At 39.5% G+C, this 212,155-nt stretch overlaps 11 protein-coding genes and 2 long non-coding RNA genes across 24 annotated transcripts; 7 read left to right on the forward strand and 6 right to left on the reverse strand.

Moving 5' to 3' along the window:
* The first annotated feature begins 5,923 nt into the window (after positions 1-5,923).
* On the forward strand, positions 5,924-14,005 carry LOC144014943 (transmembrane protein 198-like). The gene is made up of 5 exons (XM_077515240.1): positions 5,924-6,104; positions 6,695-6,973; positions 11,292-11,867; positions 11,952-12,070; positions 13,623-14,005. Exons 2-5 carry the CDS (start codon positions 6,829-6,831, stop codon positions 13,770-13,772), a joined length of 990 nt encoding a protein of 329 aa, XP_077371366.1. The 5' UTR covers positions 5,924-6,104; positions 6,695-6,828; the 3' UTR covers positions 13,773-14,005.
* LOC144014944 (uncharacterized) lies at positions 10,909-12,646 on the reverse strand. The gene is made up of 3 exons (XR_013282654.1): positions 12,017-12,646; positions 11,696-11,840; positions 10,909-11,617 (listed from the first exon to the last, which is right to left on the reverse strand). It is a non-coding gene; the product is annotated as an uncharacterized LOC144014944 (long non-coding RNA).
* A 2,625-nt stretch (positions 14,006-16,630) lies between the features above and the next one.
* Positions 16,631-19,376, reverse strand: pym1 (PYM homolog 1, exon junction complex associated factor). Its single transcript, XM_077515241.1, has 3 exons — positions 19,042-19,376; positions 17,520-17,613; positions 16,631-17,434 (listed from the first exon to the last, which is right to left on the reverse strand). The coding sequence occupies exons 1-3, from the start codon at positions 19,070-19,072 to the stop codon at positions 16,933-16,935; spliced, it is 627 nt and encodes a 208-aa protein (XP_077371367.1). The 5' UTR covers positions 19,073-19,376; the 3' UTR covers positions 16,631-16,932.
* A 1,372-nt stretch (positions 19,377-20,748) lies between these two features.
* Positions 20,749-38,855, forward strand: spats2 (spermatogenesis associated serine rich 2). Its single transcript, XM_077512878.1, has 13 exons — positions 20,749-20,907; positions 23,869-24,132; positions 24,536-24,615; positions 27,479-27,587; positions 27,985-28,034; positions 28,496-28,718; positions 30,748-30,903; positions 31,152-31,287; positions 32,681-32,739; positions 34,243-34,352; positions 34,435-34,537; positions 34,760-34,911; positions 36,517-38,855. The coding sequence occupies exons 2-13, from the start codon at positions 24,111-24,113 to the stop codon at positions 36,763-36,765; spliced, it is 1,449 nt and encodes a 482-aa protein (XP_077369004.1). The 5' UTR covers positions 20,749-20,907; positions 23,869-24,110; the 3' UTR covers positions 36,766-38,855.
* A 1,647-nt stretch (positions 38,856-40,502) lies between these two features.
* pan2 (poly(A) specific ribonuclease subunit PAN2) lies at positions 40,503-57,042 on the reverse strand. The gene is made up of 26 exons (XM_077512879.1): positions 56,897-57,042; positions 56,187-56,492; positions 55,946-56,115; positions 55,743-55,863; positions 55,589-55,666; positions 55,243-55,513; positions 52,477-52,822; positions 50,581-50,677; positions 50,359-50,478; positions 50,168-50,287; positions 49,230-49,358; positions 48,834-49,033; positions 47,976-48,124; positions 47,675-47,781; positions 47,493-47,591; positions 46,073-46,161; positions 45,845-45,980; positions 45,632-45,769; positions 45,496-45,555; positions 44,300-44,390; positions 44,072-44,229; positions 43,857-44,000; positions 42,277-42,456; positions 42,098-42,191; positions 40,866-41,069; positions 40,503-40,751 (listed from the first exon to the last, which is right to left on the reverse strand). Exons 2-26 carry the CDS (start codon positions 56,472-56,474, stop codon positions 40,717-40,719), a joined length of 3,624 nt encoding a protein of 1,207 aa, XP_077369005.1. The 5' UTR covers positions 56,475-56,492; positions 56,897-57,042; the 3' UTR covers positions 40,503-40,716.
* A 6,315-nt stretch (positions 57,043-63,357) lies between these two features.
* On the forward strand, positions 63,358-76,992 carry LOC144014946 (chemokine-like protein TAFA-2). Of its 2 annotated transcripts, XM_077515242.1 has the most exons (6): positions 63,358-63,473; positions 64,095-64,328; positions 64,840-64,962; positions 65,954-66,109; positions 67,729-67,853; positions 75,423-76,992. In XM_077515242.1, the coding sequence occupies exons 3-6, from the start codon at positions 64,845-64,847 to the stop codon at positions 75,432-75,434; spliced, it is 411 nt and encodes a 136-aa protein (XP_077371368.1). In that variant the 5' UTR covers positions 63,358-63,473; positions 64,095-64,328; positions 64,840-64,844; the 3' UTR covers positions 75,435-76,992. The 2 variants fall into 2 exon arrangements, with proteins under 2 accessions (XP_077371368.1, XP_077371369.1); XM_077515243.1 differs by lacking the exons at positions 63,358-63,473; positions 64,095-64,328 and having other exon boundaries at positions 64,855-65,771.
* Positions 76,993-87,907: 10,915 nt separating this feature from the next.
* LOC144013718 (chemokine-like protein TAFA-1) lies at positions 87,908-135,352 on the reverse strand. 3 transcript variants are annotated; one of them, XM_077512882.1, is made up of 6 exons: positions 134,654-135,352; positions 117,598-117,742; positions 92,610-92,750; positions 90,817-90,941; positions 90,582-90,671; positions 87,908-88,691 (listed from the first exon to the last, which is right to left on the reverse strand). In XM_077512882.1, the coding sequence occupies exons 2-5, from the start codon at positions 117,737-117,739 to the stop codon at positions 90,636-90,638; spliced, it is 444 nt and encodes a 147-aa protein (XP_077369008.1). In that variant the 5' UTR covers positions 117,740-117,742; positions 134,654-135,352; the 3' UTR covers positions 87,908-88,691; positions 90,582-90,635. The 3 variants fall into 3 exon arrangements, with proteins under 3 accessions (XP_077369008.1, XP_077369006.1, XP_077369007.1); XM_077512880.1 differs by lacking the exon at positions 134,654-135,352 and adding an exon at positions 119,874-120,252 and having other exon boundaries at positions 117,598-117,739; XM_077512881.1 differs by lacking the exon at positions 134,654-135,352 and adding an exon at positions 119,874-120,252.
* An 11,181-nt stretch (positions 135,353-146,533) lies between these two features.
* Positions 146,534-160,961, reverse strand: LOC144013720 (monocarboxylate transporter 2-like). Of its 4 annotated transcripts, none has more exons than XM_077512885.1 (5): positions 160,904-160,961; positions 150,805-151,035; positions 150,589-150,732; positions 147,631-148,467; positions 146,534-147,564 (listed from the first exon to the last, which is right to left on the reverse strand). In XM_077512885.1, the coding sequence occupies exons 2-5, from the start codon at positions 151,019-151,021 to the stop codon at positions 147,359-147,361; spliced, it is 1,404 nt and encodes a 467-aa protein (XP_077369011.1). In that variant the 5' UTR covers positions 151,022-151,035; positions 160,904-160,961; the 3' UTR covers positions 146,534-147,358. The 4 variants fall into 4 exon arrangements, with proteins under 4 accessions (XP_077369011.1, XP_077369012.1, XP_077369009.1 ...); XM_077512886.1 differs by lacking the exon at positions 160,904-160,961 and adding an exon at positions 153,008-153,084; XM_077512883.1 differs by lacking the exon at positions 160,904-160,961 and adding an exon at positions 151,119-151,206.
* Positions 160,335-163,521, forward strand: LOC144013721 (uncharacterized). Its single transcript, XM_077512887.1, has 3 exons — positions 160,335-160,591; positions 161,423-161,611; positions 161,680-163,521. The coding sequence occupies exons 1-3, from the start codon at positions 160,460-160,462 to the stop codon at positions 161,872-161,874; spliced, it is 516 nt and encodes a 171-aa protein (XP_077369013.1). The 5' UTR covers positions 160,335-160,459; the 3' UTR covers positions 161,875-163,521.
* Positions 163,522-163,939: 418 nt separating this feature from the next.
* On the forward strand, positions 163,940-170,456 carry LOC144013723 (calcium-independent phospholipase A2-gamma-like). 2 transcript variants are annotated; one of them, XM_077512892.1, is made up of 9 exons: positions 163,940-164,216; positions 164,753-165,841; positions 165,913-166,065; positions 167,026-167,183; positions 167,675-167,769; positions 167,853-168,024; positions 168,111-168,168; positions 168,252-168,446; positions 169,796-170,456. In XM_077512892.1, the coding sequence occupies exons 2-9, from the start codon at positions 164,828-164,830 to the stop codon at positions 170,252-170,254; spliced, it is 2,304 nt and encodes a 767-aa protein (XP_077369018.1). In that variant the 5' UTR covers positions 163,940-164,216; positions 164,753-164,827; the 3' UTR covers positions 170,255-170,456. The 2 variants fall into 2 exon arrangements, with proteins under 2 accessions (XP_077369018.1, XP_077369019.1); XM_077512893.1 differs by having other exon boundaries at positions 165,967-166,065.
* Positions 166,987-181,645, reverse strand: LOC144013725 (uncharacterized). Its single transcript, XR_013282304.1, has 4 exons — positions 181,428-181,645; positions 181,208-181,346; positions 167,600-167,705; positions 166,987-167,193 (listed from the first exon to the last, which is right to left on the reverse strand). It is a non-coding gene; the product is annotated as an uncharacterized LOC144013725 (long non-coding RNA).
* LOC144013722 (neurofascin-like) lies at positions 170,580-190,987 on the forward strand. Of its 4 annotated transcripts, XM_077512889.1 has the most exons (27): positions 174,887-175,059; positions 175,130-175,242; positions 175,336-175,441; positions 175,535-175,725; positions 176,519-176,641; positions 177,477-177,695; positions 178,519-178,630; positions 179,045-179,232; positions 179,313-179,444; positions 179,546-179,689; positions 181,144-181,255; positions 181,325-181,488; positions 182,967-183,114; positions 183,211-183,335; positions 183,423-183,524; positions 184,649-184,846; positions 184,956-185,026; positions 185,108-185,330; positions 185,471-185,586; positions 187,326-187,536; positions 187,608-187,730; positions 187,800-187,973; positions 188,053-188,184; positions 188,267-188,336; positions 188,604-188,615; positions 188,712-188,747; positions 189,939-190,987. In XM_077512889.1, exons 1-27 carry the CDS (start codon positions 174,890-174,892, stop codon positions 190,168-190,170), a joined length of 3,747 nt encoding a protein of 1,248 aa, XP_077369015.1. In that variant the 5' UTR covers positions 174,887-174,889; the 3' UTR covers positions 190,171-190,987. The 4 variants fall into 4 exon arrangements, with proteins under 4 accessions (XP_077369016.1, XP_077369017.1, XP_077369015.1 ...); XM_077512890.1 differs by lacking the exon at positions 174,887-175,059 and adding an exon at positions 170,580-171,349 and having other exon boundaries at positions 183,211-183,524; XM_077512891.1 differs by lacking the exon at positions 174,887-175,059 and adding an exon at positions 173,187-173,457 and having other exon boundaries at positions 183,211-183,524.
* A 2,051-nt stretch (positions 190,988-193,038) lies between these two features.
* LOC144013726 (acidic mammalian chitinase-like) lies at positions 193,039-204,846 on the forward strand. Of its 2 annotated transcripts, XM_077512894.1 has the most exons (12): positions 193,039-193,082; positions 193,170-193,209; positions 194,302-194,331; positions 194,413-194,617; positions 197,700-197,756; positions 198,874-199,039; positions 199,123-199,247; positions 199,315-199,438; positions 199,605-199,787; positions 203,174-203,293; positions 204,087-204,219; positions 204,312-204,846. In XM_077512894.1, exons 2-12 carry the CDS (start codon positions 193,185-193,187, stop codon positions 204,626-204,628), a joined length of 1,485 nt encoding a protein of 494 aa, XP_077369020.1. In that variant the 5' UTR covers positions 193,039-193,082; positions 193,170-193,184; the 3' UTR covers positions 204,629-204,846. The 2 variants fall into 2 exon arrangements, with proteins under 2 accessions (XP_077369020.1, XP_077369021.1); XM_077512895.1 differs by lacking the exons at positions 193,039-193,082; positions 193,170-193,209; positions 194,302-194,331; positions 194,413-194,617; positions 197,700-197,756 and adding an exon at positions 198,566-198,619.
* The last annotated feature ends 7,309 nt before the right edge of the window (positions 204,847-212,155 follow it).

Raw genomic sequence — 212,155 nt, forward strand, 5'->3', positions numbered from 1 at the left:
TTCTGGGTTTGGTCAAAAAACTGAGCCATGATTGGTCATTACCTACTTCCGCAGCACAGGTGATGTCATCATCAGTCGACAGCAAGTAGAAAAAAATAATATTTGAAAGTATTAATTGTACGTGAAAAATAATGAAGTTACCACATTAATTATAGACAAAATATTAACTTTTTACTGCTGAAAATGGCTAAATGAGACAAGCATCCCTTTAAGGATGGTTTCTGAAACATTTGGAAATACCCGATCTCAAGTCGGCTGTGTTCACACCCACAACGGTGGAAATGTACCTTTCTAACTGTGCCCATCTACGAAAATAACAAAACAAAGAAAACCACACCCATGCCATGCGCACATTTAGGCTGCCCCTTGTGATAGACTTGGCACAAAAATTGATCCCTTTGGGTCCATTTTGGACAGTTTCACTAAGAGGTGTACTCACTTTTGTTGCCAGTGATTTAGACATTTGTGGCACGCGTGTTGAGTGTGTTTCTGGTTTTGTATTTTATTGTATGTTCACTATAATTCTATCTGCTTTATTAGACACTGGCTGTATTATTATGGAGATGTGTGAGTGATTATAAATGCAAAAACGTACTTAAGTTCATTATAATTCGACAAAGATAAACAACACCTGATGCAACAAGAGGTGATGGTTTGTACATCCTTTCAAGTGTCATCAAGACAGAGCCACTTGGTGTTGTGTATGCTGATAATTTAATCTATTGTTCAAGAGGAAGTGTATGTGTGTTGCTCTACTACAAGTACCCTTCAGGTGTTCAGGATGATACAAAGCCACATACAACATACCATTAAGAATACAGGTAACAACAGGATCATATTTTATACGCTTTCGATAAGCATATTTGAACAAACTGCAACATTAGATTACCTCACATTTGTTACCATGTGCTATATTTGCAATCAATGAATCTGTATAGAGAATGAAACGAACGGAATATGAATGTAAATGTCTCTTGTGGTTTTGTCCATAGGTGTTAATGGCCTGTACAATACAATACATAATATCGAGTTGTGCAAATAGTAGTTGCGTCGTTTTGACATAAAACAATAAAGTGGCCCACTAATTTGGTGTTCTATTTACGCATATTTCATTTCTATTTACAAACAAAAGTGAAATATCAACATATAGCCTAACTGTGCCTGCTCAACAATTCCCTCGACATGTAAATAATTTTCATTATTCATTACACACATGGTTGCCGGAGACAACGTCATGTCAGGCTGCTGTGAAATTATACTGTCAATAATGAGCCGAATTGTTTGAAATGTCAAATGGATTATATAGAGCATTCTTGTTCTTCGGTTGAAGTTGTGTGAAGTGTTCATAAATTGCACATAAGAATATATCTCTCTCTCTCTCTCTGACAAATATATTTTGGAAGCTACCTTTCTGCATATTAAGGGATGTCTTATATTACAAGTCAGTGTGTCATTGAAGTGATTTTGAAAGCTTTTATTTTAAGATTCAATGACTTCATATTGCTGCTTAAATGTCAACTTTATTTCTTTTACATCTATAAATAATTGAACTGTTTCTGTTATTTTTCAGTGCATTTGAAGGCCATGTTGCTCATTCAACACGACTCAATTTAATTTAATATTCATGCTGGCATTTCACTTTTTTTTTCTTTGCCAGCACTGCATACTAAGTGAAGTGGGGAACAATGGCCATGTGTTTTTAGTCATTATGCTTCCATTCCAAACAGAATCAGTATTACTCGGAATGTATTACTAGTGAACCTTGTAAAACCTTCAACATCTCAATGAGCGCCATCTCATCCCACAGCAGAATACAGAGTGAGAACACCTGTCATAATCTTTAGTATTTGTTTTTCATCATCTCCTACATGGAGTCATCAGAACTCATTAGCATAGGATGCACGATTGAGTATGTTGAGAGCTTGTTGCTATGAGACCTCCCGCACATTTATCCTGTGAAGATGTACATTTGATGGGTGGAAAAACAGTGTAATTGGCTGAATACAATATCTGCTGCATGTGTGTGTTGGCGTGTAACATTGTTTCAAACTGTGATCGCGTCATACCCAGTGGCGGTATGCTAATATGGCACGCCACTATTTTGGTACTTCACAAGGAAACTGAAGGGCCATTATTCAAATTAACCCGGCTGTAACCCAATAATAGGGCCGAAACTTGAACAATGTGTTTCAAGACACATTTATGACACAGATCGCACGCAAAATAAATAAATAAATAAATAAATTACCCGTGCCTTGAGATGCAAGTGACTGGACTTGTGAGGTATTTCAAATAGGAGCCAAACCATTCAGACAACAAACAAACACTAGTTTGACAGGCAGCAAACAATTCTTCAAAAGGAAAAAAAAAAAAAAAAAAACAGGCTTCAAGATGTTTATTGCCACTACTGGTTGCAGTTGCCTATCAAAATAACATGTGTATTTAAAACAATCACGTAGCTTTGCCGTAATAAAGTTTGTTTTAGCTTAACGCTAACAAACAGTGCAACACACCACGGACGGGCTAATGAATTGCACCTGTGTAGTGGTTTTTACAACCCTTTTAAACAAACTCTGAAGCTACACATGTAAATAGATCATGTAATAATGCGCACGTGTGTATTCTTTTTCCTCTGTGATGAACAACTAATATTATTGCAGCTTACTGAGGCGCTAATGACCTTCTCTATATTATACTGCCCCAAGGTGGCTTGCTCAGAATACATGCGCGCATTCAATAAAAGAGACCGGCACTCATCTTGGATGTCGCATCATTTGAAAGGTGTACCAGCAATGGTATGTTTTTTAAAGGTCAGCAGCCATTAAGGCTTTATTTAGTCACTGTGCAAAGGTTCCGTTCACATTCTGCAGTGCTACAGCAAACATTTTGACATTGATTGGCATTTATGACCTCCTACTTTGCTCTGCTTCCTGGTCCAATAGAACTGTTTACCCACCTTAGTTACTGTTGCTAAGTCTGACAAGCTTTCAACGTGACACTTTCACCGTCTGCACTACCTGAAGAAATGGAATCCCATTATTGTAAAAAAATAAAAAAATAAAAATAAAAAGTCCAAGTGGCACAGAAGCAGGCAGAACGTTTGAGGGTCACACAAGAGATTGGGTTAAACTAATCATAATGGAAGCTAACAAAGCACAAAGATTGCAGAGCAAAAGTCGACTGATGATGAAGACATAAAAAAAAAAAAAAAAAAAAAAATGTTCAGGGACAACAGTGTGAGCTCTCTATTTACACTACACGTTTTCAAAAGCCAGTTTAAACATTGCAACCAGGACCACCTAGCCTAGCTAAATACGTTAGCTTACCCACAAGCTTTCCAGGTGTGTCCGTTGATTGTTGAGGGATTCAAACGTCTACGCAGACAACTGAAAAGCTTTATCCAAATCCTGGATTTATCTGTCTTAGCAAGAGAAACAGCAGCAACATTTCACTTTACCTTCCTGGGTAATGTGTCAGTTGCGCACAGTGTTTAATTACATTTTCAAAGTGAAGGTGTACACTTCCTTTTTTCTATTTTGTTTCAGGTATCATTTGGACAACCGTGTGGCCATCAGCATTTGACAGCTTTGGCGCATTGCAGTTTTTCTAAGCATATCATTCCCTTGCCTATGGCTTTCCAGTAGCAAATATTTCTGCACTTATAGTTTGAGAAGCTTTATAGCTGTCACACTGCTCCAACTCATAGGACAATTTACACTATTCATGGAAAGTTTCTCAAAACAGATCAGATAAGGATTTTTTTTCTTTTCTTTTTTTAAACCCTGCAAATCTAAGCCGTCAAGTGCTGACGGCTGAAGGATGTGCATAGTGAATTTTGGGACGCACTGTATGCAAACTTTAAAAAAAAAAAAAAAAAAAAAAAAAAAAGAAAAGAAAAAGAAAAAGAAAAAGAAAAAGAAAAAGAAAAGTGAAATAAAATGTCATCAAATTCAAATGGTGTGATGCCAGGAAACAGTCGCCCCTCTGGGTGCAGCTTTTCCTATGCTGCGCTATGATTCTCAGTCTGCATTTCAGGTTTGGCTTATCAAAAGGTCAATTGCCCAACATGAGATTCTATTCGCTTCAATTCCATACAATAATTCATCTGCCACAACCAAGACACAAATGCAAATCGTAAGATGTAGTTAAGTGCATGTTGTGCATATCTTTCGATAATTATATCAAATTGTTCGTGTACATTCTATGCTACATAATTAGAAAGAGGACAAAAGAGAAATACATGTTTCATTAGTATTCCATTCAAAACACCAATAGCAAAAAAAAAAGAAAAAAAAGAAAAAGAAAATTACACCATATCCATATTTTTGGTTTGAGAATATAATGAGTAATGACATCATATCATGTTAGCCAACATACTGGACAGCATGTTCAGAGGCATTATTAAGTGGCTTTATACAGGCAGCAAAATTCTTGATTTCGTGTTGGAAATATTTACTTTCTCGTCAAGTCAGATTGTTATACAGTACAGCTGTATAATCTAAAAACCTTGAGCGAGACAACATCAACCAGCTTTCATTTAGGCCTATAGACTTTAGTCAGATCAATTTGATCACTGTGTCAATATGTTTGCCTTTTATTGGGCCTTCAAAGCACTCAGGTGGAAAACACGTTTATTTACGGTGCTAAATGGTCACCGAAGATCAATACTCATGGCTCGCAACTCCAAACGTCATAAATAATTGTGCACACAGAGGTCTTGGCAATCAATTGACTCCGTGAGTTCATGTTTGAAGGTGCAACAGGTCCAGTATTGTATTTTTCATATGTTGCAGGCAGTAGGTGAAAGATGGCTTGATTTTGATGCTTTGTTTTGCAATAATGGCGGGATAATAACTGTCAGTCTGAAAAGAAACCACTTCTCAGCACAATAAGAAGAGAATCCACGGGAGAAAATAAGAAACTCAAAATAGTTATTGAAAATGACACGATAAACAAATAACACACATACGCATAGTCCACTCATCTGTGAGTGACAAACGAAGCCATCAATCATGACAGCAGCCTAGCAATAGATGAGGTATGATGAGATGTAAATCTTAAATCAGGGGTGGCCAACTTCTGTCCTCGAGAGTCCCTATCCAGCCTGTTTTCCATGTTGCACTCAACTAACACACCTGATTCATGATCATGATCGTTATCAGGCTTCTGCAAAGCTTGCTGATTAGCTGATCATTAGATTCAGCTGCGCTGAAGGAGGGAGACATGGAAAAGAGGCTGGATAGAGGCTCTCGAGGACCGAACTTGGCCACCCCTGCCTAAAAAAAAAAACAGTTTCAAGAGAAACCAAAAGTGGATTAGGATCCCACATGACGACTTCGTGGTAAAGCGGCACCCTAGCGCCCTCTATTGCCCACTCTTGCAGAACAAGGGAAAAAAAAGAGCCTGGAGAAGCTGCAATGGCGTCTTCTGTCCATTAGATGGCAGGCTACACCAGCCATCCATCTATCTATCCATCTATCTATCTATCTATCTATCTATCTATCTGTCTGTCTATCTATCTATCTATCTATCTATCTATCTGTCTGTCTATCTATCTATCTATCCTGCTCTTTGTTTGTCTTACCATCAAATTCCATTCGGTCTCTGTGGAGTACTGGGGGGAAAAAAAATAATACTTTTTATGACTGTTTTAAATTGAATCACTTAAAAAAGTAAGTTAGATTAAAGTTCTTTCCAACACCACAAAGTTTAGCAAATAAAGGTCACATGGAAGTGAACGCCTCGCTTCTTGCTTGAGTGCTTTTGGTACATCTCGTGTCTTTTTCCAGACAGTGGAAGCTCTATGGGGAAATCGCTGCCATTCAACAGGGGCAGAGTCCCGTGCCCGGGAGGATTATGGGTGGTGAGAGCTGAACTCTCAGTCAGCTCGGCCTTGGATTTGGCAGCAGCCTTGTACTGTCGCTGGGGGCAGATGGTCCTTCCCTAGAGTCAGCTGTTCACGTGAGCGCACACCCATGACGCTTGCAGAAGAAATGCACACACTGCTGAAAAAGAGTGCTGCAGTTTGACACTTTTTTCCTGTCTGTGAGGATGTTAACAATGAGCATGATGGGGAGGATGACGTCTCATTCCAGCTGCCACAGGTAGGTCTATCCACTAACTCATTGCTTCCAGATGTACAGTATAATTACTGCCTAGCCTAATGGCTACCTCATAAGAAACAAATAATAATAAAAAAAAATAGTGTAATCACATTAAGTCCAAATAAGTGTTTAAAATGTGTGATAAAGCACATTTCCAAACAAGAGGACTTGGCATTGGAGGATGGCTCACATGCTAATGCTCCTCTAATTCCATTTACTGAACGTAAGCGCTGCCTGAACAGCTTACCTGTTTCTCTTCTTGCAATAAGCCAAGACCAGTGTAAGCATGGCTCTTAGTATAAAGTTCAAAAATCCTGTTTGCACATCTCTTTGGTGGAATTTGCTCCATGTGGCACAACAGTGTTTACGCCAGCAACTGCCGTGGGTCACTTCCTCATCTGTATCCTGTATGTGAACAAAATGTTGAGAGGAAGTCCAGTTTCCTCATCTTCTTCCTTCACAGTGGACTGCAAAAGGAAGGGATGTGCATCCCTTGATCACGCACATTTTCATTTTACACATTTGAATGTAGTATATCTAACATGTACTCTCCAAATACCTATCACTAGTAATTTGTTTTCTTACTGCAGGTGCACCATGGGATAAAGAAAAAAGGGAAACAAAAGATTGAAGGCATAGACATCTACACAGAGGACGTTCCAGCTTGCCCTCTACTGTGAGCAACGTTTCATCACTTGCATGGCACCAGTAAACCTGCTCCAAGATGGCATTCACGGTCGTCAACGCTACTGATGGCCCTGTGGCGGAAGTGGACATATGCAGGTTTAAGATTAATAGCAGCCATGAGGTCATCCCATCTATTGTCTGCTCCTTCTGCCTTTCGTTCGGCCTCATCTACTGCTTCCTGGGTATGTAAATCACAGCTCACACTTGCTGTAATTATGATGAATACGCAAAACCCTTGCATGCACTGTGAGCTAATACATTATGATACTAAACATATAATTCCCCATTGAAATGAACGGAAATGCCATTTTGTCGTTTCAGGCCACCCAAAAACCCAATAAAAATGTTTGGAATGTGTTTTCATAAGAAAAAATAGCACTGTGCAATTTTGTGCTTTATGAAAACATACAGAAATGACGTAATTAGATTTTGTTTTGAGTTTTGTTTTTTAAACTTAGTTTTAATTCGTTTTTTTTTTTAGGGTGGTTGGTTCTGTTCATTTTTATTAGTTTTTGTTATTTTAAAAATGCTTAATTTCAGTTTAATTTTAGTTTTTTTTTTAATGTGTATTACTTGTGTGCAATATTTAAAAACACCATGATAAAATGAAAAAAAATAATAAAACAAAACAAATTTCTTAACTAGTGTTGCATTTCGGCTGAGTTAAATGGAAAAAGCAGACAAACCATTGAGCCATTAGAACCAAAAGTCAAGCATGAAAAATTGTCGCCTAGGAGCGACGTCATCTGAAGGTGCTTTTCGATTGGCTGCGGCTAGATGACGTCACTTCTGCGCGACACACATTCAAACGTCGTTGTTCTGCTTAATATCAGAATAAATCTACTTAAAATCACATTTAAAAATCATCCCCAAAGCCTCATGCATTCAATTAATATCAAAGACTAAAACGAAGGACATTTTTGCTGTAATTATCGTTAGTTTTAGTTAGTTTTGTAAACATAAAATGTAGTTTCAGTGACAGTACCTTTCATTTTTTTAAAACATTTTTATTTTTATTTTATTTCATTAATGAAATTTTTTAAATTTTAGCTTGAGTTTTTTTTCGTTCGTTTTTGTTAGCTAAAACAACCTTGCCTACTACTAAAGTATTTGCCACTTTTTTGCCATTAGTCGATGGACATTGTGCTGCTCATTTTGGTGTGTGTGTCGTAGCCACCTGGGGGCAGTATAATGCAGGGGATATGTTCGACTGTCTACGTTTCATTTTGAATTTAGCTAAACAGACTTAAATCCAAGGCTGCGTGGGAATGAAAAATACAAAAAATGTTGTTTAAGTATGAAAGTAAATTTCAACTGGTGGTGCAACTAAACAGCTTGAAGGTTCTTGTTGAAGAAGTGTTTCCTTTATGCCAAACAGCTGCTCTGTGTTAAATGAGTTGAGCTGAATTTGCTGTAAACATATACCGCTCGTTTTTCAAAATTTTGCCTGCAATTCAAAGTAAAAAACTCAGCCAAATGATGACTCGTAAGTCAGGTTACTCACATCTCAAGGCACCTTGGGATGCTTGATATCAAATTCATATTATATATTAGCGAGAAATAATAATAATAATAATTAAAACAGTGGGCTACATCTTCAACATAAATCATAACAAATATGCCAATAGGAGTGATTCAAAGTCTTAATCACATATCCAATATGTATTATATTCAATATTATTTCATAGTTATTTAATATTTGCATACCATGCAATGTACAACATAAACAATCCTAATATTGACCTCTATGTTTAATATATTTTAATTAAATCATTATTAAGAACAATATTTATTGTTTTCGTATGTTTAATATTATGTGGTGATTGCTTTGAAAGTTAAAAAAAAACATTGCTGTCTATCCAAAGCTCCTTACTGGCCTTGGGGGGAAAAAAAGTGTAAGTGTGGCTTGTGGCAGATGTATTGTGGGTTTAAGGTGGATCAACTCCAATCTTGAAGCGCATGCGTTTGATTAAGGCGACAAAGGAAGTGACACCTGTTAGCTGCCTGACGTCAACATGCAGCACAAAGCTCGTGCGGGAGGACGCATGACTTCCTCTCTGAGCTCACTAGTGTTGCGCTTGTCATTTTTGACTGAACGATCACAACTGCGAGGGTTCAACAGTTGTTGCTGTACGCCACTCAGAATGTTGGATATGATGTTGAACAACATGAACAAAAATTATACTGTGCTGTAAACAGAGGGGGAAACGTGGACACAACTCGAGTCGTGTTTTGTTGAGGCGTCTAACCTTTCGACTCACACTTAAAGTCACGCGATGGGACGCGACTCTGCAAACACCCGGCCATGAAAAGTTTGTGTTTACTGAGATTAAAGGTGGCTTTCCTGAAATGACATAAATATTAACTCAGGCTGGACAAGAAACAATGACATTTCTATTTGACAGTTCCTCTTTTTTAATATAGTGAATCATTTCTAAAAGAAAGTTTCAAAAAGAAAGATAAGAGAATGTGAAATGTTTATTTGTTGTAGTTTATTTCTTGTATTATTAAGTCAAGTGAAGGCTGTGGATAGGAAAGAGTTTAACAGGTTCCCTTACAATATGTTGTAAAGGAATATGATGGATGGCCCAGACCCGTCACCAGAGCCCAGGCTTAAGGGGGGCACATGAAATGCATGGGCGGGCCCAATTATTATGAATACCATACTGACAGCATTAACTTGCTCAATATATTTGGATAAATTTATGTCGCACTGTCGTGCATCTATCCATTGAATGGTGCCCGCTGACAGTATTATCATATACCGCATTTACAGTACACACACATAAAGTAGACTGCAGTGGCGTCGTGAGTGCGTTGACGCCGCAGCCATATTGGATGAGGCAAAGTGAAGCTATTTGTAAAGATGCCTCCTTCTGTTTCTCCTTGGAGATGTATCATGAAGCCACAGCTCATTGGATTAATAAGGAATTATTATTACCTTTGATTATATTATCCCATTCAAAGTCAATCTGACTATTTTTGCCGATGTAATGGCAAATACAATTGCCACATCTAATAGGGCGGATGTGCTGACATATTGCTTCGAACGGACCACCTGTTTGAACGGTGTCTGCAGCAGAATTAAAAAGAAAAAAAGGAAAGCAAAATCCTACCTCATTGTAGATGCCAAAACGATATGTGGGTCCCGTAGTTTTGTTTTTTTTTCCAAGTGATTCTTTAGTTGCCGACACGAAAGAAGTTTGTAGTAGGCTATGTCCCTCCTCACTTGTCTTGTGCGCCAGCGTCCTCAGAAACATGCAGCTTCACTTGTACAAAATGTACCTGACTCTTGCATTGAACGCAACATTGACATATTTGTCGCATATGCGTATAAGTCAGCGTAAGGCATACCTAGCATTATTTTCAGTAAGACTGTGATGGCTGTTACAGATAAGACAAATCAATCAAACAAAACCATACCACTATTTCTTCATATTGTGACATCTTGCAAGAATGCCGCCAGAAAACGTTACTTGTACAAATGGCCACCGTTGGCCGTAGCCGACGCCAAAAACAAGAACAATTCGGCGAGTGGCGAGCATTAGAAGCAATGAACTGAAGCAGCTAACACAAACGTAACATACCTCAGACACCGCGAGACCTGTGTTGCGTTTACTGACACTCGGATATAAGAGTACTAAACTGAATGAATGGAAAAATATAATAATAAAAGGAGAACCATTTTAGAGATCCATGCCTCAACTGGGCGGGCACAATCATCTTGGTGGGCGGGCACGGACCCCTATGGCCCGCCCATGGTGACGGGTGTGGGATGGCCCTTGATGTAGTATAAGGGCAGCATGATTAATAAACTCACTTAAAACTAAAAAACATATACACTGGTAAATACTAAAATAACGGGAATCTGTATTTTATTACCTTTCATTAGACGTGTGCATACTTTATTGCTTTTTATTTTAAGTAATTATTAATTTATGTATTTTATTTTATTTTATTGCTTGGATGTCGCTGACATCCAGTTCAATTTGAATGATTAAATACAGTTTGTATAAGATAGGGCTTTAAAATCATGAAAAATGAACATTTGCTTGCCACTCGTAAAGGCTGTTGTAGGCGTGTCTGCTAAATACAATAAAACCACGCCCCTCTCAGCTGCCAATCAAATACCACAGCTATAACCTGCGAAATATGCTCACGGCCAACAATAGGCTCTAAAGCTGTCATGCCAACGGACTATCTGAAAGGAAGATGCGTTTCTGGGGTGTAGGCATAGCTAGCTAGCTAGCTAGCTAACTGCATTGCGCTGGATAACTGCTGGTATAAATGAAGTTGTTAAATACCTGTAGTTTGGGAAAGGTGACTCATACCAGGTGCCAAAATGCATCACGTGGTGTCATTTTAGCCACACAGGAAGGTTAAAGCTGAGATTTCAAACCTCAGAACTGACATGTTAGGCATTTGATTTATGTTGGTTTTGGGACAAAAGTACCCCAAAAAGTAAGCTTACAATGAGTTACATCTTTATTATTGACATAGGTTACCGCTGCTTCAAGATGGTCATATTCTTCTCCGGTTTCCTGTTTGGATCAACATCTGTCCTCTGGCTGTACCACAATGAGCCCGTGCTGGAAGTTCATCCGGGGTTCGAGAGCAAAGCCGGGATCGTCCTGGCCGTGGGGCTGCTCTGTGGCCTGGTGAGCATTCTGGTGTCCACGTTGGGTGTCCTTCTGTGCGGCCTCCAGCTGGGCTGCCTGCTCTCCTGCGCCGCCCTGGTGGTTGTTGGACAGTTTTACAGCATCACGCCCACGTGGGTGCCCGTCAGCGCCGTCATGGCTGCCGGCATCGCCACAGCTGTGCTCACACTGCAGTGGCAGAAACTGTTTGTCATCGTGTATACGTCTGTGTTCGGTGCCACCACTGTGATGCTGTGTGTGGACTACCTGGTGGGCGCCTTTATGCTGCTCGATCAGGTTTATGATATGTTTTGTCAAGCATCCCCACTTCCACTCTGCTGGTTTAACTGGGCCATCACAGGAATTGGTCCTCTTTTAGGACTGACAGGCGTGTTGGCACAGTGGAAGTTTACTGCCAAAGGAGCATCACATGCAAAGGGTAAGAGATGTCGCTTTCCTCACTTGTCATGTACAGTATGCAACTGTTCTCTTGTAACGCCAATCATGTTTGTATGCCACGCAGGTTCACACAAAATGAAGAAACACAGCAAAAAGCATAAATACACAGAGTCAAGAAGAAGGCATTACCGTCGGCGGAGGCCACCACCCCTGAAACGCTACGCTGGGGATGTTCTTGCACCGGTCAGTTAAAAAAAATGAAATTTTGTGGGCAAATACACTACTCATCAAATGTTAGGGGATATTCAGCTTTGAAATTTCATGTTGAATCTAAAATGTACCGTAACTTTGACAGATGAGTTTGAACTCTGTTTTTAAATAATCATGTCCAAATTGTTCAATGTTTCAGTACTTTTTGCCCAATGTGGTGTTCCCTAAAAAATGAGCTGGATGGCAAAACTCACTGCAGGTGTTGGATTCATGAACAGACAGACTAATACATTTCTTGCTTCAATCAGAATTGGCATATAAACAGTTCTCGTCACCGTGCTGCTCACATTTTCAGACATTTACATTTCTTTAGAGAACAAATTCTCATACAGGTGTTGCTGGTTGGGAAACTAGGAGAAAAGAATGTTTTCTAAATTGAAATCAAGCATAACCTTTAATGCTTTAACACATTTCTATCAAAATGACAGATAAACAAAAACAGACCCAAATGACATCATGACCAAAGGGGCGAGACAATGGTCAAACGTGCTCACAATGAAAGACACAAGACAGCTAGCCAACACACAAATTCAGAGTCAACTGATGGTGTTGACTCCCTGAAAACATCTAAACATGACAACTAAAAAAAAATCCTTCTTTTATATCCTCAGCTAGCCTGATTGTCTCCAGGTGTGGGAGATGAAGCAGGTGCACTCAATAGTTCTTGTTTAGTTTGGCAAAGTGGTACAACAAAACTTCAGTACTACGTATTTCATGCTTTGCGTGCATAACATTCAGTACATTTTCTGTCTCTTGAGGCTTGTTTTATTATATATTTTATATTCACTGTGTACACACTGTTCGAGAAACATGCTGTGGGAAAAAAAATTGTATGCCCACTCAAAATACATCCTCTGTTCGCATGATTTCAAGATGTCGCCCCCCCTGCAAATCTGTCAGGAGCTACATGATATCTTTGACCATTCTATCAGTCTTCAATTTCATTTAGTTATAGTTGCCGATGCAACTTTTGGCTGTAGCTATTTTAAATGAAGAAAGAAAAGAAAAAAAATCGTAGGTTGTTACGCTGGTGTACACTCGGATACGTTTTAAGTTAGGTGACTATGAAGCTTCGTAAAGTGCTTAATTTAGACTCCATGTAGTGTAGAAAAAGAGCTACATAAGTGCATGCCACTAACCCTTTACAAGTGTGATAAAAATAGATTTTTTAGTTCTTGGACAATCGTCCTTTTTTTTAATTTTTTTTATTATTTTTTTAAGCGCAAGATGTGAATTGATTCTAATGTCAACACAAATAGCAAATGTTGATTTGAGGAATCAAACACTTGTTGGGAACTTTGCCATACAGCTCCTTGTTAGTGAACAAAAAAGTACTAAAACATTCTACAGTACAGTGCATTCACCAGTATAAACATGAAAAGTTCACCTGTAAAGATTGTAGTGTATTTCAGGTTCATCCAGAAATGTCATCCAAAAGTGGAATATCCCAAACGTTTTAGGATCTGTAAGTCATTTTTCACTCTATGAACCCTGTGAAGATATCTTTGTCCAATTTGCTCTGCAGAGTTACCTTCGCAGCCTGCAGGAGCGCCAGGTGGGAACAGGCTCCTCCACCAGCAGTGTCAGCACCATCACACACACTCTCATTGACTTTGACTTTGAGACGGGCTCCATGGTGCCTCTGACTTCAACCTCACCAGTTTGCATGGTGTGAGGTGAGCATATAATAGAGAACTGTTCATCTTGACCAGAGCATAATTGTAAAGCCCATTTTTGACAGGAGATTCTCTTTAAACTAAATACACAATGCCGCCATCTAGTGGTCTAAAGTGGAATTATAGTGCACATGACATGATATTTAGACCAAAATACTGTACAAAAAAAAAGAAGAAGAAAGAAATAGTGGGACCACAAACCTGGAAACAGCGATGGAGGGGGCTTTAATATACCGCATATTAAAAATGTATCATTGTGTCAATGTGAACAGGCATATTTATTATTAATAATAATAATAATAATAATAATAATAAAAATAATAATAATAATAATGTGGAAAAAATCTCTATAGCTCGTAATTTGAGATGGATTACATTTAGATTATTAGAAAATTCTTGACCAATCAAAATTGCTTAAATTGGTTTTGAAACACCGGTGCCCTCTAGTGGTCATGCTGAGAGAACGCGATTGTCCAATGTTGAAGAAAATACGGACTTGAGTGAAAAAGTTACTTTATTTATATGAAAAACCTTTTATTACTGCAAGGTGTCGAAAAAAAAAAAAGTACAGAAATACAAACTGCTTACAGCCACAACACATGTCATCGTGTCATCCTCAGCTTTAGTCATAAACTGTACAGTGTTTTTCTACTAATGTTAAACTTGATGTACATAAAAATTTCTTATCTCTACCAGTCACAATCTGATGAACTTGATGGACACGAGGGTAAAGACAATTAAGTTAATAGCCTCCAACTAAACAGTGGTCACATCGGTGCAGAGAGTGACATGAGGGGAGCAACCCTTAACCCCCTAGCTTCATTTTTAGGAGCATGTTTGTCGCCGGTCGTAAATCAAACGGCATGTCAACATGAGCGTGTATTTTAAAAAGTTCTAAAATAACAAATTTACAAACTAAATTTATTCTACGCTCATAACTCAACATAGATTAAATCATGTTTTGAAATGAATGGAAAGGCCATTACTATACGCCTACCATTAATCCATTCCAGCCACTCCCAAAACATTTTATAATGTGATTTTTAGTAATAAAAACAGTTTAAAATAATGGACTTCAGAAAAACATACATTAATTCCATCACTAGATATAAAGAATTTATATTTTTGCAAAAATGTTTCATGTCAATTTAATGGACATTGTGCTACTCTGTTTGTTGTGCACACCTTGGCCACTTGGAGGCAGTATAATACATACATATAAATATGCAGCCGGCTACAACACCCCAGTTAGCTGTAGACAGTGACAGTCGTCATTCATAGATGCCTCTGAGTATTATCTGTGTGTGCTGCTCCACTGTTTAAATTTCTGTTTCTGTAAGACAATAACAAGTACGTTATTTGTTAGCACATTCTGCGTTGTTTGCTAGCATTAAGCTAAACTGACGTTTCTAAAGCAAAGCTACAGATGTGATTGTCTTAAAGACACATCTAACTCTCTGTTTGTGTTGCCTCAAATTAGCTGCAGTAAACGGTTGGAAGACTTTTTTTTTTTTTTTTTTTTTTTTTTAACAAATACTAAAGCTACTTCTGTCTGCCAAACTGCTGCTTGTTGTGAAATGAGTTCACTGCCCCCATCTAGTGCTTGTAAATAAAGATGACTTGACTTGATTTGTATCCCTTTTTTTTTTTTTGCTCAAAAGTAAAAAAAAAAAAGATTGAATGACTGGTCATATCTATGGAAGGCCAAAAGTGTCAAAATTCAATAAATAAAAAGGCCTTTTTGAAATAACCATCATTTTGATAAATAACAGGCAATTATGTAATATGGCCAATAAATTGTAAAATGGTGTTATTATGAAAAGTGTTATACTATTCTTTAATATGTAACAAATATTTTAGTTTGATTAAACATTTCATAATGATTAATTTAACAAGGTTATACTTATTTTTTATTTTTTTTTAATAATGACATTTAATTTATTTTTCAAGGTTTTATAAGATAAGAAAACTTTTTTTTTTTTAATTTGTTTTTACTAAGTCGGGCTTTATTTCATAATGTCCTTTTCCACAATGGTCTTCTTTTACATAATGGCGTTTTACAGCCGAATAACTTGGTATGTCAATCAAAGTCAGTGGGTGGGACCACCTGTTTGAGCCAAGATCGCCGTGACGCCTACGCCATAGCCTTACGCAGAAGTTTAACAAGGCCTTTACGTTATGATCCGATTCTAAACGATTTGCTACTCCTTGGAGTACTTCTGAAAGTGACTTATCTCCCGCTTCCATGCTTTAGCAAGCCTGTGACCGCCGCGGCTCCTCATCAGGTGCTAAACTATCCACGGGTGAATCGATACTGCAAGTGCTGCTGCTCATGTCTGTATCAGGGACTCAGCCAATCACGTAACTGGCTCCGCCTCATGTCATTTGATTGACAGACCAGTCATTCGGCTGTAAAACGCCATTATGTAAAAGAAGACCATTGTGGAAAAGGACATTATGAAACAAAACCTGACTTTGCAAGACAAAAAGTTTTATCTTATAAAACCTTGAAAAATAAATTAAATGTCTTTTTTTTTTTTTAAGTATGACGTTGTTAAAATAACCATTATGAAATATTTAATTTTATTTTATTTTTTTACATATTAAAGAACAGTATGAACACTTTTCATAATAACACTAACGCCTCATTTTTCAATTTAATGGCCATATTACATAATTGTCTGTTATTTATCAAAAGGATAGTTATTTGAAAAAGGCCTTTTTGTTATTGAATTCTGCTGACACTTTTGGGCTTCCATATACCCCCCCCAAATAAAAAATAAAAAATAAAACAAATAAAATAAAAAAAAATAAAAATAAAATAAATAAAATACAATTTTAAAAAAAATAGATCATGTTTGTTGTAGCATGTAGATTTAATTGAATATAGTGCTTTGGATGAAATCATTTAAAAAGCACGTCAACAAACCACTTTTTTCACAATTTTTTTTTAAAAGTACAAAATGGATCAAAAAATGGAACACAAGTTGATTTTGTTTTGTTTAAGAAATGTTTTAAAATGAACACCAGGACCAAGCTGAGTGTGAAATGTCAATGAACGGGCAGACTTGGCATGAGCCACTACTCAATGTTCATCATGAAGAGGTTAAAATGGAGGCCGGAATCACAGAGGATCAAGTTGACCAATTTCGTCCGTTCTCACGAGCGACTCTCCAGCTGCTCCAACTCGTCTCGCAGAGTCTTCTCCCTGGCCAACTTTTCCAACTGATCCTGTGTCGGCTGCTTTATTTCCCCCGAGTCCACCTTCTGCTGCAGCTCCTCCACCTGACGCAGCTTCTTTCTTAAATTCTTAATCTTCTTAGCCTTTTCCGCTGCAGGGGTGTCATCCACTCCCGTCGCTGCTGCCGTTGGTTTGTGCAAGTGTTCACCACCCGCCGAAATGGTTACGTTCTCAACGGCGTCGGAGAGAGACGCCACGTCAGCCGCGCTCTCCTCCGGTTCGTGCTGTTGCTGCTGTTTTCGCTTTTCTTTACGTTTCAGGTTGCGTTTGGCCGACTTGGAGAGACTGGCGGCATCGCCGTCCGGACATCCCGGGATTTTGTGCTGCTGCTGCTGTTTTGGGGATTCGGTGTCAGATGCACTCAGGCCTGGTGGAAGACCTGGTTTGCTTTTGAAGAACTTCACATATTTGTTTTCATATCTGAAACACAAAAAAGGGAACGAACATAAAAAAAATAATAATAACACTCTCTTCCCATGAAGCAGTTGTGAAAGAGTTCACTTACACCGGGACCTCTTCTTGGGGGACGTAGCCTTCCTTCACCCGTCGCGGTTTCCTCCACGTGCCGTCCGGTCGCTGTGTGGCGGCAATATATTTTCCTGACAAAGAAACAATAGCATAGAAAGACACATATAAAATTATAAAGCTTACATTTGTCCCATCAATACAGTGTATATAAAAAGTCCAGACATCCTATTAAAATGCCGTTTTTTTTGAGGTGACAAAAAATAGACCATGATAAATCATTTCAACACTGCTTTCACGACATACAAAATGGAAGGCAACATCTTGAATCTTCTGTTTTAGTCGTGTGACTCACAATTTTTGTTTGTTTGTTTTTTAACTAAAAACACTAATAATGTCAGTTGTTGTTGTTACTTTATGCCTTAGTTACTGTTATTTAAGTATAATGGATTTCAAGAGAAATGAACATGGCAAAAACATAGCTCTGCACAGCAGTAAGTCCAACCAGTGCGAGATCATCTGTTGAGTGCTGAAGGTTGGATCCCAAGGCGAAGACACAAATAAGGTTTTAACTATTTATTCACATCGAGAGGCAGAAACTCAGGACAGGTGGACAATAATCTGGCAAAACACACACAACTCTCAGACCCTTAAATAGACAGTCAATCAATCTCATTGGTTGTGGCTAGACATGTGAGTACTAGTACTGACCTGGAATTCTCTGATTGCCTGTTAACCCAGTAATTACAGATTGTTCCCGACAACAACAAACATCATAGCATAAAAGATCATTGACAAACATCATAGAGCCTAAAACCAGTTGAAACTAGATGGTAATATCACGGTTACATCAGTTCAAAACAGACACTTGACCTCCCAACTTAACAGGTCATGAACTCAAACTTAACCCAGACATGACATCATCAGGTTTGCCACATTAAGCTAAACAATTTCACTAATGTGGGCTGATATATTCACTACATACATCTATCTTTGTTGAAACTATGCCCTCTACGTATAGTGACCACAGATTTTTATGCTCTTCTACTAGATGGAGGTAGGTACATAATTAACCAAATTTCCACTTTCGTGACATTCCTGAGATTTTTTTTATTTATTTATTTTTTAAATAGCGCATTACATCATGTAAAATATTATGGGTCTTGGCTCAATAAATGGTGGAACACGTCTCCGGCACACTGTAACGTGATGTTCAATACTGGTCCCTACATAACTTAATCAAACATACCCCACTGTTTCTCATCATTTGAACAACAATACAAAAGGGAGGTGAGGTGAAAGCAAGTTTGTCGTTCTTATACGAGTGGACGCGTGATAGTATCACGCTAACTAGCAGCTAGTCTGCGAGCAACAACAGGGATTCATTTGCATGAATATGACCACAAAAAAAAAAAAGCAGCGTTGCGAGCACTGGAAACGTTGCAATAGCCAAACACACAAGCAGCTGGAGATAAGATGGTAGGTCCCTACAGCAGCCGCTTACTACTTGATATTTGCTGATTATGTTTTAATTCTGTAAGTTCCACACGCGCCGGACTTACCAGATTCATCCGTAACATAGGGGGTTGCCATTTTGAAGAGCTGGTCGTTCCCCTTCGTGGGTCAGGCTAAACGTCCCCCCAACCCCACGCTCCTCGTCCCAAGACAATCAGCCGCTGCAAGATCGTTAGCGTAGTAATGGCATTACATTGTCCTCTAGGTGGTCTCTCTCATGACAACATCATGCGAGTAACCGAGAACGAGAGGCAAGGCAGAGAAGGTGTTAAAAGAACATAATGAGCCTGTCCATCGGGAGGTGCAAGTTAACAAAACGAGCGAATGCTTATTACCACACCACCACGGAACGGAAGTGACGACAGTTTAGGGTTGCCATGTGTCGATGCACAGCATTCGCCTCTTGGAAAAGCATAAATAAATAAATAAAAGCATAAATAAATAAATAAATACAAGAATAAATAAATACAAGCATAAATAAATACAAGCATAAATAAATACAAGCATAAATAAATAAATACCTACATACATACATACATACATACATACATACATACATACATACATACATACATACATACATACATACATACATACATACATACATACATGAATGAATGAATACTGTACTGCGGGAAAAAAAAATATATAAATAAAATATAAATTACTGCGACCATTCCACTTTACCTGAAGTCCAGCATTTTATATATTTTGACATTTCACTGTCCATTCGATGGACATCGTCACAAAAAACGTTGGAGGTTTGTAAACACAACTGCCACATATGTCAAAGATGTTGGAGTTGGACAGTATGGACCGACAGCTGCAGAATTTGTGACAGCATGCCAGCAGGCATGGCTCCAGGATTTTTTTTCTCTTTAATTTTCTATACTGGGGCTAAAGCGGGGCTTGGCTGGTCTACGGGTGTGGGAACTGGGATAAGATAAATAATAAGTATAAATAATTTAAATAATAATATCCATCCATCCATTTTCTGAACCGCTTGCTCCTCACAAGGGTCGCCGGGGGTGCTGGAGCCTATCCCAGCTGGCTATGGGCACTAGGTGGAGTACACCCTGAGCTGGTTGCCAGCCAATCGCAGAGCACACAGAGACGAACAACCATCCACACTCACAAGCACACCTAGGGACAATTTGGAACGCCCAATTAACCTGCCATGCCTATCTTTGAAATGTGGGAGGAGACCGGAGTACCCGGAGAAGACCCACGCAGGCACGAGGAGAACATGCAAACTCCACCCAGGAAGGCCAAAGCTTGGACTCAAACCCGAGTCCTCAGTACTGGGAGGCGAACATGCACTCCACCACCGTGCCGCCCTAAATAATAATAATTTATGAATATATTTTAGAATTTTTAATAAAACCGAGCTTACCTCACAAGCCGAAATAGCATTCTTACTCGGTGAATACAAGCTCTCCGTTCACTGAAAAGCATTACAATTTAGATCGTTGTAATTTCATTTGTGAGGATTATTTTAATTTCAAAATGTGATGAATGAATGTCATTTGACTATCAATCTGTCTGCAGAGGCAAAAGTACGATATGAATAGAAAGTGGATGTAATCGGTCTAACATTAGAAGTAAAAATCACCCACATTTTTCAACAATTAGGACTCACTCACTTTGACTATTTTTGCGGATATGTCAGTGAAATGATAGAATACACTAATGGGCTAAATGAGAAAAAAAATCGGGCTTTGTGTCCCGTGAATGGCTAATAAAGGCGTGTTTGTGCGGATCCAACCTGGCAACCCTGGAGGAACCTGAAACCACTACATACAGCAGAGGCATAGCGCGGCCGAGCAGCAGACTCTTGTCTTGTCGCTTACCTCACAAGTCTGCTGCCTTTGGGATCTCCGGTCACTCGTTATTCTCTCCTTTTGCATCACCAAGTACGTAACTATTATTTACCTACTAGCGTAGCATGTTAAGCTGAAATAAATTTATAATGAAGCTTCTAAGCGAGCTGTTTAAATCGGTGTGTAATGGATAAATTGGTAGCTAATAGATGTATTTATTTATTTATTTTTTAACATAATAACTGCAAGCTAGCTACAAACTACCGAAAGCATCATACCGATGATCGTTTTTTATGACAAAAAAATACCCCCCAAAAAATGGTGTTAGTTACCGTGCTCGTGTTACAAATCATGGCCGGTGTGTTGTTGGAAATGTTACGCCAGAGGCTAATAATTGCGGTCGCTAACGCGTAGCTGTGCAAAGCTAAAATGCGACGTTAGGTAACGATAGCAAGCTAACCTTAGCTCCGGAGTTGAACTGATGATGTGAAACGAACAAGCGAGCGAGCAAGCAAGCTTATTGTGTCGGCTACATTTTACAGCCCTTGTGGCGACTAGAAACCTGTCTTTTCATGTAAGCCATGAAATCCCTACCATTCAGCTTGCGGTTTGGTTTGTCATAAATTCCCATTGAAATGTTCGTTGAAGTGGAGAAACGTTTTTTTTTTTTCTTTTGAGGGATTTTGTGTAGCGTTCCAAAATGTGCCTGATGAACGTTAACTTATAGGCGTTCATGTTTTCCACTAGTTTCACTTTCCAGTCATTCAGGCCAGTTTCTTGGCGTGGTCTGAGAAGCCCATTGACTTGCATACGTCACTGCGTGTTTAAATGCGTTCAGTTTTAAAGTTGAGAGTGCCTCTCACTCAACCCCCACCCCTTCCCCTCCGCCTGCTCCTGCTCCTTCATCCTGCAGCAGGCAGCCCAAATCCTGCTGGCTCTCTTGACGACTCAAGTAGCAGCAACCCACTTGATCAACAAACACAAGGATGCAGCACATACACCACGAACAAAAAGTTTGGGATCACCAGTTTCCAGGGTGAAATTTCGGATGAACAGAAAAATCTATTTGACGTCCTATTCAGTGTTTCATGTCCTACTAGTCAGAGTATTTCAGTCCCTTACTGTTTCCAAACAAGGAAGTGAACGGCAAAATTCATAACCGGTGACCCCGTGACCATGAATTGACCAATAAACTTCTTGGTTCAATTGGAAATGGTATTTAAACTGTCCTCATCATGCAGTTAATATTTTGACATCATGAGACCAATATGCTACCTATCAGTTTACCAACAGTGTGAGGCTTCAAACATGACCTTGAGGGCCTTATTTTTCAAGTTTTCATGGATTTTGACCTTCAGCTCTTTGTTAGAGCAAACAAATTGTGCAAAAATTACTTACTAAAGACATTGCATGTTTGGAATGTTCATTCACCCAAAAGTTTAGAGATGATAACATTAAATTCACCTCTAAAGATTAAAGTCCATTTCGGGTTCATGGTGGAGGTTCACCAAAAGCCGAATATCCTAAACTTAATACAAGTAGTGAACGTGCTTGTTATATACTTTGTCTGCATGCCTGGCTGCACAATTACACCGGTGCCTGAGAGGCGCACACACATGGGTGTGGTTGAACTTGAAACAGTCATCGATAGACCAAAGGGGCAAGCGCAGCTTTTAGCTTTCCCTTTCCTGAGAAGAAGCAATCAGTCCAAGATCCTATAATCTTTGATAAATAGGTGGCCCTGTGCCATGCTGCGAGTGTAAGCCACTAATAAGTTTATCACAGTTTCTGACACATGTCCAAAATACTCACACTTAGTTTGCACTAGGGTTGCGTTTTTTTCTTAATACAAGTACAGGTACTTGTTTGGGGGAACTCTGTGTATATAATTACCATGACATGAAGTATTTTTATTGGATTACTTTCTGTCAATGCTTGTTCACTAGCCACAAGTGTGTGTCTTCCCTTTTGAGCTGCTTAAAAACACATTTCTGAAACATCCTTGAAAGTGCTCCAAAACAAACTCAGTCATTTCTAGGTCACCTCGACATTGAGATCCTTACATGACAAGCGTGTCAAAGATTAGGACTATCTGAAAATGGTTTGTTTTCCAGAACAGGAGGCAGCAATTGATTGAAATCTGCATTTATATTTTTAGACTAGTTTAACTTGTTAATTTCCATTAATATGTCATGTGCCGATGTCTCTATTGAGTTATTGCAAATGATGAAGATTCATACAGAGAAAACCATGTGAAGTTTTTTTTTTTTTTTTTAAATAATAGAGCCGTGGTCAGAAGAGTTGCTAATTATAAGTTGTTAAGTTGGCAACAATGTCTGACAATGTTTGTAACCTAACACCTCTAATTGCAGCCTTAATTTTTGTGTGTTATGTTAAATTGGTGTTAGGACTAGAAATGGATCCATGGAGAAAAATTCTCCTTCATAAAGATGCATAAAGTTTAAATTGGAAGTCAATACAAACATGTTGTATGTGCCCCCATTATTCTACACACAGCGTTCTGTTTAATATTGTGCTTGTGGAATAAGCAACAAAATCCACCCGTTTTTAATTAATTAATTAATTAATTTATTATTTATTTTATATAAATTATCTCAGCGGGCGGCCATTTTGCCACTTGCTGTCGACTGTAAATGACATCACAGTTGCCTAGGGCTCAAGTAGTGACCAATCACAGCTCACATCTTCATAAATCAGGACAGCCATAATAACTAATCATGGATCAGCTTCAGAAAACGTGAGCCATGATTAGTCCGTGATGTCATTTTCAGTCGACAGCAAGCGGCAAAATGGCCGCCCCCTTAGAGGGATAAAACCAGATGGATTTTGCTGCTTTAGTCATACACCACAAATGCAGTATTAATCAGAACTGTGTATAGATGAGTGGGGCTGCATAGAACATGTTATTGTAATTTTTTTTTTTGATTTCACCTTTTAAGAACCATTGATATAGGACTGACCGTTGCTGTTTCTAGACAAAAGCAACCAGATAGACAGACAATGGGAAATTGAGTGATTACTTTCCCCTCACAGATTAGTGTGGAGCACCAGGACGAGAAATCGTGTCTTTGGCTGAGCTGATGGTGGAGGTTTGATCTGAATCCTCCCCCTTCCAACCTTCTGGCCAAGTCGTGGGTCTTGACAACTTCTTCCATCACAACACAAACTCTGAGGAAAGGAGGAAAACCCCTTTGGGCGACATTTTGGATCCTTCCCTTGAACAATAGAGTGCGCAAAGTTGCAGACTCCTCATTGTGCAACTTGTAGCTGACAACATGGCAAAGAAGAACCAAAAGGGTAAGTGAGTGCTGAGACGAACATGCACGCGCAAGGCTGACAAGCGTGGCGAGGTCGTAGCTGGGAGCATGTCGTAACAAGTAGCAGAATGACCTGGCCGTGTATGTTTACTGTCACTTTAACCTCTTTTCCTATCGCTAAATGATCTGTTTAACTTTGGACTTCCCGCTCACTGTCCTACTCAACTGTGAACAGTTTTCCTTCCTCTACATTTAAAGGGAAATATCCTTGAAGCCTATTTGTCTTGTTTGACACAAATAAGCCAGCAATCAAATTGACCAGACATTTCTTAGAATGATTTTAAATGTAACTCGATTAAGAATTGATGAAACATAACTCGTACATACTGATTTTTGGAGCGTGTTTTTTTTTTTTTTTTTTTTTTTTTCCCTGTTCTTTTCAGACACTTCGGGGGTTGTGTTTGACACGCGCTCGAAGATGGTCATGTCGCAGGGAGGACCGCCGGAGAGGATGAAGGAAAAGGTAAGACGTGTATGTGAGCAATGCTGAGGAGTTTGTTTGAAACGCACACACATTCTTCCTTACCGTTTGTACGTTGGAGGACCTTTTGTTTGTTTGTTTGTTTAACATTTTTATACCTCACTTAACCTGAAGGCCTGTGAGGGAAGTCTGTTTTGATAAGCAGTTTTATGGAAATGCATCTCAATGGTTTTTATTGTGCCAGAAGCCTGTGGGGTAAAAAAAAAAAAACAAAACAAAAAAAACTAAAAATAAACTGACACTTTCTTTAGGTGTTGGTGACATGTAGGGCTTGGCGATATAGCCAGAAAAAATAAAATCTTTTTTTTTTCTTTTTACTACTATGAATACAAAAGATATTTATTTTTAATTGTACTTTTTTTGTTTGTTAAAGCCATATTTTAAGATTATGCCATTTTAGAAGACTGTTAAAGTATTGTTAATAAAAAAAAAAAATGGCTTGCAATAACACAATACTCATACTTTCAAAACATCCTATCATATTTTCATCTGTTATCAAACTAGATTAATTTGATAATTTCTTCTTCTTCATTTATTTTATTTATTTATTTATTTATTTATTTATTTATTTATTTATTGTACTTATAGAACAGATGAACGTGGGGTACCTTAAGGCATCTGGGAATTGCACCTAAGATTGATCCAGATTTGTTATGCAAGTCCACAATTCTCAGTAGGGCTGTGCGATATGGACAAAAAATCCATCTCTATTTATGCCAGATAGCTCAATAACAATCAGATAACGATATGAGGAGGTTTTAGTTTTTTTTTTGTTTTTTTTTAAGAAAAAGCTAAATATCAATTAAAAAGATGTGCAAAGTGCAATTTTTATTTACCCTACTGGCAATCAATAACATTGACCAAGTCAACATACCAAATAACATTGTAGGCCCCCTATATCAAAAGTGCTGTTTTTGTTTAATTTAAATAGTCATCATACTAAACAGTCATCAACAATCACCAGCTCAGCAATAAAAAAAAAAATAGTCGAAAGTGCACATTTAAAAAAAAAAAAAAAATTCTAACGGTCTACATTGACAAGCTTGACAATAAATAAAGCTTATGTGGAATGTGCAGTTTTTATTATTTAAATGCCATCTCATGTTCTCATTTGCTTTGTCGGTTACACACACCTCACACGTCCATTCTATTGTCCACACCCCCCAAACAAAGTTATTGGACGAAACAAACGTACCGATTATGATCCACGGAGGAAATGGACGTCTGTAGACATCGGGTCTTGAGTTTGAAGTTTGAGTTTATAAACTGGATCGATAAACTGATGTACAAGGTCCGAGGTCCGCGGTTGTGGCACAACAATCCATTTCGTGGAGCTCAGTTTGAACATCCTTTTAATTTTTGTTATAAAGTTGTGAAATCTCCACTCGATGAAAATGCGATCGGGATGGTACTTCGGTAAACATTTGTCCAACGTTCGCTTCTGAAATCCCACTTTTGGAATCATGTCCTTTGCGATGTGGTATATTATCGCATCCGTAATTTCTTTGTGCCTGGTTGACGTCAAACTTTGTTTGGGCTTCATTTGGGATGAATGAGGAGTCCCCACGTTCGTTTTCATTTCACAACACTCCTCATGAAGTAAACGGTGGTGAATGCTACCTTGCTTTGTAGCAATTCTCTCCAAAAATATCCTGCCGTACATCCTCTTTTTCTAAATCCAAAATACTTCTGAATAACTGAAGTATACTTGTTCTTAGCCACTAATGTTGTCGAAGACGCCATTGCACCAGTATCACCACTCGCAATAATCTTTTGTTGTTCTTTTTCCTGGAGCAAACTGCGTGTAGTCCAACCCACTCTTTGTTGATTGTGATTGGCTGCGTTTAGCAGCCAATCAGTGCGAAAGCAGGAATATGGTTGGTTGGCTTGACTGAGCTGAGCTGTAAATGCCCCGCCAACGTAAAAAGTCAGCAGTTGACTGATATTGTCACATTTTAAATATCTATATTGTGAATGTTTATATCTAGATATTGATACGATAAAGATATATCGCCCAGTCCTAATTCTCATCCTGTCCGTCTTCTTTGAAGTTTCCCATGTTACACATAAAAAAAACATGTTTAAGGTGTGCCTTCAAATACATTCACAGGTGTGTCTCAAATTAGCGCAAATGTTGTCAATAAACCTGCCAAAAGCTTTCAAAGACGTGTCACCATCCTCTGTTTCCCCAAATAATTTAGGTCAATGAAGAAAGCAAACATTTTCTAAAGAAAAAAAATAATCTAATTATTTTGGCATTTAGCAAATACAAATAATTTAGTAATCCTAATTGACCCAAAACAGAAAAGATTTAGTCTGAGGGGGAAGAGTGTCTTTTTAAATGTGTGTGTATATACACATTATTTTATTATAAACATGGTTTCAAATGTAAGTGCAGCCCAGGCTAGAATTTCTTTTCGCACTTTGACACTGTTGTGACTGATGTGCAAATTCTCACGCATCAAGACTTGCTGCAAACATACAGCAGGAAACTGTTTTTTTTTATACGGCTTTCGTTGTTGTAACTTTTGGCTTGTTTCAGGCTTGCCATAGTGTACAACAAACAAAAAATTTAAGTGTGAGTTTCTGAAACATGTACAGCTGCATGAGCCCATTTTGGCAGCAGAGACTACGTGCTTTGCTCGTTAGCCACAGGCAAATAATATTGTAAAACACTTCATACAGTATATTGTATTGGTTCATCTTGTTGGTACTTGGCTAAATGTATGTATGTGGATGTAAGACTCTATAAGCTCTGTAAGCAGTACTTTATTGTAGTTAACGTTTAAACCTGTTCCAAAACGATTTGTGTCATTTGTTGTATATCTGTTTTCATGTGTTTCAGATCAGCGCCGTCAGGGCAGTTGTCCCCAACAAAAGCAACAACGAGATTGTTCTGGTGCTGCAGCATTTCGAGAACTGCGTTGACAAGGCTGTTCAAGCATTCTTAGAAGGTATGAGGGCATCCATTGTTGACCTAGAAAGTTTCCCTATAAAACATTTATTGGCTAGTGTTTGGATTGCATTTCCCATAAAAGCCACAGTTCAGAAATGCCTTCAGGTCAGCGGTCACGTACGTCACATATGACAACAGCCACATTTAGTGGAGATTGCATTGTTTGTTTTATGCAATTCCACCTGCCTGGAAGTAAGTCGATTGTGACGTGCTAGCTGTCATCTTAGTGGCGCTTAGATGAGCATGCCTGGGCTATATTAAGCACAAGAAACTCCTCCTTTTACGTCAGACTCTTTTTGTTTGTTTTTTGTTTAGGTAACATCCTGACAGCACCAACAGGCATTCAAACAATATATTGAGTATTTTTGCATTGTTTCCGGCACACCTTTTTGTAGGTAGCGCAGCGGAGATCCTGAAGGAGTGGAGTGTCACAGGCAAAAAGAAGGTATGTGCACGTCATTCTCATTATTTGAAGATTATTATTTTTTTAGTGAATCATCTTGTATATGATACTGTACAGTTGCTGCTATTCATTAGGACTATAGACTGGAGAGGGGGGGGGGGGGGGGGGGATTTTTTCCTTTTTAACACCCAAAAATGTCTTCATTTAAATACAAAAAACCCCCCACTGAAAATCATTTCATTACAATTAAATATATAATACAAATATCTAAGTATTGAGGGGAAAAAAGTATGCGAATCTGCGGGTGCCTAACTGCAAGTATGCGGAAGAAGGAATTAATTATATTATTATTATTCTATTTATTTATTTATTTTAAGATATTCATTTTGAAATAATTGTAAAATTTCATGAAGTGTTGAGCAGGTCACCTCCTCCTGTCTTGATGATATTTGACAAAAGAAAATCTACACAAAGCATCCTGTCATTGATATCTTGATCTGCAGCCCAATAAGAAAAAGAAGCCCAAACCCCAGCCTGAGGCCGCAGCAGAACCTGGCCCGTCCGAAGCCACACCTGTCGTCGAGGAGGGCAAGGACAAGACCAACGGCTTCCACCCCAACGGATCGTTGGCGGAGGGGGAGTCACTTGATTCTCTAAGCGAACATTTAGACTCGGCTTCCCTGGACGCATCAGAGCTGGACTCTGAGCTAACAGCTGAAATCACTGGTAAACACAGACTGGATTTGAATATTGATGTTTTTTGTTTGTTTGTGTTGCTATTGTGTTTTAGGAGTGAACTCGCACTATCCATCCATTTTCTTGACCGCTTATTCCTCACAAGGGTTGCGGGGGGTGCTGGAGCCTATCTCAGCTGGCTTTGGGCAGTAGGCGGGGGACACCCTGGACTGGTTGTCAGCCAATCGCAGGGCACACAGACGAACAACCATCCACACTCACAAGCACACCTAGGGACAATTCAGAGTGCCCAATTAACCTGCCATGCATGTCTTTGGAATGTGGGAGGAGACCGGACTGCCCGGAGAAGAGGAACCCCGGGTTTACACCGGATGCGGTTGCGGTGCGGTTGCGGTGCATTCCGGCGACAATTAGCAATTAGATTCCATTCATTCGAATGGTGCAGTTTACACCGCTTGCGGGTGCGTTGCGTGTCGACTGCGTCTCAGCTGCGGCGTGCCGCAGCCCTTCCACAAGCATAGCCTATTTTCTATTTTTGCCGGACGCCGCAGCGGTAGGCCTCCGGCAAATGGCAAGCTAGCACAAAACACATCGAGCGGGACAGGAAGACCGACACAGTTTCAAAATAAATTTCCGGTTACCTTTCAAGATAAAACACTCGCCAGCTCCTATTTCGCAAGCATGCTAGCAAAACGTGACGTGGGCGTCGACGGGCCTGGAGTTAACGTGCGAGGTGCTCATTCACGGTTTAGACACCAGCGAACATGGACGAGGAGAGGTTTATATTGGAGGTAGAAAGCCACAAAATAATAAAAGTCCACCTCTCTTTCTGCTTCTCTGTTGAGCACAGACTTTCTGTGTGTTTGTCGTTGTTTTTAATGCCACATGATCGCGCGCGGTCACGCAAGACACGCCGGGAAGTGGTCGGCGACGGAGCTGCCGGACCGCAGCTGTGCGGAGCCGGTGTGGATTGGCCAAAAAATTGACGCGTCCAGAGCACGCAGTCAAGACGCACCGCACCGCACACGCAACCGGTGTAAACCCGGGGTAACTCACACTAGGCCATTTGAATCATGCCATACTTGTGTGCGATTCTGCCACACTTTTTTTCTGTTTTACTATATGGTTCATCTTATTTAGTTATTATACAACACATCTTTCCTGATTTGGTGAATATTGTAGTCCTGCCGATTTCTATCGTGCGAGGTAACATTTATCATAAATTAATGGTGAGAGGTATGATACGGCACACATGACTGACTGGATTAGTTGTAGTGATTCTGTTTGTTTACATTGGGCGGGGTTATTAATGATTCTTGGAAAAAGCACATTGCCGTATGCCACAGTTTTTCAAAAGATTCAGTGATTCATTTAGACAGACTGAACGACAGTATGTCATTTACTGCTTAGCTGTAGCGTACACGTCTGATCATTGGGAGTTTGGAGCCATGGCTTTCTTTGGCTCAAATGTCAATATTACATCAACTAAGGATGGAAGTCATGTTTGAAGTTCATTTATCCATTTCATTAGCAATTTATTTTATTTCACATTGTTGTCTGTATGTTAAACTATGGTCATTAGCTATACATTATATAGTATTTTTTTTTCTGCATGTCTGGAACATATTAATTGGATTTACATGATTTCCTATGGGAAATATTGCTGTAGTTTATATCCAATCTGAATTTAGTCAGATTTTTGGAACAGATTAATAGTGAAAACTAAGGGTTCATTTGTAATTTATAGTGTGTCCATGACCAGTCATGACGGGCTCTTCCAAGTGTGCCAGAGAAGAAAGTCCACTGATCTTAAGCATGAAGCACTTGTGCTAAAATAATAACTTGGCTTTTTATAGAACTGTGACCAAAGGACACTTCATATTTTACTTATTAATCAAACCATGTTATGTTAGAGTATGTATCAGCTGGGCCCAAGCATACCACAGATTGCCGATAGTGAAAATATGTCGTAGCAAAAAAAAAAAAAAAAATGTAGACACATCATCACTTGTAGGTCACCAGAGGAAATAAACAGCTACGATGTGCGGCCCTCTCATAGGTGCAGAGGCGGAGAGTCCGCCCTCTCAGCCGGTACAGAGTTCTCACCAGGGGCCTAGAGGCAACAAAGCACGAGATTCACAGCGTCATAATAATTCCTCCTTGGCATTCCCCGATGGGCAAAGTCAGCAGAGGTCGACTACAGGCAAAAAGATGGGTAAGCTCCGTGACTCATTGCGAAAATTTGCTTCCACTGTTTGTCTGACAATAGGGGGTGTTAAGTAGTAACTGAAAATAATTGTGTAGTAACTTGTCATGCAGGTGCGAGTTTGTTAGTAATACTGTGTCACGTTGCTTGTTGAGTGAATAGAGAAAAAAAAAAATCATTTACTGCTCAAATATAGGCCACATACACATTTGTGTGACGTTATTCTGTCTTGTGACAACTTGAACGTGTCCCCTCAGCTCCCAACATCGACCGCTCCGTGAAGGACTTGCAGCGATGCACCGCTTCCCTGACTCGCTACAGGATGTTGGTGAAGGAGGAGATGGAGTCATCCATCAAGAAGATTAAGCAGACTTTTGCTGAGCTCCAGACCACGTGTGTACATTTTTTTTCATCGGGTGCACGAAGCGTTTTAAACTTTTATCAGCATCTACAAATTTGTAGTCTTAAAAAAGAAAAAAGAAAATATTTGTCCGATATTTTGCATTGAAACAATTAGTGGTGTACCTTCAGGGCACTCATAAGTGGAAATAAAAATTTGCTCTGAGCGGAGTTCCTTGGTTTACATTACATGCAGCATAGGAAAAGGGTATGTTGTGTTGTGGTGTAAGACAGCAGGCATAATTACCGCTGTACTTACTGTTTGGTATTTGTTTTATTTTTATGGCCTTGAATTATTCCCATCCAAATATGTTTTGTGATTATGGTGTTAGGGTAAGTTAGTGATGAACTACAAATTATTTTAAACAGATTGTTGTCACCCTGGGTCCTGTATCTCCTATTGTTGGAAAGTCACAACCCATTTTATAGAAGTTAAGAACACAAAATGCATTTTATTTTGTCAAAATAACTCTGCTAACGTGTGCTGGACTTCAAAATAAAAGCCGACAAAGGCATTTATGTATTTAGTGTTCCCTTGTTTATCATTCACTACCTCGCTGTTTCGCGAATTTTTTTACGGCGTGCTTTTTATTTTTATTTTTATTTTATTTTTATTTTTTTTAAAGAATTCCGGAGATAGGAAATGTATACTGTGCTGTATAATAAGTAAATTTAAAAAAAACAAAAAACAACATGCTTTTAATGGAAAAAATGAATGTAAGTTGGAAAAAAAGAACATATATGATGAATGAAAACACATTTATAATAAAGTAAAAATCATACCAGAACGATACAAAATATATATATATATATATATATATATATATATATATATATATATATATATATATATATATATATATATATATATATATATATATATATATATAAATTGTTATTATTATTAACAGGATTTTTTTTTTTTTTTTTGTATTTTTAAATTAACGCGGATTTCCATTATCCCGGGTTGGCCTACTGACTTCATTGGCGGCATGTTACTGTCATACTTACTGGCTGGTTTGCCTTGTTTTTGCGGCGGTGCAAACCAAGTTAGACGGTGCCTGAGGCAGGAAAAATTGAATTCAAAATTCACTTTCGAGTATTCATCTTCCAAGTTCCAACATGTACACTAGATTTGAAACAAATCTCTGAATTCGTTTTGCAGAGTCTCCAAGTAGGTTTGAATTAAGGCAACAATTTTCGGTCAACAATTCCGAGCCGGTTCCCGTCGTCATAATGTCAGTGACTGGCACTGGACTTGACTATCGTGTCATACTGCAGAACCTTTCACCACATTACCCGAACTGCCTGCAGCTGTCTCTCGATTCACGTTTCTGGAATTGTTGTGTAATCTGATTAAAGACAATTTTATCCTCTTCTTTTGCAGCCTGATGGACAGAGAAGTGACACTGCTGGGCGAAATGGACAAAGTGAAAGCCGAAGCCAGTAAGTACCCTCTTTGAGAAGTCTCAGGCAGATAGAAGCTCTCGACGACTACGCCCCAAAGGAACTAAACATCTGGCCTGACGTGTTTACGGAAAACTCATAAAATGTCTTGCTGTGGAAGAGCAAGTCTGAGTTTTTTTTTTTGTGAGTGAGGAGACTCTGGGGGTCCAACTATACCTACAGCATTCCACTATTTGCGTTTATGGGAAGTAGGAAAATAAAGTGTATCAAGACGAGACATTTGTACAAGTAGGCCATTCTGCTTCACTCGAGTGAAGAACGTTCCAGGAAAATTTGAATGGTGTCGGGTGTCAGGGGAGTCTCGGGACTGTCTTCATGCAGGGAAGCGTGAGAAAATGTGCAGACGTGAAACTGGGGGGGGGGGGGGGGGGGGAAGCTTTTCTGTCAAACTTCCTTTTGGCTTTTCCTGTCTTTACTGTTCAATCCCCAAGGAATTGTTAGAAAAACTCAGATGGTCCGTTTTGATTTTTAGGATATCTTGGTTTAAAATTTGCAGTGTGCTGTAGAGTTCAGGTTGCATTGTTCCTTCCTGCCAGACAGTGAAGTGGCAAGTGGCTGTTGTGTGCTTGCTGAGCCGACTGGAAATTCACATGAGAGCAATAAAGTTTCGATGTAGAGCTCGGCTCCATGTTGAGCCTATGCGTACACAAAACAGGTCCAAAACAGTGATAATTTCGTTGACGAAAAATGTTGGTCAAGAAAAAAAAAATTCAGACAAAAATTAAACGAAAACTGAAATAGAAGCCATTCATTGAGACTATAACAATAACTGTTATTGACTGACATTTTCGTCAATGCTAAAATGAAAACAACACAGTGACGAAAATTTACACAATCCGATCAGAAGGAATGAAACACGGTTTGAAGAAAAGAACCACTCAGAAACTGTTCAGTGTTAACTGCACTTTAATTCAGGTTCAAACACATTTGTTTAATCTCAAGCAGTTGTGCAATTTTTATTTATTTTTTTTTTAATTTAGGTGAAAGCTAAGTTATATTGTCAGTTCAACATGTTTAATTGAAACAATAAGACACCGTTGTATTAAATGTGTCTTGCGTGTTAAACTACACTTACAAATAGGTGTTAATTTTCTGTATAAAAGTTCAAATGTATGCTGAAGGAAAATATCGACTAAACTGTCAATTTATAATTGCTCTTAGTTTTTTATTTTTATTTTTTTGTCGACTAAAATTGGATTAAAACTAAAATTAGATGACTAAATTGTGACTAAAACTTTTATTTTAGTCAAGACTATAACTAAAACTAAATTAAAATTTCTTGTCAAAATGAACACTTGTCCAGAACTATGAAAACGTTTTTATTTTCTTGATGTGCTCAAATGGATTTGACAAAATGACATCACAACCCTGTAATTCAGTCATTTCCGGTATTACTGTCTAAAACACACATCTCAGCACAATCAATAATTTTTTTTGACATCTACATCTTGTCTCTTCAAATCTTAACTATTGTCGTTTCAGTGGTGAGTTTGAACGCGCGACAGAAGCGAGCCGAAGAGCTCCGCAGGCTGACGGACCAGTCGGCGTCCATGTCCGAAGAGCAGCTGACGGAACTGCGGGCCGACATCAAGGTGCTTCGACTCGCTCTCCGACGCCTCATTTGTTTCCACCGCGATGTCCTGACTCTCGTCTGTCACCGTTTCGCCTTTGCAGCACTTTGTGAGCGAGCGCAAATACGATGAGGACCTCGGCAAAGCTGTCAGATTTACATTCGATCTGGAACCGCTGAAGACGAGCATAACACAATTTGGATCTGGTATTGTTACCTTCTTAAAATAATGGCCAAAGTCATAGTTGGACAGTTTTTTTCTTTTTATTATTATTTTTTTTTTGCATTTAACATTTCCCCAAGATGGTGGCCACCTTTTGCTAAAATCAGCTACATCTTTAGTTAAACAGATCATTCAATTTTACCCATGAAATGAAATATTAATATTCAGATTGTGAATCTGCCATGTCTCCTCATTTTCTTTGTCAGTTTACCACCCTCGGACGAGTTACTCCGATCGATCCCGTTGCAGCTCCACGTCCTCCTCAGTGGCCAGTCCAAGTATTGTGGAAAGTCCTCCCCCCACCCAGACCCAGACCCAAAGCCCCCCCAGCCAATTCCGACCACCACCGACCAAACAGGTGAGATTGCAAAAATCACATACCTGCTATACCTGTCAAGGGCGGGGTGGTGGTGCAAAGTATGGCCCAGGGGCCACGTATGACCTACTCTGTTCTTGAAGGTCTCTTAAAGTGGGTTCATATTTGTTTTGAAGTACATTACCGGTATATGCAAAGACTAAGAATTATTCAGTACTTATAATTGTGGTGATTTAGTGTTTGATTTTTCAATAATTCATGATTTAAAAAAAGATATAATGAAATTAATTTTAATTTAAACAAATTAAAATCAATTTATTTAGATTAATTTCATGAAAGTAATTTCACAAAATAAATGAAATTATTCAAATTGATTAATTAACTTAAATTAATTTAATTAAAATAATTGTTTTAAAATACATTTCAATTGATTTAGTTAAATTAATTGATTTCATTAATTTCATTAAATTAAATAATTTAAATTCATTTGGAAAAAATAATTTATTTAGAGTAATTAATTTAAATAATTTACTTAATTGAATTTGTTGTGCAACAGATCACAAAAGTTACGGTTTGGATCGTTTTTCAGATCAACAACAAAAAAAAAAAAAAAAAAAAAAGAGGGAAATGGTTCATAATTCATTTATTTTGTAAATCGCCTTTTCCATTAAATTAAAAAAAAATAAATAAATTCAAAATGTCTAATATAGCCATTTAGGATTAAAGAACACAACTTTCAAGTACAATATGAGGCAGAAACTTTCTTATTTTATTTATGGTCCATGTGTAAGATAATAATGTCTTAAAGTTTTGTTCCTATAACCTAAACAGTGATGTTTGACATTTTGTTTTGAATGTTTTTCTTTTTTAATGGGCAAAAGTGTTTTATAAAATACATGAAGACAAAGTTCCTTTTTTTTTTTTTTGTCATGAAAAGACTTCAACGTGCAATTTAAGGCACATTCCCTTCCTTTAAACATGGAGAGTGAATTACAAACTAGCCTTGGTCCAGAATATAAAAAAAAGAAGAAGAATTAAAGCAAGCCAGGTAACAGCTGTCAAACTTAGTTACCAGCCGACAGCCAGACATTCGTTGGTCATGCTAACAACTAGCAGCTAGCCACTTACACAGGCGACTTCTGTCATATACAATCACGCCGTTATTAGTAAGCAATTTCTTAATGTGTTAAATTAGCGATTGAACATGGGTTCAGGGAAATCAAGCGAGCCACGACATGGGCGAACTTCAAAGTAAAAGTGTACTAAGGCTATTTGCAATGCCGTCAATAATGTATTACTGTATTTGGGAAACTTTCTTTTGAAATTAGGCTTAGCCTGTTACGTTTGGTATGTTTCAGCATGTCAGAATGGTATCGACTGTGAATGTGCTCTTCTTCTTCCTTTTTTTTTTTTTTTTTTTTTTTTTTGTAACCCCACCAACCAATATTATAAAAATATATAACCACTAATATTTCAAAATTTGAGCTGGGGTGGTTGCTTTTAGAATGCGATGCCCAGGAGTGCGCGCATGTCACACAGAGAATGACGAAGTTGGGATGAGGAGGGTTCAACTTGACAATTGTGGTTTTAAAACTCAAACGTGGCACCCTAAGGAAGACGCTGTCTAACTTGTGACGTGGTCTTCAGATATTCCAAGGCAACCGGCGCACCTTCCATGGACCAGGCTACCAGTCGGGCGGCCAGCGCTACAGCAGCGGCTCCAATCACGATCGACACCCCGGACGCCCAGACCACCGCTACCGTGGCGACGGCGGCCCGCCGAACAGCTCCCGGGGGGCGCCCCATGCCGCCCCCTCTTCCTCTTCCTCGTCCAACCAAAACCGAGCTTCTCACAACTGTCTCCCTCAAAGGCTTCCGCGGATGCCTTGCCCTTGACACTGGAATCCTTCCGCTCATTCGAAGCCCCTTTACTTCTCAACCTTGCACTCCCCGAGTCTCTCCCCGCCATCCCAAAAAGAAGTTTACATAATTTCATCGTTCCTAAACACCAATCCGTTCATCCTTCAAACTTGAACAGCTCTCGTGCTTCGTGGCTAGAGTAGTTGATGTAAGTAAGGCCCATGTGAGGCTTCTCCTGGCCGCCTCCCGTCCACACGTGAGCACTGCAATGGTACTTGACCGATATTTGCCCTCACCGCAACCTTTTTCCTTGTCCGCCTTTCAATTAGTGATCCAATATCAAAGTTTAAAGGAAGTTGTATGGCACCAATGAGGAGCTGCTACAAACCAAGGAGAACTTGGTGCTTTAGCTTTAGCTCGCTAATAGCATCCTCAGTAGTTTGTTGCTGCATGATGCTAATTTGCTACATTGATATTTCCCCAACCTTGAACGAGTCGAGGTTGCTGGTTTACAAAGGAAAAAATGTCACAAAAAGTATATAGACACTGAAATAATCACGTTTCAGGTCATTCAGTTGTTTTCTAACAGGTGGATATGCATGTCACAACAGTTAATTTTTTCTGTCAGTCACTTGAGGTTGCTAGCATTTATTTTCGACAAAGATTCATTACAGTGAACTCTCCACGGCTCGGCATTCATTACCATTTATTAATCTACTCTCAGTTATTAATCGCTGTTGTGAAAGTATTGCTTTGCCGCCATCTTGTGGCATGTTGGTGCAGAGGATATGGAAGTGAGTTGAGTGTTACTGAGATAGAAGTTGTGCTTTGATGCCCACTTGTGGCAAACTTATGATGGGGGACGTTTTTTTGTTTTTGGTTTTTGTTTTTTTTTGTTTTTTTGGTAGTATTGTTTAAAATAATAATAAAAAAAATGACAGACGTCCTTATGCTGTTTTTGGCTTTTGACTAACACATCTAACTTTATTCCTTTGTTGTGTTGCCTTTTGTTGGACACTCCTTTTACATTTTCCTTTGAAGAAAACGTGATGATTTAGGGAAATTATTTTCAGATAATTGTAATATCTGCCCTCTTTTTTTTCTTTTATAATACATACTCTTGTTTTTGTATTGCATGAGTAAAGCTTCTCACTTTGTGTTGCCACCAAAACGTGAAGGAAACAAGTCAAATACCTCATTGCGGAAGCTTTAGTGTGGCCTGTATCAAAGAACCGTGTGGGAAATATACCTCTAAAACCTGCATTTCTTCACCTTTATTCCCCTAAAGATTTTTTTCCTTTTCTAATTTCTTCATGTAATTGGTTGAAAGTTGTACTATTTGTTCAATAAGGGTTCGCAGTGGAATGGGCCAAGAATCTTTTGACTGAAAATACGTTGGGAGAACATAACGGCGTTTGGCTAGCTTCATATAAAAATGATGAGCTAGCCTAGCTAACACCTTCAAAGTTCACTGAGGGTGTTTCTTGCTGCATATATATACTGTAGTACTGTAGTGCTTTGGTTTATGTGAGCTTTAAAGGTGCTAGCAGGTAAGTTAGCATCCTAATTAGCGATTAGCAATGTGCGAGCGTTTCTCAACTATTCCTTAAGGTGTTGATGTTTCTGACTGATGTCATTTATGCTGTTGAGTTAATTACAACTTGAAAACCACATTTTTTTTTGGGTGCAAATTGCAGAAATAGTTTATCGCCAAAGACTTGTCTTTTTTCTTTCTTTTTTTTTTTTCTTTTTTTTTTTTTTTTTTTATTATTATTTTTATCCCCGTTAATCTTGCAGCCTTTTTATTTCCTCACCAAAAATATCCTTGTGAGATGATCAATTCAAATTCAATGTTGTCGCCGACCCCCCTTCTTTCTCAGATCTTCTTCCTGTAAATATTTTGTATGTGAATATTCACATTGGGCATCATGGACATCTAGTTGCTGAGACATCCGCAAACTCAAGTGCCTTTTCTTATGGTCTCCCACTAATTGTTCCCACCCACATGCACCACAAAACAAATCACACACAATTGAATGGACCAAAGACCTTGGCCCCACCCACCAACCCACTCCCCATTCACCCGATGGCACACTTCATTTATTACCAATAAACCCTTTGCAAGAGTTGGCCTTGAATTATTGCAATTTTTAGTTTTCAATTATGAGCGTGAAATTTGGCTTATCCAAATATTTTGACTTTTGAAAAATTGGGTCATGCAGAATTGTTGGAGCACATATTTTTAGTATAATTTTGATTTCCTTCTCATTTTTAATAGAACTGCTGAGAAGTTATCACTCAACAAAACCTCTGTTAGTAAAGCTTTTTTCAACCACATTAGATTATATTTTATCACGACTTATTTGTTCTTATTTCAATGTGACATTTTAGACCTCATAGCCATTTTGCAATCCATCTCTAAATATAGTTTTATTTTGTTTTTAAATGTAATGTTTTGCTACTTGAAAATGTGCCCACACCCCTTTTTAATTTTTTTTAATTTTTTTTACAACCACCAATAGAAAATGTGTAATTGAATCAGTTGGTTTTTCTTTCTTTCCATTTTTAGGCTTTAGCCATGCATGAAATATGACTTTCACGTCATTGTTGTCAGTTTTTACGAAAAAATATATCGACTTCAAAATTTAAAATTAAACCTGTAGTCCTTTGAATAATTCACAAAACAAGAACATTAATTCATGAAGCATTTCACTTTTTTCCCCTCTTTTTTATTTTATTTTTTTAAACAAGAGTGCCCTTGGATATGAATATGTAGACATGATACAATATAAAAAAAACTATAAAAAAAAAAAAAGGATTTATTAATGCAACTGCTTGCAAGTATATTCATATTGTGTATAAAAAAAATTAAATACTGAACATTCAATATGTGAGCAACATGAAATATTCAAACATTTAATAAGCATTTAATTCTCCTGATGGACATCTTAACAGTAAATATGGAAAATTGTTCCAAGACTCAAAAAGTGAAAATTTTAATATTACAAATATTTTGGAACACGTGGTCAAGAATTTAAAACTGAAAGTGACTAAAAATACAGTACGTCACTCTTTAAAAAATAGTATTAAGCTACTCAGAAATCATGTTAACAGCAATGAAATTAAAACCTTTAAGATTTAGATAGATTAGATTCCACCTCCCCAGCACCCCCGCGACCCTTGTGAGGAATAAGCGGTCAAGAAAATGGATGGATGGATAGATTCCATTATTTCACTTCAAATCCATAGTGGTGTTGACAGCCAAAAAGATGAAAATATATCCAAATATGTACACGTAAAGACGTCACGTGACTGCAGAGACTGAGATTTTACATCTGTACTGACATTTTTGGTTAAAAGAACACATTGAGCCAGCAGAGGGCGCCAGTACTTTTTGAAACGACAAACTCCCCCCAGAACTCAAACTAAAGCTAATCGTATCTATTTATTTTTTTAAGTCAAAGTTTAAAGTGGAAAAAAAATAATTTTAATGAGTAGAATATTTTTCTTTATATCCACATGTGGATTTTTGTAACGATACAGCACAATCGTATCGGAATTGTGGGTAAGGGCTATGGAGTATTTTTTATTTATTTTTTGCTTTCTAAAATTCTGTGCTTAATTTGCTCATTATTTAATGTTCATTATTTCACAGCTCCTAGGCTGAGAACCACTGAACTAAATACTATAGTAGCACTTTTTTTGTAAGCTTTAGGGACTTTATTTGAAATGTTCATTTTTCACAAACAAACAAACATGATAGTTACTGGTGCTGACGTTCAATTTCTTTATTTACACACACCAACAACTTTCATAAGCAAAGGAAACAAACATTTTGGGGCTTTATAAAAACAACGGCACTTCCTGTTCTCAAAAATAATTTCCCAAGTAAAAAGTGCAACCGGTGTCAAGCGATGATGAAATAATGATGTGGATCTGTAAACATGATGCACAAAAGGAAGTGGTGACAACATTCGCGTTGTTGAGTCACAGGCCGATGACAGAAGGAAACACCGCGGCACCTGCCGGAGGGGAAAAAAAAAGAAAGAAAAAAAAAAAAAAGAGTCGCATCAGTCCTTTTGCAAACTGTCGTCCCGCTGGAGCCAGCGCACACTTCCTTCCGCATCATTTCGTACTTTTTGGGCTACCGCGACCGTCTCCCGAGTCCCCGTCTGGGACTTTCCAGTCCATCTGCCGGCCTTTTTCATACAGTCCCTTCAGGACCTTCCTGACTTCGTCGGAGCCACCTCCACGACCCATTTCTAAATACTTCCTGTACAGCTGCAGGGCCGTGCGAGCGTCCTCGATGCTGTCATGGGTTTCCCCCTGGATGCTGAGGTCTGATAACAGGAGGAAAGGACATTTAACTTTTTTTTTTGTTTTTTTTTTGCATCGAGGGAAACCCAAGCCTCTTGACAAAATGTATGACTACTGACTGATGTCAATCCAAAGCATTTCAATACAATAAGCCTTCATTAGTGGGGTAAATTGAGCAGCAACATGGACAGTAGCAGGAGGAATAAGAACCTGAAAGCTCAATTATTTTTTACTGCAATAGGTAAAAATCTGAGATACAGAAAGTGCTAAATTTAGCTTATGTCAGACAGAATCACTTAGCATGGTCCCCTTTACCCATTTCATTCGCATCAGCAGTTATCTAGCTGGTTATACCTACACACAAAAAAAAAAAATCTTCCCTTGGTAAAAATCAGCTAGCGTGGCCACCTTAGCGCGCCTCGTTGTTAGGCTTGAGTGCACGTACGTCACCCAGAGACTCAGAAAAGCGAGGAAGGGGGGAAAACGTTTTTCAAAAGTCCAAACCAGGGTTTCGGGCCTAGCATGGTTACATTCGAGTGCCTCATCGTCAGCCCTGAGTGCACACATCACACAGAAAAAGGCAGAATGAGGAGGGGGAAATTAAAAATAAATAAATAAAAACCTAACTTGGCAGTCAGCATGTGGACCCGGGCCTGTAGGCTGGCATGGCCACTTTAGAGTGTCTCGTTGTCCATTAAGTGCCGAAATGTCACACGGAGAAAGAAGCCTTTTTCTATATATGTGACTTTTTTTTTTTTTTTTCAAATTTAGCAAGATACACTACATGACGTAGGGCTGTTTGATTATAAAGAAATATTAATTGTGATTATTTTGATAATAATTGCAGCAGCTCCTGCATGTGTTCCGTTTATGCAATCCGGTGTTCTCCCAGCGTTCGGTAACTGAAAAATGCATCGCTGACTCACGCCCGGCCGTTACAGATTAAGACGCAATACACAAGTAGGTACATTCCACCCCCCAAAAAGAAAAAAAAAAAAAAAGTAAAAACCTATAATCCCATTTCATGTCTTTCCACCTTTGGGAGACTTACCAAGAAAGTACCAGGCGAGAAAGCGCAGTGATATCATCCTCTTCCGAGGCAAATGGAAAAGGTAGACCGTGTCGATGACTTGGTCTTTGAGCACCTTGAAAGAAGCAATCAGTCATCCCTCACGCTAACTTTTAAATTACATCCAACTGGATATATGAGAGCGAGTGAGTACAGTATACCAATAAATTGATAACTCGGAAGTCCTTCTGTAAGCCGTGACCGACAAAGCGGACTCCCGTGTCGATAAGGAAGCGCAGCTTGAGGTAGGTGGACTTGAGCGTGGTCAAATGCTTGGAGGAGATCTTCGCATCCAGGTCACCCGGTTTGATGCCGGAATACTGAGTCAAGTAGTCCACCACCTGCACGATATGCAAACCAGTTCACTGATGATCCCATCACTGAAATTGAGTCATCACATAAAAATGGATTTTGCATGACACACAATAACATATACACATGAGGTGCAGCTATTGTTGCCCACTTGGGTCACCATCTTTACATTTTACTGTAGTATCTGTGACTTTGAGTGTGTTTGGCTTTAAAAGGCGGGGCCTGATCTGGTGAGTGACGTGGGCGTCAACAAATAAAGTCTAGACGTCATTACGAGTTGTTGCTCAGTTAACTTTTTTTGTTTTGTTGCGAGCAAAAAAAAGAGAAGTAACTTTTACGTAAAATTCAAACATTCACCACTAGATGGCAGGAGTGAACTTCACAAGATCCGCGCGACTACCTGTCCACGTGGTTACCTCGCAGGCAACATACCTGTTGTGTTGTGAAGGGTCTGAACGATTAATTCGCTGGCCAAATTATAAGGGGGCACTATTAAACCCACAAATTGTTTTTATTTTTTATTTAAAATTTAAAACCAGCTGTTTTATGCTTTTTTTTTTTTTATTTTTTTTTTTTTAACAATACAATACAAGTCAAACATAATGAGCTCATTTTTTTGCCCATATGTTTTTGTTTTGTTTTTTCTCTGGTGTAAAGTTCAACAAATGCTTTAGGAAAAATTAATGCTCTTCCTGTAATCAATTTCTTCATTGTTGTGAGCAAAAATTGTTATTTTATTCATAATATATTTTTTTAAATTAATCATCATCTTCTGCAAAATATCTGAAACTCCATCAAAAAAAATAAATAAATAAATAAATAAAATAAATAACCAAGGCTGCTAAGAAAGTGGATGATTATTAAATTAATGTATTAAATCATATAAAAATAAGTGCGGCGTGTGTAAGTTGTCTAATGCTGCATTCGAGGATGGTCAGAAGTCGTTTTTTCCCACTTCCGACCTGAAAGTGTTCGAGGCGAAAGTAAACAACCGAAATGGTGGATAGTGGTAAATTGTTTTTCATTTTGGATCTTAAAACTCAGCAAACTTTAAACTTCAGCAAACTTATCTTCTCGCAATTTTGCTTCATTTATTGTTTTGATCTTATTTCATAAGCATTCCATACAGTTCAGTAGTTCACCGAATAATTTCATGCCGGGAGATAACAGCATACTGTCACGTACGTTGTGTTATGTCGAATATTTATGAAAGAAGAAAGCTATCTAGTTTTATATTTGAGTAAAGTGTGTTTTACCATTTACAGTCTGTGGTCGCCATTGTAGAGTGACGTGACGTCCGTTAGTGAAGTCGTGGTCCTTTTTTTTCCCCCCGACTTCGCAAGTGGAATTTCCGAGTTCAAGGGGGCGTTCCCGTACACCGACTTGCGACCACCCTCGAATGCAGCATTACACCCCCCACAGACATCACCTGCTCCTGCGTGGAGATGTAGTCGTCGATGAAGGGCACGCCCTCGTTGGGCCCCTGCCCCCGCACGCACGTGATCCTGGCCACGGACATCTGGCTGGGCTTGATGGTCGACTTGGTGCCGTCGCTGCGCAGCTCCGCCTCTTCCTGCGCGCGCATACGTCATTTGTATTCTCGACTCCAATTCTTTCACTGGGAAACCCGCGCAACACGCTCACCTGGTTGAGCGTAACAAACTCGGCGTCCAGTCCCACCAGGTCGCCCGCCTGCGGCATCTCGCTGACCATCAGCGGGATGAAAGTGGCGTGAGTCTTCCTCTGCTTGCGAGCCAGCGAGGCCTCCGTCAGCAGGACGCTGGCGTCAATGGGGTTCTTAACTGAAGAGGCGGCAAAGAGCGATTGAGACTTTCTTGCGCGTGCGAGCGTCACGCGCGAAGTCAAACTCACTGCGCAGGTCGTATTTGGTGTGGTGGTTTCTCTTGGCGTAGTACAGGATGGCGGGAACTTTCCAGCTCATGTCGAATTGCGCAGCTTCGGTCTGTGAAGTTGAAAACAGTTTGGGAACAAATCTGTTCACTCTATTGAATACTTTCTTACGTTATCTCACTTTGTGGGAGCCGTGTGGCATTATGTGGCCTCAAGACCAAGGTTATTAAAATAGTTTTGGAATTTCCAGTACAATTATTTTTAATTGATTAGTTAGTTTTTATGAATTTTTATTTTTTATTTTAGTTTTTATTAGTTATAGTTGATTTTTTTGTGTGTATTTCTGTATCCTACATTGCTCACGTAGAATATGTCCCAGCAAACTAACAAATGTGATTTGCGGGGCCGTTTTTGAGTGGCGGTCAATGGCAGCCTTTCCAGACCCACTTTCTGTCTTTCAGGAAAAGTGGGTGTGGCTTACCAGGCTAGGCGCTTTAGTATTGGTCAACTTTATTGCTGGAGTTGATACGGTTAATACTGTGGGGGGAAAAATAACTCTTTAAAACTCTGTTTGGCTTCAGGGTAAATTAAAAAAAAAAAAAAAAAAAAAAAAAAAAAAAAAACTAAAAAGTTTAAATAATGTTCCAAGGTTATTTTAATTAACTAAAACTAATGAAAAAATTGTAAACTACATTTCAAAAAACAATTTGGTTCACAAAATTAAAATATAAACGAAAATGTTTTATTAAAAAACATTAACTGAAAACTGCATTTTATGTTTACAAAACTAACTACAATTATAGTCTTTGGTAATTAATTGAATGCATGAGCCTTTGGGGATGATTTTAAATGTGATCTTAAGTAGATTTATTTTGATATTAACCGGGATAAGGATGCTTGAAAGTGTGTCACACAAAAGTGACATCATCTAGCAGCAGCCAATAGAAAAGCACCTTTAAATTATGTCACTCCCATGGTGTTTTTTTAAAAACAATTTTTTTTAAACTAAAACTAATACTGAAACAAACTAAAACTAAACCTTTATTGAAGAACTAAAACTAATAAAAACTAACAGAACCACCCTGAACACTAATTAAAACTAACTCCATTTAAAAAACAAAACTCTAAACGAAATAAAAACGAACTCAATTGAAAAATTCCAAAACTATAATAACCCTGGTCCCTTCCAACCAAAACAAACTGAGTGCTTGACTCACCTTGTCGATGGGCTCGATGAGGAAATCGTTGAAAAGATACCACTGCTGGTGCGTGACTCCCTGAAACAAACATTCCTCCTGCGGTTACGCGAACGTGGAAGGACAAACGGATTTTGCCCGTCACAGCTTCACTCACCTCTTTTCTCTGGTGATACGTTTCTCCCACTTTGATGTGCGCCACCAAGTTCCCACCCGTGCGAGCGTCAAGGACATGCGGCACGGTCACCACCAGGTCGTAGAGGCACGCGCCATCGGCCTCCTCGGTGACACTCAGCTAATGGCGTTGAAAACACCGTGAGCAGCCAAAAAACGAACAATGACTTCTTTCTTTCTTCCTTCCCTCCCTCACCTCCTCTCCTTCTGGCCAGCTGCTGATCTCCAGTCCCTGTGTTTTGCTGATGGACATCTTCAACGTGAGCGGGATCCACATGTGTCTCAGGTCCTCTAACCGGGTGAAGCCCTCCATGTTGCAAACGTCCTCGCCACTGAAAGAGGTCAAGCAAGGTCAGATGAAAGGTTGCAGAAATACAAACGATGTCAGCAGTGAATTGAAGAGACGAGGAGACGTGGGTCTTACTCGAGGCACCACTCGGTGGGCATGGGCGGGGGTTCTTTGGGCATGGCAGGCTCTGATTCCTCTTTTTGCCTGGCCTTAGTGAAGGCGTACTATGTCGAGAATCACAACCAAATTGGGGATTTTATTAAACACTCAAGGAATTTGTTGTCCATCTGCTTTGCACACAAATTTTACCTCACTTACCCGAGCATATAAAATGATGAAATTAGGGCTGTGCAATTAATCGAAATTCAATTACAATGTCAATCATTACACTCCACAATGACAAAATCAGCATCATGGTAAAAAAAGATTAATACAAATTTTTTAGTATAAATTGTTTACATTTGCATCTTTTTAAAATTTTAATAAAACTAATTTAATAAATTTTGTTTCATCCAAAAGGAATTATAAAACATAATTACAGTAATTTTATTTGTCTTAATATTATTTATTTGTTTTTTCATGTGAAAACATTTTCTTGTTTTGTACCAAAAAATAATCGTCCTACTGTACAGTGTACATGCTGCGCTCCAACTTCAAGTTTTTGCCAGCATAAATCAATCAATCAATCAATCAATTGGTCCAAAAGGAACTTACATAATTATAGTATTTCTATTTTTTTTTTATTCGTGTTAATATGTTTAAATGTGTAAACATTTTCTTATTTCGTACCAAAATAAATAAATAATTGTCCTACTGCACAATGTACAAGCTGCACGCCAACTTCAAGTTTTGCCAACATAAATAAAAAAATAAATAAAAAAAATAAAAAAATAAAAAAATATTAAAAATTCTGTTTGGTACAAAGGGAACTTACATAATTATAGTGCTTCTATTCTTTTAATTGGTGTTATATTTTAAAATGCTTAAAGATTCTCTTGTTTTGTACCAAAAATGAATAATTGCTTGAATAATAGGGATTTCAATTATTGCCAAGAATAATCGTGATTAGGAGGGGGTGTTTAAAAAAATAAATAAAAAATCGCTTCGGCAATATATCGCGATATTATATTGCACAATTATTGTATCAATTCAATATGGGTCGAATCGATGTTTAAACATTAATTTTTGATGGAAATATTCAACAAAACGAACAGAATGTTATTTTAATGGAACATTAAGACTTAATATTTTATTTCAATACTGTTCAAATATGACAGATTGCAAACAGTTTCAATACAGTAGCTCACAGTTATACGCCTTAAGTTTCAGATCAATACATTTTCATACAAATATTAGTGTTGTACTTGTATAAGTTTACTGATTAGTAAATTAGATTTTTTTTAAAATCACAATTATCGACTTATAAATTCGTATCGGGATTAATCCGTATCGAATTGAATCGTGACACAGATCAAATTGACAGATACTAGGCAATTCATACCCCTAATCGTGATCATTATTTTTTGCATCATCGAGTAGCCCTAGATGAAAGTACCTCTGCCTGGACCTTCCAGAATTCCGCCTCTTTAGTGCTGTTCACCTCACAGTTTATCACCAAAACATCGGGGAGACATCGAATGTTGCGTGTCTGTACCTGCAGAAGTGCACATAGGCAACAAGAGTGTCAGCGCACGAGGTCACCAACGTGGGCCGAGGCGGCGCCGTTCCGGAACTCACTGTGGGTTGATACTTCTCACAGTTTTCACACCACGCCTGTGTGCTCTGCTCTAGACAGATGCTCTTTTTCAGGATCTCCGCAAAGTCGTACTCCTTTATCGTTTTCTCTGGTAAATCAAATGAACAAAGAGGTCATGTTATTTGCTTCAAGCTAAGTTTTGTATTCTATTTTGGAATAATGCTGTAACATAACCAAATATGGGAAAAGTTGAACGTTGTCAATACTTTCTCCATGCACTATTCTTCTATCTTGATTGTGACATTACGATGCTAAAAAGGTGAGCGAGCCCGCGGTACTCACCTTGAGCGTTCTGCTCGGGGTAGTGCATTGTGAAGAGCAAGGTGAGAGAGGAGCGAACAGTTTCCTTCCCACAGCGACACAGGCTGCTGTTCTCCACCTCGCATCCAAACAGCTTCCCGATGGCGGATTCACCAGACGAGCCCAGAGAGCTGGAAACATAAGAATCTTCTTTTGGTTTCCTTAGGTGACTTGGTAAAATCATGAACTCATTCACTCGCAGCCATTTTGAGTGAAGCAACCCCCTTCGCTCCCGGCTGTTTTACTGGATTTTGACTGATTTTGCAAGCCCCACAGAATATTGTGCTCTATTGCTATAAAAACATGAAATCTACCAAAAGAAAGATTAGAGAGAAAAAAAAAAAAAGTATATTTCTATCTGTTTCCGTTTTGCAGCAATTAGCATTAGAATATAGTTAAGCTTCATCATTATTCACAAATCTGCTTAGAATCGTGGGGAAGTCAGCTTGTTTTCATCATGGCCCTGATCTCTTATACTCTGCTGCCACCTGCTGGCCAGTTTTGTAATCACTACCATTTTCTTGTAGTCTCAGTTGAGAGGCTGTATCGTGTAAACACATCTTTGGGACACTTAAAACATTTAAAATAGAACGGATTTATATGATTTTGGGAGCAAATGAGTTATTTCCCCCAATACTAACATTTGATTTACATTTCTCTATTTAAAGTTTATGCTTTAATCCTACAAGTTAATGTAAGTTACATTTAGTATAATCAGCCCATTCCTTTCCCGGTGTTGCACAGCCAATAAACCTTAATACCACGTAGCGCACCACTTATATTAGCAGTCAAATGGAAGTGTGCCAACAAGTACAGAAGAATGACTTTCACCACTCTGACCTGCTGCTGGCCCCCCTGTAGGCCTGTGGCCCCTCCTGCTCTTGAGTCTCCTGGTGCAGTTGTGTGAGAATGAAGCGGTTCCAGCTTTGGATTAGACGCCCGAGTCTGGCCTTCCCCGTTTGCTCGTCAGAGTCGGCGAGGATCAGGCCCAGCGCCGATGCTTCGGGGATGGTGCGAAATGCTCGCAGGAAATTACTTGCCTTGATGAGAGGAGACAGAAGAGGATCCCGTCAAGTGGCAAGTGTTTCCCAATGATAGATCGAACGTGCATATGGAGGCTCAGCTCATCTCTCAGGTTTCTCCGTGCATTAGTAATACTAGTCGCGCTTCACTGAAGATATACGACATGTAATTCTCTTTTGTTTTATATGTGAGCAAAAGTGAAGCTTAACTGACCTGACATGGATCTCCTCGCGACAAATCCAACATGTGGAAGAGGAAGCCAAGCTCGCAGGCCAAACAAAACTCCTTCTGACACAAATGATTCTGCACCAGACAGCGAATTGGCTCCAGGAAATATAAAACCTAAAGTGCCAACACAAACCATAAAATGTGTAGGATTTAACTAGGGCTGCTTTTATAATGGGAAAAATAATAACTGATTATTTTGGCAACAATTGAAATCACAATTATTCAAACGATTATTTAATTTTTGGTACAAAACAAGAAAATGTTTCAGCATTTAAAAATAATAAGACCAATTAAAAAAATGGTAACACTATAATTATGCAAGTTAATTTTGGACCAAACAGAATTTATATAATATTTATTTATTTATGTTGGCAAAAACAAAGTTGGAGTGCAGCTTGTGCACTGTGCAGTAGGACGATCATTTACTTTTTTGGTACAAAACAAGAACATGTTTACACATTTAAAAATATTAAGACCAATTAAAAAAAATAGAAACACTATCATTAAGTGAGTTCAGAATTTATAATTATATGTATATATAATATTATTCATTTATTTATTTATTTATTTATTTATTTATGTTGGCAAAAACTTGAAGTTGGATCATTTATTTCTTTGGTACAAAACAAGAAAAAATATTAAGAATAAATAAAATTCTTGTAACACTATACTTATGCAATTTCCTTTTGGATGAAACAAAATTTATTAAATTATTTATTTTAAAATGTAAAAAAGGTGCAAATGTATGAATATAAACAACTCAAAAATTAGTATTTACATGTTTTTTTACGATTAAGCTGATTTTGTAATTGTTGCGTGTCATACTTGAAATTGTAATTGAATTTTGATTAATTGTGCAGCCCTAGATTTAACAAGCAAATCAAAACAACCATTTTATGAAAAGGATATAGGCTAAGTCTCACCTGGATCATGCAGTTACAGTATGCATTAGGGATGTGAGGCTCCAGGCCGGCGAACAAGGTTTTGTTGTAATGTTTGAAGTCAAAGTCCTCCAGTCCCAGTTTGGAGTATTTAATTGTCACCTACTCAGGCACAAGAATGTCACGATCACACATGAGGTACAAGAAACCTTCACATAGGGAAAAATACGAACCTTTCTATATTTTTTGGGCACCATGTAGAGATGTGGCTCTTCGTCACGCCCAATTGGTGACTCTGGAACCTGGTTGTAACTGTCGTAATCCTGCTCCACGTCTTTTATTTTGTAGGGAACCTGAATCAGGGGAGAAAAAGAGATGAAACCGTGAACACTACAAAAAAAAAAAAAAAAAAAAAAACATAACCGTTTCATATACACTTCATGTTTTCAACATGCCTGGTTCCGGGGGCGAGCGCGCGGGTTTGCTGCATATCCGATGAATCCAACGGTCTTCATTGTGCGCAGGATTTCTGGGTCCACGGGAGGAGCTCGTCTATAAAACAAACAAGCAAAATAATAATAATAATAACATCAAAAGTAGCAACATTTTGATTCACGAATAGAAACAATACACAATATACCATAATTTCCGGACTATAAGCCGTGACTTTTTTTCACACGCTTTCAACCCTGCGGCTTATACAATGATGTGGCTAATTTATGTATTTTTTCTAACGGCCGCCAGGGGTGCTCGAGCAGAAAAGGTAAGCGTGAGACAGGTGGAATATATGTGTCGAGGAAGATGCAAGTTTAATGTAACTTGGCGCTTTGTGCATGAATAAAATGAGCATGAACAGACCGTCATCATGGAAAATACTAGAAGTCTCAGTCTCAGTGACTTTTACCGGTATGTTATTTTTAACCAGCCCTGTTAGTTACTACCATATTGCTGCTGTGTTACTGCCGCGTCACAGGCACTGTTTGGAAAGAGAAGCTAAGGTATATTATTAAACATTTGAAAAAAATCTTTTTTTGTAAATATCTCATGTTTCAATGTGGGCACATGCGATTTAGAGTCAGGTGTGGCTTATGTATGTACAAAATGCTTTTTCCTTTAGAAATGTACTGGGTGCGGTTTATAATCAGGTGCGGCTTATAGTCCGGAAATTATGGGAACTATATTAAACCTTGTCTGTACAAAAATAACACATAAAAGAGGCAAAACACAATCACGATCAGTCACAGCAGCAAAGCATGATGGGAAAGCCTCCTATGATTACCATTGCTATCTTCAAGTTAGCTCAGTAGTGTGCACCAGAAGCGGTGAGAACACATTTCAAAGTAAGAGTATGAACAGGAAGTATAGTGTTAGCTGCATTAATCTTACTGATTTAACTTCATTTGGTTAGTGTGTCTTGTGAAGTGTAAAATGTCTTATCCCATTTAATGTACATTTGCTTATTGGTTTATTTTTGTCCTTTTTTTTGCCCATTTTATATTGTTCAAATAAACAAAACTGTGCTCTTGTAAGAGCATTCAATTGTAAATTACATTTTTGATCAAATGCAATATGAATATTGTTGGAGGGAATGCTCATTTATTTTATATTCATACATAAACTGTAAAATGGTGTATGTTCATTCAAATGTGAACTAAAGTGGGCCGGTCTGAGACCTGAAACTCCAGCAATGAAAATGAGTCCCAGTCGGGCCCTGCATGCAACTATGCATTGATTTCACCCTGTTGATATAAATTTTGTGTCTCAGCAAACTTTTCTAAACTTTACAGGGTTTTGACTTTCCAGTGACTCACAATGCCTGACAATATAACGACCAGCAAAAATGGTTAAATAGCAGTGCTTTGTACCACATTTTTTAGGTGAATTACTCAAAACACTGTCACCTAATATCGAAACAATTTGATGCGGGTTTGACGTCAAAGATAAAATCAATGGTTACCCAATGTTTTTGATTAAAATGGGGGTGGGGGGTTTGACTCACAACTACAACACTCACAACTATTTGACGGTGACTGCAGATAAGAGAACTGAGTGAACTTCCACACAGTAAATAGTTCTACATGATAATTCTTTGCAACGAGTAGTGACGCCATACATCTCCATTCTGGAGAGAGTGAATAGCCGTCTCCACTCACGCTGACTTCCCCAGCCTGCCCGTGACTCATCCCAAAACCTACTCGCAGCTTCACCTTTTACACCGGCCAATTCAAACAGGTTGTGGTGCCTCAAACAGAAGTTGTGGATTTCATTCAAATGTGGTATGTTGGTAAACATTCCTGGGAGAATGAATGCTGTGATCGGAATGACTCACAGTAAACCTTAACGACCCCTACCTCGGGCTGGGCGTGGCCAGCGCGGCGGGCCAGTCCGACAACAGCGGCTCCGTGCTGGTGAGCGTCATGGGGATGAGAGAAAGCGGCAGCAGGTCGTGGTTCCAATCCAGCTGAGGCAGCGTGTCCACGAGGCAGGGCAGCGCAAACTCCGTCTCCCGGGAGTAATCATTGAAGGAAACGTCGGGGGTGTCCGACCACAGGTGCACGCATCCGCCAGAGTCCCCGAAGGCTAAAGCTTGCTTGCTGGATGATACGTCAAAACTCATCAGCAACTGGCCCACGGTGTTCACGTGAAAAATATCCGCCACGTTGGCGAGCCCGGTGGGCTCACAGAATTGGCACTGACCTGGAAGGGAGACATTGGGCAGATATTTAGGTCCAAACAACTTTGCATTACCATGACAACTAGTGAAATTTGTGGACTTGAAAAGTTTTGCTATCCTTACATGTATTTCTGGCTGTCGTGGCTATATTAATGACTGCTAGCATGTAATGTTACGCAGCATGTTTATGTGCTGTTATTACGGGCTAATGCTGAAGATGCTCTTTTCTACCCTGTGTTGTACATCACTTTCCACGAGAATAAAACAATTCTTATATGAATAGCTCTGTTACAGTGAAATCTATTTTTTGTTACTTTTGTAAAGGTGCTTATTTGAGCAGGTAGTCAACATGCTGCTGGGAATGTAAATTGTGACAAATTTGACTGTAGTAAAACAAAACAACAACAAAAAACTACTATCAATATTTTATACCTTTATGAAGTAGGATTGTAGCCAAAGTTAGCGATAGACCAATATGTTTTTTTTCTGGGCCAATATCGATTATTAACTGTTAAATAATCCTAACACCAACAAAACATGTTTAAATGTTTTTCTTTTTTATATTAGATAATGGAGATCTTCGTCTTAAAATTCTAACAGAGTGCAGGGAGCTCCCAGGCTCAATAGCATGTCTTAGAAATTTCAATAAAAATGTAAACAATAGCTCCCTAAAGTTTTCTACATTGAAATTTTCCAAAATTTGAGTCTAACGCTTCTCAAATAGTGGCGTGGGCTCATTTACCCAGAGGAACATTGTAACATGTTTTGCCCCGTACCAGAATTAAGTGAAATTGCACATCCACTACAGTCGATAGCTGTGGCAATCTCATTTATTTATTTTCTTAATTCAGCAAAATTGATACAAAAGTTATTCTTGATTCTTAGTTGATATTTATTTGTTTGTTTTTCCCCTTGAATGTTAATAATGATAGAGTTGTACTTATAACAATTTCTTAGACAAATGATACTATTCATAGTCAAGGTGGAGAGTTGGGGCGGAGGGCACAAAATATTTTCTTCTTCCTGGGGATGGGCGTAACAGAAAAATAACTGGAGCTTTATTTTAGAGTCGGCATGGCTTCATGGTAGAGTTGTGGTCACCCAACCGTGAGGTTGTGGGTTCGATCCTCAGCCCTTTTTTTTTTTTTTTTTTTTTTAATAATAATATTAATTATATATATTAATATATTATTATTTTAAACTTTCTTATGTTAAATGTTTTAAAGTTTGTTGAATAATGTTTTAAGATTGTTATTGTATGTTTTTTTTTGTTTTTTTTAGTAAATTTTGTAACCTATTTTTATTTTTTATTTTATTTTATTTTAGTTTTTTTCCTCTGAATGTTAACTATTGTTTTTTGATGCTTATGTGTTGTCTTTCCTTGTGTAAAGCACATTGAGTTGCCTTGTGTATGAAATGTGCTATACAAATAAACTTGCCTTGCCTTGCCTTGCCTTGTGACCATGTCAAAGTGTCTTTGAGCAAGACTGAACTCCGACTTGCTCCCAGTGGATGTGGCAGCGCCCTGAATGGCAGCGGCCGATCACCGGTGTGTGAATGGGTGAATGTGAGGCATTGTAAAGCACTTTGGGCACCATATGGTGTAGATAAAAACGCGATTAAAAAAAAAAAAAAAAAAAAAAAAAGCAACCAATTGACCATTTATTTTAAGTGAAAACAAAAACTAAAAGTGAAGGGATTTCTGAGACTCTCAGCATTGGAAGTTAACTGAACATTTAACCCAAAAATTTATTGCCTGGGGTTTCCTCCATTTTAAGATGATCTCTTATCGGACGTCAGATTTTTTACTAAAGGCTGATCTTGCTGATAATTAGGGATAATCGGCCTGGCCGATTATCGGCGCCGATATTGGGCATTTTGCCGAGTATCGGTATCGGCCTTTTTTAAAAATCCAAACCCTGGGAACTTTCTGAACTTTCTGAAATGTAAAAGTTTAAGATTCCAAGTAGTTTAAAATTTTGTAAAACAATATTTACGATAGAGAACTACAGAGAGTGAAGGTATTGTTTATGTTTCCATTTAACTTTTTAAAACATACTAATAACCTTAGGAGCTCCCTGAACATTTTGAACAATTTCAAAGGATTTTGTCTAAGATAAAATACATAAATAAATAAATAAAATAAAAACTACATTTCAAAAAGTCAGAAAAATTGTTCAATAAACATGCGTTAAGCCCTCACAACAAAGTCAAGAATGGCATTTGTATTTAAAAAAAATAAAATAAAATAAAATAATAATTGTGGTTATCAGCATCCTTGACTACTAATAATCCGCATCAGTATCTGCCCTGAAAAAAATATATCGGTGTATCTCGATGCATCAAAATGTCAAATATCGGCAGTGATAATCAGCCCGGCTGATAATTGGTCTATCCCTAACTCAAAGTTGTCGGTGTAATCAAATTAGAACTACAGCTGTACCTGTCTGTGAGATAATGGCCAAGCGTGATGTGTACGTAGGAATGAAGCGCAAGAAGAGCGGGTCCACATGCACTTGAAGCGGCGTAACAGCTCGCATCATGCGGAGGTCGTACACCATGAGGAAACGGTCGCAAGCCAACCCGTTCAGTCCTCGGCTGGAGAAGCCGCAGGCGGCCAAGAGGTTGCCGTGCACGTCGAAATCTGACAGGCTGCCTGAGAAGGCGTCAAACTCGTGCTCCGTTTTGAACGTACGCAGGTCACGAAGCGTCACCTAGTTTTAATAGAAGGACAACATGACCATTGGAAATCGGACATCATATTTCACTTCCTACTGGAGCCTCCTTACCTTGCCTGAAGTATGCCCGCAGAAGAAAAAGCGACTGGTTTGGCGCATGATTGCAACTCCGGGGACCTCCACGGTGAACTTTTAGGCACATCAATGATACAAACAATGAGTTATGAACTGTGTCAAGTGATAATGTGCTGTATGGGAATCTCACCTTTTGAGTTTCCTGAACTGTATTCAAGTCAACTTCAGCTACATAGTTTTGTAGTCCTCCAATTAGCAACATATTGTTGTCAGTCATAAGGAGACTATGCATATCAGCGCCCTCCTCCATCCTAGAATGACCGACATGTCATCAATTGATGATTGCGACACTAAATATGTAATCAAATTAGATAAAAAGAAGGCTCTCCATACGGATAATCAAACATGATGAGGCCCCCACGAGTACAGCATTTGAGGTTACACTTTGAGAGGAACAGCACGCCTGTCTCCAGACTCTGAATGTGTCGAATGTCATCAGATGCATGAACTTGAAAAGAAGAGTAGCGGCCCATCGTGGAGCCAAAGAACGACGTAGCGTGACCCTGTAAGCAAGGAGAAAAAGATGAGCTATTGATTTGTAGAAAGGAACACCATCACAACAATCGACGCTCACTCTGTGGTTTCCCATCCAAAGCAGTTCTTCCTGCAGGTCAAAATGTGCGGCTGTAACAGGGACGCCAACTTCAGAGACGACACTGTGCAGCTCAGAAAACATGCCCTCCATGAGATGCACAGGTTCAGGGACCGTCACGGCCAGACCGTCCGCATCAATCTCAACACCCTGCAGGAGGTTGGGGTTGATGTGGGGATCCAGGGAGGGCTCTATCCCAGGATCCAGAGTCCCATGAAGGCTCGGAGAGTAGTCCCCCATCCCAGAGTCCAGACCCTCATAGTTCATCATGGGTTCAGCTAAATCAACCTAGAATTAAACCACAAAGTCTGCGAATGATGCACGCTCATAAATGTGATTGTTGGTCGAGTTGACACTGACAGGGCATGAAACCTCTCTTCTTCGCCTCGGCTAACAGTTAGCTAGCTAACACATTCAACGACACTTTCAAACTAGATTCCTAAATTTTATGAGTCAGTCGTTAAATCGTAGGCAAGCGATACATAATGGCGTTGTAGTTCACACCAGTAACGACTGCAATGAGTTTACAGAAAGTGTTTACCAGCCGCGTACTGCTTTTACCAGGTTAGCTTCTTGCTAAAAAGAACCGGAGCTAATCTGCCGCACACAGTCAGTTCCATTTTATTATTAGTAGTTTTTTAAAATCTCATTTAGATTCAAAACCAGAAGTGGTATGGCATTAAAAGTCATACGTTCTTGCCGACTTGACATTGAAGTTTGATTTTCCTCCCATAATCAGAGCTGAAGTCACAACAAAAACAATAACACGCACAAGCAGAGGTGATGCGTTCATGAGCACAGTCGTAAATTAGCCACTTCCAAACTTGTTACGGTCCACGCATTCTATGTTATTTATGTTACTCATGTAACGTTATTTCACAATCTTTATATATATATATATATATATATATATATATATATATATATATATATATATATATATATATATATATATATATATATATATATATATATATATATATATATAAACAAAACATTTATTATGTAACGAAAGATGTTTTATTTACTCCGGTAAGGTTAATAATATATCTTATGCAGTATTTCTAGTGTAAAAAAAAAAAAAAAAGTACTTTCTCTTGTTTTGTGTATCTATTCTTTTACGCTTTTACAAAAAAGAAATGTATTTGCTAAGCTTGTAGAAATAGACAGGAAAGAATCTATCTAAAAACACTTTTACAAAAGATGAAGAAGAAGAAGAAGAAAAAAAAATCAAACTCAAGTTTGTTTGTTTGTTTGTTTGTTTGTTTGTTTGTTTGTTGGTTTGTTTGTTTAATACAAAACAGGGCAATGTGGATAAACCCTCCCGATGCTTTGTATTTTCTTAATTATTTTTGACATTTTCACTCAATATGTCTTAAATTCAAATTAAGTTCAGTTCAGTGAGAGATGCCCATTAGGCATGGAAATCCCTCCCTAATATCTGACTCACTGACTCACCCTCGTTCATACCTTTAAAAGAAACGCAGCGACTCTCATCACTCAAAACACCGCAAGGACCTCTCGAGAAGGAGGGGCTCGATAGACATCAGCATTAAAAAAAAACAAAAAAAAAACGACCATGACGTTTGCTTGCACGACTTTGGTGTATCTCTTCTTGCTGTTGGCCACTTCTGCCTGCCACTGCCGCTCTGTCGGTCGGAATGATGATGCCTGTGCGAAGATGGAGCGCAACTCTCTGGAACTCAACCAGCTCACAATAAGTGCATCACGACAGGTACGTGCTTTGGAAATTGTCCCGTGAAATAGCTACACCGTGACGAGGAACCGCATTTTATAATCACTTTAGTGAAGAAGAAAAGAAAAAGACCATCTACCGTTTTTGGAAATCGCTTCCGTATAATCTATAAAGTAACTAGCAGTTAATGAAAGAATGACTATAGCCCAATCTAGGCCTATGTGAATGCAAATTGTGCTCAAAGAAATAAATACATATAAATAAAATATAAACATAAAATATAAATAATTAATATGTTCCTGCATTGACATGCTACCGAGAATTAATGTACGCATCAGGAAGCTGATTTTCTCTTAACTGTGGAGTGACAATGCACGGGATAATTTTTTTACAGGCACGGAATGGATCGAAAGAAACATCAAGTTTCATAGACTTCTTGCCTGACTGGATGCAAGCCAAGGATACGTGTGATCCTGAGACCTTGAGAGACAACCACATCGTAAGCAACAATACACACCATGACATCAGTGTGGTATGCAAATGATTGGAGTTGCATTTAAAGTAATTGGGATGTTTTTTTTTTTGTTTTTTTTTGGTCACACCTTCAACAGCCATGCATTGAAAAGATCTTCAAGGTGTTGAGCAGCTATAAATCAGCACTCGGAAATGTCGCAAAGTTCTCATGTTGTTTAAAGTTTGTCCCTCGAGTGCAGTCAGCATTGGATAATCTGCTCGAAAGTATGAGCACATGCTTGAAAGTGGTGAGTGGCCTTGAAAAGTATTCACCAACTTTAAATTTGTGATTAAATGTGATTAAAGAGATGTTGGGGGTCTCTGTGCAGGACAAAGAAGTGGAACACCAATCCAGACAGTTTGATGATTGGCAAGAGAAACCGCTGTGCCTCTACACCCTGGACCGACTCTTTTCCTTTTCCATTCTCACGGCTCGAGTCTTTGCAGTTGGCTACCCGCCTCAGCACACTCAAAGCTTGGCCACCCAGTGCATGTAGAGCCTAAAGATGAATGAATGCACCCTGATCATACTGATCAAAAATATCTACAGTCAATTGTGACTGACTCCTTTAAACCTCATCATAGACAGTAGTGTGGATTGTATTTCCAATGGAAAATCCCCCCCCCCAAACTTTTTTTTAACTATATTTCAAAATATATTTATTGTATTTATGACTATTTATTGTTTTTGTATGATCCATATTCACCCTGTTTGAAAGTTGCACAATAAAAATATGTCTTCAAAAATGTATACAGTATGTCTTTTCTCTTCCTTAGTTCATTCGTGAACACAAATTGTCGATCTAGTTAACCCATACATTTTAAATTGCTTCTGTGGGGTCAAACCGAGGGGACAAGCATCAAAGCCCAGATTTCTCTCCCAAGCACTTTGTCCCGCTCTTACATGGGAGACCTGAGGCGTTGTCAGACCAGCCGCGAGGCGTCTCCCTGGTCTTTCATGGGTCGCCCTGTCGGATCTGTTCGTAACACCACCTCAAAGCTTCGAGTAGAATTTGCTATTTTCTAACCTGGAACTTTTTAGCAAGGAACATTAGTGCTATGTTCATAGACCCGAAAATGATTCAGACAGAGAAAAGAACGCTGTCACGACTGTGAAACACAAGGATGCTCTGTCATGTTCTGACATCCACCGCAATAGTCAGAGCTGTTTTTGACTATAGACGAAGTAGGCGGCTGCCTAGGGCCCCTAAGCCACCAGGGGCCCCCCCAAGCTCTATGTGATGATTAAAATGTCCTGTCTTTATTCTGTCTGTAATATTTGTTTGTTACATCCAATTTTAGATTAAAAAACAAACATAGGACATAAATAAAGTAGACTGTGATGTTAAGCAGTGGCTGGTGTTTTTGTGTCAGTTTGTGACGTTACATCATTAACGTCACTTTATGATAATGACGAACAGCTACCCATCTACCTTTCCCATTAGCGACAGTACTACTAAATAAAGCAGACACCGTAATGTCATCAAAAAGAAGCTATCTCAGCGACGCGGAAAAACTGAAGAAAAAGTAAACTGAAGATGAAAAACTGTAAAAGGAGTAAGGTAAGGGACCTGTTGGTGATGGATAGTTGGAGATGAAACTCCATTTTATTTTTTATTTTTTATTTTTTTTAGCAAGTTTGTTTATTTGTTTTACTAGCCAACTCGCTAGCCTCGGGCATTTATTTATAAATGTTAACTTTCTCTTGGCCAGCCTCTAGTTCAACTAGTAAAATATGTAAATTATTGTAGAAAATGCTTAAAAGTGACAAATTTGTAATTGGGTACAAGCACTGTACAGCACAATGTTTAATATAAAATCAGATTAATTTTTAATTAATATTCTGTGTTACTGCAAGCGGTTAAGACAATGGATGGTTGGATGTATTACTGCAATATTATTGTAATTTAAAAAAATAAATAAAAACAAAACAAACAAAAAAAACCTAAGGAGGAGGTTTGTCTTTCTAAAATATTTTGGAGCTCCAGATAATGAGCCAGATGGATCTTCTGAACTTCCTGACAAGGTCACCATATAGGACCATCACATCCTTCAGGAGGATCTAAGTCTGACCAGGAAGTCTGAGGACTTTTTTTTTTTTTTACACACACAAACAAACGTGGTCTCCCAGGCAGGGAGGCGAACCCACGCCAACCGGCACCGAAGGTAAGTGACGGTTCCACTCCTCCACCCAGAGCCCAGTCTCAGGGCTACCACTTTCCTCTGCAGGATCTCCTGACCAATATACAGTAGTTATGCTGATAGTGTGAGACTGATGTTAAATAAGCATTATTTTAAGTTAGTTTTCCTTGTTGCACTCTAAAATAGAGTTTGTTTTGTTGTGTTTTATTTAAAGTAAACACCTTTCTAAACACTCAATAGCTGTTTTATTTATTGACGTAAAGAGGACAGTCAACTTAAGATGTTTAAAGGGATACTTTACTTATTTAGCCATTTTTGGCAATCATACATTAATATTTTGCCGACAATAAATTTGATATTTTCATTATTTTTCATGTACAATTAGTACCTTTCAAAACCCATTTTGCAACTTGCCGTCGACTGAAAATGACATCACAAGGGCTCGGGTAACCAATCACAGCTCAGCTTACGAATGTCTCATGACCAAATCTAGAAAACAGGTGAGCTGTGATTGGCTACCCGAGCCCTTGTGATGTCATTTTCAGTCGACAGCTAGTTGCAAAATGTGTTGTTAAAGGTACTAGTTGTACGTGAAAAATAAACTCAGTATCAAATTAATTATAGCCAAAATATTAACTTTTTATTGCTATAATGGGCTAAATAAGTGAAGTATCCCTTTAATTTTAACTGTAGTCCATTTTGCTCATGAAGTGTAATAGATTGTGGTATCTTCTGGAAGGTTAGGAATCTCTTCATTGTAGTTTGGCAAACTAGGCCCCCATCCGCCAAACAGAATCTTGCCTAGGGCCCTCATGAAGCTAGAAACGCCCCTGGCGATAGTGGCTCAGAAAGAACGAACGCCAATTGTCATAAAAATGAATGTAACATATGTTTTTCGTGATGAATTGCCCAGTGTGTAGGAAAATACATAGCTCCCCTTTTTTTGCCCAAAGAAAGACATAATAATATGCTGACATAAGGAAGGTGTGTTTTCCAAAAATATTTCTGCTATTTTGAGGCCCACAACTTCCCGCCGAATTCCTTCCTCGCATGACCGCTGCAGCAGATTTGCTTCCTTGACTTGCCTCACATGCTGATGATGCAATGCTAATTCTGTAGTATTTCAAAGCAAACAATGGGGGAAGATTTGTTGTTTTGTTTTTTAGAGGAAGATGTAGAGGGGAAGTAGCCATGAGCTCAATGTGAATTAGCCATATTGCTGCTCAAAAAGGAAGTTGGATTTCTTTCAAACATTTATTATGTCATACAACTCTATCAATCAAAAATCATTAGTAGTGTCCTCAAGGCGCCTGTTTGTGTGTCTGTGTGTGTGTGTGCGCATGCATGCGTGCATGTGTGTATGAAAAAATGAAGACTTTATGTATAAATAAGTGCATATAAATTCAAGCAAATTCCTTGAATGTTTTTAATAATTATACTTGTCTAAAAAAGATGATTCTACTTTTGAAGTTGATGCAGTTTATGTCTTACAATCGTCCAGATTCATAACATTGACCTTTGACAAACAAGATGCTATCAATTTATCTTTGAGTCCAAACTGAATCACAACTAGTCAGCCAAAAAATTTAAAAATCCTTATAATGTCACACTGCCCTTTGCATATGATTTGTCATTGCATCAAATTTCCCTGATGTGTGATTTATTTATTTATTTATTTTTGATGTGATTAAAGTCAATAGAGGTCATATAAATCCTTTGATGTTTTATCACGTTCATACTTGCATTTTTTCCTACAATAACGTTCAAAGCATGACATCGACTTGTCATTAATTTCCTATTTTTTGCTTTGTCTACATGTACTGAACAATATGTTTTTTTTTTAAATGTAGTTTTCAATTCCCTTGATAATTAATTTCAATTGTCTTCTGTTTCTGAATATGAACTTTAGTAAACCATTAACTTATGCGATTTTTTTTAAACAATACTTGGGGAAAATATCAGTGACGTAATCAGCAATTCCCGATGGTCACTTCACATTCATCACGTTAAAAAAAAGACAATCATCGCATTAGTGTTTACTTTTTAAGAAGTTGTGCAAAACCTAATACATATTTCATGTAATAGTAAGTTTCAAATTGATTGATAATTGAGATTTTGTGCGAATGATAAATTGATGCGGCAAAATAAATGCCTGAGACAGCAAGTTTATTTCCTTAGTGTCGAAAACTTTTGAGTAGTTTTTGTGGTTCTAGAATGTACACCAACATCACTTCCGCATTTACTTTTTTTTTTTCTCTGAGTAAAAGAACTGATTTACGTTTTTTTTTTAATTTTATTATGTGCATGTCACCCACTTCTCACTATTTTCCATTACAGTACTTTGACTTTTTTTTTTTTTTTTGTCAACTGCAGCCAAACATTCACACGACTCTTTTTCTTTTTTTGGTCATTTTCATTTTCCTACGTAGGTGTTCTGGTGACGAGCAATAGAATCCTTAGAAAGCTCGGGGGTTTCTTTCAAACGTGTCGAATGTTGTTATTCCTTTTCAGAAACAACAGCGACATCTGCTGGCATAGTGAAACCAATGCAGACGACAAAGAGGGCGACTGATTCAATAGGTGTTTTTCCACTAAAAAGACCAGGACCTTTGAATTCTGGGTAAAGGGAGTTCTTGGTGGTAAAAGGTCCGCAGGGAATTTATGATTTGTGTTTCCACAGCGTCTTGCGGTTCTCGGTACTTAATTCAAATGAGTTTGATTGAGTCCAGCCGATGTAAAAACAAAGCCCCCAAATTTGACCAATCAGCCATGGCCATTGCAGCCCGCCCCCTCAAAGTTTCTGCCTGGTTCAGCAAGACCCTGCTGCCAAGATAGTACATGGTGGATGCCCCCTCGGGAATTTAATTACCCTGGTAATTGTTGTTGGTGGAAAAACGCAAAAACAGAATTTTACCAAGGTAAACTGAAAAGTTCTCCAAAATTTCCAGCGGTTAAAAAACGCCTATAGTTATTCTGAAATCACGTGATTGGACAAACACATCTAACATCCACATACTTTTTCTGCAAGCCACGTAGCCCAGATAAATGCAACGAAATGAATCAAATAGACAACTGGCAATGCATTCATGCATTTTATTTGAGGAGACAAACAAACAAACAAACAAAAACAAAAAAAGAAAAAAGAAAAAAAAAGGGACGCTACCTGGATAAAATGTCAGTCAAGAATCAACATTGGTCCGGCTTTCACTCGACGACGTGAGCTCAAAGGTCAACATAAGGTCCACCCATGAAAAGTAATATGAAAGGAAATGTTTTATAAACAATATTTACACTGTAGTTGTTCCATCTAAATTAGTCTTAGGGTTTAATGGAAATAGACACAATTTGCAAGTCTATTAGTTTTGGGCTCGTTACAGTTCCTTGGACTTCCGCCTCCCGTTCTCAGCGTCCACCCTGTGACACCATGTCAACACCATGATGCACTTTAAGCTTCTTAGGCGCTAATGAAAGTGGGCGCACATTGTGCGGGGAGACAGATGGCTCCTGTCTTGATTAAGTTCTCATTTTCCCGCCTGCAGATGCTGGTAGGCTTTGCTGGGCCAGCTTCATCCCCGAGGAGAGGAGCTCATGTGTGAAAGTGCAGCACGCGTTCTGCTCCATCCTTTTTTTTTTTCCTTTTTTTTTTTCTTGATGCACCAGAGTGTCACCTGCTACGTTGCTGTGTTTTTGCTATACAAGGTGTTAATTTTAATGGATACTACTAAAGGAAGCTTGAGAAGAGATTTCTTTTGTTACTAAGGAGCAGTGGAAAAGTAAGTAAAAGGCCACGTTTCATTGTCATAAATGTAGGAACACATTTCAAGAATTGTTCTGTTCATGCTCTTTGGTTGCTACATTTAATTGTTTGAATTGAACATCATTTGTTTATGCACTGATGGTTAACGGAGGATTATCAGTGCTGCTGTAAACGTTTAAAGCAGCTGTACAGAAAACAGTTGTTGCCATTTAATGAAATGCTTGCCAGATCAACTTGAAATAATGAAGGTTAAAGGGGTTAAGTTTGCCCTTTGACGTTCCAGTTTACGCGTGACTCATTCGGAGTATGACTTTATTTCCTGAGTCTTGTCCAACGTGTGTCCTGAGCGCGCGGATGTTTACAGCCCCAGCAGCTAATGACTCACAATTAAGTGCAAGGAGCCACTCAAATCAGGCTTTTCTTGGCATTTCCTCAGCCTCCGATCACCGAGCGCATCTTTGCAAACTCGCATGATCACAATGATCGCATCAATTTGTTGTGGTTCAATGTCCCTTTTGTGTGTGCAGGCAAGATGACCCTGGGAAATGTTTTGGCAAGGCCACTCCGTTGTGGTCTTCTCCTGTTTTGTGTGGTGAGCTTGTGCAGCCGGCGAGGGTCCGCTGGCAACCAAAGCTCTAGAGGCGAGACGGGTATGTGACAGACCCAACTTCCAGACCAACGCACGGACCCTGGGGGCTCATTAAGGCAGCTGGTCACCTGTCTGGGTGCCTCTTTAGTTTGAGCCTCCAAATTCCCTTGGCAACTGCACTAACCTGCCAATAAGTGCAGTGCTTGACTACATCCACCCACTGCACTTAAGCACCACAACTCCTTATTTATCCTTACTATCAATTATTGTTTTCGATGCTCTAACTTGGTATCGGATTTCATTGGCAATTTAACCCCCAGCCGCTACTAGTGCAGCCATACATACTCCTCAGACTTATATGAAATATGCATGCGAGGGTTTCACGTTTAGCTCACTGCTCGGCTGCACAACAATTTAAAGTCAGTTCAGCATGCATCGACGTGAATCATCTGTGGAGGCATAATCAAAATCAGCTATTTTATCATTCTCCTGCGAGGTGATGCGCTCCCGTGTTAACGATTTTTCTCTTCATGCGCATTATTGCATTATTTCTATCTGGATGCACTCTGCACATTAAATTAAGCCAAATATCATGTATGCATCTTTTAGTCGTCTGCACTGTGAATGACTGCTGATGCTCTTCTTCCACGTGATGGCGCTGTAGCTTTGAAAAAGTACTTCTTTGCTTATTTGCATGAGCCCCATAAATCACTGCGTGCCGATCTATATTAAGCCAACGCAATACAAATCTCACGATCACCCCACCAAAGAAAATGTGACAAACAGTATGAATAACTAATTAACTGAACAAAACGTTCAGTTTAACGTGCAGGAAACCATGACTTAAATCTGCTGAATGAATGGCAACAGGTGAATACAGCTATAGTCAAATTGAGTGAAACTGGATCATTTACCAGATGGAGAACTTCCACAGCAATCTAGTATGCCCCACAGCATTCTATCACTGTCCTAAAAGGACAACACTGCTTCACCTTCTACTCACACACAATATGTACTTAAACTCTGCACTCTCCAAATTCTCCTCTTTTAAGGGTCATCGAAGGAGAGGACAGGGACTTGCGAAGTGGTTGCGGCTCATCGTTGCTGCAACAAGAACAAGATTGAAGAACGCTCTCAGACGGTCAAGTGTTCCTGTTTCCAAGGACATGTAGCAGGGACAACAAGGGCACTGCCCTCTTGCGTTGAAGGTGCGAGTACTCACATTGTCGTGCTGCTCTTTCAATGATTCAAGGATTTCTTTTTTTTAAGTTATCAGTGTTCTGGATATACAGAGGTTTGAATCTCACTCTGTATCTCAAGCAATAGGTAACTATATGAAAAATAATTTTTTTGGAATGTTCATTTTAGTTTTTATTTCATTTTGAGTTTAGTATTTTAAAATTTAGTTAGTTTTTATTATTATTATTATTATTATTATTATTATTATTATTATTATTATTATTATTATTATTATTATTAATTCAATATCTGGTGTAATAACCTTATTTATTGATTGATTGAATTATTTTTTATTTTATTATCTGTTCTCATTGCTGCTGGACATGTAAATTTCCCAGAGGGAGCCATCCAAAAGGGATCAATAAAGTCAAGTCTAAGTCTAAGTCTATTAGTTGTAGTTCTCTAATAAATGTTTAATTTTAGTTAGTTCCAGTATTAGTTTTAGTTTTTAAAAGAATTGTCTATTAATTCTGTGCAAAATTGATAAAACACCATAGGCGCAATGTTATCTGAAGGTGCTTTTCTATTGGCTGCTGCTAGATGACGTCACTTCTGTGTGACATACTTTCAAATGTCCTTATTCCGGTTAATCTAAACAATAAATCTACTTAAAATCACATTTAAAATCATCCCCAAAGGCTCATGCATTAAATTAATTACCAAAGACTAAAACGAAGGACATTTTTGACATAATTATAGTTAGTTTTAGTTAGTTTTGTATGCATAAAATGAAGTTTCAGTTGGTTTTAGTTTTTTTTTTTAGAAAGGATTTTCGTTTTTATTTTATTTAATGATGAAAATTGTTTTTTTAAATTTTAGTTTTTTCATTAGTTTTAGTTAACTAAAATAACCTTGCAGTGTAGTCCATGTTTGGGACCACATTCTGCCGGTTGTGGCTGCCGCAACCCCCAGCGCATCTAGCAATTTGGTGTCAAAAAGTAGACTATAGATTTTAGACTCGCAATACAGGTCTAATTTGTGGCGTGGGTGGTGTAAGAAGCATTTCGTGGATTTATACAAGGCACAAGCAGACAGATTCTGAGCTCCGTGGATGGGTATGTATTCCAAGGCACAACTGGACTCAGAAATAGCAAATGTCAGTCTGTGAAGAAAACTAATTGATCAAGAATTGGTTGAAGTTGACCAGCATAGAGAACACTGTCAAGCTGGTCATTGCAATACGCAAATAAGGATTCTCTCTCTACTTACTCCACTACTACTGCAACTACATCAAAAGAGTAGTTCAGTCACACATTTTTGCTCATGGGGCAAAAACATTTGTGCCCCCAAAGATGATTATTTTTGGTCCACTCTATTGTTTCCATGGCAACTCCACTATCACAGAAAAGAAAGGCCAGCTGGAGCCAGCTGGAGAAGTTATATTGACATGTCACAGACCAATCCTAAGTCCATTACCGTAAAATAGCAAGATAAGGATAATGTAGTTAGTATACAGTATACACACTGTCACATTATGAGAACATAATTTTTTCCCCCCACCACAGCACACTATCTTGCTTACACTGCTTCATGGTCACTGCTCTCATTTATAAAGTGTCTTTCTGTTGTTGTGTCGTATTTCCTGCAGCCTCCATCGTGCGTCACAAGTGGTGGTGTCAGATGAAGCCGTGCGTGGAAGGGGAGGAGTGCCGAGTACTTCCTGACTTGACTGGTTGGTCGTGCATCTCTGGGAACAAAGTGAAGACCACCAAGGTGAGGAAAAAGGCATCATTCTCCAAGTGAAATAACAACAAATCGGCGTGCTTTCGACATGCTGGAGCTCAGTGCAATGGAAAATCCCCTTTCCTTATTGCATTACTTGCAAGCTAAAGTCATCCGCAATACTTATTACACCATAAGCTCTCCTTTTGAAAGAGAAGGATCAGAGAGTAAAGCGTGGTCACTGCTCCCAAGTGGCCGCATGGGCTCTCTCGAACAGACACACAAAAACGACTTCTATAATCTGGCGAATGATGGGGCCAAGAGCGCAGACAGGGGGAAATGCTGTAAACTAATACTGTGCACTAAAACCCGTGTAATTAAATCTGACGCGCTATGGAAACGGCGGCACTTTTAGAAATGTGCTTTCTCATACATTTCCTTTTTTTGTTGAGCTGTTGTAGATTGTCTATGACACAGGGGCAAGCAAAGCACATGCGGCGTGGTAGCCTTGATCAAAAGAGACCCACTTCTCTTCCCACTTTATATACCATCTAACAGTAGGATGGAAATAAAAAAGGACAAATCCAATTGATTCTATGAACCGGTTCACCCCCCTTAGTTACTGTTACTATGTTTGGTTTAATTCTTTTGCACATTATGTGCTGTCTGATTGCACAGCAGGTTTGCTCTTGGAAATGGTCAATAGGTTTAAAAAGAAAGTTTTTATTTCCTTATCAAGAGCTCATATTTTATAGAACCACAAATTGGGAAGCTTTTCCCCTCCTTTTAAATTTCTTTTCTAGCTACCATTGGTAACACAATGACTAAAAATAAAACTTTTATTCTGGTCAAAGGCCGGTAATACAACAACCAACATTAATTTCTAGTTGTTAATTTTTGGTGGCTTTGACTTTAAACGCGAACTTCAAAGTTGAAATCTGTGTCCACTTCAAATTTGTTCTACTTTTATAATACCAAAAGGATCAATTATAATGAAAATACTGCAAACTGTTCTCATGTTGTACTGGTAACTGGTAGATGTGGAAATATATCTTTGATCACACAAGATAAAAGCACTGTATTTTCCGCACTATAAGGCGCACCGTCAATGTATGACATAGTTCCAAACGTTTTCCATATATAAGGCGCACCGCATTATAAGGCGCACCATCAATGAATGACATATTTTAAAACTTTTTCCATATATAAGGCGCTACAGTAGAGGCTGGGGTTACGTGATGCATCTATTAGATGGTGCTGCGCTAAAGGGAATGTCAACAAAACAGTCAGATAGGTCATTCAAACTTTATTAATAGATGACAAACCAGCTTTCTGACAACTCCAAAATGAATAAACAGCTGTTTTATTATTTTCTCTGAGGTAAAGTATTTGTATTAGGTAGCGATCCAAGATGGCGGGATCTTCTGCGCATGCACGTCACCGATAGCGTCTTGACAGCGAGACCTGTTGTGGCTCAATATTGATCCATATATAAGGCGCACTGGATTATAAGGCACATGGTCAGCTTTTGTAAAAATTGAAGGCTTTTAGGTGCGCCTTATAGTGCGGAAAATACGGTAGTTTTCAACAGTAATCCTTTACAATATGCCCCAAATGATTACCGGTGTTTTAAAATTTGGGGAGATGTTGTTGTTTGATGTTTCTCCTTTCTAATTAAATCACTGATATTAATCTCAAACAGGTCTGAGGATCACCTTCCCAGACAAGCCTATTTACAGGAAATTAGGCTGTTTCATATTATTAAGCAAGTTGCTGTTTTTATGCATAATGGAGTAAAATAGGCTCTTTCTGCTGATGAAAATCATCAAACGGTTAAATGCCTTGAAAAAAAGAATTAAAGCTGTGGGCGTTCCTGTCATGTTTTGGTTTGGTGGGGGTGGGTTTTTGTTGTCTTTTGGTGTTTTTGGTCATTTGTCATGTGTTCCTTGTTTCTTCCCTTGTCCCGTTATGTCAAACCACGTCCACCTGAGTGTGTCTTCCCTTCCCAGTGTATCCACCAATCAGCTTCCCTTGCCACTTGTGTCTTGCCCAGCTGTGTCTAGTCATTGTCATTAGCCTGTGTGTATTTAGTCACCTGTTTTCCGTTCGGTTCTTGTGGAGTCATTGTGCCTGTTCATGTTCATGTCCCTGTTTTCCTTGCCATGCCTCGTGTTTGTTTTTGATCTTGTTAATTTTTTCATAGTACCTTGTTTATAGTTTTTGTTAATTAAATCCCCTTTTTTTTTACCTGCATCCCTGCCTTGCCCTGTTTTTTGTTGCCCCCTGCATTTGGGTCCTGCCTCCAACACCCCCACTCCCGTGACAGAATGACTCCACCCGAACTGGACCCAGCGGGGGCAATGGCAGAATGGGAGCCCTGGGAGAAGGAGGGGCTTGAGGCCTGCGACCGAGCCATTGCCGGGCTAAAGAAGGTACTGGCTTTGGTCCGTGGCGTCGGGAGTGACGGGTCAGACAGGCCTCAAGTCCCTGAACCTCGTCTAGTGCAACCTCTCGCTCCTGAACCTTGTCTGCTGCAGCCTCTCGCCCCTGAACCTTGTCTGCTGCAGCCTCTCGCCCCTGAACCTCGTCTGCTGCAGCCTCTCGCCCCTGAACCTCGTCTGCTGCAGCCTCTCGCCCCTGAACCTCGTCTGCTGCAGCCTCTCGCTCAGGAACCTTGTCTGCTGCCGCCGCAGCCCCTGGCCGCTTCGCCTGGGCCGCTGCCGCCGCAGCCCCTGGCCGCTTCGCCTGGGCCGCTACCTCCTGTTGCTCGTCAGGCGGCGCATGGATTGCGGTCGCCACCACCTGTTCCTCGTCCGGCGGCGCATGGATTGCGGCCGCCACCTCTTGTTCCTCGTCCGGCGGCGCAGGGAATGCGGCCGCCACCGCCTGCACCAGTTCCGGCGGCGCCCGGCCAGCGGCCGCCATCGCCTGCACCAGTTCCGGCGGCGCTCGGCCAGCGGCCGCCATCGCCTGCACCAATTCCGGCGGCGCCCGGCCAGCGGCCGCCATCGCCTGCACCAGTTCCGGCGGCGCCCGGCCAGCGGCCGCCATCGCCTGCACCAGTTCCGGCGGCGCCCGGCCAGCGGCCGCCATCGCCTGCACCAGTTCCGGCGGCGCCCGGCCAGCGGCCGCCTCCTGCTCCTCATCTGGCGGCGAACACCCCGCCGCCACCTCTGCTCCTTGTCGGGCGTCGAGGACGCCCTCCTGACTGGCCCCGCTGGGACTCTCTTGTCGGGCGTCGAGGACGCCCTCCTGAACTGCTTTTTGTCTGGGACGGATGGGTGGGCCGTGTTCCCACCTCCGTGCCCCCTTCCGCCCGCCCTTGTTTTTGGACTTATGTTGGACGTCTGGAAGCCGTCCCTTGAGGGGGGGGGGGGGGTTATGTCATGTTTTGGTTTGGTGGGGGTGGGTTTTTGTTGTCTTTTGGTGTTTTTGGTCATTTGTCATGTGTTCCTTGTTTCTTCCCTTGTCCCGTTATGTCAAACCACGTCCACCTGAGTGTGTCTTCCCTTCCGAGTGTATCCACCAATCAGCTTCCCTTGCCACTTGTGTCTTGCCCAGCTGTGTCTAGTCATTGTCATTAGCCTGTGTGTATTTAGTCACCTGTTTTCCGTTCGGTTCTTGTGGAGTCATTGTGCCTGTTCATGTTCATGTCCCTGTTTTCCTTGCCATGCCTCGTGTTTGTTTTTCATCTTGTTAATTTTTTCATAGTACCTTGTTTATAGTTTTTGTTAATTAAATCCCCTTTTTTTTACCTGCATCCCTGCCTTGCCCTGTTTTTTGTTGCCCCCTGCATTTGGGTCCTGCCTCCAACACCCCCACTCCCGTGACAGATCCAAGAAAATCATTGTACTGAGAAATAATTTGCGTGTGACTCAGAGAGGAAATAGGTTCAGTTTGTTCCGCATAAAGTCATACTATTACTACTTGTACGATTCTGTTGAGTATTGCCCTTTGTTTCCCGTCTTCCATGGCTGCCTGGAGCTCTGATGCTTCGAATCCAGTTTCTGCCTCAATATGGCAACATAGGTCAAGATGGGCCTGCCACATCTCTTAAGTCCACGAAATAGTCCATCGTCCATAACTAGTCCACTAAATGGCACAGTCCATATAGTGTGCATAGTCCACTTTTAGTAGACTAGTTTGGTTACAGCTTCCTCCTTGTTTCTTGTACTGTCGTCAGCAAATATAGACAAAGAGATAAATGAAACAACTGGATTTGTTCTTGTTTGTTGAAGACATTTCACCTTTAATCCAAAATCCAGTTCTAAATTTTTAGGTGTACCCTACAATAATAAAAGTGTACAGAACCCCCCCATCAAATATTCACTCAATCATTCTGAATGAAGAAGCTTCCTGTTGACCAAGTTTCTTGAGATATTTGTTTTAATATTTTATGTTAATGAAAATGCACAACAGCCAGAGACTGTACAAATCTATTCCAAAAGATCTTCATTTGACAGTTTGGCTGCATATGACTATAAAACTGTTCGCATATATGTTTGTTTTAGGGTTTCTGCGGGATTGTGCACCCAAGTGGAGGAAGGAAATGTTCTAAGTGTCCCAAAGACGTATATATATATATATATATATTTTTTTTAATGCTGAGCTTTGATGCAGCCTTTCAACTGCAAAGAACGGTTTCAGAAATGGTAGTTATTACACAAACGGCCAGCAGGTGGCAGCAAAGCAAAGGAGATCAACCAGGGCCATTTAGAAAAAAAGCTCAATTACTTACAATTTTAAATAGATTTGTGAAAACTGATGAAACGTAGCTCTCTTCTAATGCTAATTGCTGCAAAACTGAAACAGAAACATACTTTTTTTTCCCTGATGAAAGAAGAGACTCTAATCTTTCTTTTGGTAGGTTCCATGCTTTTATAGCAATAAAACACAATATTCTGTGGGTCTTGCAAAATCAGTCAAAATCCAGTAAAACAGCCGGGAGCGAACGGGACTGCTTTTGTGAAAATGGAGTGAATGAGTTAAACATGTTTTTAATTTTAACTTAAACAAAGTGCAACACAAAATACAAAACAAGGCTGCGAATAAACTTACTAGTTGTAAACTAAAGAGGCAGGACGAGCAGGCGCAGGAAAAGAGGTGTGACGACAAAGACTGAACAAAAGCAGGGAACTAAATACACATAGTAACGAGACAACAAGAGATACCTGGACAAGACACAAGTGGCTTGGGGAGTTGATTGGATAACACAAGGGAACGGAAAACGAGCACAGCAGGACATGATAAAACTTGACGAGACTGACAGAAAAGGAGACACAAGGAAAACATGACCAAAAACCCAAATCATAACAATATGCAGACAAAACAAGTAAACAACAGTAAAAATATATACAACTTATTGCAACATGCTTTCTCAAGTTAGATGTTGAGCTTTTGCAGGCTGAAATTTCCACGTTTGGGCACAGAAAACCTCTGCTTATGAAAGTGATTTACTTCAATTTAAACAGGCCAGCGGGTGTATATTCTGTTTCTTCAGTGTTTCTTCACTGAGTTATGTTGCATCAAAACTAAAGTACAAATAATCCCAAAAGTAACTTGAGTAAATGTAACGGAGTAAATGTAGCGTATTGTTATGCTATCGCCATGCTCTTTGTTGCAGAATGTGAAACTTTGACTTCCCAGCATTCATTTTGAGTTCTCACGTTGCCAAGTGACTCCTGAGCCTGTTGTATTTATTCAGACATGAACAAAACTGTAGCATCGCTACGTCATCAGCAAAATCGAGGTCAGTCAGGACCCCTACACGAGGGCGACCCGTTCTCTTCCTTGTTACCAGATGGGAGCCCAATTCCTCTTCACTTTCTTCAATAGGCCTCTTAAGACATAGTGAAAAATGATGACAAGCAAGTCGGGGGCAATTTTTTTGAGTTTTGCTCTGCAGTACGCCTGCCAGTATCATAAATGGATCAGATTCCCCATCTAGAGATATCACGTTTGCCAGGATGTTTTCAAACATCCTTCCTACAGCATCAATTATCCGTGTGGGAATTCCACAAGCACTCAAGATTTTCAGCAATTTCCCTCTGTGGATGGTGTTGAAGGCTTTTCTGAGTTCAATGAAGGTGATGATCGCATGACGGTTGTTGGTCTTTACAATCTGTGTGACAATGAGAACACATCCTGCTGTTGTTTGTCTAACCATAAATCAATTTAGATTTCTTCTAAGATGTTGAACAATTAATTGTATTTTTTTTTTTCCGGTTGCAGCGCTTTAGATATTCAGGTGTTATGTTCTCCTCTTCACTGCTTTTGCCCTTGATGAGTCATTCTTGATCATACACCTGTGAGCTGAATAGCCCAACATTAATGTCTTTTAATCATCCTGTTCAACATCGTGTGCTGTTGACCTCTTGGCCAGGTCACCCTTGTAAAAGAGATTTTGATCTCAATGGGTTTTATCTGGTTCAATAAAGGTAGGGGGGAAGTTGGAGGTCTAATCAATTCTTTGATATGGTGGTGCCAGTCCTTCACATGCTTCCAGTGTAGGTTCAAATTTCTCTTTTCTGGAATTGAGTGTTGGGAACTGCGAAGTTATTCTCAATGGCTAGTTTGTTTATTAATGGTATGCATGAGTACCGTATTTTCCGCACTATAAGACGCACCTAAAAGCCTTCAATTTTTTCAAAAGCTGACCATGCGCCTTATAATCAGGTGCGCCTTATATATGGATCAATATTGAGCCACAACAGGTCTCGCTGTCAAGACGCTATTGGTGAGCCTGCACGATCGGTGACGCGCATGCACAGAAGATCCCGCCATCTTGGATCGCTAGCTAATACTAATACTTTACCTCACAGAAAATAATAAAACAGCTTTTTATTCATTTTGGGAGTGAATAGAGTTGTCAGAAAGCTGGTTTGTAATCTATTTAATAAAGTTTGACTGACCTATCTGACTGTTTTGTTGACATTGCCTTTAGTGCAGCACCATCTAATGGATGCATAACGTAACCCCAGCCTCTACTGTAACGCCTTATATATGGAAAAAGTTTTAAAATATGTAATTCATTGAAGGTGCGCCTTATAGTGCGGAAAATACGGTAGTATGTCATCCGTAACTCCTATCGTTGTGGTCTCACTGATGAATATAAACATCTATGGAAGTGAATGAGTTAAAGGCACTGTCTTCCGTTTTCACTAATGCACTATATAAATACAGGATTTATACCTATGAACTCCTTCTCAATCTACACCTCTGGGCTTCTGTCAATATGTGGTGGTGGACGCACGTGCTGTTAAATTGCCGCGGGAGTGACGTCATGCAAATAACAGACAAATTCGTCCGGCCCCGTCTGCGACACGCCCTCCCCTCCGCCGCCCCCCCGCTCTGCGATTGGCTGGAGGGGTAAACAACTGTCCACAGAAACGTTCCGCTGTTGACAAAACAAACGCAAAATGGCAAAATACAGGCTGGGGGGGGGGGGGTTTAGGAAAAAATCACCTCCACACATTCACAGAAGCCCAGAGGTGTAGATTGAGAAGGAGTTCATGGGTATAAATCCTGTATTTATATAGTGCACCGTCCCTTTAAGTTCTTTTAATATTGGTGTTTCATTGGTATTCCCAAAGGATTATTGTTCTATTGTTGTTTTTTTAGGTGTCACGGTAGCAAGTTTCGTCCAATCAGAGCAAAGCTGTCTGACTCAAGTAATGCTGGACCCTGAGGACTGATGGAGCATCAAAGAATACACTACATGGATTAAACAATGGAAACTTCTTTTTCTTTTCTTTTTAATTCCTTGTGTTTAGTCAGATTTAATAATGGTAATACTATTGTGAGGACAATATATTAGTGAAGATGCACAAAAATGGCTCCTGTGAATTATTATTATTTTTTTTAAATTCCCCGAGTAGTGCATTATGTTGAGCCCACATGCATTGATTCAAAGATAGGATGGGCCTGCTGTCAGACACTACAAAGGAGACTCTTAGGATTTTCAGGATCCTCCAACCAGTGGCCTGCAACTCTCTCTGCCAATCAAAAGGCAAAAACACTGGGAAACGTGTAATGTCTATAAGAGTAAACCATGCTATGGACTCACTTTAAAAGAGGTCAGATCCCTCTGGACTGTGAAGAAGATGTGTTCTCAGAAACATTGCTGCCCTTACACACGCACACGCAGGATGCATCTGGACTACGGATTGGATGGGCCACCACGCAAGCATGCAGACATTCCTGCGATGCAAAACAAGGACTGTTTGAAATGCTAATCATGGAGAGAAAAGCGACGAGGAGCTTCTCCACTGTTGAGTGTATTTACATCACGCTTTTGTTTATCTCACCAAACGCAGTACTCCTGCGGAGGGGACGCAGCTTATTGTAATGGCGGCCAACATGGAAAGTTTTATGCCTGGGAGCAAAGTGTAACCACTAACAAAATGTTTTGTGTTATTACCACTTTATCTTCTTGATGAACAATATTATCATTGCCTTTGTTGTATCTCTGGAGTTCAGGCACTGTGTTTGCATTTTACATTTTCAATGAGGCGATAACAATAATCTGCAAAAACCCCAAGACACTGACGGCAAATCTTTTACTCAATTTACACATTTTGATGATTAGTTTTTTCAAATAAATTGATTATTTAATGCTGAATCATTTCTCAGTGTAACTCTTTTGTTGAAGTTGATTCAGCAGGTTTGAAGTACATGTAAATATCAAGGACTGCACAATGTTTCAGTCTGTTGGTAGGCCTATAACATTTTTTTTTCTTTTTTTTTGGTACTTTTGAATTTACCAGCCTAGACAAGAATTAAGACAACCCAGACAAGAGCCAGAACAAGCACTTAATGCGATGAGAATAATGCGAGATCCAACTTTACAGTCAAAACTGTTCTTTACTGTTTTTTATGTTCTATGCAACCCCACTAGTCTAAACACATCATTTTCATAAATATTAATTATTTTTTTTTCCTTTTCCTTTTATTATTTTTTGAACATATAAACAGATGAACAGCAGAGATAAAACAAAAAACAACAACAATCAAAATAGAAGAAAATCCCAATAACATAATCATTCAATTAATCATAACTTACATGTTCAAAAGGGAGTAGGAAGAAGTTAAAAACTTATCTAGTCCTACCCCTTTTACTAAATATATTTAAACTTATTTCATTATTAATACAATTTTAATTTACTAATTATTAAAAAATAATAATAAAATAATAAATGATATATATAACCCAAGTTAAAATTTGAGGAATATTAATTGAGCAGCAAAATCCACCTGTTTCTATCCATCTCAGGGGGCAGTCATTTTGTCACTTGCTGTTGACTAAAAATGACACCACAGTGCCTAAGGCCTCAGGGAACGACTGTCATGGCTCACCAGTTTTCTGGATTTGGTTCTGTGAATCTTGCAAGCTGAGCTGTTAGGCAAAATGGCTGTGTCCGAATGATGTCCGCTCTTACCCCACCTTCATTTACTGTATGGTAAATATGCATTCTGTTTGGCAATTCGGGCAGCTAGCAAACTACTTGCTCCTTGTCGCATATTACGTGACCATAATTTTGTATGTATGCATTGTGGTCTATATTAAATTAACCTGTTGAGTGACCATCAATGCTCACCAATTTTTCCATGTGCATTGTGGGTAATTTTGAGTGCAATACATTTTTTTTCCCTCTGGACATTCAGACACCCCTACAAAATGGTGTGACTACTATACAGCATAATGTAGGGATGGGCGCAACGTCATTATTCCGGTTTATATCAAAATAAATCTACTAAAAATCACATTTAAAATCATCCCCAAAGGCTCATGCATTAAATTAATTACCAAAGACTAAAACGAAGGACATTTTTGCTATAATTATAGTTTTATTTTAGTTAGTTTTGTAAACAAAATGTAGTTTCAGTTAGTTTTCTTTTTTAAAAAAAGCATTTTCTTTTTTATTGTATTTTATTAACGGAATTGTTTTGAATTTTAGTTTTTTTTTCGTTAGTTTTAGTTAACTAAAATAAACTTTAATAGCACTTGTGTATTTTGACACTCTCCCTTCTTACTTTGACCATCTCCAAACATTTTTGTTTTTATTTTATTTGAACTGAGTCAAATGCCATTTTTAGCATATGTCGTGGGCCACTAAAAAATGGACGGCGGGCCGCAAATGGCCCCCGGGCCGTATTTTGGACACCCCTGCTGTCGACATTCAGACGCAGCCTATGATGTCATTTTCAGTCGACAACAAGTGACAAAATGGCCGCCCCATAGTTGGATGTAGCTGCTTAATTCATATTCCACAAACAGATTATTAAATAGAATGCTGTGTTTACATTAGCGGGTGTGCATTGAACATATTATTGTAAAGAACATTTTTGACTTGACTTCCTCTTTATGGACCCGAGAAGCTAGCAGATGTTTTCACCACACTTCTTAACCTCTCGCTATTATTACTGTTGTCTGTTTAGTCCCCACCTGCCACAGTGTTTTACTTCCCAAAAATGCACAGTGGGCTGCCTGAATGACGGTGGCCCAGTTGCTCTTACACCATTGTTAACTACTCGGACCTCAGTACTGTGAAATTAACAACTTGTACTTGAATACAGCCAAGAAATTTTCACCTTTTAGTAGCAAGGCAATTATTCACACTCATGTCAAATATGTTTTGCTGTTAAAGAACAACTTAAAAAGTTAGTGTATATGCACACAAAAATTGAAATTGAAGTTTAAAATTAGATGAATAATTTATACTCCCGTTTCATATTCTGTCGTCTGAGAACACAGGCAGCAGGCAGCATTTGACTTCCTACTCATTTTTAAAAAAGCTATGTGACTGCGATTCATCATGCTCAGGTGTATCTCACTGGTTTACTCAAATACAAAAGGTTCCTAAAAAGCAGTACAAAGATAAAAAAATAAATAAAAGCCAGATAAATAATGAGGAAGTAGATGCATACAACCTCCATAGCACCTGCAAAGTTTGCATGCATTTAAAATAGAAACTTCATGAATTCAAAACAGAGAACAGACCAAGAGGAATGATTCAAATAAGACTCATCCAAGATCCTGATTTGTGGCTATAACATTTTGCTCACAAAGACTGCTGTAATGCTTAGCAACAATAGAGTGAATTTCATGTACATTAAGACACGACCTCCATCATTTACTTAATGACACAAAAAGAAACCTATGACTTCACATATCAATGGGACCAATTTAAGTCTGTCATGTCTTATTGCCATTACACAAGTAAGTCATGTGATTATTATACATTAATTTGATATTCTGTGCTCGGTATAAGTGAGCAAGTTTTTATTCCAAGTTTAATTCAAAATAGATTTTTTTGGGAAAAGAAACTAAGCCATAACAACAACAACAACAACAATATAATAATAATAATAATAATAATAATAATAATAATAATAATAAAACGGACTATATTATGCATACTCACACTGTGGAACCATATAAATCTCTCATATAGCTTTTAACATTTGACAGGTGCTAAGCAGCGATCCGCATGATAAGGACATTGCTGAATTATATTTGTGACTGTTTACATCAAATGCACCTCGTCACTTATCAATAAAATTGCTAAAATAAAAATAAAATATGCTAATGAATATTCCTTTCTACATGCATGGCAGGCTAATTGGGTGCTCCAAAATTGTCCCTAGGTGTGTTTGTGAGTGTGGGTGGTTGTTCGTCTCTGTGTGCCCTGCGATTGGCTGGCAACCAGTCCAGGGTGTCCCCCGCCTACTGCCCAAAGCCAGCTGAGATAGGCTCCAGCACCCCCCGCGACCCTGGTGAGGAATAAGCGGTCAAGAAATTGGATGGATGGATGGATATTCCCTTCTAACATTTGTATGCAAACTTAACACTAAGTTGTGCGTTGTGAAAAATGCCATTGTCCCATTTTGTTTTCATGAAAAAAAAAGGAGGATGCCATACTATAAATGGAATGTTAATTTTGTCAAAGCAACAGACATGTGAGAGGTTTCTTGATACTCGTTTTCAAGTGATGTGTGACTAGCTGCTAAGGACAGAATGTGGTTGCTGTTCATAGAAAAGAGTGTGTCATGCGGGGCTCATGAAGAACAAAATGGAAGCCTGGCTCTCTTTCCCCTCAATGAGTTTTCCCATCTGTACTTCTCATGAAAAAATGTCAACGGAAGTCACAAAGTCCATCTCAGTGTGCATACGCTAAGGAGTTTGTGTGAAGTAAATTAGGGGTCTTTTACTGCAGGCAAGTCCAGTAGTAATATAAGCAAGTCGGAGCAATAAAATGAATGTAGTTTGGTCATGGCTCAAAGGCTTTGTCATTATGCACACAAGCTTAGATTGTGTTTCCTGTTTAATTAAAAGAGTGACGAACAATTAGACTTTAAGAATAAACATTAATTGGACAATATTATCCTCCTGGCGTGATGCACTCACATGCATTTGTCCCTCGTGACACCATCTTAATGAAACACAAATGTACTCACTTGAACAAGGGAGAGGGAGATCCACGTTATCAATAAGTTGGCGACTTGATGCCGTTATCAGATCTCAAAATTGAAAATGCAAATGGAAACATGTAACAGGCTCAGCTCTCTTCCTTACCTTAATATTTATTTCACTGTTTGTAGATACAGAATGTTGTATTTTTTTAAAAAATTATTTGTATTGTTGGTGGATTAGCGAATAGTTAGCGGCAATTATGCAGGAAATGCAAAAATAATTCACACTTAACAGCAATATTTTGGTGCTGATCCGGATAAAGGTTGCAAGGCAGTAACATACATGTAGCCTGCGGTGGTGTATGTGATTTGAACACTGCTCAGGTGTATTCATCAAGAGCGGATTAGCACAACGCAAAGAGGTAAAATATGCAGAGATCTGACCTTATCTTGCCAGGACAGAGAAACACACACTTCACAAATTGGGATTCTGAAAAAAAGCCCTCAGTGTGCCTTGTAAGAATGTAACACGTGTTCATTTGAGATAACACTGAACAGTTGAGTTAAACTTTACATGCTGTAACTGTCATCAAAATAAGAACAAATTCTCAAAGAAGGTATTGACAATGTTAGGGAACAACAGTGGCTCTAGAATGGAACCCAGGGGTACCTCTTTTCAAATGTAAAGCTGGTCACATGGCCAGATAAATCAAAGTATGTCCGAAGTTGTTTATTAACAACATTATTAGGCCTTGGCGAAGGTATGTGTTGGACTTTTTCGATTCGCCATTGGCGACAATGAATCACTTTGATTGTCTATTAGCTAGCAAATAGTGCACAAGACAAGAAATGAAAGTGACAAAAGCACGTAAACTATGAAATAGAAGGCACGCACAGGATTCGGCTCATTTTGCACTTCATTTAACTCATGGCATGTAGGCCTACTGCTCCCAGACCGGATGTTCCATTAGCTTTTTTTTTTTTTTTTTTTTTTGAATGAGAAATGTTTACTGGGGTATGTGTATGCACAGAAGGTATGTAGTAGTTGGTGTGCCCGGCATCACTTTAACGAGCATGACGTGCCGGTGGACAGCCGACATTCAGCTGACAGGCGGCCACCTTGGCCGACAGTTGACTTGGTATGTAGTGTATAGTTAGTTTTTGAAGTGCATAAATAGGCGCAGAATGACACACTGAGGAGTCATGCAGCATTTTAATACAGATTTTACAGCGTTTCAATGAAGAATGACCTGAAACCAAACTAAAGTGCCCTCCAACTGCAGGCCATGTCTTCATCCCTTGAATAATCAGATTAGGGTAGCTGAATTTCTTAAACTATATTTAAGTGTCTAGTGTGTGTAATTGTGACTTAGTGTCAGTGTTGCTTAGAGTCAAACATGCGGCGAAGGAGCGAATGGTGAGTGAAGAAAACAACCTACAGCAAGACTCTGCAGTCGGCCCAAGTTGCTTGCTGCTCATTTCATGTCAGATGACAGATGACGGCCACATTATGTCATCTTGCGCTCGCTTAGCTCAGCCAGCTGTGTTTCGAAAGGACGTGAGAAACATCGCAGAGACGCAATGACGTCTTCAGGAGATTATTATTTTAACATCTTATATTGTTTTTTTTAATAAAAGGCTGCTGACCTTCCACACTTCATGTTTTAATTTGCCATTAATTAGTCTACAAAACCTTAAAAAAAAAAACAACAACAACAACTTGCAGTTGTATTTAGTCTGTGAGGCTCTTTCAAAATATGTTGGATATAAGTAATTATTTGTTGATATGTGGTTATTAATGTGTTGCTCTTTGACATAATGCAAAAACAAAATATAGCTAGCTATCTAGCTCGCTAGCTCACTAGCTAGCTAGCTAGATAGATAGATAGATAGATAGATAGATAGATAGATAGATAGATAGATAGATAGATATAAAAACTATGAAATAGTGCAATAGACAATAGTTAAAGTGCAAATATGAACAGGATCTTAATAAGCCTGCATACACATCTAGTGGATTTAGACCAGAGTCTTCAATTAACTTAACGCTGCCCTATGGAGGAATTTTCCCAAAAGTATCTTTACAAGACCCTTTTTATTTGACCATTTAATGACTCAAACATCTTCTGCCACGTGGGGCCAAAAAAAAATAAACTGCTGCAAACTCCCTTTTTTTGTTTTTTTGTTTTTTGTTTGTTTGTTAGTTTTTTGGAAACTTTTAAAACTGCACACGCCCTGTGATTGGCTGGCGACCAGTTCAGGGTGTACCCCGTCTGTTGCCCAAAGCCAGCTGGGATAGGCTCCAGCACCCCCCGCGACCCTTGTGAAGAGTAAGCAGTCAAGAAAATGGATGGATGGATGGATGGATGGATGGATGGATAAAACTGCACACTCTCTTCTCATGTACACAATGCATTCGAACCAATTTGATCCATTCTGAAAATGATTGGCCATAGGCTTGTGAGCAGCTAAGGTGCTAATCTGCTAATTAGAAGAATTTTGAGTTATAAATGGTCCAACAAAAAAGGCTATTGTAAAGATATTTTGGGGCAAAATACGTCCACAGTGCAGCTTTATATTATTGTTGTGATGTGATAAACTGGGGCGGCACGGTAGTCGAGTGGTTAGCACGTCCGCTTCCCAGTTCTGAGGTCTCCGGTTCGAGTCCAGGCTCGGACCTTCCTGGGTGGAGTTTGCATGTTCTCCCCGTGCCCGCGTGGGTCTTCTCCGGGTACTCCGGTCTCCTCCCACATTCCAAAGACATGCATGGCAGGTTAATTGGGCGCTCCAAATTGTCCCTAGGTGTGCGTGTGAGTGTGGATGGTTGTTCGTCTCTGTGTGCCCTGCGATTGGTTGGCAACCAGTCCAGGGTGTCCCCCGCCTACTGCCCAGAGCCAGCTGAGATAGGCGCCAGCAGCCCCCGCGACCCTTGTGAGGAATAAGCGGTCAAGAAAATGGATGGATGGATGGATGTGATAAACTTTTAAGCAATGTCTTGAGCACAAACACTGAGCAGCACATGACAGTACAAATGACGTAAACTACTTATATTACTGCAGCTGAGGAGTTGGAGAGGAGTGACCATCTCCCTATATTGCACAGCACAATTGCAATGAATTAATCATAAAGCTCAAAATGGCTTCTTTTCTTTCTATTTCATTGTTATTTATGTATGATTCTATAATGTACATTATCAAATGATATTTCTGTTTTTTGGAGAGGTTGGAACAGATGCAGAGCGAATTAAACTCACATCTCAAGGCAGCAACCTACCTAAGAGTTTGAAGATCAGTCGATAGTGACAACAAGCTAGCCAACAAAAGATCCAGTCCTAAATAGGTTTTGTAGCAATTTTCATTCTTGAGGCAGCTCAATGTTAAGGCTCAAAACCCTTGCCATCATGCCAGAGCTATTTTCACACCCGTTTCGGGTATCGTGCAGACTATAGACGTTGTCTAATTTACAGTTGTGTGGTGTTCACAATAAGTTGACAAAAGACAGGCAGAGCTCATCTTTAATTCAAGGCAGCTTTTGTCACACTACGATGAAGCCCTCCACCCACTTATGTAAGATTTAAAAAAAAAAAAAAAAAAGCCACAATTTCTCAACGATTGCGCGTTCTTTACCTGTATGCGGCTCACTTGAAGAGAATAATTCAATGTTCTGCTTTTGTTCACTTCTCGCTGCGAGTGGCATTGAGTGGCACTGATCCTCTCGCGTGGCACGTCAGTGTTCCAGCATGGCCGCCGCGCACTTGTCACCTCGTTCCCTTTCAAACAATCAGCCGTGCCTGTTCGAAGGTTCGCACCTGGAAGCGGCGCATTTTACCGCATTCCGTCTTCATTATGCCTTGTGATTGTATTATATTTCTATTTTTAGCCCCCTTATTCCATTTACACTCCCACATTTCCCAGCAATGACTCAAAATATGAGCCGAGTGCCTCCGCATCGGTCTGACTTGACTTGATGCGAGGCAGTGGTGTCATTGTAAATCTGTCTACGCTTGCTTTGTGCCATCTCGTTGTTATTCCTTTGTGAGGTCCTAACTGCATGAAAGGCCCGCTGTTCTCTGCATGAATCATTTAGATGAAAGCCTGTGGTGGAGAAGGGAAGGAGCACGAGGCACCTGATGTCAACTTTAATTACAATCCATTTTGGCCTGCGTTACCTTGACTTTGAAATGGTCACAGCCCCGCCTTTTTGCATCGGAGACGCTCGTCACAATCGGGAGGGGGAAACGACTGAATCCTCTTTTTGTTTACTTATTATCAGGGACGATCAACTTTTAATTGGGTGTATGCTTTTATTTCTTCACTGTGTCCTTTTGTTCTTTGTCTGTCGCCCACCCATGCGCTTTATTCGAAACAGTACAAATACAAAATCCTCTCTCAGACATTGATCTTTACTCAAGCAGATAATTACTAGTGTGTGGGGAGTTTACGTTAGGTTATTTCACACTCAGCGCACTTTATCATCTTAACATATCCTGTTGATTTAAGTCGCACCTTGTTATTCATAGAAAGTGAGCCTTGAATTGGGAGCACAAGGCAGGACTTGACTTTATAATCATTTTGAATGAGCTCTTGTCTTCCCAAGGAACCCGTGGGGACCCTGCACTCCCAGGACGTCCCTGGTGTGTCATACTAAGAAGTCAGGCCACATCACCATCACTTGCGTCTCATTTCTCGCTGGCTCCACAGCTTGAATGTAAGACATCAGAGCCTTCAGTTGCAGCCCGGAGAGCAACGCTGAATGAACACTGAAACTGGGACACTGCCTATTGACATATTGCGCACATTAGTCCCATTTAGCAAACATCTCAAACGGAATCTCAAACTGCGAGCGCCTGGAGCAAACAAGGCAATATCTAAACACTATTTCCATCTAGCCGTAAGAACATGAACAGCGGTAACTCTTAGAAATGAGACCACAAAAAATTGTCATTTTGCAGTACATGATGAAACATGCAGTAATTTGAGACTGACGAATCAAAGACAGTCAGAAATGATGAATAAAGCAGTCAGATAAAAGTGTGGTTTGGCTGTTGAGTGAGTCTTGCAGTGCCTCTTCTTGTTCACCCTTCATTTAGATATGATAACTCAATATAAGATTTTAGAGCTTACAATTACTTTTCTTCAATTACTAGTTGATATAATTTACAATATGCATCAACAGCCACAGAATTTTGACTACTTGCTGTATAGAATATTTTGGATGGGGTATTCATTTTTGTAACCATCTTGTTTTGTAATATGATCGACTATAACGGTCTGGCTAAAATATTTACCGTATTTTCCGCACTATAAGGCACACCTAAAAAAGCTGACCATGCGCCTTATAACCCAGTGTGCCTTATATATGGATCAATATTGAGCCGCAACAGGTCTCGCTGTCAAGACGCTATCGGTGACCCTGCACGATCGGTGACGCGCATGCGCAGAAGATCCCGCCATCTTGGTTCGCTAGCTAATACAAAAAGAGAAAATAACAAAACATCTGTTTATTCATTTTGGGAGTGAATGGAGTTGTCAGAAAGCTGGTTTGTAATCTTTTAATAAAGTTTGACTGACCTATCTGACTGTTTTGTTGACATTCCCTTTAGCGCAGCACCATCTAATGGATGCGTAACGTAACCCCAGCCTATACTGTAGCGCCTTATATATGGAAAAAGTTTTAAAATATGTCATTCATTGAAGGTGCGCCTTATAATGAGGTGCGCCTTATAGTGCGGAAAATACGGTATTTTAAAAGTATGGATATTTCTAAATATATGCCAATCACAAGATGCATCAGTCCTAATTACACTATTTAATCAAGTTTCACTCCCTTGCACTGAACTACATCAACAAACATTTGTCATATGTCATTTTTAAATCTGTCTTGTAAATCACGCATTGTGGCATTTGGTTTTAACAGGTGCCTCATAAATACATATCAAAACAGTGAGTTTATCTCACATTAGGTAGCAAAGTAAAACTGAGAATAACCTTTGCTTTGCGATGACATTCAAGAGGCATGTGTAATGGTTACAGCTGCATGGGATTTGACGTGCCCCTTTGTGCCTGCAGATAAAAAAATATATATATATATTTTTAGGGCTGTTGATTTCATTTTTGGGGGGCTAAATACCATGTCATAACAAAATAAAGGAACATTTAGTCAGAAACCAGAGTCCAACACTTTCCAGCCTAATGAACCTCAGGCTATTTGAATCCTGTATGACTTCAAGGTTACACTGCGTGGCGCATACAAACATGAGTGCTATTTTCCACACAAAGCAGTTCTTTTATGTATGTTTTCCTCAGATCTCTGACAGAATGCAATTGAAATTAACTGAGTTTAGAGACTGACTACATTTTTACTGAATATGCACAGACTCTAAGTTTGCAATCTTTTTAATGGGGAGTTTGCAATTGGGAGAAAAAAAATCTCACTGTTAAAAATATAATGTTAAAACTATGTTTTTTTTTTGCTTTTTTTTTGTTTTTGTTTTAATGTTTTGTCCCCACTTAAACCCAGATTTTTCATGATTTGACGTGGAAAACAAATATTGAATTTTCTCCTTGACAGGTACAATTATCCCCCCTTTTATTTGTATGGTACCCTGCCCACATAAAATAAACACTAAAAACATTTAGCATTGTAGTAGAACTCCATTACAAATTAGTCATGGTGTCAATGTAGTTGCCATTGCTAACGTTAGCTATTTTAAAGTGCCAATGGTAGCTTAGCGCAGCTATTCTGTCAAAGATGGCTACATTTAAATCTTGCTTGCAGCTGTAGAACTACAAACTTCCCCTGTGAGTATATAGCTTCATTTAAAACAACAACAAACAAACAAACAAATGTAAGTCAGCAGACGTGGCTATTAAACTCTGCTTTGAGCCATGAGCAACACAAGCAGTCCATCATTTGTATCAGACTCTTTACAAAAGTTTGAGAATTTTAATCCAATCAAATACATCCAAACTTTCTTGGAGGTACTGAGACCTGCAAGTTTCTATGTATATTCACTGAACCAAACGCAATTGGAAAAATAAAATGATTTTTCATGATGAATCATACCAGTGTGGTGAACGGAACTAACATGCACAGTGGGTAAGCCTACATGTCTTGACCTCAATTGAGAATGACTCACCGAATCCCCGAGGTACGATCGAACCAAGGTTGAAGACCCACAGCTCTTAATCAAACTGTTGTACACCGTCCTCAAGTTGGTTTAAATAAACAACAGATGGCAGCAGATGCTATTATGAACCTAATCACTGAGAAAAAGTGATATTTTTTTCCAATCATAAACAAAGCAGATAGGAAAAAAGGGGATTTTAAATCGGTGGTATGACACAATGAGAATATTAATGTATTTCTTGATGTTAGAAATAAATATAAACACGTTTTTGAACAGAGGCAGCAAATAGTGTGTGCAAAGATTTTCTTACTCTTGTCCATGAGCCTGTCTTGCCTTTTAACTCCCTGCTTCCGTCTCAATGTTAAGCCGTGCAAAGCATTACCCATATCAAGCCTCTCATCTGCAGCATTTTCTGGCAAGAAAGCGAGAGGGAAAAAAAAAAGGTCTATCTCGGCCAAATGCCAAACTATTTCCGTAAAGCGTCAGTCCAAGCAATATAGCCTTACAGTATTTAGAAGAAGTTTTGTTAGGCCAATCGCATGCAAACGATACACTGGTATTCATCTACAGGAACAATGACTTTAATGACACTTCATCACATATTAACATATGGCTTCATATGTACAATATCATCATTTTGAATGCTTCGACACAAATAAGGCATTTCAAGTATTGAAAACATCCTACAGGTATCACATATTTGGCAAGTCAAGATCATTATCGGGGTCTGTGACACGTTACCAAGTTGGACTGGTAAAGCTGCTGAAGAGGTGGTCAAAGGCATACAGGGACCAGAGAAATAAAATGTACAGCATCAAGACACACAGGTTTAACTTGTAGTAAGTCATGTCCCTTTCCAAACATCTGTTCAATGATTCCGATCGGGCTTCTTCTCGCTTTGGCTGCATTCCGTGCTTCACACAACCATAGATAAAACTCTTGTACACAATAAAAGACAAACAGTTTATGTACATTTTTTTTTCTTTACACAATGTTTTAAAAAAAGAACACCCTGAGGGCTGTCAACTCCTTTACTGTCTCCTCTCTGGCCCCGGGCTTCGTAGTAGATACCTGTCGACTTGCGTCTGAGGTAAAATGCCAGACGATCTCCTGATTTGACGTCCCATCTCAAAGTTTTGAAAAAGTGATGAAATAATATTTGTAACAAGGTTATGATGATGATGACGATGATGATCCCGCAGGCAGCCCAGAGCATCTGTATCGTCAGCAGCCTCGAGCGGGTTGTGCATTATGTATTCTACAAATTTGTACACTTGAATCTGAGAAGTGTTCATGTCTTTAAGCGACAGAAAGTTGTTGTATGATTAGTTCTTGGTCCTTCGACAGTGCTGAAAGGAAGAACAACAACACTTTTAGCGGAATAATGAACATGTCAATGTCATTATGTATTACGTGCACCTGTGAAGCAAAACCCTGGTTTGCTGCCCTCTACTGGTCACCTTTTCCCAATAATCTTTATTAAAGGAAAACATTTATTGCATGATGATGAATGATCATTTCAAATCTGATCATGTTTCACACATAAAAAAAAAAAGGAGTTCAAGAACATCTCAGTCAGATTATTAACATGGGTGCGTCTCAATGCTTCACTTGCTGGCATTTTACATGTCAGCACAACTGTCTCACATGGCAGCGATAATGATGTAATTTTATCACGATAAGTTGCGAGCAGAATGTAACTCATATAAAAGTCCAAAAGTAGCGTCTCTCTTTTATTAAAAACAGTAAGGGAAAACATAAGAACTATATTGCACAAAATGCAATTTATCCCAAAGTTTACCACCTCTGGAATTATGGGACAGTATATGAATGTCTATTTGCAAGTCACTTCATTAGATAGCAATGTCATCGAAAAGGTATTAATGTAATAATATGTGAATTATTGTGGTTGCCGTTTTCAGTGCTGTACAAATGCACATCATCATACTGGGAGCACTTTTTAATATTTTGCTCTATGAAATAGGGATGTCACGATAAGGGCAATATCGTGATATCGTGATATTAAAACTGCCACAATATCGTCGTCGTCATGTTCGCAATATTTAAAAGGACCACATCTGTTTAAAAAAAAAAGTCAGGTTAATTTCCATTTGTGCAGTTCTTGCACCCTCGAGTGGCTATTTTATTAGTGCAATTTCATTTTCATTAGGGATGTTTTGGCCTTCTATGTTTAAAATCTATGCTAATTGTCAGATGAAGGGGAACTTAATTTGCTTGTGAAGGGATCAATGTGTGCTTGCATTAGCAAGCAAGAGCCTCACTGTTATTAGAGATTGTAGATGGTTTATATGCATTGCTGTTATGCAAAAGCACAATATTGTGCTTTTTTTCTAGTGTGAGCTCTTTTTTTTTTTTTTTTTTTTTACAATATTGTGATCTTTTTTAAATATCGCCAACGCGCGCCCCCCCCCCCCCCCCCCCCCCCCCCCCCCCCCCCCCGCCCCCCCAAGTATCGTGATAATTATCGTATTGTGACCTTCATATCGTGATAATATCGTATCGTGACGTTTGGATATCGTTACATCCCTACTATGAAACTGAATTGGCTATCTGGAATATGGTCAGTGACAATATATAATGACACACTCTTTAGCTGAACACACTTCAGCACAATAAATTGTTAAAGTAATAAAGAAATTAAATACAATAATTATTTTTTTTCACCAAAGTTGAATAAAACATGTCTGTGAGTATTGTTATATCATCTGTCCACCTGTTGCTTTAAGTTCAAATATTTGTTGGATTATAAAACCGCAACACAGATGCGATTCGTTAGCCCATCCGTTTTGCAGTATGAAGCTAATTGACTTCTTAGTTAAGCAAACTTATGTGTTTTGCTTAAATACTCAATGTGTAATTCTTTGTTTTATGCTTAATGATTTGACAGTGAACTTCATCTTGGAGTGGCATTAAACAGCTTGACGCGTCTTTGTTGAAGAGTTGTTCACTATGCGTCACACTGCTGCTTGCTGTGAAGTGAGTCGAGTTCACTCCCACCACACAACGCTTGTATCTCAAATTTTTGCTGAGCAGAATGTCAGCCGAATGACGGCTCGTATCTGGAAAATATGTAAATCAGGTTGTTTTTCAAGACACCACTATATTCTTAAGGGCGCATATTTTCATACTGCTCTTCAATGTGAGTTTATGAAATGGAAAAGCCAGAGTGTGTAAATATTCAAACATAAATTGCAATTGTTTCCAGTATCAGAAATTACCTGCATTTCAAGCTGTGCACCAAAGACGTTCGATTGCCAGCGTCTCACAAAGCCTCAGTAAGTAGATGACGTTGTGTATGGCTGAGTGTTCTGGGTTGGGGGAAGAAAGGCCAAATAGGCGTTCGTTAGACTGTGACATCCACCGGTCGTATTCAATGCTCAAGCATTTTTCTCGCTGCGGTACATATCTCTGCCTTAACGTCTTGTTTCCTGCGGTCAAGCGAGGTTATCTTACCCTCGTGGTTTTGATCTTGTTGCCTGCATAGCACATCCAGCCTGAGTTGTCAGGGAGCGTCTTGCATTCTTCTCCCTCCAGGCAAGGCTCCATCTCACACCACCACTTCCCAATTACGATGGACGCTACGGGCAGCAAAGACAAGAGAGACAGTAACGTAGGTGTCTAACAAACTGCAAATCCAGCTCCTGCCAGGCATTTTAAAACTAACACACATACACACACAAGTTGGCAGTAAGTAACCTGGCCAGTAATTTGTCTTGTACTGTGCATGCCTTTTTTTTTTTTTATATATATTCTTTCTTGATTAGATACATGTGCATTTCAAATGGGCAGAAGGGTGAAAGTGGTGCTTTTCAAGGATTGAGTGGTAGATGTGAGTATAATGTGGCCCACGTTTATGCCAATGGGGTAGAAAATTGCCTTAAATACAGGGCAGGTAGACAGTAAATGGGTCATAATGTGCTATGGTGAGAGTCTGTCAAAGCTGAGATTGACACATTTCTGAAGGCTGCTGCCATTTTGCGGATTGCAGGAATATTTGCAAAAGGGAGTAATGATGGAAGGTGTGGATGAGAGGTTCTATAGTTGACAGTGTGCCCTTTTTGTGTGTGGATAGTGCAGCTGACATTTGGCAAAACAGTACAGCAGCATTGTATATCAACAACCCACTCATTCAATGCTTGTCACTTAATTGTTTGTTTTTTTCCACTCTTGCCTGTGGTCTACTAAACATAGCATTAGGGGCTGATTGTCTGCCGTCATATGCAGGCATGGGCTGATAATAGATTCTGAAGATATAACCGTGAGCAAAAATATCACTGTATTATGGTATGACAATTACAGCTCTAAAATGTCCTTTTTTTTTTTTTTTTTTTTTTTAATATTTGTGAAAAATACCTTTTTTTTTCTCACAATTGAACACAAGCTGCTTTATTTTTTAAACAACATATATCATATCGGAATAAACAAATGAATAAATAAATGTTAACATTCCTCTTCTGTCACTGTTGAACTATTTTTAGAACGGACTCATGGGCTACTCATGTTGTCCCTGGGGCTAACTAGTACACGGCGACGCCTAAACAACACATTTTATTAAGGCAAGTTTATTTGTATAGCACATTTCATACACAAGGCAACTCAGTGTGCTTTACACAAGGAAAGACAACACATAAGCATCAAGAAACAATAGTTAACATTCAGAGGAAGAAAAATAAATGAAAATAGGTTACAGAATTTACTAAAAAGAACATACAATAACAACCTGAAAATTCAACAAACTTTAATACATTTAACATAAGTTTAAAATAATCATAAAAATAATAATTAAAAAGGAAAAAAAAAATAATTAAAGCTGTTTAAAAGTCCCTAATCAAAGGTATAAGAAAAAAGCAAAGTTTTTAAGTACAATGCAAAGGCATCAGTGTAACTGTAACTGTGTCCCTTTTGCCCAACTTCCCCCCATGCTCCCTCCTCCTCCTCAATTCATAACTTGCAAGGAGAAACAAAAACTCAATTGGTGCCAATGAACTTCAAAACTGTTTACTCAACTATACAAGCAGCCACTCATTTTGTGCTCTTATTAGACATCCCCTCAAAAAAAAGAAAAGGTTGGATATCATTGAGTGTGAAGCAGACATGCAACAAATATACCGTAAAAATAATATTCTTGCTTTTGTATCCTATTTTTATCCACTCAAATTTGAAGAAACATTAATTTGGTCATTATAAAATTGCTCAAACAACACTTCTGGTGGCTTATTGTGGACCTGTAAGGGTGCATGGCTCACCATCAACACATGAAGGTCTGTTCCTGGTGGTTCCAGCCACCTTCCCCGGCAGGCAAGAACACTTGACGGTTTGTGAGCGCTCCTCAATACGATTCTTATTACAGCATCGGTGAGCAGCAATTACTTCGCACGTGCCCCCCTCTGATGAGGAAAACAAACAACAGTACATTAAATCGACATCTCAGGGGGTGAGCTAAAACAACATTCTGCTTCCCGAGAGCGCCTTTGTTTGGGTTTCCTTTTTATTCATCCATTTAATCATATTTGTCCTCATGTTGGAGTTTGCGTCATTCAGGTGAAATGGTTTGTGTGAACAATATTCATCCACAAATTCCCGTTACATGAATCATTTATAATAACTGCCAAATTTCATGGGGCAAGAACACTACAAATATCACTGTAAACATGAATAATAAGTCTGCGGCGTACACTCTTTGAAGCCCCTGCAGCTTATTGACGTGGAGCGATGATGAGGAGATGTGTGTGCGTACAGGAAAAAAAGAAAAGAAAGACTTTCTATTAGTGGGAGAAGAGGTCTGCTTCAGGGTCATCATGAATATGAACACGTGCAATTATCACCAAGCTACGAGCTGCTCCCCAAAGGATGGGAAGCCTGGACCGAGTGCAGTCGACCCACCCACCGCGTTCAGACTCTCCACTCCTGAGAGTAGCGCTGCAAAAGGACCATGTGACAATTACAGCCGCCAGCGTGACACAAGATCGAGGGCCGAGAAGAGAAAGAGGTGAAGGGGCCCAAAGGTGTAGCTGGTATATTGGCAATAAAGTGATGTCTGACAATGAGCTGCCGCTTTTGTAAATGCGCCCCCGTTTGCATGTATTCCCCTGCTATATTTGAATATTTCCTTTTGCGAGTGTGCTCAGATGCAGAAGATTTTCCTCGAAGCAGCCAACACCTTGATCAGTCATAATCTTATGTATTCATTCTGCCGGGTTGCTTCATTCATCCATTCCCTGCAGTGCTTATCCTATTCAGGGTCACATGAAAGCTGGAGTCTATCCCAGCTGATTTAGGTGTCCTTGGACTCATCACCTATCACAGGGCATGTACATGTCATACTATATTCGGCGGTGGTTTTGCATTCCGGGAGACATTTTCCGATTTTCCCACAATTTAAAGCACAAACCACAATTCCAATGAAGCTAGACTGTGAAAAACATAAATAAGAACAGAATACTATGATTTGCAAATAATTTTAACCTGTATTCAACTGTGTACATTACAAATACTATACTGAATGTTCAAAGTGATAAACATTACTGTTGTTGTTGTTTGTTTTGTTTTTTTGCAAATTCTGTCTTACCTTGAATTTGATGCCTTCAACACGATCCAAAAAAAAAGTAGACACAGGGGCAACAAAAGGACTGGGAAACTATTTATTATTATTTTTTTGCCACTCACTCACAAAAACAAACATGGTCTCCCAGGTGGGGAGGCAAGCCCATGTCAACCGGCACTGACGGTAAGTGACAGTTCACTCCTCCACCCAGAGCCCAAGGACTGTGAAAGTTGAGAAATAGTTATTAAAAAAAAAAAAAAACCTGCTTCAAACATTCCACAAGTGACAAGGTTAATTGGAAACAGGTGAGACTCATGATTGGGGGATAGTTGGAGTATCCCCAAAAGGCTCCATTGTTCACAAGCAACGATACAGTGAAGTTCACCACTTTGAGAAGTATAGTCAAAGGCAAGTTAAAACTCTACCATGCAAAGCAAAAGCCATATGCAGTGCAGAATCAATAACACTCAGAAATGCTGCCAGCTTCCCTGCATGGGATATAGTAAATCATAGTAAATAAAACTAAATAAATAAATAAATAAAACATAGTAAATCCATCTGAGATGGATTTACGCAAAGTGAGAAAGTTTACTGTGCGGTCTGACGAGTCCACATTTCAAATTGTTTTAGGGAATCTTGAATGTCATGTCTTCCAAAGAAGAAGAGGTCCGTCCGTCCGTCCGTCCGTCCGTCCGTCCGTCCGTCCATCCATCCATCCATCCATCCATCCATCCATCCATCCATCCATCCATCCATCCATCCATCCATCCGTCCATCCATCCATCCATCCATCCGTCCATCCATCCATCCATGCCTTTGATATAATGTAGAAATGTTCCCAAATGATCGATAAAGTACCTCAATAAATTTGTGAAGTGTGGGTTTATGTGCACTTCATACATACTCATGCAAACTCACTGGACGCCTGACTGCCACATAATTCTGTGACTTGAACAAAAAAAAAGATTTGACCAAAATAATTTGAGCAATTCTATCATTTGGTAATTCTATCATTTGGTAGCTGATTTTGTTGTTGTTGTAATGTTTCCAATTATATTCAATTTTGGAAAAACAAACAAACAAAAATAAATAAATAATAACTCTATGGTAGTCTTTCCTCACTGATATTTATTCTGTAGCAGGGGCCACTATTACAAGTATATATGCCCAAGCCACAAAAAGTCAAGTCAGCCAAAAACTAGCTTTAATTCCACTAGCAAATAGTTCTGTGTTGACATAATGGTGCCATCATGTGAGCTCCTTTGGGGATTAGTCAACACAGCCCTACTTGACCTGCAGGGTGGAAGTAGATGACTCGACTTTCATGCACTTGATTCCCTCATTCCTCACACTTATCAACCCATTAGGATGAACTGCATGTCGCTAATTGTAGGAATTATTCTTCTCGGTGAGTGGACATTTGTAAACAGACAAGAAGAAGCCTGGCAATTTCTCTATGCTTTATTATATAGGTTGCTATATTGGAAGCAATGAAATAACATTTTCCGGTCATGTTCCTGCCAATAGTGAGACACAGCTCCAAGTTACATTAAAAAGTAAACCAACTACAATTTTGATCGACTTTAATGGTTGCTGGCTGGCGACCAGACACATTTAGTTTTTGTAAATAAGCAACGAAATAACCATGAAATAATGAATTTACGTGTCTACATTTACTCTCTGTGTTGTGGAGAGGGTTTTTGGAGAAGATGCCACTGGGTTTAATTCTTGGAGCCGGTCTGGGAGAATGTTTCTGGCTGTCTGATGCATTCAACAAAAGGGCATGCATGTGCAACGTTAATCGTGATGTACCAGCGGAAGCAGTGGGGCATCATTTGAAAACAACAGCCCACAGGGGTTTGTTCTTCTTAATGCATTGCCGTAATTGCAGAAGACAGCCCCAGATTTCTTCTTTGATCTATTAAAAAACACGCGGCGCAACAGAATTAACTTGCATGGCTTGTCGGTAGCAAACAGAGCAAAGATAACTCTATATTTGGAAATCATCACCTCCGAAGAATACATTAAAATCAAAAAGTAATGCTCATCAGCGTGGTATCTCCAGCAGGTACACCCACAGCATTTAAACAAAATGATGTTGCTCTGCTGCATGTTTGTCGTAAATGTCTCACAGGAGGGGAAAAACGCGTGGCGGGTGGTGGACAAGTGCTATATAAGATTATAATTGTCTTCACAGTGTGTGAGTGTGTAGGTGCGTGTGCGTGCGTGTTTTCGTGTGTGTCCAGGAACATTTTGATTGACGGTGTCTCAGGAATTTTCATGCAGCGGGTCAGAGTTGGTGCACAAGGTCTCAACTGGAGCTGCTCTCTTTCTGGTGCAGCCATCTTCATTACACTGAGGCCAGAAACTGGCAGGTAACGAGGCTACCACATACAGGCTGCGCCTCCGTCTCATTTATAGCTCTGAAAAAGTCATGTGTTGCAAATGAACTCCTGTTTTACAAGGCTGATTTGCCTTGTTTCTTACAGTATATTCTGCACAATGGAGTTGAGTGATTGGAAAATATTGAAATGTGGTCAAATCTGGTTGCAGTCATTTCTTTTGTGCATCAGGTTGATCAGAAGAAGCAATATTTTTATATTACCCTTATACTATATTATAAGACAGTGGTTCTTAATCTTGTTGGGAACCCCACCAGTTTCCTATGTGAATTCACTGCACCCATCTTTATTGAAAAATAAAATAAAATAAATGCATTCAAATTTAAGACATAGGTATTAGATTATCTGATGAAGAAAATGAACAGGAATCGCAGCCTTTTTTATTGAATTTGGCTCTCCTCACCTTGAATTCAGAAAGCATCTTGTTATATTTATTTATAGCTTTCTTTAGCTTTGCTAGAGTTAGTCGTGTTAGAATAGAATTAATAACCTGGCATTGCAAATCATGAAATTAGGATGCTGACTTCCATCTCTCAACTCTATATATTATTTATAGAGCACTTCAAAACAACTGCAGCCATTTCCTAATCTGGAACCCAGGGGCAACAGACACTTCAGCAGAGGCCCCAGAATTGAGCCTTGTGGAATACCGTAAGTTCTGTTATACATGTGAACTCATATTGCACGTATTCATCTGACCATTTTTTTGCTCAACATAGTTAGTATGATGGGATTATAATAACAACGAAATCACTCGACATACCATCACAACAGCCACAAGTCGACTACTGAGCGGACCAAATTCCCTGCTGCACAGAAAGGCCAATAAATGTAGTGTGCTCACCTTCAGCCAATGATGGCGCGGATCTTTCCGAATAATTTGAGTCAGGTGTGTGTCTTGAACTCCGCCAAACGCCTGAGACTGACTCACCAAAGTTCTGGGGTTTGATTGAACCCAGGTTAAGAACCACTGTGAATATTATTACAACATATAAGTGACACAGGCATTGTCAGAGGAAAGAGAAGTCAAGACAAACAAAACAAACAAAATTAAAGTCCTAATAAAGTAAAAATTATCCACATGTTCTAAATCTGACACATCACAGTGAATTCGGTGTTGTAAGCAACCCTTCCAAATTTGCACGAGTAAAAGAATTAGCCTTCAAAATCTTGAAAAATCAAACTGTACTATGACCTGAAAAAAAAAGAAGCTAATATATCCCAATGAATCGTCGCAGGGTGTTTCATGCCGTGACAACAAGGTGCTCTAAAGCGGCCGCAACAGTGGACTATTCAAAGGGAAGATGTATTTGAGCATAGGCATTGCTAGCTAGCAAAATGCACGTCGCAATTGCTCCGGACATCTGCTGATGCAAGCTAACATGCTTAAGTTCTGATCTAGTCGGGGAGGAGCGGTGACTCATGTCTAAAACTAAACTCGTGAAAAACAACATTATATCACCACACATGAGCACTACATTTACACTTGTGAAGTGCCCTGGCTAGTCCAGCATAATTATAAACCACTGACTGGGGTCACCATGGCATTGATAGAATTTCTCCTTATTGCAAGTCAGGGTCTGAAATGATACGAATTTGAAGAGGTTGTGTCAAGTCTGATTGTTACGGACTCATTTAAAACGGTAAACCAAGAAGCAGTTTGGGGCAATGAAGCAAAATTACACAGGCACGCACGCACGCACACAGTCCCGCACACACACAGTTCCAATGTTGTGATGCAAATGAATATTTATTCCCCCAGTCAAGCAATTTATTGTGTGAATGCTGAGAGACAAGCATTTAAACTAATGAAAAAAGTGAATTGCACTTTCATACTTTATATCTCAATATATGAAGTTCCATAAGTGTAACTCGATCTAATAAAAATTGTTGTGATCGAAAGAACTTGGACCAAGACCAAGTTGCATTTTCTTGGTTACATCTTTGCTGAGTAATTTCAGTTGTAAATGAAAGAAATGGAAGGCAAATATATATATATATATATATATATATATATATATTATATAAATCACGACAAGACTTTGTAGCAAGATGCTTCTCATCTGCTGTTACTGAGGTCAAATATCAACTTTGATGCTTAAGCGCTGATGTAATTTATTTTAACATTCTCACTGCAGATGTATCTGCCTCATTTCAGAGCAGTGAGCAGATTTTTCCAACATCAGAAAACTATCATTTGCACAGTTTCACATCAAAGAATTCATTACCTCCTGTGATAGTGACATGGGTTCTAAGTCCGCGCGTTTTTTTTGTGATTTCTAAATTGCTTTGGGTCTCATCACATTACATAGATCAGCTAACTGAACAATAATGGGGGAAAAGACTTGAAATAGTTCCAGGCTTATCATGACGGCGCCTTGATTCATGTCAGACATATTTCTTGTTCTTTGTTGTGTTTTACTTCATCGCAAAGTGGCAGTTTAGCTACGGTTGCACATCAAGATGTAACAGTGTCTTGACATTTTCTGTAAAATGTGTTTTAATAAGCCCTCCGGCACAACATGCGATGGAGATTATGATTTTCCCCCTTAGTTCAGTACATGAAAATCAGTCAGAGATGAATTGAAACGCCCCTTTTCTGCACACATGGTACTCGTGCTGCGCCAAACTGTGGCACTGCATTAAATAATGAGTTACGGAAAATCAGCAGTGGTGTCAAAAATAAGTAGGCCTAAGTAAGTAAGTAAATAAATAAATAAATAAATAAATAAACAAATAGAAATATTATTCAACTCCTTTACTTAAGTGGATGTCTGCTGGTTTACTACTGACAATTTGAATGTAGCCTCATTTCACCCCCAATCTCTTAACAAAGCTGCACCCCTCATTAACGCACAACACGGATGTCAAACAAGGCCATTAATGATGGCATGCGATTTTTAAAGTCTGTAGTCGTGATAATTACAGAGAATACAACCAGCTTTGACAAAATAGCAGCGCAAACATTACTAAGCTAGCATTACTAAGCTAGCATTAGCCCTGTAAACAAGCTGATGCTAGCCACGATCCTCCATCTGCGTTAATACTTTAGATATGTGTTTTGGGTGGGGAGGAACGAATTAAACTTGTATCTCAAGGCAACCGCCCAAGTCATCGTAACAATAAATACGCAGCCAACTGAAAAATGTATTTAAAGATAAAAGTCAAGACAAAAGAAATAATTTACAATCACATGTTTTATACGCCTCCAACTAGTCTAAGCATGGCATTCTGATTAATATTGTGTCTGTAAATCCACCCGTTTTCATCCATCTCAGGGGGCAGCCATTTTGCCACTTGTTGTCGACTGAACATGACTCTCAACTCAACTCAACTTTATTTATAAAGCACTTTAAAAACAGGCATTGCTGTATATAAAGTGCTGTACATGAAACAGAAATAATCTGTGCAGTAAATAACAAGGTAACAAAAACAAGAACAAAGCAAACATTTTTAAGTGAGTATACAAGTTTTTTTTTTTGTTTGTTTGTTTTTTTTTACAAGTAAATAAATTTTACATCACAGGGCTCAGGTAAAGACTGTCACGACTGACCCGTTTTCTAGGTTGGGTCATGTGACGTTTGCAAGCGGAGCTTCTAAGCACCATGATGGCATTTTCAGTCGACAGCACGTAGACAAAATGGCCACCTCCGGAGATGGATAGAAACGGGTGGATGTTTCTGCTAAATTCTTATTCCACAAATACAATACTGATCAGAATACTGCATTTAGACTTGTGGGGGCACATTGAACATATTATTGTCAAGAAATTGTTGACTTGACTTCTACTTTAAATATTGTAACAAATTCATTCTACAATGTTACTTCCCAGCACTGACAAGCAGAGAAATGCTGTAAAATCATGTATGTTCAATTATGGAACGTGCGCTCCAGTTCCATTGGCTCCACAGTTGCAGTTCCTAATGAATGTGAAGTATGTTCTTTTGGGACCTGCGAATGGTTCTTCAAACGTGACAAAACACAGCATCGTGTGAGGAAAATTGGCCAGTCTATCACAATAGAAATGCCACTATGCAATGAGTTGGCGTCGAGTGTAATGAGGCCAGACTGTGTGGTTGTCTCTGGAGGTGCTCAGTACAGCTACCATTTGAATAGCAACACTACTCCAACATGAACACACTGCCTAACTACGTTATACATATATAGGGGACTTAAACATCGTGTGCAGTATGTATCATTGGTTAAATCTTAATATTCCAAGTGTGGATTTAATGAGTGAGTGGGCAGCAATGACTGTTCATTCAGTGTACGAAATGAAAAGCCTCACGGGCTCAATGCGGTAACCTGCTGCTCAGCCCGGGCTTTTGGGGCCAGTGATTGGCAGCATTCACTGCTTCATTATATAGCCCATCAAACAGTAACAGTACAATTTAGTTCTACATGAGTGACTTTCTTTTGTACAGTGAAGCATTGAGATACCAGTTGAAGCCATTGAATTGACCTATAATTGCATTTAATTCCTTCTTGCCCCTGTCAAAAAACAAACAAACATGTTTTTAATGTGTTTTATAATCAGAAAAATCACATCCTATAAGATCTGAACCAACTTTAATAATTTCAATTCATGGGTAGAATTGAATGATCTGTTTGGGGACATCATGAGGTGATGTTTAAGTTAAAAATATATTTTTGTTGTTGTCAAAATACGGCTCAGGCCATTACTTTACGAAGGTGAAGATACTGTACTTTATAAAACTAAAACTATAACATTATTTAATTAAATGTGGATTCGCTTATTCACAGACGACCCCCCCCCCCCCCCCCCCCAAAAGCGACGCGTAAACAAAGCAGTGGAAAAATACATGCTCCATCCGAGTCGCTTTGGGAAATCTTTCCCACTGTTTTGTTTCATGTTTACAAACGTTCCAACCTTGTCGGTTTTGTTCACATGGAAGATGACCCGGAAGTGTTTACGGCGCAGCGAAGGTGACATGGTAGGCGAAAAAAATAACTTTGCGTTCCCTCACAAGCTTTTTTTTAAGTTAGTTTTAATTAGTTTTGAGGGCGGTTCTGGTAGTTTTAGTTAGTTTCAGTAGTTTTTGTTTAAAAAAAAAAAAGTGTATTATTAGTGTGCAATATTTAATAAACACCAAAAAAGTAACACATTTCTTACCAAACGTATTTTGGCTGACTGAGGTAAATGAAAAAGCAAGCGAGCCGAGCCAAGCCAAAATTCAAGCATGCAAAATTGTCACCTAGGAGTGACATCATCTGAAGGTGCTTTTCTATTGGCTGGTGCTAGATGACGTCGCTTCTGCGTGACACACTTTCAAATGTCCTTATTCTGGTTAATGTTGAAAAATAAACATACTTAAAATCACATTTATAATCATCCCCACAGGGTAATGTATTAAATGAATCACCAAAGACTAAAACAAAGGACATTTTCTCTATAATTATAGTTAGTTTTAGTTAGTTTTATAAATGCAAAATGTATTTTCAGTTAGTTTTCGTTCATTTTATTTCATTAACGAAAATGTTTTTTGAATTTTATTTTTAGTTATTTCATTAGTCTTCGTTAACTAAAATAGCCTTGCCGCAGAGTGGTATTTTATCTCAGTGGTGGAAATGTGACTGAACTGCCCTGTGATGCCACCGTTTTCTCAAGGCCTGTGTGACCCTGCGGTTAATTATTTTCATTTTGAAAGTCATTTAAAAACAGACCGCAGGTTCCGATCTCCGGACCACTGCGGTCTGTGTTTCTGAGCAACATGCCTGTCACCTTTTAATGAGAAACGCATCCAAGGTGACCCATAATAGGCTCCGCTTTCTCCACAAGCCAGCAGGCGACTGGGGCCCTGCCAGCCGAAAGTCAAATTAATGCAGATGGAGGACCAAAATATGTGACTGCGTGTTGTCAAATTGTTTTCTCCCTGTCTTCGGTGAAAACATAAATCCCTGTAGTGCTTTTGTTATTCCGGAATGCAAGAGAAGTGACACATTGCTCGATAAACTGTGAGACAAATTTGTTTTGAAGCTGGAAAAAAAGAAAAAAAATGGACGACGTACATGTTGGAGTAAACAATTAAAGGAAAGAGTTAGACTATATCTGACAACTGAAGTTGAAGTGAAGGCTTGAGAAGAATTTCAGATTAGGAACATGTCGAAATGAGGCACAGGATAGTGATAGAAACATCAGAACAAGTTACCAGCAAAGAGCACGTTGCAATTGCTGACAAAAGCACACAGTGAAGCACAAATTCACAATATTTCTGACAACATGTCAGCCATGAGAATGGACCTAAACTAAAATCTTTTAAAATCATAGCAAGGCCGGCCAAGTATTTCTTACGCGTACAAACTGATGAAGCAATAATTGTGTGTTTTTCATTCGTTTCACATGACTGAGACTAATCAAAAGGCACAACTCTGGCTCCCCGTGAGTGTGGGGACATTTGTAGCGAACATATAGCTTGCAGCAACACACATCACCTTTTCACACCCATTAAACATATATAAACAAAGAAACACACTCCACATTATCCTCTTCAGCCAGCCACCTATCAAAAAACGCAACATTTAAAGGCATCAATGTGTCCTCTGTCACCGCAAAGTCGCTCACTTCTAAATGTCAAGTTGCACCCGTCCTATCAAAAAATCCTTCCCCCATCTGGCACACGTCCACGACTGCTATTTCATATTTCTAGATGGCTAGCTTTGATGAGAGTGCTACATTCAGAGAGAAGAAAAGGAAGCTGCCATAGATGGGGAGCCTTTCGAGACCAGCTGCTGGCTGGCCTGATGTGACTGCTTGCTCCTCGCTGTCTGTGCTTGGTGCCAGCGTGTGTAAGCAATGTAAACTGTGTAATAATGCATAATACAACGGCTAAATGACCTTTGACGATGGATGGCATGCGCACAGGAGGGCAGCTTGTAAAAGGTTACTAAGATGCTGCTTTACATCCTTTTTTCATAAAACATTTAACGAGCCCCATTGTGTGACGGTTTACGTTTTTATCATCTATTACGCCTTAAATGTAATAAAAAAATAGGACTGCAAGTAACAGTTTTTATTTGGTCTTTTCCGATGATTTAAAAAAATGCTTATTTATCTCAAATTTGTGACAGATTTGGGATAACTTCACCAGTCAGTTTCATGTTGGGTGTGTCCTGTCACCATTGCTTTAATGGACAAAGACAGCTGTAAAATTCACTGAAAGGCAGTGATACTCAGTTCAATACAAAATGACTACCAATAGTCCAGCCCTAATTTAAATGTTACCTAGAGAAAAAAATAAAAATAGATATATCCTTTTTTTTCCATTATAGCATTGATTTTCTTAGCTTTAATACTGTTTAATACAGCAAAACATTTGGGTCTACATAATGATTATGAATTGGATGGAAATTCATATCCTCCTGACTACCAGCGATTCAAATTTGTCCTCTGTAGTGGACCTTTTTAAACCTGAACGTCTCCCACCCAGTGCATACAATTGAATTAACTCATTTTGTGCTCTATAGAGGACATTCAGAGCTTTCCAATGATACCAAATGTGTAAGGTTTTGCTACCTTTGATTGCATCATAAAAGAAAATGGCTTCCCTCAGTGCAAGCACTTTTTAGGGAAGAGGACAAGTAAGTGTACTGTATAACACTTTTTATTGAAAAAAAAAATAGGCTTTAAATGTTGTTAGCATGTTTTCTATGACTCTTAAGCACACATTAAAGTATTGTTTGAATTATTCTAACTGTATTTGAGCCAAGCATTTAGGTTTTAAAAAATGTCCTCTGTAGTGGACACATCATAGCTTAAAAATAAAGTTTTTTTTGTTTTTGTTTTTTTTTTTTTATTTATTTTGCAGTATTCAAATTATTTCACAAAGATTGGGGAATATCAAAATAAACATGATTGGACAATATTTTTTTTCCTGGTAGTCAGGAGAATAAATGAGGAATTTAAAAAGTGTAACCGAAAAATTTGATGACATGTAAAAATTCAAGGACACAGAGCTCTGCTGAGGGTAATGTACAGTAATGCATCTTTAGAACAGTGATTGAAAAATCAAGCTTGCACTGTATACTTCTGACTATAAGAAAATCATTTTGACTCGCATCTTCAGCATGGGTCACCACCCTTTTTGAGACTCACAGCTACTTTGTGTGTTCTGATAAATGCAATGGGCTACCATTTGCATATACACTCCTGAAAGAAGAAATTTGCTTCGATAATGTGGCAAACCATCCAACATTTTAAATTTACACCAATGCAGCTGTGATAAAAAAAAAAAAAAGAATAGCAACATGAAAAAATGAGATGCATCTCATTGGTGAGCTATGTTTAAACCAGGCCTGCAGGCAACTTGCATGGTCCTTGCAGAATACCTGGTGCACTACATGTGATCCCCAATTTACAGTATATGCAGATATTGTCACCTTACTAAAAAAAAAAAAAAAAAAAAAATGCATTGCAAATGCTTTTTTTTTTTTTTTTTTTTTTTTTTCCAGAAAACACAAAAAAACTGAACCAAACCCAATTCAATTATTTATTTAGCAGTGGTGGCCAGAATCCTGAGGAGATGTTTGAGATTTAAAAACAAAAGTCAAAATGTGACTTCGATGTTGTACAAATTCTTTGTGTTGTCACTGACGGATAGATGGATGGACGGATGACTGTATGGATGAGTGGATGCAGCCCCGATTGAAATATTGAACAAAGGTTACCATTGTGTTCAATACTGCAGCTTAGAGACGACGCTCTCTTTGTAACTTCTATGATTGCAATTCATAAGCTGTAAGAAAAAGTGATGTGCTCATAGAAATGTCATTTATTTGTGCAAAAGAGGAATTCAGCGGACATGACGCGCATGCGGCATGTGACAGTAACATACTCTTCCCTAACCACGTTTCCATTTCTTGAACAATAATGATAAAGTTTGCTAAGTAATTACTAACCATGCCACCCATACTGTCGCTAAAGATGACAAGCCTTTAAATAATTGAGAGCTACAACAAAAAAACGGTATCTTACAATACAGATTTAGCCCTTAAGCTTTTAAAAAGGCAGACAGACAGACAATAACCAGACGTGGGTTCTAGTAGTAATGAGCTACTTTTACATTTAGTCAAGTAATTTTTTTGGATAAATTGTACTTTTAAGATAGTTTTAATGCAGCATACTTGACTTTTACTTGCGTATTTTTGTTAAGAAAAAATGACACTTTTACTCCATTACATTCAGATTTTTTCCATTTGTCACTTGTGTTTTTATTCATATTTATTACTAATTACACAATATAGAGAAGATTTCACAAATGTTTCACCAATCCAATCCATAATGAACAACAAAGATGACGACATATAAACTAATTTCTGCAAGTGTTTATCAGAGACTAGAGGTCACTTGGTTGTATTTTGGTGCATGGTAAAACGACCAATATGGTCGTTATTGTTGGAGGACTTTTCCACACAACACTTACATGGAATTAACATTTTTGTTCATACAGCACAAGATAATAGCAAAAGCCGATAATAATAATAATAATAATAATAATAATAATAATAATAATAATAGGTCTTCTCCGGGTACTCCGGTCTCCTCCCACATTCCAAAGACACGCATGGCACGTTAATTGGGCGCTCCGAATTATCCCTAGGTGTGCTTGTGAGTGTGGATGGTTGTTCGTCTCTGTGTGCCCTGCGATTGGCTGGCAACCAGTCCAGGGTGTCCCCCGCCTACTGCCCAGAGCCAGCTGAGATAGGCGCCAGCAGCCCCCGCGACCCTTGTGAGGAATAAGCGGTCAGGAAAATGGATGGATGGATAATAATAATAATGGCCAAACACTGATTTGGAAAAAAACAAAACAAAAAATAAATAAATAAAAAATCTTGCACATTCAAATAAAGCCTAGTTTTTCACCTTGCAGGGGGCAAATCTACTTGATCATTTGCCTGGAAAATCCTCGGCGCGCGAGACAAGAAGGTCGGAAGTGCGTGATAGAATATTTAGAAACAGGGGGAACACAAAGTTATCATTAATTTAACAGTAGCTTTTGTTCCAACAGCAGAAATGTTGAATTAAATAGGAACAGTGTCTCCACATAAAGCCACACAGGTACTGCATGTAGAACCTCTGCAAGTAATTACGGTGAGGCTGTACTGTGGCGAATCCTTTCATTCTTTATGCAAATACCCGTATTAGCGGTGGATAAAAAAAGTCGACACACTTTTCAACAGCGCTATGTAGAATTTGTATAACCACTGGATGTAACCAAGGAGACATTGATTCATTTAGTCTTTCATGTAAGTCAGCAGCTCCTATTGAGTGACCACAAATGCAGCTACCGGTGGCTAATGTACAGGATTGCGCTACGGAACTTCCTGTCCCTGTCTAACACAATTCAGACTAATTAAAGTTTAATACTAATTACTTCTTACAGTCGCCATTACAGACAAATTAATATAAAAAATTCATGATGTGCTGTTAACTCTGATTCATTCTCGGCTCCTAATGTTCCGCAGGCTCCCTGAAACAACGGTGCAATGTAAGAAAACCACTTATTTAGCTTGCACACAGCCAAAGTAATGGTATCGCTAATAGTTTGCTTTGCTGTGCACATGCAAACAGAGCCCTGGAGTAAGAAGGCAGGCAGTCAGCTAAGCACTATGACACATTTAGAAAAGTGCTGGCAGCCAAGAAACAAAAAACAAATCCGGCTAATACCAGAGAGGATGTTTTATACCTGTCAGGGAAAAAGTAGTTGGGAAATTTCTTTATTATTCTAATAGTTCATTAATTGGCTTGTACCTGCAACCAAAATAGGAAACTCAAGAGGTGGGGCTCCAGGGAGGTAGAGTTATCATCCATTGGACAAATGAGACACCAGAAAATAAGTACTGTACTAAATTAGAAGTAAATAAGAGAAAAGGGAAAGTATATTTATATATATATATATTTTTAGCATGGAATACAGCATTTGTTAGCGGGTAACAGTTAACAACAACACTGACATACAGTATATGTCCCCCCCCCCCCCCCCCCCTCTAAATATACGATATAAATAATGGCACAAGTATGAAGATACGCTGGTTTATTTTAGCTCACTGGCACAGTGATGATGCTAATGCTTGAGGAACACGCCAGAGAAGATGAGAAATGATTTGATCTGAGAAGATTTTGATGGCAGAAAGTCTGAACATGAGGATGCGCCTGAAGCGACTGATGAGGCGTTGTACTCCAAAACAGTGGAGGACACGGCTGTCTCAGAGGTCACGGGGATGACACATAACTGTTCGCCTCATGCTATGTGCTAAATGCTGCACTTACTGCTATTTGTCATGAGTGCTAAATGTTCACAGTGCAATTGTGCAGTTAAGAAGATCACTTGAGTACAAGTTCAAAATGGTGTAGAACAATAATTTCACAAATTTACGGATCTTGATTGTGAGTGCTTGAGGCAATGACCTCCCACAGCCACCTTTTCCCCCTATACAACATGTATAACTTATAACAATATTGTCGATAGGTTAGGACAGGCACATAGTCAGATATAGTCTTGGGATAGTTTTCGATCATGCAAATGGTATTTATACTATTGGGAGGGTTTGTTTTCTTGTTCTTTTTTTTCTGTCTAGCCCTCATCAGGTAAGATCAACTGTCATAATTTTACAGTCTCCTTAAATGTGCTAAAATTAGGACTAAAAAACTGCCAGAGTAGGCTAGAATTTTTTTCTTTTAAATTTTGAATGCAGTGGCAGGGTCACGACACGATGAGCTAAAAGCTGCCATGAACGACAATCTTAAACATCTCACCACCTAACTGTGAAAAGACTGTTTCACTTCATGACCCGCAATAGTTGACAGCTTGGCTTACTTTAGCTAAAACAGAACCAACTTTGCCGAACATTAGCCTAGCCGTTAGCATGATGGAAATCAAATCAGCTTCCATTCCGGTAATCAAAGGAGCCAACATGGCAACAATTGAACAATATCCAACGTAAGATATATATTTGATACATCTGTGTTAGTTAACAGTACTGTACTGGCCTAAAACATAAACATTGAAAATGAACATGTATCACATATACAGTACATAACATGCATTTTTAAACATCACTATGCACTGAAGCTTACTTTCATGGCCCGAGTAATATCAGCCAGATTCTCTATCTTGTTTTTTCTTTTTCTTTTTCTTTTTTTTTTGTTGGCAAATGTTCAGTCTTAGTCTTCTAAGTAAGACAGCGTATTTGGGCCGCGTATATATAATCATTTGAGGATTTGGTGCTGGTTGATGGGACTGTTTATAAAATGAAAAGGCAGGATAGAGACTGACTCATTCTTAATTTAAACTTCACTCGTCATACATAGCTGGAGCAACAACACTTCCTGATCCCCTATCAGCTGACTAGCACTAACCAATCAGAAGCCAGCATACTTTAGGTAAATGCAAGTGAATGATGGAGAGCAGCAGATTCGACACATCAACTTTGATACTTGTACAAAAAAAAATACCAGACTGTATGAATGTGTAAATAATAATTCTGGAAACATAAATATACAAGTAAATATACATTTTAACAAATTAACTTAAATGGTTGATCCTCAGGGTGTGGACCTTCGCAAAGTGAGGCGAATACTTAACATCATATGGTTAATCGCTGCTATCTCTTATTTGAAAACCCGATCGAAAAGTATTGGCGCAAACATTCCCTCGCAAATCTGCCACTTTATAAAACTCACAAATTTATTAGTTTTTTTTTTTTTCGCGCAAATTTTAGGCTGTATAAAGTCGCAAATTTCAGCGTTTTTTTTTTCTGAATATTGCCCCCACCCTTTAAAAAATATAGATATTTACACGTGGTCCTATTACACCGTCGTACTTCTAGCCCTGATACAAAATAGGTGCAGATGAACAGTCAAACACCACAGTGCCTTTTAAAATATTTACAAGAGCATTTTTTTCAATTGTTCTCCTGAAACCAATTGCAAAACCATGTTTTCCTCTTTAAGTTTTTAAATGAGAAATTGAGAAACATCTTTTACAACTTAAGGTCTTTGAAACTTGCCATCCTATAAAAAGTAATCAATGAATTAACATTTATGACAAGGAGAAAAACAAATTATGTTTCAGGTTATGAACCCTTCTTTAATACTTACACGTTCTGTGTAGGGCAGGCACCATTTGGCAAATAGGCTGGCTAATTAATTAAGCTGTGGGCAAGTGAAATTCATTTTGCACAGAAGCGTTAGCCGCTACACATTGGCTGAAAAACTTCAATTAAACATGCTGTTTAAACAAATATCCACAAGCTTAGAGGAACATTCTCTTATGAATTATTCATAAACCGTAGGACAAATAAATGGCAAACACTAAAATATGCAAAGGCTATTTGTAACCATGCGCATACAATAATAATTAAGACACTGATAGTCCTTAGATTCATTTACTTTAAGAAGAAGAAGACGACACATTTTTCTTTTGGGGGACAACAAAAGGAGATCTGTCTGAAATGATCTAATAACAAGAAAAGTAGGCCTACAGTATATGATACAGCGCCTGCGGACGTCGCCTCGCCTCTCCCGAAAGTAAAGAAAATCCATTTTGAAAAGGCAGTATTACAACTTTGCGCGCTGTAAAAGGGTCAGTGGTCTCACATCCGAGTGGCATGTGCAACAACGGCGAAACAAAGCGGATATGCGTCGCTGCAGATGTGGCAAGGCCTCCGGCTGAGGAGGCACGACACCTCCCATCGGCACCACGGAAGCGGCATTGACAAAAGAGAAAGTACGGATGAGAGGAGGTCGAGGGAGGATGTGGGGCGGGGGGGCTGATGTGTGTCAAACTAATGTGCCTCCAGGATGCATTATATAAGGCTATTAAATTGTCAGTGTCTAAAACAGCGCGCAGAGGATATAACCTTTGTTTGTGACAGCCGAATATCCATTTTTCATGTCACTGTGAGCAGCCAGCAGCTTCCTTTCTTCGAGCATACAAAACAAACGGACCCCCCCAAAAAAAAAAAAATCTCAATTAAACCTCATGGAAGGGTGAGAGGAGAGATTTGAATGATATTGTCAATGTGGAAATAATGAAAACATGTTGCTAACTTAAAAAAAAAATGGATGAATTGGTGTAATTTTTTTGTTTTGGAAGTGTGACCAACGTCACTGATGCTGTAGTGGCTCACTCGCCTGACTTTGCTCGTTCAGTTCCTACTCAGTCAATGTGTGAATGTGAGTGGGAAAGGTTTCTGTACTTTCCCTGTTATTGACTGGAAACGAGTCCAGGGTGCAATCAGCTTTTCGTCCACAGTCAACTATGCTAACTGCAGCTCCATGCAGCTTTGAACGAGAAAAGTGCGAGACTACATAATGGATGGAAACAGAAGTAAAAAAGAAATTACTTCAACTGCTTTGGATCGCAATAAAAATACCATTCTATAATATCCTACTTCTTAAAAGATTACTGTAACGACATAATTAAATAAAATGTAAAGAATTACACATTTAAAATTATTAACAGTGACATTTCTTGCTGCGGTTCAGTTTTTTTTTTTTTTTGCTAGGACAATTTAATGCATTTCCATTCATTTCCATGACAAAAAAATGAGCTGCAATATAAGTATTTGATCAACGTGTTTCTCTTTAATGCCGCGGCAGGAAGGCAATAGTTTTATTGTATTTCCATTCCTCCCTGTGGTGAAAAGTGTCAATCCAGGTGTGGATTGTGGTCAACCTGAAAGGTTTCAGTGTAAACCGTGATTTATAACAATTTTTTCTTCAAGTGCCACTGACTGATGCAAAGGTGATTAAAGCTTCTTTAACAATATCACATCCTCAAAGCACTGTGAACAGAGGGCAATATACTTCGGTGTAAGAGGTATCACGCTGTGTAAAAAACGTATGACTTTTATCTGAATAAGTGATATACGTACTTACAAAGTGAGCTATTTCGGCTTGTACTCACTCACATGTTCTTTTTACTATCTGCATATCTCAACTCGATATACATGAATAGTAAGAGACTGCTGGCACCGCGATGACAATAGACGACCTTTCAGGTGTGCACAGCGTGATGCGACGTAGCTGACATATGGTGGGAGGGAGTTCACCACGGTGCAAGGCCACCGCAGGCAACTACGGCTACTCTTTTGTCTCTCCACATAATGCGCCGACTCACACTCAGCGTCTTGTGTGAGTAATGTCTTTTTCGATTCTAGATGAACGTATTACACTCAGCTGAAGCTCTTTAACTATACTAATCTGATCTCTATCTATCTATCTATCTATCTATCTATCTATCTATATATATATATATATATGCACTGGGAGAACATGCAAACTCCACCCAGGAACGCCAGAGCCTGGACTCGAACCCGAGACCTCAGTACTGGGAGGCGGACGTGCTAACTAGTCAACCACCGTGCCGTCCAGGAGTAATCCATCCATCCATTTTCTTGACCGCTTATTCCTCACAAGGGTCACGGGGGCTGCTGGCGCCTATCTCAGCTGGCTCTGGGCAGTAGGCGGGGGACACCCTGGACTGGTTGCCAGCCAATCGCAGGGCACACAGAGACGGACAACCATCCACACTCACAAACACACCTTGGGACAATTTGGAGCGCCCAATTAACCTGCCATGCATGTCTATGGAATGTGGGAGGAGACCGGAGTACCCGGAGAAGACCCACGCGGGCACGGGGAGAACATGCAAACTCCACCCAGGAAGGTCCGAGCCTGGACTCGAACCGGAGACCTTTGAACTGGGAAGCGGACGTGCTAACCACTCGACTACCGTGCCGCCCTCCAGGAGTAATGTAAAACAAAAATATATATAAATAAAAATATAAATAAACACATGCGCACACAACCACCCCCCATCAACTTCCCCCGAGACTGACTCACCAAACCCCTGGGGTTCGATCGAACCCACTTTAACAACCACTTGACTTGACTGTCCGTAATAGCTGATTTTTTTGTTAGAATAGAATAGAAGGGAGGATGGTGTGACAATTTTTTCATCACCGTTTGTAGTCTAACAATACACGCTTCCAGCTATTTCAAGAAACGTGTTGATTAGTTTAATCCATTGTTCAAGTCACCACAAGTTCGTCTGTTTTTACTCTGACAAGTCAATGATTTCAGCATGGAAATTTCTCCTCTGGACACCATTGCGGGGTGAAGAATCCATGACCCAAAAATGATCCCTCCACCACAGTGTTTTACAGATGCACGACAAACACAGTTTGTTCTCTTTTGTTGCACTACTCATGCTCTTTGCACCAAATAAATGCACACCTTATGAATCATAGGGTTGAGCGCAGTACTGCCGACCTACCAGCGGGGAAAAAAGAAAAAAAAGAAAACTCCAAACAATCAGAGACTGTAAGGCAGCAAAAATAGAGCTGTGGGGTATAAGAAACAGGTGTTCTTGTTGTAATCATTGACCATACACTGTAAATATTTTCACCGTATAAACACCCGCTATGGGATCATGAAACTCAACAAAGGCACTCAAGTTTTTATATAGTGGAGAACGAGACAGCCATGAATACGCAAGTGCATAACTGAGCCCCGTTTTAACCACACCCCAAAACAATCAGGAAATGGTGAAAAAACAGTTTAACGCTAAATGAGTACGACACAATACTCAGTCATTTCAAATTTGTATGATGTTACAGAAACGAACAAATGCTCGGATACTCTTTAGTGGGTCGTTATGAACATTACTGCATGATAAGCCAGCAAGCTTGTCACTCCATGTTTCTTATGCGGAACAAATACATAATTTTCACAATCACTTCAAATTTCCCATACTGATAACACTGGGGAACACAATATTTGTTGGGTCACAACAGCTGTTTTTAATTCATTTTTGAGTGCAGAATCCAAGATTAATCTCAGGTTTTCACTTTTATGTAAAGTAGAAGAGCGATAGGATCCCTGTTTTGTTAAAAAATACAATAAAATAAATAAATGTGTATGTATGTGTGTGAAGAAAACACTAAAACTGAATGGTTAGAAGCTTTGAAACCTAAACAACAACAACATAAAAAAAAATAAATAGGACTTAACAATGTCTAAATGGTAAACAAAAGCCAGCATTAATCTTCTGAATTCCTACTATGCTTGCTTTTTGTTTGCTGCGTAGTTGTCGATGAGTCCAATTGTAATCAGTTCTTTTTGCTGCAGTTTATTATAGTTAATTAGTAGAATTTTGCTCATCTGGATGGTAAACTGTGGTAAAGTGATGTGCTCGGGAAAAAAAAAATGACTGCAATTTTGGAATCAGCACGCCAATTTTCATTTTAATCAGCATACCAATCTAACTCAAAAGATTTTTTTTCAAATTATTCCGTAGGTTGGTGTTGATTTTTAAACAAATGTGACAACATTGTACACATTGATCATTAAGCATCCAACAGACCGTTTTGAAAATAATAGAGCTGTCAAACGATTAATTTTTTTAATCAGATTAATCACATCATAGAATTTTGATTAATCACTGACTTAAAAAAAGCTTTTTTCCCCCCAACATTTTTGCCCGCTGCACACGCTCATCCTGCTTTTTCTAATCAATTAATTATTTGCATAATTTAAGATGGGGAAAAAATGACCTACGGCATATGTAAACATTTATTTAATGCATGTAGTTATGTTTATTGCTCAAACTCCAACAGCTACCTTTAACATAACCATCCACTGTTGGCTAAAAAGGATCATCTGCGGTCAAAATTAATAGTGTGATTAATCTGTGGCAATACAATGATTAATGCAATATGTTTTTGTGATTAATTAATTAGTTAACGCTTTAACTTTGACAGCACTAGAAAATATTAGTGTTGTTCCAATACCGTTTTTTGGCCCCCGATACCGATACCCAGCTTTGCAGTATCGGCCGATACCGATACCATGCCGATACTTACGTTTTTGTTTTTTTTCCTCAACATGAAAAAGCTGTCCTGCCATTGGTTCAGAGCATTCAAGGACCAATAGGATACCTTAGATCACCATGCAGTGAACATGGCACATATCAGTGAATGTGCACCAGCAAGACACAAGATGCTGCATCCAAAATCCTATATTAGTGTTGGAATTAATGGTATCGGCATGTTACTTGTGAGTACTCACCGATAACGATACTCCTGTTTTAATGCAGTATCGGCACTTCCGCCGATACCAGTATCGGTATCGGAACAACACTAGAAAGTATATATATTTTTTTCCTATAAAGTATATTTGGTGCTGCTGAGCTGCTCAAGCACCGATGCAAAATATCTAAATATCTCTATGAGCATGTCCCAGTCTATCCTCAAAGTTACGGATGGCACTTTTTAAACATCTCATGGATCTAAATTTCTATTGAAGTGGACGGGAGTGTTCTGTCGTCCTGCCTAATCTCGATTTCCTCGAGTAATACTGCTCGTGTTGAACTTATGGCATTTGGCCGGCTTTAATGATTGGCCCAGTGGTCTCCATCCACTGGCCTTCTTGCCACCAATTGGTGACCCGTCAACCCCAATCCTCCCACCAATCCAACACAGGGCGCAGAACAAATGTCTCAGTGTCAGGATCAATCTGGACGGGCAGCCCATCCTGTGCTCATAAAACTGACATCTCATTTATCCAAGAGTGAGAACTAGCCACACCACGCTAAATAGAATGGCAGCATATTTACACGTTTAGTAGTGAAGGGCCCTGACGAATACAAATGGCTCTTTTGAAGTAATCAGTCCTATTTTCTCCCAGTGTTTTTTTTTTTTTTTTCATATGTAAGATGGAATGCAAAATATGCAAAGTACTGTACTACAAAAGGAAGATGCATTGACGCCTTCTTCTCCTTCCAGTCTGGAGGTGGTAAATATATATTTACACACCTCCCTGGCTGCCGAAAACAAAAGTTCAACTACAGTGATTTGGTCATTTTCTATTCAATTCAATTTCACAAGGTGCGCCGTCGCTATTGCTGAGCAAATTGAGTGGAGGCAATGTAGCATGAATATCAGCGGCAGACTCAAGGAGGAAATTGCAAAATGTACTGAATATCTGAGGGATCCTCACTAAGGAACTGAATCCAATTAAGGTTCAATATTAATGAAGAACTAGCAAGTGGAAAATGTGTCTTCACAAACAACATTACCTAGCATGCAATATTCATGAAATAAATCATTTCCGGGCGTTGATTTCACTCTTAAAGACTTTATTCCAGATGTTTCTGCATGCTTTATTCTAACAAAAAATGGACTGCAAAATCATGTAAATGACATAGTAAAGATCCCAAATCAATGTGGGGATTATAAAGGGGGATTAATAAGAAACGAAAAATGTTCACATTGCTTAGACGTTCACTCATACAGATAGGAAGTATTTAGGGTTTGTAAAAAAAAGGTTACACACATTGTAATTAAAAGTGTAACGTTTAAAAGCAGTTACAGAGTTTACTAGCCTGGCAATAGCCAGATGGATATGCTTCGCAATATCCATCTGGTACCGCTCCACAGTAATTTCGTCTGGAAAAGGCGGGACATTCTGTAGAATAATTTGAGCTGATTGGACGATGCGACATTCTACACGTTTGTTTTAACCAATCGCGGCCATGGGTGAAATTTTCAAAATGTCACCTCCGTTCATGTCGAAGGTGGGAAAAGCACGAACATCTTACCAGCGAGAAATGCACGAAGCGCCTCTCGCTGTTCAACATTCAACAAGGAAACGGTGAGTCATTCTGCGAGAACAGAATTAATTGTAGCGTCCATTCGTGCATGTTAGTTTTGTTCGTTAGCTCTGGCGTCGGCGCTGGCTTCCTGGTTTCGTCACAGTTGCATATCCCGCCCCCAAACACAATGTCGCTCTGTGATTGGTCCGAACCACCAGTGGTTCGAGAACGGCGGTTATCAGCGGGAGCGGTACAAGATGTATTCTCCGGAGTTTGTGAACTCACAAATGCAGCAAGAATTCATCTTGCGAGAGCAAGGTGAAGAGTTTACAGACTTTATGAGATTTAAAAGCCAAGTAATGAAATAAAAAAAAAAATTGCTTACTAAAATTACGAAAAGAATGTACAATGCAAGAACAAGATTTTCAAAAACACGATTTAAAAAAATACAGTGTTCCTCACTATAACATGGTTCACTTTTCACAGCCTCGCTGTTAAGTGGATTTTTTTTAGTGCAATTTTGCATGCTTTCTTTTCTTTTTCTTTTTTTTTTACAGTAATGTATCTATTTTATTAAATTTATGCGTTTGAACATTGAGAATGTTTAAAAAAGAGACAAATGTGAGAAAATGCAAATGCCTCAATGAGAAAAGTGTATAAACTGCGGAGTGAGGTTTTTTAGAGCCTTAAAACTTTTATAACAAATGTAAAACAAAGCTAACTGCTTTGCGGATTTCATTTAATGCGGGTGATTGTTGGAACCGAACCCCAGTAAAGAATGAGGGAAATAGTACGGGGAAAGAGTATCGTTTTGAACCTGGATTTAAAAGCATTTCATCTTTATTGGTATGTTTTGAATCTTTTCTTCATTCATATGGATACCAGCAAATTGATTGACCGTATTATACACAAGTAAGAGAAAACTACTTTTTAATGGGGATTTTGTGGGGCTGTATTAAACATGGGTGCGTGTTATTCACAGAATATTCACATCATTTGTAAAGATTGATTTACCTTATCTTTATATAATATGCTTTGAAAATCTTTGAAACAAACAGGAGTATGTTAAGTTTAAGTCTATACTTTCCATAAGACTGTAACCATAGTAACCAAAACTCCAGCACTTGCTTACAGATCACCACATGCCCTCCTCACTGCACCATGTTCTTTCGTTTGATAAAATATTGGGAAAAAAAAGTGTGAAAAGAGTATGAGCAATAACAGCCTAGCAGGTGAGGGTTACCTATCAAGGCACTAATATTTTCAACAACAAATGTTGTTAAAGGGTTGTTGTGAAAATAAATAAAACATCAAAGAGCATCATGTAACATTTTTTTACACTGTCAGGTCAAAAAAAAAAATCTTGAAATATGAGCTACTGTACATATGAAGCCGTTCAACCATCCTGCAGCTTCATGCTGAGATGCAGTGAAACACATAAAAATACCAACATTGATTTGCTGCAAGGTTAAAAAATGTGATTTCCAATCGAGATAGCGAAATGAACTCGAAGGAAATCGAAGTCACTCTCTGCGAGCTGGTGACAATCTAATTAAACGTACGGCGCCAAACCGGTTACAAAGGCTGCGGCTCCTTTGTTCAATAATCAAGTGAAAAGACATTTTTCTGCTCCTTCCGAGGCTTTGCGGAAATCGGAATGAGGAGGGCTCACCGATCATGTGGATGGTGGTGCGCCCGGGCCTCGTCCCGTGCTGCTGCTGGATGGTGTCGTAGAAGGTGGCCTGACACAGCTGAATGGCCGTCACGCTGACCCAGAGGCACAGGCAGAGCAGCCAGGACATGACAGGACACATCTGCTGAGGATCATGTTCAAAATCGGTCACGTCAGCGGACGTACATAGACACACTCCCGTTGGATCAAAAACACGCTGCCATGTTTTTGCCGCGCTCACCTTCAACGTTTCTTCGTAATTGCTTCTTAAGCAGCAGGTGGGAACAATCGTCTGTTATTATTTTTACTTAAAGCTGCGCTTTGTAACAATTTGCCATCAAATATCTCTACAATAACATTTTTATTTGAGCATTTATGACTGAAACATTTTTTTTTAGTAGATTAACATCTTAGCTGCTCATAGTGGAAACTCTGTCCAATTGTTTTCAGATTGGATTTGGGTTCGAATTTCACGCCCACTGTCTGCGGATGTGACGCCTTGTGTGCGTCGTGCACGTGAAGAAGGGAAAATGCAGCTCCATTTTTTGGCCATAGGTAGCAGTAGCGATGTGAAATAAAATGTTCTGCATTCAGTAGCTTCAAGAAGTATCATTTAGTTAAGGCGGTGGGCTCAATATAATTGGGAAGCTGAGTCAGGTGAGGTTAAATGTATTTATCCTTTTGTATTGGTTATTGGACAACCATTGTAGAGATCATGAGAATGACGCCGTCAGTTGTTTTCTCAAACTCTGCTACAATGTTGTTATTTAGGGACTTAACAGTGTGACATTTCATTTGAAGAAATCACTGGCCCAAAACAGACAAAACATTGATGCAAATCACTTACTCTCCAATTCCTAAGACAAATAAAAGCTCAGTATTGAAAACGTGTTTTGGCGTAGTAAGAGAGGGAGGCGAGACAGTTGGCACTGAACTAGCATGCAAATTCCAGTTTCCAATTGTTTTTTAACGTAATGTTTGAGTGCAAAGTTTCTCTATCTGAAACTTTTAAAACATGTAAGCAACAAAAAATAGATTGTTTGAAGTACCAGCTTTCTTCCTGGTGTTTTTTGTCCTAAGCTACTTTCACAAGATTTTTTTTATTCCTTCCGTGACCGTGACTAAAAGCAATACCGTAAATAACATTTGTAGTTGTTTTTTTTTTTTAAATTAAAGTGGGATTGTCTATTGTTCTGTTTATTAGTATTTTAGTATGAATGTAAGCATCTTCACAATAAACATCTGACTAACCAGCCTGAAGGAAGTAGAAGTGACATTTATGTTTGTTTCCATAGAAACATAGTCTGAAAAGTTTGGACAAGGCAGTTCTGAACAATAACCCGAGCGCCAACGCTAGTAATAACATAAAATGAGGTGTTCGCCATATTAAAGATCATTAAAGTCCGCGGTCATCCTGGCAATAACTTAGACACTTTTCTTTAATGGCTTCATTTCTCCACATAATGCCGCTTTAATCATTCTGAGCGGCATTAAATTGGTTCTTCATGGCTTGTCTTCCTAGTTTGCCCTCTGTTCTTCCAGAGCGACACGGCTGCAAATGTGGAGCGATCCCCAGGGAGTTTTTTCTCTTTTTTTTTTTTCCTCCCGTGCAGCAGAGATTTCCCCTGACAGACTGATTCCCATCCACTCCTGAGCAGTGTCCCTGCCTGCAAACCAAACTCCAACTTCAAGACAGACACGATTTTACAAGCAGAAGGCTGCCGAGGATTTTCTGTGTCTGTCAGAATAATGTGACAGTGACACAGCAGAAATAGGAATCAAAACACATTGTTTAGAGAAGAAATAAGAGCATATGACGACAGCGGCAGTGATTATTATTTTTTTTTCTGGTGAAGGGAGAAGGACTTCATTCGAGTGACATTCGAGCTCTTACATTTTTATCCCCTCTAACAACCTGGCACCATGAATTAAATCATCTACTCGCTCAAAGTTGCGTCCACAGCCTGCTCATTATGTTGAAAAGACCTCCAATATTTGCATACATCTGAAGGGATTTCAACTTTTTGCTCATTTTCACATTTACGTTCAAACTTTTATAGTGAAATGTAACGTGAACAGAAGCTGAATTCAAGAGATGTGTTTACGTGGAGAACACACAAAAATACTTCTGCTGAACCTCGAAACTGTTTGAAGGACCATTATTAATCACAATTTCCATAAAAAAGTGATATTTTCTCATTTTTCCTCCCATCTGCCGACACATATGAAGCTGCTATTTCAATTACTTCACAGCCAGGAGTAAAAGAGCATCTCACCTGAGCAACCCGTCCACGATTATATAAATATCTCAACAAAATGCCATAAATCCATCCATGATGCCGCTCACATTGATTCCATCCGCTAACTCAGCTGGAGGACGCAACTCCACTCACTCTTCCTTCCCGCTGCTCCACTCTTTTGACTGCAACAGCCCCAGTGAGAAAGCAGAAAGAAGCAGAGAGGGAGAAAAAAAAGACGTATAGTTCTTTCAAGTCCACCTCAGAGACGCCACTGCTGCCCCTTCAGGAGTGGCTCCCGCTGAATTCATCTGCGCATTTGCATGTGACGGCACGTGCGGCGTCCTTGTTCAAGTGTAGTGGAATCTCTCCCCTCACCGTCTGCATCCTTCCAGTAAGAGTGAGAGGATCCTGACTGACTCCCTCCCCCCCTCAGCCAGCGCCAAGACGTAAATGTTCTCGTGCAGCCGTGCTGACTCTTAAGGCACTTACGCACGCCTTAAAGCCTTCAGAGGCGCCTCTGGATTAGATACCGCGGCATGGGACTGCAGCACCTGATCAGATGCAAATGAGGTAGAATGGCAGCACACACCGAAACGTGTGCTTCACGATTAACAACCATTTACATACTGAGGGAATCACCTGGGGCGGCATTTTTTTCTTTTTCTTCTTGCTCATTCGGCTGCCCCACATAACAACACAACACTGTGGACGGCTAATGGCAATTCCCTCAAGGAAAATTGAAATGAAGTATGGAAATGTTAGAAAAAAAAAACGTGTGCTGATTCGCTGAATGGAAAACAAGGCATCTTAGTGTAGTGGTTCACCTAGTTGACATTTGATGAGCTTCCACTCACAATGACCAATGTAACGAGACCAGGAGACGGGATCCAAGCAATCCTGTTGATCGGCTAAATTTTTGGAGTAAAATTTTCCAAAATGATCTTTTGCAGTCATAATCTTGTGACAACATGAAAAATTTGAACACATAAAAGCATACCAGAAAATAAATGGCACTACTGTAGTTTTTTTTGGGATCGTGTCTTTCAAAAGTCTACACACCCCTGTTCACGTGCCAAATTTTAGTGATATGTAAAGCAATGAAATCAAAATAAATCATTTCAAAACTTTTCCCATCATTAATGCAATATAAATTTGTTATAATTACATAAGTAAAACTCAAACTTTGCATAAGTGTGCACACCCACTTAAAACTGGAGATGTGGCTGTGTACGGGATTAACCAATCATATTCAAACTCATGTTAAATGTTTGTTTGCTTTCTAGCTGTTATGTGCTGGGGTTAGATCCCAAAAACGCAGACACAAATAAAACCTTAACTATTTATTCACATCGAGAGGCGTGGAACAAACTTGACTAGACGAGAAACAACGAGAGTTGCACAGAAGAACAGAGGTAATAATCTGACAAAAACACACACTTCTCAGACAGGCTTATATAGACAGCGAATCAATCTGATTGGTTGTGGCTAGACATGTGGGTAACAGGACTGACATGGAATTATCTGTTGGCTGTTGACCAGATAAAGAGATTAAAGATTCTTGACATCACATAGCTTTTGATATCACATAGCGTCTTACCAGTTGAAACTAGCTGCAGGTTACGTCAGTTCAAAACAGACACTTGACCTCAGTTCAAAACAGACACGTGACCACGTGGTCATGACCCAAACATAACCCTGTCATGCCCCAGTTATGACAGTACCATGACCCAAACATAACCTTTGCATAACCCAAACATAACCCTGTCATGCCCTTGCATGACCAAACATAACCCTGTCATGCCCTTGCATGACCCAAACTTAACCCTGGCATGACCCAGTCATGACACTAGCAAATCTGAAGGTTGTGCGTTTGTTTATTTTATTCCTTTATTTTTCCTTTCGGCCAAATCATTGTACATCCGAAAAGAAAAAGAGCTGACGATATGAAGCAGAAACTTATTAATCCCGTCCCCAGAATACATTTAAGATGCATAATTATCCAGATGTTGATTCGTCAATTAAGATGTTCATTCATAGGTTTTGTGCTATCTTGAACTATTCTCTGTTTAAGCACCCCAGTTCCAACTGAAGAAAAAATAGCCAAATTATGATTCACTGTAGGCATGGTGTTCTTTTGAAGTGTTGAGGAGATTTTGGTATGGGTCAAATGAAATCAAGTTTTATCAGTGTTAGCACAAAGCCTGCTAGAAGCAAAACGAGCCTACTAGAACATCTGAACTTTAATTGGGGTTAATAAAGAGATACGTTAGTGGTGGTAGGTGTGTCCCAACTTCCATTTAACACGGGTTTGAATGTGTTTGAGTGGTTAATTCTAAATATTTTTTTAATGGGGTGTGTACATTTTTACAACGACAGCGACATTATGTTAGTTATTTAATTTATTTCCCACTCTAAAAAAAAAATATGTTGCACAAGTCTAATTTTTGATGTCACAAAAAAATTGGCATTTGAACAGGGGTGTGTACACTTTATATTCACTGCAATACATCTCAATGTTAGTTTATGCATTACTCTTTAGCCCGCCCCCACCCTCCAAAAAAAAAAAAAAAAGAAAAAAAAAAGTGGTGCGGATAAACAGCTCTATCCTCTCCATTTCTCTGCATGTGATTTTTTATTTTTTTTATTTTTTTTATCTCTGTCTGGCGTGCACAAGAGGTGTGAACCCGCATGCTGCCATCTCTACAGCTTAAAACATTTCATTATGATAACTTTCAGAGGTAGACAGCACATCCCCAGCTGAGGAAGGAGTGAAGTCAGCAGCAAGACACTGAAGGCAACACAGCCAGCGTGAACCTCAGAGGCTTTGGATGAGACACCTGAGTACAGGAAAGATTTGCCGTTTAGAGGGGGAAGCAAAATATTACGAATTGTTGAGTTCTTCTGAGCGGAACAGCGAGCTCCTAAGATGGGGCGATCACGTGAGTAGAAATATCTCCTTAGAGACGCATCTTCAACCCTGCAGCAAAGTTTGTAGGATTATGCCCGGTATTCGAGGCATTCATGATGCATTTTCCTCAGCTACAAAACTGTTAGAGACGGACAGTACATTGATAGTGATGTTCTCTAGTAAGAGTTGGACACAGTAAACTAGTCAACTAGTTGACTTACATAAGTACTTCTAATCGGCAGTTAAACTTTTTTCTGTTTCGTCTTCCAATCGGCCATCTTACAGAGGACTTTCGACTTGCCCATCAGCATCCAATGCCTTTCTCGAACGCTCTTTGGAGCAGGAAAATGTCCAAACAAAAAGACAACAGTCTTCATACATCGGCAGGGGTCTGAGAGCGCTTAAATAGTCTGGTGATGGCTGAAAATAGCGGTCAGCCTCGCTATTCCGATCGCCGCCAGTCCTAAAATATTCATACCAAGTGGGACCGAGGGACTGGCGGCGAGGAACAAGGGCAGCAGCGCAAAGTGAAACTTCATCTTCATTGCCAAAATGTTATGTCCAATACCGCGTGGGCGAAAACTGTGCTAACGAGAACTGTATTCATACGTCTGACGTAACACTTGTCGCAGCATGATGCGTTATTTGACCAGAAATGAGACTAGAAAAATGTGCAAGTCGATAAAGGAAGTAAAATAGAATTTTTTTATTTTTTTAGCCTAATTTGCTACAATGAAACCATGAAACCAGCCCACTCATTAAAGCTGCAATATGGAGGATGCCCCCCCCCCCCCCAATATCTTTACAATAGCCTTTTATTTGACCATTTATGACTAAAACATATTCTAATTCGTATATCAACATCTTAGCTGTTCACAATGGGTACTCCTACAAGCCTCTGGCCAATATTTTTCAGGAAGCATCCGATGCGATTCGTTCGAATTTCCCGCCCTCTGTCTGCGGATGTGATGTCATGCGTGTTCTCGTTCATTGTTTCCTGGAGTCGCGAAGTCGGAACTAGTACAGTGTTTCGTTGCAATGGAGTCTAAAAGAGACCACCATCTGCGTATCTCAGACACCGGCAGTTACTCCGCGGAAGGGTAAAAAAACGATGTCCAGCGTTTTGGCATTTTTGCTAGCGCTGCCTTTTTTTTTTTTTTTTTTTCCCTTGCTAGCGCATTTATTACATTTACATTTATTGAACCAATGATATACAAGTTTTTTTTTTTTTTTACTGAAGCCACTCTTGGCCAATCACAGACCAGTTTATGCAAAGGTCCAAATATACTTATTGAAGTGGATTAAATAGATTTTGATGGCTTGCTTTGATTTAGTGCTTTGGTTCGGTTGTCAAGGCCATTATTTTAACTGCATCTATCAATTACTTGTTTATGACATTGTCTCCACTGTTGAGTATGTGAATTCCTACTTGACTAATGTCTTTCCGGCGGCACGGTAGTCGAGTGGTTAGCACGCCCGCTTCCCAGTTCTGAGGTCTCCGGTTCGAGTCCAGGCTCGGACCTTCCTGGGTGGAGTTTGCATGTTCTCCCCGTGCCCGCGTGGGTCTTCTCCGGGTACTCCGGTCTCCTCCCACATTCCAAAGACATGCATGGCAGGTTAATTGGGCGCTCCGAATTGTCCCGAGGTGTGCGTGTGAGTGTGGATGGTTGTTTGTCTCTGTGTGCCCTGCGATTGGTTGGCAACCAGTCCAGGGTGTCCCCCGCCTACTGCCCAGAGCCAGCTGAGATAGGTGCCAGCAGCCCCCGCGACCCTTGTGAGGAATAAGCGGTCAAGAAAATGGATGGATGGATGGATAATGTCTTTCCCTGGGGTAGTGAGAGACACAGGTTGTTTGTCTGTGGATTTGTTTGATTTATTGTCATGGTCCAACAAAATATGGCAAGTTTCAGTCCATCTATCCATTTTCTGTGCTGCTTGTCCTCATTAGGGTCGCGGGTGAGCTGGATTCAATCCCTGCTGATTTTGAACGAGATGCTCACTACACCCTGGGCTGCTTGCCAGGGGAGTCTATTTTTATTCAGTAGGGAATAGAAAAGATCTGCTTTTAAATACACGTATTTCATACATGCGTAGGTAGATTTGCTCTGCCATAAATCATAGTTTAAAATATTTCATAGATATTCCAAACTTTTTAAACATGTTTCTTTCCATCCATATCCTTGAAAGTAATCACCTGCAGTGGTGTAGCGCACATAAATAAAATATATGTATTGCCTTGTCTGTCTGAACACGCCCCTTTCCTTCTCCTGCCTCCTGACTGTCTAGAGGAAAAATATAAAATATGTTGTCCAATGCAAATATCTTTCTTTTTTGTTGTTGTTTTGTTTAGTGGGCTTTTTACATCTTAATACTATAATTACTATTTTTCACAATACAGTAAACAGAAAAAAACAGAACAAAATGAAGGATGTAACTCCAAATGTCCACTATGGAGAACATTACTTAAACACCATGCTGATTGGTTCTGACTCACATGAAGTTGAACTGAATTTAAATTTTACTTGAAGGAAGTGGAACTGAATTCAATTCAAATGAAATTCAATGCAATTTAGAGAAACTCATTCCCTGAGAATGAGACAGTGTAACTACCATATCATTAGTGTGATTCAAACTAGGGATGTTCGATACCACTTTTTTTTTTCAGACCGATACGGATACTCTGACCCTCAGTACTCACCGATACCGATACCAACTGCCGATACCAGTAGTTCATTTTGACAAATTAAAAAAAAAATCACAAAAAGATATTTTTAAACAAATATATTTCCTTTAATTGTGACAAAAAAACTAGCACAGTCACTCTTCAATAGTCTTAACGCTCAAAATAAAACACAAAAATGCTCTTTTAGTTTAAGATTCACAATTTTGAAGTATTTCCAAACCGGTGAAGTTTTGGTGAAAAACTGCTGCAAGCTAGCGCCAGTTACAGGCAAGGAGGACTCACTTAACGTCTTCCCCCTCTGCCATCGGTCGCTTGTACTCGTCTGCGTCACGAGTACTTGAGTACTTGAAAAAAGGCTGGTATCGGCCTGATGGGTATCGGTACTCGCCCATCCCTAATTCAAACTAAATGATCCAAGACTTCTAAGAATTGGAGACCTGTTCTACCATCATATCAACCAATTTCAAAGTTTTTATAATTTTAATGATCTGTATTATTCAGGGATGTACTGGCAATTCAAATTCAAATCTTCAAGACAGACAATGTTTGAATGCATTGTAAAGGGACTTGTGCAAAAAATGCCGAAATTACCTCAACAGCATTAGACACTTTTTCTTCTACCACTAAAATGTGCTTACACTGGTGGACACCATTTTCCTTAATGAGAAAGAGAAAGGTAGCAAAGTCCTACCATTTTACATTTGGAATAATTGAAAAGCACTAAATGTCCTCTGTAGATGGCAAACGCAGTTCAGTCATTAGTACGTAGTTGGTGGAAGACATTCAGGTTTACGAATCTGAATGACTGTTGTCAGGAGACTAGTACGGGTAAGTGCTGTAAAAACAGAAGCACGGTTCCAATCAATTTAATCAGGTCGGTTTTCTTCTTTTCTTGTTCATGTGGCCTCTCCTCATATATTTCAACATTAGCCGCGTTGGAAATGTAGAATCCATAACATTCATGACAACAACAACAACAAAAAAAAATCAGCAATCTGACCTCTTACTTCAAGTATCTTATCTTTCAATATGAATATATTTCATATTGAGGAACAGAGGGAATCCCTGCTCAGGATAAATACAAATTTACGATGACTTGACAAGCGCTCTGATCCCACTCCTAATAGAAATGTGCCTTATTGGCTTTCTTATAAACCGCAATCCAGCTTGTCTTTTGTGAGGGACTGTGAACCACCCACATAAAAACGCAAATGCCCTCCTGTCTGTCATCCTTGCAGCGCAGCAAACCAATCACAAAGATTTTTCTGACCTGCAGACCACCGATTTCTGTCTGAAAGAGGTTCATGCACTGCTGATTCAATGGACCTCTCCCTGAATGCTTCTGACGGCGGCTCTCTGAAAAGCAAGCCTGGAAGAAGAAGGAAAAAAATAGCTTATAGTGTTCACAGATGTCCTAATTCGTAAATGATTATTACAGATATGAGCAAGCAGGGAGCTCCGTGTTACATACGTGACTACTCGGAACATGTACAACATCAAATCGCGTTTTCAAGTAATAATGGCAGCACGATGGGTTCTGTCTTAACGCCTGTCTGCCTCTGTGCTTCTAAATGGCATGCCTACAAAATAAGGTGTTAGTTGCTTCTTCCAGAGGGCGGCTAAGCACAGTGAAAATGTCAATAAATCGTTGTGTTTTGCTCAGGGTGGGAGCGCTGAAAATGTCTCAGGAAGAACTATGGAGCCGGGATGGTTCTAGTCTATTTAGCTTCCCCCTCAGCAGTGCCACAGTCGTGTCATTATGAGAATCACTTAAGGCCTTTTTTTTTTGTACTCCCCGAAAAAAAAAAGACATGACATTTTAAGATGATATTCAGATTACAACAACAACAACAACAACACACCCGAGGGTTGATTTATTTTGGACATGTACGACGTGACATGGTGACGATCATGTCGTGCAGAAACAAAGACAAAGCAGAAGATGTGGATAGAAAACCATTAGGAGCAAAACATCCTCACCCACACAAAGATGTTGAGAAAATGTTCATGATAGTGGAACTCAAACATCTTTACTGAGAGATCTATACATCACTGTCTGTAAGTTCGTCACTGAGAAGTTACGGTGCTGCCTTTCTCGGGACTCATTTGCATTTTCATTGGCCGTTTTTTGTTTTCTAAAGCCTTCCACAAAGGTCAATAGGAAACGGTTGCTGTCTACTTTATCTGCATGAGGCGACTCTCAAGTTCAGCCAAGTAAGAAATAAGATTATCTTGATTGAAGCCGCTGTGCAAATCTCGCCTTTGAATCTCTCTTAGTGGAGTATTAACATCTAAGTGGGTGAAATCAATACAAACAAGTCTTGAGTGGGATATTTTTCAATTTGCCGAGGCCCCACCCTGAATGTTGAATGGAAATTGAGCTTTTACACCTTTTACGTCAGTTGATCTTAACATTTAATAGCCTTTCTTCGGGATATCAATCTTTTGCGTTCCAGCCTTGTTGTGGATAAGAAGCAAGGCAGCGAAACAACTAATTAACTTGCTGGGCACAAACCTTTCTGCACTTGAGGTGCGATATGCAAGCAAATGTAGGCAAAAAGCAGAATAAGCGTTATGCATGCTTAATTCCTGAGAATGGAATAACCACATGCAAATGTTTCCCATCACATCCCGAGTCCAATATTGACATTTAGCCAGAGCGACGCTGTTTGATCCTGAGTCAAATGTCATCGCATGCACATTAGGAAATATTCAAATGAACAAAGAACTACGGGCTTCCATGTTGAGGTTTTCTCCCCCCGTTCAAACTGCTGATGATAGTCAGCACAGAACGCAGATGCTTTTACCTTCTGGCTCTGGGCTTGGCCGTTCCATCCCAGTAAGCATCCCAATACCTCCTGAGATCTGCGACTGTTCAACTCTATTGGCTGTCAGGTGCGTGACATGAATACAATAGCAGACGTTTATCCATGGCCTTTAAGAATGTCATCTACAGTTATCTGCGTGAATATTTGCAATCGAGCGTCCACAGCTTGATATGCATTTCTTGTATTCCAGATAAGGAACCATCACGCAAGGAGATAACGATGTCTTTGAAGCATTTTGAAAAGGGATGAAAATCTGGCGAGATGTCACACTATCAATCATGACAGACGCCACCATCGGCTCACTCCCAAACGTCACGTGATAAAGCCAACAATTACGCTTGCTCCTGTAATTTGTTTCTCTGACGGCTGCTTTCATCGCCCCCAGATGAAACCCTATTTGCCCTTCAAATGTTTACAAATAAAATGAATGCTACTAAATCAGTGCCTCTCAATTATTTTCTGTTACGCCCTCAGTGATTTAGAAGCCTGGTGGCCCCCCCATCAATGAGTAGTAATCGCCGCATGTCGGCACATTTCCTTCCTTTCTTCCGTCGACGGATACGATTCGTGATGTTTGTCCCTATTGTGTAGAAATTTTTCTTTTTCTTCTACTTCTTTGTAATGAATCACATTTTTGAGGGCCTAAACCACTGATCCAAATATATGACTGAATAGCCGATAGGCCAAGACTTTTGAAGTCGCAAAGCCGCCATATTGCTCCTCCCAAGGAACGTTTCTCGGCATATGACCCTATACATTTACAGTATCGAAATTGGAGAATATTTGTTACAGTTCTTAGTAGAAACAGCATGATTTATGGTGTTTTAAGTTTGTTAAACATAAACAAGAGGACTTCATATATTTTACAACTTGCCTTATATACGTGTATAAATTATATGCTTAATGATGTTTACAGGAGGAAACTTGTATATATTTTTTTAATTAAAATAATAATTAATTAATAATTAATAATTAAAATTATCATAGTAATTCAACAAAAGATATTGGGGTCTAAGGAACTGAGTGACAAAAGAAAGAGGGGGGCTTCAAAGCAGCGCATACCATCCACTTTTTTTTTTTTTAAACTTCTTAACTCATTCACTGCCATAGACGGCTATAGACGTCAAAGATTATTTTTTTTTCCTGGACTGGCAGTGAATGAGTTAGAAAATAGTGAACCTCCCTCACCCCGCCCCCCAGCCTTATACTAACTGCCCACGAGCTGTATATGTCTCACCTGTACATATACCGTGTAGTTTATACAGTAGTCTGCTCGTGAGGTGGGAGGAGCAAGATGTGATTTCAACAGCTTGCACGGGCGTGTATGGGCTATCCGCTGGCCAGTCATATATTCAGGTCAGTGGCCTAAACATGAAGACAAACACCCAAAATGGTATATTTTAAACTTGTCATACACAAGTACATAAAATGGGGCTCCGGGTGGAGAAGTGGAACCGTCACTTGCCTTCAGTGGAGTGGGTTCGCTTCTCCGCCTGGGAGACCACGTAAGTTTGTGTGTGTGTGAGTGGGTGAAAAAAAGGAAAAGGGAAAAAAAAACAAAAAAAAACAAGTACATAAAATGGGGTCTGCAGCACCCTCTACAGACGTTTAATGGAACATTGTTGCTTTAATTATGTAACAAAGTGCACCAATTTGCTTAAATGTATTAAAACAAATGAAATGAGAGCAGCACTGCCTTCTACTGTAGTGGATGTGCCATTACGCTTTATTCTACTACACTCCCCATGGAGGGCACACCCCACTATTTGAGGACTGTACTAAACCCATGTGCTCAGTGTCACGGGTGTCTAGCAGAATATTTAAATCGAAGCCTGAATATGCTGCAATGAAGCATAATTTCGTCTTCAAATACAAACTGAGGGAATAAAATGCCACAAAACTGCTGTAATTCATAACATTTCAGTCCTGACACCTGAGCAAGGACGGAATAACACGTGAAAAGAAGCAAGGTTATAAAAGGTGGCTCTGGAAGAAACATAATTCAGGAAGATATCATTTATATTATATGACATATGTCAAATCTTTGCCCATCTTCTCTGCAGTCAGAGAAGGATCTGGTTGAAATCTCATCCTGGCGCTCCTGACAAGGTCAGAGTGTCTCATGCAACCTTTTTGCGGAAAGCACTCAGCACAACAAACAGAGCCTAAACTGTTTGATGCCTGCTTGCAGCTCGCAAGACTTGATTATGGACACCAACCCTGGCACGCTCCGTCCTCGAGCATTTGTTCTGGGCCACTGCTGCCCGAGTGTGACTTGAACAGCTGGAGGAAACGCAGCGGCAGACAGAGGTCAGCTGCGAGAGGTAATGAAATCTATCGAGAAAAATCTGACATTTGATGGCTGGATATTAAAAAAAAAAAAAAAGGCGGACAATATAAAGGGAGCTTTCACTTGAAATGTGAAAATGCTCATGTCCAATAGAGCCTTTCATATCTATTTAATATATAAAGGAGTGAGTTTGCCCTAAATGCTGACCAAAAGGTGAATGTAATGAGAAATGAGTTCAAAACACATTCAGTTGGTATGCCTACGTGTTTTGTACGGGTTTGACAAGAACAAGAACATGGACGGATTACACTTCTTCAGAAAGAGGAGAAAACTGAGAAGCTGAAAGTAAAGACCCAACTGAAAACTAAGAGGTCTGATAAGGAAATAAAAACAGGAGGAGAGAAGATAAACGGAAACAAAACAGGGAACAAAGCCTTAAAAAAAAAAAAGCAGATTACATCAGTTGGGGGAAATAAAGAAACAGGTAATAATGGAAGAAAGCACCATGCTGATCTTCAACAAGCAGCACACTAAAGCTGGCCATGGAACCTCTGAATATTGTATTTGTGAGAGTACCTTGAAAATACAACTTTTTTTTTTTTTCTCACCAATTCAGTTGTCTCAAGTGCTTATTTCCTTGTTCAAGACACAAAGTAATAAATATGGCCAAAATGATCATGCAAATCAAAATAAAGTCAACTGCAGCATGGCCATATTTGATGGTCAAAGGAAACAAATTATTGGCGTGAACTTGAGCTCGCCAGTTATTTGCCTGCCTCCATCTGCGGGATGTGAGGATAGCTAATAGGAAAAGCGAAAGTGTATTTTTTTCACCCCTGTAAAGAGGGATGGTTGCATATCAAGTTGGCTGCTTCAAGTACCCCCTGTGTACGACTGCTGGGTGCAGAGAGAGGAAACATTTTTCTTCCAGCCGATGGAAGAGCGAGTCAGGTTTATGACTGTGGAGGGGGGGTGGGGTGGCGTAGGGGTTGGGGGGCAGAGGGTGGCCTTTATTTCCCTGAGAAGAGTCATTATTATTGCCCTGCAAATTTATGGCTTACTTCTGAAGAGAACGTACCAGCTGAGTGCCTATCATTTCTCTTACCAGATGATACATTATTGATAAGTCTATGGACCTATCATCTCCTGCGTGCCAGGGCCATAACTCATCGGCATACGACGACACACACAGTACACATGTATACGTGTATTTGTGTGCGTCTATTTTTGTTTTCCCTACTGTAGTTTTTTACGTTACAACAAGAATGCTTGATTCCAAACAGACTACTCAGGTCGAGGTCCCTGCAGATTTTTTTTTACTTTTGAAGGCTGTGTGAAGTGGAAATACTGTAAGTAAGTATTTTACATTTGACACACTACAAAGAAGAGTGATGATAACAACACTGCCACATTTGAATGATTATGAAAAAAATGGTACAGTATTTTTCAGACTACTATGTAAGTTGATCCAGATTATAAGTCACACTAGTCAAAAAAATGTATCATGAAGAAGAAGAAAAAAAAAACATTTTTTAAGGGAGGATGGGGTGTTTCAAAAACCGAGACCAAGATCAGTAGAGCCCGGACTGACGCCCAAAATCCACATTCCCTAATCCTGCTGACGCCAGCAAATGAATTGATTGTTTTTTATTTCGTACTTCGTGCTAATATAGTGATTAAAAAAGTGAGGTTGATGTTGACCAATGTTACTGGTTCATTCATTGTTTTTCAAAGTAAAAACAGATTATAATGGCTTATTTTAATTAAACACAGAAGATAATTACCGTATTTTCCGCACCGCATTATAAGGCGCACCTTCAATGTATGACATATTTTAAAACTTTTTCCATATATATGGCGCTACAGTAGAGGCTGGGGTTACGTTATGTATCCATTAGATGGTGCTGCGCTAAAGGGAATGTCAACAAAACAGTCACATAGTTCAGTCAAACTTTATTAATAGATTACAAACCAGCTTTCTGACAACTCCAAAATGAATAAACAGCTGTTTTATTATTTTCTCTGAGGTAAAGTATTAGTATTAGCTAGCGATCCAAGATGGCGGGATCTTCTACGCATGCGCGTCACCGATCATGCAGGGTCACCGATAGCGTCTTGACAGCGAGACCTGTTGCGGCTCAATATTGATCCATATATAAGGCGCATTAGATTATAAGGCGCAGGGTCAGCTTTTGAAAAAATTGAAGGCTTTTAGGTGCGCCTTATAGTGCGGAAAATACGGTAGTCTTCTTTCATGAAGGACTACAAAACGTGAACACTAACTGTCGATTGGCTGAAATCAGAACATGTCAACATGTCACTCCCCCGCCGCACAATCACGGCTAACAACGAGGCACTCTAAAGTGGGTGCGCCATTGCGAAGACACGGTCCACATGCTGGCTATTAATGTTAGGTTTTAAAAACAAACTTCCTTCGCTCTTCCACCTTTTTCGGGGGCAACGTGCAAGCACAGACGGACGACAACGGGGCTCTCTAACAGCCACACGAACGGACAATCGAAATGATGCATTTTCGGGGTGGATGTAAAGCTATCTATCTAACTATATGTTGTGCCGAATAACTGAAGAAGCCCACAAAATCTGAAGAACTGAAATGTTCAAAGTCAGTTGAACTCTATATCTCCACAACTGAATGTCACATAATTCTGTCATTGCACATTTTCAGGAATGTGTAATGTTTTGAGCAACAAATATCTGACTTTACTTGACAGGGTTTTTCAATTCCAAAGCAATGCTTTCCTAAATTGGGCGTCATGAGCGATTTTGCACGAGTTGGGTTCACACGCGGGTTGATGAGTTGGGGAAAATGGTTTAAGAAAGGACAGATGCAGGCTGAGACACACAACGACTGTGCCTGTGTCAGCCGCAAGGGACACGAGTTGCTTCTCATTTTCATAATGTAGCCAGGACATGGAAATGTGAAATCTGACAAACAGAAATGTGATGTTGGGAAGGCTATGGTAGTGTAGATTGTGGAATTTGCTATAGATGGAGAGAGATTGCATGGTTACAGTGGCCATGGGAGAAAAATGTGTCAAATGGTGAATTATAGGCTCATAGTTAATTTTCCCAGTGTTGCCACAGTTACCTTGAAAAAGTAACTTAGTTACTTTACTGATTACTTGGTTTTAAAAGTAACTAAATTGCGTTACTGATTACTTGATTTTAAAAGTAACTAAGTTAGATTAAAAGTTACTTTTTTAGTTACTTTCAGCAGCTGCCGATAACATCATCTCAACATAAAAATAATGCAGTAGAAACGGAGTTCCAAATACTTTATTGAAAGTGCATTTTTAACATGAAAATAAAGGTTTTTTTATGAAAAACAAAATAGGCAGTCTCTCTTGACTTCTTGTAACGTAAATACTTTTTATAAAACAAAAAATAAAAGTCTATCCAAGTTGAAAATGAAAATCCCCTAAATTCCTCTATTGTTTGTTTGTTCCGCTATTCCAGTGTGTACACATGTATCAGTTTAAATATTTATTAGTAGTTATTGACAGTTATAATTGTTTTTTGGTTTGTTTGTTTTTTCTCTTCAAAATAAGGATCAGGAAAACAAAAGGTTGATAATTTAATGTTAAATATAAATATTTAACCTTTAGACAGACACCAACACAATTAAACAGAATATTTGCACATTGTGAAGTATTTCAGAAACATAAATTTAAGACATGAAATAAACCTACCGTCCAGCCAAAAGAAATATGAAGCCACCTTATGGAACAATAAATCTATCAAACACATTTTAACCACTTAATATATGCAAAAATATTTCCAAAAGTTCATTTCCCTTTTTAATCAACAATTTTTGTATTTAACAATTGTTTTTTCTTTTGTCATCACTTTCATTTTTGGTTAATGTATGACATCTTTTTTTGTTTTTTTAATCTGAGACACGATGATGACCACAGAATCACTACTGTTTATATTTTGTTTTTTGGGCTGTCGTAATCGCGGGCACGTCTCAGTTCTCCTATCTGCTGCTCATGCTAGTTGTAGACATTGACAGGGAGCCACAAACTGAGAAATGAGATACTTGCAGTGTGCTTTTAGCATAGCTGGTGTGTTGGCTGTGGGACATACCTGTGTCGTTTGAATCCATGCATTGGATCGTCACGGGAGTTATTCTTTTTGGCTCGCGCGCAGTACCAACGCCGGCCCGGGACATACACGTGCACCGAGAGGACTCGATAGCCATGGGAAATACCGAGATGTACGGCACCGGCTTCTGCTAACTGTCTCCATTTGTATGTTGTCACTCGTTGCGCGCGCGCGCGCCGTGTCGCGAGCACGGAAACACGGAAGTAGCTTGAATGGTGATGCTACTGAAATGTAAACAAAACAAGTAGAGCACGGCGCAGAACTCTTGCTATTGTTATGAAAACCATAAAGCCTCACTCGCAACCGATACGGTCGTTTAGCTCCCCTTGACGAACGATGGTTCGGTCGAATCGTTTTTTTGTTCCACCCCTACTGAAAACGTAACTTGTCTGACGTCACTCCCCCTGGCGAGAGGGCGGAGACGACCTCATCCCATAATGCTTCACGGACCAGTTGAGGATGGAAATAATTTTTTTTTTTTTACCACTTTTATGGTCCATAATGCACACTTTTTTTGTTGTGTTGTGTGCCTGTTGGTTAATAAAACTAGTAGTAAAAGTATCATCACTTTTGTTTTGAATGTGCAAACCATTCATGACCAGACCATGGCTGAATTCAGTGTGGTGATCAATGACTTCTGCCTCATCTTCGTAGTTAGCAGTAGTTGTTTGTGACTGTTACAACAGTGAGATAGTTTGCATTCTTCATGAAAATGTGGAGTAACGCATTGATTCTCTGGACAGTAACTTTAATCAGACTACTTTGTAGAATAAAGTAACGCGTTAGACTATTAGTTACTTTAGAAAGCAACCTTTTTGAGTAACAACACTGAATTTTCCCATGAGAGATGGTTGCTATTAGCCATATATGCAGTAGTTTCCCAGGGAGATAATGACATCATTATGTTATGAAAGGATAATAAGGATCAGGCTCTTGCAACAAAGGATGCGCCTCCTTTAACACCGCCCTTCACCTCACTGAACGGCTCCTGTCACCAATGACGGCGCAAGAAAGATGGAGACTGTTGTTCCATGAGGGCAACCCAGTGTGAGATACACACCCGAGTCTCTGCACACTGAAAAAAGTTCACTGGCGGTGATGTTTTACATGAGGCCTCCCACACGTGCGCCCCTCGCTGAAGTACCCTTCAGCCCAGCAGCAATCATCCTATTTAGACAGCTGAGAGGGCCTACTTTTTGAAATGTGCTATTGTGTAACGCGGCCTTCATTTGCAATCACACTCTTCACGCTGCCATGATGACGCTTAATTGGGGCTTTTGTTTGTGATTTGCTTGGACAATTGTTTACATAAGCAGCTGAATTAACCCATAGAAAAGGTGGATGCTTGTACAGCATGGCTTTTTAACGTTTGTACATTTTGGAATCTATGGAACGAATTATTTCATGGGTCTTATAATTGGTGACCTCGGACAAAATAGAATGTACAGTAAGACAGTATCTTGGAGACTTTTCATTCTGTAATTTCATCATAAAATCATGTATCATGTCGGCCTATATCATAACAAAAGAAAAAGACAAAATTTCTAAATTTGAAACCCTTCTGATTACATTAGTTCTTTGAAAAAGTTAGAATAGTTTACTTTGTTAGTTTCAGTATTAGTATTAGGTTTTTTTGTTTTTTTTGTGTTTTTTTTAAGAAATGTGTATTACTTGTGCGCAATATTTAAAAAAAACACCATGGGAGCGATGTCATCTTTTGTTGCTTTTCTATTGGCTGCTGCTAGATGACGTCACTTCTGTGTGACAAACTTTCAAACGTCATTATTCCGGTTTATATCAAAATAAATCTACTAAAAATTACATTTAAAGTCATCCCCAAAGGCTCATGCATTCAATTAATTACCGAAGACTAAAACAAAGGACATGTTTGCTATAATTATAGTTCATTTTAGTTAGTTTTGTAAACATAAAATGTATTTTCAGTTAGTTTTCATTTTTAAAAAGGCATTTTCGTTTTTATTTTATTTCGGTAACAAATGATAAGCTGTACAAATGACCCGGAGAATCATCAAGCACAGATAAAGTGACCAGTAGTGTGGTAATTACTTTGTACAATACAGCATGTGTACTTGAGTAATGACGTCCGATTTCTTGAGCATCGCAACCTTCTCTGTTCATTCAAGACATGTTGAGACCTCCTGTGCTCAATAAAAACACATTCTGTCTCCTTTTTTCTTCTTCTTTTTTTTTAAATGGCTGTTTTCTTTTTTCTTCTTCTGGTTTTGAAAAAAAATGTGACTGCGACTGGATGTCAGGATATCCTGTCCTTACACTTGGTGTTCAGAATTACGTTTCATCGAAAGATGCCATGAACCTGAGCTATGGTAACCCATAAGTGATTTTAAAAAAATAAAATAAAAAATAAAAAATACACACAAAATGCCGTCCTGCAAGTTTCAGACTCAGACAAAAGATTAACTTTTTTCCCCAAATCCATCTGATACACACCCAATGTTGTCACTGTCAAGGAGCTAAGACTTCTTCGGAAGACTGGACGAGTGATTCCTGAATTTTAGCTAGTTGAGTGGAACCTCCTCAATGTTCGATCCTCACTCCTAGATGTAAACTGAAGACGATTTAGGTGCGCCTCGACATGGTGTCATGAGAGCAACTTCTGGGCTGCTGTCGAAACACTGATGAGCTCGGAACGTTGCATTTAAGACAAATGAAACAACCATAGACTCAACGAATGTGTTTATTTGCTTCCCACTTTCTCAGCCCTAAACAATCCATCACCACTAAATGACCTTATGAATACATTAGAATGAATTACAGCTGATTGGCTGTGCAGGAGTCACTTGGTGACTTATGTTGTTTGTCATTCTATGTTTCACGAGCTGCTGCAGCCTGCAGGTGATGATGCACGGCAAAGTCAGAAGGAAGCACGGCAGCATCATGCAGCTCTTTCCCAGTAAGCATTCACACGGTTGGTTTACTTTCTTGCTTTTTCTGTCTACGTGGCAACATTTCTAATTGTGACTTCAGATTTCAGCTGCGTGCACGTTGAACAGAGTTAAAGACACAGAGACAGATCCGACACGAGGTACACTTTGACAGAACACAAGTGGAACGAGAGAACTGATTGGAGGAGACAAGAGGAGCAGGGCAGATCATGACAGGACACAGGTGAACGTAATAAAACACAAGTAGCATGCATGAGGGACACACAAACACTCATTGCTTACTTTTCTGACTTAACCCCTTCAGACCCATAGATGGTTGCAGTGGATATGACATATTTCCGTTTCTAAACCAATAAAACACATAATTTGGATGATGTCAACACTTCTGGTTCATGATTGGATCTTAACTAGCTAATCACAATCGCAAGTTGATTTGCATGATGTTCATGTTAAAAATGTTGCATATAAGCTCATGTTTACAACACGTTAACAGCCATATTTTCCTGGTGTCCACTGTCTATAAGAACCAAAAACATGATAAAAAAAAAAAAAAAATCATGTTGTTCTTATGTGGGAAAATAGTAAAAATCAGCAAAAATAAAAAATACATTTTGCCCAGCAGAAAAAAATGTCGCTCTGAACGGACTACGCAAAAAAAGATTACACAACAACTTGGCAGAGATTTCACATTTTAACTCCACAAAAAATATATATTGTGATAATTTGCAGTGGTGTAGAAAGAGGGATGTACAGTTTTAAAAATGCTGAATGTCTGCATTTCCATCTTCAACAAAATGGCAGCACTAGCAGAATTAAGCTAGCATTAGCATTGTATGCAACAAGCCAATGTTAGCCACAGCTGCCGTCTTGATAGCATGACTTATTCTAAATGGCGTATTTTTATAGCGGTATAACGGTTTAATGTTTATTTTTTGGAATGTACAATCAATTAAAAATCAATAAGAGGTATTAAATGTACTTATCAGGCAGAAATGTTGCTAATTCCATGTCAGTTCTGAATATTCTTAACTGCCTGAAGTTGTTCGTCTTATGCCCAGTTATTGGCAAATGAGTGATGTTTTGTCCTCGCACCAAAGATGTGGACTTTCCCGAAGCGCCAAACTAACAGGTATGAGTAACGGATCAAATACAAACCTGAACAGCCTCAATATTTGCAGAACCTGTACAAAAGAATTACATCTTCATTTTTGTGTTATGAGTCACTCTAAGGTAGTCATCAAATGTCATTGTGAAAGAATAACATTTACTTTACTCTTATGGCTGTCAATGTCGAAATGGGTCATTTTAACCCAATAGTACATGATGGTTAATTACTGAAACATTTTATCCATTAAACATGTGTTTTCGTACATGTACTGCATGACCACAAAGTCGAAGGTCATTCTTTGAAAAACCTATATAGGACCTATCATAAAGACATTATATTGACATCGCTGTTTGGTTTACATCTTTTCATGTGGCTGCTTTAGAGAAACAATTCAATCATGCACCTTTCACCAAGCAACAACCTCATCATGCCCGTCCGTCGCAGCTTTATGAGAGAGTGCCCTTGGAGCGTCAAGAACCTCTGAAGACCTTGATTCACTTCAGTCACATTACAAAAGGCACAACACTCGTGTTCAAGACAATGACGAAAAACGGCACATAGTCGCTATCTGGGGGGAATCCTGGCATCTCCAAAATCAACAATTGTCAGGAAAGCCATCTTGCTTCAGTTGCCAAACACACTACGTCTCTCAAGCTGGTATTATTATTTATACTTCTATCATATACCGTTGCAGTCCAACTTCAGTGCAACACCAACTCGAAATCATGTTCAATCGCTGATTTAATATGCTAAAAAAAAAAAAGATAATTCAATACCACCGCCTGACCAGACAAAAAAAAAACTGTGGTTACATCTTCCCAAACTCTATTTCAAAAGTCTAAGAGTCATGAATGATGCAATACCAAAAAATAATAATGAGCTGAATAAGCTGCCTCTTGGGTAGAAATCAATCTGCATGGCAACTTCCCTTCTTATTGATGCATCCACTTGCAACAAAGCATTAAAGCTGTCCATTTTTTTTTAACAAAACAGGCTTACTCAAATGTGTCTAACAATTTTCACTCGTTATTGTCTACAAAAAAAACAAAAAAACATCCAGACTTTCAATCTTGAAGCAACATAATGTTGCAAAGCTCCCGCAGAGTGAGGCAAGAGTTGGGCGTTCAATAGCGTTAATAGATTTGTTGTCAAGCTATTTTCAAAAATTTCAGGTGGATAACAATGATAAAAATAACACAACATGGGTACAGACTGTTGGTTTTAACAAATAATTAAATAAATAAATAAATAAATAGACCAAATGTGAAAACTCAGCAGTTCTCAACGGTTCAGGTAGCGCACAGCCATGCATGCTGTCGAGTTGCGCCATCATGTTTCACCCCGCTCTCCATTTGGAGGCGAGGACGAGCTGATACGCCTCACTTGCTCTTATAATTATTTCTGCTCCTCTCCCCCCGCTTGCATGCCCAGTTCCTGTCATGCTGGCACTCTCAGCCCAAGCACGGGTGTCGATTCCCGAGGGCACGGCGCCGGGGGAGCTTTTGGTGGGCATCCGCAGATGCGCGGGTACGGGGAGAGATCTGAGATTGAACATTCCAAAATGGAGAGAATTAAACTAAAAGAGGCCGTTTTGGTCACTCGAGCGTGTCTGATAGGCCGAGAAGACAAGCCAGTTGCTTTTCATCAGCCACATGACACACATTACTCCATGTGTGTGCTCGGCGTGTAAATGTGTTCGCGGGCAGCCTTGCGGGCAGCGGGCGAATGCCATTTACTCTTCAGCCAAACGTGTTTATGCGGCGGTGTGATTCAGCGTGGCATTCAAAAGGATAGATTGCAATCCGTGTCTTCCTCCTGTAAAAAGGCGCACGAGAACGCCGTCGTCCACGGACATACAAGTCGGCGGTTGTCTGCGTTGGCCAGATAAAGAGAAACAATAGTCCTAATAGGCAGCACAGAGCCTCCACGCTCAGTCTTTCTGTGACACATTCCTTCCAACAAAGCCGAAATGTATTTTGAGTGGCAGATTCAGGATATTGGTCAGAGGGGTTCTGCATTGTCAGCGCAGAAAAGTAGGGTAAATGTGCATATAGACGATAATTCGCACATATTTAGAATAGTCGGCAGACAAAAAAGCCATTTTGTTCTGGCTTTTGGGGAATGCGTTTCACAGATTGTTAATTATGGGCAGCGTAATGGCATTAAGTCCTTTGGCTGTCGACTCTTTCCCAAGTATTACTCATGACGGGGAAGTTCAAGGCCTTCTCTTTAGTGTACGCTCAAATGAATCCATAGTGCAGTCTTGCCGGATCATGAGAAAAATGAACTTTCAAATATGATGTTGAGGCAATTCTATTTGATCAGCTCTTCCATAAGCATTTATGCAATACTGCAGTGATTCCCAAACAGGATGCCATTACACGCTCGTGTGACGTGAAAGTTGGAGAAACAAGATTGGGCCAGGGAGGGAAAAAAAAATTTCTTCACAGATTATTCCACCCATGTACTCATATCAAGTCATATTGACAGTTGTAACAAATATGATTTTATTTTTCATTTTTTAAAGACTGCAAATGGCACCTTTGAAGTGCGTTTATATGAATTGTTATCTGATTCAGGCTGTCGCAGGTGTGTGTGTACCCCTTCGGAGTATTTGAACACGTTGCAACGTTTAATAATTTTTTTTATTTCAAAGATGAGCAATAAACATTCTCAGTCATTTCATAAGCTTGTCAATAAAATGGTGTATGCGCACTCCAATTTATGTTAGCCGCATATCAACTCAAGTGTCTCATTAAAGCTCAAATGACTCGTGAAAAGAAAAACTGCTGTATGACAAAGGCAGTTTTATTATTTATTTTGATTTCATTGTTTTTTTTGTTTTTGTTTTTTTTAATTTTTGCTATTTATTTTCAAGGCAATACTATTTTTAGGTTTAATTGGAGTAAAAATAAATAAATAAATACATAAATACATCCATCCATCCATTTTCTTGACCGCTTATTCCTCACAAGGGTCGTGGGGGGTGCTGGAGCCTATCTCAGCTGGCTCTGGGCAGTAGGCGGGGGACACCCTGAACTGGTTGCCAGCCAATCACAGGGCACACAGAGACGAACAACCATCCACACTCACAAACACACCTTGGGACAATTTGGAGCGCCCGATTAACCTGCCATGCATGTCTTTGGAATGTGGGAGGAGACCGGAGTACCCGGAGAAGACCCACGCGGGCACGGGGAGAACATGCAAACTCCACCCAGGAAGGCCGGAGCCTGGACTCAAACCGGAGTCCTCAGAACTGGGAGGTGGACGTGCTAACCACTCGACCACCGTGCCGCCCATTTTTAGGTTTAATTGGAGTTAAAATAAATAAATAAATAAATACATACATGCATTTTCTTGACCGCTTATTCCTCACAAGGGTCGCGGGGGGTGCTGGCGCCTATCTCAGCTGGCTCTGGGCAGTAGGCGGGGGACACCCTGAACTGGTTGCCAGCCAATTGCAGGGCACACAGAGACGAACAACCATCCACACTCACAAACACACCTTGGGACAATTCGGAGCGCCCGATTAACCTGCCATGCATGTTTTTGGTATGTGGGAGGAGACCGGAGTACCCGGAGAAGACCCACGCGGGCACGGGGAGAACATGCAAACTCCACCCAGGAAGGCCGGAGCCTGGACTCGAACCAGAGTCCTCAGAACTGGGAGGCGGACGTGCTAACCACTCGGTCACCTTGCCGCCTATAAATACATATATAAATAAATAAACAAAGACGAAGCCTGAGTGTTAAATTTTCAAATTCAGGAAATGAAATAAACTTATAACAAACTTTCATTTAATAATGAGTTGTGTTATGTTCCACTTCTGGAGAATCATCATCACGTACGTGTGAAGGGGTACTCGTATGTACAAAAAGGTTTTGGGGTATCCAACACAAAAAAAAAAAAAAAAACACAAAAAACCACTGCCCTCGTGCTCAGCTATTTGAAAGAAAACAAATATTCCCTTCTTATTCATCTAGCAAGTACGGAGTGACAAATGGTGGTTTGAGAGGGAAGAATCAATTGGTTTTTAAATTTCATGTTTTACTCTTTGTAAATGTCAAGGTGAGACTAAATATTACTGTAGTCTGCAGTTAGCATGGCTTGTTGATTTTGAGTGCTGGCTAAGTGTCTTTTTTTTTTTTTTTGACAAGCAATTTCAATAAATGTTATGTTACGCTTGTGCCACAGCTGTCTTAATGATAACTCATGTTCAATAGTAATAAAAGTAAGGAGAAATTGAAGAACATTGAAATAAAAGTCGGGTTTAAACATAATCAGTCAATTAATTAAGCACAATTGGCTACCAAAACTGTTGAAATACAAGTAAAATACATGAATATATCACTTTTAAAAAAAAAAGAAAAAAAAGAAAAGAAAAAAAAAAGATCATTTATTGTGTGAAATTATTTATCCACATGTTGCATTCTGGTAATTCTAGATGCGAGCCTGAGTCTAAATTGTTTATCGACTCAATCCGGCAGCAATTGATAGTATTGAGGCTTCAGACACCAATTTGGGTTAACAAGCCATAAAAAAAATAATATTTGTGGAATAAATAGGTTCCTAGTTCATGAAAAAAAAAAAAAAAGTTATCACATTCATTCTGGACAAAGTACAGTAAAACCTCAGCTGACGAACGCTTAAGCTCACGAACTTTTCGCCTCAAGAACATTAAATTCGCGAGCATATAGCATCTGCTGACGAACTAGTTTTCGGCGGACGAACCAAACCACGCGATCGAACAGTGCCACGGTGACGGCCACGAGAAGCTGACGCACGCTCACGGCGTCCCAGTTCGTCACCCCCGTTCTTTGAGTGCGGACGCGGTTTGAGTTTGATAGACATTTTGGACCATATTGAATGTACTTTTGCTATTATGGGACCGAAAAGGACCCCACCACAGGCTAGTGTTAAGCCTAATGCTGCGTTCTCACCAAAAGCGAGGGACGGCGATTCGGCGGCGCGTTTGCATTGTAGTCAATGGAGTTCGCGGCACTAAAAAAAGCGAAAGTGCTATCACGTACCTCAAAAAAGGAGAAAATAGTGCCACGGCTGTTTAGTCCCAGGAAAGAGGTGAAAGTAGTTGGCGGTGCTCACTTTTTGTTGACTCCTAAAGTGCTCCACTTCCTTGTTCACCAAGGGACACGCCTCCTCCGCTCCGGTGAGCACGAAAGCGCGAATGAGCGGCAACCGTTCCAAAAACACTCTACGCGGTGAAACGCTCGCGAATGAAGCGTTCCAGTTCGCCTTTTCGGATTTGGTGAGAACATAGCATAAGACATTAAAGAAAATTACGATCGAGCAGAAGAAGGAGATCATTGAAAAACACGAACGAGGTGTGCGTTTGTGTGACTTAGCGTCCCAGTACCAGTACGCTAAGTCTACCATTGCTACCATCCTTAAGAACTACCAACACAAAGGTAAATAAAACGACTTTATCATACAGTTTATTTCTTTAATTACAATACAATAGCACATTTATTATACATAAAATAAGGTATATTTTTGTGTAGTTTTAAGGCTTATTTAGTAGAAAATTATGTTTTATAGGGACCTGGGAACTGATTATTCTCATTTTAATGGTTTCTTATGGGAAATAAATGTTCGGAAGAAGAACTTTTCGCCTTATACACACTTTCTGGGAACCAATTATGTTCGTGAGCTGAGGTATCACTGTATTAACTTTTAACTGCTGAAAATAGCTCAATGAGTCAAGCTTCCCTTTAAACTTGTCCACACTCCACAGATGATGAGTAACGGCTTCCATCTTCAGTTGACGTGACGTGACTGCATGTTGATGTAAACATGCCAAAAAACAGATTACTGTCAGGTCGGAAAGAAGATTAGCAGCTCTTATTAACCGCCGCGTTGGATTAAATGGACAGTATGAGTCTTGTTTTACACATGAGGTAGAACGTGAGCTCGGGGTCCAATGGCTCAATTCATTCAAGCACTCCTAGCAGAGTTGCAGTTGTCACAGGAATAGCTGCCCGGATTAAATTGTGCGGTCCCAATTAAAGTGAGATTTACTGACATCAGTCACAGTTCATAGCAGTGATTACACTCAAGCTGCTGAGAGAGGGGATGATATAAAGCTTATGGGTACTGCCACTGATAGCAAGTCTTGATTTTTTTCCCTCTTTGCTTCTCTTTAACCTCATTCCTATTGCTACCTGCTGAATGTCACGTTTGGGTCCACATGATCACATTGCAGCACAGGATTCTCAAAGGAATTTGAATAATTAGCTCAATCATACCTGTTAGCTTGATTGGAATGAAACGGAAAAGCACTCCCCCCACAGGCTGAAGATTTGCACACTCCATCTCATCTGCAATACATGCTTATAAAAGAGCCTATTGATTCACTCACATAAGTAATTTTAGTCCATAAGAAAGAGCGTCAATATGCACCTTGCAGCGACATGATAAGGATGGGACATTCAAGCATACATTTGTAATAATGTTCTGCCCTTGAATGCTTCTCCAATGTGTCTTGTACTGCAGATGCTCCGGGGTATGCAGCTATCGTCAAAGCAAAATGTACAGGGACTATAAACTCGAGTTCAGAATGTGACCTGACTATTCAGTCCTCTTTTGGGTTTGCTGTCTCTACGGAAGTTTGAAGCAGCAAAGTCCGGAACACAAACAAAGTCAAAAGTTTTGTGAAAATATGGATGTCAAGCGACTCAAACTCAACATTGTGACGGAAAATGTATGGAAACAACATAAATGTAAGCAATTAAATGGAGCAATTTTTCATCCGAGTTGATATTTCCAGAGGCGGGCGCTTCCATCTCACCGTCATTGACGGGATGCCCACATTTTCGGCGAATGCAAATCATCGGAAAAAAATAAAAAATACATGGCCTGAGCACCGACCGCAGGTTTGTGTCCAATTATCCGAATCAATAGACGCTCCTTCTCACTCTGTGTATTTTTTTTTCTAGGCTTTGCATCATAAAGCAATTGCCAAAAGTGTGGGCATTCGTCACATCAATGAAGGGGCTGATGGAGAGATGGATTGCCACCCATTGGATATATTATTTCCGATAAAAGAACTCACCCCACGATTACCATAACTGCGGAAAAAAGCACTACAATTGTACCTTGTTTATCATTTTTTCCAGAAAGCCTCGTGAAAGACAAAAATCTGCAAAATAGAAGCTATATGTTTATTGTGTAGATATTTTAAAGATTTATGAGATGCAGTTAGGATTTTTGTCCACTTGGGGTCACCGATCTCACATTTTTCACTGTAGTATCTGTGACTTTGAATGTATATAGCTTTGAAAGGCGGGGCCTGGCCTGGTGAGTGACGTGGGAGTCAGCGAAAGAAAATGCTTACAAATCTGTGAGATTGTTCTGCTTTGCAGATTTGACACAAAAATAAAATAACAAATCTGTCATAAAAATAGATATAGATTTAAAATCCGGAATACCGTGAGACTGTAAAAAGTGAACTTAAAGTACAACTGTAGCTGCAAAAAAATGTAATACAATACAATAACAGAGTGAGAAGAACACTTAGCAAAGATTGTAAGTATTCCCTACTGCATAAAAAAAGAAATCACAAACATGCCTATCACATCATGGCTCTGTCCATTTCTGTGTGTTAGTGGAGTGAGTGATCTGACCTGCAAGACAAAGCCACTAATCTGTGTTTGCACAGGTTAACTGAAACAAATGGCTGCAACTGATTGAAACACATTTTCAATTGTGACCAGACTACATTTTGTTTGCATTGTTCAACAGTTGACTGTGTGAATAACAATTTTCATGATGTGTGTCATGTAATATGTAATCACAAAACTGGGTTTACATAAAATAACAATACTTTATTAGTATTCCTAGGATATATAATGTTGATTTACAGTATTGTATCACACTGCAAATGCTGGAGTTTGTTTCCATTTGTATTGCTGCATATAGAGCTGGATTACAAGTTCATCTTTTTTTGCGAAAAAAAAAAAAAAGTTAAATTAAATCAATATGGTTTCAATCCCTAATGAAGTGACCATTGTTATCTTGGCAAAGCCACTGCTATTGCACTATATTGTTCAATGTAAATCATTATCACACATTTGAATTGTTAATTTTCTTTAACCACCCCCTGCTGTGTGAATTCTCTGTTAAATAGAGACGGAATATGGTGAGTGAGGGTATATCATAACTGTATAGAAAATACAGTGGAAACAAAAGTGTATAATTTTCACAGGAAATTACAAAGTAGACATCTCTGCCCTCCTTTAGTGCATTGTGTCGTGAGGTTAGTGCAGTGTATTTCACGTAACATGTATGGGAAGGTGTTTACAAATGGAATAATAATTAAAAAAATAGTAAGGTCTTAAGAAGAAATTCCATTCATTTTCGTATTAAAGAAATACTTTAATTTGGATCAATTTTCATGTTGGTGTCTGCTGCCATCTAGCTGTATTAAGTTCATTAAAAAAAAAAAAAAAAAGGTAAATAGAGAAACAAACCAAAAATACATGCTGGAAAACTGATAATCTAAATCTCTCGGTTTTATCTGAGGTAGAAAATTATTATTATTAAAAAAAAAAGAAAAATATTAGCAAATGTCTTTCCTGCAGTGAAAGTACACTAAGCACACGCTATACTCACTCTCATCATACATATCAAATGAATTACTGTGCTCGATCCTGGTTCACTTCCAGCTGCACAGCCTCTTCACACGTCCTCCTCTCTGCAGACAAACGTTGCCTCTGCTCCTCGTCCAGTTTTTTGTAGTTGTAATAATGCATGATGAAGAAATATATGCCGGGCACCAGCATAAACACACCGCATGCGTAGTACATGTACTTGTAGTCCCCAAAATAATCCACGAGAGCTCCTGAAAGACAAAATCAACTGTTGCTATTTCAATCTGACAAACTCATGCGGTCGTTCAGTTGCAAACCTGAAAGCGGAGGACCGAGAAGCACCGGGCCGCACTCGATAATGGTGACAAGTCCAACCGCGCTGGAGAAGCGATGAGCTCCCACGAGGTCCATCAACACTTCGAAGAGCAGCGAGCAGACCATCCCGAACGCCATCCCGAAAATGACGGCATAAACCACCAGGCCCGCGTATCCAGATGCCAGAGGGCACAAAAGGTGACACACGCCATTGTAGCAAACGGAAAAACTGAATAAATATTGGATCCTGGGACGGATCAATTTTGTATTGCCAATCAAGCCGGTTGCTGGTCGGAAAAACATGTCCACGAGAGCAAAAATAGAGAGCAAGAACGCTGCTGAATATTCATCCACACCTAGATGTTTGGCATACGGGGCGAGAAACACCACCGGTGCAAAAAAGCCGAAAAACATGACCACGTTGCCAATGAGATAAATGAGGAATCCCCTGTGTTTGAAAAGCGACACGTCTATAAACCTGTTCACGCAGCCCTTTTTAATGCTCTCATTTTCAGTTTCTACATCTTGTTGATTATCTTTGGGGACTTCCTCTGCTCCATGACTCTCATGTGGTTCACTTTTTAGTTCAGCTTGAACTTTTTTGTTGACGGGTCTCATCAGAGATCCAGCAACACAGCAGTTCAAAACCAACGCTCCCAGGATCAGGAAGCTTCCTCTCCAGCCGAAAGAATCAAAGAGAAACTGATTGAGAGGAGCCAGAGTGAAGAGAATCACTGGACTTCCTGTCATCGCCAGCCCGTTGGCCAACGGCCTCCTCAGGTGGAAGTAGGTGCCAATAATGGTCAGGGCCGGCTGCAGATTGAAGGCAAGGCCAAAACCTGGTGAAATTATACAAGGGCGAATTAGTACATCATAAAAAATACAGTAGATTGGGCTTTATGGCCTGTTTAGCAATGAGAGAAATGTCAAGATACAGCACCACAATGCAAATAATGACATCTTTTTCCACCATTAGCACCACTCTATGATTGCATGATGGGGTTTTTATGGGCATTAGTTGTACAGTATTGTACACACAAAAATAACATTGTGAAGATTCCTGTTATTGTGTTGCATTTTAAAGTGCTACCGTAATATGGATGAATTGATTTATAAATCACTTACAATATATTTAAACAAAAGATAAATTTAAGCAGGCATTTGCAGTGTTATCTGAATTCATCGAATGGATTTCTTTTTTTGTACAGTCAGGCTGGGATTTTTTATTTTTTATTTTTTTTTAAGTAAGGAATTCCCGTCTATGCACTATAGATGGCTAACCAAACCAAATTGATAGGCCAAAGGACATACATTTGCTACAAAATGCTGACATTATAACACATTCCACTTTAATTGGTTGCTGTTACGTTTATTTATTTCAATCAATAGTGAAGTGAGGTTAGAGGCGAGGAACTCCGTATGATTTTGAGGCAGGTTTCCTGATATTGGCTACCTACAAGTTGGCTAAAAACACGCACATTGTCTATTAATCACTTATTTTAATTCACTACAGACCTTAAGGAGGTTATGTATGGAGAAATTTCAACATTCAATTTTTTGTCCACCCGATTTATTTTTGTAACTCAAAACTAATAACCACGACATACATATTATATATATATATATATATATATATATATATATGTATATATATATTTTTTTTTTTTATTTATTTTATTGAATATATAAACAGATGAACAGCAGAGATAAGAAGAAAAAAACAACAATCAAAAGAGAAGAAAATCCCAATAAAATAATAATTCAATCAATCATAACTTACATGTTCAAAAGGGAGTAGGAAGAAGTTAGAAACGTATCTAGTCCTACCCCTTTTACTAAATATATTTAAACTTATTTCATTATTAATACAATTCTAATTTACTATTATTAAAATGAAATATATAAACCAAGTTATATATATACACAAGTGCACTTAAACATATTCACATTTGCCAAAAATATATATACATAAATTTCCTAAACATATACCATAATACCTATCTAAATCATTTACACATACTCACATGTACAATTTTCATATTCTGGTCTGACATAGGTAATTTTTTTTTTAACTTTACTTTTAAACATTTTTTTAAACTCCAGCAGTGAGTCACAATTTTTCAGTTCAATTCCCAAATGATTCCACAAATTAACACCTTTTCCAGATACACACCTTTGCTTAATACTTGTTCTTGTTTTGGTTTTTTTGTACACACTTGTACCCCTTATATCATAAGGACTGTGTCTAATTTCAAATAACTTCTGAGTACTGTGGCAGAGTAAATTGTTATAAACTTTATACATTATTTGTGCTATTTTAAAATCCACCAAGTCATAAAATTTCATTGCATTTAATTTAATAAATAGTGAATGTGTTGGTTCTGTATATTTTGATCGATTAATAATTCTTATAGCTTTCTTTTGCAATTTGAAAACGGTGTTGGTATTTGTTTTATATGCCATTCCCCAGAATTCCACACAATAGGTCAAATATGGTAATAATAGTGAACTATATAATATATATAATGATTTCATGTTTAAAACATCCTTACTTTTATAGAGTGTCCCTATAATTTTTGACATTTTCCTTTTAACAGTTTCTTGTGTGGCTTCCAACATAATTTATCATCGATAACGACTCCACCCTTTCTATTTCAACTGAATTCACCATAATTTGAACTTGATGAGTGATTTGTCTAGTGCCAAAAACTATGAACTTGGTTTTATTTAAATTCAATGATAATTTATTCACATCAAACCAGTTTTTTAATATATTCAATTTATACTCCACAGTAGTCAGAAGCTGCTTCAGGTTTTCTCCTGAACAGTAGAAAGTTGTATCATCAGCAAATAAGACACTTTTGCTGGTTACAACACACTCCACCTAATCCTCAAACAACCTTTCTTAAAGTGACAGTGGAGACTGTTTAGAAAGAAAGAAAATTATTTCAGTCAATTACCTCCAATTACTCCAACACAGAGATAGAGATGGACAATAGACGTTCCAAAAGAGGCGAGCACCATGGCCAAGGAAACCATGAGCCCACCAACCATGACCACGGGTCTGCTGCCATAGCGATTCACAAGAATGCTGCTCACAGGCCCTGCGCAGGAGAGAGCAGTCACATTTCCCCTCCGGCTTCACTTCATCCAGTTCTAACAACTTAACAACTCACCTGCTGCATACATAGATGCAAGCATGACCGAGGACACCCAGGCAATCTGGCTGTAGGAAACGGAAAAGTATTCCTGAATCTCCTTGTAGTAGATGGTAAGCGACTTGGGAAAGGCGTAGGCAAATCCTATGGAGATGAAGGAGGCAAAGACGACTGCCCAGCCCCAGCCTCCGTCTGGCGGAATGTAGCCCAGATTGGTCGCTGCTTTCGCTGGCATGTTGGATTGAATGGCTGAATAGAAGACAAGCAAAACCAATCAATAGTGTCTCACCAAGGAAAAGGTTATGACACAAAGTGCAATGGACAAACCACACTTTTGCACAATTCTTACAAGTGTGTTGGCTGGCCTGGGAAGTGTGTTGTTGGGTGTGAGTGTGACGGGCTCCGTCAGGGGGTCCTGCTGGAAGGCTTCTGATCTCATCACGTGGGCTCGCACAATAAATACAAGTAACTGGGCAGGAAGGTGGGGGTGAATGCAAAAAGCCCAGCTTGAGACTGTGAACTCAAGACATTATGTCCTCCTAGCCAAAGCTGCTGGAAAGGACTGAAGTTTTGAAGTGTGCGACTAGTCTGGTGAAAACTAAATTCTTATTGATTTTGGAGCCTTTGAGTGTGTAGTATGCAAGGGCAATTAATATACATGGTCGTGGTTGGCAATTATAGCCTATAAGTTAAGAATTTTAAAAGATTATTTTATTTTTTTTTACCAGAAATCCCTAGCAAACATCACTGCTATACTATTGTTTTTCCTTTCACACTGCCTGCATACGTCGTCGCTTCCATTATTTCCATTATATCTGTTGACATGAACAGGGCGTTTCATTTTTCTTAGAGGTGGATGAAAGAAACCTTGCGGAAATACGTGCATTTTTTTTTCAAAGGCGGGACTTAAACATTATTGTCCTATTTCCCTCATTTCAGCAGGGTGTCTCAGCACCCCCCCAGCTGTCTAAACATACCTGATTGTGTAGAGAATGTTCACCTTCAGTGAGGTACACATTATCAGCATGTCATATTTCATGTATGCATTCCTGCCACATTACAAATTAGTGGATGCATTTTTTCGCTTTGACCCAAAATACACACAAATGAAAATATTTGAAAATGGCAAAAACTGTGTACACTAAAGGCTATTTGGGGTCAAATTTCACCCATATAAACTAAAATGGATTTTAGATTTACCAGTGAAAACTCAAGATAAATAGTGATAATAGTGGGAATTATTAAACTGTACATGCCGTAAATATGTCTTGTTATTTTCTTGAGAGAGTACATGCCCAAGTAAGAATATGAAACAAACAGGAACTGTCTGCGATTTCACCACAATCACATTGGGTCCAGCAGAAACATGCACCAGTTGTTTTTTGAAGGGTCATGGGGGAATCTGGAAGCAGTCAAACAGTCCAAGTCATGTAAATTTGTTTTTATGGGACAGTGAGGACAGTGTTCACTGGAGAATTTGAACCAGTGGCAAGAACTGCCTGCATTCCCACTACATGTGTCCAGTTTTTGAAAGGTCGCGTGGGGGGTCTCAAAACAGTCATACATATTTGGTAGGCCTACATACAAAATGGTCATAAGGAACCAAGTGATCTGCACCTGCATAGCCAACAGAAATACACCTTTCTTTCTTTAATCAAAGCTCCCCTGAAATGAAACGTTCACTTTTTTATTTTATTTTATTTTATTTATTTATTTATTTTAAGGTTTTTGAACATATAAGTCCCCAAAGCTGTGAGATAAACGACCCATGTTTCTCTTTCCGATTGGCGTTTGTACCAAAGTAGCTCAAACAGCACTCTCAAATGGGCTATTTCAGCAGATCGGTTTTATACGTCACTAACCCCACCTTTTTCGGTTTTACACGCCACTAGCTCAGCGCGAACTCCAGACTCACAATTTTCAAACCCTTCCCCCCCACCGGAGATTTCCAACCCACGAACAAACAACAACAGCAGCAGGAGAAGGACAGCTTGGCAGCAAACAACCCCATGTGAACTGCTCTGTACCAGAGTGTACAGAGGACAACAAAAACACGTTTCTTCTACCAGAAAAAGGCTTGTGGTTAGACTATATTTACGCATTAAATATGCCCAAGCAATTCCCAAAAACGTGTGTTAGGTTGTGGCAAACATTTTACTCACGAATGTGTCAGGAATTTGGAACAAAACAAACATGGATTAGCAGAACATCTTTCACTTACCCCGGGAATGGTATCAACTATTGAAACTAAAGCACAGAAAAGTATGTGCCAGTATTCCTTCAGGTGCAGACGTGAAGACCCCATTTGTAAACAGGAGTACAGGAAAAGGGAGACTTGGCCACACCTAACTAATTTTGTAGTCAAAAACACAAGAAAGTCTAGCGAACCTTGGCCACGCCCACTAAAAAAATCCGCTCGTTTGATGCTAGGCAACAGTAGACATTCCTAGTGGAGCCTGAAGTTCTCCAACAAGGTACAATGTTGTGAAAAATTCTTTTGATACAGTATTATGGCGTCCAGAGGATGGGTGGTGTCATTGCTGCAAAGCTCATTTCAGGGGATCTTTAATGTTAATGTCAGACAGGCAAACAAATTGTGAAAAGATACAGAGTTCATAATTTTATATAGATAGGATATTTTAGGATATTAGGATAGTACAGTGAATGCATGTTGGCGATTGCTTCACAGCATACTAGAGCGAATCACCCATATATCAATTATCCATAGTACTTGTCCTCATTCTGGTTGTGAGTGAGATTCACGAGTTTACTATCCCAGCTGACTTTGGTGAGAGGCGGCGTTTCTCTGGTCTGGTCACCAGTCAAGTGCCAGGTACATATAGACAAACATCCATTAACACTCACATTCGCACCTACGGACAAACCTTCAAGCGAGAACATGCTAACATCACCCAGGAAGGCCAGAGCTGACATTTGAACCCTGAACCTCAAGACTTTAAGGCAAACGTCCGAAGCGCTTGCTGCCAAAGAGTTACTCAATTCTGTCAAAGAGAAAGCAATTACAAGATTCACCTTTTTCAAATGTAAACTCAACAATCCAAAAGATACTACATTTAATTAAATGTCAGCAAAATGCTGAGCAGACATTCTTCTCCTATAATCAGGAAATGGAAATTACATGAGGCACAAAAGAGAACATATTTACACATCTCCAACTAAACCGGTTCATCAGCAGTAAACTTAATAGGCCTAAGGTGTTGTTTTCCTTTTCAGTTCCCTGCAGCTACAAATGATATGCACATTTTTCAATTTCAATATACTGCTTTCAGTTGCCTTTTATCTCTCACAAAGCATTCCATTAAAGCGACTTACTGAACTAATTCATCTATAATTAGTAATTAACTTGAGCAGAATAAGACGATTTCAACAACCTTCCTTCACCACTCTGCCCAGCATGACCCGTTGTACAATCGGGAGCACCGTATTTTCCGCACTATAATGCGCACCGAAAAGCCTTCAATTTTTTTTCAAAAGCTGACCAAGCACCTTATAATCAGGTGCGCCTTATATATGGATCAATATTGAGCCACAACAGGTCTCGCTGTCAAAACGCTATCGTGACCCTGCACGATCGGTGACGCGCATGCGCAGAAGATCTCGCCATCTTGGATCGCTAGCTAATACTAATACTTTACCTCAGAGAAAATAATAAAACAGCTGTTTATTCATTTTGGGAGTAAATGGAGTTGTCAGAAAGCTGGTTTGTAATCTATTAATAAAGTTTGACTGACCTATCTGACCGTTTTGTTGACATTACCTTTAGCGCAGCACCATCTAATGGATGCATAATGTAACCCCAGCCTCTACTGTTGCGCCTTATATATGGAAAAAGTTTTAAAATATGTCATTCATTGAAGGTGCGCCTTATGTGGAGGTGCACCTTATAGTGCGGAAAATACAGTACGTCAAAAAAATGAGTGCCAGTGTTGAACAAACCAAATAACAATTCAGATCATTTGTACCTTTTTGTCAAATCTAAGTCTGACATATTACCTTTTCGACCCTAACAACATGATGTACAAAAGATTGGGTTAATAGAGAAAGTTGTCAGTTGTGTTTGAGATCTTCCTTGATTAAGATCTTCGGGGTCCTATAAGGTGGGAGGTGGGGGAACATCCTGCCATTTGCAGTGTACTGTAGTGAGGCGTGCAATGACTGCAGTACAAGAGGAGTGGAGCCATCACTTGCCTTCGGTGCCGGTTGGCGTGGATTCGCTTTCCCGCCATGTAAGTTTGTGTGAGTTTTTGTGTGAGTGAGTGGGAAAAAAAGAAGAAAAAAAAAGACTGCAGTACATTGGAGAGACCAAGCAACCACCATTTTGAGCTTATGCCAATGGTATCTTAGTTTTCCACAAAATCTGATTCCATGACATTGCTAAAGTGAGTACAATATGGATTCTGTTTTTGTGCCCAGTGCAAACGTAGCACTAAGTGTGTTCTAATTGTTTTCAGCGGTGGAATTTTCCTTCTTTCAGTATTTTCGCAGACATGCGAGAATTAGAATACTGAGGAAAAGTCTAACGATCTGTCAGCTTCCTATAAGGTGACGCGCAACTCATGTATATTATTGCGATGTTTAACATGTATGGCACAGAGAGAAACAGCATTTTTATTACCTAATGAAAGAAAGACTCTTTTTTTTTCCATGTGGCAAAATAAGCAAGCTCAATGTATTCTTATTTAATTAACTGTAATTAGTTACCCTAGATAATGTTCAACTATTGGATTGTGATGCACATTTAAGTTTGCATTTGATTGGTCAAATTCAGGTAAAAGCATACAATTTCATATGAAACTTATTGCATGTCTATGATATGCATATTACATATTACATATATTGATTTTTTTTCAATATGAAAATTAATGAACATTGAAAAATCAAAAGACACTTATTATTATTATTATTATTATTATTATTATTATTATTATTATTATTATTATTATTATTATTATTATTATTATTATTATTAGGGCGGCACGGTGGTCGAGTGGTTAGCATGTCCGCCTCCCAGTTCTGAGGACTCCGGTTCGGGTCCAGGCTCCGGCCTTCCTGGGTGGAGTTTGCATGTTCTCCCCGTGCCCGCGTGGGTCTTCTCCGGGTACTCCGGTCTCCTCCCACATTCCAAAGACATGCATGGCAGGTTAATTGGGCGCTCCGAATTGTCCCTAGGTGTGCGTGTGAGTGTGGATGGTTGTTCGTCTCTGTGTGCCCTGCGATTGGTTGGCAACCAGTCCAGGGTGTCCCCTGCCTACTGCCCAGAGCCAGCTGAGATAGGCGCCAGCAGCCCCCGCGACCCTTGTGAGGAATAAGCGGTCAAGAAAATGGATGGATGGATTATTATTATTACCCCTCCGTGAGCCGGCACCTTAACGTGGTGGAGGGGTTTGCGTGTCGCAATGATCCTAGGAGCTATGTTGTCTGGGGCTTTATGCCCCTGGCAGGGTCACCCATGGCAAACAGGTCCTAGGTGAGGGGCCAGACTAAGAACGGCTCAGAAGACCCCTATGATGATTAAAAATTTTGGAGACGCGTTTCCCTCGCCCGGACGCGGGTCACCGGGGCCCCCCTCTGGAGCCAGGCCTGGAGGCGGGGCTCGCTGGCGAGCGCCTGGTGGCCGGGCCTGCACCCATGGGGCCCGGCCGGGCACAGCCCGAAGGGGCAACGTGGGTCCCTCTTCCCACGGGCTCACCACCGGTGGGAGGGGCCAAAGGGGTCGGGTGCAGTGTGGGCTGGGTGGCGGCCAAGGGAGGAGACCTTGGCGGACCGACCCCCGGCTACAGAAGCTGGCTCTTGGGACATGGAATGTCACCTCTCTGGCAGGGAAGGAGCCCGAGCTGGTGTGCGAGGTCGAGAAGTTCCGACTAGACATAGTCGGACTCGCCTCCACACACGGCTTGGGCTCTGGTACCAGTCCTCTTGAGAGGGGTTGGACTCTCTTCCACTCTGGAGTTGCCCACGGTGTGAGGCGCAGAGCAGGTGTGGGCATACTTATTGCCCCCCGGCTCGGCGCCTGTACGTTGGGGTTTACCCCGGTGGACGAGAGGGTAGCCTCCCTCCGCCTTCGGGTGGGGGGACGGGTCCTGACTGTTGTTTGTGCATATGCACCAAACAGCAGCTCAGAGTACCCACCCTTCTTGGAGTCCGTGGAGGGTGTGCTGGAGAGCGCTCCCTCTGGGGACTCCCTCGTCCTGCTGGGGGACTTCAACGCTCACGTGGGGAATGACAGTGAGACCTGGAGGGGCGTGATTGGGAGGAACGGCCCCCCTGATCGGAACCCGAGCGGTGTTCTGTTATTGGACTTCTGTGCTCGTCACGGTTTGTCCATAACAAACACCATGTTCAAGCATAAGGGTGTCCATATGTGCACTTGGCACCAGGACACCCTAGGCCGCAGTTCGATGATCGACTTTGTAGTCGTGTCATCGGATTTGCGGCCGCATGTTTTGGACACTCGGGTGAAGAGAGGGGCGGAGCTGTCAACTGATCACCACCTGGTGGTGTGTTGGCTCCGATGGTGGGGGAAGATGCCGGTCCGACCTGGCAGACCCAAACGTATTGTGAGGGTTTGCTGGGAACGTCTGGCGGAATCCCCTGTCAGAAAGAGTTTCAATGCCCACCTCCGGCAGAGCTTCTCCCTTGTCTCGGGGGAGGTGGGGGACATTGAGTCCGAATGGACCATGTTCCGCGCCTCCATTGTTGAGGCGGCCGATCGGAGCTGTGGCCGTAAGGTGGTCGGTGCCTGTCGCGGCGGCAATCTTCGAACCCGCTGGTGGACACCAGCGGTAAAGGATGCCGTCAAGCTGAAGAAGGAGTCCTATCGGGCCTTTTTGGCCTGTCGGACTCCGGAGGCAGCTGACAGGTACCGGATGGCCAAGCGGAACGCGGCTTCGGCGGTTGCTGAGGCAAAAACTCGGACATGGGAGGAGTTCGGTGAGGCCATGGAAAACGACTTCCGGACGGCTTCGAGGAAATTCTGGTCCACCATCCGGCGTCTCAGGAGAGGAAAGCAGTGCACCATTAACACTGTGTATAGTGGCGATGGGGTGCTGCTGACCTCGACTCGGGACGTCGTGAAGCGGTGGGGGGAATACTTCGAAGACCTCCTCAATTCCACCAACACGTCTCCTTTTGAGGAAGCAGAGTCTGGGGACTCTGGGGTGGGCTCTCCTATCTCTGGGGTCGAAGTCACTGAGGTGGTTGGAAAGCTCCTCGGTGGCAGGGCCCCGGGGGTGGATGAGATCCGCCCGGAGTTCCTAAAGACTCTGGATGTTGTGGGGCTGTCGTGGTTGACACGCCTCTACAACATCGCGTGGACATCGGGGACAGTGCCTCTGGATTGGCAGGCCGGGGTGGTGGTCCCCCTTTTTAAGAAGGGGGACCGGAGGGTGTGTTCCAACTACAGAGGGATCACACTCCTCAGCCTCCCTGGTAAGGTCTATTCAGGGGTGCTGGAGAGGAGGGTCCGTCGGGAGGTCGAATCTCGGATCCAGGAGGAGCAGTGTGGTTTTCGTCCTGGCCGTGGAACAGTGGACCAGCTCTACACCCTCCGCAGGATCCTCGAGGGTGCGTGGGAGTTCGCTCAACCAGTCCACATGTGTTTTGTGGATCTGGAGAAGGCGTTCGACCGTGTCCCTCGGGGAGTTCTGTGGGGGGTGCTTCGGGAGTACGGGGTGCCGGGCCCCTTGTTACGGGCTGTTCGGTCCCTGTACGACCGTTGCCAGAGTTTGGTCCGCATTGCCGGCAGTAAGTCGGATTCGTTTCCGGTGAGGGTTGGACTCCGCCAAGGTTGCCCTTTGTCACCGATTCTGTTCATAACTTTTATGGACAGAATTTCTAGGCGCAGCCGAGGAGTGGAGGGGTTCCGGTTTGGTGGCCTCAGCATTGCATCTCTGCTCTTTGCAGATGATGTGGTGCTGTTGGCTTCATCAGGCCGGGACCTTCAGCTCTCACTGGAGCGGTTCGCAGCCGAGTGTGAAGCGGCTGGGATGAGGATCAGCACCTCCAAATCCGAGACCATGGTCCTCAGTCGGAAAAGGGTGGAGTGTCGTCTTCAGGTTGGGGATGAGATCCTGCCCCAAGTGGAGGAGTTCAAGTATCTTGGGGTCTTGTTCACGAGTGAGGGTAGGATGGAGCGGGAGATCGACAGGCGGATCGGTGCAGCGTCTGCAGTGATGCGGACTCTGTATCGGTCCGTCGTGGTGAAGAAAGAGCTGAGCCAAAAGGCAAAGCTCTCGATTTACCGGTCGATCTACGTTCCAACCCTCACCTATGGTCACGAGCTGTGGGTCGTGACCGAAAGAACGAGATCCCGGATACAAGCGGCCGAAATGAGTTTCCTCCGCAGGGTGTCCGGGCTCTCCCTTAGAGATAGGGTGAGAAGCTCGGTCATCCGGGAGGGACTCAGAGTCGAGCCGCTGCTCCTCCGCGTTGAGAGGAGCCAGCTGAGGTGGCTCGGGCATCTGGTTCGGATGCCTCCTGGACGCCTCCCTGGGGAGGTGTTCCGGGCATGTCCCACCGGTGGGAGGCCCCGGGGACGACCCAGGACACGCTGGAGAGACTATGTCTCTCGGCTGGCCTGGGAACGCCTTGGGATCCCACCGGAGGAGCTGGTTGAAGTGGCTGGGGAGAGGGAAGTCTGGGTTTCCCTCCTGAAGCTGCTGCCCCCGCGACCCGACCCCGGATAAGCGGAAGAAGATGGATGGATGGATGGATGGATTATTATTAGGGCGGCACGGTGGTCGAGTGGTTAGCATGTCCGCCTCCCAGTTCTGAGGACTCCGGTTCGGGTCCAGGCTCCGGCCTTCCTGGGTGGAGTTTGCATGTTCTCCCCGTGCCCGCGTGGGTCTTCTCCGGGTACTCCGGTCTCCTCCCACATTCCAAAGACATGCATGGCAGGTTAATTGGGCGCTCCGAATTGTCCCTAGGTGTGCTTGTGAGTGTGGATGGTTGTTCGTCTCTGTGTGCCCTGTGATTGGCTGGCGACCAGTCCAGGGTGTCCCCCGCCTACTGCCCAGAGCCAGCTGAGATAGGCACCAGCAGCCCCCGCGACCCTTGTTAGGAATAAGCGGTCAAGAAAATGGATGGATGGATGGATTATTATTATTATTATTATTATTATTATTATTGATTAATTAATTTATTTATTTCTATTTTTTAACATAGACTACGTCATGCAGTGGCTCAAAAGGCGACTACTGTAAATTCACCAATCTCACCATTCAATTTGCTCTGCATGGTTGCTAACTTGGTACTTTAAGTATGCTACAACAATAACTAAAGTCGTGAAATACGATAATTTTTGACAGCTTCGAAAATGTAAATTGTATTTTTTATTTTTTTTTAATATATATTATGTAAAAAAAAAACATCACTGTCACAACGAGTTGTGCTGCTTGTAAGGACGATCGTGACTCGTGACTGCAGCAATATGGCGGCCGCTTTGACGCATCGAGGCAGTAGGCGGACACAGGCCTTACGTCTTTAACGGTCACGCGTTAAACCCGGAAGGACAACTCGTTGTTATTTTGACCACAGTCGCCACACCTTCTTGGCCGACAGCTGTTACGAAACACAAGAAGGATTCTTGTGCAATTTCATTTTACGGAGTAAACTTGTGTAAATGGCTTTGCGACGTTTGACTCTAGATCTTTAAATGTTTCCCAGCGTGAGACTACACCTCGTGTCGGCTTTAGCCAGACTACGTGTGGATTCCAGGATAAGCGTGGCAAACGCACTAGTCGGCAGACATCAGCATCGAAACTTTACTTCTCAGCCTGGTGTCAAGGTGAGTTTAACTGGACAGGTCACACAGAAGTTGTTAGGTGTTATGATGCGTTATGTTTAAATTATGACGTGGGAATAAATGCACGTTAAACAATGGTTTCCTCACAAATCGCCTGTAAAATTAGCCGAACTATCATAAATAAGTTGGTGGTAAACATAAATCGTTCTTGTTATTTGCTGTAGATACACTTATGTCACATGTTTGGAAAAAAATCTATTCTTACAAGCGGTAATTGTTGTCTTATTATAGCAATTAACAATAACGATGACCACATGCAAAACACTCATCACACCACTATCTTAAGAGCATCACCTTGAAAGTCCAAATCAGGATCCTCCTGGCTGGTTCAAGTTTTAGCAGCAGATTGTCCTTGCGAACTGAAGCGTCAACTTGGCCGGCTAGGCAAAGTGCACACCAGATATATTTGGCTTTAGTTTTAAATGTCAGTGATGCGACGTATGTTACTAATACCGCACGTGGAGGGCCACCTGCTACTGGAGTTTTCATACTTGTGAAAACAGACAGTCAATGCACAAGTGCTTGTCACTTAATCAGGTACAGGCAGAAGTAATGGGAAATCATACATGACTGACCACCATTCAAGTGTCACTCTATAAACATACATTTAAGATTTCAAAGTGTTTTTGAAAAATGATATGTTTGCAGTGAAATGGTATCCCACATTCTGAACAACTACAGTCATTACAGATTTATAGGGTGTAAATCACAAGTGTAAATCACAATATGTACCCTTCCGGATTCTCTTTTGTGGTCAACTTTTAATGAACATAAAACTCTATTCATGAAATTGTTTAATCTTCTCTGCTTCAGGTCCTGTATGATGGACTTTGTCCCATATGCGTGACGGAGATTCGATTCCTTCAGTTTCTGCAGCGAAACCAGCCCAAAAAAGTGGACTTTGTCGATATCTCACTTCCTGGTTACGACCGAGCCAATTGCAAAGGAGTCAGCTTTGAGGCGGCCATGGAGGAAATGCATGTGATTGATGAGAATGATAAGGTCAGCATTTCTGACATAGCGGCATTTATGTCTAGGTTTCTTTTTCCAATTGGTTCTCTCATCGGCAGGTTCACCGGGGAGTTCCAGCATTCGCAGTCATGTACAGCGCCGTGGGCCTGGGTTGGTTGGGCCGCTTTATGATGTGGCCGTCAGTAAGGCCATTGATGGACAAGTCCTATGCTATCTTTGCCCGCAATCGCTTAAAGTGGACCGGGCGTGGGGAGGAGTGCTCCACAGGACGTTGCAAAAAGAAAACGCAATGACTAGCACATTACAGACTGTGAAGGAAACCTCTTTTTTTTCTTCTTCTTTTTTTTTTTTTTAAGTATCATGTGGAATTATAAGTATGCACTTTTCTTATTGTATGTACTCCATTTTCTACAGTCACTTGTCTTGAGTAGAGTAAACCCACCTGCCCCTCCCCCAATCCATACCAAGGCATGAAAATGGCAAAGAAAATCCTTGGATCTCCAGAGCCCTATTGAACAAATATAAAGTAATCAGACTCTATGGAGCAGGAAGGCAAATGATCTCCAATCCAAGAAACAAAGGTATCACGCCGACAAAATGCGTTAAGTGTAATCTTTCAGAACAGAACATATTTATTAAGTCAGTGTTTCCCAGTCTATTTTAATGGGTATATTTATAAAATTTTATGGCACACCACCAACAAAAGTGCCACAGACAAGTATATATTTTGAAATTATCTCTTTTTGTGTAAAATCAGTTCTTCCTAAATTGAACGCAAAGCTATTATTCAGTTGTATGAATGGTATTATGTTTATATACATGTTGGTTACATACTGTCACTGTACGTCACTGCATGGATAGACAAGATTTATTTATTTATTTATTTATTTATTTTTAACTTTTAAGCAAACACTCCGGATACAAACACTGCATGGTGGCAGTGAACTCTGCTCACTCTACAAGAAACAGCACTTTGGCAGATAGTAAACAATTCCTCAAAGAAAAGGCTTCAAGCTGTTTAATTCCACTCCCAGTTGATGTTTACTGTCAAACATACACATTAGAATAGAACACACCGTTGGCGACAGAAATTTTTCTTTGACTTGGCTTGTAAAAGAAAAACTGCACAGAATTAAAACAAGTAATTTATGCTAGGAGGTGCTATGTTCCATTTTAAGGTGTGGTGTATTGAAAGAAACCACACAGGTTTGCCTTCTACTATCTTAATGCTAAGACAATATAAAACACCATAGACTGGCTAGGGTAAGATTAGGCTTAGGAGAAAAAGAGTGGGGAATTAAAAAAAAAGTATGTGCATCGATTACAGGTCTGATATTGTACGTGTGCAACATTACATGAGTTTTTGCCCGCATATTTAGACCCTCAAAACCAGCCTTTTTCTTTGCAAACAGTGCATCGCCACGGCAACAGTGTGAGATGAAATAAAAAGCTGTCAATAGATTTTCATCTTAAACATGTTAAGATGAAGCACACCAAGATAGAAGACAATCGGATAAATTCTATAGTAGGACTTTGTTAAAATAAGAACTGTATAAAAGCTTGTTCATGTTTAGAGTCTCAAGAATTCGATTGTTTGCGGAGGATGAGAAGATGAATTCCTACAAAAACTGGTAGCTGCTCAGGCCCTAATAATCCTCTGCAAAAAAAATAGCCATTTACTGAGTGGCTTAGTTGTGATAGGCATAGGCCTGACTGTGTTATACTGACCCCCGGTGGTCATATCTCAAGGCCCCACTCGTATTAGTAGTTTTTATTTTATTTTTAATTTTTGGACCAAAAACCAATTAAGTGAACTTGGATAAAGGCTCGCTGTGCTACGGCACAGTGATTGGTAATCACTGTATTAAGTCTTCACTGGATGCAAAATGTTGCTTGTGATTTTTCATGTCTATTTAAAAATAAAGTTATAGTGAAAATGATTTATGGCGCAAAAGGTTTTTTATGGGTACAAATTGATATGGTCAAGAAAAAGAGAAAAAGACATGTTTTTGTAGCAGATTAAAAATACACTAGTTAGCTTCCAATCTTTATTGTTTATAAATGCTCTTTGTTATTGTGATGCATGTAATAATAATAATAATCACAATAATAATAAATAGAGGTCATGTACTGGAGTCACCATTGATTGTTTCACCCCCCCCCCAGTCGAGCAGGATGTACAAATAGCAACGTTGTAAATAAAAATGACACAGTGGTATTTGTTTGTTATATATATTTAGTCCCTGTAGGACAAAGGTGTTTGTAAAATGTACACTAGGTTCAGTTTCAGTGTGTGTGTACCGTACGCGTGCTGTGTTTTGACACATGATGGAGCTAACATTAGCCCACTAAGCGTGTTTCCAGCAGTCATGCAGCAATGGCACATGACCTTAGCCTGTTTTGCTTTGACTGAACACGGGCAAGACCACCCACTACTGCCCCCCAGCTCAGTTCAGCCAATAAGATTCAAGCTTGGGCAGAAGGGAGTTAGGCTAAGTATTCCAAACACAAATAGAATATTGCTCCGGGCACGCTGACAAGTGGATTTTCATTCACATTTCACAACAACAACAACGAATAACTTAATGGCTGAAGTGGACGCATGAGGACAGAAGAAGTTTACTCGATATTTCAGGTAAATATTCAGCAGATGTCGCTCAAGGTTGAAGCAGATAGCTACTTTGTGTCTTGACCTTCTGTGCAAGTGACAACCAACGTCATACTTTATATAACTGGTGTTAGCCTATTTCGTTTTCTCGTGGACTTAAATTCAGCTCTTTTCCCACTTACAAATAAGAATGTGTGAAGAAACAAGGGCATGCTACAGTGTTGATAGAATTACTTTGAGGTTTCCTGTTATATTGCTGTACTATCGTCTAGTGTGTTGTTCAGTGATCAAAATACCCATAAACATTCATTCAGTATGTAATAAACACATTGTATTGCTTTACAATAGATTATCTGGTTAAAACAGTGCAGTACTTGAGAAAATGTAGTTATTTTTGAAAGGTTGAAGAAACTGTAATTTACAGCTTCACCACTAGATGGAGCAACAAGCCTATGCTTGACAAAATTCAACTGTAGGCAACTGTGATTGTTGAAAATGACTCTTGCTGTCATACATCGTTTAGATTGCTACTAAATTGTACAAATACGTTCTTGTTTTCTCAGCACCATCTTCAGTATTCTACCCTGGGTGAAAAATGTAGACTTTGATCAATTGCCGTTGATCACATCAGGCCAATAATGGGCCGTTACTTCAGCATCAGCCTGCGTCCTGTGGACAGTAACTGGAGCTCGTACTGTAAAATGAAATACTTCAACATTCTACTGAGAAGGAACCCGGCCTGTGAGACGCTCCACCTCCACAGATATTCATCAATACCTGCTCCTCATCTCTCCAGATGTGCATGTAAAAGTGTTTTTACGACTGTAAAACTACGCAATGAAAGTTCTGTCTCTAATCTCTTCCGGCGTTGTCAAAGTCAGCAGGCATCTACACAGAGACCTTTATTTGAGGCTAACGCAAAAGTTCAATCAGAAGAGGACAAACGGAAAGATTTGGAAAATGCTGGACTGCAACTATTCCACATTAGTTCTTTGGCAACAAGATTTGGCGAGAGCTACAATTACGTCGCCGATCACATTAACTCGGTCTTCTCACTGTGTTTTACCAAATTGCAAGATCCACTGAAAGTGGAAATCACAAAAGGATCCAACAGGAGACTGAAAAGGAGAAAAATACAAAGTAATCATGTCATATATTCCAAGTCTCAATTAAAGTCTAGCGCTGACCAGGCAACAGCAGAACTCAACCAGAGTAAGAGCTGGGAGGAGGGCTATCATCATTTTGCAAGACACATCAATAAATACTTTGGCGCCAAGGTTACCGATGACGGCAGCCATCAGAGTCAACCGGAATCTTCTCCACGATCTTCCTCACGCACCCAAAACGGCGAAAAACAACACAGTCCTGAAACCGGACTTTTCCACAGCAGCCACAACTCAACCAACTTTGGGGAGAACCATTTCCAAATGTCAAGTCACATTAATCACTATTTTAATGCTGAAAGCAGCCTACATGACATGAGGAATCGAAAGGAGATCAACCCGCCCGCTTCAGACGGACGGGTTGCAATCTCCTTCATGGACTGCTTTCGTCACCCGACAAGCGCCATCCCTCACCTGCTGGGGTCTTATCTGAACATGCCACAGGACAGAGAGCCACAAGTTACAATGACATCAGCCTTCAGCGAAAAGGTCAGCTCCTAGAGATGTGAAAAAAATGTTTGTCTTCATGTTCACACGTCTGTCGCATTGTACTTTGTCAGCTATTTTTGAGCCATAAGCCATCTGAGGATGCGATCCATGTGTTGATTGAGAAGCTGAGACAGGCTTCTTCCGCTGAAGTCGGGACCACCTGTGTGGAGATGCTGAATGAACATCTGCGACGTCACCCTGCATGTAAAGCTTTGATGTGGCAGGTTGGTGTCAAACAAAATCCATCCAAAACTCTTTCATGCAGTGGTATCATTACAATGGTCAGCTTGGTTTTCTCGACCATTGCTGGTTAAAAAAAAAAAAAAAAAAAAGAACACAAACATAAACATAAAGGGTATATTTGTTGACATTTCCAAGTACAGTGGTACCTCTACTTACGAAATTAATTGGTTCCGGAAGAAAGTTCTTAAGTAGAAAATTTTGTAAGTAGAGACGCCTTTTCCATGTAAATGCCCTAATCCGTTCCACACTTTTTCTGGCCGATTCTTTTAAACAAATTCTGAAACGTCATGGAAACTTCCGGTATGGCGAGGCATCTCCCCCCCCCCCAAAAAAATAAATAAATAAATAAGGCCCGTCTTGTCGTAATTAAAAACTTACTGTGCCTTCATCAATCACCAATTGTTTGAATTTTTGCACAAATTCGTTGGCCGTTAGTTCATACATTTACGGAAAACTATCGGAACACTTCATGGGCCGCAGGATGAATGATGAGGACGCTGTATAGACACCGATCTAGTATCTAGGCTCATAGATACCTATGGTAAAGGTTCCTCTTAGCCAATGGGATGCCAGAAACATGCACAAACACCGATCTAGCATTTACGCTTGTAGGTACCTATGGTAGGAAATAGCCATAGCCGAAAGTATTTTGCGTTCGGTAATGTATTTTTACCTTCGTATCTAGAAATTTCTTTCGTAACAAGAGGCAATATTTTCCCGTTGAGGCGTTTCGTAACTCGAAAATTTCGTATGAAGAGACGTTCGTAAGTAGAGGTTCCACTGTATAGATTTTGTGATGTGAGGTAACTGTGATGAGAAAAACATGGCTTTAAAAAAACAGAGCTTAGTGAAGATGCAACCAACTGCTTGAAAAATAAAATTATTTTTATTTGTTCTCATGCCAAAGGTAAAACATTTCAAAAGACGCTGTTATCTTCTAGGAGAAAACAGCCGTGACATTGCTGAGGCAGCGGCGAGTCTATCGAGACAACCAAGCTCTTCAGACGGCCATACGAGAAGCGTTTGCTCTCATTGGCTATGTGGACCCTGTCAAAGGTCGCGGTATCAAGGTGCTCTCCATTGATGGCGGAGGTACAAGGTAAGAGTCACTAGACGAGGGAGAGAGATAGAGAGAGAATCTCACGAGAATGATTGACATTTCTGCAGACATTTAATTATATTTTTCATGGGACAACGCTGAAGAAATGACACTTTGAAATGAAATGAAAAGTACCATAGTCAGTGTACAGCATATATAACAGTGTAAATGTTCCTTTAAAATAACTCTGAACCCCTGGCAAAAAAAAAAAGTGAGTACACCCCAAAGTGAAAATTATTAATTATTTATTAATTATTACTAATCAATATTTCAATATAATGCCAATAAAATTAGGTCTACTGTTTGCCTATCAGAGAAAGCACTTTTTATACATGCAAATTAGTCAAAAAGTTCTGTTTTTGACGCATGTTAACGTGTTAACAACTGATAGGAGGAGGTGCCGGATGACATCTTGCCTGGGGTGTCACAGTGGTTAGCGCCGGTTCTGTCTCATGGCGTGCCAAACCGCTTTCTGTTGTTTGGCCTTCCAGAGGCGTGGTGCCACTGCAGGTGTTGAAGTTGCTGGAAGCGCAGACGGGGAAAAAGATTCATCAGCTCTTTGACTACATTTGTGGCGTCAGCACAGGTGACCAAGTCATGAAACTGAGAGGTTTTGATAGTAAATTCATCTGGCTCTAAATTATAATCTCAAGTGTCGCATTTTAACAGGGGCCGTGTTAGCCTTCATGCTTGGCCTGGCCCATTTTTCCCTGGAGGAGTGTGCTGACATGTATCGGCGGTTTGGCTCGGAAGTTTTCCGACAAAACCGCTTGGTTGGCACAGTACAAATGGGTTGGAGTCACTCTTACTATAACACAGAGACATGGGAGACCATACTAAGGTACACAGTTTGGATTTTGGAAGACAATGTAGATGTAGATGTGAAGTGGAATATGAAACCAAATTTCACGTTTTCATTGTATTCAGAGAGAAGCTTGGGGATCGATTGCTCATCAAAACAGCCAGGGATGAGTCGAGCCCCAAGGTAGGAACACAGAAAAAAAACCCAAAAAAACATACCTAATAATTCATTCAAGTTGTTTGTCTTTATTGGATGGATGTGTTCAGGTGTCAGCTGTCAGCGCTGTGGTCAATTGGGGCAACATTCCAAAAGCCTTCATCTTCTGCAATTACAACCACAAACCGGGATCTCTGAGCCGCTACGCAGGAGGGTCTAGCTACCCCATGTGGCAGGCTGTGCGAGCATCATCGGCTGCTCCGGGGTACTTCCAGGAATTCCTGCTACAAAGCGACATCCACCAGGTGGGTCTCTCTTTCTCTCTCTCTTTCTCTCTCTCTCTCTCTCTCTCTCTCTCTCTCTCTCTCTCTCTCTCTCTCTCTCTCTCTCTCTCTCTCTCTCTCTCTCTCTCTCTCTCTCTCTCTCTCTCTCTCTACCCAGTTCTATCTATCTATCTATCTATCTATCTATCTATCTATCTAGATCTAAGCTATCTATCTAGATCTAATCTATCTATCTATCTTTCTATCTATCTAGATCTAATCTATCTATCTATCTTTCTATCTATCTAGATCTAATCTATCTATCTATCTATCTATCTATCTATCTATCAATGTAGATCTATCTAGCTAGCTAGCTAGCCAGCTATGAATCTAGATCTGATCTATTTATCTAGAATCTATTTATCTATGAATCTAGATCTGATCTATTTATCTAGAATCTATTTATCTATGAATCTAGATCTGATCTATTTATCTAGATCGATCTATCTAGACCTATCTAGATCTATCAATCTATCTAGACCTATCACTCGTATCTATATAGATAGATCTAGATTTCTCTAGAAAGATAGATCTAGATTTCTCTAGAAAGATAGATCTAAATTTCTCTAGAAAGATAGATCTAGATTTCGCTAGTAAGATAGATCTAGATTTCTCTAGATCTATATATCTAGATCTATCAATCTATCTCTATCTCTTATCTAGATAGATAGATCTAGATTTCTCTAGAAAGATAATCGAGATTTCTCTCGATCTATATATCTAGATCTATCAATCTATCTAGATCTATATATCTAGAGCTATCAAACTATCTAGACCTATCTCTCTATCTAGTTAGATAGATATAGATAGCTCTAGAAAGAAAGATATAGATAGATAGATCTAGATCAGGGGTGGCCAAGTTCGGTCCTCTAGAGCCCCTATCCAGCCTGTTTTCCACGTCTCCCTCCTTCAGCGTAGCTAAATCTAATGTCAGCTCATCAGCAAGCTTTGCAGAAGTCTGATAACAATCCTGATCACGAATCAGGTGTGTTAGTGGAGAGAAACATGGAAAACAAGCTGGATAGGGGCTCTCGACCAAACTTGCCCCCCCCGATCTAGATAGATAGATTAGCTCACTACTTGAATGCTACACTGTTATTATTTTTGAACATTTCCCTTTCAGGAATATAATAATTATGAAATAGTTGTAATGACTCAGGATTTTGAATATTATTAATGTTAGTTATGTTGTTTCTTTATGACTGTACCACACCTACTGGTAAATTACTAGCCATGAGAATATAATTTCTACTAAAAACAGTAATTGATCTGGTTTCACTGCTACTATTTTGAACATAATAATAGAGTTGACTCGTGACTTTTCATTGTAGGATGGCGGGATTATCATGAATAACCCGTGCGCCTTAGCTGTGCATGAGAGCAGACTCTTGTGGCCCAGGCACGCATTCCAGTGCGTGCTGTCCCTTGGCACTGGTCGGTATGACAACGCTAAGAGGGGGTCTGCCACCTCCACCAGCCTGAGAGCCAAAATAAGCAACCTGATCAGCAGCGCCACCGACACTGAAGGCGTCCACACACTTTTGGATGACCTGCTCCCCCCCGATGTTTACTTCCGCTTCAATCCCATGCTGAGTGCTGAGGTGTCCCTCGACGAGAGCCGCCTAGGGGCCCTGGACCAGCTGGAGAAAGACACGCGGGTTTACCTGGAACGGAACCGGCTCAAACTGGCTCGACTGTGTTTGGTGCTCGGGGCCGAGCGGTCTGCTGTTAGCAAAACCAAGGACTGGATCAGTGAAAGGGCCTGGGAGATGAAGCATAGATGGGTCTAGAACAAATTGGAACAATAGACTAGTGGGCTGTAGTCTCACTTTTGTTGGGATCATTCTTATTTATTGAATCATACATGGGCAATGAGTGTTTTTTAGGCTGTATTCCAAACAAGATGATAAAAAAAATGATGATAAAAAACATGGGCAAAATACATACCTCTTACAACATTACCCTAAAATAAATGGCTTCTGGATGATTTCATTTTGATGTTGTTAAACAAATTCCTCAATCAAGGGGGAATTGAAAGTATATTTCTATGGACACAAAATTTGATACAGATAGTAATTTCATTATAATATTGAAGTGGCCATAATATTGTGGCTGCTCCATGGACTAAATATAAACACGTTATCATTGTTACTTGTAGCTTGCTATTGTTAGCTTTAGCCTTACATAGCAGTATGGCATGATTGATGTCTCCTACTTTTTTAAATTGGATTCTATAGAATGTAAACTGTTTACTTTAAACGCACCACTTTTATGCTTAAATATTTCTTTTCACCACTGTACATTGCCACATTTCATCATCTTAGGCTATAAATGACGTAATAGTTGATTATTGAGTGAGATATCATCCAATCACTGAATTTCTGCCATTAAATCCCGCCCACATGTCTCGCGGCAGAGACACTATGTCCACAATAGGATGTCTTTATTCCAAAACAATGGTGTATTGAGTAAATGTTGCATGGTGCCAGTCACAGTTAAGATTCAAGGTCAGTAAGAAACACTTTGCTCCACTGAAAATCAACCTCACATTATAAAGGAAAAATAAGGTTGTCTTTCAGTGAGATGCAGTAAAATGGATGACGTTTGGCTAGTCTTGGTTCAACTTGCGTATGTTCCAGCTGTATTTAGTTATACTCTGGCGTTAGAGTAACGATGATGATTTTGTTGCATTTCACAATGGATTTATAATCTCAAGCCTATAGTGCACCAGTCGTCAAGGCAAACCTTGCTGGGCTTGATGTCTTATCTATCCCGATCACTTACCTGGAGGAGACGCTACTGACGCTGAGGATGAGAAGAAAGGAGGACTCTGCTTTCATCGGCAACCAATAGAAAAGGGAACAGAGCTACCTGGGTACTTAAAGGTAGGACAGTCAGTTTTGTCCCTAGAAGCAAGATATACGTACATGCGTCTGACATAATGTTAGTGTTAGCATATGTGAAGGGGTGCTTTTGTGCTCGAGACTGCTCCTAAACCAAGAATCAATGACGTCACATGTGGGCTGGATCTAGAAGTGCATTGAGATGTCAGCAAGTGAAAAACAATATTCTGACAACTGCTCATGCTAACACATTCATTCATTCATTCTCTGAACCGCTTAATCCTGACAAGGGTGCTATGGAGCCTATCGCAGCTCAATGTCATGTTATTAATTTGCCTTAGTATGCCACAAATATTTCACCATATTACACAGTATAGTCACATTTGATTGCCAAGAGTTTTGTGATGTCGCAGTGTGTTGTATATCAGTACATACTAGTCTTTAAAATCGTAAAATCTGGTATATTAAAGTGCTGCTAATAGAATTATTGATCATTTTAGTTTAAGCCACACCTCCCCCTTCACCACCCCAAGTTGTGTTGATACTGCTTACTTACAGTAGGCATACCTTACATTTTTATTAAACCTGAGTTGTGATACCGGTTGAAGTTCACTGCCAAACTAACATAAACAAAGAGAATTACACCAAAACAACCCCACAGATAAGCCCTTCATTGTGCTAGCTTAATGCTAATGCTACATAGTATTTTTGTGGCTGCGTTATAAACTTAGACGTAGACTTGACTTTTTTTTATCCCTTTGGGATGGCTCCCTCTGGGAAATTTACATGTCCAGCAGCAATATGAACAATATTATGGAGCGCTATTTTTCCTCATTAAAATGCACATTACACGATTGAGTGAATATCTACTAATCGTTTACGAGATATATCATTGAAATGTTTTAGAAAAGCTTTTTTCAGCACAGCACCATCTGCTGGACCATGTGAGCCACTGCCCAATTGTGTTGTGATGATGTAAGTGGTAGCTACAATGTTCTGCACAAACGGACAGTCCTTAGTCCAGTCTCCCCTTCCTGACACAGTGGCAGCAAAGTGTAACAGATATGGGCAGACCCCCCCCTACCCATTTACCATGTGCTTCTATTGATGCTCTGGGCCGCACGCGAGCATGGAGACAATCTTGTCGTCACTGAGTCGGCCCCCTCACTGGGCAATGTGGTGCATGGCACTGATCTCCACTCGCTGCTCTCAAGTATGACGAGGACAAGCTCATTCTGACAGGCAGCCCCTTTCTGCTTTGCTATCTTAGGTGGCTTCTCTCCATTTTATTTCTTTGGCGTCATCTTGTGAGCGTGTGAGTGCCCGGGAGCCTCCACATAAACAGGCGTTTATTCCGTGCACTTGACCTCACTTAAAAAGAAAGGATATGCATGCAGATATAATTATGCTGAAATAATGTTTAGAGTCTTTTTTTTCTTTCTCCCATCTCAGAATAGACATTTAATATCTCAGATGAATGAGAAAGAGGGAGATAATAGTCAATGTATTTTCAAGAAATGGGCCTGTTGCCAGGGAGTCATGGGACTTGAGGATTGCCACATGCAAATTGTATGTGAGAGAAACAAACATTGCTTTCATACTGGGCTCCACAGTTATTCAGAGAACAATAAAGCCCACATTTAGATGTCCTCAAAAGCAGCAGGAATGCAATTTCCCCCATTATATGTCATTATCTGCCTTCTTATTCGTTTTCTGAGAATCACATTTACGATAATTATATACAATATTAGTTTTCAGCTAATGATGTTACAAAACCAAAAAAAGGCCTAATTTTGTTCTCAAGTCATTGAAACTGTCTTGTGCAGCCTGTTTTCAGTGAATTATTAGTTTTTGCTGAATTGCAGTTTACAATCAAAACTGGAGACTGTATTTGAGGGAAATGTTATTGTGATTGTGAGGGATGAACAACGAAATGCAGAGACTGAAGTGTAGGTGGTTGTATGGCACTCATTCATTATTCATGAGCTGGGTAGGCATTGTGTAAGTGGCAGTGACGGACACAACCTCAATTACTGAGGTGCAACACTGATGATATTTTGTGGATTATACATTACTCCACACAAAGGAGAGTTCTTTGCGGAATGTTTAATTATGACGAGTTGGATAGGGAGGAGAGTCACATGAGAAAGGTAGGTACAAATATCTGTCATGGCTTGTGGCGTAGGCTTTTCTTGCAGGATATTATTCAAAGAATTCTACCAATTTGTTTCATAAATGTTATCTCAATTTTTCATTTTTTTTTTTTCAGCAAATGCAGAAAGTTTATCAGAGTTAATTACAAGTACCAGATCAGGGTGCCCATGGACAGTTGCATTGATAAGTGGAATGATAACAAGGGATGTGTCTTATCTTTACTGAATTCTCATACTTATTAACAAGTGTGTTGCCGAATTGTCAATTTCTCAGGCTCTCTAGACACAATGTATCAATGTATCTTCAATGTATTGAAGCATGTTCAAACAATAGGCCTACTGTACTTTAACCACAACCTTATCACGTTTGCACCGCATATTAAACACAAACATTTCATCACATTACTCATGTATTTATAGTATTCTATTGAAACTATTTTGAAGAAGTGTTCATTTCATGGTGACTACAATTTAATCTGGTTTTGTTGCTTATACAACCAGTCATTAAAAACCCCCAATGAGTGTTAATTTCAGTTAACCAAAATACCCACAAACAAAAGATTAGAAGTACTGTATTTCAATCTTGCTGAAGCATAACTTTGACGGGTGTGGCCTTCACTTGCGATTAGCAATTAGCTGCCAACAAGGAAATGCATGTTAGCCAAATAATACTACTGTAGCTATACGGAAATATTCTCTCTGTGGTAAAAAAAAAAAAAAAAAAAAAAAGTCATACAGTTTCTGTTTTACTTTTTAAAGACAAAATGGGTTTTGTTTATGAGCTGATATGGATACGTCACAGCTGCCAGTTTGACAGTTTCTGAGGAAAGAGGCAGTGCATGCTGAAACTAGTAAAAGTAAACAAAACCTTTTTTGTCTTTAAAAAAGAAAAACAGACTGGAATCTTTTGTGGTTGTTGGGCCTGATAAGCTAACTATTATTAGTGTTTACATTTGATTTTCATTCAAACAGCAACAGCAATATCTATTTAATTTGTTACCCTGTACCTGAAACATCCGAAGGCAGCGTTTTAGGACTGACATTGTACTCTCACGGAAGCATAGAGCTGCAAATGTGGAGTAAACATTTTTGGCTGGCGAGTATGTTCGAACATACTCGCAAATATGTTTGAACGTACATGTAGGCTACATGCTACAAAGTTAGCATACCTTCCCATAATGCCACGGGGTATTCGCAAGCCCCATTGCATTATGGGGCGAAAAATTACGAACCTAAATCATGCACGGCAGACAAAATAAATGGTAAAAGTTATGAATGAACACTGTTTTTTTGTCAAATTCATTTTCTAATGAATTGGTCATGTGGCCCAAATGTTTAAAAAATGGGGTTTTGTTTTCACTCGCGCATGCGCAAATAATACCCCGTGGCATTATGGGAAGGTATTCTAACTTTGTAGCATGTAACCTACATGAACGTTCGAACATATTTGCGAGCATGTTCAAACATATTTCAATACGTTCGAACATATTTGCAAGTATGTTCGAACAAACTTGACAGCCAAAAATGTTTACTCCACATTGGCAGCTCTACGCTTCCGTATACTATAAATGCGTCTGGAATGTTTTCAATTGCTCAAATGTAGGACTTATTACAAGAAAAGGACTGTTTTTAGTTGAATGTTAATCATTACTAATGTGTTTCACTGAAGAGTTTGTGACAAGTGGAGGACCCCATGCACGGTAAAGATGGGCACACTGGTCCGACCAGCACTGTTGATGCTTTTATGGCAAAGTGTTTGGCCTTTGGACGTCCCTCTGGAAAGTGAGTCAGTAACCTCCTTTTCTACATGGACTTTGTGATATGTATTCTAATCTTCTGGTTTAATGCCTACGCTCATTCTTTGCCTGCCTGCAGTCCGACAACCCCCAACCATCATAAAGCAGTCAATGAAGGAGCATATTGTTGACCCCAAAGACACCATGGTCATTGAGTGTGAGGCCAAGGGAAACCCTCATCCAATGTAAGCAGCAGACGCAAGCCGTTGTACAGTTTGGAGTCAAACCCTCACTACAACACTTTTGTTTTTCTTCCCCTACTTGTTTCATTCACAAAGTTTCTCATGGCGACGCAACGGGAAGTATTTCAACGTGGCACGTGATCCGCAGGCAACTATGCGCAGGCGCTCAGGGACGCTGGACATCTACGCCTGGAACAATCCAGAACAGTATGAGGCAGAATATCAGTGCATTGCCTCCAATGAGTACGGATCTGCATACTCGAATAAGATCAGACTGCAACTGTACAGTAGGTTTGACAAACACAATTGTTTGTATTTATGTTTGTATTCAACATAAACAATAAAATTCTGCTAAGATATGCTATGCAGTTAGTCATACCAACTCAATCGCAGGACTAAATGAGCATGTCCTTACTCATTGTGCTTTTGTGTGAATATTAAAGGTGGATGGATGGATGGATGGATGGATATAGATAGCAATAGAGACAGATAGATAGCAAAAGAGAGATAGATAGATAGATAGATAGAAATAGATAGATAGCAATAGATAGATAATAGATAGATAGATAGTAGGGGTGTTAAAAAAAATCGATTCGGCAATATATCGCGATACTACATCACGCAATTCTCGAATCGATTCGATAGGCGGCTGAATCGATTTTTAAACTTCCATTTTTAATGGAAAAATATTGAACAAAACGTCTTACTTCGGGTTAGGGTTCACACCTTAAGCATGGAAGAATGTTATATGAACGGAACATTAAGCCTTAATATTTTATTTTAATGCTGTTCAAACATGAAACAGATTACAACCTCTATAAGACTGAAATTTCAGATAAATAAATAATAGATTTTCATACAAATCTTACACTCTACAAGTTTACTGATTAGTATTTTCTAAATTTGAATGAAAACAATCGACTTGTAAATTTGTATCGGGATTAATCGGTATCGAATCGAATCGTGACCTGTAAATCGTGATACGAATCGATTCGTCAGGTACTAGGCAATTCACACCCCTAATAGATAGATGGATTTCCTTAAACTTAATGGAAAAGTGAGACTCATGTGCTTGTGCAGGAGCTCCGGTTTGGCCGAGGGAGATTGTGGAGCCAGTGGTGATAAGTGCTGGCTCACCTTTGGTGCTGGCCTGTGACACTCCAGCAGGGCCACCTAAACCTGAAACCTTCTGGATGTCCAGCTGTAAGTGACACTTGCAGGTAGAGCTTAACGCTCGGAAAGTGGCAAGTACGTAACTTAGACCCCTTTAACACTAGCCACCATAATTCAAGTCAACTCTGCTCATATATACAGGCTGAACCAAAAAAACAAACAAAAAAACAACAAGTTCAAAGACTGATCCTTGAGGGACCCCACGTCATGCCCATTCAATCAGATTTAAAACATCGATGGTCTCAAAATATCTCCTTTCCTCCAAGTAGGACCGGAACAATTTTAGGACTGTTCCATTTAGTTCTACCCAAGTTTCCAACATGTCCAACAAAATCTACTGTATCAAACACTACACTGAGATCCAATAAGATTAGAATTGACACCTTTCCTGTGTCGCTGCTCAAGCTTACATCATTTAGTACTGTAATAAGAACTTTCTGTACTGTGATGAAGTTGGAAACCTTATTGATATTTATTGAAAAGATCATTTGAATTCACAAAATTGCTGAGTTGATTAAGAAACACTTTGTCAACAGTCTTGGTTAAAACATGGGGAGGTTTGAGATGGGTCTATAATTTGCTAGCAAGGTACCAAACAGTGTTCTCTTTTTTTAGAAGCGTCTTGACGGCAGTTGCTGAAGTGCGTGATTGATTATTTGCTCTAATTTAGAACAATACTTTGATTTTGATGAAGTCAGATGGTATTGAGTCAAGACAGCTAGCTGATTATTTCAGCTGCTAAACCAAATCTGCTATAGTTTTGTTTTTTTTTTTAATTCAAACACAATTTTATTAGTATAGTACCTCAATTGTTTGTAAGTCGTATGACCATAAAGCAGACTTGATTGACCGTATTTCGTTTCAGGTTCCTTTGCCAGACCCTTTAACTGGCCAATTCAAACAGCGTTCCCCACCATGCATGCCGTGCGGCAGGACCGTCGGGTATCCATGGGGGCCAACGGGGATCTATATTTCGCCAACGTCATTTTCAACGACTCTGCCTCCGACTTCTGCTGTAGCGCCCGCTTCCCATACAAGAATGCCATCCAGCAAAAGAGGCCAGTTGTCGTCAAGGTTCTCATGAGTAAGTAGGAATATATAGACGAGCGATTCCCAAGAGATCGATATTTTTTCACTACTCATAGTCATAATGTGAAGAAGAGATCATCATTCTTTCATATGGTTTTTTTCATATGTTTTTTTGTGACATTTTGTTTGGTAGTGTGCTATGACATTTTTCAAATGTAAAAATACAGTACGTTACAAAGCTAAATAAATGTTGGCAGTCACATAGACCATTACCTTGTGTGCTTCAGGCTTACTAAGACACAAAAACAGATGCATCACGGTCAAGTACTTTAGGGTTCAAAAATACTTTTCTTCCTTTCAGACATTGGGAAGCCAACATTAAACGTTTCTTGACAATAATGTGTTTTATGTGGCCTCTATAGTCTTAGCATGATATGACATTTGTGGAATATGAGTTATGAAACAAAATCCAGATATATTGTTTTATCCATCTCAGGGGGCGGCCATTTTGCCACTTGCTGTCGATTGAAGATGACATCACAGTTGCGCAGGGCTCAGGCAACGACCAATCACAGCTCGCCTGTTTTCTGGAGCTGAGCTGTGATTGGTTGTTACCTGACACCTGAGCAACTGTGATGTCATTTTCACTCGACAGCAAGTGGCAAAATGGCCGCCTTCTGATATTGATAAAAACTGTTGGATTTTGCTGTTTAACTCATATTCCACTAACACAATATTAATTAACCAGAACACCATATTTAGACTAGTGGGGATGCATAGAACATACTTTTGTCAATAAAATATTGGGGTTGACTGCTCCTTTAAATCTTTAGGTGTTGTCATGAGGGAGTTCTTGATCTAGTTTGTTGCCCTTGCAGCCCGAGCCGTGGTAGAGGCCGCCCCCACCTGGTTGTCTCCTACAGGCTCATCCAGTTCTGTTCTGGTCCTACTTGGGGAGGAACTACTGCTGGAGTGTATTGCTGCAGGAGTGTGAGTATGTTTCAAAATTGTCTAAATAGTTCATACATAAATTATGGCAACCTCCATCAGGAAGTGTTTGTTGCCTTTTAGGCACAAGTAGAAGTTACAGATAAAATGCTGTCTAGCAGAATTGGATATGATGATTTATATGTTTGCAAGGGGAACAACAGCGACAGAGTAAAAGTAAATTACAGAGTGATTCTTCTTTGAGCTTCTCTTATATACATGGCATGTGAGGAAGTAATTCAAAAACTGTTTTATTAATTTCCACTAGCTTTATGCATGGATGAGTCTTGACAAAGTTCGTGACCAGCCTTCACTCTGCAAGAAATCACTGAGATGAATGATTTTACACATACCGTATTAGATGCATAAAATTTAAATCTTAATATATATATATATATTTTTTTTTTAATGATGAAGGCCAACTCCTCATATCACCTGGTCAAAGAATGGCGAGGACTTGGTGGTGACCAAACGCATGAAAATGAAACACTTCAACAAGATGATTCAAATCCCCAAGGCGACTTTTGAGGACGCGGGCGATTACGTGTGCACGGCGACCAATAAGATCAACTACATCCAGCACACGTTAACCGTCACAGTCAGAGGTGAGAATTGTGCAGTCACAACCTGGCTTGTTTTGTGGGGGGGGATTGCTCCAGCAACTGACAAGGAGTGTATTTGACAGCGGCTCCATTTTGGTTAGAAAAGCCGAAACATTTAATTTTGGCACCTGAGGAAAGCGGACGCTTGGTGTGCCGCTCCGATGGCGCTCCTCGTCCCACAGTCAGCTGGTTCATCAACGGAGAGCCGATTGAGAGTATGTTTTCGAAACGTACAGTATGCAAAGAAAAACAATTAAAAGTGAATCCAAATGATTTCTTTCTGTCTGGTTACTTTTATTTTTTATTTTTTTATAAGCTGCCACACCACATCCCAACAGACAGGTGTCAGGAGATACTCTGACCCTCAGCAGCGTGACCGCCATCAACACAGCTGTCTACCAGTGCAATGCCTCCAACCCGTATGGCTACTTATTAGCCAATGCTTTTGTCAATGTACTGCGTGAGTAACCACCTTCTGTTTTGTGTGAAAACTCTAAATAACTATTATTTATTATGTATTATTTAGTATAATGAACATAGGAACTATTATATTGATGGATTAGTGACTGAAAATTAAAATGCTATGGATATTGGTAGCTAAATATGGCATTACACAATGTATTGTAAATTAGAATACTATGATTAGTATATAAATAAGTATATACTTCCTCCTACTTCTTTTCGAATCATAAGCAGGTATGATGTTGCCAATGCTGATTTGATTACATCTAACACTGCTTTCGCTGTGTTTGTTTGTTTGTTTTTTTAACTTTATATTTTATGGGTTTAAGGCACTGAAACTGCATGGTTGATAAAAAAAAATTTCACCACTCCCCCCAAAATTATTAATTAAATGTCCAAACAAAAATTGTGTATGTTTGAAAGGTTATCTGAACAGTTTTTTTTCCCCTCAGATTTATATCGAACATTTTCAGTAAAAAGAATACAGCGTATTAAAATAACTTGTGAAAAGAATAGTAAAAAAAGCAACTTTAACATATAGGTTTTTTTGTTTGTTTGTTTTTCACTCTACTCTTACTCTGTTTTACATCTTTCAAATATAGTTGTTCAGAAGTAAACAGACTAAGAGTTTAATACAGATAGCAAAAACTCCGATTTGTTCTTAAACAGATGCACAGATGCCAATAAAGTAGAAGTACTGATACAACAAATACAATTAAAAATGTATAGACTCTAAAATTTAGTAAAGCCCAAAATTGAAAATGATTTGCTTGCAGGTTAAGTTGATGTCTTCATCTGGTCTCAGACTGGCACTGATCCGCTCTTCGTTAACTACATTAGTGTGATGATAATAATGAGAAGCCATTGCTAAACAAAATATCATTGTGCCAGGAATTAGAGCACTGTGAACACTTCTGTGTCACCTGGAGTGCAAAAAGCGAAAATTGTGATATGTTAATAATTAGGGGTGTTAAAAAAAATCGATTCGGCAATATATCGCGATACTACATCGCACAATTCTCGAATCGATTCAATAGGCGGCTGAATCGATTTTTAAACTTCCATTTTTAATGGAAAAATAAAAACGTCTTACTTCGGGTTAGGGTTCACACCTTAAGCGTGGAAGAATGTTATATGAACGGAACATTAAGCCTTAATATTTTATTTTAATGCTGTTCAAACATGAAACAGATTACAACCTGTATAAGACTGAAGTTTCAGATAAATAAATAATACATTTTCATACAAATCTTACACGCTACAAGTTCACTGATTAGTATTTTCTAAATTTGAATGGAAAAAATCGCAACAATCGACTCATAAATTCGTATCGGGATTAATCGGTATCGAATCGAATCGTGACCTGTGAATCGTGATACGAATCGAATCGTCAGGTACTAGGCAATTCACACCCCTATTAATAATACATAATCAATTCATGGTTTTTACTAGATGCAACACCCCGAATTCTCGGGGTGAGGAATGAACTCATGAAGGTGGTGGAGGGAGGTCGTACCTTCTTAGACTGCCGCTACTTTGGCTCTCCAGTGCCTGACCTGCGATGGTGAGCAGATGCAGTTTGACACTCTTGCTGTGATGTGTCCATTTTATGACTGCCGGTCCACTCACACAGGTCCAAATACGGCCAGGGGACTCTGGAGGGAAATCGTTTTAAGACGCACAGCAACGGCACCTTGGAGATAAGACGCACGCAGGTCGAGGATCAAGGAACTTACGTGTGTGTGGTCAGTAACATCGCAGGTCGAGATGAGGCTCAAGTCCGAATTGAGGTCAAAGGTGAGCAACACAACCACGTATTTACAGTAGTGTACAACTGCAACAGTATCTGATGTTTAGGACTGTTTTGTACGGAGTCCCTAAGGTGACATGGTAGAAAAAAAAACAAAAAACTTTGCGTTCCCTCGCTAAACATTTTGTGTTCCCTCGCAATCTGAACGCAATCTTTTCGTTCGAACGCAAAGTTGTTTTTTTCGCCTACCATGTCACCTTCGCTGCGCCGTAAACACTTCCGGGTCATCTTCCATGTGAACAAAAGCGACGTGTAAACAAAGCAGCGGAAAAAAATACATGCTCCATCCTTGTCGCTTTGGGAAAGCTTTCCCACTGTTTTGTTTCACGTTTACCAACGTTCCATCCTCGTCGCTTTTGTTCACATGGAAGATGACCCGGAAGTGTTTACGGCGCAGCGAAGTTGACATGGTAGGCGAAAAAACAACAACTTTGCGTTCCCTCGCAAAACAAGTTTGCGTTGCCTCGCGGAACGCAAAATGTTTTGCGAGGGCACACAAAGTTTTTTTTCTACCATGTCACCTTAGGGGCTCCGTAGTCTTGTGATGCAGTACATTAATAAAAGCTATCACCACAATAATAAACTATTGTGGCAATTCCATATTATTGTATTTTGATTTATTCTGTCAAATCATGGAGAGCAGACTAAAATAATGAAAGCTAATGAAATAACTAAAATTAAAATCGGAAAATACATTTTTACTAACAAAGTGAAATAAAAATGCTTTTAAGAAAAAAACGTTTTTTAATCTTATACTATATAACTAATATAAATTACACTAAGATAAGGCGATAAAGCCCTGAGATTGGCTGTCGACCAGTTCAGGGTGTACCCCGTCTACTGCCCGAAGCCAGCTGAGATAGGCTCCAGCACCCCCCGCGACTCTTGTGAAGACTAAGCGGTCAAGAAAATGGATGGATGGATAAAGCAATAAAAAAAAGAAAAACTAATAAAAACAATAAATAAAGGAATACCTAAAATAAAACACTAAAAACTAGGCCTATAATGACAATTCCAAAACTGTGATAACCCTGGAGCAGACTCATGGAATGCAGTACACAGCTTAGTTACTTGGCATCTGCTGTTCCAGTTGTACACAACAAGATCCACCTAGTGATCCATTTGTTTAGTTACCTGGAACACAAAGCACTAAATAACCTTTAATGGCAGTGAGCCACATACTGCTTTGCCAAATCAAATATATTAGATACTGTATCTGAATAATCTGATGCGATAACTTTGATAACCCTTATGTAAGTGTAAAATTTACTGTCGGCATAAATGAAAAGTTAGCAATATTATCTTTATGCATGCAGAAAATTTGATGTCGTCCTCATATTGCAAGCAATATATTATGCAAGTTGCCATAATGTTGTGGCTGCTCTGCATATGAACAGTACTATGATTTTTCAAAGAACGACAATTGTGTATTGGATGAGACGATTTTCACTTTTTTTGTGCCCAGAACCGACCTTGATTTTAAAAAGACCACAGGATATGAAAGTCATCCGTGGAAGTGACGTGCGTTTGGAGTGCGGCGTGCAAGCAGACGCCACCACGACCGTCACAACCACCTGGATGAAAGACAAAAAGACACTCACACTTGGATGGAGGTGTGCTTGTGTCTTCAACTTCATAACATCTTAAATGTTATCACGACAAACATCTCTCACTGTTGTTTTCTTTTTGTTTTTACATACACACCTCAGAATATCGCTGGACGAATCAAATCTGGTCATCACCAACGTAAACAGCGGTGACGCTGGCGTCTACACGTGTGACATCCAGAATGAACTGGAACAAAAGTCTGCATCTGCGCGTCTAATGGTGATGGGTATGACATATTGGGAAACAGGCTTGATGTCAACAACGCGGCATATCAGGCTCTTAATTGTACATGTGCATATATGTTTATATGTAGATTATCCTGATCCCCCCACTAAACTGGAGCTATCCGATCCGTACGATCGAAGCATAAGACTCACTTGGGTCCCTGGAGACAGCAACTTCAGCCCCATTACAGGTAGGAGCTGTGCCGCTAAATACATTGAGGTGCAACTGAGGTGTCCATTTATTTTTTTTTGTACTTCATGCAAAAACTATTTAGCCTTCTGAACATTTGTGGAATGGTCCAGCACACAGTCCCATTCATTTTGATGCTGATCCTATCAGATAAAGATCCTGGATCTAAGATGTACAATTTATTTGTCTTTTATTATTATTATTATTGTTGTTATTATTATTATTATTATTAGTAGTAGTAGTAGTAGTAGTAGTAGTAGTAGTATTACTGTATTATTATTATTATTATTATTATTATTATTATTATTATTAATATTATTAATATTATTATTATTGCATCTATTTTTCCCCCCTTCTTCTCGGCCAGCACAGAGGGGAGGAGAGGGGTGAGTTATGTATGGAGGAAGAGGGAGGAAGCAAGACTAAATAGACTGCAGCGGATGCCATTTTGCTCTGTTAATGTGCACTGTCCTAAAACAAATAAATAAATAAATACATAAATAAAATATTTGGGTACATAAATTCTGTTTTTATTTACTCAAATATTTTATAAAAGAAAAAAAAAAACTCGTTTTAGAGCTGTAATTTTACTTCAATATTTGTCTTCACTGTTATAATTTATTACAGGCATATGCCTAGTTTGAATTATTATGCTTTTAAAAACACCTTGGGAATTATTAGTATTTTTATTTTTATTTGAAAGGCTGTTTATATGCCTCTGGGAAATGCATGTACACCCCAAGTAATAATGCTGATGCATGCCTGTCAAAATATTATTATCCAAAAGAATTAATATTTCACCGTTGCTTTTTGTATGCAAGTCAGAACACGCAAAACTACTACAAGGCCTAAATGACACTTAGACAAAATGAAAAGTAGTCGGTGTACAGCTTCACATAACATAACAGTGTAACAAAGCCATGAATAAGTAAACCCCAAGCAACAAAAGTGAGTACACCCCTAAGAGAAAATGTCAGAAATGAGCACAGTTAGTCATTCTTCCTCCACAAATGTTGTCTGTAACCTCTAAATATGTCGGTACCATCGTAAACCAAGAACCCTTTTGCCACAAGACATTATTGAGTGCAGATTTGAAAGCTCTAATCTATTTGTCTTTATCTTCAGAATACTTGGTGCAATATGATGACGACGACTGGTTACCTGGAAAGTGGAAGAACTTGTCAACATACCCCGGAAGTCTAAACTCTGTCATTCTGCACCTTTCACCTTTCACATACTATGAATTCCGCGTCATTGCCATCAATGAAATCGGTCCGAGTCGCCCGAGTCGGCCATCCACGCGATTCCAGACCAGCGGCGCACGTGGGTTTCATATATTTGTATTGATGCTTCTGCCACCATTTACTTCAGTTACTTTGTACATCTACACGTTTGAATCTGAAGAGAAAACATTTCAATAATTGGTCCACAGCTCCAGATGTCATCCCAAAGAATGTAAAAGGAGTTGGAACATGGAGAAACAACATGGAGATCAGCTGGGAGGTAAAACACACTTACACGTACGAATACAGAGGAAGTACTGTACCATGAACTCCATAAACTTTTTTTCTTGTTTTCTTTCAGCCTCTCACTTACAGAGAATGGAACGGGCCACACCTCAAGTATCTCGTCTGGTGGCGAAGACGAGACTCCAGAGAGGAGTGGAGAAATGCCACCACGAAATGGCTGAAATATTATATTTACGATGCAGATACGTTTACTCCTTATGAGCTCAAGGTCCAGGCTGTGAACGACTTTGGTCTCGGCCCAGAGTCTCCCATTGTCATTGGTTACTCCGGGGAAGACCGTAAGTCTGGCAATTCACCTCAATCATCACTTGAATGTGAATTTTCAGCACCGCAGTGAAGAGGGAGCACGCTGCCATTCTTTCATTTCCCGCTGCAACGGCTGACACCAAACACAACTCGACTTTCTGTCTTCCCAAAGGTCCCGTTAGTGCACCCCAAAACCTGAGACTGTCCGACATTCAGAGCACCCAGGTGACCGTGCATTGGGACCCGGTGCCCCAAAGCGCCATCATGGGAGAACTGAAAGAATACAAGGTGTGTTGTTGACCAGGAGACAAATAGCATCAATCAAGACTGATAAGCCTCAAGATCAAAGAACCGTTCAGTTGTTATGATGTCATGTTTGTGATTGCACAGCAAAAGTTATTCTAAGGTCAGTGGATGACTTCTGTCTACCGATATGAAAAGAGCAGACACACTGTTATAGGTTTTTATGATACTCTGCTTTATGACAAGGAATAGCAAAGTCGTCACTGTTTTTGAATTCATGTAATAACTTTTTAAAGTGAATTCTGCGATTTATTTAAAAATGATTACCACAAGACAATTACTGAAAATGTGCGAAGACTGAAAATCTGATTTTTGGGCGTGGCTACAACAGGACCCAGTGACATAATTGGGCCCGACATGAATCACCCTCCTTTTTTTCTTTCTCGATGAAAGAATATGAAACCTGAGATGAAGTCATATCTAAATTCTGGCAATGCTTAACAACGCCATACTAATTTTTATAGCACACAAAATAAGTCCAAAATCAACAGGTCCGTGTTGCTTGCACGCAAACATTTCACAGCGAACAGCGACTGGACAAAAATGTCCATTAATTACATCTTCTAATGAAAAGGAAAGGAAAAATAATCATTTTAATCTGTTGTGTGCACGGGCCAATTTGAGTCACATTTTAGTTTAATTCGCGCATTGTCTCGAATGTCGCTTTTACATCGTCGTAGATATGTCGCAAAATGACAGGGGAGACAACCTCATATTTTGCAAATTCAACATTATCAGCGTTCGGAAATGTTCGCAGTTCAGTGAGAATTAAGAAAGATGCTAGACAAAATATCCCTTTCATGGTAGTCGTATTTAATTGACAGTTAAGAGTTGAGCTGGTTGTGATTTCAAAGCATTTAGTGGACAGCGATTGACAGCATAGAGAATGGCTTGATTTTTCATGATTTTGAAGCCTCTTTTTGGAGTTTTTTTTTTTTTATTTCAAATTTGGCAGGTTTGGTAATAACCCTCTTGTCTGTGGTGTGACAAATTTAAATGACAGTTATTTTAACTTTAAATGTTTATGACTTAAAATGTAAAATGTTCTCTCTATATGATTTCATTAGTTTTTATCCATCTACTCCTCTTTCAATGTCTTTTTAATCTGTTTGTTCAATTGCAAAGCAAAGTGTTCAAGGTAAAACAATTCGTATTTTCCGCACTATAAGGCGCACCGCATTATAAGGCGCACCTTCAATGAATGACATATTTTAAAACTTTTTCCATATATAAGGCATATATGTGCATTATAAGGCCCACCTTCAATGAATGACATATTTTAATACGTTTTCCATATATAAGGCGCTACAGTATAGAGGCTGGGGTTACATTATGAATCCATTAGATGGTGCTGCGCTAAAGGGAATGTCAACAAAACAGTCAGATAGGTCAGTCAAACTTTATTAATAGATTACAAACCAGCTTTCTGACAACTCCATTCACTCCCAAAATGAATAAACAGCTGTTTTATTATTTTCTCTGAGCTAAAGTATTAGTATTAGCTACGCATGTGCGTCGTCGATCATGCAGGGTCATCGATAGCGTCTTGACAGCGAGACCTGTGGCGGCTCAATATTGATCCATATATAAGGCACACTGGATTATAAGGCGCATGGTCACCTTTTGACAAATTTGAAGGCTTTTAGGTGCGCCTTATAGTACAGAAAATCCTGTTACATGTGTAACTGCATGAAGTTGCTGCGTGGTTCTTGTCGGCCTTGCAGATTTACTACTGGCGGGACAGCAGCCAGCTGAGGTGGCTGAGAGTCAACCGAGCGATGAGGTCCCAAGTGTTTGCAGACACCGGCCCCGAGCCGTCGGCGGTTCTCACGGACCTCAACTCCTACAGCAACTATAAGATGTACATCGTAGTGGCCAACAGTCGATACGAAGGGCCGCCTAGCAACAATGTACACTTTTCTACGCCAGAAGGAGGTAGGGAATTCGAAAGGAACTTGGAGTTTCCTTGAAGCCACTGTTAGCTTGACTTTTGTTTTCCTCTCTAGTCCCATCGGCTCCAACATCCTTCAGGATCCAGCAGCGGCACCTTGACAGTATTTACGTGGACTGGGACCTACCGGCAGAACCCAACGGAATCATCACCGGATATTCCCTCAAATACCAGACAGGTGATCCTTCATTCTCGGCTTGGGTTGTCTTTCTGCCTTCCCCAACCTGGATTTCATCTCGCTCCGCAGTGAATGCCACCAAAGGAGAAGAGCAGAGAGTAGAGGAATTCCCTGCAAATGTTTCCAGTTTCTCACTGCGCCGATACGACCGCTACACTAGATATCGATTCTCTGTGGCCGCTCGAACTCGATTAGGTTTGGGCGAATGGCATACGGAGGAGTCGCCGCATTACACCACCGAGAGTAAGTTTGGCCTTCGTGTTTGTGTGTGAAGATGATGAGCGTGCTAGGTTGGGATGACGTTTATTTTTCCCATGTGCAGTTTACGCCCAGGATCAGGTGGACCTCTCCACCAAGGGCTGGTTCATTGGGATCATGTGTGCGGTGGCCCTCATCGTGCTCATGCTACTCATCGTGTGTTTCATCAAGAGAAGCCGAGGGGGGAAATACCCAGGTGACTTCTCGGGCTAACAGATTTTCAGCTTACCACATGGCATCTCCTAACTGTCTTTTTTTTGTTTTGTTTTAAATTGCAGTACGGGAAAAGAAAGAGATCTCATTAGAACCCGTGGATGACATAGATCAAGAGGGTTCCTTTGACTATCGGTAAGGAGAAGAGCAACCGTTCTCATGTTATTTACTTCCTTTTGCTCTGTAACAATGCGGAAGTTATGCTGGTGGGCAAATTACAGGAAGCATTTGAAGTTCCCTTGCAAACAAACTGTTAAGTCAAATTGCACAGCAGTTTAATGTCGCCAGTCACAATGTGTCTGAAATAAAATATGCTTCACAGGTCGTCATTATTTCCTCGATTAAAATCTGTTTTTTTTCCCTTCATCCCCTCAACCCTTTTATTTATCTCTAAACAACAAGGTCTCTTGAAAGGTATGACTACGTTTGTTTGTTTTTTTTTTAGCAATGAGTGGCTTAAACTGGATGTTGAATGAATGATCAACTAAACAAATGTTTTCTGTACTGTAGGATAGCCCGTGTCACAACTATGCCCTACCCACGGTGGTATGTACCGGTACTGTTTGTCATACTCTACAAACATTGAAGTATTTCCCAATTTTATCTGGGTTTAAAGTGAATACAATCCCTTCCATGGTTTGCTTTTTTCCCATAAACTGATCTCTGCTCTTCATGTTTGCGTTAGAGCAAATTCACTTTTCACAGGTTTATCTCATTTGCTCCCTAAAACGTATAAACACGTTCTATTTTAAATATTGCCAGGTCCCAAAAACGGATCTATACGTTTTTTTTGTTTTTTGTTTTTTTTTAAATGCTAGACCATACATAATGCTTTGATACAGCCTCTGATCTGAAGAGGTCGCTTAAAGCAATGGTAGTTATTACAAAAAATGGCCATCAGGTGGCAGTAGAGTATAAGAGATCAACCAGGGCCATTTTGCAAAAAACTCTATTCCCCAGTGTTTTCAACAGGTTTATGAATAATGATAAAACTTGGCTATATTCCAATGCTATTTGCTGCAAAACGGAAACAGGTACAAATATCCTTTTTTTTTTCCCCCTGATGAAAGAAGAGACTCAAATCTTTCATTTGGTAGGTTCCATGTTTTTATAGCAATAGAACACAATGTTCTGTGGGCCTTGCAATATCTATCTATATATGTTAAAATCTAGTAAAACAGCCGGGAGTGAAGGGAGTTGCTTCAGTGAAAATGGCTGCGAGTGAATGAGTTAAGCAACCAATCTAAAAGGCAACACCTGAACAACGAGAAACATGATTGGCCATATGTTCCAATACTTTTTACTCACTTGAAAAGTGTGTGGCTTCAAACAAAAGGTGCTTAACACATTTAGATGTAAATACCATGAGATGCAACCTGTAATTCACAACTTTTGTCTCATGTTCATCTTTTGATCTGACTGATTGATAGTTGCACTATTATACACTGCCTAATTGAATTAAGGAAAATGTTTTTTTTCAGTGATGTGTTGAATTAAGCAACAATTATTTGAACACAAACAGAGCATCGGCAGGAAAAAACAGCCAATACAACAATACTCACAGTCTTATATTCTTTATCCTCTACATAAAACGGAGGATAAATGGAGGTATAGCAGCCTACCGAGTCACTAACTATAGTTGTAAAACTGTTCTTCGTTTGCGTCTGCACGACAAATCAATGAATCAATAATGAGGCAAAAATTGTTTACTACTGTACTTTTTTTTTTTACCTTAAGGGAGGAGGAAAGGGGACTTCAGAGAGGACCGCCTTCTCAGGAGGCTGTGATGAAAAGGTCAGAGAGTGACGACAGCCTGGTGGACTACGGCGATGGAGGGCACATACCGTTCAATGAGGACGGTTCATTCATTGGACAGTACACGGCGCAAAGGAGAGACGTGAGGGACTTGGACTTCGGCGGGAGTTTGGAGCTTCATTCTCCAATGAATGCCATCTACTCCCTGGCTTGAAACTTCATAAAAAGGAAATACAGGTGGACTGCCAGGACCAGCACGAAACGGCCTTGAAGCAGCTGGGAAAACACTTCTGTACACATTTGCATGTGTGTCAAGTGAGATCCTGAAAAGTGAATCACTTTATCATGTTGATAAAAAAAAAAGGACAAATGCAGGACAAAAACATTTCATAATACAGTATGTTGTTTTCTTTTCTATCAGCATCAATAATGAACTCTTAAACCTTTAGAATGCATAAAGGACGATTTAACGACTGCTCAACCTGAAGATATTTCCAATGATTAATGATTATTTTTTATCTGTCACTCAGTTTGCAGCTCTGCCTGATGAAAAATGACGTGGTGTCATAAATGTAATCCATTTTAACCTTTCACTCACAATTGAGAAATGACGAATGTTGAATGTTTGACGTTTGTAGCCTGCTTCATACTGTATGCATCCATTACTGTATTGTATTATATTTTGGAATGGTGATAATGTTTACTGATCCTTTTCCAAACTTTAGTCCTGTCCCTATAGCTACAGTGAAAATAATTGTCTTGTAAATTTGACACGCCACAAAGAAGAGTGCGAAATGTATAAAATGAGGTTTCAAATGGTGAAACAGCAAATAGCTCTTCATCCACTGAACCCATTAAAAACCACACCTGCTAAAACTGCAAATTAAATATCACTGCTTGCACCTGGAAAAAAAAATGGATACTACTTCCTCTGAGTATCTTACTTATGCCTATATTGTACATAACTACAAGTTTGAATTGAACCATGAAAATACTGTACTATATCCTTTTAATGTCTCTGGTGCACTGTTGAGAATATATCTCACCGGGTTGGATTTCTTCTCCTTTTTTCCTCCTTCTCTCTTTGAGATGCAAGCACTCGGGGCCACCAGTGAGGCACTCTAAAAGCAGCCACACCAACAGCTTATCTGAAGGAAATATGCGGTTTTGGGTAGGCATAGCTAGCTAGCTAACACTTTGCAATTGCGCTCAATAACCACTGATGTGAACAAAGGCATTATTTAGTGGGCTAATTGAAGTGCGTACTAAATTATTCTCAGTCTCTGCACGTTTTCAGCGATTACTTTCAAACATGTATATGCACAAACAAATGTAATTCACTTTGCAGGGTTGTTAAAAAGAAATATTCTTAATTACAGTAATAACAGCTGGTTTCAATTTTGAATGAACTTGTTGCATGACGTGTTCGTTGTCTTGAACCCTTGAACCAAGTGCCTCTCTACAAGACAAGTCACTGTTACATCATGCCGGTTCGTGACAAAAAGAAGCCTCTTATCATATCACCTCACCAGTAAGGAAGACATTGTCAACTGATAGAAGATAGTTGTGTGTTATTGCGGTCTCACTGATTGCTGCTTCGGATGGCAAAATGCTAAAGTCGACGTACTGTATACATGCTGGGGAGGAAGACGAAAAGACAAAAGTTATGTGTCAACATTTGGAGTGTTCAAAATTAAAACACTGATTATACAGAACATGCATGAACCTCTTTTATAATAATAATTATTAAATCTGTTTAACCACAATAATTTATTTGAGACTGAGAATGCCTTTTGCAAGAGTGTTCTGGACAAGACCAGCAGCAGTAACACATAACAGATATTCAACCATCACTATATGTAAGACACACATGATAAATACATAGAAGTACAAAAATGTAGCCATAGTGATTATTAGGGGTGTGAATTGCCTAGTACCTGACGATTCGATTCGTATCACAATTCACAGGTCACGATTCGATTCGATACCGATTAATCCCGATACGAATGGTCACGATTCGATACCGATTAATCCCGATACGAATTTATAAGTCGATTGTTGCGATTTTTTTCCATTCAAATTTAGAAAATACTATCAGTAAATTTGTACATGTACACTGTAAGATTTGTATGAATATATTTATCTAAAACTTGAGGCTTATAACCGTGAGCCACTGTACACAAACAGTTTGCAATCTGTTTCACATTTGAACAGCATTAAAATAAAAATATTAAGGCTTAATGTGCCGTTCATATAACATTCTTCCATGCTCAAGGTGTGAATCCTAAAAAAAAAAAAAAAATCGATTCTGCCGATTATTGAATCGATTCGAGAATCGCACGATGTAGTATCGCGATATATCGCCGAATCGATTTTTTTTTAGCACCCCTAGTGATTATAAAACCAGTTCAATCCCCTTAAAACAACTACAGCCAGAAATGTGAAAACACCGAAAAGTGTTCGGTGAGAGCAGCTCCTTTGTTTTTAGGAGCTTCCCAGTTAAACACGTTCTGTTAACTTTCCAGTGATGATAAAAACAAACCCTGCAATCTAAGGCCATAAAAACATAAAATCATCAACTAGAAAAAGAAATACATTTATAGACAAAGAAAGAGCGCAAGTAACTCACTGTACTGGCCTAAAGGTGCAAAAGTTTCAGTATGTTAAGTCTACATGGTTTTGAATATGTACATGATGTTACAGTTGGGAAAAAAAAAAGATCACAACAACAAATTATATCATAATGGAGAATTACCAAAATAAAAGAGTGTAGCAAGTTTAATTTCAGAGTTCAGCATGAGGAAGCTGCAAACATGAGGAATAAAAAAATGACAGATTGCATGTGAGGAACCAAATGCACCATAAGAGCATTTATCAAGATGTTCTTATCTACAGGATGAGTATTTACATAACCTCAGTTGCGCTATCCTGATTTATGTTTAAAAAAAAAAAAAAAAGATACCATCGAAAGTGCTCAACTAATGGGTTGCTTTTCTCAGCGGAAATTATGCTTCTGAGAGCATCTCTCTCACCACGGCGGCGTGTAGCCTTTGTCCCTCCTAACGGCCCTATAAAACCCACTTCGACGCAAGGAACGAACACAGCCAGCCAATTGTACAAGACCAGGTAAGATGTTTTCAGCTTCTTGCAGTGGAATTTCAATTTCTAATCATTTTAAGAAGAATTGATATCTCTGATCATCTCTGTTCATAGCTGCAGGCCACAAACATGGCTCACCTAAAACTATTGGTTGGTAAGTTGATTATTTCATATTTTAATAAAAGGAAGACATATACCAGTGGTGTCCAAACTACGGCCCGGGGTTAATAATTTAAAATAAAAAAATAAAAAAAAAAATAAAAAAATAAAAAATAATAAAAAAATAATAATAATAATAATAATAATAAAAAAAAATAAAAAAAAAAAAAACTACGGCCCGGGGGCCATTTGCGGCCCGCCGCCCATTTTTTAGTGGCCCGCTACATATGCTAAAAATGGCATTTGACTCAGTTCAAATAAAATAAAAACAAAAATGTTTGGGGATGGTCAAATTAAGAAGGGCGGGTATCGAAAAACAGGTGCCATTAAAGGTTATTTTAGTTAACTAAAACTCACAAAAAAACTAAAATTAAAAAAACAATTTCATTCACGAAATAAAATAAAAACGAAGATGCTTTTAAAAAAAAGAAAACAAACTGAAACTACATTTTATGTTTACAAAACTAACTAAAATAAAACTATAATTATAGCAAAAATCTCCTTTAGTCTTTGGTAATTAATTTATTGCATGAGCCTTTGGGGATGATTTTAAGTGTGATTTTTAGTAGACTTATTTTCATATAAACCGGAATAATGATGTCACGCCCATGGTGTTTTTTAAATATTGCGCACAAGTAATAAAAAAAAAAAAAAAACTAATAAAAAAAACTAAAACTAATACTGAAACTAACTAAACTAAAACTAAGCATTTATTAAAGAACTAAAACTAATAAAAACAAACTAACAGAACCACCCTAAAAACTAATTAACTAACTAAATTTAAAAAAAAAACTCAAAACTAAAAATAAAAACTAAAATGAAAAATTCCAAAACTATAACAACCCTACTGCCATATTACAAATAAATTGGTTTATATACTGTAGCATTTTTCTAAATATGCAAAAGCACAAATAAATTATTTGTACAATTTTTAGGACTAAACACAATTTCTCTTCATAACATTATGTGGCCCTTGTGTCGTTCTGATTTTCTGTATGTGGCCCTCAAATGAAAAAGTTTGGACACCCCTGACATGTACAGTAGCATAACGTCGATATCCATAATCATTCTGAAATAACTTTTTCAGGACTGTCCCTCTTGATGTGCCTTCAAGTTGGTATGTCCTTGACTATTTTCCCTTTACCCTTTTCACCACCAGCGGAAGGTTTATTCATTTCATTCCTCTTTTTTCCTACAGTTTCCTCCAGCAAACTGGTGTGTTACTACACCAACTGGTCCCAGTACAGGCCAGGTGTCGGAAGATATACGCCAGAAAATGTGGACCCCCACCTCTGTACACACCTGATCTATGCATTCTCGATCATCAGCCCATTAAATGAGCTGACAACGTTCGAATGGAATGATGATGTTATGTATAAATCCTTCAATCAACTCAAGAACAAGTAAGTTCTGTCAGTCTATGATTATGTTCGCATGAAAGTGTCAAGCAAATGCAAATGTTTTATGACTTCCCTGACAATATGTCAATCAAACCTGAACATAATTTGTGTAGGCCCATCAAGTGCACTTGTGCTTGTATACAGGACTGTCTCAGAAAATTTGAATATTGTGATAAAGTCCATTATTTTCTGTAATGCAATTGAATAAGCAAAAAGGCCATACAAACCCACTGAAATATTGCAAGCCTTTTATTGTTTTAATATTGCTGATTATGGCTTTTTTTTTTTACTTGGTCTGAGGAAATATTCTAATATTTTGAGATAGGATATTTGAGTTTTGTTTAAGCTGTAAGCCATAATCAGCAATATTAAAATAATAAAAGGCTTGCAATATTTCAGTTAATTTGTAATGAATCCAGAATGTATGGCATTTTTAATTAATAATTGCATTACAGAAAATAATGGACTTTATCACAATATTCTAATTTTCTGAGACAGTCCTGTATTGTACAAATGATCAAAAATATCAATGATATAGTGATTAAAGCTGTGAAAAACATTTTTTTTTTTTTTACTGAGCCTGCGTACAAACAGTTTACAGACCCCAAACCACCCAACCCTAAATAAAAACAGAATACAATGATTTGTAATTCTTTTTTAACCAATATTCAATTGAACACACTATAAATAAGATGTTTAATGTTCAAACTGATTATCTTTATTTATTTATTTATTTATTTGTTAATATTTCAACCGACATGCTCTACTAATCAAGAGGACCAGATATTTTTTTCCCAAACCTAAATACAGAACAAAACGAAAATAATGTTTTTCGACTCAAGGTGTCTTTGTGGAACAATCTGGATTATAAAACGAGATCATCTCAGTCTATTTGTATTTTTCTTTTTTAAATGTATAAAAGGACAACTATTAGGAAAATATATTTAGCACAAGGTCATGCAGTTGAATTATTTTATTTAATTGTTACTTCGAAAGCGTCTTACTGTGTGCTGTCATTTATTCTGTGTTGATTAGAGGCAGATATCACAAATTTTACTTCTTTCTAGCCCCTTTCATTTATTGTTTTCTTTTAAAGAATTAAATATTTATAATATAATATAATATATCTAATAAATTAAATAATATAATATAATATAATATAATATAATATAATTTTTTTTTTTTTTATTAAATTGATCCTCACTCAAACACAGAATCCTTTCTTCGTTAGTATAGTGGATAGTAGGGGTGTGAATTGCCTAGTACCTGACGATTCGATTCGTATCACGATTCACAGGTCACGATTCGATTCGATACCGATTAATCCCGATACGAATTTATAAGTCGATTCTTGCGATTTTTTTCAGTCAAATTTAGAAAATACTAATCAGTAAGCTTGTAGAGTGTAAGATTTATATGAAAATGTATTATTTATTTATCTGAAATTTCAGTCTTATAGAGGTTGTAATCTGTTTCATGTTTAAACAGCATTAAAATAAAATATTAAGGCTTAATGTTCCGTTCATATAACATTCTTCCATGCTCAAGGTGTGAATCCTAAAAAAAAAAAAAAAAAAAAAAATCGATTCTGCCGATTATTGAATCGATTCGAGAATCGCGCGATGTAGTATCGCGATATATCGCCGAATCGATTTTTTTTTAACACCCCTAGTGGATAGGGTTAGCACGTCCGCTTCCCAGTTCTGAGGTCTCCGGTTCGAGTCCAGGCTCGGACCTTCTTGGGTGGAGTTTGCATGTTCTCCCCGTGCCCGCGTGGGTCTTCTCCGGGTACTCCGGTCTCCTCCCACATTTCAAAGACATGCATGGCAGGTTAATTGGGCGCTCCAAATTGTCCCAAGGTGTGCATGTGAGTGTGGATGGTTGTTCGTCTCTGTGTGCCCTGTGATTGGTTGGCAACCAGCCCAGGGTGTCACCCGCCTACTGCCCAGAGCCAGCTGAGATAGGCGCCAGCAACCCCCGCGACCCTTGTGAGGAATAAGCGGTCAAGAAAATGGATGGATGGATGGATGATCCTCACTCCAACCTTGCTCTGCGGCAGAATGTTCCAAACTAGCGGTTTTTTTGTTTTTGTTTCCCAGTCTATTGTTACCTCTGTCTCAGCTTTTTTGAAACATAATGCAGGCATCCAATTCAAAATGAGACATTTGCAAAACAAACAAACAAACAAAAAATAGTATTCATTAATCAGTATGAACGTTAGTTATCTTGTCTGTAGTGAATTCAATTGAATATACAGTAGTTTGAAAATAATTTGCAAATCATTGTAATGCTTGTTTTTACATTTTATACATCACAACTTCATTGGAATTGGCGTCTGTACTTTCTATCTCACTGTTACAGAGCAAGTGGAGACACAGGTTAACGATATACACTGTATATCATACAGTACACTGGGATAGGTTGCAGCTCAGGTTTAAGAACGGGGGGAAGCTGCAATAGATTTCAAATGACAGTAGTGTGATGATTTGATATGATTTATTCTACAACTATGCTCACACCAGTATAAGATGGTGAGAATCAAAACAAAAACTTACCTCAACTGGAAAGCGTGATACACTCAAGCACGGCCATGACACAGCGAGCTATAGAACACACGGGCCTGTAAAGTGCTTCTCAGGCTGCCACGTAAGTGCTTGAACATGATCAGGTGAAGTAAATGAAAGCCAACAACAAGCACACGGAAACTGGCACTACTTGTAACATTCTGAAGATGAGAACCAAGTAAACGGAAAGCAGGCGAGAAACTAGGACAGAAAGACAAAGAAGTTAAGCCAATTAAAGCTTATTGAAAATTCCATCCATTCTCATAAAGGTTCAAGATGTGCTGGAGCATATAATATGACAGACGTCTTTGGGCGAGACACATGGATACACCCTGAACTTGTTGCCAGCCAACCTCAGGGCAAAAACAGATAAACACAGTCACACCTGGACTATTTAGTCTTCAATTAACCTACCATGCATGGAATTGAAATGTGTTGCTACCGTACTTCATGTCAATTAGTTGCTGTCAATCAACACTTTTAAGTTAATCAAATTAATTATGAATGTGGTGGTCACACAGAAACCCGCAGCTGAAGACTTTGCTCGCCGTTGGTGGATGGAACTTTGGAACTGCACAGTAAGTTTCCAACTCTTAACACCCTTGGATTCATTAAATATTTAAAAAAAAAAAAAAAAAATGAAAAAAAAAAAGTTTTTTTTCTTTTGTACTATGCAGTGCAGCCTTTTCCTTTCTGTACCACAATGAGATGGTTTGTCAGCAAATTACAGTACAATCAGTAAAAGTGAAATGTGAATCTTACCTAATCTCTTGCAATCATTCTTACACATGCACAAAGGTGTCACTTTCAATTTAGAATAATTGTCCAAACTTAAGTGACAGTTTACACCGCCACATGTACTTACAACACATGTACACCACATGTACCGCATGCACAGTACTTACAGTCAAACCTCGGTTTTCGAACATAATTCGTTCCAGAAGGCTGTTCTAAAAGCGATTTGTTCGAAATCCGAAATTTTTTTTCCCATTTTAATTAATGTAAATAATTTTAATACGTTCCATGTCTAAAAAAAACTTTTTCTAATTTTTTTTTTTTTTTTTTTTTTACTATTTTACACCATAAACTGCACTGTATTGTTTACCATAAATAGAAAACGGGAGAAATAGACACTGTTTTATTTAGATATCCTATCTAAAATGATGAAAAAACAAAACAGAATGCAAACATTTCTTTTTTAAATTCAATAGTTCTGTGCACTACTTTCCTCTTTTCTTCACCAGCTTTACCACTTGCACTTGTTTTCTTTGGACCCATGATTAGGGGCTAATACACAATGCAAAACTTTAATAAAAAAAAAAAGATTTGCATAAATAACAATGAAAAGGTCTGCTCCAAACGATCTTTGAACACGAATGTGCTACGGAGGAAGCATCCTGGGCATTCGAGTTAGCTCGGCTCCCGAGTGAGTCGCGTTCAGGTACGCTCGGCTTTTTTCAGTTTGGTTGAGAGCTGAATTTTTAGACGAGTTCTGAGACATAAAATTCTCAAATTTTCCGGTTGAAAACCGATTTGGTTGAGAACAGAAGCGTTCGAAAACCGAGGTTTGACTGTATTTGGCAAAATGACTCAGCAATTTGACTGTTATTTCACTTTTGAACTGGGAGATGTACCAAAAGCTACCAAGGGGGGGGGAACGTAAGCTCCATCGTACAAGGTTTCTCATTCCTCCAGATTTACCACCATGGTTTCCACTCCTGCCAACCGCCAGACATTTATCCAGTCTTCCATTAAGTTCTTGCGACAGTACGGCTTCGATGGGCTGGACATGGATTGGGAGTACCCAGGTGCCCGAGGAAGCCCACCGGTGGACAAAGAGAGGTTCACAGTGCTTTGTCAGGTCAGCTATCAGAGCAGAACATGAAAATGACTTGAGCTATTATCTTGAAAAATGACTGCAAATTGTTGTACAATTACATGTAGGAATTAATGACTGCCTTTGAAGAGGAAGCGAAACGGACAGGCCGACCGCGCCTGCTGCTCACGGCTGCAGTTGCGGCTGGAAAGGCAAACATTGACAATGGTTATGAGATTGCCAAAGTGTCAAAGTGAGTCATTTTTTAATTCCTTTAATAGCCTACTTTTGGTCACAGCACGTTATGTGGTGTCTAACAGGATTCTAGACTTCATCAATATTATGACCTATGACTTCCACGGAGCATGGGACCCGGTCACCGGTCACAACAGCCCCCTGCACCGCGCCTCTTCCGATTATGGGGACAACATCTACTACAATGTTGTGAGTGCCGTTTTCACTTAAAACTCATTCACTGCCATTGACGGTTATACACGTCAAAAATCCATTTATTATTAACTGGACTGGCAGTGAAAGAGTTTTAACTGCCTTCCTGTCCAACCTGCAAATGCAGTTTTACACAAACATGTTTCTGCCACTTTTCTTAAAGGATTTTGCAATGAAATACTGGCGAGATCAAGGAGCTCCCCTTGACAAGCTCAACGTTGGTTTTGCGACATACGGTCGAACATTTCGCACAGTTTCAGCATCTAACGGTGTTGGCGCAGCCGCCGCTGGACCGGCCTCAGCTGGGACCTACACGCGAGAAGCTGGATTCTGGTCTTACTATGAGGTCGGTGAACATTTACCGCACACGTTTGTTTCTTCACTATCGTCAGTGAGCAAGACTCATGGCAATTTTCAACCAATATACCACTCATCCCATTCAATCAGTTTTGCAATCAAAGCTTCATTTGCTAATCACTTTTCAAGAATGGGCAATGAAGCACAAAGTGCTGTACATAATAAATGCAACCAACACGGAACAAATACAATAAGCATACAGATGCCTACACACGTACACATGCACAAGTTATTGGATTTGTACATACAGTACACGCACACGCACGTATATATATTTTAGAGTAATAAAATAAAATATGGGAGTAAAATGAGTAAGTAAAACAAAACAAGAAAGTAAAATAAGGAATCGTTATCTTGCCATCAGCTCTTGTGAGGAAACACCAGAGTAAAAATAACTAAATAAGTAAAAAATAATTAAACTATAAAGGACAATATACAATGAAAAAATAAACATAATCAGATAAAAAGTTAACGGTAATAAATTGACATAAGAATATGAATTTAAGATCAATATATATGCTGAGGCCCGATGCGCCTCATCATCTCCAGCTGCCAGAACGACCAGACTTGTAAGTTACAATAACCATGCTAAGGCAAGGCAGCTTTATTTTTAAAGTGTGTTTCACACACAAGATGCTCTTCACATAAAAGTACATTTAAAAACAAAACAAAGACATTGAAAATCAACGTAAAGAAATAAAAAAGTAGCTTGCTAAAATTACTAAAAGAGTGTACATCCATCCGTCCATTATCCGTACCACTTATCCTAACTAGGGTCGTATTATATATCAAAACGTATTTTGATGAAAAAAATCCGGCCTTGTCATCCAACATCAATATTTGACCTTACAAATGTGCTTTTGCGATAATAAGAAAAAATAATAATGAAACACACTTCTACAGCTGGTGGAAAGCCTTCCCAGGATGTACTGACATCATTTAAGAACACTATACTGTATAAAGACAGGAAATTAAAATAAATAAATAATTGAAAATATCTTCAAATAGCGACCATTGTTATTCTTAAATGTAGCTCGGTGTGCTTTTCTAAGTAGGAACTCGTTGGAAAATTCAACACTTGCAAGACGAGTATCAGACCTCCAACTTTTCCATACTGACTCACATACAGCCTGATTTGCATGTTGTCGCTTAAAGGGATCCTTCGGCTTTTTTAACATGAATCTCAATTTGATCCTCACCTCCCGTGTGTGCGATCAGCACTGACTTACCCCTGACAGCGTTCTGTGACACGCGTTCTGGTTCGGCGTTGGACGAGAGGAAAATAGTCCAGCAAGCTGGCTGGGGTCTCGGAAATAAAGCGTTTTTCTTCTAAAAACTATTTGTTTTCAAAAGCGTGATACATTTCCATCACAATACTCGGACCCGTCGCCATGGGCGGGCCTTGGGGGTCCGTGCCCGCCCTGTCAGTCAGCCGTGCCCGCCCTAGCAAGATGACTCACTAACTATTCGTCCTATCAGTCACGTAAACTTGCGCCTTCTGTTTTAAGTAAAGCATGGCGTGCCAGCCAACCACATACCTCCTTTCAAGTTTGGCTTTGATTGACAACTAAGCAAGCCAATTACAATCCGGATCACGAGGGCTGGGGTGGGGTGGGGGGATGACGCGCTCTGCAGACGTGCCTTAGCCAAATCTACTTCCGGGTAGATAGTGCGCATTTGCCGGCTGGCGCTGGCACAAAGACTGAGCAGTGAGCACGTCGTGCGGCTTTAATGGGAGCCACCAAATGCCAAACCTCGATCCAGGATGACACAGTTGACATCATTGGGAATCCTGAGTCCACTGGTTACGTTTACAAGTGGGTGTCAAACTTTTATTTTAATTAGTCAAGCCACACAGCACGGATGAATTGTAGCAATACACAGTATGCAGTTAACAGACCCAAGCAGTCACACATACACAACAACAACTAAGGAGCATAAAATTATTTATCACTAAAGCAGTTGCAGTACAATGTGAGTTGAATTCTCTTTTTTTTTATTGCCAAGTTTGTTCATGTTGATGACTGTCACTAAGTTCTAATAAATAAAAACAGCACTTTACACATCCTTTTGGATTGATATTCTGCTTAGTTTTTCACTGAACCCATATGTTGTTTCTGTATATCATCGACATAATTTCCAAATCACTTTAAAACATCAATTGCTGCATACAAAGTGCTGTGCATGGAATAGAAATGAGTCTTTTAGTAGACACAAGTGAAATAAAATAACACAAAATAAAATTAATTAGAGTAAATATAAGTAGATAAGTATACACGCAAATAAAATACTAAAAAAAAAAAATCTGAACAAGTATAGAAATAAAATAACACAAAATACAGAAGGCACCATAAAAAAAGTAAAATGATGTGAAGTCTCATGCTGAGTCAAATATCAAAGAATAGAGATGTCTGGCAAAAATGAAAGGAAATTGTGTCCATATCGTGCAGCCCTAATTCAACATGCAAATGAAGGCAACTGATAGCCAATTCCAGATAGAAGGGGCTGGGTCACAGAGTCATTCATTCGGACATAGTTGTTTATAGAAGTGAAGAGTGGATTTGTTTCAAATGAACTTTTGAGTTGAATAAATGCAAAATGAACTACACATTTTCTTTCAGTTTGTCTTTTAGATTTCAGAACGAACTGCCGCTTTTAAGTGACAGTAAATATTTCTGAACACTTTTGCAGTTTTCACAATGCCGCTGTTAAACCTGATGAACATTAGATTTAGGTTGATAAAGTGTGCCCCCCCCCAAAAAAGGTAATTTCTTTCTGGTGACGGGTCTGACAATACTCTTTTTCTGAATAAAATCAGACGCCATTACCGCCAGCCACTACTTTTCGGTTCGTTCGTATCACTGTGCGGCGCCCTGTAGAACGCTAACCGACGCACTGCAGCCAGCTAGCTGATACTTCCGCCGAAAAGGCAAAAAACTTCAGGCGGAAGTATCAGCTAGCTGGCTGCAGTGCGTCGGTTAGCGTTCTACAGGGCGCCGCGCAGTGATACGAACGAACGAACAGAAAAGTAGTGGCTGGCGGTAATGGCGTCTGACTTTATTCAGAAAAGAGTATTGTGATGGAAATGTATCACGCTTTTGAAAACAAATAGTTTTTAGAAGAAAAACGCTTTATTTCCGAGACCCCAGCCAGCTTGCTGGACTATTTTCCTCTCGTCCAACGCCGAACCAGAACGCGTGTCACAGAACGCTGTCAGGGGTAAGTCAGTGCTGATCGCACACACGGGAGGTGAGGATCAAATTGAGATTCATGTTAAAAAAGCCGAAGGATCCCTTTAAGCGATTATGACAGACACACCCAGTCACTTGTCATGGTGCAGATTGTTTGAACGGCTTCTATACTTCATTTCAACAGATTTGCACTTTCCTCAGTAATGGAGGAAGTCTCCATTGGATCGAGGAGCAGAAGGTGCCGTATGCCGTTCAAGGCAACGAGTGGGTTGGCTTTGATAACAGACAGAGCTTTGAAATCAAGGTAATAAATGGCCTACTTCCATGAATGTTGAACTAATTATTATGTAAGTAGAATACCAATAGAGCATTTTATCTGTGTTTATGGAGACAAGTACTTTGTGCCAACTGGCCTCATCAAGCCAAGGAGATAAAGAGATCATATTTATCAAATGTTTTGCCTTTACAAAGATAATATAATCTTCACTTTTTGTTTGAGACCATCATACATGTTTCCATCTCACAGCATGTGGATGTGTCGGGTTTCTCCACACGCTAATGAGGCTTCAAATTATTCAATTACAAATGTGAACACCAAACAAAAAAGAATATTTGGCATATTTTTCACGAGAGTAACTCGGGTCTGCTGCCAATCCCAAAGATGCATGTCCGTACAAGTGATGCAAAATTATGGTTTCTGAACCATGCGGTATAACCGCTACTTCCGCATACATATTTCAATCGACATCGTCCGCAATGCATGGACAATGTTATTATGCAAATAGACGTGAGTTCTGTTTGAACTTTCTACAGTCAATAAAAGACATTCTATTTGTGTCACTCGACACACTAATAAAGTAGTCGGTTTCCTCGTACCAAAAGTGTGGTTCTGTCCTGTGTCGTCTTTTTTTTTTTTTTTTTTTTAGATGGGTTGTGTGCCAGATTTGCAGATTTAGATTACAGTACTGGCCAAAAGTTTGGACACACCTTCTGTGTGTTCCAAAAAAGAAATGACTTTTTGTGCTGATTTTCTTTCCCACAAAGCTTTTCTTCAAAGCCTTTTGAAACTGAAGCACGCTATCAATGATGTCCCACAGACACAGTACCTGAAAGATGAACACTTTGGCGGGGCTTTTGTCTGGGCTCTGGATCTTGATGATTTTGCAGGACATTTCTGCGGACAAGGAAGCTATCCGCTCATCAGTTACCTGCGCTCTCTTCTGAATTCAGGTCTGGAATTCTTCTCGAAACAATCAAATCTGTTGAACAAGTCAAATAGCTTGTGATTAATCCAGTTCAATGATCATCTACTATCTTGTTAGATGTAAAGCCACCACAGTCAACCACAAACCCACCAAAGACCACAACTGAACTAACTGAAATCACAATGGCACCAGAGATCCCAACGACGACAAAGACCACAATTGCACCATCCCAAAGCGCCACAACAACCGGGACTGCACCAACCACAACTATCGCAACTGGAAGTGACTTCTGTGCCGACAAGGCTGACAACCTTTATGAGAATAGTCATGACAAAAACTCCTTTTATCAGTGCTTCCACGGCCGCACGTACATCCAGAAATGTCCCGCTGAACTTGTTTTCAACAGCAAATGCAAGTGCTGTGATTGGCCGTAATAAATATGAAATCATCGCCTTGCTAAAACAATGCAGTATGTTGTAAATCCTTCATTTAAGGGGAATATTATTCAATGTATCCTACAAACACAATCACAAAACTTTCTGTTTATGGTCACAACATAAGTCAGATATCATCTGTGCTGCAGCATATGTACACTACATCATCTGGAGGTTTTTGTATTCTGACTGTTATTAAACTACGTCATTGGTGTCAATGTTTTTTTTTGTGTGTGTGTGTGTGTGTGTCCTTTTAGCATGTCAGTTTTTGGTCACAACAGTACCACATTATGCACATACAACACTACCAGGATATCCACCCAACTTGTTTTGCTCGAAAAACAGAGTTGAACTGATAAATGAAACCACATCAGACCTTGCCATATATATCCATCCATCCATTTTCTTGACCGCTTATTCCTCACAAGGGTCGCGGGGGGGTTGATGGCGCCTATCTCAGCTGGCTCTGGGCAGTAGGCGGGGGACACCCTGGACTGGTTGCCAGCCAATCGCAGGGCACACACAGACGAACAACCATCCATACGCACACCTACGGACAATTTGGAGCGCCCAATTAACCTACCATGCATGTCTTTGGAATGTGGGAGGAGACCGGAGTACCTGGAGAAGACCCACGCGGGCACGGGGAGAACATGCAAACTCCACCCAGGAAGGCCGGAGCTGGGAAGCGGACGTGCTATATATATATATATATATATATATATATATATATATATATATATATATACTTAATCTTAATCATTATAGCAATACCAAATAAATTCAACAACAAATTTGGCAAAATTCAAGACAGTCACATGGTCCAATAACATTCGAACAATAATATTTTGCTGAAATGATCTGTGTGTGTGGGGGGGGGGATCAGTCCTCTCTGTGTTGTACCTCTCATAGGGGTGGCACGACTTTGATTTCATATCGAAATCAATTGAAATTACTTCCCGATTTCGAGCCTCAAAATCAAAGAGTATTGACGATCCTCCCACCCCCGTTCTCCCCCTCCTCCCAGGTGCAAAAAAAAAAAAAAAAAAAGCACATGACGATGACAGGTCATACTGAGTCAGTTTCCTTAACACCAGTATATAACTATGGGATTGAAACTTCACATCTATGAATCATATACAAGTGATCATTTATCATAAATACTAAAGGAAGCACTACTAGAATGGAAATTGGACAAAATACCAACATATCTGTAACCACGGACAATGGTAATGGTAAATGGACTTGAATTTATATTAACAATACAACATTTTGTGAATAAAAACAATACTTGTAGACTAGACTAGTCTAAAAAAATAACATCAGCCTCTGTGTTGTCAGAAAAAAACAGCAAAAATACTAAATGAATCGAGAATCGAATCGTGACCTAAAAATTGAAATCGAATCGAGAATTTGCCACCCCTAGTACATAAAGCTCATTCTTTATTTTGGTTCATAAAAGGTATTGCATTAATAAATCAGAGAAACACTGTTAAATCCTGAGTGAGCTCTATCTAATCTATAGGCCAATTTATACGTGGTCTCCACAACAGGAACCTGAAAGAGGTTGACGACCTCAAAGAAAGTCAACAAGGTTTGAATTACGCATCTTGTCGTGACTGATTGGCTTCGGAGAAAGATACACGCCTCAGACATTATAGATTCCTTAAATGACTTTTGTCGGCCAAAAGAACAGAACATTTGCCAAAACTACACACCCACTTTATTGTGAGTTGATCATACTTACACAACTAATTGCTAATCATGCACCCCCGTAATTTAGGTTAACTCATTCACTCCCAGCCATTTTCACAGAAGCAGTTCCGTTCGCTCCCGGCTGTTTTACTGGATTTTGACTGATTTTGCATGGCCCACAGAATAAGCGAAGTGCGCATTAAGTTTGCGCATGCGCGGGGGAAAAAACGAGGCTACCAACTACCCTAAATTTGAATGGCGGAGATTAGCGTGGTGACAATCTTTGCGTAACTGTACACTTTAAAGCTTGCAAGTCAACTTCCCCGATGTCAGTAAACCACATTCTATGCATGTTAATAAACAACAGCAACTTTCCAGCGGTTGAAACGTTTCTTTCAGAGCCGATTCCATTGGATCCAATTTATTTTCAACGGCCGTTTGGTAGTTTCCTCTACCCATAATGCACCACGCCGCTACCCGTAATGCACCTTGAATTCGAGATGCGCACTTCGCTTATATTGTATTCAATTGCTGGAAGAGCATGGAACCTACCAAAAGAAAGATTAAAGTCTCTTCTTTCATCGGGAAAAAAAAGAGTATGTTTCTATCTGTTTCTGTCTTGCAGCAATTAGCATTAGAAGGGAGCTACGTTTCATCAGTTTTCACAAATCTATTTAAAATTGTAAGTAATTTAGCTTTTTTTCTACATGGCCCTGGTTGATCTCCTTTGCTCTGCTGCCACCTGCTGGCCGTTTGTGTAATAACGACCATTTCTGCAACCGTTCTTTGCAGCTGAGAGGCTGCGTCAAAGCCTTCTGTATGCTCTAGCATAAAAAAAAAAAAAAAAACATATAAATACGTCTTTGGGACACTTACAACATAAAAAAAAACGTATTTACACGTTATTGGGAGCAAATGAGTTAATTACAACAAGATCTGTTTTGAAAAGCAACGGTCACGTAATAAGGCCCTAGCCTTAGCCTAGCCCAGAATAAGTTTTTTTTTTTTTTCGTGTTCGCCCACATGGCGTGGAGCTGAGAAAAGTATCCTTTCTCATCACTTCACTTTATTTATTCAGATTCTCTTTTTTTCTATGAAAGGATGATAAACAGCACAATCATGCTTCATTTAAAAAAAAAGTACTTCTTACTAGAGCTGTCAAACGAGTACACTTTTAGTCATATTAATCACACCTTATCTCATTTTGAATAATCACGATTACTCGCTTAATTAAAAAGGAGCACCTGATATGTATTAATTCTTTTGACATTTAATGTTATTAGGGCGTCCTCAACATTTCTTGATCTATTGCACACGCTTATCCTCCTTTTTGTTTTTTGTTTTTTAAATCAGTTAATGGACTCTATGCACAAATGACTTCCGCATTCGCCAGATGAGCGCACCCAACCTTCCGGTGCGGGCAGACTTCATCAGAAGGCACTGTTAATGTGATGTAAAACTCCAATCGTAAATCCTTAACCCACTCAAACAGAACAGGGGCCGCTCCTTGCAATAACACGATGTCTATCAGAATTTTAAAACTACTAATACAATCTCCCAGAGCCGTAATTTGGACGGCTTGGGGCTGCTCTGGTAATGACGCAATTGCTTAAAATGATTACTGCAAGGAAATACAAGCCGTTTGAGTAGCTATGAAAGCTTTTTTTCCCTTTTTTTTTTAGTAAATTATGTATTGGAGCTCCTCCACGGGTCCACATAATAGCCTATGCCCCCCTCCCCCCTCCAGTCAGACGGTGTATAGGTGAGGTGTTGAATCTTCAGATGGAATCTGCCGGCCAGCTGTTCATAACATCATAACATCTAATATTTTCGTTGTTACATTTCTATTTATGTTTTGTTTTTCTTTTTTAAAATTTTAATGATACGTTATTAGACAATCATTGCCATGTAGCAATGAATCCTATTAGCAGTTTAAAGCACCCCACATCATTCTAGTTCAAGCACATCCACAGTTAACTATAGGTATATGATTATATATTACCTTTTGCACAATGGTGACATAATTTCTTTTCCTGGATTGGCTGGCAACCAGTTCAGGGTGTACCCCACCTACTGCCCGAAGCCAGCTGGGATAGGCTCCAGCACCCCCGCAACACTTGTGAGGCTAAGAAATTGGTTGGATGGATGGCTGAATTGATATGAGTTATTTTGGTGGCTATTTTTCTAACCTGGAAGTAAGACAACTGGGTCACTAAAACCCCGCCTCTCCCTGTGTGGCTGCCACGCCCCTTTCATGATATCATATGAGCGGAAAAGCTGAAAGATTCCCCGAGATCCACCTGCGGCGGGTCTTCCGGCAAGCAACAAATTTCTCACGCCCTCCAAGCAAGGCCCGGCCAGCATCTGTCACTCTGGATCCCGAAAGTCTCCGATTTGGTGACAAAAAGTAGACACGATTTTAGACTCAGTGAAACCAGGTCTATCAAGTGGCGCAATTATGGTGGGTTTGATCGAGGCACTGGCAGACAGATTTGGCGCGTCACGGATGTGTGGCAAATCATATTTCTTCATCGATATGACCACAGTGTGGGACAATCCCTTTGAATGGTATAAGACATTTTATGAACTTATAGAAAGTTATAAACTCACACCAGGGCTTTTGACAATGCGTAGGCCTTCAGAACAGGCCCTGATGGCCCCGATGACACTTCACTGTCATAAATACATCATGGGATCAATCATCATGCATCAACCCCAAAGTTCCCAATCACGGTAAACATGATAACATAATGACATGATGCGACACCGTGCATATTTACGAGCACTCCTACCGACTTGATGGTGCCACCACAACGCCCATGTTTAACAGATTATGCAAAACAACTGTTTTTTTTGTTGTTGTTTTTGTTTAACTGGGTTGCCACCCCTCTATGGCCGCACATGCCAAAATATGCCACTGACGAGGAACTGACAATCTTTTTGGCACTTGTCAAAGCACGTTAATTGACAATGTGACATTAAAAAGCAAACAGTAAACAGGGGCTGACATATAGATTTATGAGCGGCACCAAATATGGTCATGGATGCTGACTGAGCCTCTTGAAGGAATGACAGATCCAGCCAATTTCCTCATCTGGTTAGCATCTGTACAGTATAAATAAGCGCGACCACCCAGTCATTATTCAGTCATCTTCCAAAGCAGTCTTTGTGCTGGTAAGTAAACAATTACATTATGTGCACATTTATTAATGATTGATTAAGTATGTTAGATGTTGTCTTAAACATTTTCATTACAGCATATTTAACTCATTCACTGTCAAAATCCAAGCAAACAGCCAGTTTTAATTTTGAAAAAAAAGAAAATTTAAAATTAAAATTTTAATTAAAAAAAATAATTTAGTTTTAGTTCTAGTCTTCTGACTAAATTTAATTAAAGCCTTAGTCATAACTCAGTCACCTGATTGTATTTTAGTTTTAATCCAACTTTAGTCAACAAAAATAAAGAGCAATTTTAGTCGACTAAAATTGGGCTTTTGGAGGCCGAGACCCAGTATGTGGTCTCAGTAAGACCAAGACCGATCGCAAGAACGTCAACGCCCGTGTTGTAGGGTAACAGGAATCCGTTCTACGCACGATGGTAGCACTTAGCAATGAAATTGTTGTCATCGTCGTTATTCATAACAACAATGATTAATAACTATGAATGAAAACAATGAATAACTAAAACTTCAATTCAAATTTCTTGTCAAAATTTGCACTGGCTGTTTGCTTGGATTTTTGACGTCTATAGTCGTCATTGGCAGTGAATGAGTTAATCTGTTGTATTTGCATGGCGTGCGTGTTCAAGCTCAAAAGGTCTTGACTGGAAAGTAATTGCATTTTAGTTGTCCAATATTACATGCTTGAGACGTTTCTGAATTGTCAGAAAATCCCAGCTCATTTAAATAGAAAAAGTGGATTTCGAATTACAAATTCCTCATTCTTAATCTTGATTCAAATTGTAAATGCTTATTGAAGTTGAAAGAATCCACATTAAATGAATCCATAATGCTGAATGTTTTTCTTCTTTCTTTTCCAATCATTCCAGATACGCTTTGGACACAAATTAAATCTTGACTATCACAACAAAAGTAAGGAAAATTTCAACTTGTAACTATATCTTATTCTATTATATATTAAAAAAATATATATATATATATCTGAGTTTTTATTGTTTCTAGACACAACCCTTATTTTTTTTTGCCAACAGCCATTATCTTGCATCCTGCCAACCACCTCTGATTAATTGTCCTCTTTTCTTTTCTTTTTTTTCCTTTATAGCAACAACATGCTGAAGCTAATTCTTCTTGCAGGTAAGTTGCACAACACAAAAGTTGGGGAGTTGATTCCAGATAGTTTGAACATTTGTGATGAAAAATGCCAATTTGCAGGTGTCTGTTTGATCACCGGCCACTTGGGTAAGCTTGAGTCTTGCAATGATTTGTAGATCCAATGAACAAGTTTATAAAACCCCAGTGTGCTGATGACCTTTTTTTCAGAAATACTGTAAAGTGATTTGTCTCAATGTTTCAGGCTCGACTGAAAACGTCGTGTGCCAATATTCACCCGACTCAAGCAAACGCGTTGGCAACAGACAATTTCAAATTTCACACATCAACACATCTCTGTGTACCCATCTGATGTTCAGCTTTGTCAGCATTAATCCATCTTATCAAATTATTGCTAAATCTGGTGACGCGTTAAAATTTACAGCCTTCACTTCCCTCAGGTCAGATATTCAGCTGGCAGGCACTTTTTTTTTTCTTTTTTTTTTTTTATAGAAGAGATGATGTTTTCAAGATGTCAATAATCAATAATTAAACATGTTTGCTCCAACAGCAGTCGCACACTAAAAACCCTTTTGGAGATCAATTTGATGATTCAAAAACCAATGTAAGCCAATCTTCTTTATATTGTTATTAAAGAACATATTATTAATTCACCCTGCAACATCAGCCAGTTATTTAAAATTAAATGACTGAATTCAAAATCGCAAGGCATTGTGAAAAGCTGCATAATGTGAAAGTCTGCAATTAACGTCTTTCCTGCCATTATTGTTAAAGAGCACTTTTTTCCCCCCTAATGTTCAAGAGTCCAAGACATGTTGGCCACCTCCTCAAGCAGAAGCACTTTCATTACGTCTGCAATTGCCTACTTGAGACAACATAACTTTGATGGAATAAACCTTTTGTGGGTGAAAGAAAACAGTCGTGTGAAGAAGGCTGACTACACTTCTCTCATCCAGGTACGATCCGAAAGCAGATGTTCTCATCTACCAAAGAACATCAATCAAAATCATGTCTTACGGTACATGTCAACTTCACAAAGCTTTTCTTTTCTACAGGAATTCAGAGCCGAAATTGAAAATGAGAACATTCCAGCCGGAGAAGAGAAACTACTGCTCACTGCTAGTGTGGCTGCTGAGATACAAGCCATTAGAAGGAGTTATGATGTCGAAGCTATTTCCAAGTACAGACACACACGCTTGAAAAAGATTGCCATAATATGCTCTTTTCATATTTTGCTACGCAGTAACTCGTCTGTGTTTTACCAGTGACACAGACTTCTTGAATGTGATGACATCAGACACAGATAAATACATTTTGCAAGAAAAACCATCGTTCAAAACGCCAAAACGCTCATACGAAGAGGCCGTAAGTCATAACCAGCAGCAACCTTTCTGCCTTGGTTCAAGTTTTCTTGACTTGAGCACGACTTGTCTGTTCTTCGGTCCTAAACTATTTTCCCTATAGGTCACTGCAATGGAATACTGGAAGAGTCAAAATGCAGCAAAGAGTAAGCTGAACATGGGAATTGGAGTATTTGGACAAG

This window comes from Festucalex cinctus, chromosome 2, assembly GCF_051991245.1.
Source record: "Festucalex cinctus isolate MCC-2025b chromosome 2, RoL_Fcin_1.0, whole genome shotgun sequence".
NCBI classification, from domain to species: domain Eukaryota; kingdom Metazoa; phylum Chordata; class Actinopteri; order Syngnathiformes; family Syngnathidae; genus Festucalex; species Festucalex cinctus.

Coding starts and splice junctions, on each gene's coding strand:
- LOC144014943 (XM_077515240.1), top strand. CDS start 6,829: ATGGCATTCACGGTCGTCAACGCTACTGATGGCCCTGTGGCGGAAGTG. Junction 11,868..11,951: donor AGGAGCATCACATGCAAAGG/GTAAGAGATGTC, acceptor TATGCCACGCAG/GTTCACACAAAATGAAGAAA. Junction 12,071..13,622: donor CTGGGGATGTTCTTGCACCG/GTCAGTTAAAAA, acceptor TTTGCTCTGCAG/AGTTACCTTCGCAGCCTGCA.
- pan2 (XM_077512879.1), bottom strand. CDS start 56,474: ATGATGAACTATGAGGGTCTGGACTCTGGGATGGGGGACTACTCTCCG. Junction 55,667..55,742: donor CAGTTCAGGAAACTCAAAAG/GTGAGATTCCCA, acceptor TGTGCCTAAAAG/TTCACCGTGGAGGTCCCCGG. Junction 52,823..55,242: donor GGCCATTATCTCACAGACAG/GTACAGCTGTAG, acceptor TCTCCCTTCCAG/GTCAGTGCCAATTCTGTGAG.
- LOC144014946 (XM_077515242.1), top strand. CDS start 64,845: ATGACCCTGGGAAATGTTTTGGCAAGGCCACTCCGTTGTGGTCTTCTC. Junction 64,963..65,953: donor AAGCTCTAGAGGCGAGACGG/GTATGTGACAGA, acceptor TCCTCTTTTAAG/GGTCATCGAAGGAGAGGACA. Junction 66,110..67,728: donor ACTGCCCTCTTGCGTTGAAG/GTGCGAGTACTC, acceptor TATTTCCTGCAG/CCTCCATCGTGCGTCACAAG.
- LOC144013721 (XM_077512887.1), top strand. CDS start 160,460: ATGTTTCCCAGCGTGAGACTACACCTCGTGTCGGCTTTAGCCAGACTA. Junction 160,592..161,422: donor CTTCTCAGCCTGGTGTCAAG/GTGAGTTTAACT, acceptor TCTCTGCTTCAG/GTCCTGTATGATGGACTTTG. Junction 161,612..161,679: donor TGATTGATGAGAATGATAAG/GTCAGCATTTCT, acceptor TCTCATCGGCAG/GTTCACCGGGGAGTTCCAGC.
- LOC144013722 (XM_077512888.1), top strand. CDS start 174,890: ATGAACGTTCGAACATATTTGCGAGCATGTTCAAACATATTTCAATAC. Junction 185,027..185,107: donor ACATGGAGATCAGCTGGGAG/GTAAAACACACT, acceptor GTTTTCTTTCAG/CCTCTCACTTACAGAGAATG. Junction 188,185..188,266: donor CCGAGGGGGGAAATACCCAG/GTGACTTCTCGG, acceptor TTTAAATTGCAG/TACGGGAAAAGAAAGAGATC.
- pym1 (XM_077515241.1), bottom strand. CDS start 19,072: ATGGCAACCCCCTATGTTACGGATGAATCTG. Junction 17,614..19,041: donor CTATGTTACGGATGAATCTG/GTAAGTCCGGCG, acceptor TTTCTTTGTCAG/GAAAATATATTGCCGCCACA. Junction 17,435..17,519: donor CCCCAAGAAGAGGTCCCGGT/GTAAGTGAACTC, acceptor TTTGTGTTTCAG/ATATGAAAACAAATATGTGA.
- LOC144013723 (XM_077512892.1), top strand. CDS start 164,828: ATGGGCCGTTACTTCAGCATCAGCCTGCGTCCTGTGGACAGTAACTGG. Junction 166,066..167,025: donor GTAAAGCTTTGATGTGGCAG/GTTGGTGTCAAA, acceptor GTTATCTTCTAG/GAGAAAACAGCCGTGACATT. Junction 167,184..167,674: donor ATTGATGGCGGAGGTACAAG/GTAAGAGTCACT, acceptor TTGGCCTTCCAG/AGGCGTGGTGCCACTGCAGG.
- spats2 (XM_077512878.1), top strand. CDS start 24,111: ATGGCAAAGAAGAACCAAAAGG. Junction 24,133..24,535: donor GGCAAAGAAGAACCAAAAGG/GTAAGTGAGTGC, acceptor TGTTCTTTTCAG/ACACTTCGGGGGTTGTGTTT. Junction 24,616..27,478: donor CGGAGAGGATGAAGGAAAAG/GTAAGACGTGTA, acceptor CATGTGTTTCAG/ATCAGCGCCGTCAGGGCAGT.
- LOC144013720 (XM_077512885.1), bottom strand. CDS start 151,021: ATGCCAGCGAAAGCAGCGACCAATCTGGGCTACATTCCGCCAGACGGA. Junction 150,733..150,804: donor TGCATCTATGTATGCAGCAG/GTGAGTTGTTAA, acceptor TCTCCTGCGCAG/GGCCTGTGAGCAGCATTCTT. Junction 147,565..147,630: donor TCTCGGTCCTCCGCTTTCAG/GTTTGCAACTGA, acceptor TTTGTCTTTCAG/GAGCTCTCGTGGATTATTTT.
- LOC144013726 (XM_077512894.1), top strand. CDS start 193,185: ATGGCTCACCTAAAACTATTGGTTG. Junction 203,294..204,086: donor GACAGAGCTTTGAAATCAAG/GTAATAAATGGC, acceptor GATGTCCCACAG/ACACAGTACCTGAAAGATGA. Junction 204,220..204,311: donor GCGCTCTCTTCTGAATTCAG/GTCTGGAATTCT, acceptor CTATCTTGTTAG/ATGTAAAGCCACCACAGTCA.
- LOC144013718 (XM_077512882.1), bottom strand. CDS start 117,739: ATGTGTCCTGTCATGTCCTGGCTGCTCTGCCTGTGCCTCTGGGTCAGC. Junction 92,751..117,597: donor CACCACCATCCACATGATCG/GTGAGCCCTCCT, acceptor TTTCCTCATCAG/AGGGGGGCACGTGCGAAGTA. Junction 90,942..92,609: donor CAGACCTTCATGTGTTGATG/GTGAGCCATGCA, acceptor TGCTGCCCGTAG/CGTCCATCGTAATTGGGAAG.